Below are 288,358 nucleotides of genomic sequence, written 5' to 3'. Positions count from 1 at the left end.
GGTGATGGAAAACACATTATTTAGGTTATTTAATAAGTCCATCATAAGCACTAGGCAGGAATATCCCTGTGTCGCGGTTAAGGTCTGGGCTGTTTCTTTTAATAGGTATGGCCTCAATAAGTTTGAGGTTTTTTTTTTCTATCGGTACGTTGGCTGCCAGGGTTCTATACGTTTTAATTCTGTGTCCTGGGTTGGATTGTATGTGTTGGGCCACAGCTGAATTGGTAGTAGAGGACTTAGATTTATGCTGATTGATTCACTTGTCTAAATGCTGTCTAGTTTCTCCGATGCATTTGCTGTCGCACATGCAGGTGATTTCATAAACACATTCTTTTGGATTCGGTTGTTTGGTTGGGGGAATTTTGCCACTGGCCGTCGGGAGATCTTTGAGGGTTCTTCCTTTAGAAAATGTTACCTGGATGCCTGTTGGGGTTAGGAGCCTTCTGAGGTGGTATGATAGTTTGCCTTGAAAAGGTATTGTTATTCTCACTGGTGGTTTATCGGTTTAGGTTTGCTTATATCTATAGGGGGGTAGTGGTGGCCTTGATGATTTTCTGCACTAATTGTCGGGGATAGTTATTGAAGTTGGTTAGAGATGTTTCAATGTGATCAGGTTCTGCTCTGATGGAGTCTTTGTCGCAGATGTTCTCGACCCTGCGTGCTAAAGTGGATACAGTAGCTTTCTTTACGCTGTGCGGATGATTCGACTTATAATTGATGTACTGGTTGGTATGTTAGAGCTTTCTATGTACACTGGTAGTTAGTGTGTCAGCAGATCTCTTACCTAGGACATCCAGGAACGGAAGGGATTGGTTATGTTCTTTTTCTATCGTGAATTTTATTCTGTTGTTTTGGTTGTTGAGGTGGAGGAGGTTGGGATCTTCAGTCTGTTTTAGAATGACGAAAATATCATCTTCCCTATAAAACCAAGCTGTAGGTTGAACCGGTGAGGAGGATAGGGCATCCTTTTCAAAACTAGTCATATAGATTTCGCTGAGGACTGGGGACAAAGAGCTTCCCATGGGTAATCCATGTACTTGCTCGTAAAAGTGATCTCCCCAGGAAAAGTAGGCGGAATCAATACAGGATTTAGTGAGGTTATTGATGTCTTCCGTGCTGAGGTTGGTGTCAAGTGGGCTCTCTAAGGAAGTTAATCTGTGGCGTAGTGCTTCACTGGCTTCATCTCGAGGAATATTAGTTAAAAGATCAATGACATCGTACGAAAGAATCTGTATGTCTTGTGGTTGGTCCTGTAGTTTTTCGCAGAAATCTTTAGAGTCTTTTATGAACGAAGGGGCTTCTTTACTTAATGGGGAGAGGAGTTTGGGCAGATGTTGCGCCGTATTATAAAATACAGAGTCTCTGGAGCATACTAGGAGTCTGGCTTAATAGGATTCTTGTGGGTTTTAATCGTGGCTCTGGCATATGGAGGTCTGGGATAAGACGGCTTGATTTTGTAGAATAACGGGTTGGTAAGTCTTCCTTGTCATATTCAATAACTGGACAGTATGTTTATCGCTATAGCTGTAGGTGGGATCTATACTAATCTTCTTGTAGGTGGTTTTATCTGTCAGTAGATGAAATACTGTGTTGAGATAGTCAGGCTTATCCATTACAACAGTAGATTTCCCTTTATCAGCAGCTACTATTGTGATGTTAAGATCTTTCTTCAGTTCCTGCAGGGCGGTGTTTTGGGACTTGTTGAGGTTGTGAGCATCTTGTCGCATCTTGGATTTGTTATCAGATCGGTAATTTGATGTCTCAGGGAGTCAATCTTGCCACCGGGTGCCAGCTGTCTCAACCCTCTTTCGATATTCGCAATTAGTAGGTCTTGGTTGGCAGATCGGTGAGATGGCACAAACTTTAGTCCTTTACTTAGGAGTGTGATCTGATCATCGCTTAGATTCCGACTGCTGAGGTTGATGGCTGTTTTGGTTAAGTATTCATCTTTGGCTATTTTGGTAGTAGGAATGACAGGTAGTTTTAAGGTTTTCGAACTTCTTGAGTTGGTTGGAACGAGTAGTCCCTCTGAGAACATCTAGCGATTTCAGCTGCTTAGAACGGAGTTGGTGGTAGTCTTTTGGAGATAGAAGACCTCTAAGTCCTGTTAGTTCTTCTTCATACTGGTTGCTAAGGCGATATTTGGTGGTATAACGTTGCGAGAATACTCTACGAAGCGTCGCCCAAATAAATAAGTAGCTGTTTTTCCATAAGTATGTGTTTTTGTGTATTACATTTATGTTATATTTGGTCTTCAAAAACACCAAATTCTAATTCTAGTATATATTCATTATCCTTATTGGTGTTTCGAATGTGTTTTTCTGCAGGTTCGTTTTATATAAGATATACATTTTTTAAAAAAATGCTTTGAAGATTTTTAAATACGTTGTTTAAAAGTGTATTTATGTAATATCTGTAGCTAAAAGATACTCATTTTCTTTGTCAATTCTGTCGAAAATTAATGTTAGTGCAACATAATTGCTTATCTATTCGTAACCGTTTATATTATAATTTTGATGCCCAATCAAAAATCTTTTGTTTTTATTCAAATTTAATGAATTGTCATATAATGTATTTATGCATTTTTAAGTGCTGTCGAAATTTAATCTTAGTGCTACATAATAATTTATAATCTATTCGTATCCATTAGGCAGTTTTATTTCAATAACTCGCTTTTGCGCGTAGTCGTCTTTACCAGCGAGAGAAAGCCGGTGGACCAAGAGAAAACCAAAGAGGTTGTCACGTTCAAGCGAGAAATCTAAACCATGCCTCTTGACTCAATAGCCGACATTGTGATTTTACTCGCACGTGTTAAACCACTAGACCACCCAACCCTCATTTTTGAAAGTTGTCTTTTTTATCGTATATAACGCTTCGGGGTAATGGTTTTATAATAGGCCTACATAATACATTAAATTGTTATTTGTTTTTTGTTGTTTTTTTTTTTGTTTTGTTTTTTCTTTATCAGATAAAAAAATGGACAATTTTTTATATAAAATTATTATCGATTTTGGCGGAAAAAAAAAGAAAACCAGCGTGAGCCCTGATTGCCCGTATTCAAATGTGAACTGGAATATAGAGACTACAATATCTCCCGATGCCAAATTCTCATAGTCAACAGTACGACAGCAAGCCAAAATGATAGGTCGCTAATATCGCGGTGTGTTAATTTCCTACTTTCTACTTTTCGAGTTGCATTTTGGCTTGGTATGCGTGTTGGCGCCTTCTTACTGACATGATACAAAAATATGACATATGACAAAGTCGAAAGTCGCAATCACGCTACACAAGCCAAAATGCAAGGCGAAAAATAGAAGTCACGACAAAACGTAGTGCACTATTATCGCGGTGTGTTTATTTCTTAATTTCCTATTTTCGAGTCGATTTTGCCTTGTATAAGCCTGCTGTCGCCTCACTTTTTGTGGTAACTTCTACTGTTCGACTTTCGCGTTCTGAGGGAGTGAGAAGTAGAAATTACGAATGGCAGTAATAGGCTTCCAATTAGGTTAAACATGCATCAAATCGCATAATACAAATTTAAGTTTTAAAAAAAAAAAGTCGGTTCACGTCCGCCATGATAAATATTTATGTTTCCATCCTTGATTTTATCTCTGCCTATAACAAGCAACTCAATCTTATTAATTTGTTATGAGAGACACAGCTGGTTCCATATGAAAAACACCATTATAACGTTCCACTCCGCCATCCCAACCTGTCCAACCTCGTGGGTTTTCTCCCGGTCCTCCGGTTTCCTCCCACTGCTAAAGACCCCTACGCGCAAGCGAATTATGTAAATAAAATTAAAAACCATATGTTAGTCCCGAAATGACCTAGTTTGTGTCGAGTGGACGTTAAACCCCATTTCCCTCTCTCCCTCCCTCCTCCGCCATCCCAAACGTACTGGATTCTCATTTTAACTAAAAAATCTTCTAGTGTTCGCATTGTAGCGAAATTTATCTGCAAATATCTGCATGCTGGTTTCTTATTATCGAAATGAAAACTAGTTCAACACATATGATTGTAAATATATTAAATCTAGGTCAACTGTTTATGAAAGCTGTAATATCCGGGGTTGGGTTCACTAACTGACCTGTATAATACGCATATTATGGCAAAAACAAATGCAAAACCCAGAATAAATATGTGTTGTTTACGTGCAAGTTATTACGTCATCGTGTCCGGTTCTTGTTGTTGCTGCCAATCGGTATAAATAGGGAGATAAGGAAGAATGATTTTAATCTACACCCTCATAGCCTACAAGTTCCCGACATTTATAATTAGCCAGTACCGCATCAGTTAACATGCTGAAATTGACGATATTCTCTACATTGTGTCTAATTCTGCAATCGGTAAGTTTGTATTCATATTGTTTAATTGTAATGTTAAAGATATTATCGCTGCATGAATTTATTTTTGGTTTTGAAAAGACACCTGCGTGCAAACGAATTATTGAAATACAATAATTGGGCTATTTAGCCCCAACATGTTTGTATCGAGTGGCCGTTAAACTTGGTGTCAACATACCATTACGTATGGTGATGTGTAGATATGTAATCACAGCACATATATATAGCCTAAATAAATAATAACACTTAGATATATGATGCTATTTCTCAGGCTTTTGGGGGGTGGAGTGCCCCCAAAGAGGCTAGTCCATAAATATTCAGACACCACCCCCTTTCCGGGCATATACCCCCTTCATTCCACACATGTGAGGGCCCTGCCATCAGTATAAACGCCCCGTGCTAATCTATGAACGCTGTGGCTTGCTATAAATACTAATATACTAAGCTATAAATGTCTGTTATTGTGTTATAAGTCACTGATTTAACATTTTATCGAACATTTACATTTTAATTCCTGTGAGTGGTTGTGTACGTAGGTCCCCAGTGTACTGCTTTTTAATAAAACGTGGAAATATCACGAACTAATTTTTCATCATCCTAGGTCAGTGCTTATGTGGAGACTTAACCTCTCCCCCAAATTCTTAAACCTAACCTATAATCTCGCCAAAAATCACGTAATCTAACCTTATTTATAGAGAGAGAGAGAGAGACAGAGAGAGAGAGAGAGAGAGAGAGAGAGAGAGAGATGGGTTTAACGTCCACTCGACACAAACTAGGTCATTTTGGGACTAACATGGTTTAATTTTATTTCAATAATTCACTTGCGCGTAGGGGTCTTTAGCAGTGGGAGAAAACCGGAGGACTCGGAGAAAACCCACGAGGTTGGACAGGCGACCCTACTCCTTGTCACGTACAACCGGGGATTCGAAACCCCGCCAGTTGACTCAATGACAGGCCGTATGATACACCACGCACGTGCTAACTATTCGGACATCCACCCCCCCCCCCTTATTTATATCTCAGCGGGCCTTAACAAATAGATTTAGCCATACCTTTTGTTATTTTAGTTATGCGGTATTAGCGCAATATCTGGATGGGCAATAGCTGATAGGGCTGACTTTTATATTGGAGAAACACTTTGGAATTTCGCATCTAAACATCGTTCCGGTCCAGGCACAAATAAATGCAATTTCTTCGTAGCAGACGTCATTTGGGAAGCTGGTGGCGCTGTACCTCACAGGTAAGAGAGAGAGGGGGGGGGGCGATGGAGGCTCATTTTGGGACCAACATATGATTTAATTTTATTTCACGTATAAAGTTGTGGACCTTTTCTAGAGGTTTACCTGAGAAGAGTACCATGACTAAACGCAATTTGTTACATGCTACATTCAAATAGCTTGTGACATTCGTATTTTCGAGATATTATTAAAATGAAGACCCATACTTTATTCCGTGTTATTTAATACTTTCGATGGCCCCCATCACATGAAGATCTGACCGGTTGAAGTAGGAGGTCGTGTCAGGGGGCATACGAACCACGTTTGAAAACACCTGATATTATTTACCAACACTGCCTATTTATAAACACATCGCGCAAACAAGTAATAAAATACCTGTGTTTACGGTCGGAATTTTTTTTGTTGTAGCGTTTGTATTATCTGTTTCCTGGCAATTTTAGTTTAATTACAATTTATACTTTCGATGGCCTCTACTGCATGAAGATCTGACCGGATGTAGTGGGAGGTCGTGTAAATGGTCATACGAGCGGCATTTGAACCTAGACGCCAGACACTCGATTAACCAATCAACGTTGATTACATAACAACTCTTTTAGATCATAAAAACGAAATAGGATCTGTGTTTTGATCAGATTGACTTAATTTCAGTGTTGGAATTTATCTACAGAAACCCACGTCAAAGACGGAGTTAAAGGATCTATGAAATGAGACAAAAGTTTATGGGACGGCGATTTCGGCTACAAAAAAATAGGGTCGGTAGGGTAACCGCAACACATTTTTTTTTGTTGCGATGTGAAACAAGACTTCTAAAGGTGGGATTGATGCCATTGATAGTTTACACTGATGAGGACATTGATCCTACCTGGTCCAGTGTAACACGAAAACTACGCTATCTGTCTACAATTAGCCCCGCTTAAATAGATAGTTCTCTGTCTGTTGAATGGTTCAATGTATTTTGCATCAACCCTTTACCTGTTGATCAATTTCTCTTACATTTCATTTACCTTCCAGGTTTTTTGGAATTTCTGGACCCATCGGGGCTGGCGAATGGGGCAATCCCAACTCCACATATTTGTTAAGAGATGAATGCTGGCACAACGTCGACAGTCCACAAATCGGTGACGTGATGGGGGATGGCGTACACGTAGCTATCGTAACTGGATATCGAGAGACAACGAGTGCTGCTAGTCACGAGGTTGTTCAAAACGATTGGGGATTCAGAAGAGAGCAGAGAAATACTCAATTTACTTACTGGAGATATATATGTTAAAAGAAGATTGTGAGGATTAAAGTTATGATGCGTCATTTTAGCACTTTAGAAATCACTTGAAATACCGTGAAAGATGAATCTCTAACAGGAATATCAGTCCAAAAATGATTCAGTTCCGTTTAGTATCTACAAGGATATGTTAAATTGAAATGTTGCTCGCTATGTAATAAGCACCCCGCCATTTTGATGTTCTCGAACAAAATTGGTGGTCCTGTTTTCAATCCAATTGTATGTATTATAAAATATGTATGTATTATAAAATACGAACTATTATTTAGATTTTGTGAACTTACTGACCCCAGCTGGTTTTGATAATAGATGATATCGACCTTTCAACTCAGTATATACTTCTGTTAAGGCACGAGCTGGCTATGATCTAATTAAACAGGTAATTAATCTCATATATCATTTACAAACTACATATGATCTGGTTACAAGCTCCACATGACTTCAAAGGAATACGCACTGGTCAGTAATCATACCATGACGTGATAAATAGACAATTACATGTATGATCATGAGTCTTATCTATTTTCCCTATTGTTGGAGGCTATACAACCAGAAGTTGCTGACAGTAAGACAGACGAGCAGGGAGGAGAGACGCAGACGACAGAAGAGCAGAGACCGGCGTATGGACCCACCCGAGTTCAGCCGCTGCCCTGTCAGGAGGACGGAAGGGTTTTCTTAATGTACCATGTTAATGTTATCGTTTATATTCCCGATGTAGTTTAGTTCCTGTTGTATCTATGTAACTGTTTTATATACCTGATGTAAAAATATGATATATTTACTAAACTAATATCTGTTATCACTAAGATAGTGTTACCAAGCCGTGGTATTATCCTTTTGATATAATGTAAATAAAATTTGTCAAAATTAATTATCTGTTTTAGGTTTTAAAAAGTAAGAACATAAATATATGAAATATGTTACTCATGGGTTAGGGTTGGGTTGCGCGTAGGGGTCTTTAGCAGTGGGAGGAAACCGAAGGACCCGGAGAAAACCCACGAGGTTGGACAGGCGAGCCTACTCCTTGTCACATACAACCGGGAAATCGAAACCACGCCAGTTGACTCAATGGCAGACCTTATGATACAGCGCGCACGTGCTAACCATTCGGCCATCCAAACCGCTCGGGTAATCATACTAAATCAAGATATTATACAAGCAAGCACATGGTAGCAGTTGCTTAGTCAGTAAGAGATGACACTGCTTTTATTATAAAACTGGACCCGATGAAAGCCTTTGGTCGCGTTTCACACACATATTTATTTTAGACACATTTGGATTTAGCCATAAATTCATTAATTTAGTAAAACTACTTTATATTAACATACGAAGGCGTGGGAAGTCAAATGGCCATCTGTCCAAGTTCTTTACAATAACAAGGTCAATAAGACAAGAGTACAGGACATCCATGCTGTTTTCTACTTTCTTTCTAAATAGACAATTTTTCCCTTAATTTTTTTCTCCCCTCTTCCTGCATTTTTGGGTTGACTTTTTGGTCTAGAATTGGAGAAAAGGGATCAAATTTGCAATTTCATAGCAGTTTTGGGTAATACTGATGATATTACAGCGGAGGGATAGGGGGTGTAAAGTGTCTTTCTGCAGAGCAATCATTGTGTCGGAAGTGAGATTTTCATCCCAGTCAACTTCAAATACGTGTAGCACAAAATCTAAATGGTCAACCCAATACAAAATTATGATGAGGAGATTGCCAAATGTTGTCCCCATTGTGCCTATAAAGATTGGAACCAAAGGAGAGTTGAGAAAAAAGCTACAGCCTGTGATGTTACAGCCATTTAACATTGAAGTCAATAGGCAAAAGATTGCTAGTCTGAGTCCACCTACCCGGAATCGCCATTGATGGAGTTACCCCCCCCCCCCCCCCCTTGTCTATCAACATACAGATCATACTTTATATTTTATAACAATATCTAATACCTAATAGGTCAATGAAATATTCTCCTGGGACAAAGGGTAACTTAGAAAAATCTGAAGTACTTGTATCAAATAAAAATAGCGGTTCAGCACAAATTCCCCTAGATTGCCTCGCTGGCATTCAATGTGATACAATAGAGATTCGCGATGTATACAAAAGAGCCCGATATAAAACTTTTCCATTACTGTCATGTTTTTCTATGGTCCAATTAACAGGTCTTAAGACAACTACGACAATAGGAAATTATTATAATAGAGGCCTTAATTTTCTAGATATACACCTTAAAGTTACAATTTCATATTTTCTAAGAAAGTCAAAACATAATTATTTCAATGTCTTTTGCTTAATAGGTTGTCAACTCACTATTATACGATCATAGGTGTCATTCTCACACTTAAAACTCATTTACACCGGAAATAATAACACAATTATCTCCCTTGTTTTCTATTCTCCACCATGGAGTAGTTATCTTCAAACGTTGGAATTTGAAGATGAAAATGATATTTTTTGCCAATTAATAGGATTATTCTTTAACAAGGTAGGACTGTTTATAGATACCATCTATTTAAAGACTTTATTTTAATAAATTTTAAAAAATATAACTTAAAAATATGAAATTGCAACTTTAAAATGTACTCATTAAGATTAATTTTGACCATAAATTGTCAACAATATGAGTGTAGTTTAAACATTTCACAAGTCTATGAAATTGTTGTGTATAAGAGAGAGAGAGAGAGAAATGGGGTTTAACGTCCACTCGACACAAACTAGGTCATTTCGGGACTAACATATGGTTTAATTTTATGTCAATAATTCGCTTGCGCGTAGGGGTCTTTAGCAGTGGGAGGAAACCGGAGGACCCGGAGAAAACCCACGAGGTTGGACAGGCGACCCTACTCCTTGCCACGTACAACCGGGGATTCGAAACCACGCCAGTCGACTCAATGACAGACTTTATGATACAGCGCGCGCACGCTAACCATTCAGCCATCCACCCCCCCCCCCCCCCTTGTTGTGTATAAAACTAACTGACAAAGAACAGACAAATTACCCCCTTTTACAGAGAAATCTTAAAACCATGAATTGACGGAGAATGATTTTATAAAACAGTGAGTTAATTGACATAATCAACCTCTATTTGATGATATTTTTATAACTAATAATGATCGAACCATACATTTGAAAGAATTTGTAAGATTAAAACATTAATTTAAAAAATTAAAACATTAATTTAAAAATTAAAACATTAATTTAAAAATTAAAACAAAGGCAAAGTCGACCACTAGATAACGCAATCTACATGTAGCTGTATTTTATCGTACAATTAAAACAAAGGCAAAGTTGACCACTAGATAACGCAATCTACATGTAGCTGTATTTTATCGTACGATGTTAAGGATGTTTGTAGGCCTATGATAACGTCATTATCTTAGAATACCATACACTAGTTGCATGTTTTGACGCCATACCCTTCGTTTTATCCTGTAGAATACAGCAAACCAAGTCATTTATTTCTGGACTAAAACTAGTAATTAAACGGACCGTGTGGAGTGGACACAGGCCAGTCTACACTTTCTAAGTTTGCAAAACTTGTGACGGAATCTGGAACTGTTTCCACAAATCTATCCACAGTCACGTTTGATTAACTTTGTGGCATTATTAAAGGTGTTTTTTTTTTTGCGTACTCCTTGGACACAGTTTCTGGGAAACTTAATTACAGCATCTTGGAGCCAGGCAGATTTATTTTGGTGATCAGTTGGTTCCAGACAGCTTTGTTATTAGTCATGTCTTCTAGAATAGTTATTTAGTTAGTGTTTTATGAAGATAGGCCATGTTTGCAACTTTAAGTTTGACGCTGCAGTCAATACATAAGATTGCCCCAACCTACTCCCCCCGAAAGTAAAGTAAAATAAAACATAATTTCATCATATCCTATCGAATCATATATCATTTCTATTTTGTTTTATGTATTGTTTTGTTCAAAATGTTGTTCTGTATCATGACCATATTAATTGGTTATTGGGCCTTAAAATGGTTCTTGGAGAGGTTAAAGGTCGAGCATTATGGTGGAAAGTACGTCTTAGTAACTGGATGTGATTCAGGATTTGGACATCTTTTAGCGAAAAGATTAGATGGTTTAGGTCTTCATGTTATTGCTGCCTGTCTGAAACAAGATGCTGCAGCTGAATTGAAGAAATCATCGTCAGAACGTCTTCAGACACTTCAATTAGATGTTACGTCTGAAGATGATATCAAGTCTGCACTCACCAAGGTGAAATCAATTTTACCTCCCAATAGAGGTAAGCTGTTAGGATGCATTATGTAAGAGCTAAATGTGGTTATTGGAGGTCCATTGTTTTGGCTTCAAGGGTTTTATAAATTATTATTTAGTCCGATTCGGATTGTTACATAATTCCCATGTTGCGGATTTTCTGGTAGAAATCGTGGAATAAGCTTTATTTTGATGGGTTTGGTGTTTAATGACAAAAACCATTGTTGGCGGTAGCCATTTTGCGATAACATTCCAACTTATTTTGTTTCATTTTCACCTTATTTATAATGTTATCGACATATTAACTGTGATTAAGCACTGTATTGGTATTGGCAGGGGTCATTACTATTATTTCATATTTTTTTCATCACTTCATGAAGAAATTTCCAAGATAGCGGTCAGCTTTGGCGGAAAATTGGAACATGTGCTGATTTTGGTTAAGTAGTCATGTTTGGTAAATGATCACGTCATGTTTACCGTCTGTGCATATTTTGAGTGGAAAAATGGAACGATATACTGATCTTGATTAAGTAGTCGTTTTTGGGGTGGGGGGGAGGGGGGCAATGTATATTTCAGGACACGATCCACCACAATTGTCGGCCATCTTGGAAATATTCTATACTGGTAAAGCGATTGTTGATGCAACGGACTTAGTTGAAGTACTGGTTATTTGATTCCTGCAGGCCGAGGAGAATAATTGTAGCACAAAATAAAATCAGACATCCATTCTGGAATAGTCCATAGAAATCTTAAGAAGTATTTCGCTTTGTTCCCACAAATATATCTGCATTTGGGGTATCTGGCAGTAATGGCATGTTCGTAGGTATCGATCACCATATTGATGTTCCCTGGAGAATCAAGAGACCTGGTGCAGTCGTTGATGCCTGAAAAGGAAACAACTTTTTGCAACAAAAAATTGTTAGTCAATCAGGTCAGAATGTCTTCGGCTGTTCGCTTCTTAAACGCTTTATAATCTCTCATATTGCCATATAAATAACGTACGTAATAGTTTTTAAGGGGTAAACAAAACCAAAAGATCCATAAGAGTAATTACATGTATATGATCATTTTACGCAGTTGTAAATGGCAGAAATCTAAATCTACGCCCCCGAAAACATATATATTGACACACACGACTACTTAATCAAAATCAGCACGTTCTACGTTAATAAACCATCTGCACTACATTTTGTCAACCCGTTTTTATTAGCCCATTCAGAGCAGAACAGTAGGGCGTTAGACCCCATTTCATTTCATTTCACATTTTGTCAACACTTCAAACACTTTGACGAAATGTTCAATATATTCATCTTTCATTATCTTTTTTAAACATCTTTAAGTAAATGGTAAGTTATCAGTTTGAGTTCATTATAGCATGGAACAAGCCCTGAAAAACGTCTATAACACAATTAAATGTTATTTAGATAGTTGTTGCAATGCTTCCTTTTCAAACTCATATTGCATCAATAACGACACCAAGATAAATTGGGGAATGTGCCTTTAAGCTAACCAAATATTGACAGTATCTTGACCTGTTCTTGGCTCTATAGAGTAGGCCTAGAATGGTGGAGTGTTCATGGGTGATTACTAAGTGTGTGACGGTATGCTGAACTAAGTCTGACCATCGCAGGACTTTATTTTGGCTTTAAATGTTACGTAAACTATTATTTAAACATTTATTAACATAGGTCATCGGATGGCTCCGATTTTAAGTAGATTCGAACGTTTCGGCCATTTAATGATTTCATTTAAAAATGGAGAAATCGGGCTAAGTCTCGAAGGCTCTGTGTCTAAATCTAACATAGTGCATCTTAAACGTTATATCTATCTTATCTAATTGAGAATTTTTTTTCGTATTTTGAGTGATCGAAAGCAAGTAAAAATGAAAAGGAAAATCAAATGTAGTTTAATGTCTTGTTAACCCCATACTTTGGTCATTTGGAGACTAGCAGCTGTGCAATGCGAGATATTCGAAGCCGTTTCCACATACTTTAAGTTACTCTAGCCTAAAGGCCAAACTGCATGGCTGGTCTTATTTCGTTTCAATATATCAGGACGTACAATTAGGATTTTTAAGTAACCTTCGATCTCGATCAAAAAGACGCATTTTTGGCATTTGGCTGTTTTAGTAATTTTGGCAAAACGTACCCACCTGATTTCCAACTGCCAAGGGTTATTTTACGTACACGGCGACGTATACACACCGATGGACCTCGCTTTATCGTAATAATACAATATTTAAACGTGGCGCTATTGTACCTATAGATATAGTTTGTGCTTTACAATATCTATATATTTAAACGTGAAGCTGTTGTACCTATATTGTACCTATATGGACACTTCCATGACATAAGTAACATTATGCAACCTTTGATCATACATAGAAATCGAATCTTTTTGCTTCCAGTACATATAACAAAATAAATATTGATATAAATTTTAATATTTTGGGATTCATAACTGGTTATAAATTGTTCTTATCCATTTGTAAAGAATATATTTTACAAAAAGAATTGCCTTAGTAGTAAAATAAATATGGAATAAACTTTGTAAACGTGGCCTGGCGACCGCGCCACTAGTTACATATATAAGGTCTCGTGTAAATAATGTTGTTTTATGTATTGTTTAATGGTCGTAGTTCCCATATAAGGTATATGTTCTAATACGCTAAGTTCTATTCTGCATTTGTCTATTATGCAAAATGGACAAGTGTAATGTGCAAAATAACTACTATACTGTATTTTTTTATTATTGAAAAGTGTATTCTGTATTTTAACACTGTGACATTGGTATTGTGGAGCAATGGAAATTGCAAATTGTAAAACTAAACTACGTATTTTGAACTGCTGACATATGCAGTTTGTACAGTGAACATTGAAATAATATTGGCAACGTTATCCTTCAATACCTGGGTAAATAATTCGTGGTTGGGGTTCGTTTTTGGCAGAATGGTTACGTTGTTGTCGCAAACTGATCCGCAGCATTCGTCATCGTCTTGCGGATCGCTGATTCTAGATCTGCCACCAATGGAAGCCATTGCAGGTGACATCGAGTAAGCTGAATAACAACACAAATGAAAATGTCAAATATTTTCTTACATATAAACACTGTTAACCCCAACATGCCGCATGGATGCAGCGATACAAAAGGAACGTAATCTGTCGTAATATTATATAGTCCTTAAAGATATAATTGATCAATCAACTTCTCCCTCAAACTTTTAATTGTCTCTAAGCCCACAATAAATTATGTAAGATTGGTGCCACTATTTTATTTTTTATTCAGAGGAGAGGTATACCACCAGGATATTAAAGTGAGCATCTTGGAACCAGAAACTTTTAAAACAAATATAATAAATCCAACGATGATCAATGACATTTATCAGAGAGCATTCAAGCATGGAGATGTTGATTGTCAACAGTTTTATGGCGAGAATTTTTTCAAAGATTGTAAGTTCTCAACAAATCAAAAGCCGTATTTTGTTATATCCCCAATTGGTTTTCAATCTGATTAATCAAGAAGTAGCGGTGCCACGGTGGCTAAGTATGTAAGACGCTGGCTCGCTAGCCTGGATATCGCGTGTTCGATCCCCGCATTGGCCGAGATATTTCATCGGGCTTTTCCGGCATGGTTTCCCCTTGTCAGTGGCGCAAGACGGAGGGCCTGATAAATACAGCTATCTAGCCATGCAGATGAGACAAAAAACCAAGGTCCCGTGTATACATTGGCGTGCACTTAAATGATCCCTTGACAGTTTGAATTTGATATATAGCATAGTGCCGTTTCCCGGGCATAATTTTCCTCATAGCACACTGTATGGTGTACGCCTGTCTTCATTAACCCAGTGGGAGCAGAACAGTACGACGTTAAATCCCATTTCATTTTATTTCATCAGCGCCCTTTATTACCAGGGGGGTTGGATGGCCGAATGGTTAGCAGTATCAAAAGGCCTGTCATTGAATCAACTGGCGTGGTTTCGAATCCCCGGTTGTACGTGACAAGGAGTAGGGTCGCCTGTCCAGCCTTGTGGGTTTTCTCCGGTTTCCTCCCACTGCTAAAGACCCCTACGCGCAAGCGAATTATGGAAAATAAAATTGAACCATATGTTAGTCCCGAAATAACCTAGTTTGTGTCGAGTGGACGTTAAACCCCGGTTCCTCCGATATCCTCCCACTGCTAAATAGGCCTACCCCAAGCGAATTATTGATATGAAATTGAACCATAAGTTGGTCCCGAAATGTCCTAGCTTGTGTCGAGTGGATGGATGGCAGGGATTTGTGCTAAAGAACACAAATGTAATTTAATATTATGGTTTTGATTAATTATTCTCCTTTGCCAAAATATAAGCCATGGTATACGTTTATTCTAACGCAAATTAAATTGTTTATGAAATATTGTGACAATAACAGAATATGGGGTCTAAATACAAGGAATGGAGAAATATGATGGCTGAAACAATAGTGTTATCTTTCATATTATTGATTCTAACTTCATAACCAAAAATATAGAAAGTATATGCCGGTTATTTTGATACGTTAACCGAGTTACAGTTTAATGAACATGTTGGTTATTTACATGTTTCTTTGTTATAAAACATATATCATATCTGTTAACCAAATTAGGTAACAATCCCTGTCGATATCCAGGTTGGGGTGCATGTCCATTCCATATTTGGAATTTAGCTGTTATCAGAGAAAAGAATAGACACTTATAAATAAGAGGGAGTGAGGGCTATAATGGCCAGACACTCACTGGATTCTGAAGGCGACCATTTCACGATGTAGTGGTTTCCTGAGTCCAGCCACGCTGGTTAGACTTTTACAGGACTGGGGTTTGGTAGAAAGGGATGTTAATTTTAAATATTGTAATGTAAACATAAATTAAATTTCAATATTGGCCCTTTTCAATCAATTTTGGTGTTGTTAACTTACCGAGAAAATATGCACTACTAATGTCCAACATTTATGTACGATCAGAATGAAACTTGACATGGGTATTCCTCGGACAATTGTGCATCGACTGACGGATTTCTTGCTTCGTAAGACGCCACAATTCCAAGTTGGCCGTGGTGACGTATGATCTTGGTCCATAGTACGTTCGTACCTGTTAGTTACTCTTTAGGGTTTATTAGTAAAATATCTACTCGATTTTGTCTTTGTTTATTTGAACTCCGTGTCTGTGTTTACCTCCATTCGTTTATATCAATTAGATAAATTATAAATATAGAGGTTTAACTATGAAGCGAAACAGTCTGACATGAATGACCAACCATCTTAGGGTTTTGGGGGGTTTTTGGGGTGTTTTTTTTTAAAAAAAATAAACATTTTCTTTTGCAGGCATCAACGACCTGATCAGAGATTCCAGTGTTCACGGGAACATCAATATGGTGATAGATGCCTACGAACATGCCATTACTGCCAGATACCCCAAATGCAGATATATTTGTGGGAACAAAGAGAAATACTTCTTAAGATTTCTATGGACTATTCCAGAATGGATGTCTGATTTTATTTTGTGCTACAATTCACCTCGGCCTGCAGGAATCAAATAACCAGTACTTCAACTAAGTCCGTTGCATCAACAATCGCGTTACTATGACATTTGTAAAGATAACCGCAAAACCTGATATGTATACTAGATTTATAAAAGTCACAATATGACAGTGTGAAATCAATGGAACCAAGCATAAATTGTATATGTATACTATATTTATCTTATTTACATAGATATAGCAGTGTCAAATCAACGGAATCCAGTATACATTTTATATAATTGCGCCATTTGAATTTTATATGTATATTATACTATATGTATCTAAGTTACATAGATATATCAGTATCAAATCAATAGAAACTAGCGTGACTTTGATATTCCCATAACATATCGTTAATTGAATGTGTAACAATATCTAATTTTTCACGGCTTAATCAACGCTAATTATTTAATAAGATCAAACGTTTTTAGGCAATATTATACAGTGGCTTGTTTATACCGTCTACATTTGCATACAAAGTAGATCGAGCACTGCATCTTGGGTTTTGTCTGTAATGTCACTAAACATGTCGGCTAAAGAAGACGCTTCGCAGTTGAACAGAAGAAAATACTATAATACTATATAGATAATAATAACAGCTGTATATATCATCAAAAATTTTATTTTGTAAGAGTACATATTTGGTGAAAGGTGTTTTCATATTTGATTGATTAATTGGCATTATATTGCATATTATGATATATTCCAATGTAGAGTACTGCGTACTGTAGGCCTAGAAGTAGATCTATATAGGTATACGTCTTTAGGCTATCTAACTTATGATAATATGACCTCTCGCTCTAACTTGTCTAAGCTAAATCAAATCAAGGTAATTTCGGGACTAACATGGTTCAGTTTTATTTCAATAATTCAATTGATGGGTCTTTTTTTTAGCAGTGACTGAGTGAGAGGAGACTGGAGGACCCGGAGAAAACCCACGAGGTTGGACAGGGAACTCTACACCTGTCGCGTACAAGCGGGGAATCGAAACCACGCCACTTGAATCCATGACATGTCATAGTCATAGGTCTAATAAACGTATTAATATCCGGTAATTTAAATTGTAGATCTTTTTTTAGTTTTTGCGCTTTCGCGGGACAAGAAGTAATTGCGCTTCGATGTAAACCAACTCTATTATCGCATGCTATCTAGTATTTTCGTAATTTTAGAATTACATGTAGTTGTGATTTTTAAAGGATCAAATTTTAAATCGTTAACTTTACCCATTAAGTCTGTAGTTGCATATGTTCTTTTTACATTCTATATTTTGTTTATCGAAAAATGTGATTCTATGTAGGTCTACAATTACTTGTGGTAAACAATTTAAGTGTTAAGTATATGGTATGTTATATACCTTTCCAGATTTCATAACAAAAATATTATTTTGCTCAATTTTCAGTTGCAATAAGCTTTTAATACAGTAAGCCTAATACTGTTATGCTATTCAAAATCACATTTCCCCTTTTACTGGTAGGCCTAAATCCGACCAATAAAATATTTACTGAAGCACTGTCTCTAATTTTAAACCATTCAGTTATTCAAAATAATTTTAATTTACTCTGTCATTATCTAGTAATAGTATACTGTATGGTTAACTTCAGTTTTCATGGCAGATAATTCCATAAGTACACAGTTTAAACTAAATTTTCTATTTCTAAATAATCAGTTGACAAAAAAAATCACAAAAATAAAAGTAACTCTGAACACAGATCAGACCTAATGTCATGGATATCTAGAGCAAACTTCAGATTTATAATAATTTAATATATTCTTGTTTTGTAGTGTAAAATGGATAATTTCATAGTATTATGGGGCCTATAAAGTCCGTCAAAACATTACATGACACCCAGAGCAATATGCAAAGTATTCATTCTAAAGTTGTTTTTGGTTTATACTGGTTTGTAAAAAGAGAAACCAATCAACTCAGATAATGTTTATTGAAAAATTTTATAGGCCTATTTCAAATAGAATTTTAATATCGTTAATTATTATTTTATTTTTTTTTTTTAAATGAAAGCCTACATTAATTAATATAACAAAAATTATAAAAGCACACAGTGGGTCAACGTTAGGGCCAAAGGTATTTTATCTTTTTTTGAAATGAAAGCCTACATTAATTAATAGAACAAAAATCATAAAAGCACACAGTGAGTCAACGTTGGGGCCAAAGGTATTTTATCTTGGAAAACAACCAACGGCTCAAATCTTTTTTTGGGAAAACGTTATATGCCTATTTGAAATTCGATTTTAATATTCTTAAATAATTTTTTTATATTTTAATGAAAGCTTACTTTATTAACATAACATAAATAAGAAAATCACACAGTAATTAGCTCTAGAAGACAAAGGTAAATCATGTTGATGTTGAGTAAAATAGGCCTATTCCAAAAAAGGGCGTGTCACTTTGACATTTTAAAATGGTCCATTTTAAGGTGTATGGAAATTACATTTCAAATCTAGGAATCGAAACAACAAGTATTTGGTGGATTAGTTTTAAAGTTAATAAAAACTTTTTAAAATCGACAAGAATTTACGGCCTTATAGGCCAATTCATAAACCGTCACAAGTGCCGTCTCTCACTTCATTCCTGGCTGTACCACACTTTATCTATGCATGTTTTAAAAATATGAATCATGTTTTATAAATCATGTTTTATAAACACACACAACTAACGAATGATTGTATGTGATAATTCTCGGTAGTTTTGTTACCGAAAATACTATAAAACTACGAAATTAATGAGACTTAGTTCATCGATAAAGATATCGTAACGTCGTTGAGCGAACTGTCAGTGAGTGTTTATTACAGACAATTCCCAAGATGCATTGCGCGTCGCTGTGTGACTATGGGCGGTAATGCGAGTCGCCACTCTGTGTATTTTTAGTCTGTGCCGTCTATGTGTTGACAAACTTTTAAATACTTAATGGAAATGAACAGGTTTTGGGCTGATATTCCTTTTAGCTATTCCGCTTTAACAATACTGTAGTTATTCAAAATCCCTCAAATGACGATCATCAACTTTAAATACCAACTTGATATCACGTTGTTCATAAACAGTTTATAAAATGCGTAATTCTGAAATTTAAATGATTTATTTGATTAGCTAAATAAAGACGTTCTGTATATAATTCGTAATCACGCACATGTGTAGCACTATCGTCGTTGCGATATTGTTTTTAAATTTATAGACAAGGAATAGACAAATAAGATGGGTTAAACAACATGTTTTATATTTACAAATTATTCTCTATTGTCAGTGTAGTAGCTATGGTATGATTTTATTTAAAACGCAAATTAATTGTTTGTGAAATAGCGTGAGAATAACAGGAAAGGGGTTCTAAGTTCAAGGATAGATTGTGTCAAAAAACATGTAACGGAAATTTACGATTGCATGATTTGGCTTATTTGACCAATCTCTGTAATTATTTACATCATATTTGACCAATTATATAATTGAAGATCAAAAGCCAAAAGCTACAAAACTATCATATTTGAGAGAATCCGTTAGACAGCAGCTTGGGTCTAGAAGGGAAAAGATGTAGAAGTTTTTATTCAGCAGACTCGCCCAAATCGAGTCTGGCTGGCTAGTGTTTGAGAATGACTTTAGTGTACTATGCATGTATCCATGTATCCGGCTATGCTATATAAAATGTAAAAACGAACTGTTGCATTTCATAACTACTGAGAAGACAAACGTCTCAAAAAAACATGAAGAAGTAAACACACAACGTGAAGTGAATGCAAAGACGACCATAGCAAATTCTAGACGATCGCAACGCTACTAAAATATGTAGTAAGAAAAGATGCATGGGTCGTATGTAGGAGGTGGCGACCGGTCCGCAAACACCCGCTCTCCGTGTCAGACAGAAAGACCCATGGTGGTACACATGGCTGTACGTATTTCCCCATCAGGTTGAATCCCGCGTTATCGCTCAGGCGGATTTCTCATGTACATGGTAGGGATTAGCCCAAGACTTATCGTTTTATTCTTCGATGGTATGATATTAGACTGTTAATTACGGAAGACCAAACCTGAATGAGTGAATGGACATATCTGGGGTGACATTTCAAAGTGCCCCTTGATATTTACACATCTTATATACATTCGTTATAATAGTTCATGTACCAGCAAAGTTCTATTTTTATATACAAGTCACCATTTATTCTAGCAACATGTCTGTAATATAAAATAGAAATTAAGGAGAACAACAATTGCACAACTCTTAGCTCAGTGATTCTCAACCGCAAGATCTTTCTAAGTGTGCCGCGAAATTTTAAACGGCACACCAAAAAATTTCTTACTAAAGAAGACATCTATTTGACTGATGAATATCGAAACACCGCGCTAAAGTAACTTCATAGCCGTGTTTTTCTTTATTTAGTTTGGGTTATTCTATGTGGCTATGACTAGTCGGTGTCTACGGCTGTATGCCGTCTATGACTTGCCATGTTTTTATTTTGCAAAATACAAATATTTTTCATATATATTTAACCAGGTGTGCCGCTTTTTTTCCATGTGTTCTAAGGTGTGCCATTTGAAAAAAAGGTTGAGAACCACTGTCTTAGCTCTTGAAAAGGCACATGACTCTATTCTTTGGAACCTTAAAATAGACAAAGGGGGTCTAAAAGCACATATTAATGTAATATGAATGTATATAAGTATAAAGTGATTTATATTCAAAATTGTATTCTAATCAATTCTGTTCGGTGAAATACGTGAGCAGTCGAAATTGATCGACTGTCGTTAGCGCCTGCTTAGTCCATTCTACACGATTTGTCATTATAATTTAGTCGTTTGTGAACCAGTCGTTACTAATTACTTTCGCATTGTCTTGTAGAATATGTTTATCTTTGTTAATTACAAACGGCGCCCGAAACTATAGAATACACAACTCGTGTAATGTTAGAAAATGTTCACTGTGTCTTAAATATTGGATATTAGGCTCACATATTTTCACGATTAGATAGCGTAAATATATAGATCGAAATGGATCACTATTGAATTTTAATTCGAGTTTTAAACTTCGAATATTATGAAAAATATCAAGTATGGTTTGGGGGGGGGGGGGGGGGTAGCTACTCAAAGTATATGTTGCTTTTGATAAAGTAATTGTTGTCCTGTATCCTAGTAAGTTTTGAAAGTTCATATATCAGTAAAATTGTTTTATTATACGCACCTTTTATTTTAGAATTTAATACTCTTTCTTAATTCGATGAATATTTGAGTTTGAGTTGTTTTTTTCGTATGCACGGCATCTGCTGAAATAAGCACCACATGTGTTTTGTTAGCCCCACCGGCGCCACCCCGGGCTTGGATGAGACCGAAGGTTCTAAACTGGCACGGGACGACTTGAACCAGGGATACTCTGGTCGAATTTCCTGTTCCTTGACCGTCGCAATAGCACGGTTGCTAGCTGCGGTAAAAGTCGGTAACAAATTAAGTTTTAATATGGGAGAGGTGAGCTGCGGTGGCCGAGTGCGTAAACCACTGGTTCGCTTACCAAGAAGTCGCGGGTTCGCTCCCAGTGTTGGGCGATAATGTTCCTCTGGTTTTCACTTGTCAGTGATGCAGGACGGAGGGCGCGGTAAGGTCATGGTCTAATCGTTCTGGTTCTGATGTAGCGAAAAACGAGATTCTCTCACACATTGTCGTGCACGTAGAACAGTCCTTGGTCGTTGGAATTCGAAATAAGAGTAGGTCATAGCGCCACTGTCCAGGCAAAGTTTTCTCATAGCACAATTTATGGCGTAAGACAATCTTTATTGGCGCAGGGAAAGACCCTAAACCCTATTACATTTCATTTAATTGAGTTGAATATGATATAAGTTCATAATAATATAGTACTGACAAAATTAAATTTAAATCTTTGTTTAAGAATCAATGTGTTGCATCTGGAGGATTTTAAAATGATGAACAGAGGTATTAATCTTGTCACAAATGTTGCGAAATATCATTATATTATTTGTCAACTGAAATGTCGGGGCTATTAAATTCATTATTCCGAAGGTCATACCATTTAAATATGTCCAGTTAAAATTACATTAGCCTTGATGATTGGTGCAGACTAACTGGTATATATAATGGTCACTGTTTATGAAATATCATCATACGATTAAGATAACCAGCAATGAGAAATATCTGGAGTGTTTTGTTGTTGTTTTTGCCATGCTTCGTCCATTCATTGGAGTTTCCGGAACCAGGTAAATATATATTTTAGATATATAATTAAACGTACTCTGGGTTCATTTAAAGTTGGTCTTTAGATCATACGGTCTTTACATTAATCATTGCAGAATAAATAATAGCAGTCTGACTTTAAGAGACAGGGCTGTAAGTGTTTTGTGAATAAGCATAACGACGTGGCAAACCCAGCAGGGTGTCCTAAGGATCCACCCCCTCCCGTTTTGTTGCTAGCAGTACAGCGAGTCTGTAGCAGTACAGCGAGGCTGTAACGGATGAAATTTAATTTTATATTTGGATCCAACAACTCACGATTAACACCCCGATTTTAAAAAATAATTGTTGGGTTGGGCGAGGACCCTTTTGATCATGATGTTCCTATATATTCATTAGCCCAGTCGGAGCAGAACAGTAGGACGTTAAACCTCATATTGTTTCATTTCTTTCTTTTCATCGTTTAAGGCGAAGGACCTTTAATAGCCGTACTTGAATTTGAAAAGAGATTGAAGACATTCGATCCGTCTGAAGGAAGTAATGCCAGTGTCTCGAACATCCGGTTCTTACCCGGAACAAGGAGAGGCGGAGCTGCATCCGCCATAGAATTTAATTACAAACAGAAGTTAATTTATTGGACAGATTTATTTGAAAGAAAGGTCTTCAGGTATTTTCAATATTCTCTCAAATCTATGGCTGTTCTTCAATTAATTTAGCCCTCGAATGTACACCTCTGTCACCGACACATGGGAAGCATGAAGGGTCAGATTAAAGTCTCAAATCGTTATTTGGATTTTACGGACAATATTTAATTTTTCACGGCTTAACCCACTAGACACTGTACTCAAATTTATGATGTATCATTTAATTAAGAAAAAAGATATGTGTGACCCCATATTTAAAAGAGGTTCATCTAAAGATTTTACTTTATTTCGTCTGCTTCTGAAATATTTTCACCTGATTCAATCAATATGGCACCTGTAGTACTGACAATGAGAGTGTACATAGACATTCCCATGGAGAGGTTGGTGGAGATGGGATGGGTGGCCGACAGTTTCTTTCATCCTTGCAGTATGGAAGCCTATAACTACGCAAAAAGTCTAAAAGTAGAAGTTACGACCAAATGTGAGGCTACAGAACGCTATACAAGCAAAATCGACTCGAAAATAGGAAATTAAGAAATAAACACACCGCGATAATATCGTCCCTCGTTTTGTCGTGACTTTTACTTTTGCTTGTGTAGCCATTGTTGACTTCGACTTAGTCATATTTTTATTTTACTCTTATCAGTAAGAGGGCCAACACGCTTATCAAGCGAAATACAACTCGAAATTAGGAAATACACACTGCACTGTAAGCGACCCATTATTACCAAGCGAAATACAACTCGAAATTAGGAAATACACACTGCACTGTTAGCGACCCATCATTTTGGCTTGCTGTCGCCTCAGAAGATGGTGTAGTTTCATTTGAACACGTGCAATCCAGGCTCACACTGACTTTCATTTTTGTTCCGCTAAAATTGATAATCATTTCTATATAAAAAAAATTTTTCCCGCCAACTGGAATATTTTATCTGCCAAAAGACAACATATAAAAATTTAATATATTATCTCGGCCTTTTCTAAAACAACTGCCTTGTATATTATACAACTTAGAAAATCCGTCTTTACATTCGGGTTGGGTGGTCTGGGTGAAATCACAAGTTCTGTTTCGATTCCCCGCTTGAACGTGACAAGGAGTAGGATCGCCTGCCCATCTTCGTGGGTTTTCTCCGAGTCCTCCCACTTATAGAAATTTCAATTGTAAGAGAGTGTTACAATCACACTTGTTCACTTTAGCGCATGTTGGTGGCGGCAATGAAACGAATGGCGGACCGTTTTCTCATCCGTGAATCGTCGCTATTTATATATAATTCGACTCGTTCTTACGTTCCCAAGCATGGTGATAATATAATTTGAAATAATGATATCCATGTAGGCAAATTAGAAGTCACCAAAAAACACGAGGGACGCTATTATATCAGTGTTTTCGAGTCGACTTTGGCTTGTATGGCGTGCTGCCGCCTCACATGTTGTCGAAACTGTTCGAATTTCGCGTTCTGAAAGGGCGAAAAGTAGAAATTACGAATGATAGTTATACTGCAGTGATCTCACACTGGCGATAACTGTCTACTAATAAAAAAAAATCGACTCTATCTACAAAAGGCCCGGTGTTTCCAGCAGTCAGGAACGGCTGATTTAAATAAAAAAGGAGCTTAAGAGAACGCGAGATGGGTGAATGAAAGTTGCTGGTGTGTTCAGATCATTTGTGTATCTGTTAGTTGTATTGCATTTTAGTATAAACGGCGATGGTGAACGACTGGTACAGACAACCGTTTTACAAGGAGGCATGAAATCACCAGAAGGTCTGGCTTATGACTGGATACATGATAATTTGTATGTTAGTGATTGGCAGCTTCATAAAATACTGGTCGTAAATCCACAAACTGGAGCGAAGAAAACGTTACTAACCAATGTTTCTGAAGTAAGAGACATCGAAGTAGATCCTGAAAACGGGTAAGTTAACTTAGAATCTAAAGCGTAACTCAGCTTTAGTAAGATCTAGAACTTGAAAATCTTTCAAGTTACTGTATTGTCTTATAGTGTTATCTATTTATTTAAAGAGAAAATTTGTCTATGCAGAAAAGATATGAAATACAGTTTATCGTCATATTGTTCTGTGCCAACCGGGGGAATGAAAAATGGCAGTCGACACGCAGTATGCTATGAGGCTTGTTGCCTTCGGACAGTCCGTTTTAGCTCACTCTGTGTCGTAATCCAACTGTCAAGGGTTCAGTTACGCGAACAAAGAACCTCGGTGTTTTGTCCCACCCGAACCACGAGTTACCGTTTCATGCCAGACCCTCCGTCCTACACAATTCACAAGAACAAGCCACGCTGTTATGTCCAGGGGAAATACCTCGGACAACATCGGAATCGCACACGGATACTCCTGGTTAGTGAGCCCGTGTCTCCGCCCGTACTATACAAGCCAGCATAATACCAATTGTTGAATTTATTACTCACTAAGAATGTTTCCAAGAGTTGCCTCCCCTGTCACCAAATCCGTTTGTGGTGGAGATTTTCATTACAAACCTGTCAAAATTGAAGTAAATGTTCCTTATGACACTCTCTGACATGCATTCAAACTTCAATGCCATATGTGGGCGGTTAAATAGCCCCCTTGAATGCCATATGTGCACGGTTAAATAATGCCATATGTGCGCGGTTAAAATAGCCTAATGTGAAGCACCATAACTGTGCTTCACGCAAACAGACATCAATATCTTCTAGATTTCTTTACCATGTATGTTGTATTCGCTGTGATTAGGAATTGGGTGGATGGACAAAGAGATTAGTACTGAAAGGTTCCGACAGACACTGTATCTGAAACGGCATGCGCCTTTAACCACGAGGAGGTGAACTGCGAATTACTCTTATCGTCCCCCCCTTTCCTGAACTACGCTAGACTTGGCAAATATTTGGTCTTTTTTATTTTAGGTGGCTGTACTACATTGCTGGGTGGGAAAGTGAGACAGCTCGCCTTGGAAAATTTTCATTGGATGGCCAAATCCACGAAGTGGTATCACGACGTCTGAAATATCCATCCAGTCTCGCATTAGGTATTTACCAATACATCAATAAAAAGTTGTGTTGTGTTACAGGGTGAGAGATTTCAAGTTAAACAATAATTGTCCGATTGCTGACCGCTGGGGTTCAAGTTAAACAATAATTGTCCGATTGCTGTTTAAATCCACGAACGAGAAGTGGTGCCAGTACCTTGTCTCACAGCTCGTGTCTAAGAGGACATGTTTATACATACAACTGCGCTACAGATTTTGCATCAGGTGTTCTAGGAAAGTTAACTCCACTGAAGTGGTACCAGGCCTTTACCCCAACCCACACCGCGATTTTTTAACGTACACTTTAAACAAAGGTGTTCAAGCATTGTGAACTTCTTAAACGAGACTAGCCCCCCCCCCCCCCCCCCCGCTTGATCACATAAATAATGCAATTATAGTCTTGCCATTTTATGATAACCGGTTGTTCAAAAGGGAAATTCCGCCATCCATAGACTTAATCATCCTACATGGATGTAAGAGATCCAAGGGACTATTTCGCTGAGTGGAATTGTTTTGCAGTGAACAGTCTTTATTATGCATTTATATATCTTGCGCGTACGGCAACCAAAGTGAATTGAAAGGTCAATAATTCGTATGCAAAATAACAATTATAGGCGGCAAAAGTAAAAGCTAAAATAAAGAAAGTAACCACCCGTGTCGGTCACAAGATGGCAGACAGCTGATCTTAAATGCCAGATAAGAGATATCCTTGAAAATTCTTGTTTTGTAGATCAAGACGCCCAAAAATTATACTGGGTGGAAACTTTACCTGCCAATAAAATCAAACGAATTGATGTTAATGGTGAAAATTATACAACGATATATAAAGGTAGTTCACATTATTTGTATTCACCCAACGATTTGACTGTATCCGGGGTAAGAATTCCTATATACCTTCTTTTTATTTATTATTTTTACCATATCTTCTACCACCCACCTACAGTATTCGCCATTATCATCTATCACCTACAGGGTTCACCCTTATCTTCTACCACCCACCTATAGTATTCACCCTTTTTTTCTACCACCCACCTACAGTATTCACCCTTATCTTCTACCACCTACAGGATTCACCCTTATCTTCTACCACCCACCTATAGTATTCACCCTTATTTTCTACCACCCACCTATAGTATTCACCCTTATCTTCTACCACCTACAGGATTCACCCTTATCTTCTACCACCTACAGGATTCACCCTTATCTTCTACCATCCACCTATAGTATTCACCCTTATCTTCTACCACCCAACCGACTATAGCATTCACTCCTATCTTCTACCACCCACTCCGCCAGATACAATATTCACCCGTATCCTTTACCTCCCAACCACCTATAGTATTCACCCGTAATTTCTACCACCCAACTATAGTATTCACGCCTATCTTCTACCACTCACTCACCCAGCTACAATATTCACCCGTATCCTTTACCTCCCAACCACCTATAGTATTCACCCGTATCTTCTACCACCCACCTACAGTATTCACCCATATCTTCTACCACCCACTCACCCAGCTACAATATTCACCCGTATCCTCTACCTCCCAACCACCTATAATATTCACCAATATCTTCTACCATTCACATACCCATTCTACCCATATTCTATGATAAAATATTTACCCCGTTTAGATATAAAGTTATCTATATTAACGGTCTAGTTATGTGTGTAGCCTATATTTACTCTCTAGTCTAGTGTGCCTTCTGTTATTAAATATTTACTCCATAGTATGTATTTTGGTGCATTTTTTAGGATTACGTGTACTGGACACAGGATTATAATTGGTCATCGACACTCTATCGTCGAATCAAAGAAAGAGGGAATTATCCAAGAACTAGATACACCAAAGTGGGCAGAGGCGATGATGCTTTAACGTCATTGGTGGCTATTGAAGCTAGAAAACAAAGGGACGGTAAGTTTTTAACAGTTAGGAAATCATATGAAATGGGGTTTTAGAAATTGCTCGTAAAAGGCGGGCATTTAGGCACCACATAGGCTTATGAGGACATGTATCTTTCATGGGTTAACCAAACTGAAACATCCCATGGAACTTTCTTAAACCATTTTCCTAACTGCGTCATTTTTGGTTAATAATATAAAATAACTAGCGAGTGACCCGGTGTCACACGGGTTGAAAGTAGTATTAACTCCAAAACCGGAAGCAGTAGGCCAATGCCACCAGGTATATATTACTCCCCGGTCCGAGCTATGTTATACACCAAATTTCAGCCCCGGGACAGCCCTGTCGTAGATTTCCGGTTCCCGAAGGTTGGGTAAATGGGGTTATCTCAATAGTTTTCAGATAAAGCGAGCAATTACTGAACACTATACATAAAATTCTGCCTTTCACCATTAGGAATGTTCATGTAGTGGTAGCAGTGTTTGTGGTGTCAGTTCAAATCAGCACCTTCAAACCATTATCTTTAACATATCTATATTATCTCTACCTCAGGTCCTAATCGGTGTGGTGATAACAACGGTGGATGTTCACATTTCTGTTTACCATCATTACCATCGTCGTTACCACAATACACATGTGTTTGTCCAGATGATATGATATTAATGGCTGACAATACAACCTGTACCAACATAGAATAGAAGAAGAAATTTGAACAAGAGATCTGAACCCAACATGCCTCACCTGAAATGACTAAACCTATCTAATCATGGTCAAACATAATGATATTTAAATTCCATTGTATTTTATGTGTTGATTTGTCTTGTTGAGATCAAAATTGTTAAGCCAGTGAGTGCTGAAAGGTATCCGATTGTGTGCTACACTTTCAGCCGACCTTCAATTAATATGTCTTAAACAAATCTTTGATCAGTTAGTTTATGTCGAATAATTACTGGAAATAACACACCCGTTCAATCGAATTCATCTACTTTACATTGACCTAAATCAAAGAGGGTTAAATAGAAATAAATATTATTGTTCTGATACTTGTGTTTGACTTTTAGGCCCGTCAATTAAACTCTTAAATTGAGGACACAGAGCTCCATTAAACACGCTAACACGCAGTGGCCATCAGTTTAACCCGCACATGTTGAACATCAAATGTTTTTTTCTTTCAATTGGAAGGTCAGGTGACTGAACAAGTACCACCGCTCGCCATTCTTATCCGACAACTTTGGAGTTGCTTAAGATACATTATGGGAGATTAGATAAAGAGCTGGCAGTTCTCACTAAATAATGTAAAGGGAATTTGCTGAAAACAACACATTTTTTGTTATGGTTTTTTATGTGTGGGTGATTAATATTTCCTTAAATTTACTCTGTAATTTAATAATTCTGCGAGAAAAAGTTGAACAAATGGAAGACAAAAGTAAGAAAGACAACTCTTATTATCATCGTAATGATTATGGAGTCAGGCTAGTAATTATCTCCCTATTCATTTTCAATGTTAAATCCATGACATTTCTTGTGCCTATAATTTTTTTTTTCGATGATATTAATCATTAGAATATAAAATATTCGAATATAAAAAATTCAAAAATATAAATGATGAAGTGCAGTTTTAAATCTATGTTTAGACTGTTTATTAGACTATAATTTTTTTTTTCGATGATATTAATCATTAGAATATAAAATATTCGAATATAAAAAATTCAAAAATATAAATGATGAAGTGCAGTTTTAAATCTATTTTTAGACTATTTATTCCGTAGGAGCCACGGTGGCTAGGTGGTTAAGACGCTGGCTCGCTAGCCTGGAGGTCGGGTGTTCGATCCCTGCATTGGCCGAGAAAGTTAATCTGGATTTTCCGACGTGGCTTCCCCTTGTCAGTGGTGCAGAACGGAGGGTCTGACAAGGACAGCTGTCTAGTCCTTCGGATGAGACCAAAAACCGAGGTCCCGTGTATACATTGGAATGCACGTAAACGATCCCTTGGCAGTTGGAATTCGATATAAGAGTAGGCGATAGTGCCTCATAGCACACTGTATGGCGTATGCCCGTCTTCATTCGCCCAGTTTAGAATCTGCACTAATAATTGCATAAGCCAATGGATTATATTTCCAATAGAGTAGGGAGTGGAATTTATTCACAGATTGGTGGGCGGGGCAAATCTAGTTGTATTACCATAAAGTGTCTTATTATGAAAAGAAAAGAAAAGAAGTTGGTGGAGTCATGGGAGCCTATCGTTATCAACTTTTCGATACCAGAATTGAAGAATTCTCTTCCATAACTCTGTTTTGTGATTTCTATGGTCAATAAGAAAACAACATTATTAAATGTGATAATTGTGGACCCATGGCTCATTTTTGTAAAGATGTGTCACCACCTTTTTGTAAAAGATGTGTCATTACCTAACACGAGATAGGGATATTCCATTCTCCACGTGTATGGAATGTAAGTATATGTGTTAAGTCAACATGCTGTTTTGTTGATTTTCCCCCCAATCTGATAACAATACAGATCCTATTTCGTTTCGTTTTTTTTATGGTTCAAAATTTCGTTTTACTTGTCTTTACTACACACGGATCTGGAATAGTTGTTACCCTCATTTTGGTTGATGTGGGGGGTTAGCCAGTGAAACGGTACTATTACGGCGAGTTCTTGACGTGCGGTGACATCAACGCCGATAAGTTAATCCAATGTCTAACGTCACAGGGTCCAAAGCAGCTCCCGTGAGCCCTGTTAAAACACGACCTTCCACTGAAACCGGTCAGATCTTCATATAGTGGATGTCATCGAAAGTATAAACAAGCGAACAGTGAGTCTGATGTCCCCCGCCGAAATCGCATTTTTTTTTTCAAAAGTATCAAGCAATCAAACTGATTATCAACTATACACTAAGTTTCACCACTCTCTATCAGATAGAATCAAAATTATCTTGTCCCAAAGCATCGATCAATGAAATTGCTTAGCTCTGCTTATCTTTAGCTCGAAATGTTAATCAATTAATTCAGTTAAGACATTCACCTAATGAACATCTACATCAAGTTTAAACAGTCTACCTCAATTGAAAGCAGAATTGCTATGTTCCAAAGTTTTGACCAATCAAATTGCTTATCGCTACTTAGCCTAGGCAGAAAATTCTCATCATCGCACTTAGTCAAGGTAATGTCATAATGAATCTATACGCGGACTTTCACCACTCTCACTTAATTATAACCAAAGTTATCGTGTCCCAACGCGTCATCCAATCAGACTGCTTAATCTCTGCTTACCTAAAGCAGACAATGTTTATCATCGAACTCCACCAAGCCATTCACCTAAGGAACGCCTACACCAAGTCTGGACATTCTACCTCAATTAGGCGAGTTATTGTGTCCCAAACTCTCGACCAATCTAATTGTTTACCCTGAGCAGGAAATGCTCATTATCGAACTTAGTCAAGTATTGATGTAATAAAACTATACACCAAATTTTGTCACCCTCACTTAATTAGAACTAAAGTTATCGTGTCCCAAAGGATCATCCAATCAAATTGCTTATCTCTGCTTACCCCAAGCAGTAAATACTCATCTTGGAACGTCATCAAGGCATTGACCTAATAAATACCTACACCAATTTTGAACATTCTAGCTCAGTTAGGAGAGTTAGTGTGTCCCAAAAAGTGCGACAGACAGACAGACGGACGAACCCATTTTAATATAGATCTGTATTTTAATCAGATTGTTGTATCAGTCGATTACCGAGGGGTAGCTGGGTGCTATGGAGAGATTGTATCGAGCTTATTATTTAGCCAAGAAATATGTTTTAAAAATTCTAATTCATGATAATTCTGCAATTTAATCTAGTAGTATGTGGCCATTTTGTACAGAGCAAAGTTTTTTTTACCATTTCAACTTGATGAACCATGCGTGTAATAATGGACAATATTTATGTGACATTGTAGCTGTTGATATATTGGGTAAGAAGTTTCGATTCAACCATGTCACTAATATGTAGAAATGTGTAAGCTGAGCCTACATGAAGTATATGTGCATGGTTTTAGAAACAAATTTAACTCGTAGAAATTTAACTCGTAGAAATGGCTTCAAATATAATTCAGAGAGAGAGAGAAATGGGGTTTAACGTCCACTCGACACAAACTAGGCCGTTTCGGGACTAACATATGGTTTAATTTTATTTCAATAATTCGCTTGCGCGTAGGGGTCTTTAGCATTGGGAGGAAACCGGAGGACCCGGAGAAAACCCACGTGGTTGGACAGACAACCCTACTCCTTGTCACGTACAACCAGAGATTCGAAACCCCGCCTGTTGACTCAATGACAGGCCTTATGCTACAGCACGCCCGTGCTAACCATTCGGCCATCCAACCCCCCAATATAATTCAGACATTTATAGTTAGTCTTCAGTTCGGTGATAGTATGTCTGATATATTTTGAGACGGTCGCCATTTCGCCATTTAACCAGAGATTCGAAACCCCGCCTGTTGACTCAATGACAGGCCTTATGCTACAGCACGCCCGTGCTAACCATTCGGCCATCCAACCCCCCAATATAATTCAGACATTTATAGTTAGTCTTCAGTTCGGTGATAGTATGTCTGATATATTTTGAGACGGTCGCCATTTCGCCATTTAACAAAAAAAACTCAGATTGGGTCCATTTGCTTTTGCATTGATATTTTCATTTTAGTGTATAATTGATGCCAACATTCTGAAATCTTGCAGGTTTCTTTAATAACCGTAGAGGAGAAAAAAATGATCTTTTATGTTTATTATATCTTTAGGTAAGGCGGGGATCACATGGCTAAGTGGGTAAGACGCTAGCTCGCTAGCCTAGAGGTCGGGTGTTCGATCCCTGCATTGGCTGAGAAAGTTCGTCTGGATTTTCCGGCGTGATTCCCCCTTGTCAGTGATACAGGACGGAGGGCCTGACAAGGACAGCTGTCTAGTCGTTCGGATGGTACGAAAAACCGAGGTCCCGTGATTTCCCGGCGTGGCTCCCCCTTGTCAGTGCACCACTGACAAGGGGGAACCACGCCGGGAAATCCCGATGAACTTTCTCGGCAGGGATCGAATAAGTCTTGTTTGCAATGTCTGTGATATATTGAGTTAAAGACTTGGCTCCTATAATAATATTCTGTTATAATAATATTCTGTATACATGTACTTGAATTTCAGGATACGGATATTTAGTTTGGTGGAAGACTGCATGCTAGAATACATGTTCAACAGAAGCAGTCTAAATACAAGACACAAAGTTACCCGTATGACCTCCCTAAAAGAATGTCTAGCTTGTTAGCAGGTAGGCAGGATTTTTATCTAGACATTTTAGATTTTTCCTTTTAAAAAAAATCATTTGAAATTGGAGACAATATTTGGATAAAATAATTAAAATAAACATCACGTTAGCGTTGGACGCAAATTTTGGATTGCTGAGGAGAGCTTCATGTGGAAATTCCTGTGGTCAAGAACCAAGACACAAAGGCTCATACTGTACTTCAAATGTCAAAACCGGTTGTTTGTTTTTTTAATGTTATTGAGGAGTATGCTATTGTTCCTAAGGATTTTTTGAAAGTTCATTATCCGCCTCTATAGTGTAGGACTATTAAAATTGGGCTGTTCTGACGTCTATCCCACGATATCTCTGCTTCTAATTGGTTCACATGTTCATTAGGCTATGACTTGAGTACAATAAGAAGAAAATAAGCTTTAACGTACACTTAATTATACATATTGCAATATAATTGTTTAATTTAAGATGAAAAAATTTTGCTACTATTTGAGGTAAGTACATTCAATGATGAGCTCTCTAGAACCATGTTTTACATCAGTTTCTATTATCTATGCCAGTGCCAAACAAAATGCCAGTGGACACAGCCTCGACAGCTCCAGTATATATTCTGGATGCTTATTCACTAATGCTTCTATAATAATAAATGTACAACTTGGTTGCTAAACAAAATAATTGTAAAATATCTTCCTTGGTAAATGCATACTACAGAATTCAATTTGTTTATCATTTGAGATTCAAATTTGTTACCGTAAACAAGTCGTAACCTTGTTTGGACATTTTTTTTCAGAACTGTTCAAACTTTAAATCTGGCAATGCTTTAGATCTAATCAAAATAATTCGAAATAGGATGTAACAGGTTTTTTGGTTTTGTCATCGACCATGATTTTCCCTTGCATTTTTTAAATATGAATAGAGGGGGGAAAGGTACTGTGTTTTCTGTATAATGTTTTGTAATTCCTTCTTCTATTAGTAAGTGCAAGGGGGTAGCACTACATACTAAACAAAACCGAAAAGACAAACGTGCGGGTAAAAAAAACCCAGATATCAAATCAATTGAATGGATCCCGGGGGGGGGGGGGCAGTTATAAGCCTCCAGCTGGATAATATAATTTCGGTTATTAATTTTCTTCTTAGTCTCCCCCCTACAAGTGTGAATAACGAAACAAAGTTCAGTAGGACCAAGTTCAGAAAGAACGCAAGGAGGGGACACCTTAAGACTGAAGTGTTAAATAACTTAATTCAAGTAGAATTAGAAATCTTAGATATAATGACATACAATCCAAAAGCAGCTATTCAAAATTGGATTGTAAGTTTAATCAGCTTGCAAATATAGTACAAAATAACATTTCATTGATAACCAATCATTTAATATGAAATCTGATGTTTCAACAATAAATTATACTTAAAATTTCTTTGCTATTATTACCATCCATCATTCAGAAATTCTTGATAATAGATGGTGATGGCAAAATAACTTTGAGCTTCTATAATTTGATGTTCCTCGTCTCCTGATTTCAGGTTAGCGCATCTGGATGAAGGAAACGTATTGACTTCCAAAGAAAATTGAAGACTAAAGAAGTTGTATCAAGCATTGTAAGGTTTTACTTTTGATACATTTGCTCTTAAAGAGTCTTAGTTAACTGAAAAGAATAATGTATTTTAATGAATGTCAAAATAAATGATCTAATAAAAAATGTGTTTAATTTTTATTTCAATACACCATTTCCATCTTAATGTCACCGGTACAGTTAAAAACAAAGCCAGTGGTTGCCAGGCACGATACGCTAAAACAAATATTTTCATACAATCAGGGGCCATAATACAGGAAGTTATGGTCTGAAATGCGCGAATATCGGCAAGGATTGGGATATCAAGATTCTTGGTGTTGAAAAACAAAATGAAATGAAATGGGGTTTAACGTCCTACTGCTTTGCTCCTAAACTGGGCTAATGAAGACGGGCATACGCCATACAGTGTGCAATGAGGGGAATTTTGCACGGGCAGCGGCACTACGGCCTTTTTATGTGCACGCCAATGTGTACACGGGACCTCGGTTTTTCGTCCCATCCAAACGACTAGACAGCTGTCCTTGTCAGGCCCTCCGTCCTGCATCACTGACAAGGGGAAACCACGTTGGAAAATCTGGATGAACTTTCTCGGCCAATGCAGGGATCGAACACCCGACATCCAGGCTAGCGAGCCAGCGTCTTACCCACTTAGCCACGTGATCCCGTTGAAAAACAAAGATAAACAATACGATCAATACCAACTAACTGATAATACATTTGTTACCATTACTATATTAAAATAGAGATGGGGTCATATGTATTGCAAAACAATAAAGTATTTACAAATATACAGGGAACTCTTTCGCGTAAGATTACAGGGTTAAACGGTCGCAAATACGAACTGCCCATGTTGCCGTGCTAATTTTAGAATATAATACACGTAGGTCTGTTAACTTTATACCGCGATCGTAAGGCCTAATACATTTACACGCGAAACATGCAAAATTAGACCGTTTTCTTTCGGAGGGGTAGTAATTGATGACATTTTCCCCTAAAATTAACTAAAACTCATCAAGTGTTTATAACGACAGGAACATCTCTGACATGCCATTTTCATCATGGAGCCACGGTGGCTAGGTGGTTAAAACGCTGGCTCGCTAGCCTGGAGGTCGGGTGTTCGATCCCGGCATTGGCCGAGAAAGTTCATCCGGATTGTCCGACGTGGTTTCCCCTTGTCAGTGGTGCAGAACGGAGGGCCTGACAAGGACAGCTGTCTAGTCCTTCGGATGATACGAAAAACCGAGGTCTCGTGTATACATTAGAATACACGTAAAATATCCCTTGGCAGTCGGAATTCGATATAAGAGTAGGCAAAAGTGCCGCTGCCCGGGCAAAATTTCCCTCATAGCACACTGTATGGCGTATGCCCGTCTTCATTAGCCCAGTTCGGAGTAGAACAGTAAGACGTTAAACCTCATTTCATTTTCATCATGCAGTTAATCAAGTAACTAATGACCTCTAGGTCAACCGGTGTAGTACGCGAGCCGACGGCAGAGTCCAATGCAGGATAGCAAGACTTGTGTGGAGAATGCTCTAGAGTTCCACAACCTTGATATACCATATATTTTTACACTATTGGCGTACGAGGGGCGGCCATTTTGTTCGACAGTTTGGTCCCATTTTCTCAAAAATCAAACTCACCGACATTACGGTGTAATATTCGAATTTTTGTTTTTTTTTAAATTTTAAATCGGATAATAATCGTGACCTCTGGAAGGACCACAAGCTAAAAACGCGATTTTTCGTACATCCAGGGGCTATAATTCAGGAAGTCACGATCCGATATGTACAAATATCGAAAGTAGCCAAGATCTTTGGGTTATAAACATGCATTTCAAGTTTCATCAAAATCAGACGAAAATTGTGACCTCAAGAGTGTCCACAATCTTAAAACGTAATTTTCAAACACTCACAGTTTGCAAGAGATGGATAGAGAACAAGCTAAAAACAAAAGCGATTTTTCGTACAATCAGTTGCCATAATCCAGAAAGTTATGGCCTGTTATACCCTCCAATCCAAGACTCCCAAACATTGGAGAAATTATACAAAGATAAATGCCTAATCTTCACAAATTTCATCATTGTAAGCGTTTAAAAGACTCCACAACTTGGACGATAAATTAGTCAGGTCTAAACTACCTACAGCTCCATAATATTATTTATCTGATTACCTGCACCAAATGCAACAAACAATGCTTCAGAGAAACTGAACAAAACTGCGGATATATGGACATAGATCAGATATTAACAACAATACAGACTCTCCGATCGCCAGTCATTTCAACTCCTCTAATCTTAGTATAGACCATCTACGAGTCACCCCCTTTGACCAGCTCCATTGTCAAAACTCATTCACGTTTAAACAAAGAAACATGTTGGATTAGAACTCTTATACCTACTAGTATTAATAATTCTCAAACCATCTTTCCCATCAGTACTTGATTTCTTTAACAGATCTCTGTGACGTCATTTCTGTTTCCTTAGAGATTATTTTTAAATGTTTTATTTATTACCTTGAAGAAGGAGAGTACCTCTTCGCAACGTTGGTTTAACAATCAATATCTGAGACGAAAACAGTGTTAGTGTCTCTTTTGTTTATCTACTTTAATTTTTACCGTTTTGCAGTAATCGAGAGTCGAAATTGTAACAGTCAGATGACTATTTGACTGTGTACAAGGGTTTAAGTCTAAATACAAACACACCCACAACAAACAACTTGACTCATTGGGAATCGTCACAAATACAATACTCAATACGTCTTGACCATTACTATAAAACACATTTATTAGTTCTTGGACATAGATATCACTGTAAGTATTTGATGAGAATAATAACAATAGCCTTTAATAATTCTTGAGCTGTCTGATTTCTGAAAATATAAATAAACTTTATGTTTACCACTTATAATATAAATATGTGAGTGGCCATGACAAACATGACAAGACATGCAGAAAATACATACACCATGCTGTCTTGACTTGAGGTATCCCTGAATAACTACTATTACGACATTGAGCTTTACAAGAAATCTTATAGATCTTGGTGCATACCGATTACATGAAAAAAGACAAAATGAACATAAATATATATGCTTACAGATACGTTTGGCCTTTATACTATCAAAAACAACTTCTTTAATATCAATGTGCCATTATACTTTTTTATACTGAAGAAAGATAACTAAGTGATGTACTGCATGTCGGGAAATTAAACCAAATATTAAAGGGGCATAACTCTTCTATGCTTATTATATATTACCGGTACTAAACAAATCACATTTAGAATCAACAGAAATGATAAAATCAAAAGAAGATACTACAGGTTTTCCCCCAACAGAGTAGTAGGCAGTTCAAGCAGTAGCTTGCTGCCAGAAGACGGGACGATTTTAGTATAACGATTGGCATGGGATTTGTTTCGACCATTACATTGCAAGAATGGTAATTATTTAGCATAATTTAATAATTATTATACTGATTACACTATTTTGCCTATACCGGTTTTTTAGGACTTCGAATTTTGTCTAATAGTTTGGATTGTTCGTAAGTAGTTTTATTGTTATTATAGCCGAAGTATTTTCCATTCGGCAAATAATCTAGACATATTAACCCTTCCATGTAAGCAACTACTCTATAATATCTTATTCCAAATAGTCATTAGCCCCCTGCTTCCTCTCAATCTTAGCACTGACTCCTGACCTAAGAGTTCGACCTAGCCGCCCTAGGTTAGATTGCTCGAGATGACTGGTACTGCCACTGTAGATTTGTCTCAAATTTGCATGCAGTCTAATTTGAATGCACTATGTACAATATGTGTAGTCAGATCAATGCAAATAAAAACAGCCTTGTCAACCCATTTTGAATTCTAAACAATTTTATTTTACGAATTCAAACAATTTATCGAGTCTGATAATTCTAATTCTGACAGTGGTTCATCCAACAGCACTTCATTAAAAAAATAACACCACTCATGTACCTAACGACTGGACTTTGGGATGTGCAAAGATACCAAGTCGCCTCATGAAGTATTGGAGAGGTAGTGCCTTGTCTCATAATGAACACTTTTCAAAATCACATCATAGTAAACCGGGTCCACTAAGAAAACTGAAATTGATGGATGCATTTTTTTTCTTGGACTTATCAGATAGGTTTGGTATTTCTTTAAGGACAGTTTCGTCAATATTTACATCTTGGATTCACTTATTACAATTGGATTTGAAATTTATTTGTGAATTACCATCAAATAAGTTCACACGTGAAAACCAATCACATGTATTTGGTTCTTTTAATGATGTACAAGTTATCCTTGACTGCATAGAACTTTTTATTCAAAATCAAACCGAGTTATAAGCATCATATGACATATAAATCTTTGATTGGCATTTCACCACAATTAGGAATCACTTTTGTAAGTAAAATGTATGGTGGTAGGACATCTGATAAATTTATTACATCAGATTCAACTTAGAAGTTGGAAAATGGGAATTAACCTCATATGCCTACTTTTAAAGTTTGTAACAGACCTCAATTTCGTAAAGATTTCAAGTTTTCGTATACCTATAGAACGAGTCATTCTACGCATTAAAACATATCATATCCTAGATGGCGAATTAAAACTCTAAATGAAGGATATCGCAGAGGAAATATTTACTGTATGTGCATATTTAGTCACCTATTGTGATGTTATAAATACACTTTTGATGACAAATGTTACTAGGTATGTAATGACTTATAAATATTCTACCATTTATCAAATATGTTTTTTAACTTTCAGGATGTTGTAAATATTTGTAAGCCAAGTTAAAGGTAAATGTTTATATAATATATACTTTGAAGGAGTTTCCCCAGATATATTTCAGAGAATAAAACAGATTAATTATGTGCAAAGTCGTCTTTATTTTTAACCTAGTTCAGTGACGCGTTTTCATATAAATCAATCAAATAATGAAATTATATGAGTTATGGATATCCTCTGAAATCTTAGATGGCACCTTCAAAAGAATTAAAATAATGTAGTCACTAGCACATGTATTACAAAAATAGATAATGCAAAATGAATATACTGACAATTTCATTCAAATTACAACAACGTTAGAATCTGCTATTAGTATTATGGTGACATCATTGTACAGTTTCAAACCTTGTTTTACTCCCTCAGTTAACAATTCGGGCACTATTGTCACTTAGTCAGTAACAATAACTATATTCAATGTAAAATCTCATTATTCCAATGAACAGGTTTAAAGGGTGCATTAACAACACTATAGTTCACTTTTGGCCATATCAAGAGTTCTGCTTAATATGCTCAGATAAAGCCTGTTGAAGTAGTATTTGCTCAAAAAAACCTCCTGCATGTCCTTTCTTTAAGTAAGGCTGGCCATTAATTATATTGAGATAATCTAATTTCCCATTCATCATACAAGGATGGATATCGTCGTTACGAAAACTGTATCGACATTTAACTTCGACAAGTTTTCTGCCACGACACGAACAGGACTAACCGATATTGGAATTGTGGATTAAATAGTAATCTTGGGCGGAAACATTCAACATCTTTATGAGGGTTTTTTTTTCAGAGCTCTATTTTGATTTGTGAAACCCCAAGCTAAAGCTGGAACTCTTGAGGAGAGTGTGGGATTATCATTATATTGCATAATATCAGTTATAATGTGCCCTGGAGCAGATTTTAAGTTATAAAATGGCATAATATTTGTAACTTTACTACCAGTTATACAACCCTTACGTTGATCAAACCATTCCAAACTTACAGATTGTTGCCGTGTCAACAATTCAATATTTTCAATGTTTTTATTTGTATAAATAATTGAATCAATAAAACGTTTCTTTGCTAATGAAAAATAACATCATCCAATATACTGAATTACAAACAGGATGTGAACATTTATAAAGCGGCAGTGGATGTGTCGTTACATTAATCTCATTTGCTTAAATTTAATTGTGAAATCAATTTTAAGCAACGAGAGCTAAAAGTAAGACTAATTTTTATGTTGTAAGGTTTTCTGTACTGTTCATTGCACTGATTTGACGATTATTTAGTCCATATATCCAATCGAACATGTGCAAAATCCACCATATGGTTCACCTGTGGGTTGATCAAAAATTATAAACTTACAACGATTTCACTGATTTTGAGTCACGACTGTGTGATGGTAAACACTGTGCTTTTACGGTGTGTTTTGATAATTAATGATATGATTTGCTTTAAAATGTGCGTAACTACGAGTAAGTTTATAGCTCTTTAAACTCCGAGGAGAAAACACTTCGGAACCAGGGCCCTATTTCTCGAAAACTTAACTAAAGATAAAATCCAAATTTTAGTAGATACTTCAATTTTGATTGGCTAAGCACTAAAATCAATCTAATATTATCCAATCAAATTACTAAAATTTGGATTTTATCTTAGTTAAAATTTTGTGAAACAGGCCCCGGTTACAAGCTAGTATTTCTTGACAGTGGCAATGGCTAAATCCGGGAATTTAGATAGATCCCTTGTCCAGTTTAAAAGTGAATATATAAAAGGAAATGTTAAGTTCTTTAGTAACAAAACAATGACGGTTATTAATATGTGGGCCGCTACCGATGACGTTATCTGAATCTGATACACAAACTTTACTGTCGCAGTTATCTGAATTTATGCCCAAAAAATTACATTTTAAAATGTCTAGAGAGTCTCGACTCATGTCATGTTTTTATATTATAAATTTAAATATTTACACAATATTTGCGTAGGATAAAGTTTTTATAACAATTGGCAGACGACATTACATTATTATTATTTACAGTCGACACGGCCTTGAATCGAAATCGGAACCACACCACACGTACGTTGCATGCTAGGTCTATGAAAACGAATAGAGCATAGTGTAAAAGTGTGGTTTTCGGTGGTTTTTAATCTGAATATAAGAGAGATCCAATATTGTCGTTTCAAAGTAATTTATTAAGTGAAGATCATCATTATTCAAATTCAAACATTAATAACAATATAACGTAAATACTATGTAAAGGATGGTGTAGCTTATAATAATATATATACATAGGGTGGTGTAGCATATAATAACAATAATAATATATGTATAATTTCAATGTAATACAATAGAGCTAACTCGCTTGTGAAGAGGTACAAGTTACTGATGTAGAATTTCTTAAATGTACGATCCTTATTAAATGTAACTAATAAATATAACTATTAAATCTTTATTAAATATAACTATTAAATCTTTAGTAAATATAACTATTAAATCTTTATTCTCTATTTAGCAACAAGTATTAATCGAAAATAACATATACCGTACTTTTTAGTCACTAATTATTTCCACTAATCTAAATAACACATTTCTTTAATAAACAAGTAATCTATCGAATATATAGTACTTTTCCGTCTATTAAAAATATATATATTGTAAAATATTCGCTAGAAGTTAAACAAGTAATAAATCATGTAAATCCTTACTTTTCCGTTTAATTTAGCGCGAACCATTTCTAATTATTTTAGACATTAATTATCTGTTATTGAAACATATTTAAACAAACAAGTATTTCGTCGACAAACGTACTTTTCCGTTTTAATAAATATATATATTGTAAAATATTCTCAAGTAATTAAACAAGTAATGAATCATATCAATTCTTACTTTTCCGTTTATTAATTAATATTTTACGTAGATGAAGAAATATCTATTAATGTAATACTCGATTCTACTAATCGTATTGATCCGATATAAAAGGATATAATTCTAAGTCAAAGGTTAGAATAAAATATATATAAAGTTTAAACAATTAAAATATACATAGAGGCTTACCTGAATATAAGAGAGATCCAATATTGTCGTTTCAAAGTAATTTATTAAGTGAAGATAATGGTGAAAGTTTAGCTAGATATATTTATATCTTCCAAAAATCCCGGCAAATATTAGAGATGCCACGTGTTGGATTAATCTCATTTTTTGATTGGTGGAAGACCATTTACGGAAGACGCCCATTACTCGATACGAAATCTGATTGGCCGGATCTAGACTCGCTTGACTTAATGTCAGGTAACGACAACCCGAGTAATAGCGTCAGTGTAATCCTAGGTATTGTTTTTAAAGTTAAAGCTGTCACCATTAATCTTACTTAATTACTTTAAAATAAACAACCAATAAAGGACCCTCTATTCAAGTTCTTCTATATCAGTATACCATTATATAATATGCTTAAGATCTATTGACACCAAATCAGCGTCAAGGTTGATTTATGCAATATAGACTCGACGTCTTTAATAAACATATATACATTTAAAATAAACTATAATTATAATCTATAAAATATACATAAGAATAAAATATCTAAAATAAAATATATTGCATATTTTGTCAATGTACACTGTTACAATACCCCTCGTCCGTGAAAAATTTTGTCCTCAAAATTCAAATCATCAAAATATGGCTAAATGCGTAAAATCGCATTAACCTTAATTAAAACCAAAAAAAACCCATATACATACATAATATACACAAAAAAAAATATAGGTACATAATATACCAAATAAAAATATACATACATAATATATTAAAACTATAAAAAGATATTTATCGGAATATAAAATAGGAAAAGGTTTGAGCTAATTACAACATCAGAAAATGAATGGGAGCTTCGTATTTAGGCATAATTTTGTGGCAATATAACCGATGTATACCCATGCTCAAGCAACAGATAGGTCGTAAATGAATGAGATAAAATTTGTTTAAGTTTATAAGCCTGGTACAAGGAAAGTCGAATTTTATGTCTAGGTCTAATCATATCACCTGTAATTTTATTGGTGACTTTAAAATTTGGCATGTCCACAGTAAGGGTAGGGAACATTGAAAAATTAAGGGAAAAGTTATTAATCTTATCAGGATGTATAATATCCCAATAATTCCCACATAATGGTAAATTCAAAACAGTTAACTGTACACAAGAATATCCGGACGTTACTTCTAATATTATTTTTGCGTTACAAAGTTGTCTCTTCCAAAATTTAAAAAGTATAACAAAAAATGTGAAAATAAGAATTGTGACGGCTATTGCGCTAATATAATACGTATAGTTTTGTGATATAATGTCCTGGTTTGTTTCGACTTCCGGGTGATATTCAAATGATGGCAAGTTATTATCCAATGCAGCTGCCTGAGCCTTTTTCAGTAACCAAAGTGCTGCAGTAACAGTGCGCAATTTACAAAATAACCACAAGCAAATTAATAATGATACCATAGATACAAGAAGCGAACTCATAGTTAATATAGTTTTTGTGTCAAAATAATTAGTCGTCATGTCTAAATGACTATCCAACATAGTTTCCGATAAGGATTTATAAATCATTTCATCCTTTTTAGCGTTTTTAACCATACGTTCCAAACTTAAATGACTAGATTTGTCATTAGCGATTATATTATTAAAAGCATGTGAATATAATTTGAATGTAGGAATATTACTAATATTTAATGGTTTCGGATAAGTCGAACTACCAGATATTGACATTAAATCAGTGTCACTAAAAAAATGTTGTAACAAACCAAGGTTAATAGGGTGTAATTTAGTAATTTCATTTGAATCATGTGCACAATTACCTAAACTTTCTGTAATAATAAACTCATTTGTAGATATTGAGCATCTACACGGAATTGACATAATACAAAATTTACAACCTTGAACCATCCTTTGTTTACTATGTTCACAAATAAAAGCCAAAGCAGGAATATTATGAATCAGTATAGATGTAGGTGATAACTGGTTAATGAATTGGGCGTTATTATTTTGTTGAAATCTAAAATCGCAGTTTGACTTTACATTTTGCTTATTGTCAAGAAATATTGCGAATTCGCAAGAAGCAACCGTACTTGCGTATAAATTAATTTTGAAAAAGCATGAAATATTATCTTCACCAATGCAGTTAGTTATGGTATCCGAATTAAAGGTTACATAATGTTGTTGATCTTGAGTTACCGCCAAATACTGTTTTAAATCAAGAAGTTGAGTGGTGTGAGGTGAAGTTTGGTTAATTGGCACTGGAACTGTTTCGATTTTATACATATTTAATTTCTTGACAATAGCAACAATAGGAAATTTTAATGATAGATATATCTTATTCTTATGTTTAGTTAAAATAAATTTCGCATTAGCGTAGTAATATCTGACGTCAGTATAAAGAATTTCAAAAGTAGGATATTTAGATTTCAACATGATACTTAATTGATGAATGGTACGCCTCAATGTTTCGGGGTTTATTATCAATGAAGACAATTTATTTTCTATTAGGCTTTGAATGCCATTCTTTAAATCATTTAATTGATGTTCAATAACACTAGACTGTTGTATTTGATCAGTCAGTATGTGCGATATAGCAATTAAAGCTTCTCTAATATCAGAATATGTAGACTCCATATTTTTGACAGCGAAAACAATGGCATCGTGATTTTGTTCAATACCTTTCATAGCATTATCGAACCTTTTATTAACTTTCGTTATATATGAAGAAAAATGCTTAGCATGTTGCGTCATGTCCTTTGTGATTTGATATTCATGCTTAGTAAGTTCATTTATATGATTAGCCAATAACTTAATATCATCCTGCGTAGCTGTCCCAAAGAGAGATTTCGAGAACTCTCCAATAAAGGGTAGCAAGGATCTTTTGGATCTACTTATAGGCACCTGTCTTGTTTGAGGTATTAATTTCTTTATTAGCGACACCGTTTCGTTGATATTAGTCAATGTTTTTATTTTTATAGCATTAACATCTTTCAGTAACTGATGACTTAGCAGACACGTTTTCTCGTTCTTAACACACCTGGGAAATTCAGGAATACTCTGGGTGGTAGGTAGTGGTATTTCAAACGTATGGACCCAATTTTCCACTCCGAACGTCACTGTCTTGGGATTGGCTTGCCGGAATATTACCCCGTAATTAATTCGTTGTATAACATCAGTGGCGAAGACCATGTGGGGGCAATTAGCAAAGAATACCAGTAAAATTATCCATAATTTTGAAAATAGGCCTAGAAAAAAAAAATAAAAAGGTAAAAAAATAAGAGACGTAGCTAAGCTATATTTTTTTGTGAAAAATTGGGTGCACGCCAATAATTCTAGCACTAATAAACATAGACGAATCTATAATTGTTTAGCTTGCTACATTTCATAAAAAGAAATTAATCAATAAGGGAGGGGGGGTCACTGATGTTGTTAAACGTGTATGATTTCAAGGTAATTTCCTGATAAATTTGCTCTGCGCTGAGCGTTTTCTAGCCTTTCCCAAATTTGTTTTTCGCTCATGAAAATCATTGCGGATGTAGAGAGGAATATTCATAAATGGCTCCCACGTCCTACTGTTATCCGACCAGAGTATAAGGTATTCCTTTCGATTGTTACGTATTTTAGACTGCATAATCTTTTTCATGTCATATAATTTATCGTCATCATTATTTACTGAAGGAGTCTGTGCTTGACGAGGTGGAATCTTAACCTGAGATTGGATCTGATTTTTGACATTCTGATTAGGGATGTCTACTTTATTCTTGGCCTTGAAATGTATGAGCTTCGACGCGTTAGTAAAACCTTTGTTGATTTTATCGTTTTCCGCATCTTGTAATTTGTAAGTAAAATTAGGTCCTTTTTGAATAATGACGTACGGTCCGATATATTTTTGTTGTAATTTAGGAGACAATCCTTTAACTTTCTTTTCGTTTTTCAACAAGACCCATTCGCCTACTTCATATCTTGGGATAGTTGCGTTTCGGTCATGGTAAAGCTTGTTCCTATCTTGCGACATTTTAATATTTTCAGCTGCAATAGTATTACAAACTTTCAACTTCTCTATCAATTGATTCAAGTACATTTCTGTATTTTTACCGATGGCATCTTTTGGTACTATATTGGTATCAAAAGGTAGAAGCATTTCCTTACCGAACAGAAGTTTAAATGGTGAATAATTAGAGGATTGGGATATAGAGGATCTAAAACTCATCATGATGGACGAAATTAATGATGGCCAATTAGATTGGTCCTTATTACAATAAGCACGCAGTGCTTGTTCGATTACGGCATTTCGGCGCTCACAAGTGGAATTTGTGCTGGGATGATACGAACTTGTATTTAATTTAGTTACCTGAAATATTTCACAAATTGCTTTAACCAAATGCGACATGAAGGCCGAACCACGATCGCTTAATAGAGCTCTAGGAGCACCATATCTTGTAAAAATTTCATGATAAAGTTTGTCAGCCACTTCTTTAGCTTCTTGAGTTTTTGTAGGAAATGCTTCAGGCCAACCAGAGAAAGAATCTACTACCAATAAAATGTGCTTATACCCCTCTGGACTTTCAGGTAGTGGACCAAGGAAATCTATATGAAGTCTGGAAAATGCTGCTTCGATAGGCATGGGAGTTAAAGGGACTTTACTATGCGCATTGTTTTTTGTTCGTTGACAAATTTCACAATTGGAAATGTAGTCATTCACCGTGTCATAAAGTTTTGGCCACCAATATTTTTGCATGATTGCTAACCTAGTTGCTTCCCTACCTTTATGGCAACCCCCAGCTAAAGAATTATGATACGATTTTAGCAAGTCATCTCTTAGTATCCGAGGAACTGCAATTTGTTTGACGGTGGTATTCTTATCCGTCTTTGCACGTGGATGGGGGAAATGACTTAATATACCATCTACTATTTCGTATTCAAAAGACCTACAAACAATGGTTCTTACTAACTTTTCGTCATATGTTTCTGGGATATACCCATCCTCCAAATATTGAAATATATCTTTGAAATCGGAACATTGCCTTTGTAAATTGACGATATCAGAATCTCCCAAATTTGTTATTGTTATACTATTGATTTCCGCTGTGGATTCTGGCTTGTCCTGTGCGTATGTAAATTCGACTTCTATGCAATCGTCCTTTGACATTACCGGTATTTCTAAATTATTGATTGAAGGTATGTCATCAATGCTTTCATTGACAGGTTTTTCGGGATACATTCTTCGCGACAGAGCGTCTGCATTTTGATTTTTCTTTCCTGGTCTATGCACAATTTCGTATTGGTAATCTTGAATTTGGATTGCCCACCTAAGAAGTCTATTTGACGTGTGCTTTGTATCTTTGAGCCATGTTAAGGCTTTGTGGTCAGTTATGACTTGAAAAGGAGAAGAAGCCAAATAAACTCTAAATGTTTTGATTCCTTCCAAAACGGCTAAGCATTCTTGTTCGGTAACTGTCCATTTTTTTTCAAAGGGATGCAAAGACCTACCGCCGTAATGAATAACGTGCTCGCGTCCGTCTTTATCAATCTGAGAAAGAATGTAACCAAGCGCGAAACCGGAAGCGTCAGTTGTCAATATAAACGGTTTGGACATATCCGGAAAAGCTAAGATAGGTGGCGACACTAACGTCTTTTTTAAAGTTTCAAAAGCATTTTGGCATTTATCTGTCCATTCAAATTTTATATCTTTTCGTAGTAAATCATTCAAAGGTTGTGCGATATGTGAATAATTAAAAATGAATCTTCTGTAATAGTTACAAAGGCCTAAAAATTGTCTAATCTCATGCTGGTTTTTTGGTACTGGAATAGTTTGTACAGCTTCGGTTTTCTCTTGGTTAACTGAAATTCCATCTTTACTAAAAATGTGTCCCAAGTACTTAACACTTTGTGCTGCAAATTTACACTTATTAGGCTTTAGTGTCACACCCGCTTTGCTCAATTTTTGGAAAACATTTTTAAGATGTTGAATGTGTTCGCGGAAATTTTTACTAAAAATGATGATATCATCGACGTAGACAAGAGCGTACTGCCAATTCATGTCGCGTAATATTTCAGTCATTACCATTTGAAAAGTCATTGGAGCGTTACTTAATCCGAAAGGCATTCGCTTCCATTCATACACGCCATCTTGGGTAATAAATGCTGCCTTGTGTCTTGTACTTTCATCCATTTCTAATTGCCAAAATCCACTCGCGCAGTCTAATACTGAAAATATTTTTGCTTGTGCTTCCCCAACGGAATCTATGACGTCCTCAAAGCGTATTATTGGAAAATAATTTGGTTTAGTAATTTTATTTAATTTTCTGTAATCTACAGCGAATCTCCATTCTCCGGACTTTTTTTTAACCATAATGACCGGTGACCGCCAGGGTGAGTTGCTTTCAACGCAGATATTGTTGTCAAGCATTTCTTTTATTTGCCGCGAGGTTTCCTTTCTAAGTTCGGCCGATTGTCGATAAAATTGTGAACGTACCGGACCTTCGTTTTCCATAGTATCTATGACGTGTTTGTAACCCTTTGTTTTACCCAATTCTTTAAGATTCTTCGCAAATACGTGTCGATTTGTATTCAAAAATGACAATAATTCCCGTTTCTCATTATCCGATAAGTCAGAATCTGTTAAATCGAACTCGAGTTCATTTTCACGAGATTCCTCGGATTTTAAAGACATGACATTACCGCCCGGATTTGCAGGCGTGCTATGTTCATTGTCTAATAAGTCCATTATAGAATTCTCTTCAATATTATTTACTGTGGCTAATATGTTAGATTTATAAATTTTTATATTTTTATTTGTGGAATTTAATAAACGTAGCACAGCCTTTCCTTCCAATGGTTGAACAAGACATCTAGCTCCTACAATACCTTTTTTCGCAAGAATGGGATTTGGTTCTAATAAAACTGCGTTACAATAGTTAAAATTTGCCAATCTCACAGGTACGTCAACGTGATGACGAGCTTTAAGTGTGATAGATTTTTGGGGTCTAACTAAGCCTATGTTGTTCGATATCAATGCTATGTCAGGTATTCCCTCATCAAATGACACAATACGTTTACTTATATCTATTTTTGTATTAAATCGCTCCATAAAATCAAGTCCTAAAATTACTGGGTGGTGTACCTGTGGCATAATATGGAATTCGTGTTGGAGTGAAACATTGTTTATATAAAGCAGTACCTTCATAGTACCCAAAACATTATACTGATCACCACCTACTCCAGTTACTTTGATTATATTTGATGGTTCAATTTGTGATTTCTTAAAACCTAACTTATTAAATAAATTGAAAGATAGAATAGATATACTAGCCCCGGTATCGATTAATGCATTTAACTGTTTTGAACTTATCATAATTTCAATCATATTTCTTTCCAGGGACGTTTGTACGGCTATTACTTGACCAGCATTATTTTCATTAATTTCAATAGTTTCTGTATGCCTGTTCAAACCATATTTGCTTGATCCAGGCACCACGAATCATTTCATTTGAGCACCATTTCTGTTGCCTGGGCGTTTATAACATTTGTTATATGTATGGGTATTAGAATTACAAAAATTACAAAATTTCCCATTACAATTTCTAATAGAGCAATTAAACTCACCGCAACCTCTACAGCGTTGATTCCGACTGTTCCATTGGTGTCGTGGGTTCTGTCCTTGCGGAAATTGTTGTTTTGAAAACGTGTGATTATAATACTGCGACTGGTTGTTGGAATGGTAGCGTGGTTGGTTATATTGTTGTCCATGTTGATACTGGTTTCGTTGTTCATAAAATACGTCTGTGGTCGGTTGTCGTAATGGGTGACCTACATACATAACTTCGGCTGCTATGTCGGCCATTTTGTTCTTCAAGTCGACCATCTCGTCCCTAAACTTGCCTAGAGTGTCTGTAACTGTGTTCAAGATACTTGGCCCAATTTGCATATTGCCTGTGGCTGCTGCCACAACAGTTTCTGATGGTTGTAACATGGCTACTCTATTAGCAATTACAATAGCACTTTTCAGTTCTTTAATTGTTTTGGGGTTAGATTGTGTTACACTCGATTTTATTCGTGGCAAGAGATTTTCCATCGCGGTATGCACTATTAACTCCTCGGGCACTTTCCCGTCACTGGCGAAGGCAATCTGGCCTAATTTTGATACGTATTGCTCAATGCTTTCATTAGTCTGTTGTTGCAATTGTAATTTTAATTTAGATACGTCTAAAACATATTTAAATTCATCTAAAAACAAATTTTTCACTATTTGGAAACTGTCTTTCTGTTCCGGTGTCAGTTTCTGGAACCAAAGTTTGGCTTCTCCAGTTAAATAAAATGACAAATTTGATAATTTCAAACTATCGTTAGTCACTTTTTGTATTGCCATTAAATGTTCAAACTCACAGATAAAAGTTGCGGCTGTCTCGTTTCCCGTTCCACTGAATCTGGGTAACTGCAGGGAACTCATTGCAAATACCTGTGTACCGTTGTCTTCTGTAGAGGAGTTTGAAGCTATCGTGTTAATGTCAGTGTTAACTGTAATTTCAGTTTCCGATATCTCTCCTGTTTTCTCTGTTTCTTTGTTTCTTAACGGATATCTTGGAAAATTATCTGGATCAACTCCTTGTTTCGACATCAGTCAGGATCTTAAAACATCTCCCCAATTGTAAAAGTGTGGTTTTCGGTGGTTTTTAATCTGAATATAAGAGAGATCCAATATTGTCGTTTCAAAGTAATTTATTAAGTGAAGATCATCATTATTCAAATTCAAACATTAATAACAATATAACGTAAATACTATGTAAAGGATGGTGTAGCTTATAATAATATATATACATAGGGTGGTGTAGCATATAATAACAATAATAATATATGTATAATTTCAATGTAATACAATAGAGCTAACTCGCTTGTGAAGAGGTACAAGTTACTGATGTAGAATTTCTTAAATGTACGATCCTTATTAAATGTAACTAATAAATATAACTATTAAATCTTTATTAAATATAACTATTAAATCTTTAGTAAATATAACTATTAAATCTTTATTCTCTATTTAGCAACAAGTATTAATCGAAAATAACATATACCGTACTTTTTAGTCACTAATTATTTCCACTAATCTAAATAACACATTTCTTTAATAAACAAGTAATCTATCGAATATATAGTACTTTTCCGTCTATTAAAAATATATATATTGTAAAATATTCGCTAGAAGTTAAACAAGTAATAAATCATGTAAATCCTTACTTTTCCGTTTAATTTAGCGCGAACCATTTCTAATTATTTTAGACATTAATTATCTGTTATTGAAACATATTTAAACAAACAAGTATTTCGTCGACAAACGTACTTTTCCGTTTTAATAAATATATATATTGTAAAATATTCTCAAGTAATTAAACAAGTAATGAATCATATCAATTCTTACTTTTCCGTTTATTAATTAATATTTTACGTAGATGAAGAAATATCTATTAATGTAATACTCGATTCTACTAATCGTATTGATCCGATATAAAAGGATATAATTCTAAGTCAAAGGTTAGAATAAAATATATATAAAGTTTAAACAATTAAAATATACATAGAGGCTTACCTGAATATAAGAGAGATCCAATATTGTCGTTTCAAAGTAATTTATTAAGTGAAGATAATGGTGAAAGTTTAGCTAGATATATTTATATCTTCCAAAAATCCCGGCAAATATTAGAGATGCCACGTGTTGGATTAATCTCATTTTTTGATTGGTGGAAGACCATTTACGGAAGACGCCCATTACTCGATACGAAATCTGATTGGCCGGATCTAGACTCGCTTGACTTAATGTCAGGTAACGACAACCCGAGTAATAGCGTCAGTGTAATCCTAGGTATTGTTTTTAAAGTTAAAGCTGTCACCATTAATCTTACTTAATTACTTTAAAATAAACAACCAATAAAGGACCCTCTATTCAAGTTCTTCTATATCAGTATACCATTATATAATATGCTTAAGATCTATTGACACCAAATCAGCGTCAAGGTTGATTTATGCAATATAGACTCGACGTCTTTAATAAACATATATACATTTAAAATAAACTATAATTATAATCTATAAAATATACATAAGAATAAAATATCTAAAATAAAATATATTGCATATTTTGTCAATGTACACTGTTACAATAGACATTGTTAATAAAAATTTCATTTATTTGTAATTCTTTGTTTAATTTTACACTTTAAGGTAAGGTGTTTGAAACTGTAATTAATACTATAGTGAATTAAAACACAATACAATTATTATTTCGTTTCGTATTAGATACAGAACGATTAGTTATAAACACTAAGTTAGTTAAACACAATACAATTGTTATTTCGTTTCGTATTAGATACAGAACGATTAGTTATGAACCCTGTATTATTGGTTATTACGTGTTTCGGTCCTTGGGTCGAAACACGTATTGTTTTAGTAATAATTTTTATTTTATTAGAGACCTTTCGCATCGGTACGAACCCGTAATGAGTGTTCGGCCAGTGAAAAACGTTACCCGTGTGGAGCTGGATTCACGTAGGTATGCAAACGAAAATGTTTTTTGTCTCATATTGAATTTTTAGAGGCCTTGTGTATTGTTGATTGTGTAGATTTTGTAGAATGCACTCAAATACAATATTCTGTTTGATTTGTTGTACATCTGCCAAAATATCGATTGAAAACTTTGCCTGGACCGAGAAGTTCATGGAGGGAAATTAACGCCATCTACTCTAGCCATTGTCGTATGTCGGATTGCGAAAACGTAAACGAACATATCTTCGTTTTCGTACCGATGCGAAAGGTCCCTATTTATTTTTTTCCCCCAATTTCAGAGTTTGTAACCAAAGCGGATAGGGCAAATAATGGCTTTTCATTTTTGGATTATTTGGACAAATCCCATACAGGCTTTCACTGACGGTTTTTCGAAATTCGGAAGTTCGCTCTATTAGATTTAGCATCAAAGATTTGCGAAAGTTTTCTTTGTCATTTTTTCGACATTCAAGATGGTGTACCCCCCGTCTCTATATTCGGCATCAACTGGAAACTAGGAAACAAATCGATGCCTTCAAAATGGCATATTGAAATTTTTGTGACGGCGTCCGGAAACTGCCGATTTTTTCCGAACATGAATAATTCTCTCCATTTTAAAAATAGACTAAAAATGACATTATGGTGGTGTTAGCCCCAGATATTATCTTTCATTTCCATAGACCTTGTCCAATAACATGTTCAACCGGTTTGGCCGCCATAGTGGATTTTATAAAAAAAAAAAAAAAAATCAATTCGATATTCAATATTCAGCTGCCATTTTCATTCGAAAATCTACTCCAAATGCCAACAATTGTTAGGGAATCGATTTTGTTTACTTCGAAATATTTTCGACTATTGATCTGCTATCTGGTGACCTAGACAATATTATTATTATTAAAATAGAATTTATACAGCACTCATCTTCCACCGCATACAAAAACATAGATTGAAACAATATCAAATTCAAATGTACATAAAAGTCTGCATGTTAAAATTACATATATATAGATAATGACATTAACATATGATAATAATGCAAGATATGTAAAATATTTTTCACTAAAAGCCTGTGTATAAAATTGTGTTTTTAGTGATTGTTTGAATATTGTAATAGATTTTGCTGACTTTATGAAAAAAAAGGGAGCTTATTCCAGAGTTTCGGTGCCTGGAAAGAGAAGGATCCTTCTCCGAAAGAAGATTATCAGAGGAAAGGGGTCACTAGATGATCTCCAACATCTGGTTGGCGTATATACAGTGATTAAGACGGTGAAGTGTCATTAAAACATTTATAAACCAGTAAAAGTTTTTTTAAATAAATGCGGTGCTTAAAGGGTAGCTAGTGTGAAAAGCTAAAAGCCATTCAATGACCTTTGCATATATGATGACCCTGATGTCTACTAATAACTAATATCAAAAAGTTAGGTCGTGAAGTATAAAATCTGGTTTTATTAAGATTTCAAAATGACAGGTTATTCCACTTTAATAGGTATTGGATGTTACGATGCGCAATACTTCGTTGTGTAACTTGCTTGTTGACGTGACCTGGCGTACCGAAACACGTCAGTACTGTTTCACGCAGTTTTAGTCTTTTATATAACTTGTCAACTTGTCATTGCTGGGTTATAGTAACTGTAAGCATAGCTAATGTTTTCATGTGGACGTATTATGCCGTCGCCCCTGTCACAATTTTTTATCCGATTTTTACGATACTTGAAATATAGGTCTATCTCGGTTCCTTTCGATATTGGCATGGTACCTGATTGTGCGAAAAATCTCATTTTTAGCCTGTGGTCTCTCTAGAGGACACAATTATTAGATTTTAAAAAAAAACGCTCGAATATATCACCGCCCGTTACAACGTAATGTCGGTTGAGTTCGAATTTCGTGAAATCGGACCAAAACAGACCGACACAATGGCCGCCCTCGTACACAAATAATGTAAAAAATATGGTATATCAAGGTTGTAGACCCTCTAGAAATACATGTTTATAACCCAAAGAACTTGATTCCTTTCGATATTCGCGTATACCAGACGGTAACTTCCTGTGGTGGTGGTAGTGGCGACTGGGCGTCTTACAACACTCACCACGGCAACTGTGACGGACCGAAATGGTTTTCTGGTGATCCGAAAAACCTCGACCCTCGTTTTTTTCCGCATGTGGCATCTGGTAGAATTGTCTTTGTGTCGACTCCGAGTGCGACATCTGTTTGGCCAAGTCGGTCGAACAAGTGACCTAATCTGATCCGTTAAAAGTCCGAGTATCGATTCTTTTGCCCATTACTCGCCCTATCTTACCTTGGAACCCAACACAAATCAATCCATTCCAGGCAGACGTTGTCAGTCTCCTTCCTATCCACGATGGCTGGTACATTGGGGGCAGTCGGGGTTTCCGAGACGTATTGGCAAAATCTCATAAAAACTTTTTCAATCATTATAGAGCTCCCCGGTGAGGGGAATCTGGGCAGGGGCCTGCTTTTCCGCCTTGTAGGTTAGCACAGTGATGACATAATATGCGTTGTCGACAAGAGAAGCACCCCTAACACCCTGACAGAATATGTTCAGGAGAGCTCGTGTCCTCTGATAAAATGTAAAAGTCGTTTATTTTACAAAGTCACAACTCTGCTAGACTGACAACAGCATTAAACAGCTATGTGGGTCGACATGACAATCAAGCCGCCTGTACATTACCTTCTGGGTTTTCTGAGTTCACCAAGAAATATTTTATCTCTAGAATTCTTGTTTGTCTTAGGTTTCCTGACAGAAACATTAATAATAAGATGGATTATTTATGAGAAGTTGTCTTTTTGGTTTCGAACAGAAATACAGACTCAAGGTGGGTTTTACATAAGTACAAACCTCTGATTGTACGTATCTTGCAATCGTTTGTTATCTTAACCTGTACCAAAATTCAGATCATGTAGGATGTTTTGATCAATGAAATTATCGTTTACGCTCGTTTTAGCCTAGTTTATATGAAATATAATTAATTATGCAAAAGCTAAATCTGCTAGGCCTGAAATGTTATATAAACTATTAATTAGTCATTAATTAACGTATCAAGATCATAATCAACTCTCGGTGTCAACGCTAGTCAGCGATAATTGTTGGATTCTCCATAAAAAGGAATAATGCAATTTGACGATCGGGATTCCTTTACTTCCGACGTATTTTTTTATTCTGCTATATAAATTAGAACTACCGGGAAATTCACAACGAATCAAGAAATGCCATGTGCTGATAATACGAGAAGGCGTATATTTTAATTGCCATTTAAAGACATGTCTTCTATTCACATAATTCATTAAGTATTCGCGTATATGTGTTACTAATTCTACGCTGAAGAAATATAAACTATTGTATGCATATTTTAAATTCCATTTAAAGTCATGTCTTCTATTCATTTAATTGTCCAAAGAAAGCAGGGGTGTTGGATGGCTGAATGGTTCGCACTGTATCATAAAGTTTGTCATTGAGTCAACTGGCGGGGTTTCGATTCCCCGGTTGTACGTGATAAGGAGTAGGGTCGCCTGCCCAACCTCGTGGGTTTTCTCCGGGTCCTCCCAATGCTAAAAAGACCCCTACGCGCAAGCGAATTATGGAAATAAAATTGAACCATGTTAGTCCCGAAATGACCTAGTTTGTTTCGAGTGGACGTTAAACCCCATTTCTCTCTCTCAAAGAAAGCAGGGGACTATTAAAATGGGTTCGTCTGTGTTCGTCACACTTTTTGGGACACAATAACTCTCTAATTGAGCTACAATGTTCAAACTTGGTGTAGGTGTTCATTAGGTCAATGCCTTGATGGAGTTCGCTGTGTTGAATTGGAACTATGTGTGTCACTACCCTCGGGACAATCCAACGAGGGTGTGAGGCAAACGCAACACAAAGCGTATTTTTCAACACAAAGTGTACTAAGCAACACAAACCACCATTTTCGTTCTTATTCAACTGCGAAAAGGGGTCAATTCATATTCCCAGGTATTACATGGCAAACTTATCATTTGAATGAATGAAATAATGAGGTCAAATGCATTTTGTCTTAATACTTTCAAAAACTCGAATGTCATCACCAAATTGCGCCTTTTACTGTAGAATAATTGTCAAAACAACAATACAACGATAAAGGTTTTACGGACCACGATCATACATCTAACCATTAACCTCGTTTTCTAAATCGTTTTAAATTAATACATGATTCACATACAGGATGTCCATCACCCTCGCAAAGTTCTAGAGAATCTCCACAAACGTAACAACAAGGAGGAAAATTGCGCCTTTTATAATACTGTAATATTAATAATGTATGCAAATGTCATCATCACAAGATACCTCATCTTCACATAATAAAAAATTACGAACGCAGGACTACCACAACTGTATAGAATATCTTCGGTTGTCTTTTCTAACTGTAAAGATATAAAAACAAGCCAACAGTGAGGCTGATGTCCCCCGCCAAAATAGGAAAATAATTAGAGGACACATATAAATTTATCACAAATTATCTTTTACAAAGTATTGAACAATCAAACAGTATATCTTTACTTATAGTCTAAGCATACAATGTTTTTGATGGAATAATTATAGCATATTAAGGGGAAAACATGCTCTATGCCTACAGATCTAGAGTTTGGTTGTATCAACGGGTCTATTTTCCATCTTGCTGCAAGTTGTGGCAGCAAATCAAATTGCTTATCGCTCTGCTTAATCTGAGCAGAAAATGCTCATTATCGATCTTAGTCAAGGTATTACTGTAATGAAACTATACACCAAGTTTCATCACTCTCACTTAATTAGAACTAAAGTTATAGTGTCCCAAAGCATCAACCAATCAAATTGTTTATCTCTGCTTACCCTAAGCGGAACGGACAGACAAACAGACAGACGGACGAACCCATTTTAATAGTTCCCTGCTTTCTTCGAAAGGCGGGGGACAATAAGCATGAACATTTACTCAATTCGAAGATCAACCAATCAAATTGTTTATCTCTGCTTACCATAAGCGGAACGGACAGACAAACAGACAGACGGACGAACCCATTTTAATAGTTCCCTGCTTTCTTCGAAAGGCGGGGGACAATCAAAGTAGCAGAGTTATTGTTTTCCAAAGTCTCGACCAATCAAATTGCGTATCGCTCTGCTTACCCTGAGCAGAAAATGCTCATTATCAAACTTAGTCAAGGTATTACTGTAATGAAACTATACACCAAGTTTCATCAATCTCACTTAATTAGAACTAAAGTTATCGTGTCCCAAAGCATCAACCAATCAAATTGCTTATCTCTGCTTACCCTAAGCGGAAAATGCTCATCTTCGAACTCCATCAAGGCATTGACCTAATCAACACATACACCAAGTTTGAACATTCTAGCCCAATTAGGAAGAGAGTTATCGTGTCCCAAAGCATCAACCAATCAAATTGCTTATCTCTGCTTACCCTAAGCGGAAAATGCTCATATTTATGTCTACATGTTATACATCAACCAATTTTATTAATAGTAGATTATCAAGCTTGTAGTATCACAGATTAACATTGTATTAACAATAAATACTTTTTGGCTGCAGCTTTAAAGCTGTAAAGTGAATCTAAAGACTTAATATCATTCGGTAAATCGTTCCAGACACTTATGGCGGTATAATAAAATGATGTGAGCTGATCTCTACCCGAGCATTTTGGAACCACAAAGTTGAATAAACTAGATCTTGTGCCATATTGATGAGTATCTCTAACACATTTGAATTTTGATTTAAGGTATGATGGACAATTATTATGAAAAATCTTATGTACGTGATTGAGTTTTAACTCGGTTTTCAACATTAAGTATATTCAAATCAGAATATGAAACATGATCCCTACGTCCTAGCCCGTTCACAAATCTAAGAACCTTATTTTGAACAACTTGTAATTTATGTTTAAGTGATTGATTCACACCAGAATACCAGGCTGAGCAGGCATAATCAAAGTGACACTGAATAAGTGCAGAACAAAGTACATTTTTGGGGGTTTTGCTAAGGCATTTATTATAGCGAAATAAAAATTTTAATCTTGAATTTGCTTTCTTAATAATGCTGTTAACAGTGTCCTCACCAGACAAGTATTTGTCAAAACGTAGACCCAAATATTTAAGGTTATCTGTTGCTTTTACGGTATGGTTACTGCAAACTCTTTAATACTTTTTAGTTTACGTTTAGGCCCGAAGAGAATACACTCGGTTTTACCGAGATGGAGCGACAGTTTATTATCGATGAGCCATTCTGAAAAAGAATCAAGAGCACAGCCAAGTGTTTGTGAAACAACTTCAGAATTCTGATCGGAAAATAATATTGTTCTGTCATCAGCGTATAAAATAAGTTTACATTTTGAAGGGATACTGATAACCATATCGTTTACATAGCACAGAAATAATAACGGTCCCAGGATACTACCCTGGGGCACGCCACAGGTTATGGAAGCAGGTTCGGATAACCAATACTGACTACCTGTTTCCTAAATGACAGATATGAACAATCAGTGGACTGAATGCCCATCAGTTTTAGTTTCTCACAGAAGACATCCGGATCGACAGTGTCAAATGCCTTCTGGAGGTCAAGCATTATCATCCCTGTAAAAATACCTTTTGCATTTTGGTCTTTCAAGTAGTCCAGAAGGGGCATCAGACCTGAGTCAGTAGTGTAGCGTCCACGAAAACCGGACTGATACTCATAGAGAAGGTTGTTTTGAGTAAGATATGACTATAATTGAATGTAAATAGATTTTTCAAGTAATTTTGAGACAATACTCAGGACACTTACAGGTCGATAGTTACGTCCAAAGAGCTATTCTTTTTGTACAAAGGTTTAACGGGGGGGGGGGGGCTGAATGGTTAGCGTGCGCGCGCTGTATCATAAAGTCTGTCATTGAGTCGACTGGCGCGGTTTCGAATCCCCGGTTGTACGTGACAAGGAGTAGGGTCGCCTGTCCAACCTCGTGGGTTTTCTCCGGGTCCTCCGGTTTCCTCCCACTGCTAAAGACCCCTACGCGCAAGCGAATTAATGAAATAAAATTAAACCATATGTTAGTCCCGAAATGACCTAGTTTGTGTCGGGTGGACGTTTAACCCCATTTCTCTCTCTCTCACACAAAGGTTTAACTCTAGCTAGCTTCAAATCACTAGGTACGGTGTTTTCTGATATAGATAAATTGATAAGAATTGAATGTGAACTTTTAAGACGTCAGCGCCATCTTTTAAGAATCTTGCCGGGATCTCATCGAGTCCTGTACTTTTTTTCGGATTAAGAGAACAAAGTTGCTTGTAAATAAAATCTTCAGTTGCATGATGTAAATTAAAGGTGCTTTTATGTCATTCTTTTTGGTGTAAAAAATCTGTAACAGAAATGATTTGAAGTTAAACCGATTGCTAGGGGGAGGTAACTTTTGCACAAGAGTTGATGTAACCGTTGTGAAGAAGTTATTGAAATGGTTTGAAACAGACTTTGGGTCATGGATATTAGTGTCATTTACATTTAAGACAATGTTTGCTTTATCCTTTTCATTGTTTTTATATCCAAGATCTTTAAGATTTTGCCAAAGTTTTTTTTAAATTAGATTTGTTCTCTTCTAATTTGTTTGCTAAATATGGATATTAGTGTCATTTACATTTAAGACAATGTTTGCTTTATCCTTTTTATTGTTTTTATATCCAAGATCTTTAAGATTTTGCCAAAGTTTTTTTTAATTATTTTTGTTCTCTTCTAATTTGTTTGCTAAATATGTTGATTTAACTTTCTTCATTACTCTTTGTGTTTTATTTCTAATTTTACAATAGTTTTTGTAATCATTTAGATTTTCAGTTTTTCTGAAACGGCTAAGATGCCAATCTCTTTTTGATATCAATTCTAGAATTTCACTATTTATCCATGGTTCAGTTTAATAGATGCCACAGAATTCAATACTTCAGTAAATATATCTTTGAAACTTTACTAAGCTTCAGTGACATTTGTGCTATTAAAAAGATTTTCCCATTTTGCTTCAATTAATTTTTGAGTAAATTCCTCTTTGCAGTATTGTTTTAAAGATCTAGGTAATGTAATGATCACTGAGACCTATATTTATTACCCCGGAATTACAATTTTTTTTTTACCAAAATTGCTTAATATGTGATCAATAATACTTTTAGTTGTTCCTGTCACTCTTGTAAAGTCCACGATTATCTGTTTTAAGTTATAAAGCTTTAGAATGTTAGTATACAGTTTATACAATGGGCTACACTTTTTTGACAAGCATATGTTAATATCACCTAGGAGTATGGTTTCATTGTCAATGTTCAAATTCGAGATAAGTATTCTAGAAAGTTATTTTGCTTAGGTGGCCTATAAATAGTTCCAACAAGTATTGGTTTGGTTTTAGGTAATAAAAGTTCAATAAACACGGATTCAACTTCATTATGTTGCAGATCTGCTCTGTTGGTTGTGGCCAAGTCTGATCTTACATATAAACATACTCCCCCGCCCTGTCTATTCCTATCTTTTCGTACTGTGTCATAATTGTTAATACTAACTTCGGTGTCAGTAACACTGTTATCCAGCCATGTTTCAGAAATTGATATAACTGCTGCCTTAGAATATGACGCAATTAGTCGCAGTTCAGATAATTTGGGTCGTAATGATCTAACATTTACATGAAGAAAGTGTAGTCCTTTATTCGAAAAGCATTGGAATAAATCACTGGTAATATCTGTGGTACTGGAACTCGGTTGTTTTACGTTTTCTGGGTTTCAATGTTATGAAAAAAATGGTAGGTTTGCAAAGCTACACTGGTAACATTCAATTTCATAGATAGAGAACCCTTTAGATTCAATTTGTTCACTATAGTTCGGGATAAGCACTTGGCATGGGTACAGGAAAAACATGTTGGGCATATTACTACTTTGGTTCGTTTGTTTATTTGTATTGAGCAGACGACACATACATTGGATTGTCTCCCTTCTCTTCTTGTTGATGTATTACTATTGACATAATTAGTCCTACTGATTTGTTTGGGGCCGGGGTGGGAATGAACATCGCCACACTGGAGAACACATAGAATATATACCATAAAGCTTTAAGTGGTGTTGTTTATTCAAAATTGTTGTACTGGCTGTCCTGTCACTTGAATGCAAATGGCGGGTGTAAACAAACTGGGATCGAGTCTCATATGATACTGATTCATTGAAAATTTCACTAAAATGATTAACCAAACCATAAAAATGCTGTTGCAAGTTGTTCCGGGGGATGTTATGTTGAGCTGTACAAGCTTCATAGTGATGATAGATGAAATTATTTATGACAATTGATGAAATTAACACAGTTAAAATAATTCTGCCTCCCAACGATTTCATGACCTTGACGTCCCTATATTACATTTCTTAGGATGTTCAAAGATTCGACCATAATGATCCGTAAACTTTCTTTTCATAGCCCTAGTATGGTACATTTTCAAATGCTTTTCTTCAATTGTTTTTCAAAGAGCAACAGATTTAGACGTATCTCTGTTAGCGGCAGTGTTAGGCACTTTCCATATGAACCAAATTTTTTGATTCCCTTGTGTACACGAGAGTATTTCATATGTTAACGGTAATGTTAAATCACTAATATATTTTGAATTGAGTTTTATATCATCAGGAGCAAATTTATCAATGCACGCTGGTTCATAGTCTGGTTTTACTAGAAGTTTATTTTCAAGTTCTCTGTATCTTTGGCTGTCTAGTCGTTCGGATGGACGAAAAACCGAGGTCCCGTGTACACATTGGCGTGCGCGTAAAAGATCCCTTGGCAGTTGGAATTCGATATAAGAGTAGGCCGTAGTGCCGCTGTCCGGGCAAAATTTCCCTCATAGCACACTGTATGGCGTATGCCTGTCTTCATTAGCCCAGGTTAGGAGCAGAACAGTAGGACGTTCAACCCCAACAATAGTTGAAGGCGTAAAACACAAATTATCCCTCTCCATAACACTGACAATGTCCTTAAATAACCGAAAGTCTCCTCGACAATTTTGTTTTCTGTCAGGAAATTTTTTATCTTTGTGATGACCGGATTGCATGAGAATTTAAAAAAGCGTCTTGACTAGTAGATCTATTATTACTATTTTCCATATGCGTGGCAGAATTACTACAATTGTCATATTCATCACATACATGTACATATTTACTGTTTTCTTTATCATTTTTTTGTTCAGTCACTTCAATTTGCACAAACTTGCCAAATTCATCTGTGACTTGACTAACGTTTAGATTTGACGAAATTTGGATCATACTTTGATCGCTACTCGACTTTCCCACGAAAAAAGCATGCACGCAGTCATTCGTTATATTTTCAGGCAAAGGTTGTTTAAACATTTGATTTGGAACAAAAAGTTCTGTGTCTGTCTTTTGAACAAGACTTTCGACGATATCGACGAACTTGAAAGTATAAGGAATCCCCACTACACTCCTATCTAAATATATAAATGCTTTCTCGCATATTTTAAGGGAAACAATCCGCCAGACCCAGCCATGATGATGAATATTACCGGCACGAATGATTTTTCTAACGATAGAGAGCGGACGTTTTCTATTGGTCTAGATTTCAGGGATACGGCTAATGAAAAACAGTATGCATTTTATACAAAGCTATTTTCCATTGGCTGTGAACGCATCAAATTTACAGCTCTCATCCAATGAAATCTATTGTTACAACATTCCGGTAACTTTTGTTTAGCGAGTAATTATGCGGTAAATTATTTCTAAAACAATTGTTATAAATGATGAAAACAGCCAAATAAAACTTCAAATTTTTTTGTGTTGGAAAGCAGTGCGGCCGAAAATAGCTCCCACGTTCCTAAGCGCGCGGGCGACAAGCAACATAGTTCCAATTCAACACCGCCTTAGGGTAAGCAGAGATAAGCAATTTGATTGGTACACGATAACTTGAGAGTGATGAAACTTGATGTATAGTTTCATTACATCAATACCTTGACTAAGTTCGATAATGAGCATTTTCTGCTCAGGGTAAGCAGAGTGATAAGCAATTTGATTGGTCGAGACTTTGGAACACAATAACTCTCAGTCTAATTGAGTTAGAATGTTCACACTTGGCATAGTTGTCTATTAGGTGAATGCCTTGATGGAGTTCGAAGATGAGAATTTTCGGCTTAGGGTAAGCAGAGATTAGCAATTTGATTGGTTGATACACATGAGACACAATAACTTTTGTTTTAATTAAGTGCGAGTGATGACACTTGGTGTATAGCTTTATTACACCAATACCTTGACTAAGTTCGATTATGAATATTTTCTGCTGAGGGAAAGCAGGGCTATAAGCAATTTGATTGGTCGAGACTTTGGAACACAATAACTCTCCTTCTAATTGAGGTAGAATGTTTAAACTTGGTGTAGGCGTTCATTAGGTGAATTCCTTGATGGAGTGCGATGATGAACATTGTCTGCTTACGGTAAGCAGAAATAAGCAATCTGATTGGTTGATGCTTTGAGGCACGATAACTTTTGTTATAATGAAGTGAGAGCGATGAAACCTCGAATACAGATTCATTATAGCATTACCTTGACTGATTTCGATGGTGAGAATTTTCTGCTTAGGCTAATGAGCGATAAGCAATTTGATTGGTCAAGACTTTGGAACATAACAACTCTGCTTTTAATTGAGGTAGAATGTTTAAATTTAATGTAGATGTTCATTAGGTGAATGTCTTGACGGAGTTCAATGATTAACATTTCGAGCTGAAGCTAAGCAGGGCTAATCAATTTCACTGGTCAATGCTTTGGGACAAGATAATCTTGATTCTATCTGATATAGAGTGATGAAACTTAGTGTATAGTTTGATTGCTTGATACTTTTGAATAAAAAAAAATGTGCGATTAATTAATGTGTGATATCTATATAATTTGGGATTTCGGCGGGGGAAATCAGCCTCACTGTTGGCTTGTTCATTAAGTATTCGTTTATATGTGTTGGTAATTCTACGCTGATGCAATAATAACTATTATTTGCAGTTTTTCGACCAAAATTATATTTCTTTGTTTCCTTGTGAATGTTCCAATAGGTTAAAAAAATACGCGGTGATTAAAGGAATCCCGATCATCAAGTCGCAGTATCCCTATTTTTTGGCATTCGCCACTCGCCGTTTTAGGAGAATCACAGTCACCGGCATAGTGACGGTGGCGTAGAAATTGGTGAGATTGTCAATATCTAATTTGTTGGGGTTTTTTATTATTAAATTAGTAGATCCTGCGCAGTTAGCAGATGCGGAAAGTGAGGCAGGTTACCACGGAGGCATCATCATAGGCATAATATATACTTAGTAATACAATTCGTTTCAGTGGGCTCTGTGGGAAGTACGTCATTGTATCCTGAAAATAAATGAACTCGATATAGTAAGCCAAGCAATTCATCTAATTTTAAATTAGATTCTCCATCTACTTCGCTCTAGGCCAACCAGTTCATCCATGGCAACGACTAACGCTGCTATTGTTTGAGGTGATCCAATTGAAGGCTACTGCGCAAACTTCTATGCTCTTGTTTTTATTGTGATTGGTCTGTTTAGCCAGTCCTTTTACCTGCCTCTTCAAGAGTAATAAATTATAATTTAAGTTACGAAATTATTAACTTTGTCCCTTTGAATAGCAAAAATTTAACAGGGCAATCTTCTCTTCAGGAAAGGCGGATGTGGTGTGTTCTGCACCGAATGGGCTAATGACATGCCATTCAGCGTGCTACAAGGGACATTTTGACTACTCTTGTATCGAATTCCAACTATCAATGATTCTTTTATGAACACAGGACCTCGTCCTATCCGAACAACTCTACGTCGTCTCTTGTCACTAAAAATGGTGTACCACGCTGGAAAATCGTATGAATTTCCTCGGTCAACGCAGGCAACCTCCAGCTTAGCCTGCCACCGTGACTTCCTTATGTGGGGGTATTCAACTGAAATATGTCGACATGAGCGCCCCCTTATATTTGTGACCGGGCAACAATTATGAGGCCGGATTGAAGAAATTTGAACGACCCAATAAACCCACAACTATCTTTGATATCATACAAATAAATTAAAGCGGTAACCAAAGAGTCCATAACAGGAACGTAAATAGTATGTGGAATTCCTAAAGCTAGGTACATTTCGTCGAGATGATGGGTCGGGCCAAGGTGTGTTGTGCGCCCGGGCTGGAAATCTTTTGAAAGATGCATGGTCTGTAAAGTCACCAATGTTTCGAAAAAATGCGGAACGACAGAATCCGATTCTAATCCTACCCCACGCCACCAGATACCCCCATTCAGAAAGTTGCCGGTTTTCTGCTACATCACGATCAAGTTACAGTGTATATATATATATATTTTTAATCAATTTATACCAATTTTAAAAAAAAATTCCGGCATATCTCTGGGCACCTGTACAAGTGTCCCAGTTGCCCACTCCCTCTCACGGGCCCTGCTTAAAAGTGGTTGGTCCCTGAAGATGCCAGAGAAAAAAAAGGGTTTTGGAAGTGGAATTGTAAACGCGATGTTTATTAAAAATTCTGAAACAGAGTAAACTGTCTGAGAACTTAATCATTATCAATTCAGGAGGGTGTTTCTCAAGATTTTGTAGTCGTCGATAACTACGCTATAACAAAACGCGAAAGAGAACTATTGAGTCAAAATCTGGCTTTTATACATTGTATCTATAATTCGTCATCATAAACAGGTAATATTGTGTTATATTTCACAGAACCCAATGTCATTACGATTGTATACTTTAAAGATACATTATGGAAGATTGGATAAGGAGCTTTCAGTTCTCACTATAATAGTTGAAAGCTAGATAATGGAAAGGGAATATACTGAAAATTGTTTCACTCTAAGCCGAGAAAACCTTAATTTAAAATCTTTGTAGCCCCGATTATCATTGTTAGCGCTGTCACGATAATTAACAAAGTCTCGATTATCCAATTTTGCGTTTAGTCATCAACGGATGTTGAACAGCAGATCGGATTCAAATCCAGTGAAAATCGGACAGATAAGATGGCATCGGGAGTTGGTTATGGTCTTTTCATGTTAATAAATGTCTAATTAATAGTTTAATTAATTACAGAAAGACCTGCAACAGGCAGATTTACCTCTTGCATAATGCATGTTTAAATATTACAGCGTGACAGCGTTATTTAGTAGATCAGCCACACTATAGTTTTAAGTGCACACTTTTTTAGGCCAGTAGCTGACATCCATAAAGAAGACGGAAAACATGGCCAAAGCCAAGGAAAAACCAGCAAAATAAGTCTTGACTACAAATGTAGGACCATTGCTGTAAAGTGGCTAAAATTAGACGAAAATAAAAAGGTTATGACTAATAAAAGAGATACGAAAATAAGTTTTGATTGAAACGACAAACTTGTAGGATCAGTATTTCATGAAATGTATACGTATACAGTTAGAAGGACCAGAAGCTATTTGCCCGGATAAGTTATTTAGTAGAAAAATAATATATAGGCATCTTATAATCTAAACCTACATATTTTGCTCATTATCATTCTCTTTCGATAAATGAGTTCCTGTGGGCAAACCGACAACACACGTTTGCTATTTCGAGAGAGACATGTATAAGCGGGAGAGATAAATTAGAGAGAGAGATTGGGTTCAACGTCCACTCGACAGAAACTAGGTCATTTCGGGACTAACATATGGTTCAATTTTATTTTAATAATTCGCTTGTGAGTAGAGTCTTTAGCAGTGGGAGGAAACCGGGGGACCCGGAGAAAACCCAAGGGGTTGGACAGGCGACCCTACGCCTTGTCACGTACAACCGGGGAATCGAAACCACGCCAGTTGACGAAATGACAGGCCTTATGACCCAACGCATATCTGCTAACCATTCGGCCATCCATATCCAAATATTTCGAGGAAGTTAGACATCTATAAAAGAAGGCAATATACTAAACCAGCATAAAATTTGATGAATAAATTACCAGCGTCATTTATACTGGTACAAAAAATACTGACACGTGACGTGACATGCTATTTGAACAACTGAATCTTTAATTAAAATGTATAATTAATGCAATTTTGTCATGGGTGTTAAATAAAGTCTACTTTAAATTGTGATATTAGTGACAGTGATGATATTTACTCATTTTTGCATTATTTTTTATTTGTGTTTTCATGTTCACATTCTTGCGTACACTACATGTATGGTTTATATAACCTTTATGTTATAACCGCCCGCTTTTCAGCAATGTGTAAAAGAATTTGATGATTTGATCCCGTGGTCCGCTCGTAAAAAAGCCCTTGGTAGCTGAAATTCGAAATAAGAGTAGGCCATATCGTAGCTGTCCGGTCAAAATTTCCCTCACAGCACACTATGGCGTAATATTAGTCCGGTGGCTGTTGAGGGGGGGGGGGGGGGTCGCTACGCGACCTGTGAATTTATGAGACCATGTTTTTCTAGACCCGTTTTTTGCGTAGATTCCGAATCTGGATGGTGGGGATACAATTGGGGGAAAATATGGTTATGTTGACATATTAATGATGATCATGTTATATAATTATTAATAAAACATAAATTTCTAGGACTGCCCATCTCTAAATTAGTGTTTATGATGTCCCTGAACAACTATTTTGATTTGTGGGGTGGGGGGCGGGAAATTAGTGATGATTTTCTTTAGAAGTTAATGGACCATCTCTAAATATGTTTATAATATTCCCGGGGTGGGTGCCCGCGCGGGGGGGGGGGGGGTAACATGTGTTTTTATTTACTTTGATTTTGAATCTTCTGATGAAGACTATGAATAAACTAATATCTAAACATGTCTCTAATTTACTATGTTTTTTATGTACATTTCCAGATCTCTTTAAAAGTACCATTATGATTATAATTCAATATTATTATTTGGCACTGAAGGCGATCTGATTAAAATATAGATCTATATTTCGTTTCGTGTTTTTATACTTTCGATGGCCTACACTACATGAAGACCTGACCAGTTGTACTGGGAAGTCACGTCAGGGGTCATTCGAGCGGCTTTTGACCCTATGACGTCAGACACTGATTAATCAATCAGCGCTGACGTTTCTGGGCGATGACCCACAGTTCCGTGCAGAGCACGCCAAGAACTCGCCGTAACAGACCGTTTATATAACAGTGTTGTGAAGAGAGAGAGAGAGAGAAATGGGGTTTAACGTCCACTCGACACAAACTAGGTCATTTCGGGACTAACATGGTTTAATTTTATTTACATAATTCGCTTGCGCGTAGGGGTCTTTAGCAGTGAGAGGAAACCGGAGGACCCGGAGAAAACCCACGAGGTTGGACAGGCGACCCTACTCCTTGCCACGTACAACCGGGGATTCGAAACCACGCCAGTCGACTCAATGACAGACTGTATGATACAGCGCGCACACGCTAATCATTCAGCCATCCAACCCCCCGTGTTGTGAAGACAAATAAAACGAAATTTTGAACTATGAAAAACGAAACGAACTAGCATCTGTGGTTTAATCAGATTGAACGAAAAAGATAAAAGAAAACACTTTTCAGATCAATTTTGAACTGAATGGTTTCTGTCCCCAAAATTACATTTTGTCCCCCCGCCCCATACAATGGGAATTTTCCCCACATAATTAGAGATATGCAGCGGAATTAAAAAGTAATGTTTTTACCAAGCTCTAAGAAAATCATCGTTTAAATCTACGTGAACTCATTTCCCGCCAATTTCCCACCCCACCTCCATACACACACACCTGCTACCCCCACCCCATCTCCCCCACAAATCAAAACAGTTGTCCAGGGGCATCATATACACTTCTTTACAGATGGACAGTCCTACAAATTTATGTTTTATTAATATACAACATGATCATCATTTATATCAAAATAATGACAGTTTTCCCCAATTGTAGACATTGGACCCCCCCCCCCCATATCTCGAAAACGCCCCCCCCCCCAACGCCTGATCACCACCCAGATTCGGGATCTACGCAAAAAACTGGTCTAGAAAAAATTGATCTCATAAATTCAAAGCTCGCGTGGTGATTTCCCCCCCCCCCCCCCCCTTCAGCCACCGGACTATATGTCCATCTTCATTAGTCTAGTCGGATCAGAACAGTAGGACATTAAACACCACGTCAGTTCATTTCAATCAAAGAATATAAGTAAAGTAACACACGTTAAATTAATTCATTATACCTGACGAAATGCTGTTATGTATGAATTTAGAACCGAATAAATTAATGCGAGAGGTCAAAGTGTTATAAAAGAAGCTTCGCTATTCTTGATCAGTCATAAATTTAATGTGATACTGGAAACTATATGTCAGAATAAAGATGATGAATGTTCAAGCCCCGGTTGTATAAATCTAGTCTCGTTTATTTGACGTATGATAAATGGCTTGAACAAATCAGTTTCATAACAGTAAATGTCTTCGTTACATAACAGGTGAGGACAAAAGAATTGGCATTACTGCGCCAAGAACCAAACAGGTTCGACGGCCATCATAATACAGGTAGGTTCATATTTATAAATCCATTTATAACGCCAAAACATTACTATTTAATTTTATCATTTGTTTCATAGGAGCTTATTATTTATTTCATACTTTTACACATAATTCTGATTGTTCTATGCATGTTTAATTTGACATAACATGTAGTCAGATTTTATCCGTTTTTTGGTTTCATTTGTCTCATAGGAGCTTAATATTTTATTTCATACTTTTACACACAATTCTGATGGTTAAATGCATGTTTAAATTTACATAAAATGTAGTCAGAGCTAAATATTTTTTTTCATAATCCTACACACAATTTTGATGGTAGAAAGCTTGTTTAAATTGACAGAAAGTGTAGTCCGATTTTATGGACAAATTATTTGTAAAATAGATTTTATATTCCATATTATATTTTTTAGACTTAAAATATTTAATTAAATTCTCTCAAAATCAAGTTTAAAACTATTTAAAAGTTTAAACGCCCATTTTTTCATGTGAACGTATATTGTCGTCGCCCCTGTCCAACCGTCCATAATTTGTTTGTGGACACGCTACAGGTTACAATTTTTATCCGATTTTGACGAAACTTGAAATATAGACTGATCTTCAAATGAACTTGATACTATCAGACCATAACTTCCTAGATTATGGCCCCTTATTGTACGAAAAATCACATTTTTAGTTTGTTGGGCCTCTAGAGGTGACAATTTTTATACAATTTTAAAAACAGTTTAGATATATCACCCTTACACCATGATAAAGGTTGAGGTCGAATATCAGAAAAATCGGAACGAAACTGCCCGACAGAATAGACGCTCTGTGGACGCAAATAGTGTAAAAGTATGTAATACGAAGGTTGTAGAGATGTTACAATTTTGTCCGATTTTGATGAAACTTAAAAATTTTGTTTATATGCCAAAGATCTCAGTTTTTTTCGATATTCACGTATTTCAGATCATAACTTCCTGGATTATGGCCCCTGGTTGTAGGAAAATTCACGGGGTTTTTTTCGGTTTTTTTTTGGGGGGGGGGGGTAGCTTATTTCCTATCCATCGCTTGCAAAATGTGGGCTTATCTTGCATGGCAACCGCTGGTTAGTTATTTAATTGTTTTTTGTAAATTCAGATTTTTACGTCAAAATGGGCTGTTCGGTGCTTTATGAGGCAGTAGAAAACAGACTCGGGTCAGTGTTCGAGTCTTATGGTAAATTAGTTGGTAGATATCCAGTTGCTTTTATCATTTCTGCCCTTGTAATTTGTGGTGGCCTGGGAGCAGGAATTCTCTTAATGGAGAGTGAAAATGACCTGGAAACGCTTTATCTTCCCGAAAACAGCCAGGCCGCTCTAGACCAAGATCGAGTTTCGGATATCTTTTCCAAAGGAATTCAGAACAATTACTGGTCGCACACTCTTGCTAATGTCCCTTACAATGCAGACGTACTTATACGAGCAAAGAATGGAAAAAACGTCCTATCGGAAGACATCCTAGAAGAAATTGGGCATATTATTTCAAAAATACGAAACTTCAATGTGACTAAAGATAATACAAATTTTACGTACAGCGATGTCTGCGGTAAACAAGTACGGACCTGTGTCATAGACGGTGAAATGCTACTAGAAAAGAAATTTCTTAACCGTTATCGAAAAAACAAAATGACATTTCCCGATTGGCAAGTAACTGAACACAGAGTTATTGACTTAAATCGTTTTTTGGGAAAGGCGGACGCCATCAATGGTACTTTACAATCTGCAAAGATGTTTCGACTCCTGTTTGAATTAGCCCAAAGTAACGCCACCGAAACAGAAAGATCGAGGGCGTGGGAAATCGGAATTATGAATTATTTGCCTGAACTGCAGACCAGTCTCAATCTCACAGAATTTGCCTATTCCACTTCCCAGTCTCTAAATGTAGAGTTGAACCGCAACACCAAAAAGGACATTCGTAATTTCTCCTATTCCTTTACGTTAATGTTGATCTACGCCACCTTTACAAGTTCTGGGGGAAACTGTGTTGCTAATCGTGGACATCTGGCAAGAGCAGCAGTTGTTGCAGTAGGGTTATCTATCCTCGCTTCTTTTGGAACCCTCAGCTTAATCGGCCTGAAATTTGTCAACATCGTCGGTGTCATGCCCTTTCTGGTAATAGGTAAGTGGATATTTTATTTCTCAATGAAATTTGTCAACATCGTCGGTGTCATGCCCTTTCTGGTAATAGGTAAGTGGATAATATATTTCTCAATGAAATTTGTCAACATCGTCGGTGTCATGCCCTTTCTGGTAATAGGTAAGTGGATATTTTATTTCTCAATGAAATTAAATGGGGTTCAACGTCTAACTTACTTTTCTGCTCCGAACTGGGCTAATGAAGACGTTTTTTGGGTTGTTTTTTTTTTGTTTTGTTTTTTGTTTTTGGGGGTTCTAAAAGGATTAACCTAAAATGGTTGCAGACGATAGAGTACTCGTCTTATAATGCCATCATTTCATATTTTAGAAAAATGGTATGACACCCCGATAATGTATATCATAATATTAGATGTTTTGGTAGATATGACTTCACATGCGACAAAAGTTAAAATTATTGCTACCTTTCTGCTTTGTATGTATTTAATAACGCAAATAGAAGAATATTTGAAATCACAATCGTTGCTATTTGTGACTTGTGCTGCATGAATTAAATGTTTTGCACACATATACATTTCAAATATTTGTTGAAATTATACTGGATTTCTTAATGTTGAATAAAGTTTGAACGGTCAAGCGGAGTGGTGATTTGAATCGGACCATAAATATTATATTTGGCCGATACTAATCCACACTGACCTGACAAAATTCCCCTTTCTAGCAATAGAAATACTTGAACCATATTAATTTAATCTCAAACTGACTCATATCTTTACTTTGCTAATAATAGTTCGCCCGTGCAATCTGATTTGAAAATAAATATCTACAATTTGTTTCCTTGCTTGGGGGGGGGGGGGGGGCGTGGTATCGAATCCCCGGATGTACGTGACAAGGAGTAGGGCCGCCTGACCAATCTCCCGGGTCCACTGGTTTCCTCCCATTGCTAAAGACCCCTACGCGCAAGCGATTATTGAAATAAAAATGAACCATGTGTTAGTCCCGAAATTACCTAGTTTGTGTCGAGTGGACGCGTTAACTCTCTACTGTTTAACGTCCTACTGTTATGCCCCGACTGGACTAATGAAGACGGACATACAGCATGCTATGAGGCAAATTTTATCCGGACAAGGGCGCTACGGCCTACTCTTATATCGAATTCCAACTGCCAAGGAATCTTTTATTTTCACGTACATGATAATGTGTATACGGGACCGCGGTTTTTAGTCCCATCCGAACGACTATTCTTTGTCCCTTGCCATGCCCTCTGTCCTGCACAACTGATAAGGTGAAACCACGCCTGCCAACGCAGGGATCGTAGGCGGGACCTCCAAGCCAGCTAGTCAACGTCTTTCTTAACAAGCCATCGTGGCTCCCAGCTTACTCGAGAAAGTTGCCAATGTCCCTGTATATTTTACAGCCTGCTTCCCCGTTCTTAGTGGACGTAGCAAGGGCGGGAGAACACCTTGGCGTGCATGTACAATAACCCTTGGTAGTCTAAATTTTAAAAAGAAAGCAGAATGAAATTAATGTGTAACTGGTTGTGTTTATTGATCAATTTTTCAATTATCCCAACACTTTTTGTTTAAGGTGTTGGTGTTGATTATTCCTTCATCATGATGTCTGGCTGGGCAGAAACCTACATATGTAAGAAGAACTCCATAGAAGAAAGAATTGGATTGATGTTCCGTTCTAGTGGCATTTCTGTGACGATAGCTGCAATGACTGACGTCATAGCCTTTGCTGTGGGTGCAATGTCCGATTTTATGAGTGTCCGCCATTTTTGTATTTATACCGGTAAGTAACTAAACCGTCTGGATATTATCACGGACATTTCTGAATCACTTTACGTTACTCAAATAAATAAAATGAAATGGGCGTTAACGTCCTACTTTTCAGCACCGACTAGACTAATGAAATCTGACATACGCCATGCAGTGGGCAAGGATGGGCATTTTGCCCGGACAGCGGCGCTATGGCCTACTCTTGTATCCAGTTTATCTGTCAAGAGTCTTAAAACAATGTTGTAAGTGCGCACCATTATGTACACGGGACCACGGTTATTCGTTCCATCCGAAAGACTATACGTTGTTCCTTGCTAGACCCTTCGTCCTATATCACTGAAAAGAGGGAGCAACGCCGAGCCAAGGATCGAACACGGGACCTCCGGACAGCGAGTGAACGTCTTACGCACTAAGCCACAGTGGCTTCCTTGCATTAGGATTCTGATCCTTTCTTTTTGGTAGCCTTTTCACGTGGTGTATACAAGTATCGTGCAATGCGATCACTAGGACATGCTGCCAATCACGAAAACTGACGATTGTACCGTTTCAAAATAGTGCCACATACTTCAGGTATTTGCACGGGAATAAAGCAAAGCTGGCAAAAAGCTATTTACACAATAGTTTTGTTTCGTTAACATAAATATTAACGCGGACATTACGTGTAACTGAAACTATCTTTTTCGGTAAGGTTGTATTTTGAATACTTTAATTAAACACTACAATTGTAACAGGGCCTATATTTATAGCATACATTTTAAAATAACCTGGGTATTTTTTCAGGCCTTGCTCTTCTCTTTTGTTATCTGTGCCACATGACCTTCTTTGCTGGTTGTTTAGTCATACACGCTAGACGTGTACACGCTAATCGACATTGTGTCACGTGTCAAATAAGACCAACCGCCGATCAGATGAGAAAAGATGGCGCCAACCCTGTTGCCGTTTGGTGTTGTTCTGGGTTCCCACCAAGAGTACGAGAAGAAGACGAAAGCGGCTGTGAAATTTTACCACGAATGGTATTTACACGTTTCTTGTTGAAGCCTGTTGTAAAGGTTATCGTTATCATATCTTTTATGGTCTACTTTGGGTTCGCTATATGGGGCGTTATTAATCTCGAGCAGGGCCTTATTTTGAACAATCTAGTAAGCAAGGATTCTTACTATCAAAATTATAGCAATTGGTTTAAAAATAATTACCAAACTTCTTTCCCAGTATCCGTTGTTTTTGAGGACGAAATGGATTACAGCCAAGCAGGGGTGTCCAAAAATATTCACCAGTTGATTTCAAATCTAACAGAAATTGATTTCGTTAAGAAAAATCACACACTTTGTTGGTTGACCAGCTACCAAGAATCAGGACGTTTCTTTTATAATGAAAATTACACACCACAAGAGTTTGTTGAAGGGCTGCAAACTTTCTTAATGTTTTATACTCCCTTTAAAAACGACATAGTTTTTAACGACGCGAAAGACGCCATTTTGAAATCCCGTTGTTACGTATTCTCAAGTGATGTTCCAGGGTCCAGTGACCAAGGGAAATTGATGTCGGACTTACGGGGTACTGCCGAGCGGTCGCCATTGTCTTCATTTGTTTACTCTCCTTATTTTATGTACTTTGAACAATATAATGCTATCATACCAAACACAGTTCAAATGGTCGGAGCGGCATTAGGCGCCATGTTTCTGATAACGGTACTTCTGATGCCCCATCCCCTTATGGTGTTCCTGGTTATCGTAAACCTTGTCATGATTCTAACGGGTATTTTCGGGTTTATGCATTATTGGAATTTAACGCTTAGTTCCATCACTATGATACATTTAATCATGAGCGTTGGCTTCTCGGTCGACTATAGCGTACACATCTGTCATGGATACTTGACATCGTCAGGCTCAAATCGAAACGCTCGTACTTCTTCCACAATTGCTAAAGCATCAAGTCCGATTTGGAACGCTGGGTTATCATCTTTAATTGGTATCTCTACTTTGGCATTATCCGATTCGTACGTTTTTGAATCATTCTTTAAAGTGATGGTTCTTGTCATTGCCTTCGGTATACTTCATGCAGCTCTTTTACTACCAGTTGTCTTATCAATAATTGGCCCGGTGACGACAGAAGCCTTCGCAGATCAACTCCCTGTCTATCCCAAGAAACAAGCCTCCAAAACGTCTAACGGTTTAGATAATCCTGCCTTTCAAAATACTAAAATACCCGAAGGGGAGTAAACACAATTCTATCAACGTGGTGTTCAGAGGGTGAGGGTGTTACACCAAAGAGTTATTTAAAGAAGTTAATTGGCAATGCAAAACATATGAATACTAGAACGAAACATAATTTAAATATGATTTACTCTGAGGGCTTTAGGATTTTTTACCTTTAATAAGTAAAGTCTTATTACTGTTATTTGTAAATATAATTAAAATTGTGTATGATTGTTTTTATGTTAGGAGTATTTATAATGATTATGTACATGTAGTTATATTATGTTAATATTGTGTATAATTGTTATATTTTAGGAGTATTTATATATTTATAATAATTAAGTAAATAGTTATATTCTATGTAATATAGTCCGTTTAATTTTAAGAAAAATAAATAATGGAAACCGAGCCTTTATTCCTTGATATCCTACCGACCCAATACCCACTCACCCGAAGCTCAGACCCCTTTGCGGGGATTACGTGGCTAAGTTGGTAAGACGCTGGCTCGCTAGCCTGGAGGTCGGGTGTTCGATCGCTGCATTGGCCGAGAAAGTTTATCCAGATTTTCCGGCGTGGTTCGCCCTTGTCAGTGATGCAGGACGGAGGGCCTGACAAGGACAGCTGTCTAGTCCTTCGGGTGAGACGAAAAACCGAGGTCCCGTGTATATATTGGAATGCACGTAAAAGATCCCCTGGCAGTTGGAATTCGATATAAGAGTAGGCGATAGTGCCGCTGCCCGGGCAAAATTTCCCTCATAGCACACTGTATGGCGTATGCCCGTCTTCATTAGCCCAGTATAGGAGCAGAAAATATTTGGTCCTTTCGCCCGAAAATATTCCTCCTAAGAATGTGTGTGCCATTTGCAAATATTAATTGAATATACGTAGCCCTACCTTTTAAGTCTTGACAACCCTTGGTAAGTTGGAAATAGTATTTGATGATGCGTAGCCGTACCTTTAAAGTATTTTATTTTGTCTGTTTAGTTTTGTTTGACAACCCGTGGCAAGTTAGAAGTATGTGGACTAAAAGTTGTAAAATGGGGACGAAAGGGTGGTCCGTGCTTGGGATAACTGACTGAAGAAAGTAGCCTAAATAAATTTCTGCATCTCTAGCAGTCACAGAAAGTATGAAAATTCACGCTGCGAGGAGAGGATTGTAGGATTATTCGGCACTCTCGTTTTGAATGTAATGAAATGAAATGAAATGGGGTTTAACATTCTACCGTTTTGAATGTAGTGACTATGGTACTAATACAGATGTGAATCACCGTTTTGAATGTAGTGACTATGGTACTAATACAGATGTGAATCACCGTGTTGAATGTAGTGACTATGGTACTAATACAGATGTGAATCACGTCGGAATTCAATAAGCAAAACTGTCATTGTGTCTTCAAAACAACGATTGATTATTATTTTGATCACAGTACGGGGCATGTTAAGTAATGCACCATAAATGGCCGTCCCAAACCGATTGAACACCGCTTGATTAACTTAACTTAACAATATTTGCGAAAGATTTATATACCATTACATTGGGCCGTGTACGTTTAAATAATCTTAATATGGTAATAATTTATCTGACATACATTAATAAAATAATTACAATTGCCAGATGAAACCAAGGCATCTAGTCCTAGCTAAATACAAACACATCAGTATACCACCTCAAAGTTTTAGCTGCGTTTTCGTAGCCCGATGTTCGGGAATCAACCCTGGCATATCGTTGCATCTTCCCCAGAACGGAAGGAATATACTGGTTCTCGGGTTTTAAAGGGCCTATTTACACCCCATACCTCCACCATAAATCCTGTTCAGTCGAAATCAATTATTTGTGTTAGAGATAAATGAAATGAAATGAAATGGGGTTTAACGTCCTACTGTTTTGCTCCTACTGGGCTAATGAAGACGGGCATACGCCATACAGTGTGCTATAAGGGAAATTTTGCTGGACAGCGGCGCTACGGCCTACTCTTAGATCTAATTCCAATTGTCAATGGATCTTTTACCTGCACGCCAATGTGTACACAGGACTTTGGTGTTTAGTCCCATCCGAACGACTATACGTTGTCCCTTGTCTGGTCCCCTGTCCTGCACCACTGACAAGGGAGAACTAGTGACTGAGAACTGATCCGTGGTGCTGTTACGTGTAAAAAAAGAGCCGCATGTACTATCGTTGTTTGATATCGAAACTTGCAACATTAAAGTAGATATTTCTAACGAGATATAAAATCTCTCATGTATAAAAGAGCTGGGTTTTCAGGGCGTCTCTCTATATATCAACATCCAGGGCCTTTAATAAAATCTAAGAAGAGAGAGAGGGGGGGGGCTAGGGCATTTCAGGACTAGGACATGATTCAATACTATTTCGGTAATTCCCTTGCGCGTAGGGGTATTTAGCAGTGGGCGAAAACCAGAGTGAAATGAAATGAAATGGTGTTTAACGTCCTACTGTTCTGCTCCTAACCTGGGCTAATGAAGACGGGGCGAAAACCAGAGAAACCCCATGATGTTGGCTAGGCGACCCTACAACTTGTCACGTGCAAGCGAGGAATTGAAACGACCCAGCTTGACTCAATGACAGACCTTCTAACCTCCCCCCTTCCCCTCCATCTTTAGCAAGGTTAGGTGATTTCAATATCGTTCCCGATTAAGTACAATAATTTCCTTATATAAGTTCTGTCAGTGGGGAATAAAAAAATAAAACAAAACATGATTGACTTCTAGTTTGAATGTAATTTATTAGACATGATATCAATCTCATTTACTTGTTTATTACAATTCTACAACCCATAAAAACGTCTCTTATGTAACCATATACGTAGACAATATATAAGCTAAAATTTGAGTTGATTTACACAGTGTTTCTATAAACATCCACAGATTTCCCAGACATAACCTTCGAATACTTGACATTTATAAATCACACAACACCTTTCTGTTAAGGGTGAGTGATGGATGGGGATACTGTACATGTACGTGTCACAATGTAGACATGTACGGGTTTAATGCCCTACTGTTTTGATCCGATAGGGCTAATGAAGGCAGATATAGGTCATACAATATGCCATGTGGGAAATTATGCCCGACAGCTGCGCCACGGCCTAGGCTTATATCGTATTCCAAGATCAGGAGATCTTTTTCGTGAACGCCAATGTGTACACGCGACCTTGGTTTTTGTCTCATCTTTGGGGGTCCTCAGTTCTGCACCACTGGCGCACTGCAGCACTGGTCTGCCATTGAGTCAACTGGCATGTTTTCGATTCCCCGGTTGTACGTGACAATGAGTAGGGTCGCCGATCCAATCTCATGGGTTTTCTCCGGGCCCTCCGGTTTCCTCCCACTGCTAAAGACCCCTACGCGCAAACGAATTATTGAAATAAAATTGAACCATATACTATTCCCGAAATGACCTAGTTTGTGTCGAGTGGACATTAAACCCCATTTCGCTGTCTCTCCCCCTGCACCACTGACGGGAAAATCACATCGGCAAACATCGGGATTGTATACGGATCTCCAGGTTAGCGAGCCAACGTCTTACTCACTGACTTACATAAGAACGAGCTTCCTGTAAACAAGAACAAGCGATTTAAGTGTGGTTGAATGGTCGACAGCGAGACATTAAAGATACATGGGAGAGTAGGTAAAGAGCTGGTAGTTCTCACTATAATAGTTAAAAACTAGATAATGTAAAGGGAATTTGCTGAACATTTCAGCCAAATTGATCAACCCTGAACCGAGTATTTAGCGATTGAATTTCTTGCCTAGCCTCCATCATCATTACTAAAGTCGGTACGATGAAATACATAGTCTCGATTATCCATTTTTTTATTTAATCAGAAGCAGCAGACCGGGTTCTATTCCAGTAAATATCACAGTCTAGTGATGCCATCGAGAGTTGATTATGGTCTGGACAAGTTAATTAATGTCTAATTAATAATTTAGATAACATTTCAGGCCTAAAGAAAGACCTGCAATTGGCAGATTTAGCTCTTGCATAATGTATTGAGGGACATCATTATATTACGCAATGTTTCAATATATTATGCAATGTCTTAAGGATGACGTCACATCTGTAATTTAAATAATTTTAAAAAACATATATTGATACAGACATAGAGAATGTAGGTGGCGTGTGGGGCATGATTCCCACCCCACCCCAACCCCTACACATGGCTCCGCCTGGCATGACCCACGGGCCATAACATTTGTCTTTTTACCAGAAACAAGAAGTAATAACTAAATTCATCCTGAAACATAATGGAGATGTTCCCAATCTTTTCTGGACACCTAACATTTTTCTGAAACTGAAAGTCATAGAATACTTAAAATCAACATGGTTCGTGCTCTAGTGACCAAAATGCTTCACACCAAATTTGAAAAAAAAATAATCAAAGCTCGTGAAAAATACTTTGCGCCTGGCATATTGATAGCTATTGTGAATATGTGTGTGTGTGTGTGTGTGTGTGGTGGGGGTGGGGGTGGCCGAATGGTTAGCACGTGCGCGTTATATCATAAGATCTTTCATTGAATCAACTGGCGTGGTGTCGATTCCTCAGTTGTACGTGAGAAGGAGTAGGGTCGCCTGTTCAACCTCGTGGGTTTTCTCCGGGTCCCCCGGTTTCCTCCCACCGCTATAGATCCCTACGCGCAAACGAATTATTAAAATAAAACTGAACCATATGTTAGTCCCGATATGACGTAGTTTGTGTCGAGTGGACGTTAAAACCATCTCTCTCTCCCTCTCTCTTGTGAATATGATACTAGGGACCTTTCGCATCGGTACGAAAACGTCATCGTGTGTACTTGTGACGTCAATCCCTAATGAGTGTTCGGCCAGTGAAAAACGTTACGCGTATGGAGCTGGATTTACGTAGGTATGCAAACGAACATGTTTCTTGTCTCATATATTGAATTTTCCACCATTTTTCGAGGCTTTGTGTGTATTGTTGATTATGTGGAGTTCGTTGAATGTGCTCAAAAGCACTATTCTGCTTGATTTGTTGTACATCTGCCAAAATATCGATTGAAAACTTTGCCTTGACCGAGAAGTTCATTAACGCCATCTAGCTATTATCGTACGTCGGATTGCGAAACCGCGTGTTAGAGGATACGAAAACGAAAACGAACATATGTTCGTTTTGGTGCTCGTTTTCGTACCGATGCGAAAGGTCCCTATATTCTAATGTAATTACATTTATTTCCCCAAACTGATCAGCAGTAAATATTCACTTGTTCGTTACTACATCACTGAGAGGTTTGACATCGGGGCTAGTTTATTAGCACTCGATATCAACAGGACGGAAAGTTATAGTTCGTCGAATATCGCTAGGGTTCGCCCTCCCATGACCATAATATTTTTTTTTTTTTTTTTTTTTTTTTTTTTTTTTTAAAAAAACCCATTCAAAACTGTCACTACTATGGCGGTCACAAATTTGATTGATGTTGTCTCGCTCCAATCTATGAAGACAAGCGTCAAACCTCGATCAAATTAGTTCAGAATCATAACTAGTATTTCACGAGATCGTAGACAAGTCAATGTCATTTGTCAAAGAGAAAGATATTTAACCAGAGGCTCTGGCAACAAGCTTGTCAATTACTTTTCGTCAGATTTTCTGATGGATTAGAAATATATGTTAATGTTTCAGGATGTCGAACATAAAATATAAAATATGGATGTGTTACATAATCATGTTAACAATTTATAGCATAATATATGTATAAAATATGCAGATAAGCATTCATACGTTGCGTAATTTTACAATAAAAATTCCAGATACATGAATAAAACTGATTAATGGATGGTTCTTAGAACATTTTATTATACGCCCACATTTTCATGTGGACTTATATTGTCGTCGCCCCTGTCCGTCGTCCGCATGTTCGTCCGTTCACACTTTGTTTGTGGACAGACACTCTAGTGGTCACAATCTTTATCCGATTTGACAAAACTTGAAATATAGCTTTGTATCCCAAAGGTCTTGGTTATTTCGATATTGGCGTATCGATTAGCGAATCCGCAAAATGAGGTTACTGCCCATTGGTTGAACGCGTAATATTAGGATACTAATCACCATTTAAACCCATAGTTAAGTAAAAGCCCATTAGTTAAACCCGTATACAGAATCCACTGTCCTCAAAAGGTACTTTCATTGTTATTAATCATAAATGCACATACATTTTGCTTCGTATTTCTTAGAACAACCTGTTTTGGTTGGAGACAATTTTTGACCGGCATACATAAGAAATATTAAGAACTCCGCACTGTAAACCAATACAGCGTAAACGACCTTGTGATAGCATACAAATAAGGTCAATACAAGTAAATCAAGACGGAAACCAAAGAGTCCATAGCAGGAAAGACAATCGAGTAAATATATAAATTTAAAAGTTATTTATTTAAAAGTTACACTTCGTGCCCTTTGGTTGGTCCCAAATCAGATAAAGAACAGAATTTTTGAAAGTGATATCCGGAAATTACTTGATAAATACAGGATGATGAGTTATAAAGAGTATACAAATATCTCGTGTAAACGAATAGAAAATGAAATGACCATGCATTTGAATTCTAAACGAAAAACTTGAGTGAAACTGAAATAAAGTTCGTGATTTCCTCGCATCTGACATAAATTCTAGGGCGATGCCGGGAAAGCGTGATACTTTCATTGAAAGTCTTGTAAAACAACAGAAGTCGCGTAAAAGAAAAAAAAACAGAAGTCATTTTTAAATGATTCTCACTCAGACGGTATATCATACAGTTCGTTTTTAAGATAAAGGCCGTGTTAGGCAGTTCCAGACATCATACACAATTATGGATACTTGCAATTTATGTAAGATCGCCACTTCGACCAGGGCCTTATAACATCAAACACTGTAAAAGATGCCCGTAAAAGATTAATGTTGTGGCATTAAGAGTGTTCAATATGGGGAGAAGTGGTGGAGGGTCAGTGAGTACATGAAATGGGGTTTAACGTCCTACTGCTCTACCCCGACTGGATTAATGAAGACGGGCACACATCATTCAAAATGCTATAGGGCCATTGTGACCGAACAGCGGCGAAGTTAAACTTTCACTTGAGTATGGTAGGTATGCCTTCTTTTAAAGAGAGAAGGGTTTTTTTGTCAATGATATCATGTAGTTTAAAATCTATTTATTCTGTATTTGTGTCTGATTTCTCTGAATAATATTGTTAAGAAAACGCAAAAAACTAGAGTTGTCCTAGAAACAACTTTGATCGTTTTTATACAACACAGTCGCAAACGTATACATTGATTACAATATTATAGTAGATTAATGTGTATTGATGACCTGTGGGGGTTTTTTTTTCTCAAAAAATTTAAAGAAAAAGGAATTATTAAAATCGGCCAAAAGTGATGGAAGCTTAGTACCTTGAAATTTCGACTTAGTATCTTGAAATTTCAACTTGAAACTTCTACTTAGTATTGTATCATTTCAAGATACTAAGTTGTCCTAGAAACAACTTTGATCGTTTTTATACAACACAGTCGCAAACGTATACATTGATTACAATATTATAGTAGATTAATGTGTATTGATGACCTGTGGGGTTTTTTTTTCTCAAAAAATTTAAAGAAAAAGGAATTATTAAAATCGGCCAAAAGTGATGGAAGCTTAGTACCTTGAAATTTCGACTTAGTATCTTGAAATTTCAACTTGAAACTTCTACTTAGTATTGTATCATTTCAAGATACTAAGTTAAAATTTCAAGATGGGGATTTCTTTCGTCGGTCTCCGCGCTCGTTGTCCACAATTTTAAATTAATACCCTTCCTCGAGCACGACACACCTCACTACTTAAATGACAAACCGAGGTGGTGGTTGAATCTAGATTTTAGAATCATTGCTATGTGGTAAATTATACATCCCGATAGGATGCCCCCCGACCGTATACGTACGTTAATAGCCTGGTTGACAATTTCCGACGAGCCATAGGTATTTATCAAATCCATGCCTAAATGGAAACTTTAATCATAACCCCCATCAATCCGGATTTCCCCCTAATAACTCAGCTACTTACCAACTTCTAGAAATGTACAATTATATTTGCAAGGCTCTTGATAAGGCACACGAAGTAAAATCTATCTTTTGGCATCGCGGGTTACTACATAACTATGGTATCCGTCATGACACCCACAAATTAATTACTAATTATCTCCAAGATCGCGAGCAATGTGTCGTCTTAAGTGGTCAACAATCTTTTATAAGAAATATGTCTACCGGTGTTCCGCAAGGGTCGATAATTGGTCCGCTTTTATTTCCCCTTTATATTAATGACCTAACAAATAACTTTTTATCTAATATACTCCTGTCCGCTGACGATACCTCATTATTTTTAATAGATAACCATGTCTCTGCTCAACATAAATTAAATGCTGATCCTGAAACGATTTACAAATGGTCATTAAAATGGAAAGTAGCATTAAATCCTTCCGAAACTACTAGCCTTACCTTCTCCAGGTAACTATCACCTACTTCTCTTAATTAAATTTCAATAATGTTCTTCTGACTGATGCTAATGTAGTAGGTGAATTACGACCCTGTTGTTTATTAAATATTTAACGTCCAATACATTAAATATCATATGGACAGGTTGATTTAATTAAATTATTTACTCTTAATGGGTTTAAAATTGGTAAAAGCATACAATACAAAACGTCCGTATATATCCAAAGTCTCCTTTAAATTGGTTAAAAACACAAAATAAAAATAAACACAACAGTTCTATGGATAACAATTACTATATTTAATTAAAGCTACGTTTCAACAATGATTCTCTTGTCGTTATCAAGCACAATACTGATACAGACAGAAGGAGTGAAATATATATATTATGTACAATCAAAACATTCAATGAAACAATAAATTAGGAGAACAGTGACCTTTGATCTTATAATGAAACCATAAAAAGTCCATGTATATCAAAAAGTCAATTTAAAGCACACTAATAAATCGCTGTCGTGAGAAGTGAGGGCGGGTCATCTTCTCCCTTTGTCATAATAAAAACATGTTAAAACAGTAGGTCCAGTTGACTGATGTTTGGCGTCATCAGTGCGGATAGAAAAAAACCCGCGGAGAAAAAGAATTCGCTTGCGTTATGTGGAAAAGCGAAGTGCTCGCAGTAAAAACCACATCGCTGGACCCGTGGATTATTTACATATGAAAAACTGTTCGTCCAATAAGTTCCATATGGTTAAAAGTTATGGTTTTTCTTGCGTATGACTCCCCAGATAAACTTTGCCCGAAAAGAAAAAAAGAAGAGCCAGCAGCAACACAGAACAAGGCAATTATAACATGTATAGAAATAATACATTACGACCCGATAATCCGCACAGTCTTACTCAATTCAGTAAACTATATTTTAATGGATTTTAATCCACCTTAATTAACCCCCATTTATATCTATTTCATATTGTCTTATATATTTCTTTAATCACCTGTCTGCAGCATTCTTTGTTTTACACTTTAAATTGACCTTATAAATTGTAATTAACGTCTACGGGCTAAAGCGTTTTAACTTACCATGGTGTATTGTTTGTCTAGTCGATCGATTTGTAGGATTAATGCCCTAGGCGATACATGGGGATATATAGACTCAAATAACAGAATTAGAGGGGAGATTTCTAGAAACCTGTCACAAGGAGATCAACTTCAAATCACATCCCTAATTCGGACAGACCTGATTTACCTGTATTTGGAGACACAAGTTTATGTCAATTTTCATATCCACATTGTAGCTTATTTAATGTTAAGCATCAAACCATGATTGTTATATTAATTGTCTGCTGTAAGTTATGTTGATTATTTGTTAACCAAAGAATATATAGTAATATTAACAACAAACAAGATTCTTGTCTTCATTTAGTCAACAACGAGAATTCAAGAAAATATACAAAAATTGCACTTGTACACTAACACTCATAAGCAGCTCGACGTTGTTGTACTTGAGAATCCCACATTAATCGCCTGACAACTAAAATTAGCAAAACCATTAATTCCTATGCTCATTCATAAAGATGTCGACTAAAACGTAAAACTCTTTGAAATTATCTTCAAATCTTTTATCCTATCGCTTTTCGACTACGGTGTTTGTGTCTGGAATAATTGTACGAAAGAAAAAAAAGTAGTCGGCTAGAATTGTTGCAATTAGATGCCGTTCGAATCATTACAGGCCTTCCTCGTGGTACTTCTCATAATTTACTTTATACTGAATCTGGATTTTCCAGATTTAAAGAGATGTTATGAACATAAAATGGTTTTATTTTTCAAAATTATCAACATACAAACACCGTCGTTCCTATTGGATTTAGTCCCTCTATCTATAGCGTCCAGTCAACCATATCAACTCAGAAACTCCAATAATCTAATAGGTATTAGCTGTAAATCTGACCTTATCAAAATTCGTTTTTCACATCAACAGTACAAGAATGGAATCGTCTCGATGAAACATTAAAACTTCATATTCAATATCTTCATTCAAATTTCAGAGAGAGAGAGAGAGAAATGGGATTTAACGTCCACTCGGGACTAACATATGGTTTAATTTTATTTCAATAATTCGCTTGCGCGTAGGGATCTTTGTCAGTGGGAGTAAACCAGAGGACCCGGAGAAAACCCACGAGGTTGGACAGGCGACCCTACTCCTTGTCACGTACAACCGGGGATTCGAAACCACGCCAGTTGACTCATTGATAGGCTTTATGATACAGCGCGCACGTGCTAGCCATTCAGCCATCCAATCCCCCACATTCAAATTTAAAATTAGAAAAGCATACGGTACACCAGATTATTCATTCTAAATTAAGCAACTCTAAATCTGACCTCAATCATCATAAATACCTCATGCATCTTTCTGACGACCCATCCTATTTAAGCGGAAACATCTGTCAATCAAGCGAACATTATTTCTTTTATTGCAGCCTTTTTATAGACTCACGATCAATACATTGGACGACTATTACAAGAATATTAATTCACTTTTGTTTGGGATTGACAATCTTTCTAAAAATAAAACCATGTCTGTACTCTCAGTCGTTCACCAATATATAACTCTAATTAAACACTTCAAATCTCCCAAATGAAGGTGCTTTCATTCTCTGCGAATCACTATTACTACGTTTATATGCGAAAAATATCTACTACTAGTTTGATCACCTCCTAACCCTCTTTGCATAATCCAGCCCCACCTGATAAAAAGGTATTTAATTATATTTAAAAATATTACAAAACTATTCTCGACAAGTTGTTGGTGCGTGTTAAGCTTTTGGGGCTTTTTTTGCGTCGCGCCCCAAGCCTTTTTTCTTATGAAAATCTATATCCAAACTCCTGCCCCTCAATATGTATATCACTGACAAGTGGGAATCACGCCAGAAAATCTGTCTAGCCATTCGGATGAGACGAAAAACCTAGGTCCCGTGTACACATTGGCGTGGAAGTAAAAGATCCCTTGATAGTTGGAATTCGATATAAGAGTAGGCCGTAGTGCCGCTGTCCGGGCAAAATTTCCCTCATAGCACTCTGTATGGCGTATGCCCGTCTTCACTAGCCCTGTTCGGAGCAAAACAGTAGGACGTTAAACCCCATTTCATTTCATTTCAATATGTATATCCCCACCTTCCTCTTCATTTGTCTTTCTCTTCATGGTTGTATATAAGAATTCTGAATAAATACTTTTTAAATCAAATAACATGACCCTCTTTAACTTAGTAAAAAGACTCACTAAGTAAAAACAAGAAACATCCCCACGGGGCACAATTCTCCGTTAGATGTTACAGATTGTCAAGAATCTGAAAGATTAAAATTGCCTAATTTAAAAGGCCGCTATATTATAAAGGAAAGTGTTGCAACTGGGTCGAATTTCCTGGCTTTTATTTAAAGTTATACAGATCCATTGTTTACAAACCAATATGGATAAAATTTACTAATAAAGACCCATGACATCAATATTTGACCGGTTTTTAAATACTTTACACTTTAAAACATTTAATAACATCAATATTACTCGGTAAAGAAAATTTACTGTTGTAATGTAACGGCTATTATTACTATGTAATTAAGAGTCATTCCACGAGAAAACCATGCAGAAGGTGGGGGTCGGCAGATCAAGTTCATCTCGGGGGGGGGGGGATTTTATGGACTCCTCAAGACTACTTCACAGCCAGGAGGGCCGATCTCACTCAAAATTTCACCATTATTGAGAAACAGCCTCTGGGTGATTTTTGGCCAATTTTGTCATTTTTCAGATCATTTATGGTCAATTTTCAGCCACCTAATGACCTGAAAAATGGCAAAATTGGCCCAAAATCATCCAGAGGCTGTTTCTCAATAACGGTAAAATTTTGAAATCCGCCCTTCTGGCTGCGAAGTAGTCAGGGGGAGTCCATAAAATCCCCCCCCCCCCCCCCGAGATGAACTCGATCTGCCGACCCCCCATCTTCCCGATTCTGCATGGTTTTCTCATGGAATGAGAATGACCCTTAAGAACATGAATTCCACTATGGGATGGTGCATGGCCCATGAGTCCCGTGCGTTAGTACTAAACACAGTACTGAAGTCAAGGGGGATCTTTCTCGTAATTAGTGCCCTTTTGGTGAAACCCGGGATCTTTTCACTGAACTCGGGATCGTGCCCGGAACATGCCTGGCATATTTTATGTTTATTCTGATAGGTGACGGCCAATGGAGAGCCCAAGATTTGGTATCTTGACAAAGGTTACTTGGTTTCCATCTCTGAACACTGTGAAATGTTTTTGTGTAATACCATTGAGACACAATTGATTTCTCACTGATCAATAAAGGATGGGCAGTAATGGATTTAATTTATTCGGATACGTTAAACCAAACCAAATTGAGACCCTCATTAATTATGTGCACTGTTTAGTGATAAATTGAATACCCGCCAGATATATAGGGATATGTTATCTGTTTTGACTTGTAATGGGCCCCGTGTCAAGTAAATGACTACATATATGTAAATTTAAAAATAAAACACACTTATATGGATATACTACTTCTGAATTTATTAACATGCTACGTTTCGATACACATACAGATATCGTTATGTATGTGTATCGAAACGTAGCATGTTAATAAATTCAGAAGTAGAATATCCATATAAGTGTGTTTTATTTTTAGTGAAATCTATTTCTATATGTCTTATAAGGATTATATGTAAATTTGTCATTCCATACAGCTTAAGACACCGAGAGAGTTAATATCCACTTATGTAAGATTTAGATAAAGAGCTTGTTATAATAGTTCAAACATGGATAATGCAAAGTTATCATTGCTTGCAGTTTTGACAAGATGTGTGCATTTTTCATCATCTCTTTTTGAACTATTATATCAAGCATGGTCAGCTCTTTATATAAATCTTACATAATGCATTTTAATGGTTAGCGCGAGCTGTATCATCAGGTGTGTCATTGAGTTTCGATTCTTCGGCTGTACGTGACATTTATATTGTCAACCAGAAGATACATCATAAATAAAAATAGATAAACTTTTAACATCAAAAGAAACCTTTTGACAACTTTGGCCATCGTAAGAAAAAAACACTTCTGTCACCAGAGGCTTTTGACGCCAAATTTTTTTATATAAATTTTTTTCAACCAATTTAAGTGCCGTTTTCACAAGTTTTATTGAACATCACCTGTCCTAATTCTGAGCTTAAATTTGCTAAAAAAAAATTAAAATTTTAGGTGTTATTTTTTTTTTATTATTTTTAAAGATTTGAAACTTTGTGAATCTTTTATAAATGGCAGTATTAAGCCAAAACAAATCTACAAGTGATTGCTATGATACACCCACGTTTTGCAAGAGATGGAAAGAGAAAAGGCTAAAAATAAAAGTGAAACGTGATATTTTAAACAATTAGGGGCCATAATCCAAGAGGTTACGGCCTGAAATGCGCGAATATCGACAGGGAGTTAGCTCTTTGGGATATAGAAACGCAAGTTACATCAAAAATGTAAAACATTGTGACCTCTACTTCCAGAGCTTCAACAAGCTCAAAAGGGTGATGTTTCCTACAATCAGAGGCCCTAAACATTTTAAATTTCATCAAAATAGGATCAAAATTGTGACCTCTAGAGGGTACACAGCCTTGGTATTCCATATTGTTACACTATTAGCGTAGGAGGGAAGGCCATTTTGTCGGGCAGTTTCGGTCTAACTCAACCCATCATTAGCGTTTAACAGTGATATGTGTGAACGGTTTTTAAACCGGGATCAAAATTATGACATTTAGAGGGTCCAAAAACCAAAAAACGTGATTTTTCGTACAATCGGGGGCCATAACCCAGGACGTTGAATTCCGATATGCCTTGGTATTACATACTTTTACGTTATTTGTTAAAGCTAAAAACGCGCTTTTTCGTACATGGGGCATAATCCACGAAGTTACTGTAGGATACATTCAAATATTAAAAGGAACCGAGATCTTTGGGAGATAAATCTATATTCCAAGGTTTGTCAAAATCAGATACACAGGTGTTACCTGTAGATTGTCCACAATCAAAGCGTATGCGTCAAGATGTCGTCGGCAAAAAAAATTTGAGACTTTTAAGTTGAAGAAAACAGCAATTTTATCTACAGGATTTATTTTTTTTTTACTTCATAATGATATATAACCCAGCTTTGAGAGGAGAAATATTTCAATGGTCAACAAAACACCCGAGATATAGAATCCAAACGAACGACTAGTACAGTTCAGCAGTGTTTTTACCAAAAAAAAAAACGTCAAATGAAACAACCTTACTAAAACATCAATATCCAAAAATGAACGAAATAAAAATAACTAAAGCTGAAGGAGAAGTGCAAAAACTGAGGCTTTGCTTAAATACATCTAAAGCATGTGGAACAGATGAAATTAGTCCGAAAATATTGAAAGAATTATTCAAAGAATTATCGCACCAATAGTTAAACATCTGCTACAACAATCAGTTAAAGGCGGGATTAGATAAAGCGTTCTCGCTATGATAGATAATATAATTGGGAATCTGAAAATTTCAGTCAAATTGCTCAACTCTGAACCGAGATATTAACTTTTAGATTTCTCTGTTAATTAATAGTCCAGTACAACCCCCTTTCTCACACTATTCTTATTAAAGTATAAAGTCACCAAATATTGCAATAATTGTAGCACAAAGATGTAAAATGAAATGAAATGGGGTATAACTTCCTACTGTTCTGCTCTGAACTGGGCTAATGAAGTGTGCTATGAGGGGAATTTTGCCCGGACAGCGACACTATGTCCTACTCTTATATCGAATTTCAGCTACCAAGGGTTCTTTTACGTGCACACCAATGTGTACACGGGACCTCGGTTTTCCGTCCTACCCGAACGAATAGGCAGCTGTCCTTGTCAGGCTCCCCGTCCTGCATCACTGACAATGGGGAACCACGCCGGAAAATCTGGTAAAAACGTCCTCGGACATTGCAGGGATCGAACACCCGACCTCTGGACTAGCGAGCTAGCGTCTTACCCACCGTGACACCCCCACCCCCACCCCCCCCCCCTCAGCACTAAGATGTATATTTAAAAAATTTAAAGTATATGTTATCATTGACATCGACTGAGCATAAAGCTCATCCTTTGTATTATAAGTGTGTTAATACTGGCAATGATTTTATTTGTACATGATATATTTTTTACTTTTTAATCTTTTAATACATAGTCAACTCCAATACTGTATATATTATTAATAACCGAAAAATATAGACTTGTTTTTATTATTGTTTATTATTGTCTTATATGTTCTACCTAGATATTTATACACCGGGATTAAGTATGGAAGGAATGTAAATTTTGAAAATAATGAAATAATGTTAATATTATAATGTACATTTATAGTCTGTGAATAAATATATATATAAAAAAAAACACGTGTGTGTTGAATCACAAGGTCTGACATTCTATTCAAGTGGCGTGGTTTGGATTCCCCGACTCCGACTGTGCTGAATCTAAGAGGACCGTGTTCATTCTTAATGTTTCAACAGACGGCCTTCGTTCATTGCCCAGCTAATAAACAAAGGGAATTAACTCTAATCTACAGAACAAAACGGCTCGTTTAACAAATCACAGTTGCTTTAGAATTACAGTATATAACTCATTCACAGGGTGTAGGGTGGTCTCTCCAGCCTGAAGTTTTTTTCCGGGTTTCTCCCCACCTCTACGCGGATGCAAGTATTGAAATAAAATTGAACCATACGTCAGTCCCGAAATGACTCTCTCTCTCTCTCCCCCCCCCCCTTACTAAACGGGTTTCATTTGTATTAACAAAAAAAACCCAAAAAACTGTCAAGTTCAGTCAAGTTAATTTGTTTTGTTAGACGACAACCTGTCGTGGTTGAAAATGACCACCCACGTGTATCTGTCTAACTCCCAACTATAAATATATTTATAAATGTTTAGTTTTTGTTTTGTTATATTTTCTTCTGTGTGTACATAAATTAAATTTGTTTTTGTCAATTCTGGAGAGGAGTCAACATGGGCCTAGCCGGTTTCAAAATCCATTTTCAAAAGAAATAAAATATTGTTGATAAATCTATCGTAATAAATATAAGTATTAGCAATACTAATTATTATCTACAAGACTACAGATCTAAAACAGACTATAAAACCAACTCAATACCCGTTCTTCTATTATCATATTGGTGTCTAAAGTAACGAAGAGAAATAGGTATTTATTGTTTGTTTATAATAGGTTTTCCACGTTTATATAGCAACATCCCACAAGGATGAGACCATCTGTAATCATGCTTGCTTAATCTGATTTAAGCGGTTACAGATCGTCGCACTTCCGCCACTAGTATCAGGCTGATTAAAATACAGATCCTATTTCGTTTCGTTTTTTATACTTGCGATGGCCTACACTACATGAGTACAGGCAAAAAGAACGAAATCTTGAACTATAAAAAACGAAACGAAATAGGATCTGTGTTTTAATCAGATTGCCACTATTATTGACAGGTGAGGAATCAGACCACTATTATTTTTCCACAATCAACTCGACCTCATTCCAAGGAAAACACACAAGGTGGAAGAAGTACCACAGTCCATCGACCATCAAAAATATATACTATGGCCTTGTACAAATTCTATGAAAAGGTAAAAAAAAAACACCACGAAAAGTTGGGAATAACGAATAAGAAAAATTGGAATTTATTACATCACCACCACCAACAAGAGATCGAGAGCAACATTTTATCATCGGATTCGGTATTAAGCATATATACATTATATTAATAATAATAGTAACTTTTATAAAGCGTTCTAACGTGCGTTTAAAAAGAGTTGTAACACGCATAATATATAAAACAAGAGGTAAAATATAGCACGTGAAGGTGAAGTATAAAAACTACAATTACAGAATAAAACAATAAGGATTAAATGAAAAATACATAAAAACATCTGCATTTTAAATTTATTGTAAACAGAGAAGATTTAAGTTACTTATAAAAGAGGACACACCGGGGGGCTAGCTAATATGTAAAAGAAGGCTATTCGATAAATAAATGGCAAAATAAAGAATTCTCACGTTTCATAATGTATTATTGGTATGTCTGGTATCTTGTCTCTGAAGAAGACAGAGATTTGTATTCGGTGTGCTGAGATTTGATCTACAAAGATATGAATATTGAGTTGACTCCATGTACACTTAAACTAAATAAATTGACAATTTATTATTGAAAGAATGAACAGGATTGAGGAATGTTCATAGTCTATATGCCTCCTCTCCTTGTACAATTACATAGAATTGATTAGATCATCCTGGACCACAAGTAATGGTCACCACTTCCGGTTACTATGTAGTCAAGGTTACCATAAAGTTTACATTGGTGTAATTTAAATGTAAAATAATAACATTGTATGTTAGCATCACATAGCATAGCACATTGTGTTGTTATCATAACATCATGTTCTTGTAGAGGTACAGCTGGGATATTGACGGTTGTGGAAATCAGTGTGGCCAAAGGCTGCTGGGAACTCACTGAAACAGAAATTATTTTATAAACCATTAAACAAATCCAAAACAATGTGTCTAATCGTGTGTATTACAATCGGCGTAAACTTTCAGAAATAAAACTTTTAAATGTTTATGCTATTTTCCGTTCAGTCAATGCAACGACCAACATAAATTTCACAAGGCGGGTCGTAGGTTCAGACCATGCGATGGGAATGTTCCAGCGTAGGGTAGCAGAGATCATAGACAGTGTGATCGTAGGTTCAGACCGTGGGATCGGAATGTCCCACCGTAGGGTAACAAACATCACAGACAGTGTGATCGTAGGTTCAGACCGTGGGATCGCAAACTAACACCGTAGAATAACAAATTATACAGACTGTGGGTCGTAAGTTCAGACTGTGTAGTAACAACCGGAAGTTGTGACATTGGAGGGGGGAGGGGGGTCAAAACAACCGGAAGTTATGTAGGAGGAAACCAGATTCGCAGAACAGGAAGTTGGCTAAAATGTAAACACGGTGGTGGAAGTAATGGTTGAAATATAATTACAAATCCTGTACAATTATTGCAATAAAATGAAATATAATTTGGTATGCGACGGCGTAAAATGCTATGTAAAATTTACACTCGTTATTCAATGGTCAACATTGTCGGTTCACAATTATCATGTATATCCAGATAGACAATGCTATGTAAACTTTACACTGGATATTCAATGGTGAACATAATCAGCTCACAATTATCCAGATGGAGAATGGCGGAGAAAGGACATTAAGATATCAAAGCATGATTGTGAAAAATAATTGGAAAGACTGGATAGACGGGCATAATAACGAAGACGGTAGAAACAAAGTTTAAAATGGAGAGAGAGAAAAAAAAATGGGGTATAACGCCCACTCGACACAAACTAGGTCATTTCGAGACTAACATGGTTTAATTTTATTTACATAATTCGATTGGGAGTGGGAGGAAACCTGAGGATCCGGAGAAAACCCACGAGGTTGGACAGGCAACCCTACTCCTTGTCACGTACAACCGGGGATTCGAAACCATGCCAGTCGACTCAATGACAGACTTTATGATACAGCGCGCGCACGCTGACCATTCAGCCATCCAACCCCCTAGTTTAAAATAGAACGGAATAGTTCTTAAAATGAACGAGATAAAACAGGGTAGTGGGGAGATTGGGGCATTGCCAAAATATAACAGGACAGTTTAAAAGAAGCGACTGGAGAAAGCTAGTGGTGATTATGATAATGGATAACAAAAACGAAACAAAGTGGGCGGGGTTGATGATAAAGAAGTAACATACTTGATATATTATGTTGGCAGATATATGGTCTGGGTACATCCTCTCCACAATGGAAGCCATCATGTTGAATGTTGATGTTTAGAGGACACTTTCCTCTTGTTTTCCAAGTATAGTATTCGACATCTACACCATCTAACCACTGAAGGCTACCAGTTGGAGTTTTCTCTATCCCAAGATATGTATCACCGTTGCTGAAACATAATGATTATCCAGGTCATCTTAGAAAATATAATAATGTGCCAGGGTCGCCCAAAAACGTATCGTTTAGTGAACTGACATATGAATATGTACAATTTGCTTGGCTATATTAACGATACGTAATTTTAAAGTCATTTGGAGATGTCAAAAATTGGATGAACCTTTTCAAAAAATTTTCTTGAGTCTGTTATAATTTAGTCCCATGAAGTAAAGGGTGTGATGAAATAAAAACTGGGAACAAGAAATCAACTTACACGGGGTGATCTAGGATGAAGTTTGCCAGTGCCAACTTATCGTCAACGGTGGGAACCATAGGTATTCGGTAGCCTCTATTTAAACACTCTTGCTTGACCTGTTCAAATGTTCCTTTACCCGATAATTTAATAAATCTTGGATCTGAAATATTAAGAGATATATACTCTTCAAAAAGAGTAGGGGGTATTCAGAAACAATACAAAACTGCGGAAATGCACTGCTGTTTTTATTAGAGGTAACCAGTGTATGTTAATAACAGGCCAATTGCCTACACATGAACATAAACAGTTCATATGGGCGGCTTATCTGACGGCCCCATTTCACTCGCAAAGAGAGACACCGTCAAAAGTGAAAATGGACGTTTTTGATTTTTGTCTTAATAATGAGTAATTGCTCCATCAATCCTCAGACATTCAGTAATTCGTCGTAGCATGCTCCTAATCAACCGTTCCATCACGATTTGGGGCATCTGACCCACTCCTCTTGCAGTTTCCTCGGTCAATTCTTGCAGTGTTGTCGGTTGACGTTGACGTCGACGAACACGTCTCCCGATCAAATTAAACGTAACATACTAAATCAAAGATACGCTAAACAGTAAATCTTATACAAGAACCGATAGGAAAACAAACATGGATAGATAAACCAGCACGTGGCAGTTGTCATCAACCCTTTCTTGAAGTGTCAAATTTGACAATGAACCCCTCCCACGTGCAGCTCAGTGGTTCTGTTGGGGCGATAAGTTCTTCATCTGTGATAGGGTGCCCCGTGGCCGAAACTTTTCCCTACTAAAAGTTGTACTCGACACGTTGATTGTGCACGCTTCAGTGACGTAACTCTAATTGATTTCAGACGAGTCTCGGACTCTCTTTGTGTCTATAAATAGCTACAGCACGTGAAATTCTCAACACTTGTAATAACTATAACAGACGTAAAAAATATATTGTTGACGATTCTGAATAGCAGTAATATTTAGCTTTTTGGTTATTAGTGCAGCTTTATAAATTACGCTCGTTTTATTTTTTAAATTGCTTTATCATTAACTAGACCGTAAGGAGTGGCATCTTTTGGTTTAGTACAAATAATATCTCTGAATAACGCGGGTTGGGCAGGAAAATGATACTAGCAGTAGTTTCATTTTACTTTTACAAGGTTCTTAAAATAATTTCTGTGTCGCCCACCGGGCGTTATTTGTAAATTCAATTTCTTGTTCTAGCTTTCTGTCATGTTTCGTAAAAAAGTAGTCTTGATTATCCCGGCCTGTCAATCAGACGGAGAATGGTCGGTAGACTGGTTAAGTGGGACTAATTTCAAAACAAGGGCACGTAACCTATTTTTTGCTCGAAAGTGTCTGGATGTCATGGACGACACTCCGAACCATTTTTCAGTGTATTTTTTATAGATGGTTAAATGGTCATATCTTATTTTAATAAGTACAACATAACCGTTTATTTAGTGACCTTAATTGTGCGAAACTGATTTAAAGCTTAGTATATATATAAGTATTGTGGTGTAATTGTCGAGATATTTGGAGATATTTATTTATGGTGGGGCAGCCTATCTGTGAACATCTCTCAAAGCATGTCAAAATGTCAATGACTATTTATCATATCGCAACCTGCATAGGTATTTGCATTTCAATATCCCCTACTTTGTTTTTAAGAGTATATATATGAGTGCTTGAAGGTTTAACAGGGTAAACAGTGTCGATTGTCAAATACCGTTGCTTTGATAGTAAACGTTGTCTCTATTGTCAGTTTAAAGGACAATATTGATGTCAGCTATTATTACACAAGTGACAGAATTGGTTAAAGACATTCCAAATATAATTTTAACACAGAGATCATTGCTACGGTAGATGTGTAACAAACACTTGAAGAAACGGGAAGTGACGACAAAAATGACAAACAGGAGTTATCCTTCTATTTAACTGATTATAGTAATGAGCGATAACAGACACACGGTCGAATTTCATTTCACTAATAATTCCGTTGAAGATGAACAGTTATTATGTGAGACTGTGAGAGGATATCTGACAATTCAAAAAAGGAATTGGCTGTATAAAGATAGAAGAAAACGAGAAAAATAGAAAAGGCCACGTGCATTCCCTTAAATTATTCATTCTGTACTTAATAAAAACATGGTAATTTTGCACGGGATTTTTCTAATTTGTTCGTTCTGTGTTAAAATAATATTTGGCATGTGTTTAACCAGTTCTGTCACGTACGTAATAATGGCTGACACCAATATTGTCCTTTAACGTTAACCAATAAAATGGTGTGGATGTTATATATGAGGCATGCGATGCGTTGCTTATGGGTTTATTACGTAAATAAATGTCTCAATATAGAGAATCTCCTACCAGTATTTTTTGATATCAAAAAATATCAACACAAGTTGATAAAGTAACAAAAAACGAGGCTCTGCCGAGTTTTTTTTTTACTTTATCAACGAGTGTTGATATTTTTTTGATATCAAAAAAGACGAGTAGGAGATTTTATTTATCACCCAATCCCTTCTTACATGCACAAATAGATAAATGTAATTCTTTGCTGTAGATTTCACATTTACTGAACATTACGGCGTAGTGATATATCATTTTTTGACAGCAATTCAACCACTGCAAAGTCCTTTATATTGACCCAGTGTTTCCATCAAGGTCAATTGAATAACAATAGTTCATTTTTAATTTTAAAAAAAGTTACTTTTAATAAGAAATAAACTGTTCTTTGAAAATAAAAAAAAGTAGTTCCTTTTTCAACTGACCAATCAAATTCATGTAAAGCGATAGATTATGAAATATATCACACAAGCGATATCTACTGTAGAATGTATTATTGGTTGATAAAATAATTTATATAACATGTTCAGTTTCGACTTCCTCAAATGGATACGATCAACACGATTGCTACGACTGACCACAATATATGATAAGACCTGATAGGATCACCACGATTACTCCACGATTAAAACCATGATTTCAATTGTAGTGCGAATCGTGATAGTGGGATCCTTGCATTAAGTAATTGTACCAATATACAGGGTATTTAAACGACCGACTGGTAATGCATACACTTCGGTGGAAGCGGGCGTTAAATAAAGCTATTTCACACACAAATGCATACAACCACGTGTTAATGTCGTCACCAGTGTCGCTTGCTTAGTTTATTGTGCCCCAACTTTCGGGGAAAGCAAGTGACGAACGGGTTTTCTTCGCGTACCCAACCGGGTGTTTACGTTCTGCTGATGGCTACGTTGGTTCTTTTCACCAAGTCACTCTAATGGATGCATATTCAGCTTGCTGCAAATGGCAGATTCTTTTGACATTATAATAAGGTGGTGACTGAACGTGGGCAATGTCGGCCTCATGCTGTAAAGACAAATCCACACTTATGACAAGTTTTTGGGGAATCCTACGCAAATGTCGCCGTAAGTGGGGGCCGACGTTTTCCTCGACAGAAACCCGTACACGGAAAGCAGACCTGGGGATGAATATTGCAGAGAGTCATCGTCGTGCATCAATTACTTTACCTTGTCCGACATCTTCACAAACATAAGGACGATCATCATCACATCCATTTGTCGACCACTTGGCATTTTCATTCATAATAAGTACACAATCACTACCGCCTGCTTGAGTTTTATTCCAGTCTCCCCTTACCAATAACTCACCGTTTAACCATTGATATCGGTCAATGGTAGAATTATATTCCAATCCAAACCACAGGCCTTTCTGGTCGCTAAAATAAACGAGAAAAATGTCTTCTAGTGTCTTAAAGATTCATTATGTAAAAATCTAAATTAAAAATGCCTATTGCAGGTCTTATTTTCTGGATTCAAATATTATATTGATTATTATTATACTCAGCCAAATTAAAAACTTGACACTGATGAATTTCAACAATTTTTTTTTTCTGGTAAGTCAAATAAATTTTAAAGTGTTTCTAACGATAGTAAGTAGTAAGAAGCCTTTAATTTCATAAAATTGTAAAGTCACGTGGATCACGTGACTTGAGCATATACAGATGAAAAACCTGAAAAACACGCGCAAACACGAAACTCGTGAGGTCAATCGATGCAAGTTTGCTTAAACTGAACACGCACACGTAACTTGAATTGGAAAAACAAATTAAAATTGTTATTTTCATCTTTGTTAGAAAATGCCGTGCCTTTCAAATGTAGAACGTCTACGTGCTATAGGTGGACTCTATGCTGGTGAGTCTGTGGTCACTGTTGCAAGAGCCTTTTATTGTTCACGCCAGACAATAATTAATCTTAGAATGAGAGTGCTTCAAACTGGAACTATTGCCGACCGCCCAAGGGCGGGAGCGCCACGTGTGACGTCACTCCAGGAAGATCAAGCAATACGATTACGTGATCTTAGAAACAGATTTGTCACTGCAACCTCCACAAGTAGAGAGATGTTTGGTGGAAGGGTAACTGCACAAACTGTTCGAAATCGCTTGCAGGCTGCTGGTCTTCGAGCTCGGAGGCCCTATAATGGACCAATATTGACACCTCTTCATCGCCGTAACCGACTTGTGTGGGCCACAAGACACATAAGATTTACCCAGAATTTTTTAAGAAATGCCGGTGTCCAAGTCCTGGATTGGCCGTCTCTAAGCCCCGACCTTAATCCTATTGCACACATCTGGGACGAACTGGGTCGACGTGTTCGTCAGCAAGTGAATCCACCACTGACGTTGCAGGACCTTCAACATGCTCTTGCTGAGCAGTGGCGACTTCTTCCTCGGGTAGTGTTTACTAATGTTCTGAGATCCATGAGAAGACGTTGTGTGGCAGTACGAGACGCTAGAGGAGGCCACAACCGTTACTAAACACTTTATTCCGATTGTTCTCCAAGTCTGTGAATTTTATTTTGGGGGGTACTGTGACATCACGAACGTTACCAATGTCAAGGACTTTCGGCGAGACGTATTCTTGCTTTCTGTTATGTCAAGGTCGTCTGTGCACAACATAACACTAAAATAGTTGCCTTAAACCAAATATTAAAAATCTAGTCCCAAAAATCCCGAGTGTCAAGTTTTTAATTTGGCTGAGTATATTTAGACATTTATTTATTTACATGACAAGCCTATAATCAACTCACGAGAACACTGGATGACTCATATATATAATGGAATATATAACGTTATATAACAACACAACGTTAAATTGGAGGTTTATTTCTACGACGGCGCCGTTACAGAGCGTGACCAAAAACAATCCTTCCCACGAAGGCGCAGATATCAACTTGTCGGCTTCCGTTTGAAGAGAGACATGTTGTTATTAGGACCCAATTAACTGTGATAAAGGTCTTATGAATTTATATGTTTCACTCTGAATTTTATTTACCAATTGGCAACTAATGATGAAAATCATCAAATCATCCAAGTATTCAATATGAATCTTAATCACCAATTGGCAACTACTGATGAATATCATCAAATCATCCAATTAGTGTTCACATATTCGCTCACTCTCAATCAGATCCAAAAATAACTGAATTGGTCGACTACGTAACAAACCAATGGGCGAGGGTGAATATACTACTCATCAGTGGAACCACTACCACACAGGGGAACACAGAACCAACAACACGCTGGAATGATGGCATTCAAGGATCAGGAAACTAGTTATTAAAGCTCATCCGAATGTTTTTGAAATCATCGCATTTTTACAACAAGAGCAAAATATTAATGAAATTAGAATCGTACAGTATGCCGACGGACAGGAACCACCAAAAAAGAGACATAAATATGCCCAAATCCAAAGCCAGTTCCAGGAATTAAAAAGTGGTGTTTTTCACCACAAGAGTTCCACAAGATATTGGACTTTTTTTCTCCAAACTTTCTTCTCAGGCCTCCCTATATGCCTGCGCGGTACCACATCCACAGGATTTTCGACTTAGAATAATTTTGATCGAGTGTTTTGGGTTTGTGGTGTTTTTTACAAGAGATCCACAATAAATTGGACATAGAAAAAATATCAAGTTTTTAAAAAAAAATATTCTCAGACCTCCCTATATGCCTTGTGGAACTATTGTGGTGAAAAACACCACAGACCCAAAACACTATGAAAATTATTCCAAGTCGAACATGTTGTGGAATGTACCACACAGGCACATAGGGAGGTCTGAGAAGAATTTTTGAACTCCAATAGCTTGTGGTAAAAAATACCACAAACCCAAAACACTGTATCAAAATTAAGTCGAAAATTTTGTGGAATGTGGTACCACACATGCATATAGGGAGGTCCGAGAAGAAATCTTGGAAAAAAAGTACAATATCTTGAGGGACTCTTGTGGTGAAAAACACCACAGACCAAAAACACTCTATGAATATTATTTTAAGTTGAAAATCTTGTAGAATGTATTTGTTTTCAGAAACCCAATATCTTGTGGAACTCGTGTGGTGAAAAGTTCCACACAAATGCCCCCAAACCTTGCCATAAATGTAGCACCAATACTTGACAATCGAGGCTATCCAAGCTACATCTTGTCAAAACATCAAACATTCATAACGTCGCACAGAATAAAGTAATTTGACTGAAATGTTCAATATATTCATCTTCCATTATCTTTTTCTGAATTATTATGGCACGAACGGCCACCTCTTTATCTAAATAAATCTTAGACAATGCATCTTTAATCGCTGGAAGTGATTTGTCCTGTCGACAATATAAGCAGCATCCTGTTGTTTGTTTTATTTTAACCATTACCATTCTCTAATATTAATTTTATTGTACTGGGTGCTTAAGATCCCCATTATATAGTATAACGAAATAAAATACAAGAACTCATAACATGTATTTAGAAAATACTTTGGTGAATACGGTTGAATTACTTTTGAATTACTTTCAATTACTTTATTAATATATTTTAGTGCAACTTTAGTGGTGTAAGTGCATTAATGTATTTTAGTGCAACTCTAGTGGCGAACCTTCAACAAAGTTACTCCTAACCTAAATTCAGAAACTAATATTCGATACTATCGCCCATTAGCCACATATTGTTTTCTTCAATCTACAAAACGTTCAACGTTTGCCGATAGCGGAAATTCCCCATCGTACAATTATATAACACTCAATATGTAAAACAGAAGCTCCTTCAGAAATCATTCAAAACTTATTTCGTTCAAGGGGCATTCCTAAATTAGTTACCCATTACTATAGTGTATTTTATTAATTGTATAGTGCCATTGAACAGTTCGCTATGTTCAAGTAAAACCACCAGATCCATGGGTCCTCCTGCACTTACTATTAGAGTAGAGTTTTAACCCTTCGTACTGCCGAATGTTCTCGTTGTTGGGTTTTGCTCCTGTTTGCTCACTACACTTATTTTAGCTTTTTCCGAGATTCTATCCGGATTATCGCCCTTATTGTTAAAACTGTTTGGAGAGGGGTGATATAGGCTTTGTCCTGTTCCCCAATCCTTTCAGTTATCTGAATAAATATTGTTTATATAAAAAAAAAACTGTTTGACGTTCTAACTCATGGCGTCAACTGGCAGACTATCGCCATTGAGGAGACGACCACTGCCAAGATTGTTTCTGTTACGTCTTTTTTGTATTCCTGATTGTTTTCAAATTTGGGCGAAGTCTGTGTCACTACAGGCCCGGGACTGTACAGCGCAGTGGACGCTTACGGCTGGCCCCCGGATCCATTCACTTGATTTGAAATGAAATGAAATGAAATGGGGTTTAACGTCCTACTATTCTGCTCCTATACTGGGCTAATGAAGACGGGCATACGCCATACAGTGTGCTATGAGGGAAATTTTGCCCGGGTAGCTGCACTATTGCCTACTCTTATATCGAATTCCAACTGCCAAGGGATCGTTTACGTGCATTCCAATGTATACACGGGACCTCGGTTTTTCGTCTCATCCGAAGGACTAGACAGCTGTCCTTGTCAGGCCCTCCGTCCTGCATCACTGACAAGTGGGAACCACGCCGGAAAATCTGGATGAACTTTCTCGGCCAATGCAGGGATCGAACACCCGAACTCCAGGCTAGCAAGCCTGTGTCTTACCCACTTAGCCACGTGATCCTGTCTTGTCCGCAGGTTTATCTTGTAGATTTTTGTTTTGCGTGTAGTGCGGTCCTCCTGTACTTACTATTAATATTGACACTCGAAGTAGTGGGTCTTTTATGGATCAGTGGGTCTTCGTCCCAATAATTAAATCCCCCAGTAAAATATTATATGTATATCGAATTGTCGGGTCTCGCCTAACTAGTACATTGCTAACTCCCATACAAAATTGTTGGGTCCAAAAATTCTAAAAATAGCCCGCCTGGGTCAGTTTTAGCTTTTCCCCGGAACATTATATATCCACTATTATACGTGACCAATCATCGATCGCTATATTTATAGGCCAATCATTTTGCATGCTTAGAGTGACGTAATAATTTTACCCATCGTGACTCCTTGGCCCGACATTTAGACCATATATACGAGCCGTAGTAGACCTACATGTTATGAAATTAACGAAAACGACCGAGGCTAACAGAAGTTTAATTTTATATTTTCTTATCCCAAGCGGTCTGTCATCAAAAAGTAAATAAAACGTTTCCGGAATTCCCTTAGGTTTGTTCACATTTTATACATTAGTCTTTCATAGCGAGAAAAACAATATGGTGAGCGACATCGAAAAGGCATTTTTTATTCTTTTCAATGTTTACTTTTTGTGTATCATTATCACATCAGTGGCACATTTTTTTCTTGGGATAAGATTAAACAGAGTTGTGATAAGACGTTTTAGATTAATGGAACTATGGAATATTTTGTTCAATGGAGGACGACATTAATAAATTAGAATTTCTCAATCATCAACGACACAGGTTTGTAATTGTAGGCCTCGATCACATATCTTGCAGTTTATGCTTTAGCCATAGTGCAGTACGAGTGGATAGGTTAACCACATTCGATCCGTACATATCCTGGGACCTCTGGATTAATGGCTTATCCAAATTATTCGTGTTTTATTAAATTTTATAAAAATTATTGCATTGTGATAATCACGAGTACCAACAACTAAAAACAAACCCAAAAATATCTCAACGTTTTACTGAGGACTATCAAAATACAATTTCTATCCACACAGCTAATCACCTGCACAATTGTGGGGATATTTTGTTGAGAATGGTTGGGTCATTTAATCAAAAAACAAAAAAATATGTATATTTTGCGTTTGTTTGCAGAATTACAATACATTCATCCAACAATACGTTGCGTTCACATACAACAAAATTACAAGCGTCCATAAAAAAAAGGTTAGTCTCCTCATCGAACTTGAAACTTAAGTCGGCTAGTTTGTTAATCTGTCAAGGGACAAGAAGTCTGATTAATCAGCAATTTAATTATTTAATCATAAAACAAGAATTTAGTCATGATCATAACATTTGGATAAAAGTGCTTTTATATATATTAAGCCAGGTTTTAGTTTTCATCCCAACATTTTTATAATTTTGTTATCAGTCATATAAATTACACTAAAAATACGGATACATCAAAGAGGACATTCATAAAAATCTGTAACGGGTAAGGGAAAATGCAAATTAGTCAGTGCACCATTCTCGTCTCGTCCAAAATTTCCCTCATAGCACACTGTATGGCGTATGCCCGTCTTCATTAGCCCAGTTTAGGAGCAGAAAAGTAGGACGTTAAACCTCTTCATTTCATCCCATTTCTCCTTGGAGCTGGCACTGCTCATTAGTCATTACATAAAATTACATGTACCTCAATACTTGCATTTGAATCTCTTAAATTGATGGATTGTCCCACTTCAATGGAACTTGTTATTGTATCAGTTATTTATTTTCGCGAATCATAGTAAGCAATCTTACAGGATTTTGCATTTGAAGAATGTCACATTTGAAGCCTGTAACAGACTATAGAGTTTTTAAGGGCAATGAATGGAACATTTTAGTGTTGAAACTCTGGGCAAATTTTAGTATTCGGCTATCCATCTATGCTATCCGAACATATTCGGACTATGTATTTTAAAACTTAGTTTTGACGCTTTAAGTGCATGCAAATTCGTCTATTGTACGGAGTGTGGTACGTGTAAAAGCTAATAAACCGTAAGATAATTATTCAAATAGATGATTTGAATTATCAGACATCCTTTTGGCATTGCTAATGATCTTAATACATTGTCATTGTCACTAATAAGCTTAAAGCGGGACATATCAAACGATCACGTACGCCATCGTCTTGGAAAAAAAATAACTATAGCCGTGTGCGGAGAGGAAGAAGGATTTCATCAAAATTTTATAGCAATAACAGTTTAATAATATTGTCTAAATTAAAAGAAAAATCATATCATGAACTCTCTAAAACGTTATTTATCTGAACCAATGTATTTCAAATGATCAATTCTTATATTTCGATAAAAACAAACCGTGACCGACTCAGAAAATGCCGACATTGCAAATACAGGGGTCGGCTTAAAATAATCAAACTGTCGAGAGGAAAACTATACCACAAACAGTTTTGTTTCTTAAGCCTCACCCTCACGTAACCGACACAAGAAGAACCTGGAACCATAAAGCAACTACAATAACACATCTGAATGGAAAAACCTGAAATAATATGTAACATCTCAACAACTGGTCCAACACTCGAACCTGAAACAGTTTGCAGCTTACAACAGAAGAACCTGTATCAAAACATAACACCAAATCAACTGAGCCAACACCAGAAGAACCTGAAACAGAATGTAACACCTCAACAACTGAGCTTACAACAGAAGAACCTGTACCAAAACATAACACCAAAACAACTGAGCCAACGCCAGAAGAACCTGAAACAGATTGTAACACCTCAACAACTGGTCCAGCACTCAACTTGAAACAGTATGTAACACCACAACAACTGAGCTTACACCAGAAGAACCTGTGACAAAACACAACACCACAACATCTGATCAAACTCCAGATGAACCTGTAACAATATGCAACACATTAAGTGACTCGACACTTAAGCATTATTCCATTCAGTTTTTGGAAACCTGATGCATCTTCGATCTTCACCTCGTTATTATCCCTTAAACTATGGCCGATTTTAAGTTGGATAACAGATTTCCTAAAAATCGTCCCAAGGATAAAACATCACGTTCATGTGACATTCTTTTGGCACATTTAATGACCAAATCAAAATTTTTATACGCCAACATTTTCATGTGGACGGATATTGTCGTCGCCCCTATCCGTCGACAATTTGTTTGTGGACACTCTATAGGTCACAATTGTTATCCGAATATAGGTCTATCACACAAAGATCTCGGTTCCTTGCGATATTGGAATGTATCGGACCATAACTTCATGGATTATGGCCCCTGATTGTACGAAAAATCACGTTTTTAGCTTGTGGTCCCTCTAGAGGTCACAAATTTTATCCGATTTAAAAAAAAAAAAACGTGTGAATATATCATAGTTACACCCTGATGAAGGTTGAGTTCGAATTTCGTGAAAATCGGACCATAACTGCCGGACAAAATGGCCGCCCCCTTTGTACGCAAATAGTATAAATATATTGTATATCAAAGTTGTGAACCCTCTAGAGGTCACAATTTTTATTTGATTTTGATGAAACTTAAAATTTATGTTTATATCGATATCTTCTAATATTCGAAATATCCTTCTGATAGTTTGTTATATCGTGATATTGTGCTCATATATAAAAAAAAAATTTATAGCGGCGGACTACTGCACCCGCGGATTAGTGCATCCTCGGACTAATGAACCCGCGGATTAGTGCATCCGGCGGACAAGTAAACCCGCAGACTACTGCACCTGCGAACTTGTGAACCCGCGGACAAGTGAACCCCTCTCAAAACAGATCAAAATACTAACGCTAGATAATTTCTCGACTTGGATTTAATCGGGTCTAAAACAAGCCCGTCAATTTGGTTCACATAGTGAGGAGCATAGATCGATGGTATTTTCCAATCGTAATATATATCTTTGTAAACGCTGAACGGAATTGGAGATTAAACTTCCATAATAATGTAGTTTGCAAGGGATTCTATAGAGCAGAAATCACGCACGGAGTCTTTAAGTGACATAAACTAAAGGGTAAACCCCGAGGTTAAAGAATAATCATAAAAGAAGCATACCCTGCCTAGAGGAGCCATATTTTACTTACACTGAAATCGTATCAATGAAATTTAACAGAGTCATATATATATCTTTAGTCTTCGCCATGGCTAGTTGCATACCAATTTTTTTACACTTCAACACAGCAGCATCAAAACTTATTTTTTCATCGAAATAAACATACGTACAAACTGAAAATACATATTTTAGATTTCTATATTTTTATGTTTTGTCTTTGTGAATTCAGATGGTACAAAACTTGCCAAAATATGTTTGTCGCTTTAATGTATCAATGGTACCTTCATTAGTGATACTAATCGTTTACCAATTGTTTTTACTAAAACAAAACCATCAGATCACCGTATCTGTATATTAACTCATTTGATATATATCCAATATAACATTTCAATTAAATAATTGAGAGTAGACATCTCTTTCTTTCTAACGTATGCCAGTGTATATGATTATAATTTTGGAACACGGGGTATTCATATTTATATAAATGATTTCTTACGGAAGATGGATTTCAGGCCCCATAATTCTATATTTGTATGTTTCTAATATGTAAATATTTATTGAATAAATAGAGGTAGAAAAATAAGGTTTACAGATAACCAAATTGAAATTTAATATACTAGTGTTGAAATATACTGTTATTGAAAAGTTAAAGTTAATAAACTTACCACATAGACTTGTAGTACTGATAGCTAACAATAATAACCTTTTGATCACCATCGTGGGCTTACTGTTCAGAGTATGTTTCTTTCTGGACAAATCAAAATTGAAGGAGTCCCTAAAAATATGACCAAAATCCGAAAATTATCAATAATTGTTTTAAATGTTTTAAGGCAGCAAGAAAATAATCCGTGTGGCGACTCACGGACTTGTGTTTATACCAAATAAAATAAATCTTACTTCTTAAGTTATCGATCATCGATAAAGGTTGCGTTTTGATTGGACATTAAGGTGAGATAAGATGTCCATTAACAGAACCATCCATAATTGATGTAGTTGAATAGAAGTAATACGTACATTAAGAGAACCATCCATATTCTTGAATCCATTCCGCATGTACGTATACAACCTGTCCCTGCTTATATCCAGAAGGCTAGCGGTCTGAATGCTTTAACCGATTGAGAAAGGTGTCTTTTCCAGGTGGCTGGCTGTGATTTAGCCTGATATAGATGATCCCTCACCCGATAAGTTGCAAACGTGATGTGGGCTCATTGGCCCCTCTCGAACTTATCGAATCAAGCGTACATTCCCTGCATTTTACACGATATGGGTGTCTGGCCCACTAGGTCCCATTGTCGATCCGGTACTGATAACAACATCTACTTCCAAACAGACCGTTAATATTGGTAAAATATTGAACATGGTTTTAAAGTATGGCAGAAAACTTACAAATGAACTTTGTCGATTAGATGATAATTTTTTTGGTAAGTAATTTTATTGGTTTAAAGGAAAATATACAAATGATTTTTATTAAAGACTCCTCTCCTTGGATAAGTTCTGGTCTTTGAAGAGATAATTCTATTCAGTCGCCACATTGGATGGAATTTGAAAATAATATGCACACCTCCTTACTTTGTAAACTTGGTTAAAAAGTATCATCCCTTCCGCGTTTGAAAATTAAAAATGTCTGATTCGGTATTCTGCTGTTGTACAAATATAATGTCTCACAGTAAAACAAGGACATATTCTAACATCTTTAAATTTGGAATGTTAACCGTAAATAACGGTGTTGAAGGACGTGAAGTTTTCAAAACCTTATTTACTCCCAAGGTTATAACAGAACCTGAATCATAAAAAGCATTCAGGCAAAAGGCTGTTAAAAGTTTGGCATCTCTAAGCCGTAGCCAAAGCCAACAAACCAATTGTTTTATATGTCAAAAATCTCAAAGATAAATCTTGCAATGGATACAGCGTACACAAGTATTTTACTAATATTGAAACATCCCAAGTAAAAAGATATCTAGCCTTAGGTGGATCATTATCATATAATCACTTCATGAATCGACCAACCAACGATTGATCTTTAAGTACAGAATTACCCAAAGCTACAAGTGTTTGAATTACAGAAGATCTAATAATGTTTATAACACTATAAGAATTATTTTAGATATATCTCCTAAGCAATTTATAAAAAATTCTACAGATGATCCAATGTCTTATTTGTTGTTTACAACACTAAACATTCCATCTTCTTCAGGCCAACCCATACTGTTTGTTGGTACATCGCCGCCAAGAATTAAGGATGATATCTGCAGATTGCTTTAATATTTCTCTATTAGGGAAGGATTGTCGGATATTCTGCATCCTGTTAGATATAAGTTCTTCCCTCGGAAGAGGATGTAACGCACTATAGTGACTTAAACGTAATAGGTCCATGCGAACGGGTAACCGAAATGAGTCGGCTGTGAGCATTGATAGTAAAATCGGATACCATACCCGAGTTGACAACCCTGGAATGACTATGATTGCTTGGTGTACTGTCTTGGGATACCTTTGCCAGAACCCCTGATATCATGCTGAAAGGTGGAAAAAGATATGGTTTATATTCTGACCAAGATATTGAAAAAGCATCACATGCTAGACAAAAAGGGTCTGGATGTCAAGAAACATATTTGTCTAATTGTCTGTTAGGCCTGGAAGCAAACAGATCAACATCGGGTATGCAAAAATGATCACAAATCTTAGTAAAGATATACTCATTTAGCTTAATCCATTCCGTTGAACTAGAAAATGTTCTAGCCAACACATTAGATTTACCAGCAACATGTTTGGCTGACAAAAAGATTCCTCTTCCCGAAGACCACAGCCAAACTTCTTTAGATATCAATAGAACCACCCCGATTATTTATATAAGATATAGCAACAGTGTTGTCAGACTTGATACAAACATATGTATTAAAATGATGACCACAGAGAGACCTAAGGGCATAGACTGTTGCCAAATGTTCTAAATAATTAATTGGGTTTTCCTGCTCTGAGAAATTCCATGTGGTTTGGAAATTACCCATGTGTCTGGCATCAGATGTTAAAAGCCAAGATATATTAGGTGGCTGAATAAAAAAACCCAATATATATATATGAACTTTAGATATCCACCATTCTCATTCAGAATCAATTGCCTGGTTAAGAATGGTATCATTATCATAGTTAAAATTACATTGTGACAGAAATATGTTTTTCTGTTTATATAAATAATGGATAAAAAATGGAGCAAGTATAATAGCAGTTCTACTAAAGGAACATAGTCCAATAAATGATGCCACCATACGAATGGACAAATTTGAACTAAACATAATTTCCTCAGCCTTTTTTCATTATTTTGGAGATTTTCTCTGGTGTCAACAAAACTTGATAACTTTCCGTATTAATTTTAAAACCTAGAAAAAACAATCTCTTTAGGATGGTTCTAAACACGATTTCCTCTCGTCCAATAAACTGATAGCTGTTTGAGTATTTTTAATACCCTCTTTAACAGAACTTGCAGCAAACAAAGAATCATCTTTAAAGTATGTACATATAATGCCCTGTTTCCTGAGACAAGCAAACACAGGTTTGAGAGTTTTTGTAAACATACATGGAACGGACGATAGACCAAAGGGTAAACAAGTAAACTCGTATACTTAATCTCTCCATATGAAACGACGATATTTTCGATGATCGAGACAAGCAGCAATTGTAAAAATTAGCATCTTTGAGATCAATGGATGTTAAAAAAAATAGCCTTTAGGGCAATTGCCAGTGTTACCTGCTTAAAATGTTCGTAGACAACAAATTCATTTAATTTTTTAAAAATTATAACTGGTCTAACATCACCATTTTTTGTAATAATCATTTTATTGACTTCCTCTGTTCAAGATCAAAAGATGGGCTATTCGAAATATAGTCAGTTTTATAACCACTAACAATGTTCAACACCCATTGATCTGAGGTAATAGTAGCCCAGTTATTATAACCATTTGACATTTGTCCTGCATAAAGGGATTTAATATTACTTACTATATCTAGTAGTAGTTTTGGCGAGGTAACCTGCCTCTCGCCCTTAAGGGATGGACCCTGAATGGTTTGCCTGAACGGTTGTAGTTGGCGTTTGAAACATGGACCTGAAAATGATCTTCTGCCATTATCTCTGAACACTAACGTTTCCCGAACATGCCTTGTAATAGAATTAAAGTTATTATAGAATCTAGCATTGAGGACTTGACCTCAGGATCAATATTTTTTATTTAAAAGCGGAATCAAAGGAGATAAACCCAGACCTAAGAGTTTCTGAACTTCTTGAGTCGAGCAGTCCTGGGTTTGAGCTGATATGGGCAGGACATGCCAAATATCCTGATCCACCAAAGTTGGCAACAATCTCTTACAGTTAACTGGTTGAGGATATTCTAATATCAATTTCTCTGCCTCAAACTTTTTATTCGTAGCTTGGGTAATCAAGCTCAGCTCAGAACGGACTCATTCAGGGGATCATTAAATACGTCATCACCCTGCAGTATTTTGGGGATATCAAATCCAGACGCTTGTGTTTCCTCCATGAATTCATCATATAGACTTTCGGGATCTACAATATCTAACACCGGTTCATTATTACCCACAATGTTTTTATTAAAATTTGGATCATCCTGATATACAGGTAAGTTATCTTCATAACCATGTGAAATGGGCCTGTTAGCTGGCCTTGACTGATGAGCAAGAACATCAGAAAATTGATTAAAAGATGAATTATTATTGAATCCCAGATAATTAGATATTAAAACAACCTGGTTTTGAAAAGACTCAAAACTCATTTTTATCTACTAAAATACCATCGTTTGGATGCCTTGAAGAATAAAATATCTTGTTATTAACGTGAACATTATTATTATTAGGAGTTGACCTAGTGTCTAGTGTTTTTACCAGTATTGTTATTGAAATTTTTTTTTTTTTTTTTTTTTGAAACTTTATTACCCAGATCTATTATGGTAATGCCAGGGATGGGGCCCTGACTTATTACCTTACATGTTTTTCCCTATACAATTTTAATTATCAATAATACAAATATACAATTACATAATATACAAGATAATAGCAACATTAATAATAAAAGAAGTAGAGTAGTCATTCTCTGTTAAAAAGTTAATATTCGTCTGATAATAGAGAATCAATTACTGACCATTTTTCTAATTTTTTTTAGGTATAATGAGCTACAGCAGATTGGTACCCAAAATAAGATAGCAGTGAGGATAGGTTCAAACTTAAATAGAAGTATTATTAAATTGAGGGCGTCTTTATATTTGTGAGGGTGTAATCCAAAAAGAATAGTTTTAGGTTCAAAAGTAACTTCAATATTAAGATTATTTTTACACGCCCACATTTTCATGTGGACGTATATTGTCGCCCCTGTCCGTCCACAATTGTTTGTGAACAGTCTACAGGTCACAATTTTTATCCGATTTCAATGAAACTTAAAATATAGATTTATCACCCTAAGATCTCGGTTCCTTTCGATATTGGCATGTATCGGACCGTAACTTCATGGATTATGGCCCCTGATTGTACGAAAAATCACCGTTTTGGCTTGTGAACACTGTAGAGGTCACAATTTTTATCCGATTTGGTTTAAACTTGAAATGTATGCTTATAATCCAAAGATCGCGGTTCCTTTCGATATTCGTGCATATCGGAACGTAACTTCCTGAATTATGGCCCCTGATTGTACGAAAAATCGCGTTTTTAGCTTGTGGACCCTTTAGAGGTCATAATTTTTCTCCGATTTAAAAAAACGTATTATTATATAACCGTTACACCCTAAGGACGACTGATATCGAATTTCGTGAAAATCGGCCAAAACTGACAGATAAAATGGCCGCCCTTCGTTCTCAAATAGTATAAAAAATATGGTATATCAAGGTTGTGGACCCTATAGAGGTCACAATTTTTATCCGATTTTGTTGAAACTTGAAATGTAAGTTTATAACCCAAAGATCTTGGTTCCTTTCGATATTCGCGCATATCGGACCGTAACTTACTGAATTATGGCCCCTGATTGTACGGAAAAATGCGTTTTTAGCTTGTGGACCCTATAGACGTCATCATTTTTATCCGATTTAAAAAAAACGTATTATTATATCACCGTTACACCCGAAGGACGACTGAGTTCGAATTTCGTGAAATATCGGCCCAAAACTGACAAGACAAAATGGCCGCTCCTCGTTCTCAAGTAGCGTAAACATATGGCATATCAAGGTTGTGGACCCTATAGAGGTCACAATTTTTATCCCATTTTGTTGAAACTTGAATTGTAAGTTTATAACCCAAAGATCTTGGTTCCTTTCGATATTTGCACATATCGAATTGTAATTTCCTGAATTATGGCCCTTGATTGTAGGAAAAATCACTTTCGTTTTAGCTTGTTTTCTATCCATCTCTCGAAAATGTGGTTTTAGACTTTCCCATAGTTCTTGGACTATTTTACAGGATGTGCAAAAATGAATTAGAAATTTAAATTATTACTTGCAGTTGCACTATTGAAGTCTATAGCCGTGACCGCAACGGCTCGTTTTGTCGTAACGACATTATTAGTTGCAGACTTTTTATTAATTTATTACAACTATTGTATTGGAGTAACCCTTTTTATTATTGTTACTAATGTTAGCATATATATATATATATATCTTTATTGATCCCCCAAATATGAAGAGTATAATAATAGTAGTCACAATGAAAAAAACCGAAAAGTTAAGAGTTAAGTTTATAGATTAGCACTATTTAACGAATCACATTTATATACTGAGTGATATCATACCAGTCTTTTACACACTAGGGATATAAATAATACTGTTTGTTTCCGAACGTAATCATCAACATTACGGAGAGAGAGAGAGAATTTTCACAAGGCATTTATTGTCACTTACATCATCGAGCGAATACAATTTCAAAACATCCAGTCTTTTTTGCATAAATAGCACACAGTCGACAATGGCATGGCTCAGATTACATGAAAACAATAAGCCACAGTGTTCGCACAGTAATCTATCCAACAATGTTGGATCATAGATCCTAGCGTACGCATACACCTTCACAAATACTCTGCAGGCTTTGTTAAGAGACGAATCACTAGACCACAGAGAAAAGATGGGGTGTGGCTCTATGTTCTGATGGATTTCACTGAATGTCATCCTGTTTGATTCGTTCTAACCATTTTCTTGTTTCCATCAGTTTTACAAAATCTTTTACTATTTTGTTCCAACGCACTTTACTTGGGAAGGTTCTAGATACGATGAAATCGTCCATATAATTTGAGAGATTATAACTTTTTAAGATTTTACTAACATCGGCAATGAAGCCACGTAGTTGTTCACAGCAAATGTATCTGTATTCTAATATACGATTCACGCAGATCTGGTGTGATAGGAAATGACTGCTTTAAGGTTCAGCAGTTGCCCTAGAAAGAAAAGTTTCTGTATTGATATATACGATTATAATTGACACCATCCTGTTAGGCCTTGGCATATGTCAGTTCTAGTGTTCAAACCCAGTATTAGTTTGATAATGTGTATCTGTGCTCTTTCAAGCATTGACAATTCCCTTGTGGAGAGATTGTTCCAAATTTGTTTCTGGCCGATAATTTTTCAGCAATTGTGGGTGGGGTGTTGACTTTTTTTTATATAAGCGGTTTGACTGCTGCAGTTTTAAAACGTTCCGGTACTATTTATGATGTTAGTTATAACAAGAAAAATGACATCCAAAATAGTTAGCAGGAAATAAGTCGGGATGACATCCAAAGAGCATGATGTTGGTTTGGATTGAAAGATGATCTTTCTTTATTTCCTCAGATGAAACTGGATTAAAAGAGCCAAATTGAATTGATGAAACTACGGACCGGCTGTCCTCACGCCCCTCTGTATTAATAGAGCCAAGCCCATGCCGAATCTTGTCCATTTTATCAATGTAATAATCGTTGGATATTTTTAGCAACAGTACTATCATCCCTCTCTCTCTCTCTCTCTCTCTCTCTCTCCAGCGCTGGAAGGATGACACTCTTTTCTTTTCCAAGTAAATAGTTTAGCATTGAGAACAATAATTTCGGATTTCTTGAGCTCGTTGATATTTCCCTGTTGAAATACTTTGATTTCGCATTTCATAAAACGTTTCCGACTCTGTGTAAATTTGTTTACGCATCACTAATCCTGATTTACGCCATTTCCTTTCGGCTAGACGACGTATTCGCTTAGCATCGTTTACAGACGCATCATACCATGGTGATTTCTTTTAATGGTTTTGGTTTGGATGGGTGTATGTTTGTCGAGGAGGTCAACTAATGTTTTATCAATTGAAATGAAATGAAATGGAGTTTAACGTCCTACTGTTCTGCTCCTAACCTGTGCTAATGAAGACGGGCATACGCCATACAGTGTGCTATGAGGGAAATTTTGCCCGGACAGCGGCACTACGACCTACTCTTATATCGAATTCCAACTGCCAAGGGATCTTTTACGTGCACGCCAATGTGTACACGGGACCTCGGTTTTTCGTCCCATCCGAATGACTAGACAGTTTTCCTTGTCAGGCCCTCCGTCCTGCATCACTGACAAGGGGAAACCACGCCCGAAAATCTGGATGAACTTTCTCGGCCAATGCAGGGATCGAACACCCGACCTCCAGGCTAGCGAGCTAGCGTCTTACCCACTTAGCCACGTGAAATGTTTTATCAAGTAAAGCTACCTACCATATAATCAACATAATTTAACATTGTGTGAATAGAGTGCTTTTCAGAAGATCGATATTAATATTAAATACTTCAATATTGATGCATTATCTATGTTTAATTTGTGTTGTTGTTAACAGTGAGAACAACAATAACCGGATACATAGCCAACTTTTCATTTTAGTGATAATACATATAATTATTTTAACACTTCATGTTTATCACCTAGGTTATTTTGGCTCGGTCATCATACCGCAGTTACGCTGCCTGTCTATAATAATCCTCGCTTAATGAAATGGGATTTGACGTCCTACCCTTCAGCTCCGACTGGGCTAATGAAGACAGGTTTAGCCGAAATCACTACTTTGTAAATTTTAAGAAACAATTGTTTTGCTTTAGTCTTTATGTGTATGACAGATGTAAAACAAAGTAGAACCACATTATTAAAAAGAATACTATTTTTTTTTTTCGTGTTAATATGTCGGCCATTCGGGAAAGAGATCTATTCTCAAAGTGGCTATATCTCTGTGAGCAAAATGTTGGTGAGTATGACACTGATCAGGGGGTCAATGGCTACATCCCGGTGTTAAAACTAATATTTTGCTTGAATACACTATTTTGCCTATAACGTTTTTTAGGACTTCGAATTCTGTCTTATGGTTTGGATTGTTCGTACTTGGTTTTATTTTATTATAGCAATAAATAATCTTACATTAATTACAAATCTGGTAATGTCCCGTAGACTTAAACAGTTATTTTAATAATCTAACATTATGCATTTTAGACCTTCGAATGATCGGTGTAATACACCAAATCGTTTACCGCCATTATAGTTTAACACCAGACGTTCTAATGATTTTGAAGTTAGTATATAACAATGACATTGTGCCGTATTTGGTACCATTCGTTTCAAATATAATGTAATTGTCTAACTACTACAAAAACAATGTATTATATTCCTTTCTTAACAGCTTCCTAAAGGATCCTTGTTTGGCATCATCCTAGGGGAATTATGAATCTTTTGTATTCTCAGTCATTTAGATTCATGAATATTTAAAATATTTAACGGGTTTTAGACATATTAGCTAAATTGGTATTAATAGCGTTATTATTGACAAAAAAAAACTTTACCATAGAATAAATAAATTGTTTCACATTCACTATGTAGTGTATTACATGTTGTATATAGTGTATCACGTGTTGTATGTAGTGTATCACGTGTTGTATGTAGTGTATCACGTGTTGTATGTTGTGTATTAGGTGATGTATGTAGTGTATCACATTTTATATCAGGTGTTCTATGTAGTGTAATACATGTTGTGTAGTGTGTATCACGTGTTGTATGAAGTGTATCACATGTTATATCACGTGATGTATGCAGTGTATGACAAGTTGTATCACGTGTAGTATGTAGTGTATCACGTGTAGTATGTAGTGTATCACATGTTGTATGTAGTGTATCACGTGTAGTATTTAGTGTGTCACGTGTTGTATCTATATAATAACTGGATAGATCATTGGCTGAGATGTGTGAAGTCACCGGAAGTACCAAGTCCGCCATTTTACAACTCTCAAATCATTGGTTCCTACCGTTGACGTAGTTGTATTTACCTCAAGGTAAACTTCGATAATTAATACCGTTAGTTGTTCTTAAAATAATCATAAATTTTCAAAATTAATTACAAGTTATCCTGAATTAAATGTGCGGCAGTTGAGTGAGTTTATAAAAATAAAATAAGCTAAAACGTGAAAATCACCGTTTATGTGGGCATGCCTTGCTCTTTCTTCTTTTCATTCATAATGCTATTCATAATCATAAATATGATCGCATGGATGGTAAATAGAAGACGTAAATCAGTCCTATTATTTTAATGAAACTTTTCACATCATAGAGGAAGGAAGGAGAAATGAATTCACGGGTGAAAAGAAAAGCAAATAAAAACAGATCGACTTTATTTATAGATTAAGCATTAAGGCCAAACATGCAGCTATTTATGGGCCTACCATAAGGCAACGGTCATATTTATGTATTTCAATAATAATATAGTTCTTCAAGTTTTCTTTTCTTTTTTTATATATATATATATATTTCTTCTTTTATATTTATTTATTTGCTATTGACTTTGATTTAAAGAAAAAAGAAATTGGACACATATTTAGGCCTATATAATAGCCTTTTTAAAAAAAATAATCTCTACATCCTGGGCTTTTTTCCTCTAGAATTAACTGTAAAATTACAGAATAGTAAAGAAGACAATGAGTTAAGACTTAGCCTATAATAATATAGTCCTATAATAATATGTATTTTTAAAGAATAAATTTAAACAGTGAAAATACAGAATTGTAAAGTATGAGAAGAAAATGGGATATAAGCAGGACTATGCAATGAGTAAGGGTCTTTTAAGAAGAAAATAGGATATAGGCCTAAGCTGTGGAAGTGTTTTTTTTTTTTATCATACAATTACCTAATGTATCCTTAAACTTTTCAAAAAATATAAGAGAATACAGAATAGCAACAAAAAACCCCAAAAAAACAAAAAACAAAAAAAACAAAAAATATGTTGATTATATTTCGTTCATTTTTATTTATTTCCCTTTTGTTTGTTTAAACATCAGTGAAAAAGAAGTAATAAAAGAAGCTAGACACATATCATATACACATAGACCTATAATTTTTTTTATTATGTGAATAGCCCATATTGTTTTAAATAGAGTCTTTAAAATTACAGATTATTCTGTCCAAAATACCAAAGAAATAACTAACTGGACATCAAATCTTAGTTTTTCCCCCTCTAAAATTGACTGTGAAATTACAGAAAAGGAAAGACGAAAATGATATATAATGTAGGCCTATATATTTGTGAAAAAATAAATTTTGACTATTTTTTATGGGATATAGGCCCATAAAATATAGTTATATAATGTAATCCTATATTTTATTACAAATCAATTTGTGCTTTTATTCTCTCTGAAATTACCATTGAAAAACAGCATTGTAAATAGTAAAGAAGAAAATGTGATATAGGCCAATAATATAAGTAGTTATTTGTTTTAAAAAAAATAGGATATAGGCCAATACTATAAGTGTTTTTTTTAAAAAAAATAAAGATATGATATAGGCCTATAATATAAGTAATTTTTTTAAAAGAAAAATGGATATAGGCCTATGCAATGACATGTGTTTATTAATATAAAGACCCCACAATAAAAATAACTTATATATAGGCCTATATATCTTTGAACTTTTCTAAAATTACTAGAAATCGAACGCAAATATAGGCCTATATGTGAATGCTACGCATTCGTGAAAATATAAGTTTTCTTGCTTCTCGATGAAATAAAATATGTTATTCACTCTAAAACGACAAATATCCTCTATGTATATTGTAAAGAAAAAGATGAATTTGTGCTATTTTCTTTGAAATTAACACTGAAAACACATAATTGTAAAAGAGATAATGGGATACAGGCCTATAATGTAAGTAGTGTTTTTTAGGAATATGATATACGGCTATAACAGTAGTAGGGTTTTTTTTAAAGAGGAAAATATGATATAGGCCCATGCAGTGAAATGTTTTTATTAAACAATATACAGTTTCCATAATTACAGTAGACTATGAAGAAAATATACGATCCCCCTGAAAAAATTAACTTCTATATCTTTAAACTTTTCTAAAATTACTAGAATAAAAACACAACTGCGCATTTAATGTAAATCTTTTTATATATACATAGACTCTAGAATTACAGACTATGAAGATAATAATATTATATAATACCACATAAAATTAACTTTTCTATATATCTTGACCCTTTTTTTCTGTAAAATACTGAATAGTAAAAAAAGAAAATGGGTTATTTATATAAAGATCCTAAAATGTTAAAAAGAAAGTAGAATATAGGTTTAGATGTATGTAGGTATGTATGTAGAAAAAAGCTATAAAATTACATATTAGGATAAAGAAGAGCACAAAAAAAAAATTAGCTGAACAGTATTTAAATTTGAATATTGCAATATACCATTGCAAAGACAAATTGGTAGTGTAAATACTGCTTATACTTTTATTATTTTATCATGTACCCTATATGTCAATAGATATTATGTACTTGTTTTTTTTACCAAAGGACATGATACAATTTTGGTATTCATAAATATTTGAAATATAGTAGAAAATTTATGGACGAATACAACTGGCTGATTTCCAAACATTTTTAAAATCCAAAATCAAAACTATAATTAAAAAAACAAGGGGTGGCATCTTGCAGTTTACACTCTTTTTCGTCAGATGATTTTATATTTTCCAAACAATGACTGATTTAGTATGTATTATTAATAGTAATGGTACAAAAGCCCATGCCTTACTCTATAATTTAGTATTTATTATTTTCAATTGTATATATAAATTGATAAATTCAACGTTATATTATAATCTGATTTACGGCAAACTGTATGGTTCGCCTCAAAACATTTTATGGCCTTCAGCCGATATATTATAATGAGAATGTGCACTTTTAACTATTTTAAGAATAAAATCAGTCTTGTACCCTTTTAAAAGTTATTTTATATAAAAACGCCAACAATGTTTTAGACACATTATAATGTTCTGTTGTTAATGTTTTCGTCGAATTTGCTTGTAAACAAAGCGCATACTAATAGTGGAAATAAGAGACTATAAGTGCTTCTGGGTGTAGCAAGATGGCGGACGGTGGCTTCAAGCTACGTCATTTGTTGATTGCGTCATGAGCTATGATTTACTAATGACATCGATTTGTCGTACACCGCATTAGTGCAAAGAGTTCTTTGTGTACACGGGACCTCCATTTTCGCCCTCCATTCTGCACCACCTGGCAAGGAGGAATCACGCTGGATGATCTTTCTTGGTCAACACAGGGATCAAATACGTGACATCCAGGTTAACAAGTCAACGTCTTACTCACTGAGCTTCCGTGGCTCCATCACACTGATATCAAATCACGATACTGATCTTTGTCTTGTTAAATAATCCATAGTGCAAAATCTAGGTATGATGCTGATATTGGAACAATAGACTGTTTTATATACAGGTACAGTGGTGCTATTGGATCTATAGAATGTTTATATAGAGGTACAAGTAGATGACCCGGCGCTGCTCGGGTTGGAAGTAGTATAACTGGAAGAGGTAGCCCAACGTCACCAGGCCTATGTTACTCCTTGGTCCGAGCTACCCCTATATACCAAATTCTAACCCCTGGGTGTAGCCACAATCTTGAACAGACAGACAGACGGACAAACAATCAAACGACAGTAACAAATATTAGTATAGATGGTGCTGCTATTGGAACACTATAATGTTTTATGTCTAGGTACGGTGCTGCCATCGGTCATGTTGAATGTTTTATATTTAATCAGAAGTAGTATCCAGGGAACGGGTTAGAAAAAGTCAGCATATCCCCGCTTGTACGTGACAAGGAGTAGGGTCGCCTGTCCAACACGTGTGTTTTCTCCAGATCCCCTGGTTTCCTCCCACTGCTTAGGATGGGGTTAAACATCCACTCGACACAGAGTAGGTCATTTCGGGACTAAAATATGGTTCAATTTTATTTCAATAATTATCTTGGGCGTAGGGCTATTTAGCTGTGGCAGGAAATCGGAGGACCCGGAGACAAAAAAAAAATAACTCCTTTCTTAATTAATGATGTATGGAGAACATGGGTCTTTCCGGTCGATATATACGTAGAATGTAAAATGATTTTATATTGGCATAAAATTATCACTGGAAACCCTAGCATTATGTTGTTTATTAGTATGATATATACAGAAGTTAGCTATAGTTGGATTAATAACATTAAATGAATCCTAGATAATACTGGGCTTTCTTATATATGTTATATATGGTACCAACAAAATGTTAATCGCAAATCGTTGATGCAAACGTTATTAGAAAAGCTAACAAAAAGATGAGTTTGTGCAGAACTGGAATACAAAAATATCATAAGGTAGTAAATGTATTAATTATAGAATATATAAGCATACATTATGTAAGAGCTAAATTTGCCTATTGCAGGTCTTTATAGATCTAAATATTACCGTTGTCAGTCAGCACGTCAGCTATTTGCTCAACCGGAGCTTTATGATGAATTGCTAGCATTTTTAAAAGAGACAAACTTTTATTCAAAATTTTAATTGTATATATTTATCATATATGGTGTTTTAAATATTTATATATGTAAAGGAATTGATATATTTATTTTTAATTATATTTTCTGTGATATTTGTTTTTATTTACATATATGAATACATCCCTGTGATATTGTTTTAATTTGTCTCGTTAAATTCACCATGTTTGGCGCAATATAACCCGGTTGGAGCTGACGTGCCATTAAACAACATTTCATTTCATTACTTCATTCATGATTTAATCATGAAATGGACAATCGAGACTATGTTTTTTTTATCGCACAGACTTTAGTAATGATGATCGAGGCTAGGCCGAAAATTCAATCGCTAAAATCGCGGTTCATAGTTGGTCAATTTGACTGAAATTTTCAGTAAATTCCCTTTACATTATCCTGTTTTTAACTATTATAGTGAGAACTGCCATCTCCTTATCTAATCTCTCATAATGTATCTTTGAGAAAAAATTTAAATTAGGAGACTACATGTGAAATGTGCCCCTAAGATATCGTAAGTGTCTTTAAAAATTGCGATGTAGAAGTCATAGATTGCCTATTAAGACAGTATCATATACCAACATATCCAGACAGGAAAGGAAATATATATGTAGAATGTCTATTATTTGTGGACTACAGGTCTCAGTATGTAAATATATATTATTTACAATTTCCATCCACACGTAAAATGAATGAATTATTGTATATTAAGGGTAAAGATATTAGAATTATGTAAATTCATTGAAAATATATGATTGTTTTTCTTGGTCCCACAAATGTAAATACTTTTAAGGAATAGTCTGATGTTTAGTAAAATATTATTTTAAGATACTATTAATTAATGTTAAATGTAAATCGTTGATAGTTTGATGATGAATGAAATGTATGAATATAATGAAAATATAAAATGAAACCTAATGAATTCTTGTAACCTGATAGTTTTCGTGAATAAAGATTATTATTATTATCTTCGCGCAGTGGAGAGTGTTGGGGGGTGTGTGTGTGTGTGTGGAGGGCGGGTTTGTTCCGTGTAATGGACTAGGACCTCTCTTTATCTAAATTCAGCCGAACAGTTGGACGTTAGACCTCATTTCATTTCTTTTCATCTAAATTCAACACTGGTGTGTTCAATCTCCCAACAACACATGCACCGATGATAACCATTGTGCCATGTCACTTTATGACCGAGCTAATATATAGTTGAATGACTGGTCTTTGAATTTTAAATTAAAATAATTATTATTGCTTTGAATTTTAAATTAAAATAATTATTATTGCATATATTATGATTGACTAATTACCATGCACAGTTAATTTTATTATCATGGTAGACAGCTGTGTGGAGGTATATAATCACTTCAATTTATAAAAGTCGATCAGTTTATAGACCAACTGTGCATTGTAAAGATATAGCAGTGGAATTCAAGGTAAATACGATAACGCATAAGTAAATAAGCTGTACCCCATTCAGATATCCGAATTAGATTAGTCAATAGATATGATATTTGATAATGGAGGCTACATCGTGGCGTCATATTGTAGCCTCAATTACATTGCCGTACTTAGTGTAACTTTGGTTTTTTTTTTTTAAAAGTATATATGGGGTTAATAGTATTGTAGCTAGGAAGGGGGGCGCCTGTTGGTCTACTATATTACTCTTTGAGGTAATCGGTTGATTCGGACCATGGCTCATTCGGACCCGACCAGATTCTTGATAAGACATGGGTACGTGGCGAGGCGGGAGGGCACCTGTTTGTCTATACTAATTACCGCTATTTGTGTTAAAATTGGGTCCATTCATCGGGAAACCACCACAAATCTCTTTGATGTTTATTTTCGGAACAAGGTAAGCGAACTATTACGCTTGTTTTTCTATACATCATTTATTTGGAATAACACAGTAGGCTACATTTTCCATTATGCTTCTTACAACTGGGACTGGTATTGGTTTTAAAATGTTACAACCTATTGACATTTACTTAGATTGGCGGGGGAAAAGCATACATGGTCACGATAGAGACTAGATAAAAACCCTTTTAAACTTAGTTAAATGTCTAATGACGCTTTTTTTTAGTATTTATAGCTATGCTATCTATCCTTATACTTATCCTTATTGATATAGATTAACATCATGCTAGCCCTGTGGATTATAACAGTTGTTGTTGGCTACTTTACTATCAAATGGTTTCTGAACAGATTAGAGGTGGGGAACTTTGGTGACAAATACGTCTTCATAACCGGATGTGATACGGGGTTTGGAAATCGCCTAGCCAAGAAATTAGATGGTTTAGGTTTAAACGTTATTGCCTCTTGCCTAACTAAAGATGGTGCCTCAGAATTGAAGAAGGTGACGTCAGAACGACTGACGACTGTTTCATTGGATGTTACGTCAACACAAGACGTTAAACGAGTAATGGAGGAAATTGATGAAATGATTCCGGTCAATAAAGGTAATTTGAATAGTAGCTTACCCACAGGGGTTGGTAGGGGACTTGCGAAGCCCATTAGACCCATGACAAGAATGCATCAGTTCCTCGCAAATAAGCTTGTGCAAATTCAAAAACAAAATTAAATTCACAATCTGATGGAGGTGCAACGTCCTACATTCATCCATCCATACCGTCTATAATTTATTATTTTATAATGATTCAATAATTTTGTATACAGAATTTGGAAATTTGGAAATTTCATCTTCTATCTAAACACATCTTTGCAATACACAAAACAGGAGAAAATTAGTCATAAATTTAATAAAATTGTTTTCAGATATTCTAAATTATTCATAAGCAGGCAATGTATACAAATTTGTTTTCTTCGTCGGCAGACTATCTTCACTCAGCAGTGATTACTTAATAAAGTTGAAATTTTTAAATCACGGTTTCGCCAAATTCTGACTACAGTGATCTTTCTAATAATATATCAATAATCACAAGCATTGAACATGTAATAAGGGAGGGGAAAATAGCATCCTGAATAGGCCTAATAAGCGGGAATTATGCTCCAATTGGCCTTGATTGAAAACGCGTCAGAACGATAAATATAACAACCGCTAGGATTCTAGGCATCAAATCGTTTTATAGGGTATTTGAGGGGAATGTTAGCACGAACTACTCTTGCCTGAACAAGAACTAGCAACAAAATTGAGTTGAAGGTTTGCAAATAAAATAATAAAAGCCAAGAGTTACCCCCCTTTAGTCTCGGTTAGCAGGGCGCAATCATGTCATTAAGGACTGGCATCGCCAGCCAAAGAACAACTCAATAAGAACAATTTTTTATTCTCTTAAAAATCTTTGAACGTTAAAAATATTTTATTGGCGATATATGAATAACATTTCCTTTCATAATTCATTAACCAGCGGCTTGAGACTATAAAAATTTGCCTATTGATAATAATGAGAATATTATTTGAAAACTTAATGGGAGCACTTTTTGAAATGGGTGTAAAAATGTTTCTTAAATAGTTCCAATATCGATAAACACGTTACTACCGCGTCTCGTGATCGAATGATTCAAGCATGTTTAAACGGACAATAAACGCCTCTAAATTCGAAACAGGAAGTGTAATGTCCTATAGTTTCTATACTGTACAGTGTAATATACACCCGCTCAAAAATTAAGCACCACCAACTTCAATAATAAATTTTGAAGCGAAAATTCAACATAGAAGAAAACGGTCAATGATGTTTAAAACTAGGTTACGTTATAGAGAGGTAACATGCAAAAACAACTTTGCATGATATGCACGTGCGCGGTGAAAGTCACTGTAGCAAGCTGACCCTACAACTTTAAAAATCGAAGTTTAGTCCTGTCATTGCTAAGAGGTTTCGAGTCGTAAAGCGATTGAAAAACGCATTGGAACTATGCCTCGACGGCGTATTAATAACAATGAGAGGTGGCAAATCATCGGAATGCGAAATGCTGGCATGTCATGTAGGGAAATTGGACGGCAACGTAACATAAACCACAGCGTCATCAGTCGTCTTGTAAGGAAGCACAGAGCTACGGGGGATGTCAAAGATCGTCAACGAAGTGGAAGACCACGAAAAACCACACCTCGTGATGACCGACTCCTTGTAAGACATGCCAGGCAGGACCCGAGATCGACAAGTCGGACTCTCAGAGACAGGTGGCTAATCAACACCCGATTGTCCCTTAGTACGGTGAAACGACGACTAAAAGCAGGTGGACTGTCTTCTCACTCAGAGACATATTCAAGAACGATTACAGTGGTGCAACGCAAGGAGTGGTTGGAACATCCGGTCTTGGAGACGTGTCCATTGGTCGGACGAAAGTCGGTTTCTGTTACATGTAACTGACGGGAGAGCCCGGATTTGACGTTCACGAGGCACTGCTTACCAACAGCATAACATCCAGCCAGAGATTCCATTCGGCGGTGGTTCTGTGATGGTTTGGGGATGCTGTTCATATGACTGCAAACTGGAGCTGATTCAAGTTCAAGGCAACCTCAATGGCGACAGATATCAAAATCAAAAAAATCTGGTGGTGCTTAATTTTTGAGCGGGTGTATATATATATATACATCAATAGTAACCTATTCGTATACCTCATTAATATTCATTAGTTTCATCAATTTCTTATATGTATACACTGTTAAAATTATATGTATATTTACAGTTATAAGTATAGTAAAAATACAGTGCAGGATTTGTCAGATCACATGGTTTGTTATCTTACATTTAAAACGATGTAGATGCATATAAATACAAGGCTTATGGAAGTTTACATCAAACGTAATGTAGCTATACAATCATATGCCATTTTACATTATATGGGCTGTATATTAACAAAAATGTCGTTGTAAATATTATTTTTACAGAAAATTGTAAATTTACTGTCAAATAGTGGTAACATCGGCTATTCCCAGTTCGACTACATACCGAATTTTGTGCAAAATATTTACTGTTTTGTCAGTCAGTTTAGTCCATTTTAGAGAAATAGGTTATTCAAAATCTGAATGCACCGAACTGGCTAATAAAGACAGACATATGCAATAGATTGGATTGTGTGGGACATTTTGTTTGGACGGTGTTATATCAGCTACTATTTCCATTGAAAGGAGCAGAGCAGTAGGACAGTAAACTCCCATTTCATATAATTTCTTAACATTATTGAATGTTGTTTTACATGCTCGGCTGAAAGGTCCGCAAAACTTTCTGTGTTCGCCAGGATCGAACCTAGTTCTAATTAGCCAAGAGGGGACAACCATATTCCTTTTAGAAATATTACCTTGGCAAATTACATATAATATGTAATTCTACAATAGTTATGAGGTATTATTACATAAACTCTGTAAAACTACATAATATGTTATCGTACCAATTTATGTGAATTAACATCATGGTAAGTTTACATGTACTCCATTTACATACATGTAAATTTACCTTCGATGTATCTCATCTACATTAGCCCAGTTCGGAGCAGAACAGTAGGACGTTAAATTTCATTTCATTTCACCTTGGATGTATAATAGCTAGAGGTAAAATTACATTACAGACTGTGAAATAACATGAAATGTTAAAATACAGTTATAACGATGGCGATATTTCTGCCAGTTAAAAAAGGGTAAAAATACATAATAATTTTAACAGTATAAATGCATTTACTATGTAAGAGCCTACACCAATAAAGTAGACGTGCCTTTGTCTTATGTAATATAGAAGCTATTACAGAAAGTGTTATCCCCAAATTTATTGTTACAGGTTTATGGGCGATCGTCAACAATGCTGGAGTCCCGGGTTCCATTCTACCCTTTGACCTTACAACCAAAAAAGATTTTGAAGAAGTACTGCCTGTTAATTTATTGGGACTAATTGATGTCTGTATCAAGTGTGTGCCCCTACTCAGGAAAGGAAGGACAAAGGGACGGGTCATTAATGTTTCTAGTGTTGCTGGACGCTTTGCAGTAGGTGCGAGTCCTTATGTAGCGTCCAAGTACGCCGTTGAAGGTTTTTCAGATGGTCTCAGGTATGTTGTTTCTTGTTGTTTTTAGGCGGAGGGATGATGGACTGTCTGTATACGGGTCGTGCGTATATTATTAATATATGGTATCGTTTTATTTTCGTTTAACTTAGGTTCTCACTTTATCACAAAATGTACATACTGCTCACGGGTGGGATTTACCGTCCATGGTTGATTTTATATTACCGACACAGATTACGTGTTGTAGACTTGGAAAATAGTCAGTTTAACACTGGAATAAATGGGCAGGTCAGATTTGAATGATGCCCTATTTTAGTTCAATCTTTCAATCTGCCTTTTTTTTTCCATTAGTGACGTCATATACGTGGTTCGTCTTCTGAGAATGGAGACGTTTTAGGTACCTCCAATAGTGTAGGTTGTCTTGATATCTTATCCAACTACATTATGCATTTGGGACGCAAATAGATATCGATGAAATGATTTCTTGTCGTGTATGCCGAAACGTCTCTGCTCACATAGACCACCAACATTCACTGAAAGAGATCATTTTCTCTACTAATTCACACAGTTTACGTAATTATTTCGTTATTCTTTTTACTTGCGGTAGTTACTATGTTCACGCATTTCGGTAAAAAAGGGGAAATTGCGGTCCTTGACACGAAGAAAGTCCCCCGCCCCCACCTACACACAGACTCAGACGCTGGTCGCTTTTGATTATAAAAAGTTTCTCTTTCAGGCGTGAGTTAAAGTGTCAAGGAATATCTGTCCATATAATAGAACCGGGTCAACATACAACTTCTCTCGCAAATAAGGAGAAAATAATCAAAGACCTTGAGCAGGCTTTTCATAGAACCAGACCTGATACACGAGACTACTATGGTGAAGAATACATTAAGAAATGTGAGTTCAAATGTTAAATTTTCCTGTGGCCTCAAGATGCTTTAAAACACGAAAATGAAATGAAATGAAATGAAATGGGGTTTAGCATTCTACCGTTCTACTCTGACAGGGCTAATAAAGATGGGTATCCGCCATGCAGTGTGCTATGAGGGAAATTTTGTCCATGCAGTGGCGCTACGGCCTACTCTTATATTAAATTGCAATTACCAAGGGATCTTTTACGTAGGGGTACAGTGATCAAGATTGTCACGTTTCGAGCTCCAGTTGGCTGATAACCTCTGGCTTGCGGTCGTGGTTACCATCCTTGGTGTGGGCGATGTTACTTGGAGATAAGGGCACCTTCTCAACTTCGTGGGTTTACTCGGGGTACTGCAATTTTCTTCCACAGGAAAGACCAATGCGTGTGCGCTAAGCAAATTAAATCAAAACTTGTCTCCGATATCAGTAGTATAGAAGGCACCCAGGGGTGATTACGGCACCCCGAGGTATTTGGTTACGGCACCCTATGGTGGTTACGGCACCCTGAGGTATTTTGGCTCGGGGTACTTTGAGGTATTTGAGCTCGGGGCACTTTGAGGTATTTGAGCTCGGGGTGGGGGGGGGGATTTCAGGTATGGGCACATTGAGGTAACTTGAATGGTTGATAGCGGTCATCGGTTGTACTTGTTCATGTGAGGGCTGGTTTGAATGGTGTGGGTGTCCGAGAATTGGTTTATCTGTACCGCGCATGGCACAGGCGTCGTCCCACCCCATAGACCAACACATGTCCTAAAATCCCTGTAGTCAATTGTATTTGTTCATTCAGTTTTCTTATTTCCTCATTTAGTTATTTATTTATAATTTAGTTATTTATTTATAATTTAGTTATTTATTTATAATTTAGTTAATTATTTATCTAATTAATTTTCTTTCCTTTTTTTTTTCCATTTTTTCAACCATTTTTTTTTTTCATTAATCAATTGTTTAATTAATTTTTTCATTATTTCTTTTTTCAATAACTTTTTTTTTTTTTTTTTTTAATTTATATAGTTTTAATGAAATTTTCCATTTGAAACGAGGTGTGGCGTCCATACTTGTTGAGGAAGACAGGGACTAGATTAATATGGGGGTGTTACATTTTGGAACTTGAATATTCTTAGATTTAACCAATCAAAATTGAGACAGAGCGGGAGAAAGAGATGTGTCAGTAACCTTTAGGGAAGACCATACTTTTAACAGATGTGATTTGGTTTTGATTTTGTTTTTGCTGAGTTGTTCAAAAATCAAAAGGTGTGTGTCATTAAGGCATGAGAATTGTTTTTTAAAAGTAAAAAAAAAATAACTAGATAATTGTAGTCATTATCGTATTAATTAATATGTTAATATATTAATTGTTTTGTATTAATTTAGGTTAGTTAAACCCTAACGTACTTGAATAAGAATGTTTTTATTTTAGCATTTTTGAAATATATTAAAACCCACATTCATATTAACAAGTACAACCGATGACCACTATCAACAATTCAAATTACGTAGTTGTCACATGATCATTTGTAAATCGCCTCAAGTGCCGCATACCTCAAAGTGCCGATGCCCTCATTGGTTGGCTTTATACGCATATTAAATCGATTTAATATATACATTAAATCTCGAATTAATATATATATATACTCAGCCAAATTAAAAACTTGACACTGATGAATTTCAACAAATTTTTTTTTCTGGTAAGTCAAATAAATTTTAAAGTGTTTCTAACGATAGTAAGTAGCCTTTAATTTCATGAAATTGTAAAGTCACGTGGATCATGTGACATTTGAGCATATAAAGATGAAAAAACCTGAAAAACACGTGCAAACACAAACTCGTGAGGTAAATCGATGCAAATTTGCTTAAACTGAACACGCACACGTAACTTGAACTGGAAAAACAAATTAAAATTGTTATTTTCATCTTTGTTAGAAAATCCCGCTCCTTTCAAATGTAGAACGTCTACATGCTATAGGTAGGCTCTATGCTGGTCAGTCTGCGGTCACTGTTGCAAGAGCCTTTAATTGTTCACGCCAGACAAATATTAATCTTAGAATGAGAGTGCTTCAAACTGGAACTATTGCCGACCGCCCAAGGGCGGGAGCGCCACGTGGGACGTCACTCCAGGAAGATCAAGCAATACGATTACGTCATCTTAGAAACAGATTTGTCACTGCCACCTACACAAGTAGAGAGATGTTTAGTGGAAGGGTAAAGGCACAAACTGTTCGAAATCGCTTGCAGGCTGCTGGTCGTTGAGCTCTGAGGCTCTATAATGGACCAATATTGACACCTCTTCATCGCCGTAACTGACTTGTGTGGGCCACAAGACACATAAGATTTACTCAAAGACAGTGGAATTCGGTTGTCTTTAGTGACGAATCTCGATTCACTTTGAGATTTGCCGATGGCAGGGCCCGAGTGTACCGCAGACGCGGTGAACGTTACGCTCAAGTATGCGTCAGAGAAGTTGACCGATTTGGTGGCGGCAGCGTCATGGTTTGGCGTTCTTTTTGTGCACATGGACGTTCTCCTCTTGTTGTTGTCCAAGGGAACTTAAATGCTGTCCAGTACAGGGATCAGATTTTGCAACCTGTTCTTCTTCCGTTTATGCAGAGACATGGGCCTGGACTAACGTTTCAACAAGACAATTCTCGACCCCATACAGCAATTGCTACCCAGAATTTTTTTAAGAAATGCCGGTGTCCAAGTCCTGGATTGGCCGTCGCTAAGCTCCGACCTTAATCGTATTGAACACATCTGGGACGAACTGGGTCGACGTGTTCGTCAGCAAGTGAATCCACCACTGACGTTGCAGGACCTTCAACATGCTCTTGCTGAGCAGTGGCGACGTCTTCCTCGGGTAGTGTTTACTAATGTTCTGAGATCCATGTGAAGACGTTGTGTGGCAGTATGAAACGCTAGAGGGGGTGTACTGTGACACCACGATTGTTATCAATGTCAAGGACTTTCGGCGAGACGTATTCTTGCTTTCTGTTGATGTCAAAGTCGTCTGGGCACAACATAACACTAAAATAGTTGCCTTAAACCGAATATTAAAAATCTAGTCCCAAAAATCCCGAGTGTCAAGTTTTTAATTTGGCTGAGTATATATATATATTAAATCAGCTTTTTGTCCAAATTCGCCAGTCATAAACGCGGGCGTTAAAGACTAATAGTAGAATAAAATGTTAACGGCCATGTACATGTCATTTAAACCTCGCAGTGTAAATAAACCACAGTAATTATTAGTCATAAATAACATATTATTTGGTTATTATCCCAATTACTAGATGACATACTTAGTACATTACTTGATAGATGCTTTCATTATACAAAATCGGACTGGTGGGGTTATAATTTTATATTTTATATTACAGATGGTGACCGTCTTATTAATTATCTATGCAGCGGAAGCACTGACCTCGAACCAGTGGTTTCAGCCATGACACACGCAGTGACGTCACGTTTTCCAAATCTTAGATATGTTGTTGGATTGGATGCTAAATATATATTTAGAGTTTTATGGACACTTCCTGTCTCTATTGCTGACTTTTTGTTTTGTTTAACAAGCATCCGCCCAAGAGGGGCAAAGTAGATAACTGTATTTATATAATTATTAGTGTTTAAAATTTCAGTGGTTCATATTTGTAAATGTTTTGTATGGTGCTCCTGATAGGGTATTATTATCTTAATAAAGTGTCAAATACAATAACCATCTTATCTTATCTCCTAATAAGGTGTTTAGTACATTAAAGATCTTATCTCCTAATAAGGTGTTTAGTACATTAAAGATCATATCTCCTGTTGCTAATAAGGTGTTCAGTACAAAAACGATCTTATCTCCTAAAACCGTGCGCCTGCCCAATCTCGTGGGTTTTCTCCGGGTCCTCCGGTTTCCCCCCACTGCTAAAGACCCCTACGCGAAAGCGAATTATTGAAATAAAATTAAACCATGTTAGTCCCGAAATGACCTAGTTTGTGACGAGTGGACGTTAAACCCCCTCCTGTATCTTTTAAAAAGGTGTCCAGTAGACAGACAGACAGAATTTAACAGTCCCCTGCTTTCTTCGAAAGGTGAGGGGCAATAACTGAGGTAACTATGGTAATTGGTAATATTTTATGTATCTGCATTAGATCAACTCAATTCATCATTTTATTTTTTACCTAAATCAAGGGAGTGGGGGGCGTTAGCGCGTGCGCGTTACATCAAATGGTCTGTCATCGAGTCACTTGGCGTGGTTTCGATTCCCCGGTTGTAGGTGACAAGGAGTAGGGTCGTCTGTCCAATCTCATGGGTTTTCTCCGGGTCCTCCGGTTTCCTACGCGCAAGCGAATTATTAAATAAAATTGAACCATATGTTAATGCCGAAATGAACTAGTTTTTTTCGAGTGGACGTTAACCCCCATTTCTCTCTCTCTGCCTCAAAACGAAGATAATTGAATGCTTATATATTAAGAGACATTATTCAGAAACATAGGTTATTCGGGAAAATTCTAATAGGCAGGGCCCATGTGGGGGGGGGGGGCAACAGGGACAATTTCCAGGGGCCCGGAGCCTTGAGGGGCCGGGGGTATGCCAAGTAATGTTTTGGTAGAAATATGTTGGTAGAAATTGATAAAAAAAAAAACTACACTGTTACACTGTTACTTGATGCTAAAGCTGAAGATGATAGGTGACTTTTCTGAATGTGGGTAGGCTACCTGGTGGCGTGGGTAAGATTAGAATCGGATTCTGTCAGTCCTCTGGAGCTCGAAAATACATATCTTTCACAAATTTTAGAGCTCCAGGGGAGAGAGAGCGACCCTCCACACACACACACACACACACACATAAACGACACCAATAAACGTCGCGAGCTCTGCTGATAGGTCTTGACATCATAATCACAGAAATACTACAATATAAACTCTGATAAAACCGCAGACAAGTGTTTCCTAAGGAACTTGACAAGAAGAATAGTAGAATATAAGAGACAGAGCCACAACATATTGGGCGGGGGAGGGTAACACACACATACATCACAAGGGAGATAACCATCGATATTGAAACGGATTAACACCACAACTGATTTCCCAATTGTTTTTAATGTAATACTTGGCACCAACTTTTCCCCAAATTTTGTTTGGCTGAATTCTCTCCACCACAGACGATGAATAGCTGGCCATATTTTTCTGCAAAGTCTGTATAGCTGGCCATATTTTTCTGCAAAGTTTGTACAATGTTAAACATTGAAATTTCTATATACACATTCTAACCTTACTTAAACCAAATAAGAAATGAACTTAGGTTTAACGTATCCTTTTCCTCACCAGCTGGGTTAATGAAGACGATCATCCACTGGAATGGATCTAATCCCTAAGCCACCGTGGATCTCTTACATATAAAATAAACAAGTTAGGCACTTTCGGCGTATGAATCACACCTGATCTATCTCAGATAAATAAAGTAACTTAATTTAACCTATCACTGACGTAAATTATTATGACGTGTAAATATGACGTCAACCAATCAGATTATGTCGTCGTCGCCTCGTTAACGTGAAACAAGTCAAGATATGTACCTTTAAGATAACAAATATGTTTACTGTCTGAACCTTGCTATTTTTTAAACGGATTTCTTCGATCATGAACAAACTATTTAACTTTGGTTATTATAAACTTACCTGTGTGTTTGATATCAACTCCGGTTAAATAAAATCCATTGCACAATTAAATATCCCAACGAATAAAAAAATTCTTTATTGAAAAATTGAACTCAAACTTTTGACAATACAAAAATGGAAGCCGGTTACGTCACACTTCGGGAGATATCATTTCGTATAAAGGGGTGACAGCATGTTACATCGAAACGTTTTACAGTACATTTACGACAATTCGTGGTATTAGCCTCGGCTTGGTATTGAGTTTGGGGGTTCGGCCCATATCTCTTTATTTTATTACGGTACCATCTTTTTACATTTTAGTAAAATCCCTGCAAAGTTTATACATTTTCTTTTGAAATAATATAATTTTGTTTTAATTATTTGATTAGTCGAATGGGAGAATTTTCTTTGGAACATAAATGCGGCACAAAAACGACATTCGTTTAACTGGCTTTAAATTGTACCCATGAATATCTTTAATATGATACATAAAATGATATATTTGATTTACCATATACGTATATGGTATTTAAAATTATGGGATGGTGGTGTGATAAGCATTTACAATAAATTTTAACAAAATAGATAGTTAATGATAATGTATATATTTACAGTATGAACAATGAAATATTGCACCTTCTTCCAGTCTCTCGCCAATACACGCGACATGCAACCACTCATCACACAAATCACAACACACCCATTCCACATCCTTATCAGAATCACCCAGTGGTGGTTCCGCAGCGCCGCATACCTTACACACACTATCATCAACACATTCAGCCACATTTTCCCTTGCATCCCCAACCACATCAAGCATTCTACTCTCATCCATCTTTGTCACACTGTCATTCTTATCCCCAGTAAACGCACTCTTACCCGTACCAACATTCTCCACACCGACATCCATATCACTTTCAGTTTCACTCCCATTCTCACTTTCAGATTCGCCAAAGTAAATTATTATTGGCGAAAGTTCCTGTTGCACGCCATCAATCTCTCTAAATTTGTTTTCCACTTCATTGATGACGTGCAAACAGGCCCTTACCCACTCCCCCTGGGTAACCCTTTTTTTTTTCCTCTTTCTAGAGAGTTTCAACATCTGCAATTTTAAGGTTGGAGTTGTGTCTGGCGACATAGTCTTTTTCTTGGGTTAAAAAAAAACACAAAAGAAATATAATACACAATACGCACTTTTTCGTTACTCCCAAACGATATTTTATAAACATAATATAATACGAAAATGGACAATTTACGTTCGATAACCTCTTAAATCTAACATATTTATATTGATAAATCTGTAGATTGTTTTATATTAACGATGCGTCGTTTACAAATATCAAATTTTTCACGCCTGAATCCACGCTATGTACTCGGCCTGATTATTTAACATTTAATAAAGAAAACCTAAATCAAATTTAATAACGCGATTTGGATTCAACAGGGTTTGTTTTTAAAAAAAGGACTCCAATTTCTGTTCGCCGGCAACAAAATGGCGCCGGTCTTAGCTAATTCAACGAAGTTCAATTCCACATATCTTTGTAAAATACTGAACTAAACGGAACACATTTTGAAGCGACATTCTTATCAGAGAAATATCTTCACAATATGTTTATCTGCAAGGTATTCATATTGCTCAAAAGGAAGCACCGAGACCTAAGTTGCAAAAAGGCTAACGAAAATGTTTTACTTTATGTTAGCATGTGGGTGAATTTTTTTTTATAGCTTGTCGAGTCTATCTGATGGTAATTTTGGGCTATTGATAACGGTAATATTTCTTTAAATTAAAAAAGTCACCTTGAATTAGTTCGATCGGGTTTAATTCACAGTGGCATACTGGAAGTCTTATGACCAGGTCGCCGTTAAAATTGGCCAATCGGTCAGTTTCATGATCCTGCTTTGGTTTATGTAACGCCACTCGCTTTAAAAGTGCTGCCTGTGAACAAAATATAAAATAAGTTTAACTCTAATATTTAAAACGTATTGCCCAATTCTGTCACGACTTGGTATAAACACAATCGGTTTTTAGCATGATTTCTATTTAAAATGAAACTACCCATTACAACGTAATTAAAAGGGATATCTACCTTTGTTTCAGATGGACTAAATTCTACTCCCTTATCGGTGAGCCACTGAATGATTTCACATTTTTTGTTGGTAGTTTTGGGGTTATATGATGAGGATGATTTAATATTGTGGTATGGCGCGTTATCTAAAATAATCAAAGCCGGTTTTGGAGGTGAAGGCAATAATGTGTTACCAAACCAGTCAATGAAATATCTGAAATTAAAATGAAATAAACATAATACAAATTTATAAAAGCTACTGTTTAACAAAACGTGTGTTTAGGAAATGTAATGTGATTGAGAATACAAAATTTTAGGACTACTTTTCGAATGTCTGATTAAATGCAAATAACAATTGAAAATCTGTTTACTTCCAATTCTTCTCATCAGGTTAGTCGGGCGATTTTAGTTTCGACCGAAACACCCTCCCTACTTCTGGGATAAATCCCCTGGTCGAAGATCCTGCGTCTAATATTATAAGGCGACTGCCCTTTCCTGCAGACATGCATCGTCCACAGTCCGAACAATCCGGACATAATACGCCAATGGGACCTGGAACAATACAATTTAAAAAATCATAATTCAAATAATGTTCGAATAATAAACTCGGAATATATTTTGCATTTAAAATAAAGCTTTGTTTTACCTTTTCAGGTCTCTTCAAGGTAAACACATTCATATCCTTCATCTCTATAATAAAAAAAAACATATTAAAACACGAAAACTCAAATCTAATTTTAGATTCTTATCAAAAAACTTCCTTTTTTAACATTTGTGCACAAAACGACTTTCAGGTTGGATCGTTTACCTGTTTAAGCAAGTATTTATTTTTTTTTATTCATCTATTACCCAGTAAGTGGGAAGTCAATAATACCTGTATTTGACTACATTTCTCAAATAATTATGTCTGGATGTCACAATCTCTGTTGTTTCTTTCGCAAATCTCTTGCCGTGGGAATTGTACAATTTAAATCCAATTTCTTTTAATATCCTTTGCAGGTGGGTTTGCGAAATTATAATGTCTTTCTGCTCCAGAACAGAACACAGTCGTCTGGTTGAGAACTGTATAAAATTTGAAAAATGAAACCATAAGCAGTGTTGAATCATTCGAGTTTGTATGTTATTTCTTTAAAGCCCCCTTTTAGTTCAAACTTTCAAAAATATAATTATGTGAAATAACATATATATTCCAATAGACATGGAACTAACTGAAATGGATTTTGAAATAATATGAATACACAACTCGTGACGTGATTATAAATTGTTCCTTATGTCTTGTCTTAAATATTAGGGAGTATACCGCATATTTTCACGCCAAGATAACAACATGAATACTGATTGAAATAAATCAATTGTGAATTATTATTTGCGTTTTCAATTTTAAATTTTATGGAAAAGTTTAACGCCTTCAATAGTAAGTGTGCAAGAAGACCTCACTACACGCAACACAAAATTGATAATATAAAGTGGCTGGAATCTAGAGCATAATTGTACTTACAGTTACATATTGGTCCTTTCTATACAGGCTGTGGATAGTCTCCTTGATTACGCTCCGGTCAAAACTGTCGAATCTGGAAGTAAATGTACGCTTCTTACGAGGTCTTGTAGGTTTTTTGGCATTATACACCCACAGAATTGACACCTTCAGGGCTGCCGCAACACGCTTGTATATGTTGCTGAAAAGGTTATCGTTTCCTTGAAAGAATGATATTAAGTTAACGATGCACTCGGAAACCACCCTGCACGTTTCAAGTCAGTAGCTTGAAGCGTATATATGGTATTAGTGTCAGTGGCTTGTGGCACGAAGTAACAGTATATTGTCGCATACATAATATATTATGTCAACGCTTGGGCGACATAATATATTGTGTTGACGCTAGGGCAGGGTTAGGGTTAGGCTCGAGCTGTTCCTATCTGAAAGCTGAAAGAAAGTTTACACACGTATCCCAGAAATGGTTTATATAATTTTAATTTCACACGTGACGGTTGATTATAGGCCTACTATTTTCTAATATTAACAATATAATCTTTTACAATTGTTATCGGTGCCATCTTGTTTTTTGTTCATGCCTAGTCACCTCCATCCTAGTTCCAAGCGTTGACATAATATATTATATCGCCCAAGCGTTGACATAATATATTATGTATGCGACAATATACTGTTACTTCGTGCCACAGGCCACTGACACTAATACCATATATACGCTTCAAGCTACTGACTTGAAACGTATCGCCTGCGGAAACTTCGGTCGTGAGCTTCATGTTGTTTCTTAAATTATTTATAATACATGTATAAAGAAGATCTGGAAGGTTTAGTTTAAATACGACTTTATTTTTACGAGTATCCGTGCAATCATTGATATTTTCATTGTGAATAAAATTTGGTAGACTGGCCATTGATGGTTTCAATATATACTGAGCGTCATGGAAAACGCATCACTTAGTTTTTCGTATAACAAAATGATCCTGTAAATATATCTTATTTATTTTGCTTCTTATTGTGAACAATATTCAAATGGGAACACATCAATAACACTTATGGATGTTTAATCTGTAATCAAGGGTACAAAGTCAGAGGGGCCAAAACCAAAAGTACGACACAGATGTCAGTAGCGCGTGTGTCCTCTACGGGCCATCATCAGGGTAGTCTACAGCATTAACGCGACTCCTGCAAATGTGTAGGGCGGTCCGGTGATGAAATGTGAAGCCTCCCCACACCATTACACTACCCCCACCCCATCGATTCGTTTCGAAGACGCAGCAGTCTGCAAGACGTTCCCCAAGACGTCTCCACACACGTTGACGGCCAACAGCGTGATAAAGATGAAAGCGACTCTCATCACTGAAGAGCACACTTTGCCAGTCTACTCTTCTCCATGTCTGGTTTCCTTGAGCCCATATCAAACGCCGCTGACGGTGATGATCCCTGAGGATAGCTCCAACATAAGGTCGTCGTGCACGGAGTCCTACTTCTCTTAGACTACGTCTAACGGTGTTGGCACTTACTGGTCCTTGTCTTCCGACGACTGCTGCACCTGTTCGAGTCGCTGGGCGGAATCTGTCACGCAGATGAGTGACCCGGATGTAGCGGTCTTGAGCCTGGGTTGTAACGCGTTGTGGACCAGGACGTTGACGGTCACGTGTTGATCCAGTAACTCGAACACGTTCCACCAACCTTACAATAGTGGACTGATGACAATTGAAGTGTCTGGCAATAGCACGTGTAGACATGCCAGCTGTGGACATTCCCATGGCTTCATTCCGTTGATTTTCAGTAAGTCTCGGCATCTCTAGCTCGATTCCTTCACACGTCCAACAAAAGATTACGACAGATTGACGTTTCACAGTTCATGTACTGCACATTAAGTTGAAAACATGCTTTTAAAGGGCTCACACACAATGCTGCACGTGAATATTGGTTTTTTCATGTGCATCTCGTGCAATTTTTTTTTTTTTTTTTTTGCACAATGGCCGATATTTTTTGCGTTTGGGAGCATTGTGTGAAACAATAGTTCATAGTATTGCATAATATTATACATACAAAACCACCTAGTAATAAAATATTTGGGAAAAAAAGTGATGCGTTTTCCATGGCGCTCAGTATATATCTTCTATGTAATTGCCCTTAGTTAAAAAATTTCGTCACTCAAACGATCGAAACGATCGCGGTTTGTTTTCATGGCAACACGTGGTTGTCAAACTCGCTGTCAAAACTAAACACCCCACAACAACTTTAATGGTTTCGTCCAACACGTGACAAAAGCCATGTTGTCTTCCACTTTTTAGAAAATATAAGTAAACACGTCAAATTTTTCAAAAGAGAACTTTTTTATTCGTTGAGATATTTAATTGTGCAATGGATTTTATTTAACCGGGGTTGATTTCAAACACACAGGTAAGTTTTTATTAACCAAAGTTAAACAGTTTGTTCATAATCGAAGAAATCCGTTTATAAAATAGCAAGGTTCAGACAGTAATTATGTCGTCAGACTGTTTTCAAGGGTGGGCGCAGGACTGTAGCTATCGGTGTGGGGGCTGGGGGGGGGGGCAGCCCAACCAATGTCACTTGGCTTTATGGGGCGTCCATACTGGTATGAGCACGTTGGTCGTTGGCTTCATATTGCGTCCAATGGAAAGGGCGGCGGGGTTCGGCGGCCCCTTCCCCCCCCCCCCTGACCCCGCTAGCTACGGATCTGCGGTGGCCATCTCGATACCAGGACAGACTCATTAACGTGGCCTATCGTGATCCCTTGGGCCGAGGTGAGCTAAAACAAATAATGAAATCCGACATCCATTCTGGGATAGTCCATAACAATCTGAAAAAGTATTTAGCGTCGTTTCCAAGGATGTACCTGGATTTGGGGTATCTGGCAGTGATGGCGTGTTCGTAAGCGTCGATTACTTCGAATAAGTTACTGGATGATTTCTCCCGGAGTTGTTTAATCATCATCTTACCTGAAAATACATACATGGGTTATTATTAGAGATTATGTAACCGCGTGTCAATTTACTTTTATTTTACTGACTCAAAGAATGGAAAAATGGTGGTCATGGGGAATATGGGATAAAGGTTGTCGATTTGTCGCATATAATTAATTTACAATATAAAAATTATTACAATATACAAATTGACCAATAAATCATCACATGATCCTATATGAATTAATAAATTTGCCCGTAAATATTCATCAATACGAAATATGGCTTTAAATGGCCGGTCATTAACAACCATATCTGACTTTATTCAATGACCACACGACCATCTTATTCGAGAACGTATTTCTCTTAAATAAAAACATACTTTGATCAATAAACTCCTGTCCATAATATTGCCGGAACTCAGAATCTCCTTGATTAAATGCGTCTTGAAATTTTTCATCAAGTTTCTGGGCGTTGAGTATCTCTGTGTTAAAATATCCCGGTTCCAAGATACTGACCTTTATTCCTTGGTGATACACCTCTCGTCTGAAACAATATTTACAAAAAAAAACCGTCAGGGTAAAGTTGTCAATGAAACAGGAGCGGGGTGGGGAAAATCAATGCCTGATTCCACTTACGAGGCCACCCCCACGACTAGAGGATGGTAAAGGTACGTTTTAAAAAATATTGATCAAAGTCGAGGAGGCCGACTGATGTTTAAGACTACAATGGCTTATGACAATGTAGGTAATAGTATAAATGTTGGCGGGAGGCCCCCTAGATCACAATGCTGTAGGCGAATTAGACACTCAGAAAAATTCAGAAAAACGTAAAAACTACCAATCTGATAGGGACCTCAGATGACATGACTCTCATTTTCAGTAGAATTGTGATTCTTTGAAAAATTCTAACGTACCGTAGGCTATCTGAGAAAGCTTCTACTCCATATTTTGAAACACAGTACGGTGTAGGTACCAAAGCAATGCGTCCAATTATGCTGGCGATGTTAACTACCCTTCCTCTTTCCTTTCTTATCAGTGGTAAAAACATTTTAGTGACGTCTATTAAGCCAAGTAAATTAACAGCCAGTGTATCCATGTAGTCTTTTCTGTTTAAGCACTCGATAGGTCCGATAGTGCCACCTATACCAGCATTATTTACAACAGCCCATAGTCCTATAATTACATACATATAAACCATTACATCGGTTCAGTTCCTATATATATATTAGCTTGTTACCCCTATATATATGTATGTATGTATGTTACCTCTATGTATTAGCATGCGACCCTTACAACATTTCCTACATCTACTAGAACGTGACTCCTAGAACAATTCCTATATTTTAGCATGTGACCCTTACCATATTTCCTATATATTTTAGCATGTGACCTCTAGGATAATTCTCACATAGGCCCACAAAAAAATAATATAGTACTAGCATGTGACCCCTATACCAATTCCTATATATTAGCACGTGACTCTTAGAACAAATAATAATAATAATAGCGCAGCTTATCCATAAAAATGTTCAAGGCGCTTGGAGATGGTATGAAGGTATCAATGTTACATTTGTTTCAGTTATAGTAAGAGTTGAAAAGAAATGTTTTCAATCAATTTCACATTATACCCAAACACACTGTGACATTGTAGGGCTTCTACAATGAGGAGCCAGCTAGCCAGCGCCTCACAAATCTATATATTTACCAAAATGTTGATTATCTGAAGAGCGTAATAAAATAAGCGAAAGTGCTAGTAATCGACAAATAATGTCATTGTTATTGTATGTCTTGACAAGCTCAGGCGAAACATGTAGACAATTAAACAATAGTACTTTATTTACGCATTTTTAAGCTTTATTTTTATCAATATATATATATGTGTGTGCATTAGCGAGTGATCTATAGAACAGTTCTTATTAGCACGTGACCCCTAGAACAATTCCTATAGCCCATATGTGTCCTCCTTAAACTCACCTCTATTGGAAGGTAAAATTGATTTTACCTTGGTGAGTGCAGACTTGATATCATCTTCTGACGAAACATCTAATTGAAGTGTCTGAAGATGTTCGGATGACGTCTTCTTTAGTTCAGTTGCAGCATCTTGTTTCAGACAGGCAGCAATAACATGAAATCCTAAACCATCTAATCTTTTTGCCAAAAGATTTCCAAATCCTGTATCACAACCGGTTATTAGGACATACTTTACACCATAATTATTGACCTTTAACCTCCCCAAGAACCATTTTAAGGTAAAGTATCCTATCAGGACTGTAACCCACAAAATCATCTATAAACACAAATAATAATGGTCTATTATTAGGCGCTGGGAGTAAGGGGTATGTGTGTGTGGCGGGAGGGGTGGGGTCGTTTTAGAGCGTAAGTAAGTAAAATTCAAGTATTAGAGAAAAAACACTAAAAATTAAAATTTTGGCTAGTACTTTCATCGTTATCAAACGAATCTTCAGGCCATTTTAATGCGTTGATAACGATGAAAGTACTAGCCAAAATTTTAATTTTTAGTGTTTTTTCTCTAATACGTGAATTTTACTTATATGATTAACTGAGAGTTAGATCGTTTTATATATTTGTTTCTTATATATATATATATATATATATATATATATATATATATTTATCCAGGTGTGCCACTATTTCTTCATGTGTTCCAAGGTGTGCCGTTGGCAAAAGAAGGTTGAGAACCAGTGCCCCAACAGAACCACTGACCTGCACATGCGACACGCAATAGCGCCATACATGTGGGAGGGGTTCATTGTCAATCTGACACTTCAAGGAAGGGTTGATGAAAACTGCCGCGTGCTGGTTTATCTATCCATGTTAGTTTTCCTATCGGTTCTTGCATACGATTTACTGTTTAAAGTATTTTTGCTTTATTATGTTATGTTTAATTTGATCGGGAGACGTGTTCGTCGACGTCAACGTCAACCCTGCAAGAATTGGCCGTGGCACTGCAACAGGAGTGGGCCAGATTGCCCCAAATCGTGATTGGACGTTTGATTGGGAGCATGCCACGACGAATTGCTGAATGTCTGAGAATTGGTGGTGCAATTACTCATTATTAAGACAAAAATCAAAAATGTCCATTTTCACTTTTGACGGTGTATCTCTTTGCGAGTAAAATGGGACAGTCGGATAAGTCGTCCAAATAAAAAAAAAAACAGTGCATTTCCGCAGTGTTGTATTGTTTCTGAATATCTCCTACTTTTATGAAGAATGAAGAATATATTTATTTGATGTATAGTATAGTTCAGAGTGTCAACTCTGAATAAATTTAGAACAATTTTACAGAATTAAAAATCTTTGTCAGCTTTTATCGGTCACCAGAAATTTCCCGTAACGATTAATAATTTTGTTGAAAATATATCAATATTCCATAAAGGCATATTATTTCTAGTGATTGGTCATTCAAGCACACTAAAGCATGTTTTCCGCAAATTGGCAACTTTTTATTGAAAAAAAAGAAGGTACGGTTAATTATTTAGTTTATACTTAGATGAATTAGTATGCATTATTTTCTAATTTATGTGTGTATGTATACTCAGAGAATAATTTCGTCGTGCTCTGTAGAGAGACGTCAATGGACCCATGAAGATAAGTAGAAAATTATACTGGCTGACTGTTTACTAACAGTGTTACAATAAGGACTATCATGTTACAGTAAGGACTATCATGTTACAGTAAGGACTATCATGCTACAGTAAAGACTATCATGATACTATTATGTTACAGTAAAGACTATCGTAAAGACTATCATGATACTATTATGTTACAGTAAAGACTATCATGATACTATCATGTTACAGTAAGGACTATCATGTTACACAGTAAAGACACAATTCTTACAGGTTGACATATAAAGGCATCTTTTTTTTTTAAAAAAAAAAAGCTGGAAATATTCTATCAAGAAATATATGTCCACAAATTACGTCGCATGAGTATTGACTGGCACTAGCATCAAATTGTCAGATAAACGTGATATCAAATTTATGTTAATTGTGAGATGTTGCTGGACTAACTTTACAGGCAGGACATGTCCCGAATCAATATATTTACAAATTAAAACAACATAATGACATTCTTTTAACACTATTTGCTTGAAGTTCCAGTTTATAGAACTGTAAATAAATCATCAAAATGCTACACTATAACATTGCCCTTCAAATAAATGATAATGACAAACGAATAACTTTCAAAATAAAAGCAAAAACCAAACTGGGCAAATTTTGTAGGGGAGATCTCTTTATACTATGGCTATCACTATTGGGGACATTTGGAAAAGTTGGACCATGTGAAATTTATGAATCATTTTCTATTTATTTTGCTATCATCTTTTAAGATGGTGGGTGGGGGTGTATTCTACAAGGTTGTATTCTGTGGTGTTTTTCACCACAAGTGTTCCATAAGATATTGTTGGACATAGAAAAAAATTCAATTTTTTCAAACAGTTTTTCTCAGACCATCTTATCCTTATCCCCCTGTGTGGTGCCACATTCCACAAGACTTCCGATTTGGAATAATTTTGATGGGAGTATTTTTGGCCTGTGGCGTTTTTTATTACAAGAGTTTTACAAGATATTGTATTATGTTTATTTATTTGTTTATTTAATCTTGATGTGGTTGATATTACGATATAACGTATAAAGAGGTTTGTAGAATTTGGTGACATCAGGACATTTTACTTTTATTCACCAGCTAGAATGAAAATAAATGAAATGAAGCGGGTTAAAGGTACTGCTTTTCTGCAACTGGGATAATGAAGACGGGTATACGCCGTGTAGTGTGCCATGGGGGAGATTTTGCTCGGACAGCAATGTTGTTTCCTACTCTGTCGAATTCCAACTGCCAACTAGTCTACAATAGGAACGTCTCTCGATTAACATTCGAAATAATCATTATTTGGTAACTTCTGTAAAAACTTTCAATATCGCTATTCTTTATTTACTTTTTCGCTTTTAGGGTTTTCATAATATTACACTTTTCCATAATTGTAAGTGAGATTATAAGCTTGGAAGCAGTACCCGATTCAGATGGAGAGATACCCTAGGCTATTCCAACCCCCACCCTCGCGACTAGAGGAAAATATAGTTGTGTTTGAGCAAAGCCAAGCAGGTTGATAGCTCTAGGTTTCAATCTGCAAAGCCCATAGGTGAATCCGACACTGCTTGGAAAGATTAAAATGTAATTACACTGTACTATTTTCAAATTTCTTTCACATCACTTCGCCCGGCTGATCAATTATGTATAAAAACATAAAGGGTGTCCGTATCATTTTTTGAAAATGTTTTTAAATTTTATTTTCATATATATTCGTTGCTCAATAAAATAATGAGCAATTTGTGTACAACTGAGTCATAAAGTTTATTAAGCTTAAAATCTATTATGTATAAAAACGCAAAAAACGGGCCTATATGCGCAGTTACCAAGCTTCAGTGATTACTTACTAGTTCGTTCCGTACGACTGTCTTTCGTGTCGTATACCTCTTTGTCGGGATAACTAAAATTTTGATAAAGCGGCGTAATACCGATAGGGAAAATAAACTGTACGACCAATGTGAACTTGTTGCTTTCGTAGCAATTTTTCTGAAATTAATGACAAATGATAATTTCTGTAAACGATTAATACATCCTAATGGCATATCAGTGCACTAAATTCATTCTTAAGCTACCCCCCTGAAATGACGAATTTTAAGGGTGATATAGTCAATGATTTAAGTACAAGTCAACGTTCCAGAATATCACATTTATTGTTTTTAGTAAAATTTAGTGCCCAGAATTATAGTATACATTCTTGATTAAATGAACAGATAATATGTGTTCAAATTCAAAGGTTTGACATGACAAAAAGAATGAAGTTCCTTACAGTAACCATTAATTGTCATTACTGTAACAAAACCAGACTCCCCATATAATTGTACATGAAGGAATAGTAACAGTGTAATTGTTGTTGTAGGGTACTTAACAAAGCCAGTTTACGAATTTATATTATCACATGTTAATCCTGTAAATTCTTGATTAAATAATGAATTCTCCCACTAGGCTGTTAATTTCTTTCATCTAGTAAAGATCGCTCAAATGTATATTTGCTGAGAACAATAAAACTTATACCCTGAACATAAAATGTTACAGGAAAGATGCGTTTAAAAAATACTCATTGATTTTAGTAACCAAATCTTCTTGGGTTTTTTTTTTAGGGGGTGGGGGGAATTTGTTTTGTTTTTGTTTTGTTTTTTTTTTTGGGGGGGGGGGGGGGGCTGGAAAAAATTTAATCTAGGCAGATCAAGTGTTTCTGTTTTCATTTAACCCAGAAGGTGGGGAAACTAAGCCAGGAAATTACAACATTTGTCAACAGAGGGGTCCGTTATTATTTTATGATTTAATACTCTTGACATAATGGTTGGGCATAATTTCTAGGGACAGAAACTCTTTAAAAAACAAAGTGGAATAAAACTTATTTGTAACCATTACAAAAATACGTAGTTGTTTTTAAACAAGAGTTTACTTTTATATTAATTATTCATTCAAGTTGTTTTTGGTAAAATTCAGTGCCCATAATTATAGTATACAGTGCATATTTCTATAGACTATGATATCCAGGGTTTATTATATTCGACTAGTATATCCAGTCTATAGACGAGTAGATCCAGTGACTATAACTATAGACTAGCATAATATATTGACTAAATGTTATACTCGATGACCTATATAAGAACGACTGAGCTTTTGAAGATCAAGTAAATACTATATAATTAAGTTACTATGCACAGTATATAGTTTAACACCTTAGTATTAATAGTAACTATAGCCTACCTGTAGTGCAGCGTACGTCACACTTCTTATATAAAATATATTATGTAATAACGGAGTGATTCTCTGCACCCAATATAAACACACCAACAAACAGTTTAATCTACAGTTTTAATATACGCATAAAGTTATAGAAACTAGAGTCTGCACTGATCACGTGACAGCGTGTCGCCATTCGAGCTTGTCGGCCAGGTTTCTACGTCAACGCAACCTTCGCTTTCTCTTTTAATATTCATCTTTTAAATTAGTGCAGTGTCCACAATATGTATTCTTATACAGTAATTTGTCAAATTGTTTCCGAAATTTAAGGAACTAATTATAAAGAGTGAAGAGAAATGAATGTATTTTTTAAGTTTAACCGTGAACAGAAATCAATAGCCGGCAGAATTATATGTATCGATATTTTTATTAATTTGTTAATTATTTTATTTTAGAAATGAGGGAATGAAAAGTGAAGAAATATCAATTAAAGGGTCATTATGGGAGATTTGATAAAGAGTTGACGGTTCTCGCTATAATAGTTATATCGTAGAGCGAGAAAGAGTTGACGGTTCTCGCTATAATAGTTATATCGTAGAACGAGAGTTGACGGTTCTCGCTATAATAGTTATATCGTAGAGCGAGAAAGAGTTGACGGTTCTCGCTATAATAGTTATATCGTAGAGCGAGAGTTGACGGTTCTCGCTATAATAGTTATATCGTAGAGCGAGAGTTGACGGTTCTCGCTATAATAGTTATATCGTAGAGCGAGAGTTGACGGTTCTCGCTATAATAGTTATATCGTAGAGCGAGAGTTGACGGTTCTCGCTATAATAGTTATATCGTAGAGCGAGAAAGCGGTCTACTAGAAATAATGTGATTTAATATATACAAATAATTGGGACCTGTTACGCTTTACAAGTGTAAATACTATAGTGTTCATTTTTCAAAGTTAGGCTATAGGTAGAAAAAGGTACATTGACTTTTTAACAGGACAATACCCTTTGCGTCGCGCATTGCGTTTTTTAAGGGAGCCACGGTGGGTAAGGCGCTGGCTCGCTACCCTGGAGGTCGGGTGTTCGATCCCTGCATTGGCCGAGAAAATTCATCCCGATTTTCCGACGTGGTTTCCCCTTGTCAGTGATGCAGTATTATGCAGTCTACACCATCAGGTGTAATGCGAAATCTGCGGCGCGAAACAGGAAGCATTGGGTAAGTCAGTTAGCCTATAATAGATTTCAATGGGACCCAGCAAGTATTTTCTGGGGAGGGCCAAACAAAATGTTGATGATAGACATTTTGGAAGAAGTAACGACACATTAACATCTCCAATATCACTAGATATTTGAACCACCTTTGCTAGCCACCATTCATTCTAAAAAATATATAACTGCAATATTATGAGAGCATGCAGACAATTGATTTATATCTGATACTGGCAATAATAATTCAATGGCTTGACCTACATTATTCATTTCATAATTTAGTATTCTGAATGGCTCTGATATTGACATGTTTAAGTGATGCACTTGTAAAGTTCCTATCACTTTAGAGCTTGAGTCAACATTTACATCTTCCACACTCGTTTTTACCTAAGAAAATGAAATTAATATTTTTCAAAATACTATTGGCATATAACATATTTTCCCCTCTAACGTCCCTATACACATGAATTTTTACCTTACCACTCACCCATCTACAGGCACCTTTCCATGCTGAGCTTCAAAATAATTCCATTTTATTTTTAAATTAAATGGGTACTTGGTAAGCAAATATAAACAAAAGCTACTCGGACAAGAAATGTACAATATTCAGATTTGAAATCTTTTTCTTCATGTAATTATCAGAATTGAATTTGCAGAGAGAACTAAGAATTTTTTTCATGTTCAAGCTGGTCACTGACCATAACAAAGCTATCGCAATTTAAAGTATTGCCAACTCTATACCATACACATGCTGTATATAATGCAAAACTTTCATATTTAAAATCTGAACTCTGAATCGCGTTTTGTTGTGTGTTTTGATAGTTTTCACAGAGGTCTACTTGTATAATTATTTCATCGCTTTTTAATATATCCTTCAAATATTTCAACTCTTTGTGATGCCTTGTAAAATTATAGTAATGTCTTTTATACTTTCGTATCTGTCTCTCTAATTCACAAATAGCATATTTTTCGGAACAAGATGATTTTTCTTCACAGGACATTCCGCCCACCCCCGACCCCCACCCCACCCCTCCCCCGGAACCCATTTAAAATATCTTATTTAAGGAATCGTGGCCATTAGACTAAATTAGACACTTCCTGCTCACATTTCTGGAATATGACCCATAGACTCTAATGATGGTTTGATATACGTGTTAAATTGCTGTGACATGTGTAAATTGCTGTGAATGCTTACCCTATAGATAACATGTGTAGTGTATAACGTGTTGTATGTAGTGTATCACATGTTATATCACGTGCTGTATGCAGTGTATGACAAGTTGTACCACATGTTGTATGTAGTGTATCGCGTGATGTATGTAGTGTATCACATGTATGTAGTGTATCACGTGTTGTATGTAGTGTGTCACATGTATGTAGTGTATCACGTGTTGTATGTAGTGTATCACGTGTAGTATTTAGTGTGTCACGTGTTGTATGTAGTGTATCAGAAGTTATATCACGTGTTGTATGTAGTGTATTACATGCTGTATCACATGGTGTATGTAGTGTATCACGTGTAGTATTTAGTGTGTCACGTGTTGTATGTAGTGTATCAGGTGTTGTATCACGTGTTATGTGTATTGATTCACTAATGACATCGATTTGTCGTACACCGCATTGGTGCAAAGGGTTCTTTGTGTTCACGGGACCTCCATTTTCGCCCTCCATTCTGCACCACCTGGTAAGGGGGAATCACGCCGGAAAATCCGGATGATCTTTCTTGGTCAACACAGGGATCAAATACGTGACATCCAGGTTAACAAGTCAACGTCTTACTCACTGAGCTTCCGTGGCTCCATCACACTGATATCAAATCACGATACTGATCTTTGTCTTGTTAAATAATCCATAGTGCAATATCTAGGTATGATGCTGATATTGGAACAGTAGACTTTTTTATATACGGGTACAGGGGTAAATTCATTAAAACTATATTATTGTTTTTCTCGGTCCCATGAATGTAAATACTTTTAAGGAATAGTCTGATGTTTAGTAAATTATTATTTTAAGATACTATTAATTAATGTTAAATGTAAATCGTTGATAGTTTGATGTGGAATGAAATGTATGAATATAATGAAAATGTAAAATGAAACCTAATGAATTCTTGTAACCTGATGGTTTTCGTGAATAAAGATTATTATTATTATCTTCGCGCAGTGGCGAGGTTTGGAGATATGTGTGTGTGTGTGTGGAGGGTAGGGCCCCTCTTCATCTAAATTCAGCTGAAGAGTAGGACGTTAAACCTCATTTCATTTCTTTTTATCTAAATTCAACACTGATGTGTTCAATCTCCCAACAACACATGCACCGATGACAACCATTGTGTCATGTCACTTTATGACCGAGCTAACAATAATTATTATTGCTTTAAATTTTAAATTAAAATAATTATTATTGCATATATTATGATTGACTAATTACCATGCACAGTTAATTTTATTATCATGGTAGACAGCTGTGTGGAGGTATATAATCACTTCACTTTATAAGAGTCGATCAGTTTATAGACCAACTGTGCATTGTAAAGATATAGCAGTGGAATTCAAGGTAAATACGATAACGCATAAGTAAATAAGCTGTACCCCATTCAGATATCCGAATTAGATTAGTCAATAGATATGATATTTGATAATGGAGGCTACATCGTGGCGTCATACTGTAGCCTCGATTACATTGCCGTACTTAGTGTAACTTTGTTTTTTTGTTTTTTAAAAGTATATATGGTGTTAATAGTATTGTAACTAGGAAGAAGGGCACTACTATATTACTCCTTGGGGTAATCGGTTGATTCGGACTATGGCTCATTCGGGCCGACCCGATTCTTGATAAGGCATGGGCACGTAGCGAGGAGGCGGGGCACCTGTTTGTCTATGGGTACAGAGCGAGGAGGGGGGGGGGGGGCACCTGTTCGTCTATGGGTACAGAGCGAGGAGGGAGGGCACCTGTTTGTCTATACTAATTTTCCGCGATGCTACCGGATTACCGATATTTTTGTAAAATTGGGTCCATAAATCGGGAAACCCCATCAATCTCCTTGATGTTTATTTTCGGAACAAGGAAAGCGAACTATTTTGGTTGTCTATATATCATTTATTTGCTATAGCACAGTAAATTTTCCATTATGCTACTGGGTTTGGTTTACGACCTATTGACATTTACTTAGATTGGCCGGGCAAAAAGCATACATGGTCACGATAGAGACTAGATAAAAACCCTTTTAAACTTAGTTAAATGTCTAATGACGCTTTTTTTTAGTATTTATAGCTATGCTATCTATCCTTATACTTATCCTTATTGATACAGATTAACATCATGCTACCCCTTTGGATTATAACAGTTGTTGTTGGCTACTTTACTATCAAATGGTTTCTGAACAGATTAGAGGTGGGGAACATTGGTGACAAATACGTCTTCATAACCGGATGTGATACGGGGTTTGGAAATGCCCTGGCCAAGAAATTAGATGGTTTAGGTTTTCACGTTATTGCCTCTTGCCTAAATAAAGATGGTGCCTCGGAATTGAAGAAGGTGACGTCAGAACGACTGACGACTGTTTTATTGGATGTTACGTCAACACAAGACGTTAAACGAGTAATGGAGGAAATTGATGAAATGATTCCGGTCAATAAAGGTAATTTGAATAGTAGCTTACCCACAGGGGGTGGTAGGGGACTCGCGAAGCCCATTAGACCCATGACAAGAGTACATCAGTTCCCCGCAAATAAGCTTGTGCAAATTCCCCCCCCCCCCCCAAAAAAAAAGAAAGTTGAATTCACAATCTGATGGAGGTGCAACGTCCCACATTTATCCATTCATACCGTCTATAATTTATTATTTTATAATGGTTCAATAATTTTGTATACAGAATTATTGTAGCGCTAATCAGAAAATTGTCTCGATTCTGTCTGGTCGAAAAGTATTCATTGAATGAAAAATAAACCCCTGATATTTCAGTCAGGCGAAAAACAGCGTATACATATTACAGTGTAGGCCTACATTTATTCATTTTTGTACTTAATGATCTTCCTCAAATAGGAAACAGTGATCCAATGGGACTGCAATTCAACTGGGGTGATGCGATGTTTATCAATTTCCATATTTTTTCTGTAAACACAAGTGACAAAAGAACATATAATACCGACATCCAAACTCTCATTTTAACAACTAAACATAATATCAAGGCCGTATATATCGAACTTTCAATCAAATTGACTGACATGCGGCCTTGCTAAACAGCGGCCTCGCTTCGTACACTCTATCATTTAGCCTCGATCTAAAATTTCCGGGAGTATGACGTCAAAGTAACAGTTAATCTCCGCTTACGACGCCATTTAAAAATTTAATCAGTCAATGAAATCCTGTTTAAATCCAAGCCGAATCCAAGCCATCCGTGGGTCTACAGAGTTGATTTTGTGCTTGTTGTGTAAATAAAGATCTAATTTATAATCCTTATGACATCTGAAGCCTAAATAAAGACTTGCAATAATCAGATTTAGCTCTTGCACAATGTATGTTTAATAAAGTTGAAATTTTTAAATCACTGTTTGACCAAATTCTGACTACAGTGATCTTTCTAATAATAAATCAATAATCACAAGCATTGAACATGTAATAAGGGAGGGGAAAATAGCATCCTGAATAGGCCTATTAAGCGGGAATTATGCTCCAATTGGCCTTGATTGAAAACACGTCAGAACGATAAACATAACAACCGCTAGAATTCTAGGCATCAAATCGTTTTATAGGGTATTTTGGTAGAATGTAAGCACGAACTACTCTTGCATGAACAAGAACTATAGCAACAAAAAAGAGTTGACGGTCTGCAAATAAAATAATAAAAGCGAACCATCTTTGTTGCCAAGAGTTACAATATCGATAAACATGTTACTAACGCGTTTCGTGATCGAATGATTCAAGCATGTTTAAAAGGACAATAAACGCCTCTAAATTCGAAACAGGGAGTGTAATGTCCTATATATAGTTTCTGTACTATACAGTGTAATATATATACATCAATGGTAGCCTATTCTTATACCTCATTAATATTCATTAGTTTCATCAATTCCTTATATGTATAAGTATATTTACTATGTGCGAGCCTACACCAATAAAGTAGACGTACACGCCTTTGTTTAATGTAATATAGAAGCTATTACAGAAAGTGTTTATCACCAAATTTATTGTTACAGGTTTATGGGCGATCGTCAACAATGCTGGAATCCCGGGTTCCCTTCTACCCTTTGACCTTACAACCAAAGAAGATTTTGAAAAAGTACTGTCTGTTAATTTATTGGGACTAATTGATGTCTGTATTAAGTGTGTGCCCCTACTCAGGAAAGGAAGGACAAAGGGACGGGTCATTAATGTTTCTAGTGTTACTGGACGCTTTGCAGTAGGTGCAAGTGCTTATGTAGCGTCCAAGCACGCCCTTGAAGGTTTTTCAGATGGTCTCAGGTATGTTGTTTCTTGTTCTTTTTAGGCGGAGGGATGAGGGGGTGGCTGTATACGGATCGTGCGTATATTATTAATATATGGTATCGTTTTATTTTCGTTTAACTTATATTCTCACTTTATCACAAAATGTACATACTGCTCAAAGGTGGGATTTACCGTCCATGGTTGATTTTATATTACCGACACAGATTACGTGTTGTTGACTGGAAAATAGTCTGTTTAACACTGGAATAAATGGGCAGGTTAGATTTGAATCCTTAATTTGATTTATCCCCCCCTCCCGTCCCGCCCTATTTTAATCCAATCTTTCAATCTGCCTTTTTTTCCATTAGTGACATCATATACGTGGTTCGTCTTCTGAGAATGGAGACGTTTTAGGTACCTCCAATAGTGTAGGTTGTCTTGATATCTTATCCAACTACATTATGCATTTGGGACGCAAATAGATATCGATGAAATGACTTCTTTTCGTGTATGCCGAAACGTCTCTGCTCACATAGACCACCAACATTCACTGAAAGAGATCATTTTTCCTATTAATTCACAGTGTTTACGTAATTATTTCGTTAATCTTTTTACTTGCGGTACTTACTATGTTCACGCATTTCGGTAAAAGGGGGAAATTGCGGTCCTTGACACGAAGAAAGTCCCCCCCCCACACCCACACTCACACACACAGACTCAGAAGCTGGTCGCTTTTGATTATAAAAAGTTTCTCTTTCAGGCGTGAGTTAAAATGTCAAGGAATATCTGTCCATATAATAGAACCGGGTCATCATACAACTTCTCTCGTAAATAAGGAGAAAATAATCAAAGACCTTGAGCAGGCTTTTCATAGAACCAGACCTGATACACGAGACTACTATGGTGAAGAATACATTACGAAATGTGAGTTCAAATGTCAAATTTTCCTGTGGCCTCAAGATGCTTTAAAACACGAAAATGAAATGAAATTAAATGAAATGAAATGGGGTTTAGCATTCTACCGTTCTACTCTGACAGTGTGCTATGAGGAAAATTATGTCCATACAAAGGCGCTACGGCCTACTCTTATATTAAATTGTAACTGCCAAGGGAACTTTTGCGTGCACGCCAATGTGTACACGGGACCTCGTAGGGGTACAGTGATCAAGATTGTCACGTTTCGAACTCCAGCTGGCTGATAACCTCTGGCTTGCGATCGTGGTTTCCATCCTTGGTGTGGGCGTATGTTACTTGGAGATAAGGGCGCCTTCTCAACTTCGTGGGTTTACTCCGGGTACTGCAATTTTCTTCCACAGTGTGCGCTAAGCATAATTAAATAAAACAACTTGTCTGCGATATCAGTAGTATATAAGGCACCCAAGGGTGATTACGACACCGTGAGGTATTTGGCTACGGCACCCTGAGATATTTGGCTACGACACCCTGATGTATTTCGTTACGGCACCCTGAGATATTTGAGCTTACTGCACCCTGAAGTATTTGAGCTTACGGCACCGTGAGGTACTTGAGCTTACGGCACCCTGAAGTATTTTAGCTTACGGCACCCTGAGGTACTTGAGCTTACGGCACCCGGAGGTATTTGAGCTTACGGCACACTGAGGTATTTGGGCTCGGGGTACTTTGAGGTATTTGAGCTCGGGGTGGGGGGAGGTAATTTGAATGGTTGATTTTTTTTTCAATAACTTTTTTTTTATTTAGTTTTTTTAAATTTATTTGGTTTTATTTAAATTTTGTGAAATTATTTACCGATTTGGTGACTGTTTTTAATTTGAAACGAGGTGTAACGTCCATACTTGTTGAGGAAGACAGGGACTGATTAATATACATGCTCTTTTTTTGTTTCTTCTTATTATCTTGACTAAAAAAAGATTTAGGCTGCTAGCTGTTTAGAAACGTGTGAGACAGAATTGAGAAATTAATACAAAACAATTAATATATTAACATATTGATTAATACGATAATAACTACAATTATCTAGTCATTGTTTTTTTTTTTACTTTTTAAAAACATTTGATTTTTTAACAACTCAGCAAAAAAAACAAAAACAAATCACATCTGTTAATGTATGGTCTTCCCTTAAGGTTACTGACATATCTCTCTTTCTCCCGCTCTGTCTCAATTTTGATTGGTTAAATCTAAGAATATTCAAGTTCCACAATGCCCCCCCCCCCCCCCGCCACACACACACACTATTCTGTCTCACACGTTTCTAAATATGTATATTAATCTAGTCCCTATTAGCCAGTTTCTGCAGATTAGTTGGCTGTTAAGCCTCGTTTCACTTGTCTTATATAAAACCCTATTTCGGTTGTAAAAACTAAAAACTCAAAATTAAAAACTCATACCATATCGATAATTTCACCAAATTTAGAAAAATCAAAATAATGTTTTAAAAAAAACAAATAAAAAAAAAATATTGAAAAAAAAATAATTAAGGAAAAAAACTATGTAAATGAAAAAAAAAATTAATGAAAACAAAAATAATTAATGAAAAAACAAACAATTAATGAAAAAATTATTGATTAATGAAAAAATAAATTTATTAATGAAAACAAAATGATTAATGAAAAAAAAAATGATTAATGAAAAACAAATAAGTTGAATTATAAATATTAACTAAATTATAAATAATTAACTAAATTATAAATATTAACTAAATTATAAATAATTAACTAAATTATAAATAATTAACTAAATTATAAATAATTAACTAAATTAGCAAATAGTTAACTAAATGAGCAAATAATTAACTAAATGAGCAAATAATTAACTAAATGAGCAAATAATTAACTAAATGAGCAAATAATTAACTAAATTATAAATAATTAACTAAATTATAAATAATTAACTAAATTATAAATAATTAACTAAATTATAAATAATTAATTAATGAGCAAATATAATTAACTACAGTGTGGGTGGAGGGATTTTAGGGCATGTGTTGGTCTATGGGCGGGGCGACAACGAAAAATACGCGGGGGCGGGGCGACGCGTGTGCCATGCGCGGTACAGATAAAACAATTTGCGGACCCTACACCATTCAAACCCACATGAACAAGTACAACCGATGACCGCTATCAACAATTCAAATTACTTAGTTGTCACGTGATCATTTGTAAATCGCCTGAAGTGCCGCATACCTCAAAGTGTCGAATACCTTAAAGTGCCCCGAGCTCAAATACCTCAGGGTGCTTTACCCAAAAACCTGAGGGTGCCTTAGCCAAATACCTCAGGGTGCCGTAGCCAAATACCTCAGGGTTCCGTAAGCACCCTAGGACGCCTTATATACTACTGATATCACCCTAGGTTGAAGCGGGCGTTAATCACTAATAGTAGAAAAAGATGTTAACGGCCATGTACATGTCATCTGAACCTCGCAGTGTAATTAAACCATAGTAATATTATTAGCCATAAATAACATATTATTTGGTTATTATCCCAATTACTTGATGACATTCTTAGTACATTAATTGATAGATGCTTTCAGTATACAAAATCGGACTGGTGACGTTATAGTTTTATATTTTATATTACAGATAGTGACCGTCTTATTAATTATCTATGCAACGGAAGCATTGACCCCGAACCAGTGGTTTCAGCCATGACACACGCAGTGACGTCACGTTTTCCAAATCTTAGATATGTTGTTGGATTGGATGCTAAATATATTTTTAGCGTTTTACGGGCACTTCCTGTCTGTATTTCTGACTTTTTGTTTTGTTTTGTAATCACCCCCCCACGAGGGGCAAAGTAGATAACTGTATATATATAGTTATTAGTGTTAAAATTTCAGCGGTTCATATTTGTAAATGTTTTGTATGGTGCTCCTGATTGGGTGTTATTATCGTAATAAAGTGTCAAATACAATACCCATCTTATCTTATCTCCTAATAAGGTGTTCAGTACACTAACAATCTTATCTCCTAATAAGGTGTTCAGTACAATAAAGATCTTTTATTTAAACAACATTTTATTCATTTAAATTTACAAAATTCATATAATAAATATAGGATACGATAACAAGCTTTGTCAGCTTATATAAAATTGCTTCCTTAAAATGGATCTTTAACAGATTTGCAACTGGCAGTCATAATATTAACACAAATATACAGTATAAATCATATTATGTACAATTTAGATGATAATTTTAAATTTCATTAAGAGACATTCTCACGGGGGAAAACTAAAATTAATATTTTATTTATCGGATAACAAGCTTTGTCAGCTTATATAAAATTGCTTCCTTAAAATGGATCTTTAACAGATTTGCAACTGGCAGTCATAATATTAACACAAATATACAGTATAAATCATATTATGTACAATTTAGATGATAATTTTAAATTTCTTAAAGGGACATTCTCACGGGGGGAAACTAAAATTAATATTTTATTTATCGATTACATTTTGGATTTTTTGTTAACGTCGAGTTGTTTTTGTTTTCATATTTTGTGATTTTTTTATTTAGATTTTCTGTTCCAACATGTTCAATTTATGCTTTTATTGCTATTGTTCAGTAAGACTATTTTTAGATCAGATACGTACGAATGTCCCTTTAAAGGCACACACAATAAAAAAAGAAGAAAATAAATTAATGGGGGGTGGGGTGGTATGCTATCAACACCACACCTACAAACGTTTTTAATTATTAGTTTCATATGTTTGCCGTCTTCATCAGATTAAATTTAATGGAACTGAACCGCATATACTTAAATCGTTATAAGGCTTGTGTCAGTCGGAAAAAAGTAACCATTCAGGAATATCATGACATTTTAAGCTTCATTTAGAAAAGATAAAAAAAGGCGATACTTTCATATAATTTACGCCGCACTGACGTCATTTAAATGCAAAATTTTGTATGATTACGAACAGAAACGTTTTGTAATATCCAAGTATTTATGAACACTTTTAAAATTTTTAGCGTTTTCATCATATGTATTACTTTCTTGTCCGAAAAGTAAGGATTGGCTGTTTAAGTTTTTCATCGGAAGTTTATCAAGTTTAAGAAATCTAGGGCAATGAAAGAAAAAGTGTTCACAATCCTCAATAGCATTTCCACAAAGGCAAAGAGGGTCATCTGATATATGCATTAACATTTTGTGAAATTTCAGATCACTTTTGAGATTTCTTCAGTTACAGTGAATAATTTGATTATGTCTATTGCCTATACAATAGAGTTCGGGGTGCTGGCTGTACATATTTTTTTTTTGCCTAAGTTTTGATTTAAATTGTGATAGCGTTCGTGATTTTCGTATGTCGCTAGCAAGATTATTCCAATCTTTGATTACTGACGGAAAAAAGAGTTTTGATAGTGTGAGGTTCTGCAGTGTATTTGTTTAATATTGTCAGAGTTTCTCAATTTATATGATTGATGTGATTATTCATCATTTTATAGAAAATTACTAATTTATGTTGAAGACGCCTGGAAGAAAGGGAGGTGAAGCCAGATTCTTTAAGTAATACCTGGTAAGAAGTGCCTCTTGGTAATCCGGTGATTGTTCTAATTGCATTCAGATGGAGTTTTTCTAGTTGTTCAGACGTTTCATTTGTACAGTTGTTCCAGACGACATCCGCATAGTCAAATACTGGAAGAATATAAGATTTATATAGTATCTCGAGAGTTTTACGTTTTAATCTGTTATTAAAGAAAACGCCTGGATGTTTATGACTAGTATCGTCTGTTATATCATAGTTATTATATGAAAGATTGAATGTTGATGCGCACAGCTTCCTTGAAAAGGTCGGGCTTTTAGTTTTCGAAGGATTGAAATCTACTTTCCATTTGATTGACCAATTACAGATTTGCTTTATATCATCATTGAGAATTTGCTGAGTAAGAAGAGGATTGCCGATTACGAGGAAAAAAGAGGTATCGTCGGCGAAGATGCGTATGTTGGAGCTGATATCCACACTATCGTTTATGGAAAAGGAGAGGGCCTAAAATAGTGCCTTGGGGGACTCCAGTTTTAATTATAATTTTTCATGCAAATAACACATGTAATTCTCTTTTAAAATTTAATGAACAGAAAGGATGAACCTTAAAGAGTTCTTATTAATGTACATGTACCGGTACTAACAATTTACCTGTCATCTTATTTTTACAGGTAGAATACATTTTAATTGATTGGCGAAAAACAGGATTAGAAAAAAAAGATATCAACATAAAAACAATAATAACAAGCCAACAGTGAGGTTGATGTCCCCCGCCTAAATCCCAAAATAAATAGATGACACACATTAATTAATCGCACATTTACTTAGTAAAGGTATTGATGTAATAAAACTATACACCAAATTTCATCACTTTCACTTAATTAGAACTCGATTATCCATTTCATGATTAAATCATTAATGAGCGTTAAGCAGCAGATCGGATTCAAATCCAGTGAAAATCGACACATCAAGTATCAAGACTTATTATTGTTTGTATAAGATAATTAATGTATAATTAATAGTTTAGATAACATTTCAGGTGTAAAGAAAGAACTGCAATGGGAGGGAGATTTAGCTCTTGCATAATGTATGTTTAAACCAACCTAAAAGTGTTTGAATTTTGAAATTAAACACACTAATGTTCCATAAAATTCAATCTCGCCAAATTGATAATGTTTCTTTAATTATTCATTAAGGACATATTTTCTCATTTTGTCAAGTTTATTAGATAAATTTTGAAGTTTGTTCAGGTATTGTCCAGGTTGTTTTGGATTAAGGCTATAATGAAATAATTTAAAATTGTGATGCTGCCGGCCTGGTAATTTCTTGAATAATTCATCCCCACTCAAAAGTGTGACCAATTTGTTTGCATTTTCGTCACGGTTAGTAGCTCTTCTGCGGTGTCTATAGATGCTATGTTCTACGAAGTTGGTGTCGAATATAACGTCTAGAGATTATCCTAGAGGTTCAACAATCTGTCCACATCTTTCAAGTGTTGAATCGGTATATCTACCCTTTGCTTTATCTAGAAGATCTTTATACAGTCTATTGAATACTTCATTCATATAGTCCATTGGGACGTTACGTCCGACACCACCTCCGTAGTTTACCGCTCTGTTCCACATTAGCTCTTGTTCCATTTTTTCACAACTCATACCACTGATTGAACACACCAATCTATGTGCCAAGACTAGGTATTTTGGATGTTTTTTTGCATTCTTCTTGTCTGCTTTGGCATTGGTGGCTGCAGTAGAAGGTCTCTGGTACATTATCTGGGTCGACTCCAGCACAGGTAACATGAAACTACTGACCTCTTGCGCAACGTTCTCTGAGATGGCACCCGATGATATTTTCATCCAAAAGTTCTTCATTGCAGATACAGATGTTTTCTTCGCAGTCGTTCTCTCTGTTCAGCAGAGCATCAGTGTCGAGTGGATGATTGACGTAATCAAATACCTTAAACGTGAGTACACCCAGGTAAGATGTTTTCAATTCGGTACTTTCCGTCTCGATATTTGATGTTCTGTTCTTTGGTGAGTCGTGAATATCATCCATCTCGAATAACTGCATAGCTATCAAACAAACAAAGGCTTCCGTCTGTAATGCCATCAATTCCCATGCATCAGAGAAACATTGCGCAATGTCATTCTTGACCTGCCTGAAATTTAAAACGTTTTTTACATAAACCAAACTGCCACGGTCCATCGAACTTGAAGGATGAAAAAATGTGTCAAAATGATCTTGCAATAACAACATTTCCTTGTGAAATTCTTGGACGGCAGGTTCCATGTTCTGTAAACGCTCACGTGGAGTCACCCCGTTACACAGAGCTTTCTTTGCATCATTCCCGCGCTCACAACTCAGACCGTCTCCATACACGATTGTTGGGTATGGCTCATTATTTACTGTTGGTACATACGTCTGCAGTTTTCGGTATATGCCAATGGCACCTTCGGTAGAAGAAGGGTTTTCATTGAATACACCTAGACTGACAAGTTTACTCTTTCTGTTCATTTCTTTAGAGTGTATGTGAATTATGTGTTTAACAACACAGTCTGAAAAATTTGGGAAAACCAGGTCAAATGTCTGCACAAAATGCGGCCAATAATGGTCTCGATCCTCGAGTTAAGTTCGTTAAAGTCTTCCTCGTTTGGTACAAACACACCGGGGTGTAAATCAGCGGCATTTGCACGTTGGTCTGTATCCAGATGGGTGACCGGAATTCTATTGATTGCCATGAACCCAAATGCCATGTTTAAATAAGTGTTCTGTGTATGAGCAGTGGGGTGTCGCGTTGTAACCTTTTTGCCAACATTATCCCAGCAGAATGTATACCCTGGATGAAGTGGAAGAGAATCGCGTGTTTCGTCTCTGTTTATATTATTGTCTTGTAAATTGTTCGATAATACTACGTCCATTAGTTCAGTGCTGTCATTCATGTTAACATCTTGATCGGAACCGTCATACAACTGAGCTTCCAGTAATTGTTTTGCGTCTAACGCTTCTTTATCGAACGATGACCGTATTCCGTCAATGGCTGCCAACGTCCCTTTATATCCGAGACACATGCCCGTGTGGCTTAACTGTTTCACCATTTCTGATTTCAAACCCCCACGCCAGAACTGGATGGAAAATGCTGTTTGCAAAAATTTACACGATTTTTGACACCATCATAATCGGACAGAAAATTTAATTTCAATAATTCGCTTGTGAGTAGGGGTGTTTCGCAGTGGGAGGAAACCGGAGCACCAGGAAAAAATGCATGAGATAGTCAAGCGATCCCACTCTTTGGCACGTATAAATGTGGAATGGAAACCACTTGACTCAATGACATACCTTATGATTTCGCGCACACGCGTCAAACCGCTATACCACCCAACCCCGCAGCTATGGCAGGTGTGGCGCCAGGCAGGGTAAGATTACTCTTCCGGACACCTGTTACCACTGTTTGTCGTGTATTTTTTACACGGTGAACAGTCCATATGCTGATTACACCATTTTGCCTAGACCGTTTTTTAAGGACTTCGAATTTTGTCTAATGGTTTGGATTGTTCGTACTTGGTTTCATTTTATTTGTGTATATAATATTAACAAATAATATATTTTAACTTGTATATTTTTTCAATTAATATTTCAACTTTATTTGTTTATTTTCATATAATATAATTTAACTTGTATATATTTTAACTTGTATATAATTTTAAATAACCTCACTGTAAAAAAAAAACCCACCAAAAATATACTTTGTTGTCTTATTAATTTTGTGTCTTGGCAGAATTTTCGACAGCAAAATCAAACAGTGTCTTCCCCACATAAAAAAATAATTGATCCACATTTCAATAACAAGATTGTATCCTATTTCTATGCATAGCGCATACATTTGGGCAATATCAATATTTTGCGAAAACGGTAGAATCAACTGGGCAAAGTTTTTCCTACCTCGCATAAAACAATTATGTCTTTTAAATAAGAAAATATATGGAACATCACCTTTTTTGTTGCTGTAAGATAAATATAAAAGTTGCATATCACAGATACATGTAACTCTACCATGCCCTTGGTTGGGTAATGTCACACGCCCATGGGAATAAAATTCATATTTAATAGCATAGCAAACCCAAATTAGGTTCCGAATGTCGAACAGTATTGTGAAATTTTCTGTGGAAATTCACATACCGTATATAAAATTAATCCCCCCCCCCCTTCCATCAGAATATTTCAAAGGAATATGTTATTAATTAATGCAGGAAGAGCGCTCCACTTCCCGAAAAAATTAAATGTAATGAGGGTTTAACGTTCTACTGTTCTGCTCCGATTGGTCTAAGGAAGTCGGAGAGAGGGAGAAATGGGGTTTAACGTCCACTCGACACAAAATAGGTAATTTATGGACTAACAGATGTTTTATAAAAAAATTAATTTCAATAATTCTCTTGCGCGTAGGGGTCTTTATCGTTGGGAGGAAACCGGAGGACCCGGAGAAAACCCACGAGTTTGGACAGGCGACCCTACTCCTTGTCACGTACAGCCGAGGATTCGAAACCACGCCAGTTGACTCTGACAGGTCGTACGATACAGCACGCACGAGCTAACCATTCGGCCACCCCACCCCACCCTAAGGAAGACGGGCATACGATACACATCTTGCTATAAGGACAATTTTGTCTCAAAACCCTGTGCTATCACCTACTTATATCGAATTCCAACTGTGAGGGATCTTTAACGTTCATTACAATGTGCACATGGAACCTTGTTTTATCGTACCATCAGAACGACGATACAGTGTCCCTTGCCAGAAACCTCATACTGCACCGATGAGAAGCGGGGTGGGGTGGGACACTGGAAAAAAACGCGTTATACTTTTCTGCATCAACACTGGGATCGAAAACGGGCCTCCGGGTTACAGAGACTACGTCTTACTAACTGAATCACGGCGTCCACAATATCCCGCTGTCCAAATACATACATGTATGTATATAAGATAGGCTCTGTGCTGTATTGGGTACTTCATGTCGCTGCATGTTCATCACTAGTAATTATTTCAGTTTACGAAAAGGCATTTAGATATAAAATCGATTATTTGAGAATTATTTTAATTGAAAGATGAGTTCAACAACTAAGTAATATAAATTATCGGTAGAATATGTGTTTGCATAACATTTTCCATTTCTTGATTTATCCTTAAACATTTTAATTTTAATCTGATTTTATTACTGTTTGTGTTATCTAAACAGCTTCAAACCCTATTTTAATTGATGTGCAACTCATATCTACAAAAACAATGCATACGTAATCTATAGAAATATTGTTCAAAAATACACTTCGTTTCGGGTAAAATAGGGGTCCTCAAATTTGAACGGGAGGATATGACGTCAAACGGAGCTCAAACTATCCAAACATTGCGACTGAAAGACCTGTTGGTGTGTATGTGATATTGGATAAACCTGTTTCACTGAACAACGTTTGTTTGTCAGTAAGTGTTATTGTTGTTCAGAGGTGGATAACACAATAAGGTTGGACATGCATTTAGAATTTATCGACTGACGCCTTTCAGCTCGTGGTTATTTGATGCACCAACAATTCAGTGGCTCATTGCTCTAAGAAGGGACGGCTTAAAGATCCTTGAGGTTACGTGTGAACGAATCCTCAAGGCACCCTGGAGTAGTCATCGTCAGGTTTTACAAATTACATGTACTCTTAGTCTCCTAACTTTAATATTCATCATTAGGCCTAATAAGCAGAAACAGAACACTGCCAATAGTATGGTTACAAAACTGTTCATACTGTGAACAAAAATACATAATAATATAGTGATAATTGCAATTTGTTAATTCATATGTTTAAATAAAGCCTTAAAATACATGGCATAATATACACACAGTCCTACCTTGTTAAAGAATAATACTAAATGGCTAAATCCTACAATTCACTAGTGTCCGTTGAGAAATTGGCAAATATGTCATTGTTTTTAAAATCCATTTTACTATGTATTTTTGATGTGTACAAGTTTGAATAGTCTCGCTCTTGACCAGGCATCGTTAACCCTATCTGTTTATGCGTGGACCTTGACAATCGAGACAATTCCCCCTTCCGTTGTGCAGACATAGTTTTCCAGTGAAAAAAAAAGATACAATTTCCCATTCGGCAAACTCCGGTATTCTACATCTAGAACAGAAAACCCTGTAGTGTTCCGAGTCACAATTTCCAAATACTGTCCGCGAATAGAAATTATTTCAAATTTTTATGTGAATGTTTTTAAGTGCTAGAATGATCCTAATACTATAGTAGAGGTCTAGTGCTAGAATGATTCTAATACTATAGTAGAGGTCTAGTGCTAGAATGATCCTAATACTATAGTAGAGGTCTAGTGCTAGAATGATCCTAATACTATAGTAGAGGTCTAGTGCTAGAATGATCCTAATACTATAGTAGAGGTCTAGTGCTAGAATGATCCTAATACTATAGTAGAGGTCTAGTGCTAGAATGATCCTAATACTATAGTAGAGGTCTAGTGCTAGAATGATCCTAATACTATAGTAGAGGTCTAGTGCTAGAATGATCCTAATACTATAGTAGAGGTCTAGTGCTAGAATGATCCTAATACTATAGTAGAGGTCTAGTGCTAGAATGATCCTAATACTATAGTAGAGGTCTAGTGCTAGAATGATCCTAATACTATAGTAGAGGTCTAGTGCTTAGACATCCTATTAAGTAATAGATATAGAAATAATTATGTTTTGACTTTCTTAGAAAAAATGCAATTATTAGGCCAACCCTAATGACAATATGGTGCACTTTTAATTCTATCTAGGACCTATGTCCTATATATATTCTATGTCATGAAGTAGAAATTTTCTATTTTTGAAACATAATCGTTATTTCAGAAATAGGGAAAACATTGGTAAATTTCGATTGCCCATTGCCATAAGACAAACCTCCGAGATATTTTTAATTTATTTCAACATCACAAGACTTCGTTCTACTTACCAAAATATACTGAGGTGAAAGTGAACACGAATATAATGACAAGTTATTGATAGAGTCTACTACGTTACAGATTATGTCGAAAAAGTCGATCCCAATTTTTGTACAAGACACCAAGCATAACAGTTAATATGACCAGAACAACAAAAGTGAAAAATTCGAAAACTGTCAGCAATGACATTAATATTTCTAACATCGCCATGGTGGCTTACCGTGGGCATTAAGATGGCGGAGATACGCTTAAAGTATGCGCATGCGTGAAAAAATGACGTAACTGAGCTGTGTGAATATGAATGGACATGAGAGGTGATCAGGCGGGAAAACACACCTTTTCACCCAACGGGTTTAATATTTACGGTTAACCGAGCACTTCCGAGATATTCTAAAAATAAACTCGACAGGGGGTGGAAAGTAGATTACACAGGTTTCTAAATTCGAGGACCGATTTTGGTCCTCGAAAACCCAATGGTCCAGCAATTGTTGGTGTGCAAGCACACAAGTGTCCCCCAATTCAATGATCTGCCCACACACACATAAACGACACCCCTCGCTAAGTTGTTTCTCCCAGGGTCAAGGGGTCATTGTCGCGGGGCCTGCTGATAGGACTTGACAACATAATCAAAGACCGCCTACTAGATAATCTCAGATAAAACCGCGGGTGATATCGCAGATAAGTGTTTTCTAACAATCTGATTAAAATACAGATCTATATTTCGTTTCGTTTTTTTTATATACTTTCGATGGCCTACACTACATGAAGCTCTGATCGGTTATAGTGATAGGTCGCGTCAGAGGTCATACGAGCGGCTTTCGACCCTATGACTTCAGACATTTGATCAACCAATCAGCATTGATGTTTCTAATGGATTACCCACAGTTCCGTGCACAATAGCTCAAAAGCTCGCTGTAACAGACCGTTTCATTGCCTAAACCCTCACATAATCCAGAACACGTCAATGATAACAATTCTTCCAGATCTTAGTGGAAACGCGGGGCGGAATGGAAATCGCAGTTACCGCTTTTTAATGTTTGCAGAGTAACAAACATCACAAGGGAGATAACCATCGATATTGAAACGGATTAAAACCACAATTGATTTCCCAATTGTTTTTAATATTAATACTTGGCACCAACTTTTCCCAAAATTTTGTTAGGCTGAATGCTGTCCACCACAGACGATTAATAGCTGGCCGTGTTTTACTGCAAAGTCTGTATAGCTGGCCATGTTTTTCTGCAAAGTCTGTACAAGGTTAAACATTGAAATTTCAATATACACATTCTGACCTTACTCAAACCAAATAAGAAATGAACTTTGGTTTAACGTATCCTTTTCCCCACCAGCTGGATTATTGAAGACGATCATACACCGTGCTGTCGGCTATTTTAATTTCCACCTGTCAGGTGTTCTATAACGTAAATGGTATACTTCAGATTTCACCTTTTTTTATAGCCAGATCCATTTCCTGCATAACCCACAAGGGGAAACCAGGCTTGAATTTTCTGGTCCAACACAGGGATGGATCTAATCCCCAAGCCACCGTTGGTCCCTTGCATATAAAATAAACAAATTAGGCACTTTAGGCGTATGAATCACACCTGATATGAATAAAGTACAAAGTAACTCGAGTTAATTTAAATTAACCTATCATGGACGTCAATTATTATGACATGTAAATATGACGTCAACCAATCAGATTATGTCGTCGTCGCCTCGTTAAAGTAACACAATTTTCTATCTCAGATAAATAAAGATAGAGATAGAAATGGGGTTTAACGTCCACTTGACGAAAACTCGGTCATTTCGGGACTAAGATGTGGTTTAATTTTATTGTAATAATTCGCTTGCGCGTAGGGGTCTTCAGCAGTAGGAGGAAACCGGAATACCCGAAGAAAACCCACGAGGTTGGACAGGCGACTCTACTCCTTGTCACCTACAACCGGGGAATCGAAACCACACCAGTTGACTCAATGAAAGACCTTCTGATACAGCGTGCACGTGCTAACCCTTCGGCCATCCAACCCCCCTAATTTAAAGCTAATATTTTCTAATTAAAGTATAATAACACATATGTTAAATTATTTCGTTAGATGAACACTAGAGCTTTCTGTAGAAAGTGCAATTTTAATGACCTTGGAGAAGTTTTACAAAATCGTAAATGTTCAGTCTTATTGTTGTCAAGATCGGGTGGCCATATTCGCTCTGGGACACGTTCATTGACGTGGCCTATCGTGATCCCTGTGGACGAGGCGAGTTTAAACAAATAACAAAATCCGACATCCATTCTGGGATAGTCCATAACAACCTGACGAAGTATTTAGCATCTTTTCCAACGATGTATCTGGGTTTTGGGTATCTGGCAGTAATAGCATGCTCGTAAGCATCGATTACTTTGAATAATTTATTAGATGATGTTTCCGGCAGTTTGTTAATCAACATCTTAGCTGAAAATACATACATGGGTTATTATTAGAGATTATGTAACCACGTGTCAAACAGGAGGCACATTGAATAAAAGTTCTGAATTAATTTCTAAATTCGTCACCTAACAAAACCTGTTTAAGATTTCGGGTCAATGTTTTTCGTTGGGTGACCTGATAATCTATTGCTATTCTTTTAGAAGTCTATACAGTCAATGACCCATGTGCTATACTTGATAACGAAAAGGTAAATATCACCTGCACATTATTTTTATAAAATAAAAGTCTGGTTTTATCCAGACACCGTATAATACAGCTTGGGACACCGGTCTCCATTTCCAGATGAAGACTGACGGGTTTAGGCTGTTTGAAAACATATCACAAATACTGGGTTAGTTGCTCGGCCCTTAGGTAGAGGATTTTAACACAAAATTATTTTCGGGGTTGGCCCTTTATTGGTTAATTTAACCCTGAGCAGGAGGACCCGGATAGAACCCACAGCTTTAGGCATGCGACCCTTTGTGACGCCATGTATAAACATGGGATCGATCCCAGATGTCCCTATGCCCAAGGTTATTGGGCGAGAAAAGCCGAGAGGGTCTTAATAGACTGCTGGTTGCTTGCTAAGCTGGATGACCCGTGTTCATGGGTGTGGGTGGCTATCTCCAATAGAAGGCTTGATCTCGCTTTAACTACGTACATCTTATCAAGGCCTTCACGTAATACCCTGCATATTGCGGTACTAATTTCGATTGGGTAAAAGCCCAACTTGTGAGCCTATCAGATTCCTCGATCGTCGCGAATACCAAGTCTCGCGCGTTTAAGCTAAAATGTCTACCTGTGATAATCGAGTTGCAAAGAAGGTTCGTTCAATGTCAAAGTTTCCGTGGAGGTCGCGATGTCACAACCTCTGATTGGAGGCTATACTGCTCACGTGTCTGTAGATAACATAGCTATAAGTTCCGGAATTGTGAAGTAAACAAGCAACGGCCAGATGTTATGAAACTCGCAGTCGTTGTTTCAGGAACATGGGGTATGGCGTATGTCCGTCTTCATTATTAGTTCAGTCGGAGCATTCGATTTCACTATTCCATCCTATACAACATGGGTATCAAAAGAAACAGACGGACACAGTAAAGGTTTTAGACGTTTTGTCAAAGTCAACGGTCACGATTAGGCCGTAGCGCGCCGTTCCGGGCAAAATTGCCATCATAGCACACTGTATGGCGTCTTCCTAGGTCTTATCGGGGCATTTCATTTAAATATTCCTCTCTGTGCAACATGATTGTGTTTAAAAAAACCAGTCTGAAACAGTAAAGGTTTAAGAAGTTTTGTGAAGATCAACGGTCAAGATTAGATCGTAGCACCCCGTTCCGGGAAAAGTGGCCACCATGGTACACAGTGTGGCGGATGCTCGTCTTCATTAGCCTAGTCGGAGCACTACATTTCATTATTCCACTCAATATAACATGTGTTTTAGGCGTTTTGTCAAGGTCAACGGGCAAGGTCTAAAGACCAACAGCCGGTTGAAGCACCCTAACCCGCGGAATACAGTGATCGAGCAGACTGTCGTTATACAAAATACTATAAATGTAAATATCATATAAACCAGCTGGACATACTGAAGGTTTTAAACGTTTAGACTAAGCCGATGCTCAAGGTCAAAGGTCAAAAGATCGAGAGACGGTTGAACCAACATAATAGCCCTATCGTACCCACGGTATCGTCATGGACCGTATATAGATGGACAGGCAACGTGTCCCGTTGGTTGGTTTCTCTGCCGCTCGTGCGAGACACGACGAGATCTCAATGTCAACGGCAAATTAAGCGATGTGATTTTTGATTAATTTCTCAAACTCCTCCTTAGAATTTACATCTATACACGGTCCATGGTATCGTGAACATTAGCCGAATAACCATTGTTTATTTCAATAATTCCACTGCACGCAGAGGTCCTTAGAAGTGGGGAAAAACTGGAGGACCCACATAAACCCATGATTTAAATAAAACATACTTTGATCAATAAACTCCTGTCCGTAATAATGCTGGAAATCAGAATCTCCTTGATTAAATGCTTCTTGAAATCTTTTATGAACCTGCTGGGTGTTGATTATCTCTGTGTTAAAATATCCCGGTTCCAAGATACTGACCTTTATTCCTTGGTGATACACCTCTCGTCTGAAACAATATTTACAAAAAAAACCCGTCAGGGTAAAGTTGTCAATGAAACAGAGGCGGGGGGGGGGGGTCAAAACTAGTGTCGGATTCCAGTTACAAGCCCCCCCCCCCCCCCCACACACACACACATAAACCTACACACACCTAGAGGGGTTAAAGGTCTGTTATAAAAAATGTTAATTAAAGTCGAGGATGCCGACGAATGTTTAAGACTACAGTGCGTGTAGGAATGGCTTTATAACAAGGTAGAACATGGTATACACGTTGGTGATAGGCTCCCTAGATCCCAATGCCACGAGCCACGGTGTAAATTCGACACTCGGTTAAACCCAAAATAAACATAAAAACTATTAAAACATAGATCCTATTTCGTTTCGCTTTTTATCGTTCAAAATTTTCTTTTATTTGTTATCATTATACCAGGATCTGGAAGAATTGTTAAATACATCGCGTTCTGGGTGATGCGAGGGATTAGGCAATCACACATGAACTGTTGCGTCGAGATCCTACCATGCGCTGCGCGAACCCGTGTGTAGACATTCGCAACGATAGAAAACAAAACAAGCCTGAAGGTGTTTTTCCGAAAAGTCGTTTTTAACACCGAAGCTGATTGGTTAATAACTGAAATCATAACGTCAAAGATTGTAAGTATGACCCCTGGTCACCCCTCCCCACCCACGCGTACAATCGGTCAGATCGTCATGTAGTAGAGGCCATCAAAAGTATATAAAAACGAAACGAAATATAGATCTGTATTTTAATCAGATTGCAAAACTATTTTTCGCTGGTTTAATTTTACATTTTGCATGACATTTGTTGTTTACTTTTTTTTCTATTGTCTATATAGTATTCGAATTTTCATTTTCCGTCCAATTTTGGTGAAGAATGAGGCGGTAATCAAGGTGGTTAACCCACCTTCAATATTTTATGAGATGATAATTTTAGGCTCTCTGTCGTTGTAAAGATTACGGTCACTGGAAATTTCAAAAATCGATTGTGGTATATTGGACTCTTTGTGGTTATATATATTAAGATAATCGGAATGTTAGAAACACTGTTAGCAGCCTAGAGTCCAAATTCTGATTGGAAGCCGCGGTTGCTCAGCGAGTAAAGACGATGGCTGGCTAATCAGGAGGTCTCGGGTTAGATCCCAGTGTTGATTTCCCTATGTCAGTGATGCAGGACGGATGGCCTGACAAGGACCGAGGTCCATTGTACACATTGACGTGCACGTAAAAAAACACTTAACACGTGGAATTCGAAAAGGGTGTAGGCCGTAGCGCTGCTGCCCGGTCAAAATTCTCTCATAGCACATTGTATGGCGTATGTCCGTCTTTATCTTCCCAGTTGATACAGTAAATTAGAACGTTCAACCCCACTTAGGGGGGTTGGGTGGCCGAATGGTTAACGCGTGCGCGTTGCATCATAAGGTCTGTCAAGTGGCGTAGATTGATTTCCTGCATGTACGTGACAAGGAGTAGGATCGCCTGCCCAACCTCGTGGGTTTTCTCCAAGTCTTTCGGTTTCTTCCACTGATAAAGACCCCTACGGGTAAGGTCCCGAAATGACCTGGTTTGTGACATGACTCACAGTTCCTCTTAGAAAAATTATAACGTACCGTAGGCAATCTGAGAAAGCTTCTACGCCATATTTTGCAACACAGTACGGTGCCGGTGCCGGTGTCAAAGCAATGCGTCCAAGCATGCTGGCGATGTTAACTACCCTTCCCTTTTCCTTTCTTATCAGTGGTAAAAACATTTTAGTGACGTCTATTACGCCAAATAAATTAACAGCAAGTGAATCCATGTAGTCTTTTCTGTTTAAACATTCGATAGGTCCGATAGCGCCACCTACACCGGCATTATTTACAACTGCCCATAGACCTATAATTACATATATATAAAACATTATATCGGTTCAATTCACATATAGGTATGCCGACACAAACTGATTTCAACATTAGCGCGTGCCCCCTGCAACAATTCCAACATATATTAGCATGTGAGCCCAAGAGCAATTCCTATATATTTGTGTCGGCATACCTTTTTTTTTTATCTTTTCATCATTTACCGTGAAACAAAGTAGTGCAGCTTTGCGGTTGTGCTAATAATTTTGGAATATATATATATATATATATATATATATATATATATATGAGCACGTAACCACTAGAACAATTCCTATATATATTAGCACTAACCACTAAAACAATTCCTATATATATTAGCGTGTTACCCCTAGAACAATTCATATATCTCCAAGCCACGACCGCAAGCCTGAGGTAACCGGCCAGCTAGAGCTGGAAGCGCGACACTCTAGACTACTTGGTCACCCCAACCCCCGACAATGGTAGTGATTTATGAAACATTTTAGACAAAGAACGAATAGTAATGATTATAATAAAAGTGAAACATTTTAGATGTTATCACATATTTGAAATCAGCGAAACATAACTACAGAATTTGATAATACAATAAAATATCAATGAATTAGAAATATATACATTATTTACATAAATCATTCAGTAAATATACATGAATAGGGTTATCTGCCCTTATAAAAGCGAAGGCCGTTTCATTAGTAAGACTGGTTTGTAAAGTGTAGCTCAAGCTACGATCAAGACGAAACTGAGGATGATTAGCTCGTAACCCCCAAAGCAATTCCTATATGCATTAACGAGTGACCCATAAGAACAGTTCTTATATATGTTAGCACGTGAACCGCCCCCCCCCCCCCCGAACAATTCTTATAGTTTTCAAGCTCACCTTTATTTGAAGGTAAAATTGATTTCACCTTGGTGAGTGCAGACTTGATATTATCTTCAGACGTAACATCTAATTGAAGTGTCTGAAGACGTTCGGATGAAGTCTTCTTCAATTCAGCTGCAGCATCTTGTTTCAGACAGGCAGCAATAACCTGAAATCCCAAACGATCTAATCTTTTCGCTAAAAGATTTCCAAATCCTGTATCACACCCGGTTACTAAGACGTACTTTTCAGCATAATTCTTGACCTTTAACCTCCCCAAGAACCATTTTAAGGTGAAGCATCCTATTAGTACTGTAACCCACAACAGCATGTTGCTTTCTCTTTAATCTATAAACACAAATATGGTCTATTATATGGCACTGGGAGGAAGAGGTGTTTTCGTGTGTGTGGGTGTGTGCGTGTGTGTGTGGGGTCTAGGGAATTTGGGGCCGTGGGGGTAGATGTGCGTGTAGTAGGCAAGGTCTGACCAAGCAGCATAAGCAAACATGAATAAAGCTAACGTTAGACTCTATAGGGGCCCACACTATCCCACTCACGAAGGTAGGCCCGAGAACAATGGCCACTATATCCACTCGACGGCGGTAGATTGGCGGGGTAAAAATACTGTATAGGCATAATGGCGATCTTGGGACATACAGAATAAATGAATAAGATTATTCCCGGACAGCTGCACTATGATCTACTCTTATATCTAATTCTAACTGTCAAGGGATCTTGTCCGTGCACACCAATGTGTACACGGGACCTCGGTTTTTTGTCCGATCAAAACGACTAGACACTGTCCTTGCGAAGCAATCCGTCATGGGAAACCCGCGGCAGAAAATCCAGAGGAACTTTCTTGATGAATCCTGAGACAGATGGACTCGGATGACACGATGCTGTTATGTTTGGTTTCGATTCCCCGATTGTAAGTGATAAAGAGTAAAGACCCCTACGCTAATTATTGAAATAAATTGCATCGTGTCAGTCCCGAAATGACCTAGTTTGTGTCGAGTTGACGTTAAACCCCATTCCCAATTCTTTCTTTTACAGTCATGTTGAAGACGTTAAACAAATCAACACAGTATAGATTGCAGCGAACTCGAATAATGTTATGGTGATAAAACACACAAGATTAGAACAGGTGAGCTTAGTAACCTCTGTTATCAGGTGTTATCTATAGGGTAAGCATCTAGTGTCTTGTACGTGACACATGTCACGGCAATTAAACACGTACATCAAACCATCATTAGACTCTGTGGGTCATATTCCAGAAATGTGAGCAGCAAGTGTCTGGAGTGGAGACAATGTCAAGTTTGGCGTGAGGTCTGGGGGATTACCCTAGAATTTGATCAAACCAGAAGCTCTGAGACAATATCTCTGCTCAATTAGGCCCATACATGTACAGGAGTGAGTGAAGTGAGACCAAAATGGCGGCAATGCTTGGCATGTTTGTTTATTCGTTGAATGTAGGAGAAATAACATTCCCTACCCACATGACACATGCCTGATGTAGAGTGCCCATTATTATAAAATTTATATATATTTCTATAGACTAGGATATCCATGGTTTATTATATTAGACTAGTGTATCCAGTGCTTATTATTATAGACTAGTATCCCCAGTGTATATTGCTATAAACTAGTCTATCCAGTATGTTTAATTATAGGCTAGTATACTGTAAGTGATGACCTATATAAGAACAGCTGAACTTTTGTAGATCAAGTACCGTCTTCATTAGCCCAGCATAGGAGCAGAACAGTAGGACGTTAAACCCCATTTCATTTCATTTCTTGTAGATCAAGTAAATACAAACAGCTTAACAGTATTTATAGCCTACCTGTAACGCAGCACACGTCACACTTCTTACATAAAATATATGTAATAACGGAGTGATTCTCTGCACCCAATATAAACACACCAACAAACAGTTTAATCAGCAGTCTTGATATACGATAACAAACAAGTTACTGCTGTGTGACCTTCCCCTGTGTGAACTTCGAACTTTTATCATGTCTAGTCAATAGTCCCAAATCGTCACATTCATCTTAAACGATCCATTAGCAAGAAATTCCATAAATTACCAATGTGCCGGGTCTGGACTCTCAGAAACTTGTAGACCATTACATGTTTTTGAGTGAAAACACCCTCGTGCCAATAGCATGAATTCTGTAGCGGGTCTAAAAGCTGTGAATGGGGGGGGGGGGTGGTTCAAATCCATGGTGCCATTCACAGTCCTACCCCATAATGAATGTCAAAAAATAATGTCTGTAACACTGATCGCCCCCGTAGAATATAAGATAAGATAACATAACATCCAAATTGATAAATTACCAATGTGCCGGGTCTGGACTCTCAGAAACTTGTAGACCATTACATGTTTTTGAGTGAAAACACCCTCGTGCCAATAGCATGAATTCTGTAGCGGGTCTAAAAGCTGTGAATGGGGGGGGGGGGTTCAAATCCATGGTGCCATTCACAGTCCTACCCCATAATGAATGTCAAAAAATAATGTCTGTAACACTGATCGCCCCCGTAGAATATAAGATAAGATAACATAACATCCAAATTGATAAAGCGCAATAAATACTCGTATTAGGAGTTCCAAATGCGCTTGCAAAGTTATACATTTTGGTTTCATTTCAACCCTAGTGTTGTATGAACAGGTGAGTTTTCAGTCTTGTTTTGAAAATGCAGACGGACGGACATTGATTCTCTTATATGAAGGGGTAGTGAATTCCGCAAATGAGCTGAAGAGTACTGGAATGAACGTTCGATCATTTCTAAACTCGTCGATTGTACAATTAAGAGATGTTTTGAAGAAGATCGTAGACATTTTCCTTGAATATATGTGAAGATGAAATTTTTGATGTAGGATGGAACAGAGTTGTTTATAGCTTTGTAGGTCAACACGAGTATTTTAAATAGTATTCTTTGATGTACAGGAAGCCAGTGAAGGGCTTTCAGTATTTTGGTGATATAAGCAATTTTCCAGTAAGTAGACGTGCAGTCTACGTTGAATTTATGATTTGAGAAGCCCATGCAGTAGAGCGTTAAGATAATCCAATTTAGTTGTTATTAAAGCATGAGTCAAAAGTTCGAGATATTCAGAGCTTAAATAAGTTTTAATCTTTCCTAGTTTTTAAAGTTGATAAGGGTTTAGCCGTAGAAAATGAAGGGCCATCCAGTTATGGATTTCTTGCAGACATGTCTCCACTTCTGCGACTGTGTGCGATTGGGATTCTTCTTCGAAGCTAATGTAAAGCTGTGCGTTTGGAGAAGATGATAAATAACACCGGGGCCAAAAATGATCACTGTGGGAAACCACAAAGCAGGGGAATTTCTTGAAGTATTCATCTCCTATGCAAACTCGCCGTTTTATAGGATTCTTCACTTAGTAATGTATTAATGCACACAAAATTCATGTAGATCAGATGATAACTTTTGTCATTTGAGTGTTCACAAGGTACAACTACTGTAGAGCCAACTAGTCTCGTGTAAAAGACCATATCAGCCATTCCAGGCTAACAGAATATCAAACCAAATATTAAAATCACAAAAGTACCTTGTTTTTAAAGCACCATTTGTATCCTAATATCACCCCTTTAAATTATGCAATGGATTATCCCTTGAACATTATATTATAATCTGGGTCAATTTTGACGAGATAAGACCAAAACAGTCACCTTTGACTCAGGAAAAGAAATTTGTCGATGAGTGATGCCGATCACCAATTTATCTGCAGGATCTGAAAACCACCTCATTTTGATGACCACTCAAGTCACAAAAGTGAGTATATTTGTTTTATAGCACCCCTTTAAAATAACTTTATTATTTGACAAATATGCACGACGAGTAAGCGTAAGAAACTGAATATCTTAATGTATTTTTGTAAAGCTAGGCCCTTTTCCAGTGCTTAAAGTCGTGTCACGCGAGTCACAGTTCACGCTAATTGTTCTACTATATCTTCCTTTTTAATGTGACAAGGGGTAGGGTCGCCTGTCCAACCTCGTGGGTTTTCTCCGGGGCCTCCGGTCCCCCCTTCCTTCCCACTACTAAAGCGAATTATTAAAAAAAACTGACCCATATGTTAGCCCTGAAATGACCTAGTTCGTGTTGAGTGGACTTTAACCTCTCTCTCCTTTCTTTTTAACAATGTTTTCGTTTGTATATTGTCGAAGGCATGAAATTTTTGAATATAATTGACATTTAATGAAATAGTTTTGAACATGCTGATCTTGTATGAAATGTGTTCGGAGAGACGTATGGGTCTGTGTGAGACAATGAATTTTTATTGAAATTTTCTTTTGAGCAAATTAATTCTTGTTTGTTTTGACGATGAAATACAGCAAAACAATTAGTTGATTAAATTGAAACATCCGTGTTATTTCTATTTGTCGCACAAGTCACCTTTTCATGTCACGCAAGTCACAAACAAAATCTCAGTGTATCACATTGTAACATAATGATGCCACAGCTGAACAATTTAGCTTTATGTACATACATGTATAAGTCATATTCCAATATTCTAATTACTTTTCTACCAAATGGGGGATTAGTATCATTACCCATCAACGCACTGCAAATGCATGTCACGCGAGGCACAACCCCTTATGATCAGACCAAGAAGAAATATTTCTAGCGTTTCTCATTTAACAAAACACAAAAACTTTATTTGGGAGTAGGTTTATTGGAAACTTGATTATTTGGTTTTAAGATATCAAATTTATATATTTGTGTTTTGTAGAAATGTCACATGGTGAATGGGAGATTTGACAGTGGATCGGTAATGCCAACAGATATTAGTTTCTGACTATACAAGAGAGAGAGAGAGAGAGAGGGATGGGGTTTAACATCCACTCAACACAAACCAGGTCATTTTAAATTGATAATAATGAAGAAAGATCGCGTTTCATAATGTTTTATTGGTATGTCGAGTATCTTGTCTCTGAAGAAGACAGAGATTTGTATTAGGTGAGCTGAGATTTGATCTACAATTTGATCTACAAAGATATGAATATTGAGTTGACTCCATGTACACTTAACCTAAATAAATTCCATTTTTTGGTAAACAATTTTTTATTGAAAGAATGAACAGGATTGAGGAATGTTCATAGTCTATATGACTCCTCTCCTTGTACAATTACATACAATTGATTAGATCATACTGGACCACAAGGAATGGTCACCACTTCCGGTTACTATGTAGTCAAGGTTACCATAAAGATGACATTGTTGTAATTTAAATGTAAAATAATAACATTGTATGTTAGCATTACATAGCATAGCACATTGTGTTGTTATCATAACATCATGTTCTTGTAGAGGTACAGCTGGGATGTTGACGGTTGTGGAAATCAGTGTGGCCAAAGGCTGCTGGGAACTCACTGAAACTATAAACTATTAAACTAATCCAAAACAATGTGTCTAATCGTGATTACTACAATCGACGTAAAATTTCAGAAATAAAACTTTTAAATGTTTATTTTATTTTCCGTTCAATCAATGCAGCGACGAACATAAAGTTCAAACCGTGAGTCGTACGTTTAGACCCTGAAATCGGAATTTCTCACCGTATAGGAACAAACACCACCGACCGTATAGTAACGACCAAAAGTTGAGAAGGGGGTGGGATTCGAAGCGACTAGAAGTTATATAGGGGAAAGCCGATTCGCAGAACGAGAATTTGGCTAAAATATAAACACGATGGCGGAAGTAAAGGTTTAAATGGAATTGAAATAAGTGGGGACGTTGGGGGGAATTTAGCAAGACATTTTAAAAAGAAAACTGGCTAAAGAAAGCTTAATGGTGATGACAATTGACAAAAACGAAACAAAGTGGCCGGGGTTGATGATAAAGAAGTAACATACTTGATACATTATGTTCACAGATATATGGTCTGGGTACATCATTTCCACAATGGAAGCCATCATGTTGAATGTTGATGTTTAGAGGACAATTGGCTATATCCTTCCAAGCATAGTATTCGACATCTACGCCATCTAACCACTGATAGTTACCAGCTGGAGTTTTCTCTATCCCAAGAAATACATCTCTAGTGCTGAAACATAATGATTTATCATCCGAGAAAATATAATAAATAGTTCGGGTCGCTCCTAAAAGACAACTGAAAATTCATAAAGCAAGCACTTGTTCGGGTCACCCAAAAAAACTTAACGTTTAATTTATGTACAATGTGCTTAACTATAATAATGATTAATAATTCTTTTGGAGATGTCGAGAAATTCATGAACCTTTTAAAAAACTTCGTTTTAGTCTGTTATAATGAAATATAGAAATAGGGTGTGATGAAGTAGAAACTGGGGACAAGAAATCAACTTACACGGGGTGATATAAGATGAAGTGTTTTAGCGCCAACTTATCGTCGGCGGTGGGAACTATAGGTATGCGATAACCTCTATCTAAACACGTTTGCTTGACCTCTTCAAATGTTCCTTTAATGGTACTAAGAAATACAATAAATCTTGGATCTGAAATATTAAAACACAAATATATAACGTATTACTACAATTTTATGTATATTCAATTATATATTCAAATATATAAATGCCATGGTTTTAAATTTTATTATGCAGTCGCAGGAAACTGAAAAATAATTTTAAAAACCGCATGAATCAGATTTTCCATGTGAAAGCTGCGTTTCGAATTGGGGCCCACGGTGGCTCAGTGGGTAGGACACTGACTGACAAGTCAAAAGCTATTGGGTTCGATCCCGGTGTAGACAGCAAACATTCCTCGGGAATTAACAGTCTGGTTTCCCCTTGTCATTCATGCAGATCGAAAGGATTGGCCTGGAACAACGCCTAGTTGTTCGAATGAGACGAAAAATCGAAGTCCCATTTGAATTCGATGGATGTCCGTCTTAATTATTTCTGTCCTGGTGGTTTAACGTACTCTTCCACAATAATGACAGGCTTGTGCAGAAAACTGGGACGTTAACCCACATTTCATTACATAAGTATGTTCGGGAATACATTAAATCCTATACACGTTACGTTAAAACTTTAAAGGGTGAAAATGCTGAGTGAATAAACAACAAAGCATTAAATTAGGAAGCCTACAATCTCCAGAGTGGCCACTCTGATCCCCCGTCTAGATGAATCATAGGCCAAAGTAATGTGTTGCAGAGAAAGGGCTCGCATGCCAAATCCCCACTCAAAAACCAGGATTCCACTCTCCACCGACACGGGTCGCAACGCACAGTAAACACGTTGCCCCATTACAGGACATACGAAGGGTAAATTATTATCACCCCTTACACACCACGGGGAGTCAAAACCATAGACGTAGCCAAAAACTGCACATACACACCAATCAAATACGCACGTGGAAACATCGCTACCACTTCACATAGAGGAAAAAGCCAACCGTTCTGTCCCACGAAATCAATATGCTAAAAAATCCAAGCGGATCGTAAAAATCTCCCCTAGAGGGAAGCATCAACTGTCTGGCATTTGATTAACCAATTAAAATACACAGAAGGACGGTGCGTAAAAATGATTTTATTAAGTATATATGTATAAAAATGATTATAAGACCAACGTTTTACACGGTCAAATTATTATCATTGTTAAATTTCCCACTAGCACCCATTCTGCCATCCCCCCCCCCCCCCGGAAGCCTTATTAGACGAAACAAAACAAAATATCCATTGTAAGCACATATTTACTCTTTATTCTGTAGTTTCAGGTTCTGAATTCTTCCTCCAGAGAACCAATAACAAAGGAACGAATAACAAAAACAAAGTCAGAAATAACAATCAAACTGAAGGAGAAGGCCTAACGAATGGAAGGAAGAATATACGTCCTGTTTCGTATGTTTAATGTATATCGCCCTTCCCTGATTGTTTCATTTGTTTTACTGTGTACATATATACTCTTCAAAAAGGTAGGGGATATTGAAATGCAAATACCTATGCAGGTTGTGATATGATAAATAGTCATGGACACTTGACATGCTTTGAGAGTATGTTCACAGATAAAGAACTTATCGCCCCAACAGAACCACTGGGCTGTTCGTGCAACACGCAATAGCGCCATACACGTCGGAGGGGTTCATTGTCAAATTTGACACTTTAAGGAAGGGTTGATGAAAACTGCCGCGTGCTGGTTAATCTATCCATGTTTGCATTCCTATTGGTTCTTGCATAAGATTTACTGTTTAGCGTATCTTTGCTTTAGTGTCTTACGTTTAATTTGATCGGGTCAGATTGCCCCAAATCGTAATTGGACGGTTGATTAGGAGCATGCCACGACGAATTGCTGAATGTCTGAGGATTGGAGGAGCAATTACTCATTATTAAGACAAAAATCAAAAACGTCCATTTTCACTTTTGAGGGTGTATCTCTTTGCGAGTGAAATGGGGCCGTCAGATAAGCCGCCCATATGAACTGTTTATATTCATGTGTAGGCAATTGGCCTGTTATTAACATACACTGGTTACCTCTAATAAAAACAGCAGTGCATTTCCGCAGTTTTGTATTGTTTCTGAATATCCCCTACTTTTCTTGAAGAGTATATATAAATATTTTTTCATTAATCTGTTAATTTTTTTTACGCTAATCACTTTGTAAATAAATTATCTTTATATATATAAAAACAGTTGTCGGCGATATCACTTCAGTGGAAGCGGACGTTAAATAAAGCTATTTCACACACACCACTATACACCCACATGTCAATGTCTTCACCATTGTCGCCTGCTTAGTTTATAGTACCCCATCTTTCTTAGAAAGCACGTGACTGTTAAAATGAGTTCGTCCATCTGCACAAATTAAGATTGAATATTGCATAAAGTTAATCACTTACCATGGCCAACTTTTTCACAAAGATATTGACGAGCTACACCACATCCTCCCGTCAACCACTTGGCATTTTCATTTCTGAAAACTACACAATCACCGTTGCCTGCTTGATTGTTATTCCAGTCTCCCCTTACCAATAACTCACCGTTTAACCATTGATATCGGCTTATGGTAGAATTATATTCTAATCCAAACCACAAGCCTTCCTGGTCGCTAGAAATAAACGAGAAAAATGTCTTCTCGTGCCTTAAAGATGCATTATGTAAAAATCTAAATTAAAAATGTCTATTGCAGGTTTTTTTCTGAATTCAAATATTATGTTGATTATTATTATTTAGACATTTATTTATATACATGACAAACCTATAATCAACTCTCTAGAACATCGGATGACTCATATATATAATGGATTAGAACACCCGCGTTACATAACAACATAACGTTAAACTGGATAATCAAGATTTTGCTTATTATTGTCGCATTTATGTTCGCAATGTTCAAGTAATGATACGTGATTTGCATTTTTCGAAAACTGTAAAATCTCTCACATTGCATTAAAAGAGCTAACCCTCTAATTGAATAATTTCGAAATTACAAACACGAATTATTGGTCCATTTCAATCAATATTGTTGTTTTTATCTTGCCGTGAAAATATATTGGATCCTAATATCCAATATATAAGAGACAATGAACATTTTATAATCAGTACACGAGTCGTGTATTCTATGCCATTTGAAATGAACTAAAAAAAACAAATCCTAAAAGACAATGCTGAATTAATTAATATTGGCTGATTCACAAATGGCAAAATAATAATTAAGAAACCTCGTAGAGTGGACTTAGTGGGCTTAAACGATTGTTGTTTAATATGGACTGTTCACGTATTTCACCAAACATAATTGATTGGAAATTAAGAAAAAATTATTATAAATTGAACCTCAATCACTTTATATACATTCATATTACATTAATATGTAATTTCCGTCTGTTTTAATGTGTCAAAGGATAGAGCATTACGCCCTTTAAGAGAATTAACGCTAGATAATGTCCAGGCTTGGATTCAATCGGATCTATAACAGGCCCATGAATGTGGTTCACGGCAATTCCCCCCACCTCCTCCAAATAAAACCAACAAAAAAAACCACGACGGCTTGCTTATTACATAGCGAGGAGCATAGATCGATGGTATTTTGAAATCGTCATACATATATTCGTAAATACTGAAGATTCAACCTAGATTGATGGTATTTTCAAATCGTAATATATATCTTCGAAAATACTGGACGGAATTGGAGATTCAAATTCCACAATATTGTAGTTTGCAAGGGATTCTATAATCACGCATAGAGTCTTGAAGTGACATAAACTAAACGGTAAACCCCGGGGTTAAAGAATAATCATAAAACAAGCATAGCCTGCCTAGAAATAAAATGGGGTCTAACGTCCTACTTTTCTGCTCCGAACTGGGATAATGAAGACGGGCCTCTGCCTAGAGCGCGATATGCATTATAATTAATATCTAAAGAGCAATATTTTACTTACACTGAAATCGTATCAATGAAATTCAACAGAGTCAGATATGTATCTTTAGTCTTTGCCATGGCTAGTTGCATACCAAGTGTTTTACACTTCAACACAGCAGCATCAAAACTTATTTTTTCATCGAAATAAACATACGTACAAACTGAAAATACATATTTTAGATTTCTATATGTTTTTGTTTTGTCTTTGTGAATTCATATGGTATAAAACTTGCCAGAATATGTTTGTCACTTAATGTCTCAGTGGTGCCTACATTGGTGATACTAATTGTATATATTATCTAACGAAATATACCAACTTCGCAATACCTTATCACTTCGGATGCCTTTCATTTCCCATTAATTTCAGGTTCTAGACTTTTGACTGCACTATTCACAACTCGAAGTTAGCATACCTACCCTTCCGTAGTATGAACATCAGATCACCGTATCTGTATATTAACTCATTTGATATATATCCAATATAATCGTTTGATTAATTATTTGAGATTTAACATATCTTTCTTTCTAACTTATGCCAATTATAATTTTGAAACACAAGGTATTCATATTTATGTAAATGATTTCTTACGGAAGATGGATTGATAAAAGCCCCGGCTTGTTTTCAGGTCCCATAATTCTATATTTGTATGTTTCTAATATGTAAATATGTATTGAATAAATAGAGGTAGAAAAATAGGTTTTACAGATAACCAAATTTAAATTTAATATACTATTGTTGAAATATACTGTTATTGAAAAGTTAAAGTTAATAAACTTACCACATAGACTTGTAGTACTGATAGCTAACAATAATAACCTTTTGATCATCATCGTGGGCTTACTGTTCAGAGTATGTTTCTTTCTGGACAAAGCAAAATTAAAGGAGTCCTTTTTATCCCTAAAAATATAACCAATATCCGAATAATTATCAGTAATTGTATTAAAATCGTTCAACCAGCAAGAAAATAAATCCGTGTGACGACCCAAGGGCTTCTATTTATACCAAATAAATCACAACTTTCTTATTAAATGGATCGATTTGTAAGTGACTGCGGTTTGATTGGTCAATAAGATAAGGTAATCTAAGATTTTATTGTTGAATATGTCTATTTAAAGAACCATCCATATTCTTGAAAAATTGAAAAAGTACAAAATAGAAAAAATACAAAATTAAAAAAAACATTAGACAAGATATGGTAGCAATCTGGAATCTTGAAAAACAAGCGGTTGCCATGCACATATTGCAAGAGATGGACAGAAAAGCTAAAAAAAAAAGCATACAACAAGCTGCCATAATCCAGGATGTACTTTCCAAGAGGTGTCAATATCAAACGGAACAGAGATCTTTGGGATATATGCATACATTTTAAATCCCAACAAGATCGGATAAAAATTGTGACATCTAAAGTGTCCACAAGCAAATGAAGCGATTTTTCGTACAATCAGGCGCCATAATCCGCGAGGTTACCATCTGATACATGCCAATATTAAAAGGAACCAAGATCTTTAGGATATAAACCTATATTTCAAGTTTAGTCAAAATCGAATAAAAATTGTGACCTCTAGAGCGTCCACAAACTTGGTATTATATGCTTTTACACTATTTGCTTAAGGGGAGCGGCTATTTAGACGGGAAGTTTCGATCCGATTTTCAAGAAATTCAAACTCAACCGTTACCATCTGATACATGCCAATATTAAAAGGAACCAAGATCTTTAGGATATAAACCTATATTTCAAGTTTAGTCAAAATCGAATAAAAATTGTGACCTCTAGATCGTCCACAAACTTGGTATTATATGCCTTTACACTATTTGCTTAAGGGGAGCGGCTATTTAGACGGGAAGTTTCGGTCCGATTTTCAAGAAATTCAAACTCAACCGTTACCATCTGATACATGCCAATATTAAAAGGAACCAAGATCTTTAGGATATAAACCTATATTTCAAGTTTAGTCAAAATCGAATAAAATTGTGACCTCTAGAGCGTCCACAAACTTGGTATTATATGCCTTTACACTATTTGCTTAAGGGGAGCGGCTATTTAGACGGGAAGTTTCGGTCCGATTTTCAAGAAATTCAAACTCAACCGTCATCATATATATAACGTATATATATTTAAACCAATTTTAAAATCGCATAATAACTATGACCCCTAGAGGGTCCACAAGTTAAAAACTGGAATTTTCTTTCCGTTTAACGTGGATTTGGAAAGGATCCATTTATTTTCGGTCCGTTTTACGTGGATATCGAAAGGATCCAATTATGATCTTTGGGATATAAAGATATATTTTAAAAATAGGATAAAAACTGTGACATCTAGAGGGTCCACAACCTTGGTATGACATACTTTTACACTATTTGCGTACCGATAGCGGTCATTTTGTCGGGAAGTTTCGGTCCGATATTCACGAAATTCGAACTCGGCCACCTTTATGGTGTATCGGTGAAATTCTTCAAAATCGGATCAAAATTGTGACCTCTAGAGTGATGTTTCGAAATGAAATGAAATGAAATGGGGTTTAACGTCCTACTCTTTTGCTCCGAACTGGGCTAATGAAGACGGATGTGATGTTTTGAACAATCAGGGGTCATAATCCATGAAGTTACACTACAGTGTGATTCTAGGGTAGCAGTTTTTAAGCAACTTTTATAGCAATTTCATAGATACATGAACTTGTTAGCGTCTATAAAATGCGGATCAATTCATTGCTTATGTTGGGCACCCTAGGGCAGACTGCTATCTTCGCTGCCGCACAGATTGTACTCTTCGCGCGCCGATTGTAATCTAAGCGTATCAAACTGATGCTCAGATTGCCAACTTTACGCTGATTACTCCTCGATGTTTTTAAAGAATTATGAAAGTAGTGTGTCAGACGTCCCATGTAGGATCTGTCCTTTATCGACTTTGTACTGTAATGATTGTTAAAATAATTTTCATCACTGCATAATTAGCGTGTGTGCTAAGAATAAGCTTTAAATTCGAGTCAGCAGTATCTCATAATAATTTCGCTATCTTTATACGTCAACTCATCACGTGACTGAATGTCCAAAATTATTTGTTTTAATTACCGTAAACTTCAGTGTTTTGTTTGTATAGTTTAAATTAGTACATTTATCACAAACAATTGACTGATATTTGAAATTTTTATCAAAGTGCAATGTAGCCAACGTGTTCGTGAATTCTGGTTAAGTGGACATAAATCTTCAGATACGTGTATGCCTATGTGTGGGTCGCAAACATTTGAACAGTTCCTACTAAAATATATTATAGTAAGCAATTCCACATAAATAGGCGGATTATCATTTGTTGTTGTTCTTAGTGTTTAACGTCCGTTTCCACCAAATGTGATATCGCAGAGGAGTCTTGTTTTTCATTTTTATTATCTTAGCGCACGCGCAGGTGCCTTTCCGGTGGGTGGAAGACGCCCCTATCTCCAAGTCACATACGCTCACACCAGGGATTGAAACCACAAGCCATAGATAACCGGCTAGCTAGAGATCGAAGCTCGGCACTCAGCCCCCCCCCCCCCCAGCGGAGCATCATCTCGATAATCCATTAAATACCCTGGGCAGACTTAACTCCACACGCGCAGATTTGTCAACGGATATTAGACAGATTAGCGTATGCGCGGGAGTAATCGGCCCGTGATGTGAAATCTGCGCTCAACACTTACACTCTGTCCATAATACCATACTGTATTGGACGTTAAATTTGTAGACAGAGAGAAAAATGGGGTTTAACGTCCACTCAACACAAACTAGGTCATTTCGGAACAAACATGGTTCAATTTTATTTCAATAATTCGTTTACGCATAGGGGTCTTTAGCAGTGGGGGGCGGGAAACGGAGGAGAAAACCGACGAGGCTGGACAGGCGACCCTATTCCTTGTCACGTACAACCAGGGAATCGAAACCACGCCAGTTGACTCGATGATAGACCTTATTACACAGCGCGCATGCGCTAACCATTCTGCCCCCCCCCCCCGTTAAATTTGTAATAACCACAGCAATAACATCATTGCTTACACCCAGGAATTGGTTATTAACAAGGTTTCCCGAACCAATTTGAAAGAAGTCTCGGCAACTTTGATCTTCAGTGGGCTACAAGAATAGATGGACTGGTTAACTGTGAAATTAGATATGCTTTTAATATATAAAATCCAAAAACAATGATGGACATCGCGGCTAATACAGTAATTGTAGTTGCTTACACACTGATAAGAATAAACCACGCGTATCAAGGAAATCCCAACAGATATTTCCATATTAAAAGACAAGTTATTAAATTAATCAAACAAAGCGTTCTGAGAACCTAGTCGAGTGTAAGTAATACCCGTTGAATTCCGATTATTGGGGCGCATTGTTCCTACTTGTCTCTATTCGGCTTTTCTGTGGATTAAAAACACCGGATATATTTGACGATAATAGAATGGAATTATTAAAAAATGGCTGAATTAAGAAAAGATGAAGAGGAGTATTCTAAATATTTAGAAGCTGACAGAAAAAGAAAGAAAAAAAAAGTCTCAGGGTAGGCCTAATATCAGTACGGGTATTCAATCAATCACAGGAGCTGATTCTTTTGTGATAAATCAACACCTGGACAATCTTTAACAGCACCAGAATGTACACCAGGACCCGCCTCTTTGCCTGTGCAACATGAACCATCAAAGAAAATCTAGCACTCAATCACTTACGACAACAGACCTACCATATAGTAGCAAACAACTGTTTGGTAAAGAGTCCAGATATTCCTTACACATGTCCAGAGAGAAAATATTAACTTTACTGTGATAAGGATGAAGACGGAAACAAGATCTACAAAACAAAAACATCATTTACTTCGGACAATTAAAGATCTCCTACTTTTAATAAATGAACATTTAGATTCTATCGATTATGAATCCGATACATTATCATTTGGAATTTTATGGAACATAATATGTGATCTCAAGCATGTCAGATATGTGAAGGAAATATCTGAGGATACATGTACATGTGATATGTGAAAACTTAACTTTGTTACTCAATGGAATTCGAGCAGCTGTAAAAGATGATAATACGTTTAAGGAATTGGAAGGACCAGTACACGTAATAAAGACTCTAGTGCACAATCACCTAAATGTATTCATGATGAATGTGTCATGACCACGATTCCAGAAATAAATATTTTAAGGGTTCCGGACAGGGCCGTAACTAGCTCAGAGCAACGAGGCCCGGGGGGGGGGGGTGTTCTCAGGTGTGCTGGTGCTGTAAAATTGATGGACAATCAGGGGCGCCGGAACACGGCTGCCAAGGTATACAAATGGCACCCTGCCGTTTTTTTGTGGTATACATGAATACCCATGCCCTAATGATGTATTTTAAAGGGTTTTATGTTGGAATTTGGAATGCTAGAGGCGCTCTAAACAGCGTTTTCGGAATTGACAAATTTCAAAATTTTGGTACCCTGGCCCTCGCGCTGTTCCGGCGCCCCTGCGGACAATGTATATTTTTCAGGGGGGGGGGGGGTCTTACGGTCCCGTGAAGAAAAGTCATCTTGCATCCGGAACAGATGCTATTTGTGAATTAGAGAGACAGATACGAAAGTATAAAGGACATTACTATAATTTTACAAGTCATGACAAGTCATGGTTAAGAGTTGGTGATACATTAAATTGCGATAGATTTGTTATGGTCATTGACAAGCTTGATCAATCATAACTCTTAGTTATCTCTGCAAATTCAATTCTGTTAATTACCCGAAGAACATTTTTTCAAATTTGAATATCTTACATTTCTTGTCCTATGGTTGTGGCAAAAAAGATTACATTTTTATATTTTGTTGTTATTTGTTTAGTAAGTACCCATTTAATTTAAAAATGAAATGAAATTATTTTGAATCTCACGATGGAAACGGGTCTGTAGATGGGGGTGGGGGTATTAACGATACAGAGCACTTTGCAATATATGCCAATAGTGTTTTGAAATATATTGATGTCATTTTCTTAGGTAAAAAACAATGTGCAAATTTTAGTAGATACTTCAATTTTGATTGGCTAAACACTAAAATCAGTCTAATATTATCCAATCAAATTACTAAAATTTGGATTTTATCTTAGTTAAAATTTCGCGAAACAGGTCCCTGAAGTGATAGGAACTTTACAAGTGCATCACTTAAACATGTCAATATCAGAGCCATTCAGAATACTAAATTATGAAATAAACAATGTAGATCAAGCCATTGAATTGTTATTTCCAGTGTCAGATATAAATCAATTGTCTGCATGCTCTCATAATATTGCAGTTATATATTTTTTTTTAAAAATGAATGGTGGCTGGCAAAGGTGGTTCAAATATCTAGTGATATTGGAGATGTTAATGTGTCATTACTTCTTCCAAAATGTCTATCATCAACATTTTGTTTGGCCCTCCCCAGAAAATACTTTGCTGGGTCCCATTGAAATCTATTATAGGCTAACTGACTTACCCAATGCTTCCTGTATCGCGCTGCAGATTTGGCATTACACCTGATGTTGTTGACTACATAATACAATTGTTTTCATAAATTAATGGTCAACTTAATACCGACATTTAAGATGGGTAGCTAACTCGTATATGACTTTAAAGTGTAGAAGTTACTTTAAATTGTTGAATGAATTCAATAAAGATTAAATAATTTCTTATGTTTTTAGTTTGATTACTCAATGAATTTAGAATTAAATAAATTATTGTAAGAATTAATAAAGTATTGTAAGAATTGAATAAAATATTGTAAGAATTAAATAAATTATTGTAAAAATTAAATAAACTATTGTCAGAATTAATAAATTACTGTAAGAATTAAATAAATTATTGTAACAATTAAATTATTGTATAAATTAAATCAGTTGTTTAATAAATTGACAATTTATTTTTCCTAAGATTAAATATTGTTGTATGAGTTTGATTTGATGATGTAAAATGTTTACTTTTTGTTAATTTTTAAAAATATATAATTATTATAATTAGCTGAGTAGTTATTTTGTGTTGGTATTATGGCATAATTAGACATAGCTACATCTATGTAAACAAATACAATATCATGCCTAAAATAGGGAAGTTTTCCCCATGCTCTTGTAACTGCGGGGGTCACGCTGGCTCGCTAGTCTGCAGGTCGAGTGTTCGATCCCTGCATTGGGCCGAGAAAGTTCATCCAGATTTTCCGGCGTGGTTCCCCCTTTTCAGCGATGCAGGACGGAGGGTCTGACAAGGACAGTCTGTCTAGTCGTTCGGATGGGACGAAAAATATCCCTTGCCAATTGAAATTCGATAGAAGAGTAGACCGCAGTGCCCTGTCCGAGCAAACTTTCCCTCATAGCACACTGTATGACGTATGCCCGTCTTCAATAGCCCAATTCGGAGCAAAACAGTAGGACGTTAAACACCATTTCATTTCTTTTAACTGCTTTACAATGTCATAGCATGACTAAATATCTTTTAAATTAGATATTTTTCGATCAAACAGATGCTCCTAAACAAGCTAATTTCAAATAAAATGATGAATTGACTTAATGCCGTGCTTAAGAAAAAAATGACAAAATTCGCCGTCCATAACAATTGCAATTCCGTACGTAACAGATAACTTTGATATCAGATCACTCACAACAGATACATAATTTTATTTTTCAGCAAAAATAATATAAACGCTTTATTTCAGTAGTTTTGCAATATTATGCCAAATTTGTAATTTGATAAAAAAAAAACCCACAGACTTTATCCCGAATTGTAATGCTTTCAAAGAAGTGAAATCGTGTGATTCCGTCCTTACGAACAAGAACGGGAATAGCTCTCAAAAGAAAACCATCAGTTCACATTTCCATTTCTTACGAATAATATAATCGTGATCAAGTATGACATACCTGGGCTTAATTTTCAATTTTTAAATTTGGTCCAATTAGAAGATAGCACATTAACAATTTAGAATTTAGACTCTAATATACCGCCATAAAACAGAAGCAACTTTCTGGCATATTGATCAAAAACGCGATTTACGGGAACGACAGTCAGCTACCAGTACACAATTTCTGAGAAAAACATCAAATAATAATTTATAAGGGCTTAACGGACGCAGTTGTTTTTGTGCGCAATACGTGCCGGATTCTATTTGAACCCTTTCTCTAAAGCTCGGTTCATAATACATCCGTATCCATAAACGTATCCGCATCCATATCCACGTTTTGCCGTTCAAATAGAAAACGCGAAAACGTCCGGCTTTCAAGGCTGAATTGTCTGTCAGAGATAACATATTGTCATTTGCAATCATGGAGTCTGACAGTGACACAGAGGAAGTCTTTCTTTTGTATTTGTGGACCCAAAGACGAAAGAGAAAAAAGAGAGTAGGGGTCCATGAACTGTTACAAAGAAGAAAGAAATATGGAGAATACCACAACCTGGTGCAAGAATTGTATTTTCATCCGGACAAATTCAGACAATATTTCCTCTGTCTTGTCCATGTTGTGTTCTTCACAAGACAACACAAATCCACAGCACACAAGGCCAGGCTTTCTTGGAATGGATTGAGTTTCTATTTGGGAAGATGAAAGTACTCGCTGATTGGCTAAAGCTCGGCTCACTAGCCGAAATGCCGGACGCACTTTACAAAAATACGCTCTGGGAGCAATCAATCCGGCTTAACGGACGCAGTTGTTTTTGTGCGCAATACGTGCCGGATTCTATTTGAACCCTTTCTCTAAAAGTAACTAAAGTATACCAGTACGTATTCACGCACGTATTTACAGATACGGATACGGATGTAGTATGAACGGACCTTAAAAATGACTAAAGTATACCAGTACGTATTCACGCACGTATTTACAGATACGGATACGGATGTAGTATGAACGGACCTTTAAAAAGTCAATGTCGCCTTTTCTCTCTATAGCTTAACTAGGAAAAATGAACACTATAGTATTTACACTTGTAAAGCGTAACAGGTCCCAATTATTTGTATATATTAAATCACATTATTTCTAGTAGACCGCTTTCTCGTTCTACGATATAACTATTATAGCGAGAACCGTCAACTCTTTATCAAATCTTTCTCGCTCTACGATATAACTATTATAGCGAGAACCGTCAACTCTTTATCCAACCTTTCTCGTTCTACGATATAACTATTATAGCGAGAACCGTCAACTCTCGTTCTACGATATAACTATTATAGCGAGAACCGTCAACTCTTTATCAAATCTCCCATAATGACCCTTTAATTGATATTTCTTCACTTTTCATTCCCTCATTTCTAAAATAAAATAATTAACAAATTAATAAAAATATCGATACATATAATTCTGCCGGCTATTGATTTCTGTTTACGGTTATTGTTAAAAAAATACATTCATTTCTCTTCTCTCTTTATAATTAGTTCCTCAAATTTCGGAAACAATTTGACAAATTACTGTATAAGAATACATATTGTTGACATTGCACTAATTTAAAAGATGAATATTAAAAGAGAAAGCGAAGGTAGTGTTGAAGTAGAAACATGGCCGACAAGCTCCCATGTCGATACGCTGTCACGTGACCAGTGCGTACTCTAGTATCTATAATTTTATGCGTATATCAAACCTGATTAAACTGTGTGTTGGTTTGTTTATATTGGGTGCAGAGAATCACTCCGTTATTACATATATTTTATGTAAGAAGTGTGACGTGTGCTGCGATACAGGTAGGCTATAGATACTATTAATACTAAGGTGTTAAACTGTATACTGTGCTTAGTAACTTTTAAGTTACTATAGTATTTACTTGATCTACAAAAGCTCAGCCGTTCTTATATAGGTCATCGAGTATAAAATTTAGTTATAGACACTGGATCTACTCGTCTATAGACTGGATATACTAGTCTAATATAAAATAATAAACCCTGGATATCCTAGTCTATAGAAATATGCACTGTATACTATAATTATGGGCACTGAATTTTACCAAAAACAACTTAAATAAATTAGTATAAAAGTAAACTCTTGTTTATTAAAAACAAATAAGTTTTATTCCACTTTGTTTTTAAAAAAATTTCTGTCTCTAGAAATTACGCCTAACCATTATAATATGTTAAGAGTATTAAATGGTAAAATAATAACGGACGCCTCTGTTGACAAATGTTGTAATTTCCTGGCTTAGTTTACCTACCTTCTCGGTTAAATAAAAACAAAACCACTTGATCTGCCTCGATTAAATTTTTTCCAGCAAAACAAAAACAAAACAAAAACAAGAAGATTTGGTTACTAAAATCAATGAGTATTTTTTAAAAACATCTTTCCAGTAACTACCTTTTGGCAACTTTATATGTTCAGGGTATAAGTTTCATTGTTCTCGGCAAATGTACATTTGAGCGATCTTTCTTAGATGAACGAAATTAACAGCCTAGTGGGAGAATTCATTATTTAATCAAGAATCAAGAATTTACAGGATTAACATGTGATAATATAAATTCTTAAACTGGCTTTCCTTAATGACCCAGATAATTACTACAGTAACAAATCACACTATGTTTAAAGTACCCTACAACAACAATTACACTGTTACTATTCCATCATGTACATTTATATGGGGAGTCTGGTTTTGTTACAGTAATGACAATTAATGGTTACTTCAAGGAACTTCATTCTTTTTGTCTTATCAAATATTTGAATTTGAACACATATCATCTGTTCATTTAATCAAGAATTATGGGCACTAAATTTTACCAAAAACAATAAATGTGATATTCTGGAACGTTGACTTGTATTTAAATCATTGACTACATCACCCCAAAAATTATTCATTTCAGGGGGGTAGCTTAAGAATGAATTAAGTGCACTGATATGCCATTAGGATGTATTAATCGTTTACAGAAATTATCATTTGTCATTGATTTCAGAAAAATTGCTACGAAAGCAACAAGTTCACATTGGCCGTACAGTTTATTTTCCTATCGGCATTACGCCGCTTTATCAAAATTTCAATTATCCCGACAAAGAGATATAGGACACGAAAGACAGTCGTACGGAACGAACTAGTAAGTAATCACTGAAGCTTGGTAACTGCAAATATATGCCCGCTTTTCGCGTTTTTATACATAAAGGATTTTAAGCTTAATATACTTTATGACTCAGTTGTACACAAATTGCACATTATTTTATTGAGTAATAATAATAATAATGTATATTTGTAATGCGCTGAATAATCCATCCATATACGCATGCTCAAAGCGCAACATTTAAAGAGTCTCTCGCCATTAAAAACACACATAAACAATCTGTTTCTAATCTGGATAATAGAGTTTAAACAAATGAGTTTTTAGTTGTGACTTAAAGATTGTGAAAGTCTGAGATTCTTTAATGTTTACTGGCAACTGATTCCAAAGGCGAGGTGCAGCAGCACTGAAACTTTTATCACCAAATTGTTTTAGTTTTGTTTTGGGAACAGCAAGTATATTTTTGCCATGCGACCTTAGCGCACGTTTGGGTTTATAGTTTGTCAAAAGTTCAGACAAATATAAGGGAGCAAGATTATTTTGACATTGATACACTAATGACAGAACTTTATACTGAATCCGGGATTCGACAGGCAACCAGTGAAGAGACTTTAACACTGAAGTTATGGATGAATATTTTGAAGTTCTTGTTACAATCCTGGCAGCGATGTTCTGGATTCTCTGTAATTTATTTGTAAGACGTTGGTTGAGTCCGAAGAGCAGACTGTTTGCATAATCAATACGGGACAGTATTAGCGTCTGAACTAGTGTTTTAGCAGCATCAGTCGTGATCAGGTGGCGAACGTTTCTGATGCAATGTATATGATAGAAACATATACGGCACAATTCATCAACGTGAGTTTCCATAGAAAGTGTTGACTCTAGGAAACACCAAGGGTTTTCAGGCTGACAGAGAAGTCGATCATTGAATCCCCTATTGTTGTATTCTTTACTGGTATTTTCCGTAGTTTTTTAGAGGTTCCAACTAACATAGCTTCAGTTTTTTCATCATTTAATTTTAGGCAGTTGTTTGTCATCCAGGACTTAATGGACTGCGAACATGCTGCTGTGCGATTTAAGGATTCTTTTATTTGAGTGTGGTTGAAAACGTCAACTAGCTGTGTATCATCGGCGTAGGAATAATGTTGGATACAATGTTGGTCAGTAATTATACCAAGGGGTGTAGTGTATAGTACAAATAATACAGGACCAAGCACTGATCCCTGCGGCACCCCACAGGACAAAGTGACATCATCTGATTTTTCTTTGTTGACCAGAACGAATATATATGAAAATAAAATTTAAAAACATGTTCACAACATGATACGGACACCCTTTATGTTTTATATATAATTGATCAGCCGAGCGAAGTGAAGTGAAAGTAATTTTTGAAAATAGTAATTACATTTTAATCTTTCCCAGCAGTGTCGGATTTACCTATGGGCTTAGCAGACTGAAACCTAGGGCTATCAACCTCCTTGACTTTGCTCACACACCTTTATTTTCCTCTAGTCGCGATCTGAATCGGGTACTGCTTCCAAGCTTATCTTATAATCTCACTTACAATTATGAAAAAGTGTAATATTATGAAAACCCTAAAAGCGAAAAAGTAAATAAAGAATAGCGATATTGCAAGTTTTTACAGATGTTACAAAATAATGATTATTTCGAATGTTAATCGAGAGACGTTCCTATTGTAGACTAGTTGGAAGTTGGAATTCGACAGAGTAGGCAACAACATTGCTGTCCGAGCAAAATCTCCCCCATGGCACACTACACGGCGTATGCCCGTCTTCATTATCCCAGTTGCAGAAAAGCAGTTCGTTTAACCCATTTCATTTCATTTATTTTCATTCTAGCTGGTGATTAAAAGTAAAATGTCCTGATGTCACCAAATTCTACAAACCTCTTTATACGTTATATCGTAATATATAAACATAATCCAATATCTTGTAAAACTCTTGTAATAAAAAACGCCACAGACCAAAAATACTCCCATCAAAATTATTCCAAATCGGAAATCGTGTGGAATGTGGCACCACACAGGGGGATAAGGATAAGAGGGTCGGAGGAGAACTGTTGGAAAAAAATTGAATTTTTTTCTATGTCCAACAATATCTTGTGGAACACTTGTGGTGAAAAACACCACAGAATACAATCTTGTAGAATACACGCCCCCCCCTACCCACCATCTTAAAAGATGATAACAAAATAAATAGAAAATGATTTATAAATTTTACATGGTCCATCTTTTCCAAATGGCCCTAATAGTGATAGTCATATTATAAAGAGATCTCCCCTACAAAATTTGCCCAGTTTGACTTTTGCTTTTATTTTGAAAGTTATTCGTTTGTCATTATCAATTATTTGATGGGCAGTATAGTCTGCAAATTTCAGCGATGTTATAGTTCAGCATTTTTATGATTTTTTTACAGTTCTATATATTGAAATTTCAAGCTAATAAAATAGTGTTAAATGAATGAATGTCATTATGTTGTTTCAATTTGTAAATAATTTTGATTCAGGACAACATGTCCTTCCTATAAAGTCAATCCAGTAATATTTCACAATTAACATAAATTTGATATCCCCTTTGTTTGACAATCTGATGGTAGCGCCAGATGCGACGTAGTTTGTGGACATATATTTCATGACAGAATATTTCCAGCTTTCGTTTAAAAAAAATATACCTTTATATGTCAACCTGTAACAATTGTGTCTTTACTATAACATGATAGTCCTTACTGTAACATGAGAGTATCATGATAGTCTTTACTGTAACATGATAGTATCATGATAGTCCTTACTGTAACATAATAGTCTTTACTGTAACATGATAGTATCATGATAGTCTTTACTGTAACATGATAGTCCTTACTGTAACACTGCTAGTAAACAGTCAGTCAGTATAAGTTTCTACTTATCTTCACGGGTTGGTTCATTGATGTCTCTCTCTACAGAGCATGACGAAATTATTCTCTGGGTACACATACACACATAAATTAGAAAACGCGTCTTGGGTCCTGATGATCTCAGGACATGTCTATTGGACAATAACACCCCTCTAAATGCGAAACAGGAGGTGTTTATGATCGTCGTCGTGGCCATTTACTATTTTTTACCAGACCAATTTACCAAGGATGTGGTGGGTGGGGGGACTGTTCGTTGTTCTCGAGCATAAGATCGTAGTTGGGATTGTATGTAGGTTCCTGGAGTTTAATACTATCTTTCTATGGTTCATGCTTGCTTATTGTGAGTGGTGAGACCCCACCTTCTAACGCATACCCATGCCCCCCCCACACACACACACCCATACCCCTTATTCCCAGCGCCTAATAATAGACCATTATTATTTGTGTTTATAGATGATTTTGTGGGTTACAGTCCTGATAGGATACTTCACCTTAAAATGGTTCTTGGGGAGGTTAAAGGTCAAGAATTATGGCGAAAAGTACGTCTTAATAACCGGATGTGATACAGGATTTGGAAATCTTTTGGCAAAAAGATTAGATGGTTTAGGATTTCATGTTATTGCTGCCTGTCTGAAACAAGATGCTGCAGCTGAATTGAAGAACACGTCATCCGAACGTCTTCAGACACTTCAATTGGATGTTTCGTCTGAAGATGATATCAAGTCTGCACTCACCAAGGTACAATCAATTTTACCTTCAAATAAAGGTGAGTTTGAAGAGGACACGTATGGGCTATATGAATTGTTCTAGGGGTCACGGGCTAATAAGATCACTCGCTAATGCACACACACACACATATATATATATAGAGAGAGAAGGCTCTGGCTAGCTGGCACTCCTTGTAGAAGTTCTACAATGTCACAGTGTGTTTGGGTATAATATGAAATTGATTGAAAACATTTCTTTTCAACTCATACTATAACTGAAAATTGTAACATTGATACCTTCATACCACCTCCATGTGCCTTGAGCATTTTTATGGATAAGCTGCTCTATACAAAAACTCATTATTATTATTATTTCTAAGAGTCACGTGCTAATATATAGGAATTGTTATAGGGGTCACATGCTAGTACTATATTATTTTTGTGGGCCTAATCTAATGCATATGAATTATCCTAGAGGTCACATGCTAAAATATATAGGAAATATTGTAAGGGTCACATGCTAATATATAGGAATTGTTCTAGGAACCACGTTCTAGTAGATGTAGGAAATGTTCTAAGGGTCGCATGCTAATACATAGGGGTAACATGCTAATATATATATATATATATATATATATATGGGAATTTTTCTAGGGGTAACATATATACTCAGCCAAATTAAAAACTTGACACTCGGGATTTTTGGGACTAGATTTTTTAATATATGGTTTAAGGCAACTATTTTAATGTTATGTTGTGCACAGACGACCCTGACATCAACAGAAAGCAGGAATACGTCTCGCCGAAAGTCCTTGACATTGATAACGTTCGTGATGTCACAGTACCCCCAAAATGAAATTCAGACTTGGAGAACAATCGGAATAAAGTGTTTAGTAACGGTTGTGGCCTCCTCTAGCGTCTTGTACTGCCACACAACGTCTTCTCATGGATCTCAGAACATTAGTAAACACTACCCGAGGAAGACGTCGCCACTGCTCAGCAAGAGCATGTTGAAGGTCCTGCAACGTCAGTGGTGGATTCACTTGCTGACGAACACGTCGACCCAGTTCATCCCAGATGTGTTCAATAGGATTAAGGTCGGGGCTAAGCGACGGCCAATCCAGGACTTGGACACCGGCATTTCTTAAAAAATTCTGGGTAGCAATTGTCTTGTTGAAACGTTAGTCCAGGCCCATGTCTCTGCATAAACGGAAGAAGAACAGGTTGCAAAATCTGATCCCTGTACTGGACAGCATTTAAGTTCCCTTGGTCAACAACAAGAGGAGAACGTCCATGTGCACAAAAAGAACCCCAAACCATGACGCTGCCGCCACCAAATCGGTCAACTTCTCTGACGCATACTTGAGCGTAACGTTCACCTCGTCTGCGGTACACTCGGGCCCTGCCATCGGCAAATCTCAATGTGAATCGAGATTCGTCACTAAAGACAACCGAATTCCACTGTCTTTGAGTAAATCTCATGTGTCTTGTGGCCCAAACAAGTCGGTTACGGAGATGAATAGGTGTCCGTTATAGGGCCTCCGAGCTCGAAGACCAGCAGCCTGCGAGCGATTTACGGAGATGAATAGGTGTCCGTTATAGGGCCTCCGAGCTCGAAGACCAGCAGCCTGCGAGCGATTTCGAACAGTTTGTGCAGTTACCCTTCCACCAAACATCTCTCTACTTGAGGAGGTTGCAGTGACAAATCTGTTTCTAAGATGACGTAATCGTATTGCTTGATCTTCCTGGAGTGACGGTCGGCAATAGTTCCAGGTTGAAGATTAATTATTGTCTGGCGTGAACAATTAAAGGCTCTTGCAACAGTGACCACAGACTGACCAGCATAGAGCCTACCTATAGCACGTAGACGGTCTACATTTGAAAGGCGCGGCATTTACTAACAAAAATGAAAATAACAATTTTAATTTGTTTTTCCAGTTCAAGTTACGTGTGCGTGTTCAGTTTAAGCAAACTTGCATCGATTGACCTCACGAGTTTGTGTTTGCAAGTGTTTTTCAGGTTTTTCATCTTTATATGCTCAAAAGTCACGTGATTCACGGGACTTTACAATTTTATTTAATTAAAGGCGTCTTACTTCTTACTATCGTTAGAAACACTTAAAAATTTATTTGACTTACCAGAAAAAAAAATTGTTGAAATTCATCAGTGTCAAGTTTTTAATTTGGCTGAGTATATATGGGTAACAAGCTAATATATTTATATATATAGGAACTGAACCGATATAATGTTTTATATGTATGTAATTATAGGTCTATGGGCTGTTGTAAATAATGCCGGTGTAGGTGGTGCTATCGGACCTATCGAATGTTTAAACAGAAAAGACTACATGGATACACTGGCTGTTAATTTATTTGGCGTAATAGACGTCACTAAAATGTTTTTACCACTGATAAGAAAGGAAAAGGGAAGGGTAGTTAACATCGCCAGCATGCTTGGACGCATTGCTTTGGTACCGGCACCGTACTGTGTTTCAAAATATGGAGTAGAAGCTTTCTCAGATAGTCTACGGTACGTTATAATTTTTCAACGAATCATAATTCTACGAGGAACTGAGAGTCATGTTACAAACCAGGTCATTTCGGGACTAACATATGCTATATCAATGCAACAATTATTCTTAATATATATTGGGTTTGTAGTGGTTCAATTTTATTTCATTAATTCGCTTACCCGTAGTGGTCTTTAGCAGTGGGAGAAACCGAAAGACTCGGAGAAAACCCACGAGGTTGGGCAGGCGATCCTACTCCTTGTCACGTACATGCAGGAAATCGATCTACGCCACTTGACAGACCTTATGATGCAACGCGCACGCGTTAACCATTCGGCGACCCGACACCCCTCAGTGGGGTCTAAGCCTAATATTATCATCTCATATAATATTGAAGGCGGGTTAACGACCTTGATTACCGCCTGATTCTTCACCAAAATTGGACGGAAAATGAAAATTCGAATACTATATAGACAATAGACAAAAAAAGTAAACAACAAATGTAAAATTAAACCAGCGAAAAATAGTTTTGCAATCTGATTAAAATACAGATCTATATTTCGTTTCGTTTTTATATACTTTTGATGGCCTCTACTACATGACGATCTGACCGATTGTGATCGTGGGTGGGGAGGGGCGACCAGGGGTCATACTTACAATCTTTGACGTTATGATTTCAGTTATTCGATTAACCAATCAGCTTCGGTGTTAAAAACGACTTTTCGGAAAAACACCTTTTGTCTTGTTTTGTTTTCTATCGTTGCGAATGTCTACACACGGTTTCGCGCAGCGCATGGTAGGATCTCGACGCAACAGATCATGTGTGATTGCCTAATCCCTCGCATCACCCAGAACGCGATGTATTTAACAATTCTTCCAGATCCAGGTATAATGATAACAAATAAAAGGAAATTGTGAACTATAAAAAGCGAAACGAAACAGAATCTGTGTTTTAATCAGATTGGTAGTTTTTATGTTTATTTTGGGTTTAACCGAGTGTCGAATTTACACCGTGGCCTGTGGCATAACGAAACTAGGGAGCCTCTCACCAACGTCTACACCATGTTCTACCTTGTTTTAAGCCATTCCTAGACGCACTGTAGTCTTAAACATTCGTCGGCATCCTCGACTTTAATTAACATTTTTTAAAACAGACCTTTACCCCCTCTAGGTGTGTGGGGGGCTTGTAACTGGAATCCGACACTAGTTTTAACCCCCCCCCCCTCTGTTTCATTGACACCTTTACCCTGACGGGTTTTTTTTGTAAATATTGTTTCAGACGAGAGGTGTATCACCAAGGAATAAAGGTCAGTATCTTGGAACCGGGATATTTTAACACAGAGATAATCAACACCCAGCAGGTTTATAAAAGATTCCAAGAAGCATTTAATCAAGGAGATTCTGATTTCCAGCAATATTACGGACAGGAGTTTATTGATCAAGGTATGTTTTTATATAAATCGTGGGTTTATCTGGGTCCTCCAGTTTTTCCCCACTTCTAAGGACCTGTGCGTGCAATTAAATTGTTGAAATAAAAAATGGTTATTCAGCTAATGTTCACGATACCATGGACCGTGTATAGATGGACAGGCAACGTCTACGAAGCCTATAGAATTCTGTTCCGCGGCAAAAAATAGACCGGACAATCGTGACTAAAATAAAATTACCTCCCCTCGCGCAATTACCAGTATTAAGTTTAAAAGCAAAGAAACAGAAATCAATTCATAATATTTTTTTTATTAATCTTCCTATTATACCTGAACATTGTTTTCATAATTTTAAAATCCTTCATACATGCGGGAATTTGGAGTATGAAGCAAAACCAAAATGCTTACAAAAACTATACGAAAATATTGAAATCGATTATTTCACAATTAATTTCAACTGCTGCATTTGGAATTTTCAAAGTTCTAAACTGGAGAAATTCGTAACCACCGGATAGGAATACTTATCGGGTTGAAAAATTACTATGTAAATATAAGAATACCGTAAATTCTAAGGAGGAGTTCGAGAAATTAATCTGTATAAAATCCCGCAATGTCAAAAATCACATCGCTTAATTTGCCGTTGACATTGAGATCTCGTCGTGTTTCGCACGAGCGGCAGAGAAACCAACCAACGGGACACGTTGCCTGTCCATCTATATACGGTCCATGACGATACCGTGGGGACAATAGGGCTATCGGCTTAGTCTAAACGTTTAAAACCTTCAGTATGTCCAGCTGGTTTATTTGATATTTACATTTATAGTATTTTGTATAACGACAGTCTGCTCGATCACTGTATTCCGGGGGTTAGGGAGCTTCAACCGTCTGTTGGTCTTTAGACCTTGCCCGTTGACCTTGACAAAACGCCTAAAACACATGTTATATAGAGCGGAATAATGAAATGTAGTGCTCCGACTAGGCTAATGAAGACGAGCATCCGCCATACTGTGTACCATGGTGGCCACTTTTCCCGGAGCGGAATGCTATGACCTAATCTTGGCCGTTGATCTTCGCAAAACGTCTTAAACCATTACTCTGTCAGACTGGGTTTTTTTTTTAAACACATTTTGCACAGAGCGGAATAGTTCAATGGAATGCCCCGATAAGACCTAGGAAGACGCCATACAGTGTGCTATGATGGCAATTTTGCCCGGAACGGCGCGCTACGGCCTAATCGTGACCGTTGACTTTGACAAAACGTCTAAAAGCTTTACTGTGTCTATCTGTTTCTTTTGATACCCATGTTGTATAGTATGGAATAGTGAAATCGAATGCTCCGACTGAACTAATAATGAAGTCGGACATACGCCATACCCCATGTTCCTGAAGCAACGACTGCGAGTTTCATAACATCTGGCCGTTGCTTGTTTACTTCACAGTTCCCGAACTTATAGCTATGTTATCTACAGACACATGAGCAATAGCGTCAAATCAGAGGTTGTGACATCGCGACCTCCACGGAAACCTTGACATTGAATGAACCTTCTTTGCAACTCGATTATCACAGGTAGACATTTTAGCTTAAAAGCGCGAGACTTATTATTCGCGACGATCGAGAAATCTGATAGGCTCACAAGTTGGGTTTTTACCCAATCGAAATTAGTGCCGCAATATGCAGGGTATGACGTGAAGGCCTTGATAAGATGTACGTAGTTAAAGCGAGATCAAGCCTTCTATTGAAGATGGCCATACCCATGAATACGGGTCATCCAGCTTAAACAGGTTTTGTTAGGTGACGAATTTAGAAATTAATTAAGAACTTTTATTCAATGTGCCTCCTGTTTGACACGTGGTTACATAATCTCTAATAATAACCCATGTATGTATTTTCAGCTAAGATGTTGATTAACAAACTGCCTGAAAAATCATCTAATAAATTATTCAAAGTAATCGATGCTTACGAACACGCTATTACTGCCAGATACCCAAAACCCAGGTACATCGTTGGAAACGATGCTAAATACTTCGTTAGGTTGTTATGGACTATCCCAGAATGGATGTCGGATTTTGTTATTTGTTTAAACTCGCCTCGGCCACAGGGATCACGATAGGCCACGTCAATGAACGTGTCCCAGAGCGAAGATGACCATCCGCTCTTGACAACAATAAGACTGAATATTTACGATTTTGTAAAACTTCTCCAAGGTCATTAAAATTGCACTTTCTACAGAAAGCTCTGATATTCATCTAACGAAATAATTTAACATATGTGTTATTATACTTTAATTAGAAAATATTAACTTTAAATTAGGGGGGGGGGGGGGTGGCCGAATGGTTAGCACGTGCGCGCTGTATCAGAAGGTCTTTCATAGAGTCAACTGGCGTGGTTTCGATTCCCCGGTTGAAGGAGACAAGGAGTAGAGTCGCCTGTGGGTTTTTTCTGGGTCCTCCGGTTTCCTCCCACTGCTAAAGACCCCTACGCGCAAGCGAATTATTACAATAAAATTGAACCACATCTTAGTCCCGAAGTGACCGAGTTTTTGTCAAGTGGACGTTAAACCCCATTTTTCTCTCTCTCTTTATTTATCTGAGATAGAAAATTGTGTTAATTTAACGAGGCGACGACGACATAATCTGATTGGTTGACGTCATATTTACATGTCATAATAATTGACGTCAATGATAGGTTAATTTAAATTAACTCGAGTTACTTTATTCATATCAGGTGTTATTCATACGCCTAAAGTGCCTAGCTTGTTTATTTTATATGTAAGGGATCCACGGTGGCTTGGGAATTAAATCTATTCCAGTGTTGGACGAGAAAGTTCCAGTCTGGTTTCCCCTTGTCGGTGTTGCAGGAAATGGTTCTGGCTAAAACAAAAAGGTGAAAATCCGAGGTATATCATTTACGGAACGTTATAGAACACCTGGCAGGTGGAAATCGAAATAAGGGTAGGCCGTGGCGCCGCTGTCATAGAAAATGCACGTCATAGCCGACAGCACGTCTTCATTAACCCAGCGGGTAAGGAAAAGGATACGTTAAACCCAACTTCATTTCTTATTTGGTTTAAGTAAGGTCAGAATGTGTTTATTGAAATTTCAATGTTTAACCTTGTACAGACTTTGCAGAAAAACATGGCCAGCTATACAGACTTTGCAGGAAAACACGGCCAGCTATTAATCGGCTGTGATGGACAGCATTCAGCCTAACAAAATTTGGGGAAAAGTTGGTGCCAAGTTTTAATATTAAAAACTATTGGGAAATCAATTGTGGTTCTAATCCCTTTCAATATCGATGGTTATCTCCCTTGTGATGTGTGTTACTCTGTAAACATTAAAAAGTGTTAACTGCGATTTCCATTCCGCCCTGCTTTTCCTACCCCACTCCCACCCACACCCCCTCCCCAATATGCTGTGGCTCTGTCTCTTATATTCTACTATTCTCTTTGTCAAGTTGCTTGGGAAACACTTGCCTGCGGTATCACCCGAGGTTATCTAGTAGTCGTTCTGTGATTATATTGTCAAGTCCTATCAGCAGGGCCCGCGTCAATGACCCCTGACCCTGGGACAAACAACTTGGCGATGGGTGTCGTTTATGTGTGGGTGTGCGTGTGTGTGTGTGTAGAGGGTCTCTCTCTCCCCCGGAGCTCGAAAATTTGTGAAAGATACATGGTCTCTAGCGTCATTTTGGCGTATATTTGGGGTAATTGGAGGCCACTTTGCTAAAACACATTGGTCCGCAATTGGCAAAAATATCGAAAAATATCGAAATTTTTAGTGGCTAACGAAACGAAAACGAAAGTAAAAGTCTCGCTTTCAGTTTTATTTTTAATGATCGGACACCAGTCAGACTACCTAGAGCGATCGATATCCGCGTACATGCTTACTGCCGGCCAGCTTACCATTATTTTAGCGTTCTGCAGGCCAGAACTAGGTCCCGATTACTTGCCAGGGCCCTGATATCCTTCCAGTGACGAAAGCCTCAAAGGAAACAAGGTCGGACAGGCTGGGGCCCTACGACGCGAAGATTATGGAAGGTGGCTTATAGTTTTTAATTCACCAAATTTTCCCAAAACGTAGACTAACAACCCTAAAAGGCCCGGACAGGAGGTTTGTAGTTTTTAATTCACTAATTTTTCCCAAAAAACAGGACTGACAGAATCCTATTCTAATACTACCTACGCCACCAGGTACCCACATTCAGAAGAGAGGGGGGGGGGGGGCACCGGTCGAACACAGCACGAATTCTAGCAAAGTTCGGGACTAAATGGTTCAATTTTATTTAATAATTCGCTTGCGCGTAAGAAACAGGAGGTCCCGGAGAAAATCCATGAGGTTGGACAGGCGACCCTACAACCGGCGAATCAAAACCACGCCAGCTGATTCAATGACAGACCATTTGATGCAACGCGCACTCGATCCCCTCCCACCCCACCCCACTTTGATTTGGGTAAAAAATAAAATGATGAATTGAGTAGATCTAATGCAGATACATATAATATTACCAATTACCATAGTTACCTCAATTATAACCTCAGTTATTAAAATCCATCTGTCTGTCTACTGGACACCTTATTAGGAGATAAGATCTTTAGTGTACTGAACACCTTATTAGGAGATAAGATAAGACGGTTATTCTATTTGACACTTTATTAAGATAATAATACCCTATCAGGAGCACCATACAAAACATTTACGAATATGAACCGCTGAAATTTTAAACACTAATAACTATATACAGTTATCTACTTTGCCCCTCTTGGTGGGATGATTATTAAACAAAACAAAAAGTCAGAAATACAGACAGGAAGTGTCCATAAAACTCTAAAAATATATTTAGCATCCAATCCAACAAGATATCTACGATTTGGAAAACGTGACATCACTGCGTGTGTCATGGCTGAAACCACTGGTTCGAGGTTAGGGTTTCCGTTGCATAGATAATTAGTAAGACTGTCACTATCTGTAATATAAAATATAAAATTATAACCCCACCAGTCCGATTTTGTATACTGAAAGCATCTATCAAGTAATGTACTAAGAATGTCATCTAGTAATTGGGATAATAACCAAATAATATGTTATTTATGGCTAACAATATTACTATGGTGTAATTACACTGCGAGATTCAGATGACATGTACATGGCCGTTAACATTATATTCTACTATTAGTGTTTAACGCCCGATTGAACCTCCGGTGCTTACGGCACCCTGGGGCATTTGGCTACGACACCCGGGGGCATTTGAGCTTACAGCACCCTGAGGTATTTGAACTCGGGGCACTTTGAGGTATGCGGCACTTCAGGCGATTTACGTGTAATTTGAATGATTGAAAGTGGTCATCGGTTGTACTTGTTCGTGTGAATGTGGGTTTAAATAGTGTGGGGTCCGCAAATTGTTTTATCTGTACCGCGCATGGCACACGTGTCGCCCCGCCCCCGTATTTTTTTCGTTGCCCCCCCCCCCCGCCCATAGACCATCACATGTCCTAAAATCCCTCCACCCACATTGTAGTTAATTATATTTGCTCACTTAGTTAATTATTTATAATTTAGTTAATTATTTATAATTTAGTTAATTATTTACTCATTTAGTTAATTATTTGCTCATTTAGTTAATTATTTATAATTTAGTTAATTATTTGCTCATTTAGTTAATTATTTATAATTTAGTTAATTATTTATAATTTAGTTAATTATTTATAATTTAGTTAATTATTTAACCATTTAGTTAATTATTTACTCATTTAGTTAATTATTTATAATTTAGTTAATTATTTATAATTTAGTTAATTATTTATAATTTAGTTAATTATTTTTTAATTTAGTTAATTATTTTTAATTTAGTTAATTATTTTTAATTTAGTTAATTATATACCCATTTAGTGAATTATTTACTCATTTAGTTAATTATATTTATAATTTAGTTAATTATTTATAATTAAGTTAATTATTCATAATTTAGTTAATTACTTATAATTTAGTTAATTATTTATAATTTAGTTAATTATTTACTCATTTAGTTAATTATTTATAATTTAGTTAATTATTTATAATTTAGTTAATTATTTATAATATAGTTAATTATTTATAATTTAGTTAATTATTTATAATTTAGTTAATTATCTATTTATTTTTTTTTTTCATTAATTTTTTTCTATTTTTCTTTTTGTTTTTTTTTGGGGGGGGGGGGGGGTATTATTATTATTTTTCATTAATCAATTTTATTTTCATTAATTATTATTTTTTTGTTTTATTTTTCATTAATTAAAGATACATTATGTAGGATTTAGAAAAAGAGCTAACCATTGCCATAATAGTTCAAAAATAGATAATATAAAATGAATAATTTGAAATTTTCATTCAAATTACTCTATTGCGAGCGTATATATTAGCCTTTGAAGTTTTGACAAGACGTGTGCAATAATTTCAACCACCGTACTGGTTGTTCGAAGCTAAGTCTCGCTCCTCCATTTTAGCTTAAATCAAAATATGGCGGAACTGTTCTAATCTATTTAATATCGGAGAAATCCGATGCCATCGAGAGTTGATTATGGCCTGGATAATTTAATTAATGTCTAATTAATAATTTAGAAAACATTTCAGGCCTAAAGAAAGACCTGCAATAGGCAGATTTAGCTCTTGCATAATGTATATTTAATTTATTTTCATTAATTATTTTATTTTTATTTTTATTTTCCATTAATCAATTTTTTTTTTTCATTATAAACAAATACAAAGAACGTAATTCTGTTTGAACAAAAATGTACTAACTTGTATACCAACTAACGCTCACTACCACACATGGCACGAATCATATCGTTTAATATCACCAGTCACAAAATTTACATATTTGTTCTCATTTTGAAATATCTAACCAATCATAAACATGTACGCTACACGCATTATACGAATTATATGTTATCTTTACATGTATACATTTTCTCTGGTTTTTAAATATGTAATCGATCATACATTTTTCTCGTAAATATGAATATATTAACTCAGTCAATAAAATCTACAAATTAGTTCAAGTCTACGATTTGTATAATTAAACAAAAAGTGTTTGATGCTTTCCAGGACATACGTAATTGATGATAGCATGTTAATTTTATAACATGCTATCATGTATAGTCAAGATAAGGTATAAGAAGAAACAAAAAATTATGTATATTAATCTAGTCCCTGTCTTCGTTACTCAGTATGGACGTTAAACCTGGTTTCATTTGTCTTTTACGGTATAAAACCCTATTTCGGTCGTAAAAACTAAAAAAATCAAATTAAAAACAGACACCAAATCGGTAAATAATGTCACAAAATTTAAATAAAACAAAATCAATTTTAAAAGAAAAACAAATAAAAAAAAATTATTGAAAAAAAATAATGAAAAAATTAATAAATGAAAAAAAAATAATTAATGAAAAAAAATGAATTAATGAAAAAAAAATTGATTAATGAAAAAAAATTAATTAATGAAAAAAAAATGATTAATGAAAAAAAAAAGTTTAATTATAAATAATTAATGGAAAAAAGTTAATGAACAGAAAATTAATTAGATTATGCGCGGTACAGATAAACCAATTCGCGGACCCCCACACCATTCAAACCCACATTCACATGAACAAGTACAACCGATGACCGCTATCAACAAATTTAAATTACCTCAAAGTGCCCCATAACTCAAATTCCCAACCCCCCACCCCGAAGCTCAAATACATCAAAGTGGCCCGAGCTCAAATACCTCAAAGTACCCCAGGGTGTCGTAAGTTCAAGTACCTCAGGGTGCCGTAAGCTCAAGTACCTCAGGGTGCCGTAAACTCAAGTACCTCAGGGTGCCGTAAGCTCAAATACCACAAGGTGCCGTAAGCTCAAATACTTCAGGGTGCCGTAAGCTCAAATATCTCAGGGTGCCGTAACCACCCTAGGGTGCCGTAACCAAATACCTCGGGGTGCCGTAGCCAAATACCTCAGGGTGCTATAATCACCCTAGGGTGCCTTATATACTACTGATATCGCAGACAACTTGTTTTATTTTATTATGCTTAGCGCACACGCATTGGTCTTTCCTGTGTAAAAAAAAATTGGAGTACATCTAGTAAACCCACGAAGTTGAGAAGGTGCCCTTATCTCCAAGCCATATACGCTCACACCAAGGATGGTAACCACGATCGCAAGCCAGAGGTTATCAGCCAACTGGAGCTCGAAACGTGACAATCTTCATTACTGTACCCCTACGAGGTCCCGTGTACACATTGGCGTGCACGTAAAAGATCCCTTGGCAATTACAATTTAATATAAGAGTAGGCCGTAGCGCCACTGTATGGACATAATTTCCCTCATAGCACACTGCATGGCGTATACACGTCTTTATTAGCCCTGTCAGAGTAGAATGTTAAACCCCATTTCATTTTCGTGTTTTAAAGCATCTTGAGTCCATGGGGTAAACCCGACACTGCTAACAACAGAAAAATATGACATTTGAACTCACATTTTTTAATGTATTCTTCACCACAGTAGTCTCGTTTATCAGGACTGGTTCTATGATAAGCATGTTCTATTTCCTTGGTTAGTCTCTCCTTATTTGCGATATTACTTTTATATTTTCCTGGTTCTATTATATGGACAGATATTCCTTGACACCTTAACTCACGCCTGAAAGAGAAACTTTTTAGAATCAGAAGCATCTGAGTTTCTATGTGTGTGAGTGTTTGGGGGGGTCTTCGTGTCAAGGACCACAATTTCCCCCTTTTACCGAAATGCGTTAACACAGTAAGTACCATAAGTAAAAAGATTAACGAAATAATTACGTAAACTGTGTGAATTAGTAAAGAAAATGATCTCTTTCGGTGAGTTTGTTGTTGGTCTATGTGAGCAGAGACGTTTCGGCATACACGACAAGAAATCATTTCATCGATATCTATTTGCTTCCCAAATGCATAATGTAGTTGGATAAGATATCAAGACAACCTACACTATTGGAGGTACCTAAAGTGTCTCCATTCTCAGAAGACGAACCACGTATATGACGTCACTAATGGAAAAAAAGCAGATTGAAAGATTGGACTAAAATAGGGCCTCATAGTGGTGCGGGGGCGGGGAGGGAGGGGAATAAATCAAATCAAGGATTCAAATCTGACCTGCCCATTTATTCCAGTGTTAAACTGACTATTTTTCAAGTCAACAACACGTAATCTATGTCGGTAATATAAAATAACTATGGACGTTAAATCCCACCCTTGAGCAGTATGTACATTTTGTGATAAAGTGAGAACCTAAGTGAAACGAAAATAAAACGATACCATATATTAATAATATACGCACGACCCGTATACAGCCACCCCCTCATCCCTCCGCCTAAAAAGAACAAGAAACAACATACCTGAGACCATCTGAAAAACCTTCAACGGCGTACTTGGACACCACATAAGCACTCCCGCCTAATGCAAAGCGTCCAGCAACACTAGAAACATTAATGACCCGTCCCTTTGTCCTTCCTTTCCTGAGTAGGGGCACACACTTAATACAGACATCAATTAGTCCCAATAAATTAACAGACAGTACTTTTTCAAAATCTTCTTTGGCTGTAAGGTCAAAGGGTAGAATGGAACCCGAAATTCCAGCATTGTTGACGATCGCCCATAAACCTGTAACAATAAATTTGGTGATAAACACTTTCTGTAATAGCTTCTATATTACATTAAACAAAGGCACGTCTACTTTATTGGTGTAGGCTCGCACATAGTAAATATACTTATACATATAATGAATTGATGGAACTAATGAATATAAATGAGGTATAAGAATAGGTTACTACTGATTGATATATTGATATATATATATATATATATATATATTACACTGCATAGTGTAAAAACTATAGGACATTACACTTCCTGTTTCGAATTTAGAGGCGTTTATTGTCCGTTTAAACATGCTTGAATCATTCGATCACGAGACGCGGTAGTAACGTGTTTATCGATATTGTAGCTCAAACATTTCGGGATTTTCTATGGAACTAGTTAAGAAACGTGTTTACACTTTTTAAAAAGTGCTCCCATTAAGTTTTCAAATAATATTCTCAATAGACTTAGAACCATCCTCGCTTTCTTGCAAATTTTAAAGTCTCAAGCTGCTGGTTAATGAATTATGAAAGAAAACGTTATTCATATATTGTCAATAAATTTTAAAAGAATAGAAAATTGTTCTTATTGGGTTGTTCTTTGGTTGGCGATGCCCTTCCTTAATGACATGATTGCGCCCTGCTAACCAAGACTAAAGGGTGGTAACTCTTGGCTTTTATTATTTTATTTGGCCACAGATCACTAAATATTTGCCCATTGACTTTAATGTTAATTCTCGTCTCTTAGACCGGCTCTAACTTTTTCCCAAATTTTCGTTGGGTAGAACGCTTTCTACCATAGATGGAGCAACATGTGGCAACCTCTTGCCCAAAAGCACGTATGAGGTTCACCATGGAAAACTTGAGATACACAAGCTGGAAGTAGAGACAAGAAAACATGCAATTTTGTCCCCTTCATTCTTCCGCCTCAAAATCATGAATATTCACCAAAACCTGGTAGAACATGTATTTTCAAACCCTTTTCTTCGATTCTACACCAAAAAGTCAACAAAAATCGCCATGCAAAAGGGGGAAAAAGGGAAAGGGAGAGAAAGACTAAAAATAACTTTTGCCCTACATTCGTGGGTGACGGCGTAGAAATATTTGGTGAGCTGTGTCCATTTACAGACAGTCAACTCAATTTGTAACATGGATGGGAAATCTTCCTTTGTTCTTTTCGGCCTCTGGTTAACCCTGTTAAATCATGAAAGCCGTGCTATAAAAATAACTTTGTTGCTAGTTCTTGTTCAGGCAAGAATAGTTCGTGCTTACATTCCCCCAAAAATAACCAATAAAACGATTTGATGCCTAGAATTCTAGCGGTTGTTATATTTATCGTTCTGACGTGTTTTCAATCAAGGCCAATTGGAGCATAATTCCCGCTTATTAGGCCTATTCAGGATGCTGTTTTCCCCTCCCTTATTACATGTTCAATGCTTGTGATTATTGATTTATTATTAGAAAGATCACTGTGGTCAGAATTTGGCGAAACCGTGATTTAAAAATTTCAACTTTATTAAGTAATCACTGCTGAGTGAAGCTAGTCTGCCGACAAAGAAAACAAATTTGTATACACTGCCTGCTTATGAATAATTTAGAATATCTGAAAACAATTTTATTAAATTTATGACTAATTTTCTCCTGTTTTGTGTATTGCAAGGATGTGTTTAGATAGAAGATGAAATTTCAAAATGGGGAGATGGTCATTTGTGCAGAATTCCTTGAAGATATTTGTCAACAAAGATTTTAGTTGAGGAAGATCATTGAGTACAAAAATGTAGGCCTACACTGTAATATGTATACGCCAGACTGAAATATCTGGGGTTTATTTTTCATTCAATGAATACTTTTCGACCAGACAGAATCGAGACAATTTCTGATTAGCGCTACAATAATTCTGTATACAAAATTATTGAATCATTATAAAATAATAAATTATAGACGGTATGGATGGATAAATGTATGACGTTGCACCTCCATCAGATTGTCAATTCAATTTTTTTTAGTTTTTTTTTTGGGGGGGGGGGGGAATTTGAACAAGCTTATTTGCGGGGAACTGATGCACTCTTGTCATGGGTCTAATGAGCTTCGCGAGTCCCCTACCAACCCCTGTGGGTAAACTACTATTCAAATTACCTTTACTGGCCGGAATCATTTCATCAATTTCCTCCATTACTCGTTTAACGTCTTGTGTTGACGTAACATCCAATACAACAGTCGTCAGTCGTTCTGACGTCACCTTCTTCAATTCTGAGGCACCATCTTTAGTTAGGCAAGCGGCAATAACGTGAAAACCCAAACCATCTAATTTCTTGGCCAACGCATTTCCAAACCCCGTATCACACCCGGTTATGAAGACGTATTTGTCATCAATGTTCCCCACCTCTAATCTGTTCAGAAACCATTTGATAGTAAAGTAGCCAACAACAACTGTTATAATCCACAGGGGTAGCATGATGTTAATCTGTATCAATAAGGATAAGGATAGATAGCATAGCTATAAATTTTAAAAAAAAGCGTCATTAGACATTTAACTAAGTTTAAAAGGGTTTTTATCTAGTCTCTATCGTGAACATGTATGTTTTTTCCCCGCCAATCTAAGTAAATGTCAATAGGTTGTAACATTTTAAAACCAATACCAGTCCCAGTAGTAATGGACCCAATTTTAACACAAATAGCGGTAATTGGTATAGACAAACAGGTGCCCTCCCGCCTCGCTACGTGCCCATGTCTTATCAAGAATCTGGTCGGGTCCGAATGAGCCATGGTCCGAATCAACAGATTACCTCAAAGAGTAATATAGTAGACCAACAGGTGCCCCCCTTCCTAGCTACAATACTATTAACACCATATATACTTTTCAAAAAAAAAAACCAAAGTACGGCAATGTAATTGAGGCTACAGTATGACGCCACGGTGTAGCCTCCATTATCAAATATCATATCTATTGACTAATCTAATTCGGATATCTGAATGGGGTACAGCTTAGCTACTTATGCGTTATCGTATTTACCTTGAATTCCGCTGCTATATCTTTACAATGCACAGTTGGTCTATAAACTGATCGAATTTTATAAATTGAAGTGATTGTATACCTCCACACTCCACACAGCTGTCTACCATGATAATAAAATTAACTGTGCATGGTAATTAGTCAATCATAATATATGCAATAATAATTATTTTAATTTAAAATTCAAAGCAATAATAATTATTTTAATTTAAAATTCAAAGACCAGCCATTCAACTATATGTTAGCTCGGTCATAAAGTGACATGGCACAATGGTTGTCATCGGTGCATGTGTTGTTGGGAGATTGAACACATCAGTGTTGAATTTAGATGAAAAGAAATGAAATGAGGTTTAACGCTCTACTATTCTGCTGGATTTAGATGACGAGGGGCCCTAGTCCATTACACGGATGAACCCCACCCTCCACACACTGTCCATTATGTAAATAGAAAGAACAACTGAGGGGCGTTTGCCCCGAAGTTTTTCTTTGTATTTACATGATGGACAGCCTGAGGCTATTATCAAACTTAAAACATAGCACCATAGAGATACACATAATGGGTAGTTTTCTAAAACAACAAGCCATAAAATAACGGATATATTCTTAAAACAACATGCATCTGCACATGAATGCATGTGACAAAACACTCCAGTCATACTATGCAAGCATACACAGACAGTCCAAAATATTTTACATGGAGACATGTTTACAACACAGTCGAAAACAAATATTAATAATGAGATTATATTATGTGACAAGCATTTGGATACTGATTACATTGGTAATGCACTCGATATGGAAGATAATAGCCGTAATAATTGTGATGTTCTTGATATTGGGGATAATAGCCGTCAAAGTTGTGATGGAAAGGCTGCTCACGAGAATGATTTAGATATTGATAATATTCTTAATACTGTGGTTAATATGGAGGGTACTAGCCGTCCCAATGGTTAATATGGAGGGTACTAGCCGTCCCAATCTTAGTACTGTGGTTAATATGGAGGGTACTAGCCGTCCCAATTTTGATTTCAAATTTAATATATACTGTGATATAAGTGACAGGACACATGATCAAAGGCACAAACCAATTCACGAAATTTATAAATGATATATAGAGATAGAAATGAAATGAAGTTTGACGTTTTTCTGTTCGGCATCGACTGGGCTAATGAAGACGGGCATACGCCATTCAATGTGCTATGAAGGGAATTTTGGCCACACAGCCGCGCTACGGCCTACTCTTATTTCGAATTTAAACTGTCAAGGGTTCTTTTACGTGCACGCAAATGTGTACACTGGACCTTTGGTTTTCGTATCATCCGAACGACTTGACACTCTTCTTGTCAGCCCTCAGCCCTGCATCATTGAACCATGCGGAATAATACCGAGGAACTTTCTCGGGCAACACAGGGAGCAAAGCTCCTAGTTTGCGAGCTAGTGTCTTACTCACTAAGCCACTGCGGCTACCATGTGATAGATGGGAGTTTATTAGGTAGACGATACATAGAGACAGGGGATATTTGATTTTATAATTATTTTAATTTGTGTATGTTATCGAGTATGGAATAGGTGCTGATGCCTGAATCACTGACTTAAAATACATTTACATTGTTTTGTTTTTAAATAAGAAGATTATTGGAAAAGTACACATATAGCTGGATTACAATCTAAATATTTGTTACTAATTGAACACGGGATTAACTATTCCTCCATCAACAAAAATTATCTCCCCTGTTATGTATGAAGCTTACTCTGAAAGAAGAAATTTCACCAGTTTTGCAACATCTTCTGATTAGCTTAATCTTCTCAGCGGGGTGATTTGTCGGACCATGGCTTCCCTTTGCAGAGAAATATGTATATTATTTACAGTAGATTTACTGTACGTAAACTGAAACAGAATTCTGTGCAAGCGTTAACTTGGCCAACATAAGAACATACTCCTCGCAGTGCTTCGTTTGCTTAGAGCTAATCCCACTTAACACTGCTGTAATGGAAGCATTAAAGAGAGGGAGACGGGGTTTAACGTCCACTCGACACAAACTAGGTCATTTCGGGACTAACATATGTTGTTTTAAATTTTATTTCAATAATTCGCTTGCGCGTAGGGTTCTTTAGCAGTGGGAGGAAACCGGAGGACCCGGAGAAAACCCATAGGGTTGGATGGAATCAGACATTGATTAGTCAATCAGCGTTGACATTTCTAGTAGTTTACCCATAGTTCCGTTCATCGCACGCCAAGAAGTCGCCGTAACAGGTGGTTTCATTGGCTAATCACTCACGCCATCAAGACTGCAGGTTATATAACAACCCTTCCAGATCCTAGTGTAGTACAGACAAGTAAAACGAAATTTTGAAATATAAGAAAACGAAACGAAATAAGATCTGTGTTTTAATCAGATTGTCAGCAGGTGGAACGATCACCATGGCATCATGTTAGGATAGAATGCTCTTCAACTGTGAATTAATGTGTGTTACATGTAGTTCGTTCAGATCTAATATAGTTTGTAAAATTTAACCCCCCCCCCCCAACCCCACGGTACCTTGTGTTAGAAGGGGAGAACATATAGTGGAATGTGTGTGAGGGGGGGGGGCATAAAAAGATTTACCTATTTATTGACCTTGGTCTTGAATTAATGTTAGCCTGTACAATCAAGTAATAAATAACAAATAATATTAAATCAATTAAATTGTTTCAATCGCATTTAGTAATTGAACTTGAATATACAGGTCACAATTCTATGTAATACAATTACTGCTTATTACCGAGCGACGTTTCGACTAGGCTTCTTGATAATGACTAGAGAAGCCTAGTCGAAACGTCGCTCAGTAATAAGCAGTAATTGTATTCCATAGAATTGTGACCTGTATATACAGATCAATTGAATTCAGAATTGTGCATGTAAGATGGTGAACATACCTGTTATGATTATAACTTTTCCTTCCAATGAGGTCATCGGAATAACTTATGAAATCTAGACTGCTGATTCCGCATAAATATAATGTATATTATTTTGTCACGTGATTCGTATCATAAATTGTATTACCAAACCATGTATTGTTTGACGACGCCTTTTGCGGTCGTTACTCCTAATTTGTTCAGTCTTCTAAAAAGGGTTACGGTTAGAGTAAAGATTCCCGAAAATACTCATTTTTATAAAGCGGCCATTGTGCAAGGCCGGCGAAAGCAATTCTTGATTGTGTGGGGGTGGGGAATGGGGCGGGGGCTACGATCCTAAAACTTTAGGCGAGGGGCCAAGGTTGTGGACACTCGAGAGGTCACAATTTTTATACGATCTTGATTAAACTGACAATGTATCTTTATAACCGAAAGATCTCGACATTTAAGCTTGTTGACTCTTTAGACCTCACATTTTTTTATTTGATTGTCGAAACCGTTCAAAAATATCACCGTTACACCATAAATACGGCCGAGTTCAAATTTCGTGAAAATCGGACCGAAACTGCCCACTTGCCAGGTTGTGGGCCATCCAGAGGTTCGAATTTTCATCCAATTTTGATATATCCCAAAGGTTTTTGGTTCCTTTCGATAATGGCGCGTATTGGACCGTGACTTTCTGGATTATGACCACTGGTTGTACGAAATATCACGTTTTTAGCGTGTGGACCCTTTAGGGTTCACCTTTTCATCTTATTTTCAAACCCGTTTAAATATGTCACCGTTACATCATAATTATGGTTAAGTCCGAATTTCCTGAAAATCGGACCGAAAATTTCAGTCAAAAAATGACCATGACTCCCTTTTACGCAAAATAGTATAAAAGCATGTAAAGGTTGTGGACTATCTATAGGTCAGACTTTTTATCCGATTTAGATGAACTTAAAACGAGTATCAATAGCTCTTGGATGAATTCAATTTTGGTGCGCGTGTGAAATAGCTTCATTTAACGTCCGCTTCCACCGAACTGATATCGCAGACAAGTTGGTGCGCATTGCCCCCCCCCCCCCCTGTCTTTTACGCAAAATATGAAATATGAGTGAAGTTTGTGGACCTTCCTGAGGCTATAATTCTTGTCCGATTCATGAGATGAAACTTAAACTATGTGTTAAGGATCAAAAATTCTTGGACGAGTTCGACTTTCGTACGCATCAGACCTTACATTCTAGAGCTATAGCCCCTTCTTTTCACGTGAAATGTGTATGAATTTTTAGGCCCTCCAGAGGGGCCACAATGTTGTCCCATTCTGATGAAATAAGTTAAGGATAAAAAGATCTTGAATGAGAGGGATGAGCCCTATCGATTTTACCTCTTCCCAATACTGTACATTTCTCGGAAATTTTGGGCGTATTTTGCATGGCAACCGCTTGTTTTAACTGGTAATAACTGATAGCAGTGAATTATTTGATAGATAAGGGACACGGGGAAGGGGAGTGAGAAAAATTCAATCCCGTCGTTTTTTTTAACTACCCAATCTGTCTTAGATACAACGGAAGTGAGATGGGGTTGACTCCGGAAATTCCCGAACTTCCCCAACCGGCCAACAATTAGCATCTCCCATAATTCTAATCTATGTTGGATGTCATCATATCAATTTCTTTATTCGCCCGGTCCAAGGCTCTGACATCATTTCAGTACGTAATTTACCTAATTTCCTGATCCCGCCACATCAAAATCATATATTTACCAAAAAGCTGGTTGATTCTAAACAAAATGTCAACAAGAAAAGGCTCAAAAGGGGGGAAAACGGAAGAATCGTTAAAGTTTGACAAACTAGTTTCGTGGTTATGGTCCGGTCGATCCACCTCGGAACCTTGTTTTGTCGGAATATTTTTTTTCTCGACGGTTTCTCATGGATGTATTAGATGCGCTATTGGAGGACACGCCTGGTGCCAGATGCCGTGGTAACTCCAACTCCAGTAGCCTACATCCGAGTTATTCGTCATTGAATCTCGGATGTGCGATACGCTGCTGGTCTTTAACCTGTGGGTGAGGTGATGTGGGAGAGTATTCACCGCATTTATCGTCTACCTTAAAAGAATGAGATTGGCAGTAATTAACTAATTATCTCAAAACGCACAAACCGGTCGATGATCCAGTAGGCAGAAATTGACCCAGGGGTTCTGTTCCATAAGAAACCGTCGAGAAAAAAATACATATTTCGAAAGAAAAAAACAATGTTCATAATACTTGTGCTAAATATGGACGGGACTACACAAGAGTTATCTTCCTTTAATCTCCGATATAAAATCTTCATATTATATCCAGTTTTTACACAGATTGATAAAGGTAAAAAGACATGTCGAATATGACTTTTTATATCTATATTAAAACATATAACCCACCGTGTGCTAATTGGCGTGCACGTAAAAGATCCCTTGGCAGTTGTAATTCGACATAAGAGTAGACCATAGCGCGACTGGCCGGGCTAAATTTCCCTCATTAGCCCAGTCGGAATAGAACAGTAGGACTATACGCTGTCCCTTGCCAGGCCCTTATCTAGTGATGCGATACGTTTCGCATGAACACATTCTTTTAATGATGCGAGCTGGAATTGGCAGGTGTGTGATCTGGGTCACCACCGGGGGGGGGGGGGGGCGTTGTTCACATTACCATGAAAATTGGTTTTCTAACACAAGTACATTCATGAAACCCGTGTCAAAATGTTCTGATCAGTCCATTTTAGGGATTAGCCCACTTAATACCTTTTAGCATCCATTTAAATAATGAATTTACTAGTTCATAATGTAAGAGTAACATACTGTATTCCCAATGAATTTTATTTTCACATATTGTGAATACAAACAAAACTCCAAACAAGAAAACATTCACAATTTAAATACAAACTAATTAGGATCAATTTTTATATACATTTACTATTAAACATACATTATTCTATATCTAACTATTAAACTGTCAGGCAGTTATATACATTTACTATTAAACATACATTATTCAAGAGCTATATCTACCTATTGTAGGTCTTTCTTTAGGTCTAAAATTTATTATTTAAACATTTATTAACATGACAAGATCATAACCAACTCTCGATGCTATCGGATAGCTTCGATTTTAAGTAGATTAGAGCGGTTCGGTCATTAAATGATTCAATTTAAAAATGGAGACGCGGAATATACATTATTGTAGAGCAAATCAGATTTTTTCTCGATTCTGATTGGTTGGAGAGTGTGGTCTAATTGACATTAAATCCCTTCTATTTGAGTAAGGCGAATAACCACGTATAAATAGGCTAAAACTTAACGATGACAAATCCGCATTTCTTGCCATATCATCAAAATCACAATCCAGTAAATTGTTTCAAGAGAATTCCATTTAGATCGGTGATTGCTCTATATCTCCCAAGAAGCAGCCTAAAAATCATGGCTATGTGACCGATGAATTTGTGTACCCATAAATTCCCCAAATTAACAATATCATACTGAAAATGCATCTTCAAATGAGAGCTATTTCGAGTAAACGCTCTAATCGTAATACTGATGCTTGTCAAGAGTGTTGTTAGAGCATTAGTAACAATGCTGCACGTCTGTAACCTGTAACGGGTTATTCTTCCAGGGGGGGGTTTCCAAAAGAAAATATGATATAAGGTTTTTTTATACGGGAATTCTGGAATATTCTCATTTTGCGTTTAAGGAAACATGCACGGTTTATAAGCAAGATAAAGTTCTTGACTTTGGTTATGCTCAGGAAGAAAAACTTCAGAAAAAACCTGCCGACATCGGTTTTTCTTTTTCTCGGGTTATTTTCTTCAGTCTTTCTTTCTCCAGCATAATCTCAGTCTCGTGCTTTACTATTAATATTGTGTTGATGGATTAGACATCTCACAGTGGGTTACTTGTAAAAGGGGGGGGGGGGGTAATATATATTACTGATTAAGGCAAAATAGGGTAAATTCTGTGTGTTATTTACATTGGTATTGATCTATTCAAATTGTAATTTATCGTGTTGTATTATCATCATCACCAGACCCCTCCCCCTCCTACTTCTAGGGTATTTGGTTGCGATCTGTATGGTGTGGACATGTTGATATTTGTCTTTCGTTTAATAAACCTGATAATAACAATTGTGTATACCAAAATGATCAATACCAAGACACCAATGCCATTAGTTATCTCAAACGTTCTATCAGCAACTCTAGAATGTTTATACCAATATAGGGAGACGGGGTATTAATAAAAATGTTTGTTTGAATTAATTTTTAAAAAAGTTTATGGTAGTTCATAGCCATAGATTGATCGATAGAGTGATACTAAAATTAAACAGAAAGAGAGAGAGAGAGAGACAGAGGGGGGAAACATCGGTCGAACACAGCACGAATCCTAGCAAAGCTCACAATAATAATCGTCGTTACAGGTAGAAATGGGAGACATGCGAGGAATGTGCACGTGATATTCTGGGTCTGGGAGACTGATCGTAACTTGCACTTAAACGAGCTAAACCTCTTTGATTTAGGTAAAAAAAAAATAAAGCGTTGAATTGAATTGATATAATGCAGATACATCATTACCAATTACCATAGTTACCTCAGTTATTTTAAATACTATCGGTTACCATATTGATCTCCGTTCTTTTAATACCATCGGTTAACATAATAAGCTCAGTTATTTTAAATACTATCGGTTACCATAATAAGCTCAGTTAATTTTTAAAAATACTATCGGTTACCATAATAAGCTCAGTTAATTTTTAAAAATACTATCGGTTACCATCTCAGTTATTTTAAATACTATTGGTTACCATCACAGTGAGCTCAATTACTTTAGATACTATCAGTTAACATAGTGAGCTCAATTATTTTAATACCATCGGTTACCATAATAAGCTTAATTATTGTAAATACTATCGGTTATCATAGTGAGCTCAATTATTGTTATATGGGTTACCATAGTGAGCTCAGTTATTGGTTACCTTGGTGAGCTTAGTTAATTTAAATACTATCGGTTACCATGGTGAGCTCAGTTGCTTTAAATACTACCGGTTACCATAGTGAGCTCAATAATTGTAAATACTATCGGTTACCATGGCGAACTGAGTCTTAAAACCACAATTATAATATAAAATCGAACGCAGATCAAGTTTGTCGAATATTGACCAATCATAACATATATCATTGGGAAGGTTCCAATTCTAGGGCGCCATCCACAATCACACCCCACAAATTTATGTCATATAATATGATGATTGTTATTGATTTTGTGAACGGGGCAGTGGCTATAACATTGAGCAACCTGGGAAAATTTTGAAAAATTAAATCAATATCCTGGCATTTAAGATATTAGTCAATGGAACAGAATCTCGAAATCTGTCCATGTCAATTGCGCTTGTTTTGCAAGAGTTGTCAGAATATTTGTACAGTCTGACGCCCCACGATCCACGCACCAGCGGTACTACTAACTGGACAGTTCACTATAACCGTGAATATGATAGTGCTGAGGCAGTATAAGACCACAGAGAAGTGGAAGAATGATGCCATAATGGAATCTAGCGGAGCAGGCGCGACAAAATTTCAGGAGGTAACTGACTTTTCAATTTTTGGGGACTGGATCTGAAAAATATTAGTCAATGTCATGACAAATGGGATCAAATTCTCCTTAACGAGAGGATAAGAAATGGGACAGAATCTTGAGGCCCGTCCGTCAATTTTGCCTGTTTTGTGAGAGCAGAAATAACAATTCTAGTCTTTCGCCCCACTCACTAATGGCACTACTAACTGGGTGATTCACTGTAACTGGGAATATGACAGTAATGAGATTTATAAGACAGAGGAGTTAAAGAATAATGACATAATATATAGAATTGAGCGCTATAGGCGCGAATCAATTTTAGATTATTATGTAACTGAGCTTTTAATTTTTTGAGACTGGGCCTGAGGGGACTTTGTCTCACGGGGGCGCTTACTTGGTCTCTGAAATGCCATTTACTTGACTTTGGGGCCTGGGAAATGGTTTTGCAGAATTCTGATGGTCAGAAAATACTTACATGAGTAAAATACGTTTCAATTTCTACTGGGATCAAATATGCAACAAGTCAAAATTCTTAAGTAAAAAAGATGCCTTAACATTTCATAATTTAAAGATTTTTTACGTATTTCTGAAACAAACTATGCTTCCGATAACTTCTTACCAACTGTTCGACTAATCTTATTCGTATGACAATCAATAATATAATTTAAGTTATCAAGCTCTCAATTTCTTAGACCAACATACTCATAACAGGGATTTGTTTCCAAACATTACAAGTTGACTAGGTTATTTTTTTTACTATACCGTTGCAATTTAGGTGCACAGATTCACACAGAATTTTTCCCTTCTATTTTGGCATTGTTTACCTCATTAATTCATTTAGTCTGAGTATTTATTTTGAGACCGACTATGTGACTTAAGTATTGGAGATTTTTCCCTTCTATTCTGGCATTGTTTGTTTACCTCATTAATTCATTTCGTCAGTCGCCGATGCATAATTGTGAGACCGACTATTTTTCTCCCGGCGGGAATTTTTTTCTTAGACCGGCTCGCAACAGAATAAGTTGACAAGGTTATTTTATACTAAAGTTTTGGGTGATTTGCATGTGTAATTTAGGTGCACGGATTTACAAAATACATACAAATTTGGGATTTTGGCTTTGTTTGTTTACCTCATTAACTCAGTGAGCACTTATTTTGAGATCGACTGCACATATTTTGCGACCGACTATTTTTTTCGCTGGGGGGGGGGGGGAAACATCCACCCACACACACCCCACATTTACGACCCTGGGTGACAGTTCCCTGTGCCAGTTCAGCGATCAATTCGACAATGGGGTGTTCTGGAGTCAAAAGTTCTTACCGCGTGACCACCTAGGTCTGCTATCTCTTATACAAATTCCATTCATCGAACCAGTTATCAGTTTGGACAGACGTGTTATAAATGTTTATAGATAGAAACCTGTTCCTTTGTATATGTATATATAGACAGACGGGGCAGACGTGATCTGGTTTTTATCAATCACAAACCATGGTAACAAATCAGTCACGGAATTAAATTCCATCACGTAGGACGGATGCCAATACGAACGCCTGCATGCACCTTAGAGTATTGTAATTGTTGACACGTGTACACACACATATACTGTGTTTGTGTGATGCAATAAATGTTACCGATATATCGTACTTCATGACGTAGTTATTGTTGATGTGCCTAATTTAGATCTACTAGTGTGGGAGTTCTTTAAAAACACATCCCGTAGTAAAGTTAACAATGTACGCTAAAGACACTCCAAATAGGTAGCTGCTGTGGCAAACCCCAATCGAGATGGTTATAATACCACGAGACCTGGATGGGCGTGGCATTGGTTCACCAACCAGGAAATATCCGAGTTTTCCAGCCTGATTTCTGGTTCTCAGTGGTGTATGACGGTGGGAGGGGGTGGGGGGCAATGGGACAAGTCCAGTTGATTGGGAGGTCTCCCAAAACCTTTGGTAGAATACTTATAAAGGATGCCCTAGCAGTTGGAAATCGTAATAACATTAGGTCGTAGAGCCATTGTTAGGGCAAACTCTGCCTTATAACCCAATGCATGGCGTATGCGCAGAAGTAAGACGTAAAACTCATTTCATTTCGCATCGTGAGTGGATAGTCGCTACGACTTTAAAGTTCACCACGCGTGACTGAAAGGAAGAAAATAATCGGCAGTCATCGTGACATTGTAACTGCATCTTTATTGGCCTAATGAATTATTCTCTACACTGCCATATTATAAAAGGACCACGTGTTCGATTGTTTGTCTTATAAATAATTTGTTTAATAGATCTACAGCGATTGATATGTGATCAGAGTAAATTTATTGAACGATTACAGGAAGATGGCTGAATTAGAATAAATGATCTGCACCGACTGGGTTGATGAAGACGGGGATACACCAAACAGTGTGCTATGAGGGAAATTTTGCCCGTATAGTGGCATTACGTTCTACTATCATTTCGAATTCCAACTATCAATAGTTCTTTTACGTGCACACCATTTATAGAGGGTGGGCCTTTAAACATCCAGGATGGAGTAAAAGAGATTTATAATAGGGAGTGCGCCTTTAATGTAATAAATGAAATGGGGTTTAACGTCTTGCTGTTCTGCTCCTATTGGGCTAATGAGGGAAATTTTGCCCGGACAACGGCGCTACGGCCTAACCTTATATCAAATTCCAGCCAGGCCCGTAACTAGGGTTCCCCCCCCCCCCTCCCCTGCAAACAGTTACACCCGCCACTCCCCCAGTGAAAAAATTGTCGACCATAAAAACAAAAGATATACATTGTCCCCCCCCCCCCTCGTTGCTCTGAGCTAGTTACGGCCCTGATTCTAACTGTCAAGGAATCGTTTACGTGCACGTCAATGTGCTAATGGGACACCGTTTTTTCGCCCCGCCCGAACGGCTATACGTGGTCCCTTGTCAGGCCCATGATCCTGCACCATTAACAAGGAGGAACCACACCAGAAACCCGATGAACTTTCTCACCCAACGCAGGGATCGAACAAAGGACGTCCAGGTTAGCGAGATAACGTGTTACTCATTGAGCCACGGTTGCTCCCTTTAATGTAATAAACAACACTATAGAGATTTATAGGGAGTGTGCCTTTAATGCAATAAACAAGCAGCATGAAATAAAGGAGATTCATTATCTGTTTAAACACACTAGTCATATTATGGTGGTCGATATGTAAACAGTCAGTCTGACTCTAATTCTGTTTTATACCAAGACTTATGTAATACAGACTGAATTATCGCGACTAACAAAAGGTCGTGTTTTTTTTCGATCAACAGGACAGCTGTCGTCTGCTTCTTGTTTCCTGTAAAAAGAATAAATATAATAAACAAGTTAATTTTAGGAATTTATCTTTCAGTCGGTGTCGTTCGACCCCTGAAAGACAGGTCCAACCTTTCGCTTCGGTTAGCTGTACGTAATGACAGGGGTCGTGCTGGTGTATGGAATGTTTACTCCTTCTACTAAATCACTTGTTAACACATCTCATTTCACATGGATACAGTTGCCCAGCAACGGGCAAATATACTTTTGGTACCGTATAACTCCGGCAAATTTTACTAAATTTTGTCAAATCCCACAAGGGTTGAAAAAGACAATAAAATGAAATATACGTAATAATTATACCGAAAAAATTTAAAACAAAATTTTATTGTCCGGCGGGGGGGGGGGGGGGGGGTCTTATGCCCTCTGCTCTACTATCTATACTAAACCACTGCTTAGCTAATAAATGTCTGTGGTTTATTTCTAATTTTTAAAATAAAACTCATCAGAATAAAATATATATTAATTCCTACGCCTCGCCTCCCTAATCCATTTTGGCACACGCGCCCAAACCTGAACATATCAATGACTTTATCTATATCAAATCAAATCAAATCAATAATATCTAGATATCGATACGTCTATTTATTTAGACAAGATAATCGCGACTTATATCATTTACGTATCGATCAACAGTTTCAAAATAGTCTCGCATTACAGTCTAATCGCATAGATTTATAACTAATAGCTGAAGAAATGCACGTACGCCACACCACACGTCGTTGATTTTAGAATTATTATCAACGTCTGAATGAAGTTCCCCTTTTCCAATAACCTTGACGAAGGTCAATTGACTCGTCATATTGCTTGTGGCTTACTATACTAGTCTTGAACAGGCTACGTGCAAATGCGAGCGTATTTTTCTATATCTTTACGTATGAACCATAACGGAAGAAGTAGTTCCCCTTTATCTATATAAATAAATTATTGCGCAGCTACTCTCGAACAGGACATAATTACTTCTGGTAAGTCCCAAAATTTTATTTTATATCATCCAGGCATTTAACAATAATATTTATAGCTTATAAATCATCTGTTTGAAAATAAAAATAAAGATACGAGAACGAAGTTTATTATTATAATCCCCTTCAAAAATAAATAAATGTTCATTGTTTTATTTCATTAATCCAGTAGAAATTTATAATGGTTTTCAAATTATGTCCGGAATTATAACATGGCGATCTATATAATTCTTATTCAAGATGTTGTTTTTTTTAGTAAGACGGAAATTAAATTCATTTTAATTAATTAAAATACGCTACACAAAATGTGTGCGGGTGGTAACATATGTTATTTTTACGATCTTCGAATGAAATTTTGCCAAGGCAGTGGCATTCATCGATATTGTTTTATTGGATCAGTACTGCACGTTTGAAACAGATTGTAATACGACATATTGTGATTACTATAAATATAAAAACAATATATCTATACGATGTAACAGTGTAGGCCTATTATTCTCGAACATTCGTCTTATACTTGATGGCGATTCAGACCAGAAACTTCTAGAAATATACACTAAATGAATTAATCAATAAAACAAGTTAAAGAGTGGTGGGCGTTATGGCTTTAATGTTCCTGGAGTTATTTCATTTTACAGTTATGAAAACAAAGATAACTTGTGTAAAGATGTAAAATTAAACATGCATTATGCAAGAGCAAAATCTGCTTATTACAAGTCTTTCTTTAGGCCTGAAATGTCATCTAAATTATCAATTAGACATTAATTAACTTATCCAGACCATAATAAACTCTCGATGTCAAGGCTAGCCTTCGATGTTGGCTGGATTAGATTCCTATATGCCGCCAACGGCCGTTGATAATTAAATCAAGAAAAGTGGATAATCGAGACTTGCTGTTTATATTAATGATTTTAGTAATGATGACCGAGACTATGCCAAAATTTCACGAGCTTCTTTCTCGGCTCATGGTGGACCCATTTGACTGAAATTTTCAGCAAATTACCTTTACACTATTTAGTTTTTAACTATTATAGCGAGAACTGCCATCTCGTTATCTTATCTCCCATAATGTATCTTTAATATACATGTATTGAAAATTTCATTCAAATTACTTAATTCTGGGCGACGTTATCACTGTTTGAAGTTGTGACTTAGATTGTTTATTATCGCAGCAACGTCACTTGTTAATCGAGATTCAGCCTCACGTCTCCATTTTTAAAATAAATCATTAAATGGAGATCGTATTTTTATCTGTTTACATCTGCGCCATTCGATGACCTAGAGAGTTGAGTATTGGCTTGTCTTGTTAATAAAATTTAAAGTCTAAATACTAATTTAATTTATATATCATTCGAAGCCAAAATAAAACCCTGTGATAGGCAGATTTAGCTCTTACAAAATGCATCTTCAATGAAAAAGAAGAATTTATACTCTTGGTAATTTATTATACGATAACCTCCAAATGCCATTTAATAATTGGGAAACACATTAAAGGCTCAATACCACTCTTGTTGTAACTGAATAATATGTCCTAATCTATATTCTGGTCAACAAATTGTACTATTTTACAATATTCCAATTAATTGATGATACAAATTTCATCTTAACACACCTAATTTAAAAAATTTGAAAAATTCAACTAAATGATTTGAAATGCCTGACGTAAAGCTTTTCAAATGTGACTTGGATTCAAAAATATTTTTGAATCCTTTGGACAAGTAACATAGGATTTACTGGATAATTTACACAACAGGTAGGACACTAACACATCTAGTACTTAGAATAAGGCTATTTTTTTTATTTTCTGGAGCTGTCAAGCCAGCAAGAGTGTTATTGTCCCTTTAACACAACACAACTTTTGTGGGGAAACAAACTGGTTTTATACTATATTCATTGTATGAATTAATATTAAAGATTAGATAACAAAAAAATTATCTTTTAAATATTACTTTTCTGTGTCATACAGGTGTGCAGTAACGTTTTAGGCCAAGGCCACCTGCACCTTTTGCAGCTACCTCTTCTGAGTAAAAGTAACCAAATACATTATGACGAAAATGGAACTGATTTTGCCAAGATAGCAAAATGTTACATATTCTACTGCTGCATAACTATCCGTAACACAATGTGCTTTTGGTTTTATCAATACATATTAACTTGTAGAAGTTCTGATAAATAAATTCTAAATATTGTTTTTTTTAGATTCCTTTTTCTTTTTCTTTTTTTTTTTTTGTAAGAGCATAGCTTCGTTTTGAATGAATGACTGAATGAATGAATGAATGAGCAAATAAATTAATGATTTTGTTAGCTATTGCAAATAGTTTTCAATCGGTTGGCCGTGTCCATTAAAACAGGTTACTAGGAATAGAATAGAAACCATAATCTGCGTTGTGGGATATTTATAATTGTGTTATATTTTTAGATCTAGTACTTAATTCAACACTTGACTGAGTGTTTTAAAGAGTCACGTGACCAGCTTACTCCGCCACGACCTTGATGTAAAAAGGTTGTGTTATTTGGTTTGTGTTGCAGTTATTCAGGATTTAATCACACCCTTTACAGTTGTGAATATTTAAATAGGACACACAAACGCAGATCCGTCACTGCGCAAAATAAAGTTTAAAAATAGAACGTAGGCTACAAAAGCATACTAGTTATTGCGCAAGATAACGTTTAAACAGTGTGATTTGATAATAAGACTTATTTACCTGCCAAAAGTTTGTTTAAATCCCACGATTAGAGCAGGCAACAGAAACGTCGCTCAATAAAAAGCAGTAATTGAATTCTATAGTGACCTGTATATTGTATTATGCAGTCGAATTAACCCACGTTTATAGATTTTCCTGTGTATATATTGGCGTGCACGTAAAAGGTCCCTTGGCAGTTGGAATTCGATATGAGAGTAGGCCATAGTGTCGCTGCCAGGGTAAAATTTCCCCTCACAGTACAGTGCATGGCGCATGCCCGTCTTCATTGACCCAGTCGAAGCAGAACAATAGAACGTTAAACCCAATTTCATTTCACGTTTATAGAGACAACAGTAATACAATCCGAGAGATGGAGTCAAACGTTTTGGGACTAACAAATTTCTATTTCAATAATTGGCTTGTGCAATGGGGTCTTAAACATTGGGAGGAAACGGAAATGTTAGATATCTTTGTCACGTACAAACGGGTGTCGCGCGCGAAGGCAGGGTATGCTTACATTATTTCTCTAAACAGGTGGTACTAATTTTCAATGGTAACCCGTTTACTTTATAATGTTGCACTAGTAGAGTGCACTTACTTTTGTCTTTGGGTTTACAGAATTTAAGTTCGGTTGCCATTTACGATACGGGGATGGGTGGGAGGAGGCTGGGTTCCAAACTGTGAGTTTAGATCACTATAAGGTCTGTCATTAAGTCAAAAGTTGCACGTGGCATGGAGTAGGATCACGCGCCTTCGTGGGTTCTCTCGATGTACTGAAGACAGCTACGTACGATCGAATTATTGAATTTAAAATGATCAATAATATATAGGTCATGAAATGACCTCATTTGGCTACGTTAAGCTCTCTCACGCCCCCCTCCCCCAATCCCCACCCCACACCCTCCATTAAGATCGGTCGTACTAACTATACATTTGGAATATACGGTGCTATTTGTCATGTCTTGGTTATTGTGTGGGTGGATTTAGAATTACAAAACAATAAATTATTTACGAAGAGGCGTGAACTACTTACTCCTTTGAGACATTTTCATTTTTATTATTTTCTAGAGAAATGCCACCCCACGCATGATAAAACTCTACACTGTATTGTATATTAATCCGGCTCGTGACAATTTAATCAAATTTTACTTATCCAATAACGATTTTTGAAATACATTGTAGATTTCATCTTTATAGTATGTAATTGACTTTAACTGACTTAAATTTAACTGACTTTTGTTTAATTGACTTTCATTTAACTAACTTTAACTGTGTTTGTTAAAGGTCACTTTGGTCTTATTAATCTGTAATGCACTCCATATAGAGATATTAGTATGTATTATAAGTAGGTTGTACATTTAACTAACCAGCACGTGGTCTATTAGGCTGATTAAACACCCATTTGTCAACATGCTTGTTCAAAACACATTTTAGATAAGATAAACTATCACATGTTGGATAAGATAGTAGTAGACAGTAGCGATTGTGGTATGTGTGTGCTGGGGGTTAGAGTGGGGGCTCACAACTGAGGTGCACTCAGTTGATTGTACATCCGATTTCGCGTAGTTGCTAACGAAGACAAACTAATAGTATTAAAGGAGAAGGTGTGTGATCAAATGTCTGAAATTAGTTGATTTGATAGGTAGTCCCCACCCACCCCCAAATCACATACGAATACACACAAACAAAATTTAATTAGGTTAAATAGTTCGTTTGTTGACGATCCAAAGAAGCTGGACGTTTTCATTGAATAAACCACAAAATAATCGTGTGTTGTTTTTTGGGGTTTTTTTGCCTTTTATGTTATATATTTAATTAGATTTTAAAAACCAAAATATGACCTAAATAAAACTAAGCAGGCTAATAATGTAATTATTGTATAATTTCTTTCTAAAAGGGATTAAGTTCATTCAAGGCGATTAGATGTGCATTATATGCATAAACTTGAATTGGACGTCTAATCTCGGGTAAATTGTTATTTTTATATCAGTTTGGTTCAGTATAAAAACATACCCATTTAACAAGAAATTGACTTCCATTTTTTATTTTAATCACCAGTTATCATCATATTGTTTTTCTTAAAAATCTTTTCAGTCATAAAAGAGAAAGTTTTCGTGAATTTCGTGTATTTATTATTTAATTGATAAACGTCTCAGCTACAAGTCCACCAAGTGTATTCAGTTGATCATGTCGACAAATCAGAAGTTCAATGTGAAAACCTTTGGTTTTGGTATGGTAGCTATGAAAAAATTCCCTGAGGTAAGTGGGTTTATTTAATAACTGTTAGAAATTGTCATTTTCTGCGCAGCATAAGCAGAACGATAAGCAATTTGGATGTTCGATGCCAAACTGATCTGCAGTGAATGTTCGCTTGGCTGCCAATATCACCGATAGGGATGAAATCGGTCGAGTTAATTAGAAAATTAAATTCTAAAACCATTTCTTTTAATTATTAGGAAAATAAATAAAAGTGTTTGAAATATTTCATATTTAGTGTAAATGAGTACATAAAATGGTAAGCGGGGGGGGGGGCGTAAAAGGCGCCAATTCTGCCGAGACAGGTTTGTATTATTACGTGTTATGATGCATTATGACGTGACGTCACACGTAGAATTATACAGGACGTGACCTCAAAGGTCAATCATCTTATACAGAGTTAAAAGAAGGCTTTCGCATTACCACTATAGATCAGCAGACTGGATGATGTTTTACAAAAGATAAATGTGCAATTAGTTAATTAATGTCATTCGTCTATTTATTTGGGATCAAGGCGGGGACATCAACCTCACTGTTGGTCTTGTTAGCTTTTGACAACCCAGTCAAAAATGTATTCAAGCTATTGTCATAATGTGTCAACCCAGTCCAAAAATGTGTTCAACTTATTGACATACTGCGTCAACTCCGTCAAATACTTCATTCCAGTCAAAAAAGTGTTCAAGTTATTGACAAACTGTGTCAACCCAGTCAGAAAATATGTTCAGACTACAAATAATGTGTCCAAAATATTGACGTACTATGTCAAGTACCTGTCATACCGTCACCCCTGTCAAGTCAAAAATCGAATAAAATTATTGTATAGCTGATAGATTCTTGAGTTGAGTTATAAAATAAGTTCCTGGAAATGGGTGTCGTGGTTTGACACCGTACCTGGTTTGGTTCAGATTAACATTTTAAGTGAAATGGTGAACATTAAATATAATATAATATTATGTCCTCAAAAGACCCGAATAAATAAATAAATAAATAAGAAATACAACACAGACCCAAAGATATATACTTATAAACAGTTGGAGGTTCGAGAAACTACTAACAGCACCTTTTATCAAATCATGGAATAACAGTAATAAAATTGGTGCCATATGAAACCAGGGAACCAAAGAGATGCGTAACAACCATTCACATGGGACCGAGCCAACCTAGGTACTTTGTCAATCCACGACTATTTTCTTTAAGCATACTTTTCGTCGGTATTGAAACCACATTCCATACAATGGGTTTTAACTGTTTGTTGTTTTTTTTGTGAATTATTTGTCTTGGCTATGTCTTTGATTGTTGAATTTAACGCCAAATAGCAGAGGGATTACAATCTAAAATAGTGGTACAGAAAACAAAGAAATAAAACTATGTTATGTGTTGTTCACACGGATATTTATACATAACCACAAACAGAACACTTTAGCTTTAAAGTACCGTGCCATCTTTACAAATAAAACATTATTCAGGCCTCTGATTACCATACTGTGAAAGTTAAATCTCTAAGTCCATAGATATAATGAATAGAAAATTTCTCGACATTCGGCATAGTCTGCAGGCAATACAAAAAAGCCAGCGCCACCTAAAGTTCTTTGGTACTTTTTTTTTCGGGTTTATCAACAGTTGAAAAGTAGATTTTGTTTTCTTAACCAAAGGTTAAATACATTGTAATCAATTTTGAGTTCATTTTAGCATGGATTAAAGGAGCTAAGTCGCTAATTTTTGGGACCTAGAAAGAAATTAACACAAATGGGTCGCTATAATAATATAATATGAATGTATATAAATTGATTTACATTCAATCGTTTCTGTTATTACTGTAATTTCTAATCGGTTATGTTCGGCGAAATACACCAGAAGTCTCAATCGAATGGCAATCTCTAGCGTCTGGTTATTCCAGTCTACACTGATAGTAATTATTGCGCATGCTCTCCAGATAAGAATATGACGTCACTGTTTGACATGAAATATGGAATATGCCTAGCCTCGTTTTTCTAGTCCCTTATTACAAATGGTGGTGAAACGCATTATGGTAAACGATTCGTGTACCAATGGTAAAAAGTTTATTTTGTCTTAAATATTGGAAATCAAAAGCCCACCTTTTCCCGGTAAGATCACAACATCAATGTTGATTTAAATTGACAAATAATTCGTGTTTTCAATGTCGAAGATTTTGGATGTTTAGATAGCTACTTTAAGCAATGAAAAAAATTACATATTATCCGGGGAATAAAATTGACGATCAGAAGGGGCGGATCCAGGAATGTTTGCAGGAAGGGGAGGATTAGGGGGGTTGCCAGGTTCCTGTTAAGGAAATTTAACAGTTGACAATACACAATGCCATCATTGTCTCCAAATTACGTAGACATACATACTGAGAGAAATCCAACACCCCGCTTAATGTCAATTTTTATAATGAATTAATACGATCACATTGTGATTTAATTCCATTGATGCAAAGCATTAATTGTGATATCACATATGTCTATATCATTATCTAGCGCTTTGAATGCCCATCCCATCCCACCATCTAATGACAAAGTATAAAGCACAAGACCGTGACACTTTTCTCATAAAGTGTTGTTTTAGAAAAAATATGGATTAGTGAGTGACTTTAAGTATTCATTGTAAGACTCTCAAATGTTATTTCGGTAGTTCTTGTAATGGCGTTCATATTTTTCATCCTGTAAAGATACGTTTCTTTAGATAATTTGGGGAACTTTTATTCTATGATTACCCCTGTGCTAGTGACTGTGCTGGTGACAGAGTATGCTTGTTTTTCTTATCACATTTCTCATTTGTTTTGATCACACTTCTCATTCGTAACAGTGGTGCAGGACGGAGGGCCTGACAAGGACAGATGTCTAGTCGTTCGGATCAGACGAAAAACCGAGGTCCCGTGTACACATAGGCATGCGCGTAAAAGATCCATAGGCAGCTGGAATTCGATATAAAAGTAGGCCGGGCAAAATTTCCCCCCATGGCACACCGTATGGCGTATGCCCGTCTTCACTAGCTCAGTCGGGTCAAAACAGTGGGACGTTAAACCCCATTTTATTTTATATGTAATAATTGGGATATAGCTATATCGTACGAAGCAGTTGATGCTATAATGTATACCCATGATAATTATATTATTCAGTGTTCATGGACCATGAAACATGTTCTATATATAGTTACAATATATCTATCATCTCACCAATATATCAAAACAAATCAATATCCCGCTGCTAGCTTTAACCTTCAAATAACCTTGATAGGTCATTGATGATTGTATTACATCTAGAATAATTATTGAACGGGGGGGGGGGGGGGGTCCACGGGTGGTCGATTACTATGGCGGTGGTTCTCTCACAAGGAGGTGGGGAATCACGAATGGTCGATTAGTATGGCGGTGGCTCCCTAACCAGGAGGTTGTGATTCAAGGTAGCTCGATCAGTGTGGAGGTGGTTCTTTAACCAGGGCGGTGTGTGGGGGGGGGGGGGGTCACGGCGACTCGATTGGTTTTACATTGGCTCTCTAATCAAGAGGTGGGGGCTCACCGTGACTCGATTTGTGTGGCAGTGGTTCTCTAACAAGGAGGTGGGGGTTCACGGTGGCTCGACTACTATGGCGGTCGTTCTCTAACCAGGAGGTTGGGGGTCTGCGGTGGCTCGATTAGTATGGCATTGGCTCCCTAACCAGCGGCTCTATTGGTTTGGCAATGGCTCTCTAACCAGGCAGTCCGGGCAAGATCCCAGTGTTAACCAACAAATTTCATTGAGATTTTTCCTGTTTATATGGTTACAGTCGTTCGGGTAGAACGAAAAGCCATGATATCGTGTATACCACCGGCAGAACTGTAGACTACAATAAGGTCAACGTTGTAAGAATATCAGTCCAAAAATAATTCAATAATGTGCAGTATTTACACATTTTCTCAACATTCGGAACTCTACGCACGCGATAAAAACATGCCAGTTCCACCTCGATTTGCTGGGTAAACTGATATTTTGATTTTGTTTTCTTAATTAAAGATTTAATGTAAGATTTAGATAAAGAGCTGACATTGTTCGCTATAATACTTAAACAAAGGATAATGAAAAGGGAATATGTTGAAAATCTCGGTCAAATTACTTCATTTTGAGCGAAGCTATGGCCGCCTGAAGAATAGTGTAGTCTCGACTGTCATTACTACTGCTGTTACGATAATAAACAAAGTCTCGATTATCTATTTTTTAATTAAAGTATTAACTGACGATTGTGTTTAAATCCGTTAAAAATCACAGCCACCCAATGGACTCGAGGGGTTATCATGGGCTTGGCATGTGTATAAATGTCTAATTAATGATTTATATAATATAATATTTGAAACCAAACGCAATATCTGCATTAGGCAGATTTCGCTCTTACATAATGCGTCTTTAAAGGTAAAAAAAAATCTATTTCTGTACAATCAGATTAAAGCGTGAAAATCAAAACGATATTTTCCGAAAAATACAAATGGCGATTAGCGGCTTTCATATCTTTGGTAAAGTTGGTGACCTTGAGAAGATGACGTTTTTACAAAAGGCAATCAATTTGTGAAACGAACGCAGGAATCAAAATCAATAACTTTGTGTTGAAATGTACCAACAGATTCACGTCATTACGAGATTGGCTTCCATTTATTAACTTAAATTTATTGACTGTCAGAATCTGTGTTCCGTCTGTATCATTGAGTAGGCTTGAGACAATTTCACGAGTTCTGATGAAACGAGAGAGAAAATCATTTAACAGATTTGTTTCATCCAGACAGATTTTACATCAAGAGAGTGTAATTCAATTTCGTTAATATTGATCTCGATCTAAAACAGGGTTACATAATATCAAAGACGCGAGAAAAGACGTAAATCAACAAGTTTGTCTTTAATAACCAGGATTTGAGACGTATCAACAGTGTCGTTTTTAGTTAAAGAGAGGTCCTTGGCCATTTAGTAATGCTAAGTTCCCACTATTACGATTCGCACTACGATTGAAATCATGCTTTTAATCGTTCAGTAATCATGGTGATCCTATCAGGTCTTATCATATATTAAGGTCAGTCGTAGCAATCGTGTTGACCGTATCGAAACGTATAAGAACGTATCTACACGTAGCAGATCGTAGACTCAATAAGGACAATCCTATCGTAACGATAGTGGGAACCTATATTAACGAGAGTATATATGTGGTTTACACCAAGAGAGTCCTTAGCTATACGCTATTCGTTTTATGAGCACACACCCCCATCCCCAATGCCCACGACTAGAGGAAGATGGAAATGTGTTTTAAACACAATTGACGATGGCGGGTGTTTAAGATTAAGACTACGGAGTGTATAAGAAAGATTTATGACAGGAGGTCCCCTATGTTGTGAGACCCTAGGCTTCAGACTGACAAGTTTATAGGTAAATCCTACATTTCAAATAAAATACCCCTTTCGTAATATCTTGAACTACAGATATCGTCATTTTCTGGTACTGATTATGTTTAAAACAAATAAGATGGGGTTTAGTGTCTTACTTGTCTGCTCCTATTGACATAATTAAGAGGTCATGCAGTGGACTATGAGATATTAACTGGTCTACTGCGTCCCGAACGACTCTTATTTCGATCCAAACTGTCGATGGGTTCTTTAAAGGACAATATTGGTGCCAGTCATTATCACATATGTGATAGAACTGGTTAAACACGTTCCAAATATAATTTTAACACAGAGATCATTGCTACGATAGATGAGTAATAAACGTTTCAACAATCGTCAAATCAGTCAGTTATATAGAGGGATAACTCATGTTTTTCTTTTGCGTTCGCCATTTATATGAATGTTTAGTTACAGTTGATATCATTGGTATAATTTATATCAATGTTTAGATACAGGTGATACCATTGGTAGAATTTATATCAATGTTAGATCAGTTGATATCATTGGTAGGATTTATATGAATGTTTAGTTACAGTGGATACCATTGGTAGAAATGAAATGAAATGGGGTTTAACTTCCTACTGTTCTGCCCCGACTGGACCATTGGTAGAATTTATATCAATATTTAGTTACAGTTGATATCATTGGTGGGATTTATATAAATATTATAATTACTGTGGTTTTTATATTACAGTTAATACCATTGGTGGGATTTATATCAGCTGCTGTGATTGGATGTGGTGCTTATATGGCCTACGCTCTTGTTACTAAACCAGATGTTAGGTAAGACTTGATCTATTTCTTAAGGCGAGAATTTCATATTTTCTAAGAAAGTCAAAACATAATTATTTCTATGTCTTTTGCTCAATAGGTTATCAACTCACTATTATACGATTCATAGGCATTATTTCCCACACTTAAAAATCATTGACACAGAAAATAACAACACAATTACCTCCCTTGTTTTCCTATTCCCGCCATGGAGTTGAAAATGATATTTTTGCCGATTTCTCAACTGGCAATAGTGAATTATAGGATTAATAGGGTTATTCTTTAACAAGGTAGGACTGTTTATAGATACCATCTATTTTTAAGGCCTTATTTTAAAAATACGAAATTGTAACTTTAAGGCCACTCAAGATTTCGTCAAAATATCTAACCGTTGGATAACGTGTTTCCTCTTCAACTACTATCAGATGAGTGGAACGAAAAACGGGGGTACATATTGGCGAGCAAGAACCCTTGATAGCTGGAATTAGGCCGGGTAGGGTCACTGTCCTGGCTAAATTTCCTACATAGAGCAAGTCCGTGCAGAGGAGTAGGGCCTTGAACTCCTTTTCATGATGGTAGAAGTGTGAACTCAAAGTACTGAACAAAACAGGATGGGAGCAAATTTACTTCCCCAAATATTGTCATGAGTAAATGTGACGAAAGAGGTTGGGAGAGAGAACAATGAGGAGGAAACAACACTTCCTATCCAGAGCCAATCAATCTGATTAAAACACAGATCATATTTCGTTTCGTTTTTTATAGTTCAAAATTTCGTTTTACTTGTCTTTACTACAGTGTAGGTCATCGAAAGTATAAAATAACGAAACGAAACATAGATCTGTATTTTAATCAGATTGATCCAGACCCTGACTCGTCTTTTAACAATTTAACCTCACTGGATCGTTTTCTTGAAAATATTTATCAGATCGAAATCCAGTGTCTGATCAATTCGTTACTTAATAAAAATGTGTTCAAATTAATTATTTTATTGTTATTTATATTATTTCAGAATAAATAAATCAAGTGAGTTACCTCCATGGGAAAGGGTTGAGCCTACTGAAAGGAGAAAGGTTGGTTAACAGTGTCTTTAAATAAACCAGTTAAATATGTTTTCATTAGTCTAGTCGGAACAGAACAGTAGGACGTTAAACCCCGTTTCCTTTAACAGACCCCTACAGGACCCCAGATACTTTAATTCATAAAAACATAACATTAGTATACTCGAATAAACGTTAGAAAGGTATAAATCTAGTTAACAAGAAATTTAAGTGTCTCAATAATTCATTATTCTCTGCATGAAAACCTGATGGACTGTATCCTTCACAGCATCACATCTGTAAATAAGACTCGTGACCCGATGGGGTGGGGTAGGGGTGGGGTAGGGATGGGGGCTAGAATGGTCTACCGCGGCCCGTCGTCGATTCGTGTGTTGTGGCGTTGAACTAAGGCTTGCGTGTGACAAGGTGTTGGGTCATCTGCCCGGCTGTCCTCCACTGCCAAAATTATCTACATTATCTACGTTAAACCCCCCCTCTCTCTCTCTCTCTCTCTCTCTCTCTCTCTCTCTCTCGCGCGCGCGCCTTCTGTGCGGAATAAAATTAGAGGTACTTATTGTGATAATTTCATCTTTTTCAGTTTTTTGTCATCAATGAAAAGTACGAAGAAAATGAGCAGCTGTCTAAATTAAGAAAAGAGATTGGTAGCTTTAAATGTTAAACGGACGAGTCTACTTAAATTTTGCTTTGGATTATGAGAGTGGTGTCCCCTTTACATTTAATGTCCGCTATTTTGTGGCCTATGAATTAATCAGCAGTGCGAGTAGCCTATATATACAAAAAAGGACACGAATTGTGAATGAAAGTATTAATTATAGGGAGGGGATGTTATTAGTCTATAATCATCAAGTTATAGCATTTAAATTCAGATCTCCCTAAGTTATATCAAAAAACATGTGAATATCCTCATCACATATCGTCGCCCCCCCCCCCACACACACACACACCCTACAACTGTCCGAACAATAAACACCCCCTCTTTATCTGCGGAAATGAATTTGTATTCGAATAGATCTTCCCCCACCCCTAACCAATAGAATTAACAAGTCAGATTAAACATATTCCACACGTTTATCAATTTTGAGTTAAACACGATTTCGTTTTGTTTTTTATCGTTAAGAGTTCGAAAGTAACAAAAACAAAATAGGTTTATATTTTTATCAGATTGTCCCGATTTATTAGATTTTGACTTGAAAATGTTTATATTCGCATTTCAAAGATATAACGATAGGTATGTTTAATTCTTTTTCAGCACAAATTTACTTGTATACATTTTATTTTTCATGGTTTTAATGTTTGGTAATAGTCTAGAGATGCACAGAGTCCTTTTTCTTTTATTTCAGAATGTATTTCAGAATATATTAAAGAATATATTAAAGCATATATTTATTATTTAGAAATAATTTATTATTTAGTTTGAATGATAGTGGTTGCATCGAGTGCTGATTTTATTATTCAAATATTTGATTCAGTTGAAATCATAAATTAAAAGCTATTGACCCAGTCCTATATTTAGATTTTGACAAGATTAACGTGTGTTTTCTTTTTTCTTATTTTGTAAATCGTTTTCTTAGAAGTTAATCCATAAAATTATAAATATTTACACTTTTCAAACACAGCGTAAATACAAAAATTTGTAAAGCCCTATCTCCACTACAAGATATAGATCAAGCCCTGTTACCACTAGAGGCTACATAGATCAACAACCTGTTTCTACCATAATGTAACGTAGTTGTTCTAAATGTTGTTACTGAATAAATGTTTTAAAAAATGAATGCTGTTGTAAATAAGATATTGTGATATATAAAATATACAGATAGAAATAAATATTTATGTTGGTGTTTATTATCTTTCATAGAGGTCAGCACTCGCCTAGGATTAATGCATTCTCGCCGATAACCTTTCAGGCATCACTGATTTAAGCGGTTAGGGCCGTGGTGTTCGAGTGCTTAGGATATCGTACCTTACCGTGGTCTAATAAAGTGAGAAATTTACAATAGAAACGAAGAATTTATCGCCAAAACAATCGCCTGATGTATTATTTAATCGCCATATTTATCGCAGTTGACGGAAATGGCGATCGACAGCGTGATCGCCGAGTCTGTCCCGTGTTGGAAATTATCTGAATAACTGATGGACTACGTTCGTCCTTAATGACCATGTCCATCCTTAATGAATAGTTTTATGAATACTGAGCAATCGATAACAATACGAGAGTGATATCCAAAGGTAGAACCGTATACTAAACGAGAGCGGGGCCTATTGGTATATCCCCGGTCCGTATACTAAACAAGAGGAGTGGGGTCCATTGGTATATCTCCGCCAGTATGCTATACGAGAGCGGGGCCTATTGGTATATCTCAGGCCCGTATACTATACGAGAGGAGTGGGATCCATTGGTATATCCCCGGCCCGTTTATTAAACTAGAAGAGTCGGATCCACTGGTATATCACCAGCCCGTATACTAAACGAGAGGAGTGGGATCCATTGGTATATATCCCCGGCCCGTATACTAAACTAGAGGAGTGGGATCCACTGGTATATCCCCGGACTATATATTAAACGAGAGCGGAGCGGCGATCGACAGCCTGAGCGTTGGCGGGACCCATAATTGGTATAACCCCTGCCCGTATACTATACGAGAGCGGTGCCTTTTGGTATATCCCCGGCCCGTATACTAAATCGAGAGTGGGGTCCTTATGTCATTTACGGTGTACGAATATAACGTGGTACCATGAATTGAAGTAATTGAAGTAACATGTATCAGTGATAGTCATGGTTTCGTTATACACGGAAACATTATAGTGTAACCGGAACGTATGTAGGTCAAATCGTTAAGAGATTCGCGCGTTTTGTTATCACGATTCCACTCAGGAAATTAACAGGATATTTTGATGATGGCAGAATAGGGGATGAAACATGTGGTACAATTTTATATACATGGTAATTCGCTATAGGGAGTAGGGGTATTTAGTAGTGGAAGAACCCGGAGAAGACCCACGAGGTTGGACAGGGGACCCTACTCCTTGTCACGTACACGCGGGGAATCGAACCACGCCACTTGACCTACCGACAGACCTTATGATCTAATGCGAACGCCTCAAACCATTCGACTACCCAACCCCCCACTAGCTTTCAGCAAACCACCAACTTTACACATTGCCTTGTGATTTTAACAAGAACAGACAATAGAGAGCTTACCTTTTGAGAATTAAACACACATCCCCGTCACTTGGTCTATTCATATTGTTCACCACCTGATGTATCTAAAATAATAAAATAATCAATTATTGAAACAATTCCTTCAATAATCGTAATAAAATGAAAAACTTATTTCAGTGGATCATAACATTGATTTATATATAACAGAGTGTAATAATCTTTCCCTGACTAAACTTCTACCCTAGGAATCTGTCTCCACATGTATCTCACCCAAGACTCACTGATCTTGAACAGATTTACAATTTAAGTCTACTTTTATAATAAAATACCTACCGAGGTTTTATTATCATCGTTGCTTGTCATTTACACCACTGGGTGGAGCGATTCTTCTTCTTGTACACTTTGTAACGAGGCTACCTTCCACACAGTAGCTTGATCCTCTTGAATTCCTAGTTCAAACTCTCGTTTAGCTGTAATAATGTCGTGTAACCGTTGTTTAATCTTTCTAGAATACTTGATGCTGCATCCCGGTTATCAAGGTGATTGATATTCGTTGACACATGGTACTCAAGATAATAAAGTAATTAAAACCGGAACGGTTTGAAAGCCGAACACACCCGAATGTTCAGGATAGTCCTCGAGGGTACAGATGTACACACTTTACACAGACTTGTAACATAAAACACCCCAGAATCAGTCCTCCTCTAGAATCAGCCCTTCTCCATCAATCTCTACAATAATGAAGAAAAAAACAAGCATTTTATTGAACCGTCAAATTTTTTCCCATCATTTTAAAATGATAATTATGTTTATGCTAAATATCTAAGCTATAGTAATTAAGATTATGTTAAATTTCTAAGCTATGTTAATTATTTTTATGTTAAATTTCCAAGCTATGGTAATTACGATGTTAAATTTCTAAACTATGGTAATTATTTTTATGTTGAATTTCTAAACTATAATGGTAATTATTTTTATGTTGAATTTCTAAACTATAATGGTAATTATTTTTATGCTAAATTTCTAATCTATGGTAAATTTCGAAGCTACGGTAATTATTTTCATGGTAAATTTCGAAGTTACGGTATAGATGGTAAATTTCTAAGCTATAAAACACAAGGCGAATAGATAGTGACGCGTGACTAATAACTCTCTTTAGTACCTGGATCGACAATTGAATATCTGATTACAGAATGAGATTTCACGGGGAGATTTATATATATTTAATAGCAATTCTCTGGGAAATAACAATTATTGATAATTCAGCAACTAATTCACCCGGGCAGGAATTACAAAAATATTTCCAGAGAGCACCCGAGCTGAAGAAGGCCACCATAATGAAAGACACAATACAAGAGACATATTGGAAAAAGCTAAAGAGAAACTAGACAAAAGTGACGCTCGTGGAGCCTCTGTTTACGTTACATACATATATTCAATTTCAAATATTTAATTCTATCGTATGAAATTAAAATTTAAAATCAATTCTGGTTATACTCACCCGTCTCCATCTGTTCAGATCAACATGTAATAACACATCCAACCAATATCGCCACTCACTGGATTTTAATTTCGTCTATAGGATTAAAAATAGTATCGTTTTACAATCATATAACATTAGTCTAAAATATCATATCCATTGAAATACACCTAGACCAGAACACGTGGACTCTTTAATAACCAATTATCAATCACTTTATAGTTTCCTTCTCCATTAACCTTGACCAAGGTCACTTGACTCGTCCTGTTTATTGAGTAATAACAAGCCCGAGTCTCGCGCTGGCTACGTGCAATCTGGAACGTGCTTTTTTTCCTGTATGAATGAAGCATTAAGGAAGAAGATCGCATTATTTACGCACATATTAACACGCCTATATTATTGCGCGGCGGTCCTGCTTATGGGAGATAGGAAATTGTTTTAAGTAACAAAGTAAGTTTGATTTATTTTTTTAACAAATAATTAATAATTTATTTGGGTTCGCGCACCCGAGGGAATATGTTGGCTTTTTATAAACCATTTTATTTTATTTTAAAAATGATATACATAGCACAGAACTTTTACACAACAAGCAGCTTCTTCCTTTCTTAGTTAAAATCAACAGGCGTAAAGACGGCCTTCAAATAATATATATTTTGTTAAAATTTATTTATCATTAATGCGTGACCTCGTGGTGTGATGATTTTTTTTAAAACACCTGATATCACGTCTTACCTGAGGAGTTCATAGTATTACACAGGGTATTAAAATTTGTCCATCCTACGCATTGGTCGTGGCTTTCTCTAACGAGTAATGTGACCAACCATCCATGCTGCCATGTGTCTATTTCTGATAGAAAGTATATGATATGATCTTTATTAGTGATTGACTTAGACGTGTTCATTAACCATTGGCAGTACTTTAAAGATCCCCTCAGGGGATAAGTGAGAGGGACGCAATGACGAGCTTTTCGTCATGGTTTAGGGTTTTTCGAGCCCCCTTAAGTTTTTGCCCCCCCCCCTCGCAAATGGCAAAAAATCGTGCGGTTTTAATGCGGGTTTCAACATTATAATGATAATGCTTAACTAGTGTCAAACATATACCGTGGGTCAGATATTATGCTACTAATCGACTCTAGCATGTTCCACACAGCCCAATATTAGCCAGTGGCAATGGGAGGGACTGCCACCCCGCCCGCCCCATTTTTGCGGGGCTCGGGCGGGATCTTGTTCCTCATGCAAAATCATGGGTCACCACAGCACCATTGTCAAGGCACACTATCCGCCATAACAAACCTGATGGGGGGGGGGCACATAATCGACACAATCTAGGTCATTTCGGGACTAACATGGTTCAATTTTATTATAGTAATTGGTTTGTGTGTAGGGGTTATTAGCCGTGGGAATAAACCGATAGACCCAGAGACAGTGGCGGAGGCGGCGTCAAAGGGGGGGGGGGGGATTTGCCCACTCATAAATCTGGTCTGCCCTCTGTTCCCCCCCCCCCCCCCATGATTTTGGAAAATAAAAAAGAAATTATTTGTGATACGTTTCGGTAATCAATACCTTCTACGGTGATTAAATCCTACATCCCCACTCAGTCATAGACTTGCATGTTGTAGAGTCTGAGTGATTTCTTACCAAGCCCATTCTGCTGTAAACCTACTATAAACAATAACACGTGAACCACTTGAGAAGTGCTTTTTACGATCCTCAAAGTTTTTGGGTATATAGGTTCAAAGCGGCGAGAATATGCATTCACTTGATACACTCACTCCGTTCGGTTGATATTTCCCTCTCTGTTCGGATAAGCTGGTGATTTGGCGACGAACAGTATCTGGTCAGCTCTATTTCTGAAATATTGCCCGGCTGCATTCCCGGCAGTCTATTTCACAAAATATCGTGGCGAAAATATTCATTCACTTTGATTCACTCACTCCGTCCGTTTGACACTTTCCTCTCTGGTCGGATATACTAGTGATTTGGCGACAAGCGGTATCTGCTAAGCTCTATTTATCTCGACGATCAGTGCCTGGAATACTGCCAGACTGCATTTCCGGCAGTCTACTTTTCAAATTTTCGGAGGCTTCGTTGAGGTTCGCAAGTCCGTTCATTTGACACTTTCCTCTCTGGGGTCGGATAGTGATCAGGTGACAGACATCATCTGATCAGCTCTATTTATCTCGACAATCGGAGCCTAAATACTGTCAGACAGCATTTCCGAGGGTCTATTTTTCAAAATTTTCAGGGGGAGGTCCCCCATACCCACCGTAAGGATTCCCTACTTTGACGCTCGTGAGTGGGCTTCGTCGAGGTTCGGTCGTTTGATACTTTATCTCAACGATCGGTGCCTAAAATACTACCAGGCTGCATTTCTGTTTTTCTAAAATTTCTGGGGGAGGCCCCCCTACCCGTAGTTAAAGCTGATGCCTTTGCCCCCTTATCCTTGGACTTTGCCCCAGCTTTGCCCCCCCCCCCCAACCACCGGCGGCTGGCGCCGCCACTGCCCAGAGAAAACCCACGTGATTGGACATAACAAACAGTGGGTGAAACATTGGACTAGACTCTAGTCTAGTTGTGCTATGGTATTAGTATAATAAATATGTTAGTGAATATCTTATTCAATAAGCTGAATTGGACTGAACAACAGGCAAAGGCCTATATAAGTTCTCTCTAAACATATAAAATAGTTAAATACAATACAATGGTGGACATGGGTTACAAGCATATATACATTGCTTGGAGTGTAATTTTAAGTTTTAAATGTTAACTTTGTTGAAAGCTATGCATGTTTATGTAATTATCTATTAAACTATTTCTATTTTTAAAATAAAATGTAAATAAAGTACTTGTAGAAGTATTTATAATAGATCACGTGGCAGATGCACATCCTGGTTGTACAGATTTTTTTTCCTTCTTTTCAAACTCAGTTTTTATTACAAAATATTTCAAGGTCCGGCTAGTTATTTAAGCGATGATAACACTTTTATCAAAATCAGTTTTTATTACAAAATATTTCAATGTTATTTAAAGAGGTGCTGTTACTTTTATCAGTTACAAAATAACACGAATGTCTATTGAGGTGTATGATACCTTTTAATCACCATAGCAACAGAAGCGGGTGCTCAGAAGATCTGGAACTACTTTAAATTTTTGGTTTTATATTACGTTGCAACCAAACACATATTATCCTTCTAAGATTAACCCTTTGACTCTAAACCTCTGGACCGCATTATCCCCTTAATCTTGATATTTTTTCAAGTTAAATAGTACCCAGACCTAAAATTTCATCAATTCTTTCTTTCTTTTGAATAGTGTTCGATCGTTCATAGAACTTAACGTCAGCTTCAACCGAGGCTAGCCTTAGAAATATATATTCTAGATGTTTGATAGTGTAACCTGGGCTTTATAAAGAGATGTTCCAGAAATTTGATAATGTAGCCCGACCTTTTACAGAGAGATATTCTAGAAGTTTGATAGTGTAGCCCGGGCTTTAAAAAGAGATGTTCTGGAAGTTTGATAGTGTTGCCCGGGCTTTGTAAAGATATATTCTAGACGTTTCACTCCTTTTATTTCTGCGCCTTTATCTGCTAGGTCAGTTTGATCTAGCCTCGTTCTGTCACAATAACGACATTATTATTATGTAAATGATAAACGAGGAGACATATTATGTTAATAAACAATGTCAAGGGTCAAGTTGATTAAACTGTCATTTGTCAACATGTAGCTAAAGCAGATATAGAATTAAACCTGATATCACAGGTGTAAATATCCCTGTGTTCACGTTTTATTCAAATCAAATTTCTGTTGACTGATAAACCGGTCCCTATGGATTGTTTACTTGTACACTTCAAGTAATCATATCAGGAGATTCAAATTTTTAAAAAATTTAAAAAAAAAATAATAGATGAATACAAAGGTAACAGAATGGAGAGAGAGAGAGAGAGAGAGAGAGAGAGAGAGATGGGGTTTAACGTTCACTCGACACAAACTAGGTCATTTCGGGACAAACATATGGTTTAATTTTATTTCAATAATTCGCTTGCGCGTAGGGATCTTTAGCAGTGGGAGAAAACCAGAGGACCCGGAGAAAACCCACGAGGTTGGACAGACGACCCTACTCCTTGATTCGAAACCATCCAACCCCCCTAACCGAATTGAATCGGGTTTAACGTCTGGTTTACTTGGGTCATTTGAGACTAGCATACGTTTGTTATTTCTACTATGGTTACACCTGGTTTTCGTGCCATCCAAACAACTAGACACATTCTTGTGATTCCCCTGACAGCTGGGGAGCCACGGTGGCTAAGTGGGTAAAACGCTGGTTTGCTAGCCTGGAGGTCGCATGTTCGATCCCTGCATTGGCCGAGAAAGTTCATTGGGATTTTCCGACGTGGTTTCACCTTGTCAGTAGTGCAGGACGGAGGTCCTGACAAGGATAGGTGTCTAGTCGTTTGGATGGAATAAAACACGAGGTCCCGTGTATATATTGGCGTGCGCGTAAAAGATCCCTTGGCAGTTAGAATTCGATATAAGAGTAGGCCGGGCAAAATTTCCCTCATAGCACACGGGCGTATGTCCGTCTCCATTGTTTGAAATCCGAAGGTTTATCTCTTCACACACCAGTGTTCGAACCTGGGACATTCAGGTTGTGAATCCTGTGTCCTGACCACTCAAGGGGTTGGGTGACCGAATGGTTAGCACGTGCGCGCTGTAGCATAGGGTCTGTCATTGAGTCAACTAGCGTGGTTTCGATTTTCCGGTTGTACCTGACAAGGTGTAGGGTCGCCTGTTCAGCCTCGGGCGTTTTCTCCCGTTCCAACGGTTTCCACCCGCTGCTAAAGACCTCTATGCGCAAGCGAATTATTGAAATAAAATTAACCAGATGTTAGTCCCGAAATGCCCTAGTTTGTATCAAGTGGACGTTAACACCCCCTCTCTCTCTCTCTCTCTCTCTCTCTCTCACTCCTCTCTCTCTTTCTTATGAATATGAGCAGTGGCCGCAGTTATTCTGATATCATCACGTCTGGAATCTTAATAAAATGCGAAACAAATTGTTCTTCGGGTTTCGTGAATAGCTGATAATGGATTAACGAAGATTCTGTTCAACAGTATGATGTCTCCTTTAATAAATCAACACAGTAATGCTAGGATCCCACTATCACGATTCGCACTACCATTGAAATCGTAGTTTTAATCGTGGAGTAATCGTGGTGATCCTATCAGGTCTTATCATATATATTGAGTTCAGTCGTAGCAATCGTGTTGATCGTATCGGTACCTGCACTGACCAGATCCTATCGTAACATATGTGCAATGCAGTGGGAACCTATTAAATAATAAACTAAATACTCTTATTTCTCCTTTTCAGCTATCAAACGAGCACTATTTGGTGAATTTTTGTATTTGGAATTTTGACTGGTATCCCGTTCCATAACTAAGTATCCCCACCGACTGTCTTCAGTGTTGATATCTGACCGCCATGGCATCCTGGGGTGAACGAATCAAACTTAGAACGTTTGGTTTTGGTTTCAGAGCTTTTAAAAATTACCCCGAGGTAAGTATCTTTCTTTAGAGTTGAGTGAAATGAAATGAAATAAAAAAAAAGGGGGTTTAACGTCCTACTTTTCTGCGCCAAATGGGCTAACGAAGACGGGTATGAGCCATACAGTAGGGTGCTATGAGGGAAAGTTTGCCTCATAGAGAAGGGATTTGGCACAGTGATCAGAGTGCTTGGTCTGGGAAATAACGGGGAATAAAATTAGGAATGCAAAGTCTGTACCGATAACAATTATTTTCATAATTTCCTTGATGATCCATGAATAGTTTTGTGAATAGTTCTCGAATGTTGTCAAATAACAAAAGTTTGTTTTTATTCGATGAAAAATAACAATTTCCGCAAAGATAAATCGCCTAGAGAAGAGAAATATGATTTTGTCGACGTGTGTGTTATTCTTGGTATTCGCAGAGTGATAATTAGTAGATTTAAACAGGGTATAATAGTCCACATTATTTGCAGTTAAGGTTATAGACCGTGAAATGAATTTGGCTGACTGTTATTTTACATCTCATCAGAGAGAGAGAAAGAGAGAGAGAGGGGGGGGGCAGAGGGCGGGGGGGTCATTTCGGGGCTACCATATGATACAGTTTTACTGGTAATTCTCTAGCACGTAGAGAGAGAGAGAGGGGGAAGGGGGGTAGTTTACAATTCCTTACATATTCCCATGTTAAATAAGTTCCATATCTTCATGTTAAATAAGTTACATATCTCCATATTAAATAAGTTTCATATTCCCATATTAAAAAAGTTACATATCTCCATGTTAAATAAGTTACAAATCTCCATGTTAAATAAGTTACATATCTCCATGTTAAATAAGTTACATATCTCCATGTTAAATAAGTTACAAATCTCCATGTTAAATAAGTTACATATCTCCATGTTAAATAAGTTGCACATGACCATATTAAATAAATTACATATGTCCATGTTAAATAAGTAACAAATCTCCATGTTAAATAAGTTACATATCTCCATGTTAAATAAGTTACATATCTCCATGTTAAATAAGTTGCATATCTCCATGTTAAATAAGTTGTATCCATGTTAAATAAGTTACAAATCAAACATTTAAATATTCCCATATTACATAAGTTATACATTAAATAAGTTGATTTCTATTCCTATGTTGAATAAGTTACATGTTCCCATCTCAAATAAGTTACATATTCCCATATTAAAAATGTTACAAATGCCCATTTTAAATACTCCCTTTAATATCAGTTAAAATTATTTGACTTACATAAACGGACATTATTTGTCGGATGGAACAAAACTGACATACAAAACTAGAAACTTCTATAATTTATTAAAATTAATAATGAAAGTAAATGGAGAAATGAACAACATGTATAACATAATTTTGATTGGATAAAATGTCATATTACCCATGAAATATGACTGCATATTACGGAAATTATTGATTACACTTCTTATTAATATAATAACCATGGTAACCTGATATATCATATTTATAATTGATGAAACTACTAGGCTAACTATTTCTATATAAATTATATTTAGTCGTCTATTATTCGCTGTAATCATAGTGGGTCGGTTGCTATGAAAACATTTCAAACAACAAAATGTGATGGAAAATATGTGTGGTGTGTGTGTATGGGGTGTTTTGCCTGATCGATCGTAGTCGACGAGAAATCGGGCTATCGTCGACAAATAATACTTGGCCATGAAAATTGAAGCGAATTAATAACCATTCTCCAAATTTTTGCCTGTCTAGTATTATTATAATATCACAGAATAGAATATATGATATTTAATGTCCCGTAGAGAGAACTCAACTGATATCATTTTAGACTAAATGGCAATTTTATTGTTGTTTGTAACTATACATTGGTTCTTGTGGGGGGAAACATCGCAACCACACAATTCTCTAGAATCAGCAAACTATTCCAATATGACCACTAAGTAACCTGGCAACTAAAACATTGATGGATTGTCGGTTTCTAGGGAATTGCGTGACATTGTTAAATATTTGTCGTGATTAAAAGGTTAACTGAATCTATTGGGGAATGATGTATAATTACTAGGCTATCGACAATAATTTTGTAAATAAACAAATCCATTATGGTTAAAGGGACAAAAGTACGACACACATTTGTTGGAAACAGAAATAATAAAAATCCTGCGGTTGAAGTTCTTCTTTAACAACAACAAGTACGATACGATAGTAATATATGGACCAGGAACCGGATATAGCGCCATCGCCGCCATCTTGGAAATTGTGACGCCATATTCCAAATCGATGCTAAATTGTCTAGGGAACAAGCATGCTACCTTTTATGTCGATTGTACATGAATTTGGGGAACCTTGGGCGTTTATAAAAGAGTGCCCCCCCCCTCCCTGAAGAGGGGCAACAATAGGATAAGTAGTGCTAGATGATGAGTTCATGTTCCAACAACAACAACAACAACAATAACAACAATAAGATGAGTAGTGCTAGATGAATTATATCTTAATTTTGTCCCAGGGATCCTGGTTAACTGATCTTGATAGTAAATTAAGAATCCGAATGAGAAACGGTATCAGATTGTATGGAACTGAAATGAAATGGGGTTTGGCGTCCTTCGTTTCTGCATTATCGAGACTACTCACTCGTTTCGGGTTTTCCAAAAAGAGAGAATATGCCGCTCGGTATTTATAACCAAAAGGGATACCAAACGTTCTAAAAATGAGTGACCATAACCTTCCACGTACATGACCCCTGTCATTAATTACAGATAAAGGAGAAGTGAGTGGTATCACGTTTTCTAGAAAGTATCGTGCAGCACTTCTTACAGCCACATAAAGCAATGGTTTAGCCTTACAGAACAGATGTTGTGTCACTTTAAATTATCAAGTACAATGTAGCATATTATCCAAGTCAATCAACGAACTGATAAAGGGCGTCTGCAATTTCCTGTTATTTTCCGTGCAACGCGATAATTTCTCGTCTGTTAGCATTATTAATCAATCTAAGTTAAGTTTGTGACAAACTACAGCGTCTATTGATTTCGCCATTTTGTTATCTTATTGGAAGTAATTAAACATGCTCCTTAAAGGGTTATAAAAGGCTACAAATGTTGAAACATGATAACTAGCCGGATGCACCAAGCAATTCTGACATCCTACATAACTCACTACCCTGGAGGTCAAGGTGCTCGGGATTTTCCAGTCCATCAAGGAAAAACTGGATCGTTATCCCGTGTATACCAGTGTCTGTTGGGAAGGAATCGTCCTTTATAGCTGTCTAAGGCACTACAGTATCTTTATCCTTGTCCTTTATAGCTGCTGTCTAAGGCACTGCGGTGCCTTTATCCTAGTTCTTTATAGCTGAGCTGTCTGAAGCACTGTCTGTGGTACCTTTATCCTAGTCCTTTACAGTTGTCTGAAGCACTGTCTGTGGTACCTTTATCCTTTACAGTTGTCTGAAGCACTGTCTGTGGTACCTTTATCCTAGTCCCTTACAGTTGTCTGAAGCACTGTCTGCGGTACCTTTATCCTAGTCCTTTACAGTTGTCTGAAGCTCTTTGATACCTTTTAGAAGAATTACAAACACAGAGTTGTCGCCGGACTCCGTTTTCATAGATAATATATGTAAATGTTTGGCGATATCTTTGACATTTAGTAGTGAGTGGACACCGGAGAACCTACATAAATCGATGAGGTTAAATAGGCGACCCAATTCTTTATCACATAAAAGCTGCATGACTCATGCATAGAATAGAATAGAATTTGAATTGTATCGCAACGAGAGAGAGAGAGAGAGAGAGAGAGGGGCGGGGGGGGGGGGTAACTTGGTCATTTCGAGACTAGCATATAGTTCTATTTTATTTCAATAATTCGCTTCCGCGTAAGGGGGGGGGGGGATTAGCAGTGGGAGGACCCGGAGAAAACCCACGAGGCTGGACAGGCGAACCTGCTCCTTGTCACGTACAACCGGGGAATCGAAACCACACCAGTCGACTCAATGACAGACCTTATGATACAACGCGCACGCACTAACTATTTATCCATCCACCCCCACCCCCCCCCACCCCCGCATCGAAACGCACTTTTGCATTGACGATCTCATGTAAACGCGCTAGAACCGATCGCCCACACCCAGAAAGTTAATCGTTTGCATTCGGACAACATATTTAGTTGAAGTGTCTCTTTACGTATTTCTTAAGATTGATTTGTAATTTGATAAAGATAATTAACGTATACTGGCTTTGTTTGTTTATTACAGCTGGTACCACTGTGTGCGTTTATATCAGCAGCGGTTGCAGGGGCTTGTTGTATGATGGCATATTCTCTAAAAACTAAACCAGACGTCAGGTAACGTATCCATTTACCAAGCCCCCACTCCCTACCCCTCGTCCACATCATTCACCCGCGCCCGCACCCCAGGGTATTTGTTAGTGCAGTATGTACTGGGATCAATGTCCCACTACTTTGTAAAAAATTATGGACGGACTGCGGCAATAACGACGGTGATGAAGGCAAGTATTATTAATTGAAAGAGGGGAAGTAGAAGGATGTTCATTTCTCAAAACAATGAATGAACAATTAGAATAAGAAGTGAGCTTTTTGGTGTTTCTGTTAAGTAATATGATTATTGTATAAATTCGCATTACAGAGTAATGATAAACAGTAGATTTACAGTGTCATAATCTCTAAAATTCCTACCCCCACCCCCACCCCGGTTGAGCCTCATGTGCACCAGCACCAATGCTTCAGATGGCTTAAAAATGCTCTATGTGCCTTTAATCTCGGAATGGGCAACATAGGAAACTTTGGGATGATAGTGGACAGATGGCTAGTTATAGTGGACGCTAGTGCCAGTGTTGGGATTGTTGATGTTAAGGCGAATACGGGGTGATTGGAATATGATATTATATAAGTATCCAATACAGATTTATCCAGGGTTTCGATTTACCTTTGGGGCAAATTTTATATAAGTTTAATTATATTGGTTTTGTTGTTGACAATGACTATGACTCTACATTTTGGGGGTTTTGTTTTTTCAGATTAATCAAATCAAGCGAGTTACCTCCCTGGGAAAGGGTTAAACCCACGGAAGTTAGAAAGGTTCGATTTCTATTTTATTTGTCATAATTTAAAACATTTGTTTTTCGTCCCACCCGAAACGACTAGATAGTACTTTACTTTTCAACCTCGCTGGCGCGGGGGGGGGGGGGGCACGGTGGCTCAGTGAGTAAGACGCTGTCTCGCTAACGTGGAGGTCCAGAGTTCGATTCATGTGTTGGCCGAGATAGTTCATCGGGGGATTTTCCGGCGTGTTTCACCTTGTCAGTGGTGCAGGACAAAGGGTCTAGCAAAGGACAACGTATAGTCGTTCGGATAGCACGAAAAACCGAGGTACTGTCTACACATTGGCGTACACGAAAAATTTCCTTCATAGCACACTGTATGGCGCATGTCAGTCTTCGTTAGCCCGGCCGGAGCAGAACAGTAGAATGTTAAACCCCATTTCATTCCATTTTGCACACGCTAGGCGGCTACTCCTCACACGTTGGAACCGGGTTTTAAAAATCCCGACCTTCTTCTCGCCCCACATCGGAATTTGGATCTGATACATTCTAGGCGACAATCCACAGCCGTTTCAATTTTTTTCGTAATTTTCAGTTATGTTTATTTTTGTTGGGGTTTTTTTTTCAGTTTTATGTGAACAATGATAAAAAAGTTTATGTGGAGAACGAAAAACTGGCTCAACTTAGGAAGGAAATTGGAAGCTTTAAATGTTAAAACATGCGTTGTTGATTTTAGTTTTTACATTACGTCTCACTGGAATACTAGAGTTGTGTCCCCTTCTCTAAAGCAATAATATGAAGCTGGGAACTTTTCAGCAAATATCTTACCTGACAGTATGTGTTGAATATAAAATATGATTGAAATTCATTTAATTTGAAAATTAAAATCACTTGTCCACCGATGGACATTCTTAAAGAACAAAGTATAATTTTTAAGATTTGACGCAATTCTTTCCATTTTTAAAAATCCATTTCAAATAAAATGGATTTATTGTTATTTTTATGTAATTTGGAATTTGTCTCAACTTTTAATTCATCCAAAGATCTTTTATGTTTTAATGTTGTGTTTGCTGTACTCTGTTTTATAGAAAATTAGAACAATGGAAATTTTAACTGTAAAGTTATTTTCATACAAAGCTTACTTTTTAGAAGCTTAGAATTTACAAATGTGGGCCAACGGTCTCTTCATTACAAAAGTACATATCTTAGATTTTTTAGAATATATGTGAATGATGTGACTTGTCTTTGATAAAAAATATTAAACACAGTTTGTTTGGTAAACCCCGCGGATTAATCATTTCCGAAGCCATGGTTACACGTATTATCGGACCTTTAACCATTGCTACAGTAACCATTGTATTCTAGCATTTCCATTATAGTAGGTTAAATACAGACGGAGATCATCTCGTGGTACCTGACCCCTTTATCTTGAGTATTGTTTCAGTTCAGTATTTTCGTCTTAAGATTTCTATTGGTTATGGATGCCACCTAGTTTTAAATAAGCTATGACCTACCCTCTCAGAAATGAAATGAAATGGGGTTTAACGTCCTACTGTTTTGCTCCGAACTGGGCTAATGAAGACGGGACCCTCTCAGAAAGTTTAATAGCCGGATAATAGGTTTAATAGAAGGGCGAAGTAAAAAGTCCATAGGATTAACTTCCCAGCGAACCTAGCGTACATATTATACCAATCGCCTATATCCATAAAGTGTAGCCATGGTTAATGAACTGTTAATATCCGCTACCATTGCTTGGGGAATATGAGGGTTTATGTGCATGATAAGAGCTCTACTGATGAATAAATATTTTTATATTGTGAAACTGTACATTATTTTATGTGAATAAAGTATGTGTTATTTAAAAACAACAGTTAACATATCTTTATTACAATATAATATTTATTTTCTTCCAGCGGAAGGAACACGGAGAACTCTCAGTAAACCAATATTAGACAGGCAATAGTACTCAGTTTACTAACTGTTCGAGCGTTTTTCAGCGTGGCTTCCCCTTGACAGTGTAAGCGGAAGTGCCACTATTCGTGTAAAATCAATGTCTCCCATGGACCACGGCGTGGCTTATACCCGTCTTTACAGGTGGTGTCAAAAATGAAATTAAATAAAATGTGGTCGAACGTTCTACTGTTCTGCTCCGACTGGGCTAATGAAAACGGGCATACGCCATTCAGTTTGCTATAAGGAAATTCTGCCCGGACAGCGATGGTGTCAAAACCAACCTAATATACGATCCCCATTTTTGCTGTGCGGTACTTAAACTTTAATGTCCTTCTCGAAAGGTTAGTTTGTAGCTATAATCTGGGAGGAAATGGTAGACGATTTTACCCTTTATGACATATTTGCGTTGGATCGAACCCTTGCATTGGGGATAGGCCTTATAGCAGACCTCTTGGACATCGAACCCTCCATTTTCAAACAAACAAACCCGTGTTGTTTTATGTTCTGTTAGAATTCATTGATTGATAAAACAGAAAACATTCACACAACCTACCATTACATAAAATAATCATTATATTGTCACGAACTACAAATACATCTACAAATTAAATGATTCTGTTTTAATCAGTTTTCCATTTAATCATCGTATGGATTAGTATGGAGAGAGAGAGAGGGAGAGAGAGAGCAAAGAGCTATCAACTGTTCCCTTCAGGGAGATTGTTCCCTTCAGACTTTCCTTTCTTCACAACCGGTAAGACGCTGGCTCGCTAGAAGGGAGGTCGGGTGCTCGATCCCTGCATTGGCCGAAAAAGTTCATCCAGATTTTCCGGCGTGGTTTCCCCTTGACAGTGATGCAGGACGGAGGGCCTGGCAAGGACAGCTGTCTAGTCGTTCGGATGACACGAAAAACCAAGGTCCCGTGTACACATTGTCGTGCACGTAAAAGATCCCTTGACAGTTGGAATTCGATATAAGAGTAGGGCGTAGTGCCGTTGCCCGGGTGAAATTTCCCTCATCGCACACTGTATGGCGTATACCCGTTTTCATTAGTCCAGTTCGGACCAGAACAGTAGGACGTTAAACTCCATTTCATCTCGTCTCTTCACAACCGACAATGGGAAACCACGGCGGGAAATCCAGAGGAACTTCTCGGCCAACTCTCTGACAGGACCCGAGGTCTCATGGTTATCATTATAACTGCAGATTCTCTAAAAATCGCAAAATCTTAAATTTCAAAAAACTGTATCCCCAGCCCATGATGAATATCATCTTACCTATCAAACAATCAAAACACGTGCAGTCATCCCCGAGTCACCAATATTCAGACAGAGCAAGGGGCTGGAGGAACCGGGTCTACAAACAAATGTTCTAGCTCCTCGTTTTCCACTTGTAAGTTGTGCAGGGCTCGGAAGCGAGGATAGTGTCTTATCGTTCGCATGTGACGTAAAACCGGGGTTTTGAACAGATACGCTTCCCCTCATAACATATTGCATGACACATGCTCGTCGATGTAGAAATGTAGGATGTTAAAACTGATTTCAAGAGTGCCCGGTAGAACTGAATATATATAATAGTATATTATATAAAACTAATTACAAGAGTGCACGGTAGAAATGAATATATATAATGGTATATATATAAAACTAATTACAAGAGTGCACGCTAGTACTCAATACAATCGTATATTATATAAAATTAATTACTTTTTTCCTTTATAAAAAAAAAGCTTTTGTCACGTTACGTCGATATTGTTTGACCTGACTATCTAATATGGTACATATCACACAACGTTTTATTGACTTTTTGTAGTATAAATCTACAACAGTTAAAATGTTCGGTCAACTGAAGCAGCAGATAAATCAACAATTTCTCATTCAAATATATCTCTTATTAGAAGTGACACATTCTACAGCTAGATTAATAACTCAACACAAGCCACCGAACTGTGAACTTTCTATTTACACCAGAAACGTTACCAGGTGTTCTAGAAGTAGTACGCTGGTTATCTAGGGGTAAGAGAGAGAGAAATGGGGTTTAACGTCCACTCGACACAAACCAGGTCATTTCGGGACTAACAAATTGCTCAATTTTATTTCAATAATTCGCATGCACGTAGGTGTCTTTAGCAGTGGGAGGAAACCGGAGGATCCGGATAAAACCCACGAGGTTGGACAGGCGACCCTACTCCTTGTCACGTACAACCGGGGAATCGAAACCATGCCAGTTAACTCAATGACAGACCTTATGATACAGCGCGCACGTGCAAACGATTCGGCCATCCAACCCTCCAATATCCCGGGGTAAAGTTAGAAACCCTTTGGATTTATTATCTGGTAGGGGCCTAAAATTTGGCTTGCTATGGCACATACATTTTCTATCGGCGACCCTGAAGATACAACTTGATCTTCACGTCGACATCAGAAGCCAAAGATTTCACACCAATCATTATAGCTCCGTATTTATAATAACTTCTTGTTGTCACGATACCCCCTCCAGCTCTCACATAAAACTGTGTAGAAATTTTTGGCCAAACATTTTTTTTAATTTGCATATTAGTTTGACCTTTCCATTTGGTCGATATATCAATGTTGGTATTGTTAAAGTGCTCTAACATCCTAACTAATGGCAAATAAACAAGCGTTTATCTGTAATGCAAATAACAACGGAAAAAGGACATTATAGATTTAATTTCGTTTAATTAAATTTCTATTTAGCGTGTGTGCATTTTTATCTGAAACATCTCCCGAGAAACGGAAAGCAAGCGAGGCAGTGGTTAACTAGTTAGGTCTGATAACAAACTGTAAAATATTTAACTGTCAGTTAACTAACGGTAAAGTAGTTTACTAGTTCGGTCTGTTAGCTAACGGTAAAGTAGTTAACTAGTAAGGTCTGTTAGCTAACGGTAAAGTAGTTAACTAGTAAGGTCTGTTAGCTAACGGCAAAGTAGTTAACTAGTTCGGTCTGTTAGCTAACGGTAAAATGGTTTATAACTAGTTCGATCTGTTAGCTAACGGCAAAGTAGTAACTAGTCAAGTCTAACGGTAAAGTGGTTAACTATAAGTTAGGACTGTTATCTAATGATTGCATAATCTGTCCTCACTCCGGAAGTCAATTTAGATCAAATATATTTTAGAATCCATTGGCAATTTATTAGAACCAGATTATATCGAAATAAACAATACAATCGACAGTTTTATATCCCTTCAAAGGCCCAGCATTTCAGAATAAATATAATAACAATAAGTGTGCCATCAAGATTTATTCTATACGTCAGAAGTGTTTAATTACATGGTAACAACAATCTTTATAATACAAAAGTACTTAAGTCTGACTCTCAGCGGTCCCAGTACGTTTGTTCTCCACGATGTTATGAGTTATTTGAATATATTGAACACAACCAAATCCATGTATTATCTTGCTGAGAGCCATGGTGCCTTTGGTCATAAAAATTATCAAACATAATCGATTCTAAGAACAGAGGGCCAAATTACAGAATCCAGTGAAGAAACTCCAGTAACAAAGCAAAATCCCAAAAATGGAGAATGGTACCCTGATATATGAAGATGAAATATTTTACAAAATACAAATTCAACAAAAAGGAGCACAAGTATGAAAGTACTACATGGACCGGGAACGGAGCATTGCGTCATCACAGAGATCTTGGATTCGTGAACGTGAAGTCATTGATTGATGCACAATTGCCCGAGGTACAAGTATGTCAAGTTTCATGTCGATCGTACTTGAATAGACTTTTTTAAAAGGATGTCGCCCCCAACAAGAAAAACGACAAGATGAGTAGCACATGGGGACAAAGAACTGGTCCAAAAATCCTAAAATGAAGAGTTATACCCGGATATTTAAAGTTGAATTATTGTACAAAAACTATCAATCTGATTAAAGTACAGATCTATATTTCGATTCGGCTTTTTTATACTTTTGATGCCCTCCAATACAGGCAGATCTGATCAGTTGTAGTGGAAGGTCGCGTCAGGGTCATTCGAGCGGCTTTTGATCCTATGACGCCAGACATTAGATTAACCAATCAGCGTTGATGTTTCTAGTGGGATACCCACAGTTCCGAGCACCACACGCCAAGAACTGGCTCAACAGATCGTTTCATTGGCTAATCCCTCACATCAACCAGAACGCAGGTTATATAACAACTCTTCCAGATCTTAGTGTAGTAAAGACAAGTAAAACAAAATGTTGTGTATAAAAACGAAACGAAATAGGATATGTGTTTTAATCAGATTGAAAAACTATAAAGTAAAAATAATCAGCGCTTTAGTATTTCCAGTAATTGTTCAGCTGTTGGTCTCTGCATGGGATCAGAATGGGTACTCTTTCTCACCACCTCACGTAACTAAAAAATAATGATAAAATAAAATAGAAGTGGCATGAATAAAGTGGGTTTTAACGTCCTACTTTTTGGCACCAACAGACCTAATAAAGATGAACATATGCCGGATATCGTCGTTGCCGCTGTACTCGTCAAATTCCATTTGTCAGCCAGCAAGAGACCTCGTCTTTCGTCCCATCTGAACAACTAGACGCTGTTATATACCAAGCGCTCGTTCCCAGACAACTGACAAGGGGAAACTACGCTGAAAACCCCGAGGCATTTTCTTAGAAAACACAGGGATGGAACCTGCGATCTCCTGATTAGTGGGCCAGCGACTTACTCATTGGGCCAAAAGATAAAAAAAAAGTTTAATGGTGTATTATTAAAGCCTTGATACGAAAGAAAAGTTTTAGCAACCTGCAGAGAATCTTCTTCTCCATACTTAACAACCACTTAATATGATAATGTTATATCATATATTGGATAAGAAGAAAATCCGAGGACCGTCTACACACTTGCGTGCTCACAATGGAACCCTTTTGTAATATTTCTAACATTTCAACATTTGGAACTTAACGGATTAAACGTCTGTTTTCAGGTAAATGGATCATTTCAGCAAACAATACAAAGAACAAAGGGTGCATGAATACGGCATAGTTCATTCAAAATGTCGTCTACGCCACTTCAGCAAACCGCCCTTCTACATCGTGCAAGAAACCTGACGTGTCTTGTTATTTCTAACATCGCTGTTAGCCCACATCGACGCCAAAGGATTGTCTATGCCAGTGTTTTCGTATGTTATCTTTTAATAGCATGTATGTCTATTATGTTTTATTTATTGTATTACCTTAGATAATATCACTTCTTCTTCTGCGGCTTCCTCGGGAGTTTGACTTGCATCTTTCCCATGATGTACCATTTTTTCGTCGTCAGTTATGAAATCTGACTCTTTTACCCCTTTATCAAAACCCTCATTTAGTTCACCTGTGATAAACAATTGTAGTCTACAGTATATCGCTTGTACTTCACCTTTATTAAACAGCTGTACAGTATATTGCATATATATGAAATGAAATGAAATGGGGTTTAACGTCCTAACCTGGGCTAATGAAGACGGGCATACGCCATACAGTGTGCTATGAGGGAAATTTTGCCCGGGCAGCGGCACTATCGCCTACTCTTATATCGAATTCCAACTGCCAAGGGATCTTTTACGTGCATTCCAATGTATACACGGGACCTCGGTTTTTCGTCTCATCCGAAGGACTAGACAGCTGTCCTTGTCAGGCCCTCCGTCCTGCATCACTGACAAGGGGGAACCACGCCGGAAAATCTGGATGAACTTTCTCGGCCAATGCAGGGATCGAACACCCGACCTCCAATATTGCATGTACTACACTTTTATTAAACAGCTGTAAACGATGTTACATTTAACATCCATTCTATTATTTTAATAGTAAACCCAAGTACCACATTCCAAATCTTAAATAAGTAGCTTAAACCCGTTAGCCATTTACCTTATGATCGAAAATTTTAATAATTAGCTGAAGAGAAATGGGGAAAAGGTCTTAACATTTAGTTAAAGAAAATGATAAACACCGTTAACATTTGGCTAGATAAAATGATAAACACGGTGAACATTAAGCAAGATAAAAAGATTAACGGTCTCAACATTTAGTCCAAATAAAAAGATAAATAATGTTAACATGTAGCTAGATAACACGATAACAATGTCAACATTTAGAAATATATAATGATTAACAGTGTTAAAATATAGATATATTGATAAACGATGTTAACATTAAGCTAGATAACACGATAACAATGTCAACATTTAGAAATATATAATGATTAACAGTGTTAAAATATAGATATATTGATAAACGATGTTAACATTAAGCTAGATAACACGATAACAATGTCAACATTTAGAAATATATAATGATTAACAGTGTTAAAATATAGATATATTGATAAACGATGTTAACATTAAGCTAGATAACACGATAACAATGTCAACATTTAGAAATATATAATTATTAATAATGTTAAATTATAGATATATTGATAAACGATGTTAACATTTAGAATTTAGATATATTGATAAACAATGTTAACATTTTGCCAGATATAGCCTAGATAGAATTATTATAGTGTTAACATTTAGCCAGATAAATGATAAAAAAAAATGTTAACATTTAGCTATATATAATGATAAACAATGTTAATATTAAGCTAGATAGATTGATAAACAATGATAAACAATGTTAATATTTAGCCATATATAATGATAAACAATGTTAACATTTAGCTATATATATAATGATAAACAATGTTAACATTAAGCTAGATAGATAAAATGAAAAGCAGTGTTAAGATTTAGCAAGGAACATTGATAAACCGTGTTAACATTTAGTTAGATAGATTGATAAACAATGTTAAAAGGGCATTAGGTAAGTTTAAATACAGAGCTGACAGTTCTCGCTATAATAGTTAAAAACAGATAATGAAAACAGAATATGCTCAAAATTTCAGTCAAATTGCTTCACTCTGAACCTGAATATTAGCAATTCAGATTTAGGTTAGCCTCGATCGTTATTACTAAAGTTGGTACGAAAATAAACAAAGTCTCGATTATCCATTTTTATGTTAAATTATCCATCACAAAATATATTCAAATCCACTAAATATCACTAACGATGACATCGAGAGTTGATTATGGTCTGGATAAGTTAATTAATGTCTAATTAATAATTTAGATAACATTTCAGGCCTAAAGAAAGACAGATTCAGCTCTGGCACAATGCATGTTTAACATTTAGCCAATATAAAATGATAAAGTGTTATCATTTAGCTAGATATAATCATAAACAGTCTTATTAGCTAGATGAAAACGGGAAACAATGTTTAACATTGACCGTGATAAATTAAGAAACAAAGGTAACATTAGTGGTATTCGTTATGTATGATATACTGTCATTAATTTCCACTTACTATTCTCTCCATTATGTTTCAGTATAATGGACTTTCACTAACCTCAGGGCCAATATCTTGTACAATTTGTATTAGCTAGATAAAGTAAGCAATGCTGTCATATTTAAAAAGAGTTGGACGTCTGAAACGTACCATGTCTGCTTACAATTAACTGACACATTTGTTTCCTAAATCGACGATTTCAAACGAATTATATCAGGAATTTTGAGAAGTACTTATTCGGCATCTGTTTTCATATTTAATCAAATTGAAAATGTTTAAGTAGCATGCAAAGAAGTAAAATGGATTAGAACCGCATAACAAAATAGTGCACTACTTTTCAATATGGCGGCCATTTAGGGCAGAGATCAGTTCTCGAAGTAAATAGTTCTCGGTGTGCGGAATGAGAGTATGGGTGCTACACAAGAATAATTTCATTTAGAATTAATAAGATACAATTAATATCTCACAGGAGTGAAAACAAGGCAAAAAGTAGTAAATAATCAAAAAAGGTAAAAACCTTTGTATTTAAGTTCCACGTCTTCACTTAGAAAAGAAAAGCATGAGAATTTAAAACAATAACAATAGTTTCCAACAATCTCCAATTCCTAATTTTAATAAGTCATTCATAGTGAGATAAAATTTGAAACCAATTATTATATGACAATAAATTTAAATATAAATTCTAGAAGTTACGCTGATGTGAAATGGGACAATACTGATACGCTTATCTTATATGACGCAGACAGGGGTGTGCAGAGAGTGGGGACGAGGGGTGCGGGGGGGTGGGGGTATGGTCATCCAATCAGAGAATGAAATTTTTAAAAAAATTGTTTTCAAATTATCGCTGTTAATATTGGCATACAAGCTACCCAACTTAATTACTACGTCTGTTTTAACATATTTAAAATAACTTTCCCTTTTCACATATCTGAGTACAAGACGCTATGCGTTAGTATTTGAGGCATAGAAAGAAAGGGTTGGCACCAGGCATCACCAAACCTCTGAACGCCACTGGACGCACCAGGCACCACCAAACTCCGAACGCCACTGGACGCACCAGGCACCACCAAACCTCTGAACACCGCTGCACGCACCATTCACCACCAAACCTCTGAACGCCGCTGGACGCACCAGGCACCACCAAACCTCTGAACGCCACTGAACGCACCGGGCACCACCAAACCTCTGCATGCCACTGAACGCACCAGGTATCACAAACAAAAACCTCTGCGCGCCAGTGGACGCAGCCGAACTGTTATGCAGAATAGAAACAGAGCATACCGAACACTAAAATACCACACGGTGTGTATTAATTCAAAGGAAGAATTTATCGATTTGTTTTGGGTTTGTTTTTTGTTTTTGGAAAAATTAAACAATTTGTTACCATGTGTATTTTTATTAATCAAAGAAACAATAAATATTACTTATAATAACATATATTAAAAAATGTTCATACCTTTTTGTGACTTCTTCAATAATAACATCCTCCATTTTGTTTTCTGTAATAGAAATATATTCAATAAATCCCTTCATTAACCCGGTTGGTGCACAAACAGAACTTGAACTCATTTTGTTTTTAAAACTAATACATGGGCAAATTTCTCAGCCTTAAATAGCACGCGCGATAAATCATCGTATCTTAGTCTCAGAAGATGTCGACAATAAGATAAAGCCATATCAGCTGAAATTAAAACCAAAATGAAATGAAATGGTGAGTAACGTCCTACTTTTCTGCACTGACGGTTCTAATGAAGACGAGCTCACGCCATACAATGTGCTATTAGCGAAATTTTACGTGGAACCGTGCTTGAAAAGTCCGGTTAACTTTCTTGAACAACACCGGGATCGAACCCCAGACAGCCTAGTGAACCAGTGCCGTACTCATTGAGTCACCCCCGCTCCCCAATATAAAAATACAATTTGGCCTACCTGGAAGTAAAATGAGGTCTACCTGTTATTCCTGTATAGTAAATATATGTTACAGTTGCTATATATGAAGTGAATACTATTAGCCTATTAATAAATGATGAAAATACTAAATGTTGAACCTATTGTTCTGTCATAAACAAATGGCTTATCACGCGTTTAATCTGACACTATAAATATCGATGTGTTAATTTACACTAGAGATAGATAGAGAGAGAGAGAGAGAGAGAGAAAGAGAGAGAGAGATGGGGGGGAGGTAACGTCTACTCGACACAAACTAGGTTATTCGGGGCTAACACATCATTCAATTTTATTTCAATGTTTCGCTTGCGCGTAAGGGGCTTTAGCGGGGGCGGCGAAAACCCACAAGGTTGGACAGGCGACCCTACTCCTTGTCACGTAGACCCGCCAGTTGACTCAAGACAGACCACGTGCTACCCCCCCCCCCCATCCGGTTGTTGTATCAACATAATACATGTACGTCGCTCATTGTCAAAGGAACATATGATGATATTCATTATATTTCTATGGTTATCTGGGCAATGTAAAGTAGAAACATTGGACTCGGAGAGCGACATTTCAGCTTATAATTTCGTCGATGTAAATATCGCGGTTCGCTCTTTAACGTGCACAAGAACGTGTAGACAGACGGTGCTCGGATGTTCATAGCATCTGAACGATTAGGCATACGACTGGGAAATACCCATTCTCTACACAGAGGACTAATTACTACGAGAACAGATCTCTGTCCTCCTTAGTGTTTCCGATTAAATTCGTCGATTTGTGAATTAAAATGTCGGTCATTTAGCTTAGTGTCTGTTCTCAAGCGTAAATTGAGTATGGGAAACACTTAGTTAAATAACACGCATAAATTTTACTGTGTACATTTTGTCATTAACTACAACAATAGGTGGGTCATAAAGAGATGAATTAATGTCACGTGTCTTCTCAGGGACGGATTAAGGGATCGGCCGCAGGAGGCGGATCGTTTCTAAGGGCCCCAGTGACGGGGGTTCGAATTTCCTCCCAAAGAAAATTTTGCAAATTACATCGCCGTAGATGAGATTTAGACCACTTTCGTGTTGATTTAGATAAAATCTGGAACCAATGACTTAGTCGCCCAAATCTAGCGAAAACAAATGAAGTTGGGTAAAACATTGTGCTTATCTCCACCAACTAATTTAATGAAGACGGGCATATACCATGCAATTTGCTATGATGGGCTTTTTTGCCCAGACGGGGCCGTTTACGTCTATTCTTCTTCGAAATTGGTTAGGAGCAGAACAGTAGGACGTGTACATATTGGCGTGCACGTAAAAGATCCCTTGGCAGTTGGAATTCGATATAAGAGTAGGCCGTAGCGCCGCTGCCCGGGCAAAATTTCCCTCATAACACACTGTATGGCGTATGCCCGTCTTCATTAGCCCAGTTTAGGAGCAAAACAGTAGGACGTTAAACCCCATTTCATTTCATTTCATTTCTGGCGCCGATGTTCCGGTAAAATTGCAGTATAGCACACTTCATTAGCCAGATTGGTGGATTTTAAACTCCGTGTTATGGACATCTTTGTTGTACTATATAGCACCTGACATGTTCCGTATGCTAGAGATAAAACTCAGATTTTAAATAGAATATGGGAATTCTCGAAGCTTATTCACAGCATACTTGTATTTGGCACGGTTTTCTTAAACTCATTACTGATACTGATTTATAAACATAGTTTCAATAAGGATAGAGGATTCCAATTTAAAAATCGTTCTACAATGATTATTCACCCACTCCACGGAAACAAAATTGACAAAGTGAACAGTTATTTCAATTGTAAATTTTAATTGTTGTTAACCGTGTAAAAATAAACATTTTTGAAAATATTACCTGTAGCCCTGGGGCCGACAAAATCTTAATCCAGATGTGATAGTGAAGTGCATATTGAAATGAAATGAAATGGAGTTTAACGTCCTACCTGCTCCGACTTGCGGAGGGGAGTGTGTGTGTGTGGGGGGGGGGGGGGTAGACGCTAACGAATATCCCAACACCGTATTCAGCGTCCGGTGCGTTGAAAAATGGGTAACCAAAAACAACAGAGAACTTAGATTATGTTAATAAATGGTAAGTCACGCATGGCTCTTAACTTGTGTACCTTTCTTCAAGACACTGACACAAGGGGACTTGCCATGAAGTCAAAGCGACCATTTTGAATGATTCGGGGGCCTTTTCCTTGTAGCCTACTACCCCCAATGGGTTCTGGGGGTTCTACCGAACTCGCGGGTCCTGTCCGAGCAGAGAACTCATATCAAATTTTCTCCCAGGATTCGGTGTTTTATTTTTGGAGATTTCACAACATTTTTGTTCGTGCCTGAGGCGCCTTAAATATAATCCGCTACCGTGTCCTCTGTTGCCCAGTTTAATAACTAATATAACTCTCTGGACATTAAGACTGTTGAGCGATGTGTAAATTATTAATGGTGATGAATTGATTATTTTTATATATTGACCGGGTTATAGTCATTCATAATACATGAAATATAATACCATTTGTATACAGATAATACACTGAACACATTTTTATATTTACAACCCATTAAGTCTTTATTTTAATGGAATGGAAAACATTAAGGGTTTTTTTCACAAATGGAATAGTATGCATTAACGTTTTTATACCGTTTTCAGATTTAGGTTAAGAATTTACTGAACTTTCAATCACTGTTTATGAGAAATATCTTTGATCCAGTAACACACATATTTGCACATAGTTTCTTATTGATTTATTTGATACATTAAAACAACAAAAGTCTTATAATGGGCTATATTTTAGTTAAAATAAGGCCATTAATTTTGAGTAATTTCTTAACTGAAGCTTGAGAATACTTTGTGAACTAGGGGCCAGATTAATGATTTTGAGTAAATTCTTAATTTAAGTCCGAGAATACTTGGTGAAAATGGGGCCAGATTAATGAACCAGCAGCTTCCCTACTGAGCCACCGCAGCTCTGTGTTAAAAAGGCGACAGCTGATGATGATTAGAAAATGTTGCACATGTTTGGGCGTTCCCCATCTTCAATAGAAGACTTGATCTCTCTTATACTACGTTCATCTTATCACAGTCGTTGCTTCAGGAACATGGGCGTTCCCAGTGTTTAATAAAAAAAATTCGTACAAAATACCCTGCAATCTAGTTGAAGGATCATTTCCCTCATAACACACTACATGGTGTTAACCTGTTTTCATTTGCCCGATTTGCTCGGTTCCATTTGTACAAAAAAGTATGCCATTTAATTTTATTAAACGCTCTTCCATTTCATTTCCACTATACTGTCCACTCCCCCCCCCCCCAAACACACACACACACACACACACACCCCAATCTTTAAAGTGTTATTGATGCAATTGTGTTCATCAACCCATATAATAATTAAAGATCTGTCAGTAACAGACAATAACTGTATTGTGTCCTGTGTATGAAACCGAAAGAGGTTTAATGTGCTCCTTCTCTGCATCAACTGGAGTAGCGCATACAGCGTGTAGGCTAGTGTACGTGCTATGACGTGGAAATGGTTTCAACCTACTGTTTATCAAATTCCAATCTTTCCAGCTTAATTACTAAATACCATAGTACATGTATTTCATAGTGAGACTATTTTTGCTGATTTTCTGGTATGGAATCGATAAATTTGTTTATTTTTGGCAAGAGTTGGTGAATAGACATGACTATAATGATGCTAAATGGCCAGATGATAACAGGGACCCTCCCCGCAAAATAAAAGTTTTACTTATAGATTTAATTTGCCGTAGTCAAAGAAACACCAAACAGGGTAGTCAACCACCTTCAAGATTTTGATGAAATAATTGTGACATATGGACTTCTTGTGGATATAAAGATAATAATCCCCTAAATATTTATAAAAGAAGTACGGTGTTTTGGGCAGAGACAAGGCATACAAATAACAATAAAAAGTCAATAGTGAAAATCAACTGGCCTAATCACCACCTCCTCAAACATGAGTTATCTCCCTTTAACTATCAACACGTAAAAGAATTAATTTTTTAAAATTATTTATTCACTAAATTATGTAATATATATATTGCTTTGAATGAAAAAATCCAATTCATCACTTTATCTTCACCTTAAACTGGGTTAAAATCTAGGAGTATGCTACTCTGTATGAATTAGGTTTGGGTCTCTCTCAGCTACCCCCCACCCCACCCCTTAATCAGGCACTATGTAGTTAGATGTTGAGAGAGAGAAATGGGGTTTAACATCCACTCGACACAGACTATGTCATTTCGGGACTAACATATGATTTAATTTTATTTCAAAAATTCGCTTCGTATGGGTCTTTAGCAGTGGGAGGAAACCGGAGGACCCTGAGAAAACCCACAAGGTTGAACAGGCGACCCTACTCCTTGTCACCGGGGATTCAAAACCATGCCAGTTGACTCAATGACAGGCCTTATGATACAGCGTGCACGTGCTATCCATTCGGCCATCCAACCCCTCAGTAATATATCCAAGTCCGAATTCATTGTCAATATATTATGTAAATTTCATAAAGTCTTGGTATATATATACTACAGTACACTGTGAATCATTTTAAAATTAAAATATGTCTATAAAATACATTGCCTCATTTTTTTTTCAGTATCAAAAACCAAACTTAGATCAGAATAAAAAGAAACAGAGTTTAACTCTTTAACACATGGTGGATGTAAATATTGATTACTCCAGTTCATTGAAGAAAATTAAATACAGGTACATCCCTGTATTAATATAGGACCATTTACTAGTTCATACGCGTGCCACAGGAGCCCTAGTTAGGGCAGTATGGGCAGGTCTAAGGAGCCCTAGGTAGGGCAGTGTGGGACAATCTAAGGAGTCCTGGTTAGGGCAGTGTGGGGCGGTCTAAGGAGCAGTATGGGATGGTCTAAGGAGCCCTAGTTAGGGCAGTGTGGGTCCGTCTAAGGAGCCCTAGTTAGGGTGGTATCAGTGCTACAGGGTCAACATCTCCTATTCAGATGCAATCTTTTACAAGGGTATTCTGCAACCCCTTTTATTGTACTTGTAGTACGGAGTTACATGTAATTCATCACTCACAGTCTAGGAGTTTATCTTGTCAAAACAGTACTTCAGTTGATATAAGAATAGTAATTTTCATTTCTGTGGTTAAATATGCAAGTGGGAGAATTTTACCCAGCCAGCTGTATATCAGTTTATACTCCTTCAACATTGAACTGTCAATAGGTCTGAATTTCAACCTATGAGATCTACAGACTCTGAGGTGAAACATATTGTTTGATTAGTCCCTAGTGGATCTAAACTTATTTTCATCATCACAATTTGTCCAGCAATAACACAAAATCATTTAAGGTTTTAACAATATGCTCTGGGTTAACTTTCGGTAATAATGTCTCTTGCGATACAACGTACGACCTCCAGCCTGCGTTTCTCGCCCCGAAATAGTCTTTCTCAATATTATCACCAACGTGGACAGCATCTTGTGCTTCCACTCCAGCGATCTCCAGAGCTTTTTGGAAAATTTTAACATCAGGTTTTTCGAAACCAGCTTTAGTTGAGGTGAGGATGAAATCAAACTGATGGCTAATTGCAACATTTTTTAAAATTTTTTCCAAGCGTTCGTCAAAGTTTGATATAACCCCCATTTTAACGTCTTGAGAACGAAGCGCCATTAAACCAGTATCCACACCTGGAAGTTTTTCCCAGCATGCAGCAGAGGTAAAATGAAGATAAAGGTGATTGGCAATTTGCGTTAAAGTCTCCTCGTCATTGGTGAATCCCACGCTACGAAAACTATCTCGGACTAAATTCGTCCACCATTTATATGGAGACATATTAACAGACACTCCGAAATTCGGATATTTCTGTGAATATATGTCATAGTGGTGTTTGTGTGCCTTATTCATCTCTTCCTCTGTGGCTTCGATTCCATACATGTTGCCGATCTTCACATAATGTCGTCCGACAGAAGACGAAACTCGACATAACGTGTTGTTGACATCAAACGTGACCAATCGAATGACTCGAGCCATTTATCTATAAAATAAAATATTATAGGATACTGATAAAAAATGAAAAGAAAATGAAATGTACCAACCAGGCTAAATAAGTTCAATCAAAGGGCGGCGTTGGTAAAATGGAAAATCTTCGGCCGAGGCTCAGATTATAAATGCCTAAAAATTATTATGTTCATATTCATGTAAGAGAGGTAATCAAATTCTGACTGTGCCCCCAGAACGACTAATGTAAGGCAATCTAGACATCAGCATCTTCTAATCAAATACTAGCCACGGTTGCTTGGTGTGTGTGAACGTCCGCTTCCACCGAGGTGATATCGCAGACAAATTGGGTTGCTCGGTGAGTAAGGCACTCATTTATAACCAGTCGATCCAGAGTATGATTCCATTGTTGGCCATGGATTAATCTTGTCAGTGGTACAGGATAACAGGCCTGGCAAGGAACCTTGTCTTCAGATGGGACAAAAAATCTTTCACTTCAGGGGTCCTGTGCACATTGCATGGCGTAGATGATTATTATCAAATTATCCCCCAATTCTAACCAAATGGAAAATATATGGTGGGAAAGGAACTTGGGTGGATATAATAGACAGTTTGGGTTGTAGGATGAATTTAAGAGTTCACAGATAAGTGCATTCCATCTGTTTCTCAAAACTAAAATCTTCAAACAGAAGTTGAAAAGCAAAGAACTCGTCTCAATGTCAAGAAAGTGAAAGTAGTGTCCCATTATACGATTCATTCTCGGTCCTCAAAACACATGCCAACACCGCCATTCTCCGCAAGATACGATTTTACAACCAAACGATCAAAAAATATATAAACATACCTTTCCTAGGCCTAACACCTGTCGTAAAAAGGACACTATTGTACTTTTTTTTATCGGCAATAATAAAAATGTAAACAAGCAGTGGCTGTCCTTTTTACCTCTTACATAGAAGAGCAGCCTAGATATCGTAGTCGGATATATCCAGACGCTAAGTTGTCACCTAAATTCTCAGGTAATCCCCCAAACCCAAGGTCAAACCAGGTCCAATTACCCCTAAGTACCACTAGAATTTCCAGTCAACAAACTCGGTCGATGGTTGGGCTAAAATTTGGGAATAGTTTGTTTGACTGAAATAAAAAACGCACTAACTCAAATATGATTACATCGTTTTTGTCTATTTTGATTATTTTCCCCCAAGTTCAAATCTGACAGTTGAAGTCACAACTTTATTGAGATTTTCCTTCCAATAGCAATCCCTAAACAACGTGTTGACCTCTCTTTGCGAGTAAGGTCGTCATCTAGGGTTAAGGGTCAACGACTGACGTCATCAACTGAAAACAATGGCTATACTAATATAACCAACTTGAATTAAGTCTGTGTCCGATGCATAAAACTGATGACAGCATAGTATCTAGTCGCTTCGGAATAAAAACAACCGTGTGGAGGGATTTATAGAGGAGTAGGCTACATGTTGTTATCTTAGTTACTGCCACCACTGCTTAATAAAGTCAAGCTTTACGTTTTTCCTCGTCATATTGAGCGACTGGATTATTCGACTGAATTATCTGCTTGATTTTTTTTTTCGACCGGAATATTTGACTGTTTTTTCGTCTATCCCCGGCCCTAAATACCTAATTATCAGACTACTTTTGCCCCATAAATCGAACTTGAAACTATTTGGCAGGGGAGGGAGGTGCAAGCCCCCGGCTCTTTTACAGCTATGGCTATGGGTATGACTGAACTACTCGGTATTATCTTAGTTCACTGCAATTCCTGCATATTATTGAGCGACTGTTTTTAACTTCTCATCATCATATAACTGTCAAAAGCACATTTTGTCAACTTGAGCTGGTATGAAGACCCAACTTGATCTGGGATGTGGATTTATCGACAGTGATATTCGACTGGTTTTATTGACTGAGATATTCGACTTCTTTTATTGACTGTGATATTCGACTGGTTTTATCATGGTATTATAAGGTCCATGGTTTTATCGACTGAGGTATTTGACTTGTTTTATCCACTGAGATATTCGACTTATTTTATCGACTGAGATATTCGACTTATTTTATCGAACTGGTTTTATCGACTGAATTATTTGACTGGTTTTATTGACTGAGATATTTGACTGGCTTTATCGTCTGGATGAGGCCACAAGAAAATAGTTTTATTGACTGGGATTTTTGACTTTTTTCGACGATAAAATCAGTCAAATAATTCAGTTGACAGAATCAGTCGAATAATTCAGTCAACAAAACCAGTCAAATAATCCAGTTGAAAAAAAACAGTCAAATAATCTAGTCAATAAAACCAGTTGAATAATCCTGGCGAAAAAACAGTCAAATATCCCAGTCGATAAAAACAGTCGCTCAATATTAAGTACCGGTGGCAGTGAGCTAAGGTAATACAGAATAGCCCAATCATGGTCGTAGCCAGGGGCTTCACCCCCCGCCCCTCCCAACTACTTTAAAGTCAGATTTTTCGGGCAAAAGTAGTCTTATGATCTAGGTATTTAGTTGATACATGTACTTAACTGGAGAGTAATGTTTTTGGCCCGTCATCTAAGTGAATAGAATCCTACATAGGCCTGTAGTCAGGGGCTGGGGGTATTGGACGATTCAGGGTTTTTTTTGTGACCTCGTCAAGTCGAATATTTCAGTGTATATTTCAGTCGAAAAAAAGCAGTCGCTTGACTTGATGGTGGAGGACCATACTTTATGAAGTACTAATTGGAGTGAACTAAGATAACAATAAGTAGCCTGGAGCCACGGTGGCTAAGTGAGTAAGACACTGGCTCGCTAGCCTGGAGGTTTGTTCCTGGTATTGGCCGAAAAAGTTCCTCATGATTTTCCGGGTGGTTTCCCCCTGTCAGTGGGGCAGTCGTTTGGATGGGATGAAAAACCAAGGTCCCATGTACACATTGGCATGCATGTAAAGAATCCCCTGTATGGCATATGCCTGACTTTATTAGCTCAGTCGGTGCACAACAGTAGGACGTTAAAGCCCATTTTATTTCATTGAGTAGCCCTTTCATGCTCATAACACGGTTCCACTTTCAGGGAATGTATCTGGTCGAGTGTGTTCTCTAAGTATCGGAAATGAATACAGATTTTTCGAATAGATCTTCAACACTTTATTTCAAGAGCAAATAAATAACAGCAACAAGTAAACAACTTATAACTTCCTATAAATTGGTCCTCCAACTGGTATATAGGTTCCCTCAGCTGGTCTCTCCAACTATAATTCATCTTACATACATTTTTCTTTTTATATAAATTAGTTACTATGAAAGTATTGACATAAACATATAATTATTGAAGGATTAAGTCATTTAAACAATAGTAAAAGAAACTTAACAGACCACCCACTTTAGTTATTTAAATCGACTGACAAATTAATTGCTGTCTGCTTCTAATGACTAACCAAGTGAACCAAGATCAATAAGTAGCCTGGAACAACAGTGGCTAAGTGAGTAAGGCACTGGTTCGCTAGCCTAGAGGTCGCTGGTTCATTCTCAGTATTGGCGGAGACAGTTCCTCAGGATTTTATCCAGGTGGTTTCCCCTTGTCCGTAGGGCAGGACGGAGGGTGTGACAAAAACTACAGCTGTCTAGTCTTTCGGATGGCATGAAAAACCAAGGTCCCATGTACACATTGGCGTGCATGTAAAAGATCCCTTGGCAGTTGGAATTCAATACTATTCAAAAAAAGTAGGGGATATTTGATTTTTAAGTGTTATTAAAGTCACCTAATGAAACTGACGAAGAAACAAATGACAAAATGAAATGAAGTTCACATTCATCGATTTATTCCAAATGATCGTTAGACTAAGTAAGGCACAGACTGACCATTATAAGGGTAAAATGATACCCGGGGTCAAACAGCAAAGTTAATACCACAGCATCACAACCAAGTCAGTAACGGGTAAATCCTCCTCTGTTTGCCAAACAAGCATTGATCCGACGTGGCATACTCCTAATGAGACGTCTAAGGTCATTTTGGTCCAGATTGTCCCATTCCTGTTGCAACGCAGCAGCAAGTTCTTGGACATTGGCAGGACGTTGTTGACGTTGACGTAACCTCTGTCCAAGCATGTCCCAGACATGCGCGATGGGGGAGAGGTCGGGACTCAGTGCTGGCCAAGGTAATGTGGTGATGTTCTGTTGTTGGAGGTAACCTGTAACGATCCTGGCCCTGTGACATCTTGCGTTGTCATCCTGGAAGATGAAACGGCGGCCATGACGTCGTGCGAACGGCACAACATGGACTGCCAAGATGTTGTCCCGGTAGTACTGGCCTGTAACACGCCCTGCAACAACATGTAAAGCCGTTCTTCTAGCAACAGTGATGCCTACCCACACCATAACAGAACCACCCCCAAATCGATCATGTCTGATGACGTTAACGTCTTGGAAGCGCTCGTTTCGACGACGCCACACCCTCCTACGTCTGTCCAAAAAATCAACAGTGAACCTTGACTCATCTGAAAACATCACATTGCTCCAGCGTCGATTATCCCAGTGTTGACGATCCCTACACCAACGACGTCTTGCCTGAATGTGATGATCTCTCAAACAAGGGATCACGCGAGGACGTCGGGCGCGAAGGTGACCCCTATGCAGTCGATTCCGAATCGTCTGGCCACTCACTCTCACACCAGTGTCTGTTTGAAGACGAGCGCTGATCTGATTTGCTGTGATGACACGATTTCTCAAGGCCAAGGTACGGATAATCGATCCTGGGCTTGAGTTGTCGACCTTGGTCGACCTGAGCGTGGTCTGTCCTGTACAGATTGTGTATCACGGTATCTGGACCATAGCCTGCTTATGACAGACTGAGAAACATTCATCGTCCGCGCCACAACCGCCTGTGTTGTGCCGATCTGTAGCATGCCAAGGGCACGTAACCTTTCATTTTGGGTAAGCCGACGCATATCAAAATTTGTTTTCTGGTCACTAAAACAATTAAACTGATGTTTCCACCCTGGAATTCAATGCCACAATGACTGTAACATTCAAAGTCAGAGTCGTGCAAATCTTGGGTTGGACCCCCATGATGATCCCAAGCATCACCTGCATTCCATGCGGTAGCTATTGGTGCGTTTGGGCGTCACATGTAACTGGAAATGTTTCTTCTGTTAGGTTCTATAGTGACTTTTTTCGTAGTCATTTGCATATTTTAGTATTATGCCCCCAAAATCAAATATCCCCTACTTTTTTTGAATAGTATATAAGAGTAGGCTGTAGTGCTACTGTCGGGGCAAAATTTCCCTTGTAGCACACTGTATGGCATATGCCCATCTTCATTAGCCTAGTCGGTGCACAACAGAAGGATGTTAAACCCAAGTTCACTTCATTATGTAGCGGGAGTGATTAAGTGGGTAAGACGCCGGCTCGCTAGTCTGGAGGTTACATGTAGGTGTTCGATCCCTGCATCGCCCGAAAGAGTTCATCCAGATTTTCCAGTGTGATTCCCCTTTGTCAGTGATGCAGGACAGAGGGCCTGACAAGGTTAGCTCTGTAGTCATTCGGATGGGATGACAAAACGAGGTCCTGTGTACACATTGGAATAAACGTAAAAGATTCCTTGACAGGTGGAATTCGATATAAGAGTAGGCTGTAGTGCACTGTCCAGACAAAATTTCCCTCATGACACACTGTATGGCGTATACCCGTCTTCATTAGCCCAAATCTGTGATCTTGAGTCTTGACTACTGGTGCATTTGGCACTAAAACCTGAAATATCTCGCATGGCTGCAACCTTTATCATGGCAATTGACAGGATGAAACCATTAACACAGGGTTATTAAAAACAGATACATCGTTAGTATCCCGAACAATTTGAACACCCGCATCCTTTTTACTGGAGGTCACAGAAACCTGTACTTTTTGGGCACCCTTCTTTGCAAAAAATTCCAGCTGTCGCTGTCTATCCCTTTGTATTTGGGCAAAAGAACGATATTTCTTTTCCGGACTGGGTAATTAATTTTCTGAGAAGTCCCTTTTAAAGCCCATTTAAACCCCTGTTTGAGACTCCAAGACAGATAGTTGATCAAGATTTCTTATTGCTGCTACTGCTGCTGAAGGAAGAATAAAGTTGATATTCATCCTTTCTTCTTCAATATATTATGTACAATTTGACTAGCAGTGAATGTAGCTCTTCGACGTGTGTTCTCTTAGGATCAGAAATGAATACAGATTCTTGGACTGGATCTTCAACACTTTATTTCAGGAGCAAATAGTGCCTACATAACAGCAACAATTAAACAACTTATAACTTCCTATAAATCGGATCCCCAACTACATGTAGTATATATGTTTCCTAAGCTGGTCTCTTCAAGTAATGATTCATCTTACATAAATCTGACATTTTAATGTGGCCTCATCCAGACGATAAAATCCCCCACATATCTCAGTCGATAAAATCAGTCAAATACTTCAGTCGATGAAACCAGTCGGAAAAACAGCCCAACAGTGAACCAAGATAATATAGAGTAGCCCAATGCTCGTTGCCATAGCTGTAGGAGCCGAGGGCTTGGGTGGGGTTTGGTCCTCACCCGTCGCAGGAGATAATTGTACTTAAATAGATACTAATATTGTCGGCCCCCACCTCGAAAAGAATAGTCGCTATATATGACCATAGAAAGGGGGTGTTGGTGGAATGGGAGGGGGCGTGTGGGTGGGGGCGAAAATACTAGTATATGTATCACTTAAGACTTGAAACTAGTTGGGAAGCCCCCCCCCCCGGACCCTACCCAGTGCCCCCGGATCCTTCAGTTATGGCTACGGGCATGATTTGCTACCTCATTCCCACACGCCCCTCCCACCCAACCCCCATCGCATCCCCTTTTCAACGGTCATGTCATATATATAGGGACTCTATTCTTTTCGAGCTGGGGGTGGGGCGAAATATCACATAAGACTTGAAACTAGTTGGGAAGCTCCCCGGCCGCTACCGCATGCCCCGGCTCCTTCAGCTATAGCTACGAGCATGATTTGCTACTGTATTATCTTAGTCCACAGAAACATGCTCGTAGCCATCATAGCTGAAGGAGCCGGGGGCATGGGGTAGGGACCGGGGGGCTTCCCAACTAGTTTCAAGAAATTAAATGGGGTTTAACGTCCTACTGTTCTTCTTTGAACTGGGCTAATGAAGACGGGCATACGCCATACACTGTGCGATGAGGGAAATTTTGCCCGGACAGCGGCACTACGGCATACTGTTATATCGAATTCCATCTGTCAAGGGATCTTTTACGTCCACGCCAATGTATACACGGGACCTCGGTTTTTCGTCCCATCCGAAAGACTAGACAGCTGTCCTTGTCCGCCTCGAAAAGAATAGAGTCCCTATATATGATATGAACGTAGAAAGGGGATGAGATGGGAGGGGGTGGGGGTGAGGGGGGGAGGTATTTGACATTTTCATGTGGCCTCGTCCAGTCGATAAAATCAGTCAGTTAGTTCAGTCGAATAAGCCAGTCGAATAGTTCAGTCGAATAAACAAGTCGCTCAATATTAAGCAGCGGTGGCAGCGGGCTAAGATAATATAGTAACAAATCATGCTCATAGCCATACCCGAAGGAGCCGGGGGCACGGGGTAGGGACCGGGGGGCTTCCCAACTAGTTTCAAGAAATGAAAAGACATGAAATGGGGTTTTAACGTCCTACTGTTCTGCTTCGAACTGGGCTAATAAAGAAGGGCATACGCCATACACTGTGCTTTGAGGGAAATTTTGCCCGGACAGCGGCACTTATACGGTCTACTCTTATATCGAATTCCATCTGTCAAGGGATCTTTTACGTCAACGCCAATGTGTACACGGGACCTCGGTTTTTCGTCCCATCCGAACGACTAGACAGCTGTCCTTGTCCGCCTCGAAAAGAATAGAGTCCCTATATATGATATGAACGTAGAAAGGGGATGGGGTGGGGCGGGGATGAGGTATTTGACATTTTCATGTGGCCTCGTCCAGTCGATAAAATCAGTCAGTTAGTTCAGTCGAATAATCCAGTCGAATAAACCAGTCGAATACTTCAGTCGAATAAACAAGTCGCTCAATATTAAGCAGCGGTGGCAGCGGGCTAAGAAAGTTAGTAGCAAATCATGCTCGTAGCCATAGCTGAAGGAGCCGGGGGCATGGGGTAGGGACCGGGGGGCTTCTCAACTACTCAAGAAATGAAAAGAAATGAAATGGGGTTTTAACGTCCTACTGATCTGCTTGGAACTGGGCTAATGAAGACGGGCATACGCCATACACTGTGCGATGAGGGAAATTTTGCCCGGACAGCGGCACTACGGCATACTCTTATATCGAATTCCATCTGTCAATGGATCTTTTACGTCCACGCCAATGTATACACGGGACCTCGGTTTTTCGTCCCATCCGAAAGACTAGACAGCTGTCATTGTCCGCCTCGAAAAGAATAGAGTCCCTATATATGATATGAACGAAGAAAGGGGATGGGGTAGGGCGGCGGGGGGGGGGGGGCCGTGTCGGGATGTGGTATTTGACATTTTCATGTGGCCTCGTCCAGTCGATAAAATCAGTCAGTTAGTTCAGTCGAATAATCCAGTCGAATAAACCAGTCGAATAATTCAGTCGCAAAGTTCAGTCGAATACTTCAGTCGAATAATTCAGTCGAATAAACAAGTCGCTCAATATTAAGCAGCGGTGGCAGCGGGCTAAGCTAATATAGTAGCAAATCATAGCTGAAGGAGCCGGGGGCATGGGTAGGGACCGGGGGGCTTCCCAACTAGTTTCAAGAAATGAAAAGAAATGAAATGGGGTTTTAACGCCCTACTGTTCTGCTTGGAACTGGGCTAATGAAGACAGGCATACGCCATACACTGTGCGATGAGGGAAATTTTGCCCGGACAGCGGCACTAGGGCATATCATATATAGGGACTCTATTCTTTTGAAGGTGGACAAGGACAGATGTCTAGTCGTTCGGATGGGACGAAAAACCGAGGTCCCGTGTACACATTGGCGTGCACTTAAAAGATGGGTCATATGGGGATGAGGGAAAAAGTAAAGCATGACTTTATTAAGCCGCGGTGGCAATAACTAAGATAACACCTTAAAGTTTTAATTTGAACAATCAAATTTGAACATGAGGGGACGTAAAAAATAAACAAAAACAATGATAAAAGATATTGGAATTAGTGCGTTTTTTCTTTAACTTATACTGATTACAAACGATTCCAAAATTTTAATAAGCCATCGACCGGTTTATTCGACTGACTATTTGATTTGGACTTAGGGTCGACTCACCAGGTCCGTATCTAGCGGTGAGGGGAAGGCGGCAAGGGGACAGCTTCCCCAAACCCCGAAATAAATCGGCTCCAGTGGGGGGGGGGGGGGGGGGGGGGGGAGACAGGGGGGGCCAAGCCCCCCACCCTGTGAAAAAATTGTCGACCATAAAAACAATAGATATATTGTCCGTCAATTTTACAACACCCCTGAGAACACTTACCGCCCCCCCCCCCCCCCCTTGCTCTGAGCTAGTTACAGCCCTGCTTAACGAGAACGCCAATAAACGCGTGTTACCGGGATCTCGATTTCTGTCCCTTACGAACGACTATACGCTGTCCTTGCCAGCCCCTTAAACCACTGACAAAGGGACACAATGCTGGACAATCCCTGGGAACTTTGTCACTCAACACCGGAATGGAAACCCGGACCCCATGGTTTGCGAGCAAACGCAATACCCACTGTGCCACCAAGGCTTCCAAAAACATAAACAACACGAGTACATAGTATAATATAAACATATATTATATCCAATAATTATAGGCAACAGAAGAAAATATGTGATTAAAGAATGACACTTGAGCATTCGTTTTCTAAAAAATATCTAAATTAGGAAATATTTTATCCAGATATAATATGTCAAACAACTTTATTTTTATTTTTTCTAATATATTTCAAACACCTTTAGTTTCAGTTTTTTTCTAATATAACATCAAAAAAAAATGTTCTAAAATATAATGAGCAGAAGGAAAAAAAATAATATTTACATCTAATTAACCCGCACCGATGTCATCCCTCTCAGTGATGTATAGCGAATATTTACTTCTGATTGATGTGGTAATTTGTATGTCAGTGTGGCAGATAGATAGATAGATTTATACGGCACAAACATATATCACATAAAATAGATTCACGTACACAAGGAACCGGGTGAAAGTGGGTACCATGTCAAACCGTGACTTGTTCAAAGTTGAACATCACGTGGTAGTATCGTCCATATCTCATGGCATGATGACCATATGTCATTAATATAAAGTCAGGTCGAGGTGTATGTCAACCAACTTACCCTTTTCGATATTGGAAATAGCCCTCGCGGTCTTCGGCCTCGGGGTATTTCTAATATCAACTTCGTAACTTCGTAGTAGGGTATTTAATATTATATTTTATTTAGCAATCGATATTCAGGACAAATAACTGAAACATTGGCCGTTATAAATCATTCAGATATCATGTTGTTCTATTTCAGCCATAATGCCGCTTTGACTGGCACAATGTTAAGGAGGTGGGGTGGGGGCTTTCGATCATCAGGTGGTTTCGATTACGTGACAGCGAATAGGGTCGCCTGTCCAGCCTCATCGGTTTTCTCTGGTTCCTCCGACCTCCTCCCACTGATAAAACCCCATAAGCGCGGGTGAATTATTGAAATGAAATTGAACCATGTGTTAGTTCCGAAATGACCTGCTTGTTTCGTGTGGGCATGAAACATCATTTCTCTCTCTGGGTATTAAGTTTGGGGAACAAAAGGCAACGTCATTTTTTTTTTATCACGACCTCGTCATTGAAACCGCCTTTTATGAATTCTATTTTATTTATAGATTGATTTCTCTTGTTTGGAGAGTCTTCATTATTTTACATTTTATTCTGCTGATTTAGAATCCATAATGCATATTCAATAGGAGTATAAATATTGATATATCGATCGAAGGAAACCAGATATACCCCCCCCCCCCTGCACCGCCAATAAAAAAAACGAACAGTTGGTTGTCATGCAAGATACACCCACATTTTGCAAGAGATGGATAGAGATACACGCGCATGTATCGAAAGGAACCCAGATCTTTGGGATATAAACGTGGAGCGGCCATTTTGTCGGGCAGTTTCGGTCCGATTGTTACGACATTCGAACTCCACCGTCATTATGGTGTAACGGGTTTTTTTTTAATCGAATAAAAATTGTGTCCTTTAGAGGGTCCACAAGCTAAAAGCGTGATTTTTCATCTAATCAGGGGCCATTAATCTAGCTAGGAAGTTAATGTCCGATATGCGCGATTATGGAAAGGAACCGATATCTGTGGGATATAAACATAAATTTTAAGTTTCATCAAAATCGAATAAAAATAGCGACCTTAATATTGAATACTATTTGAGAACTAGGAGCTGTCATTTAGTTGGACAGTTTTGGTTCGATTTTCTCAAATTCAAACTCAGCCGTCATTAGGGTGTCACGGTGATATAACGGTGTTTAAAATCGGATAGAGGGACCATAAGCTAAAAACGTGATTTTTCGTGTGGTCAGGGGCCATAATCCAGGAAGTTACGGTCCGATAAATGCCATATTTCAAGCTTCGTCAAGATCGGATAAAAATTGTGACATGTAGAGTGCCCACAAACAAATGTGAACGGACGTCTGGACGGACAGGGGCGACAACAATATACGTCCACGTGCAAATGGGGGCGTATAAAAAACTACAAATACCCCCCCCCCCCCGCAAAAAAGGAAGTATACATTATATACGTATGTAGTTCGAAGAAGAAATTTCGCTTTTCTTAAACACAGGTTGCATAATATGTCAAACGTACACCTTCAATGAAGGTATAAAACTCGACGTACGAATCATAGGGCAACGTCGTGTTTAATAAAAGGGTCCGTCGCGTTTTGAAGGGCGACGTCGCCTTTTTTTTTTTTAAAAAAAAAAGGATATCTTTCGCTTTTATCCCAAGATTATAGGTGGCACTGGCTTGTTAAGGTATACCCGCTTATAGCGTCTGAAGTGGATGGAAACGGGATATAATAGAGAAATAGATACGTCCTATTTTTCTGAACCAACCGTGAAAATGAAAACGAGCGAGATCAGCAGCGTGCTTTGAGGTCAGGTTTTTATACGCCCACATTTTCATGTGGACGTATTATGCCGTCCGGACGGACAGGGGCGACGGCATAATACGTCCACATGAAAATCTGGGCGTATAAAAATATGGTATATCAAGGTTGTGGACCCTATTGAGGTCACACAATTTTTATCCGATTTTGTTGAAACTTGAAATGTAAGTTTATAACACAAAGATCTCAGTTCCTTTCGATATTTGCGCATATCGAATTGTAATTTCCTGAATTATGGCCCTTGATTGTAGGAAAAATCACTTTCAAAGTTGTTAGCTTGTTCTCTATCCATCTTTCGAAAATGTGGGCGTATCCTGCCTGGCAGCCGCTGGTTTAATTTTGCCTTGATAGCGGCGATTCAAATATATAACGTCTGTCGTCATGTAATTGGAGAATTCGATTTTTTAAAATAATTAATGCATATAATAAATCAACAATCATTCAATCACTACACTTGTCATGTTTTTTTTAATCCAGTGTATATATTAATCTTTATTTTTAAGATTAATTTTTTAAAAAAATCGAGTTCTTTGATATATATTATTATTATTATTATTATTATTGTTCGATTTATATAGCGCTTCATTACACGTGAAGTGTTTCTAAGTGCATATCACATACATATACTTCAAACACACAAAAACAATCAAAATCAGGAGAACATAATTAAACACAGCTGCCTGTTAGGCGCTATTATTCAAAGGTTTATATCCAACAAATCAACCGGCTAATCTCTATATTGAACTCAGTCGAGGTATTACCTGATGAACACCTACACCAAGTAGAGTTCAAAAATAAAAACGAAGTTTAAAAGAATCAACTTCATTAACAAAAATCAAACAATCAAAAACTAAACTGATAAATCAAATTCAAACGAAACAAATAAAACAAAGAAAATGAAAAGAGCAGTTCTAATACGTTTTTTTAAATCTGATAAAAATTATAACCTCTATATTAGGGTCCACAAGCTAAAAACGCGATTTTTCGTACAACCCTGCAGGGGCCATAATTCAGGAAGTTACGGTCCGGTATGCGCGAATATCGAAAGGAACCGAAATCTTTGGGTTATAAACTTACATTTCGAGTTTCAACAAAATCGGATAAAAATTGTGACCTCTATAGTGTCCACAACCTTGATATACCATATTTTTACGCTATTTGACAACGAACGGCGGCCATTTTGTCTGTCAATTTTGGGCCGATTTTCACGAAATTCGAACTCAGCTATCCTTAGGGTGTAACGGTGATATAATAATACGTTTTTTTTTAAATCGGATAAAAAATCATGACCTCTATAGGGTCCACAAGCTAAAAATGCGATTTTACGTACAATCAGGGGCCAT

General features: G+C 36.9%; 12 protein-coding genes and 3 long non-coding RNA genes across 17 annotated transcripts; 8 read left to right on the top strand and 7 right to left on the bottom strand.

Moving 5' to 3' along the window:
• Nucleotides 1–10,795: 10,795 nt before the first annotated feature.
• LOC130014293 (retinol dehydrogenase 7-like) lies at nt 10,796–16,918 on the top strand. The gene is made up of 4 exons (XM_056103300.1): nt 10,796–10,998; nt 14,354–14,517; nt 16,405–16,567; nt 16,888–16,918. The coding sequence occupies exons 1-4, from the start codon at nt 10,796–10,798 to the stop codon at nt 16,916–16,918; spliced, it is 561 nt and encodes a 186-aa protein (XP_055959275.1).
• A 5,736-nt stretch (nt 16,919–22,654) lies between these two features.
• On the top strand, nt 22,655–29,385 carry LOC126807901 (low-density lipoprotein receptor 2). Its single transcript, XM_050532780.2, has 7 exons — nt 22,655–22,802; nt 23,245–23,443; nt 25,116–25,334; nt 26,319–26,440; nt 27,171–27,316; nt 28,197–28,356; nt 28,897–29,385. The coding sequence occupies exons 1-7, from the start codon at nt 22,730–22,732 to the stop codon at nt 29,040–29,042; spliced, it is 1,065 nt and encodes a 354-aa protein (XP_050388737.1). The 5' UTR covers nt 22,655–22,729; the 3' UTR covers nt 29,043–29,385.
• Nucleotides 29,386–70,913: 41,528 nt separating this feature from the next.
• On the top strand, nt 70,914–77,394 carry LOC126807859 (patched domain-containing protein 3). Its single transcript, XM_050532703.2, has 4 exons — nt 70,914–71,004; nt 72,115–73,134; nt 74,697–74,903; nt 75,671–77,394. Exons 2-4 carry the CDS (start codon nt 72,129–72,131, stop codon nt 77,107–77,109), a joined length of 2,652 nt encoding a protein of 883 aa, XP_050388660.1. The 5' UTR covers nt 70,914–71,004; nt 72,115–72,128; the 3' UTR covers nt 77,110–77,394.
• A 48,513-nt stretch (nt 77,395–125,907) lies between these two features.
• LOC126807738 (retinol dehydrogenase 16-like) lies at nt 125,908–130,633 on the top strand. The gene is made up of 3 exons (XM_056103299.1): nt 125,908–126,226; nt 129,581–129,761; nt 130,453–130,633. Exons 1-3 carry the CDS (start codon nt 125,908–125,910, stop codon nt 130,631–130,633), a joined length of 681 nt encoding a protein of 226 aa, XP_055959274.1.
• An 11,522-nt stretch (nt 130,634–142,155) lies between these two features.
• LOC126807907 (retinol dehydrogenase 16) lies at nt 142,156–149,719 on the bottom strand. The gene is made up of 5 exons (XM_050532789.2): nt 149,580–149,719; nt 144,729–145,041; nt 143,669–143,927; nt 143,135–143,298; nt 142,156–142,788 (listed from the first exon to the last, which is right to left on the bottom strand). The coding sequence occupies exons 2-5, from the start codon at nt 145,039–145,041 to the stop codon at nt 142,571–142,573; spliced, it is 954 nt and encodes a 317-aa protein (XP_050388746.2). The 5' UTR covers nt 149,580–149,719; the 3' UTR covers nt 142,156–142,570.
• A 4,359-nt stretch (nt 149,720–154,078) lies between these two features.
• LOC126807737 (dehydrogenase/reductase SDR family member 9-like) lies at nt 154,079–161,621 on the top strand. The gene is made up of 4 exons (XM_056103298.1): nt 154,079–154,397; nt 155,956–156,162; nt 159,742–159,899; nt 161,601–161,621. Exons 1-4 carry the CDS (start codon nt 154,079–154,081, stop codon nt 161,619–161,621), a joined length of 705 nt encoding a protein of 234 aa, XP_055959273.1.
• A 1,694-nt stretch (nt 161,622–163,315) lies between these two features.
• Nucleotides 163,316–168,840, bottom strand: LOC130014292 (uncharacterized). The gene is made up of 4 exons (XM_056103297.1): nt 168,832–168,840; nt 164,684–164,760; nt 163,849–164,144; nt 163,316–163,440 (listed from the first exon to the last, which is right to left on the bottom strand). The coding sequence occupies exons 1-4, from the start codon at nt 168,838–168,840 to the stop codon at nt 163,316–163,318; spliced, it is 507 nt and encodes a 168-aa protein (XP_055959272.1).
• A 1,875-nt stretch (nt 168,841–170,715) lies between these two features.
• LOC126807906 (retinol dehydrogenase 7) lies at nt 170,716–177,937 on the bottom strand. Its single transcript, XM_050532788.2, has 5 exons — nt 177,804–177,937; nt 175,981–176,310; nt 174,834–175,098; nt 173,052–173,215; nt 170,716–171,061 (listed from the first exon to the last, which is right to left on the bottom strand). Exons 2-5 carry the CDS (start codon nt 176,291–176,293, stop codon nt 170,844–170,846), a joined length of 960 nt encoding a protein of 319 aa, XP_050388745.1. The 5' UTR covers nt 176,294–176,310; nt 177,804–177,937; the 3' UTR covers nt 170,716–170,843.
• Nucleotides 177,938–181,048: 3,111 nt separating this feature from the next.
• On the bottom strand, nt 181,049–187,167 carry LOC126807934 (macrophage mannose receptor 1-like). The gene is made up of 6 exons (XM_056103463.1): nt 187,092–187,167; nt 186,332–186,473; nt 184,793–185,001; nt 182,307–182,454; nt 181,834–182,024; nt 181,049–181,350 (listed from the first exon to the last, which is right to left on the bottom strand). The coding sequence occupies exons 1-6, from the start codon at nt 187,141–187,143 to the stop codon at nt 181,121–181,123; spliced, it is 972 nt and encodes a 323-aa protein (XP_055959438.1). The 5' UTR covers nt 187,144–187,167; the 3' UTR covers nt 181,049–181,120.
• An 8,699-nt stretch (nt 187,168–195,866) lies between these two features.
• On the top strand, nt 195,867–207,107 carry LOC126807908 (retinol dehydrogenase 7). Of its 2 annotated transcripts, XM_050532790.2 has the most exons (5): nt 195,867–195,998; nt 200,654–200,966; nt 203,178–203,436; nt 204,696–204,859; nt 206,737–207,107. In XM_050532790.2, exons 2-5 carry the CDS (start codon nt 200,654–200,656, stop codon nt 206,952–206,954), a joined length of 954 nt encoding a protein of 317 aa, XP_050388747.2. In that variant the 5' UTR covers nt 195,867–195,998; the 3' UTR covers nt 206,955–207,107. The 2 variants fall into 2 exon arrangements, with proteins under 2 accessions (XP_050388747.2, XP_055959477.1); XM_056103502.1 differs by lacking the exon at nt 200,654–200,966 and having other exon boundaries at nt 195,893–195,998.
• Nucleotides 207,108–209,415: 2,308 nt separating this feature from the next.
• LOC126807904 (short-chain dehydrogenase/reductase family 9C member 7) lies at nt 209,416–233,789 on the bottom strand. Its single transcript, XM_050532786.2, has 5 exons — nt 232,954–233,789; nt 216,599–216,926; nt 214,223–214,487; nt 213,332–213,495; nt 209,416–209,806 (listed from the first exon to the last, which is right to left on the bottom strand). The coding sequence occupies exons 2-5, from the start codon at nt 216,915–216,917 to the stop codon at nt 209,589–209,591; spliced, it is 966 nt and encodes a 321-aa protein (XP_050388743.1). The 5' UTR covers nt 216,918–216,926; nt 232,954–233,789; the 3' UTR covers nt 209,416–209,588.
• On the top strand, nt 225,945–244,263 carry LOC126807926 (uncharacterized). 2 transcript variants are annotated; one of them, XR_008789190.1, is made up of 5 exons: nt 225,945–225,962; nt 235,027–235,191; nt 241,305–241,393; nt 242,391–242,451; nt 243,017–244,263. It is a non-coding gene; the product is annotated as an uncharacterized LOC126807926 (long non-coding RNA). The 2 variants fall into 2 exon arrangements; XR_007674215.2 differs by lacking the exon at nt 225,945–225,962 and adding an exon at nt 229,953–230,251.
• A 3,104-nt stretch (nt 244,264–247,367) lies between these two features.
• Nucleotides 247,368–259,537, top strand: LOC126807924 (uncharacterized). Its single transcript, XR_007674213.2, has 5 exons — nt 247,368–247,529; nt 252,447–252,632; nt 256,865–256,953; nt 257,646–257,706; nt 258,298–259,537. It is a non-coding gene; the product is annotated as an uncharacterized LOC126807924 (long non-coding RNA).
• Nucleotides 259,538–262,786: 3,249 nt separating this feature from the next.
• Nucleotides 262,787–268,972, bottom strand: LOC126807931 (uncharacterized). Its single transcript, XR_007674221.2, has 5 exons — nt 268,870–268,972; nt 268,397–268,439; nt 266,959–267,033; nt 264,812–264,948; nt 262,787–263,985 (listed from the first exon to the last, which is right to left on the bottom strand). It is a non-coding gene; the product is annotated as an uncharacterized LOC126807931 (long non-coding RNA).
• Nucleotides 268,973–272,883: 3,911 nt separating this feature from the next.
• LOC126807917 (haloacid dehalogenase-like hydrolase domain-containing protein 3) lies at nt 272,884–275,989 on the bottom strand. Its single transcript, XM_050532809.2, has 2 exons — nt 275,722–275,989; nt 272,884–274,914 (listed from the first exon to the last, which is right to left on the bottom strand). Exon 2 carries the CDS (start codon nt 274,908–274,910, stop codon nt 274,194–274,196), a length of 717 nt encoding a protein of 238 aa, XP_050388766.2. The 5' UTR covers nt 274,911–274,914; nt 275,722–275,989; the 3' UTR covers nt 272,884–274,193.
• Nucleotides 275,990–288,358: the final 12,369 nt, after the last annotated feature.

The sequence above is a fragment of the Patella vulgata genome, chromosome 9 (genome assembly GCF_932274485.2).
Source record: "Patella vulgata chromosome 9, xgPatVulg1.2, whole genome shotgun sequence".
Classification (NCBI taxonomy): domain Eukaryota; kingdom Metazoa; phylum Mollusca; class Gastropoda; family Patellidae; genus Patella; species Patella vulgata.
This window is presented reverse-complemented; position numbering and strand designations above follow the sequence as displayed.

Coding starts and splice junctions, on each gene's coding strand:
- LOC130014293 (XM_056103300.1), top strand. CDS start 10,796: ATGACCATATTAATTGGTTATTGGGCCTTAAAATGGTTCTTGGAGAGG. Junction 10,999..14,353: donor GCTGAATTGAAGAAATCATC/GTCAGAACGTCT, acceptor TTTTTTATTCAG/AGGAGAGGTATACCACCAGG. Junction 14,518..16,404: donor CGAGAATTTTTTCAAAGATT/GTAAGTTCTCAA, acceptor TTTCTTTTGCAG/GCATCAACGACCTGATCAGA.
- LOC126807901 (XM_050532780.2), top strand. CDS start 22,730: ATGAGAAATATCTGGAGTGTTTTGTTGTTGTTTTTGCCATGCTTCGTC. Junction 23,444..25,115: donor TTTGAAAGAAAGGTCTTCAG/GTATTTTCAATA, acceptor ATTGCATTTTAG/TATAAACGGCGATGGTGAAC. Junction 28,357..28,896: donor AGCTAGAAAACAAAGGGACG/GTAAGTTTTTAA, acceptor TCTCTACCTCAG/GTCCTAATCGGTGTGGTGAT.
- LOC126807859 (XM_050532703.2), top strand. CDS start 72,129: ATGGGCTGTTCGGTGCTTTATGAGGCAGTAGAAAACAGACTCGGGTCA. Junction 73,135..74,696: donor CATGCCCTTTCTGGTAATAG/GTAAGTGGATAT, acceptor TTTTTGTTTAAG/GTGTTGGTGTTGATTATTCC. Junction 74,904..75,670: donor CCATTTTTGTATTTATACCG/GTAAGTAACTAA, acceptor GTATTTTTTCAG/GCCTTGCTCTTCTCTTTTGT.
- LOC126807738 (XM_056103299.1), top strand. CDS start 125,908: ATGCTAGCCCTGTGGATTATAACAGTTGTTGTTGGCTACTTTACTATC. Junction 126,227..129,580: donor AATGATTCCGGTCAATAAAG/GTAATTTGAATA, acceptor ATTTTGAAGAAG/TACTGCCTGTTAATTTATTG. Junction 129,762..130,452: donor GGTTTTTCAGATGGTCTCAG/GTATGTTGTTTC, acceptor TTTCTCTTTCAG/GCGTGAGTTAAAGTGTCAAG.
- LOC126807907 (XM_050532789.2), bottom strand. CDS start 145,041: ATGATTTTGTGGGTTACAGTCCTGATAGGATACTTTACCTTAAAATGG. Junction 143,928..144,728: donor AATTTTACCTTCCAATAGAG/GTGAGTTTAAGG, acceptor ATGTAATTATAG/GACTATGGGCTGTTGTAAAT. Junction 142,789..143,134: donor ACAGGAGTTTATTGATCAAA/GTATGTTTTTAT, acceptor ATGTATTTTCAG/GTAAGATGATGATTAAACAA.
- LOC126807737 (XM_056103298.1), top strand. CDS start 154,079: ATGCTACCCCTTTGGATTATAACAGTTGTTGTTGGCTACTTTACTATC. Junction 154,398..155,955: donor AATGATTCCGGTCAATAAAG/GTAATTTGAATA, acceptor TTATTGTTACAG/GTTTATGGGCGATCGTCAAC. Junction 156,163..159,741: donor TACTGGACGCTTTGCAGTAG/GTGCAAGTGCTT, acceptor TTTATATTACAG/ATAGTGACCGTCTTATTAAT.
- LOC130014292 (XM_056103297.1), bottom strand. Junction 164,145..164,683: donor TGTCTCGGATATAAAGGGAC/GTTGGCAGCCAT, acceptor AGAAATGAACAG/AAAGAGTAAACTTGTCAGTC. Junction 163,441..163,848: donor CACATTTTTTCATCCTTCAA/GTTCGATGGACC, acceptor GAGGTCAGTAGT/TTCATGTTACCTGTGCTGGA.
- LOC126807906 (XM_050532788.2), bottom strand. CDS start 176,293: ATGCTGTTGTGGGTTACAGTACTAATAGGATGCTTCACCTTAAAATGG. Junction 175,099..175,980: donor AATTTTACCTTCAAATAAAG/GTGAGCTTGAAA, acceptor ATGTAATTATAG/GTCTATGGGCAGTTGTAAAT. Junction 173,216..174,833: donor GCTTTCTCAGATTGCCTACG/GTACGTTATAAT, acceptor ATATTGTTTCAG/ACGAGAGGTGTATCACCAAG.
- LOC126807934 (XM_056103463.1), bottom strand. CDS start 187,143: ATGATGATCAAAAGGTTATTATTGTTAGCTATCAGTACTACAAGTCTA. Junction 186,474..187,091: donor CAGTACTACAAGTCTATGTG/GTAAGTTTATTA, acceptor ATGTATTTTCAG/TTTGTACGTATGTTTATTTC. Junction 181,351..181,833: donor CTGTGAACATAATGTATCAA/GTATGTTACTTC, acceptor TTATAGTTTCAG/TGAGTTCCCAGCAGCCTTTG.
- LOC126807908 (XM_050532790.2), top strand. CDS start 200,654: ATGATTTTGTGGGTTACAGTCCTGATAGGATACTTCACCTTAAAATGG. Junction 200,967..203,177: donor AATTTTACCTTCAAATAAAG/GTGAGTTTGAAG, acceptor ATGTAATTATAG/GTCTATGGGCTGTTGTAAAT. Junction 204,860..206,736: donor ACAGGAGTTTATTGATCAAG/GTATGTTTTTAT, acceptor ATGTATTTTCAG/CTAAGATGTTGATTAACAAA.
- LOC126807904 (XM_050532786.2), bottom strand. CDS start 216,917: ATGCTACCCCTGTGGATTATAACAGTTGTTGTTGGCTACTTTACTATC. Junction 214,488..216,598: donor AATGATTCCGGCCAGTAAAG/GTAATTTGAATA, acceptor TTATTGTTACAG/GTTTATGGGCGATCGTCAAC. Junction 213,496..214,222: donor GGTTTTTCAGATGGTCTCAG/GTATGTTGTTTC, acceptor TTTCTCTTTCAG/GCGTGAGTTAAGGTGTCAAG.
- LOC126807917 (XM_050532809.2), bottom strand. CDS start 274,910: ATGGCTCGAGTCATTCGATTGGTCACGTTTGATGTCAACAACACGTTA.